Genomic DNA, 288,358 nt, shown 5'->3' on the forward strand with positions numbered 1-288,358 from the left:
GTTCCATCAAAAAAAATTGGCCAGAAATAAAAAGATACTTCTTAACTTGTAGACAGATGGGTGTCACAGGGAAATAAAGACAGACTCTAGCGCCAGACTGCCTAGGTTTGATCTCAGGCTTTACTTCTCATTGGCTATGTAATTTTGGGCAAGTTACTTAACCTTGTTGTCCTTTGGTTTCTGTATCCATTAAATGGGAATGTTAATATCAATAATAGCAGTAAGTGCTTCATAGAGTTGTTTTTGTTAAGATTAAATGAGTTAATAAATATAAAGCAGTCAAAACAATGGTGTCCAATAAGTGCTATATAAATGCTAAATGTTATTATTATTGTACCTTTCTTTTAGATACTTTAAATTACAGAGAAAAGGGTAGTCTTCTAGTGAAACTGTAGCTGATAGTTCAAAATCAACCTGCTGTTCTACCTAAGGAGCTGAGTTTTCCTTGAGAAATGTCCCGGGAAGAAACCACCGAGACTGTCACCCTGGTCTTTGGCCAGTGATTCCAAATATGCTGAACTGAATCCATTCTGCAGGAAACATGGTGGATGAGCCCACTGGGAGGGAACCCACCTCTTCTCTGCTGTCTGAACAAATGCAGAAGTTTTGTTTTATAAAACCACTTGGTACTGGAGAGCATGTTTTCCTACAGAGGATGTAAACTTGAAGTCACTTAAACTCTCATGTCATTTTTTTCCAGGAAGATGGAAGACGAACAAAACCATTCTGAAGTCAGTTAGCAATGCACAAGCTTATCAAAATGAAATACTGCCATAAAGAAGCAAAACTTGGTTTTAGAATTCTAAAGAACCTACCTATCAAGTAACAAAAGCAAAATGCCTTGCAGGATTCCCTGGGAGACTCCTCACCATCATGTCCAGCTGCCCAGTCACTGATCTCGAGGTGTTAATAACATAGAGGATTTGGTGGCACAGTCAGAGTCCCTGTGGAATGCTTTAGAGTTGCACTAGCTGACATGTATACAATTTAATTTATACCACCATTTCCATAAACATGACAGACCCTGCTGCTGTCTAGCAGGGAGAGGAAGCCACTCTGCTGCCCCAGATGGGCCCTAACAGCACTCCCCTCTTTGCTGTTTCACTGCTCAGCAATGGCCTCCTCAGATCATTTCCAAATTTCTTAGGAACTTAATAACGATGCTCTGAAAGGTTCTGTGTCACATGTATCAGGCTCTAGGGTTGGTCCTGATAACTAAAATGTAGATTTGAGTATATTGACTATCTGAAATCTGGCCTCTAAGAGCTTCCCTCAAGTTGTGGTGATAAGCAATGTAGTCTTTTTTTTTCCTTTTCTTTTCTTTTTTTTTTTTTTTTTTTTGAGACAGAGTGTCGCTTTGTTGCCCTGGCTAGAGTGAGTGCCGTGGTGTCAGCCTAGCTCACAGCAACCTCAAACTCCTGGGCTTAAGCGATCCTACTGCCTCAGCCTCCCAAGTAGCTGGGACTACAGGCATGTGCCACCATGCCCGCCTAATTTTTTCTATATATATTTTAGTTGGCCAGATAATTTCTTTCTATTTTTAGTAGAGACGGGGGTCTCGCTCTTGATCTGGCTGGTCTCGAACTCCTGACCTCGAGCTATCCACCCACCTCAGCCTCCCAGAGTGCTAGGATTACAGGCGTGAGCCACCGCGCCCTGCCAGCAATGTAGTCTTGAATGTATATTTACACACAGCTTTTTAGGAACACAATTCTTGGGCAAAATAACTGCAGTGTGTTCTAGTTTGCAAACCTACATGTTTGATTGTCACATAACATTAGAATTTAAAGATCATCCAGCCAATGCTTTTATTCTAGAGAGGAAGAAATGAAAATTCTGGGGAGCTAAGAAATATCCCAGTCTCACAACTTATTAATGTTTGTACAGAATTAGAAACCTGACCTTTCATTATATCTCTTCTGGTGAACACACAAGGCCAAAGGCAGTGTGATGCGATGGAAGGAGCCCCTGGCTAGGAATGAAGAGGGCTAGGTTCAATGCCAGTTCTTCCAGTAACTGTGTGACTTTAGATTAAACTTTTAACCTCTCTGGACCAATTTCTTTAACTATAAACTGATGGATTTGGTCTATAATTGTCCAATAAGATAGCTACTGGCCACACATGTAACTATTGAGCACTTGAAATGAGGGTAGTCCAAATTAACATTTTCTCTAAGTATAAAATACCCATTGAATTGCAAAGACTTAGTACCACAGAAAGAATGTAAAATACTTCATCACATAACAATTTTTATATGAAGTACATGTTGAAATGATAACATTTTGGATATATTGTGTTAAAACATATTACTAACATTATTTTTATTTGTTTCTTTTCCTTTTCTTAATGTGGTTACTAGCAAATTTAAAATTACCAGTATGGCTTGCATTATCTTTCTGCTGGACAGGTTACTCTAGAAGATCTCTCAGGTTTCTTTTAGGTCAGGGGTCAGCAAACTTTCTCTGCAAAGGACAAGATGGTAAATATTTTCCCCTTTTGCAAGCCATATGGTTTCTGTTGCAACCACTGAACTCTGCCCTTGTAGCACTAAGCAACTCTAGACAGTACATAACTGGCTGTGGCTACGTTTCAACAAAACTTGTTACCAAAAAAAGCGATGGGCCAGCTGTGGCCCACAAGCTAGCAGTAGTTTGCCATCTACATTCTATGGGTCTATTCGAGCTTTCTTCCACTCAACGTTTACTAAGAAGCCCTTATCTATTTTAAGATATGTAAAATAAGGACCCAGTCTCTGCTTTGAGTCTAGAGGAGAAGCCAGGAACATAAACACACAAGCCATCATGATACAGTGTGAACAACACTGTGATCTAGGGGATTAGAGAAGGCTTCTTAAGGGAGCAACAATTGAGTTAGTGTTCCGAAGAATGAGTAAGGAATAATTTTCCAGCTAAAAAAAGGTTTTATCTAGGGGAACATGCAAGCACACATGAGGGGACATGTGTGAATGAGGGGCAGGGGGAACTGTGGTGGAGATAGTGGGCAGTGAGGTGGGAAAGAGGAAAGGGACCAAACGATGAAGCGCCTCCCACGCCACTCTGAGAGCATATGCTTCTGTGATGATCATACCTATTAGACAGGAATTCCAAGGGTCAAAGCATGCCACCCTGGGATGAGCCCTGACGGTAGCACCAGCCGTGTAGGGCAGCCAGCCTGACAGGGTTTGGAGTGGCCCCAGAGAACCACAGAAGCAGCTGCACAAGTGATGAGTGGGCAATCTGCAGGTAACTAGATCTGTTTTGCATCAGGGGCTGAAAACCTAGCCCGACGCTGGCCACCAATAGGACCAAACAGCCTCAGCAGGTACTGTCCGCAGGCCTCAGACAGGAGCAGACAAGAAGGGGACAAGAAGTAGAAGAGAGGGAGGAAAGGAGTTGAAAGAATAAGAGAGTGAGGCAAACGCTAGATTCCCTAAAGAGGTCATAAACTACCAAATGCTGTAGGCGACCCTCAGAGGTGCTGGGCGGGAGGCTGCCAGGGGCTGGCAGGCTGAGGTCACAGGTTCTTGGCCCAAGCTGTGCATTGGAATCTCTTGTGTAATTGGAACTTAAAAAAAAATTATGAAGTGGATTAAAATGGCATGTCTTTATTTAAAACCATAAGTATATGTGAGGCATATGTGAAAGATAAAAGAGGAAAAGAAGGAAGGCCAGAAGAGAAGAAAGAAGAAAATGAAAACACAACTGCAGCCAAAAAAACAAAACCCCCAAAACAAAACAAACCCCGGCACTCCCCGCCCCCCCCACGCCCCCCGCCAGACCCACAGGCCCCACCCTGGAAACTCAGGGCCCAGGCATCAGTAATTTTAAAAGATAATTCCAGTGCACAAGTGGTTAAGTACGACTGGTTTGGCTGCCTAGGAGCTGAAGTGATACCCATGACTATTTGGCTGGTAAGAAGATACTCAAGAAAAGGCAGGCAAAGCAACACAGAATCGAAACCCAATTTCGTATGTGGGAACACAATTAAAATCACATGCTATAGTAATCCGCATATACTTATAGTTGGATAATTTTGTACTGTTGTATGTGAAATGCACAAGATGAAATGCGAGAATTTTCTGCATAGGTTTGACATGACTGAAACCAGATGTCTTCGCCAGGGTTTTTGGGCCCAGATATTCTGGGATCCTCTCTTTTTGTGGGATCATCAGCTCTTGGGAATGTGTCTCCTGGTGCCCAGGATTGCCAGTCAACTCAGAAAGTGGACTGTTGCTATAAAGTGAGTTGAAGCAGCTGCAGATAACCTGCAAAGCTTAAGCTCTGGTTTAGGATTTTTTTTCTTTTTCTGGTAGAACATAGATCCACACAAAAATATTTAATCAAGAGTATATAAATTCAAAAGCTCTTAAAAATAGTACTTTCCCTTTTTATAGTGACAGAATTATAAATTGACATTTCTCTGCCTTTTAAATCAAGAACAGAAAATACAAAACTATTTCAAAAGATTCAGCCTATCTGACTACCTTATTTTATATCACAACCGCCATTCCCTTTCTGCCTTCTTCCATTTTTTTTCCCCACAGCACTTCATCTTTTTCCATATTACAAAACTGGTAGTTACTTTTTTTGTCTCCTCCACCTCCCCTAGAATATAAGCTCCACAAGGGCAAAGTTGGTATCCATTTTATTCAGCCATATTCTTAGTGCCTAGCATTAATAAGGGTGCAATAAATGTTTGTTGAAAAATTGAACCAACTGTTTAAAAACTCTTGTTTTGGCTGGGCGCGGTGGCTCATGCCTGTAATCCTAGCACTCTGGGAGGCCAAGGCAGGTGGATCGTTTGAGCTCAGGAGTTCCAGACCAGCCTGAGCAAGAGGGAGACCCCGTCTCTACTAAAAAAAAAAAAAAAAAAAATTATAAAGAAATTATATGGACATCTCAAAATATATATGGAAAAAATTAGCCGGGCGTGGTGGCGCATGCCTGTAGCCCCAGCTACTCAGGAGGCTGAGGCAGGAGGATTGCTTGAGCCCAGGAGTTTGAGGTTGCTGTGAGCTAGGCTGATGCCATGGCACTCTAGCCTGGGCAACAAAGTGAGACTCTGTCTCAAAAAAAAAAAAAAGAAAGGAAAAGAAAAGAAAAAAAACCTCTTGTTTTTTAACATGTTGCAAAAATGTTTTAGAATAAGAAGGGTGATGTCTGATATCACTTTAAGATTATGTTTCATTAAGAAGCAAATTTAAGAAAAGATGTTGTAATTCTAATAAAGCTGTTTGAAATGAGTCCATAATACATAGATAGCAAGTGTAGGGATAAATTCAATTATGAATCTGGAAGAAATTGGGTGAAATTAGTCAATAGTTGGGTGAGGTGGCTCACCCCTGTAGTCCTAGCTACTTGGGAGGCTGAGGCAGTAGGATCACTGAAGCCCAGGAGTTTGAGGTTGCTGTGAGCTAGGCTGATGCCACGGCACTCTACCCAAGGTGACAGAGGGAGACATTGTCTCAAAAAAAAAAAAAAAAAAAAAAAAGTTGTAGAATTGCCTTTTGACTGAAAGAGGATCATCCTGGGATTTCATTCAGGTCTAGATCATGCTGATACACTTTCTCCTCTGCCCCAGAGAATGTTTGCTTTCTATAATTTGTAAGCAAACAGTTATAGATCCACTTGGGGCTTAAAAGCACAGTGGAAACTGCCTACAATAATTTCTTTATGACAAGTTGCTCCAAAGTCCCATAGTCCTGGAGCTAAGGTTTCTTGCAAACTTCTGACTCTAAAAGATTTATGGCAAAATTTAATCTGTGTGGGCCTGGGTAATCCCAGGTTAGTTTAAGCAGAGGATTATTGAGCACGGTATTTGACTATAGCTATGTTAAAAGCTAATGAGCAAAGTTCTTGACTGTAGAAGAGTGTTAGATTTCTTGACATTGTCATGCATTGTGATAACTTTCTAATAATGAAATACATGTCTACCATCATTAGGAATTTTGCATAATGCACTTATGCATTTCAGTAATTTTTTGAGTTTTAAGTGAAAAGTATTCACGTGGTGGGACTTACTTTCTTTTGTAAGAAGCCTTCCAATTTAGGCCCATGGCTGAGTCATTCCTTCTCACCTGTTGGCAGCTAACTGAATTTTACCAAATTACCGTGCTACCAAATGGTAATCTAGTCTTGGGGTGCTCTTCTATAATCCCAACCGATGAAGTGGTAGCACTAGCACTAAAACATTGATTTCAGTTCTACATCATAGTTAGTTGAGGGGGCTACAGCAAGAGGAGGGAGAAAAAAATGGAAAGATAGGAGATAGAAAGATGAACAAAGAAATAGAGAAAGACAGATATGTCAAGGCACAGTGAGAGTAATACACCATATAGGCTTTTGTGCACACACACATACCTATGCCCATGCACACAGTAATCCTAGAAAGAAAGGTAGAATCGCATAGAAGATATACTTTAATAGAATTTAGGGTTGTTGCTAAAGGCTTCTAAGGTCATTTCTTTTTTCCCCAAATACATACAGATGTGGGCATAACAACAATTAGTACTTGCAAAGTGAGCCAATACAATTAAATCAATAGTAGAAAGTTATCCATCCTTCCTCGAGATACACTGTTTAGGCATTAAGAAACACTCCATATCCTAGGTTTTTCTTAAGGTAAAGTCTTTCCAAATTACTTTGGTGATTATACCTACCAGAAGATGAAAGAATGCATTCAAATATCCTGGTGTCCTTGAATAAACCAAAGAAGATAAGATTAAAATAATGTTTTTAAAGTCATATATGAGATATATAGGCAGTGAGGGAGAATAAAGGAAGGAAATATGACTAATACAGAGAAAATTCAATGTAAAATTGTGCTAAAGAACCTCCATGCCTGCCCACACCTCCTTCCAGGGAATCTGCCTGCTCACCTTTGCTGACCAAGTGACCTACCTCTCCACTTCCACTCCAGGTGATGATGCCAAGAGGTGGTATCTGCTCTAGGTATTGCGGTGATGACTTGCCTGTGGTGAATAGAATGTAAGCTCCACAGGGGCAGACATTCTTATCTGTCTTTTTCACTGCCTTCACCCCAGCATCTAAAAGAGTCCTCACACGTTATTAGGTGTTCCATAAATACTTGGTGGATGAATGAATGAATGTGCCTTGCCCCAAACAGATGAGTTGTATAGATCTGAAATTTGAGAAAAAGAAAGTAATGAGGGCAAAGAGAGAAAGGACATCAGGGACTTGAATTGTAGCCAAAATTCATGGGCAAGTTTTCAGGAAATTGAAAAGAGATGGAGCTGAGAGAAAAAGACTAGAGCACGTACATAGAAAGATGCCACGGCGTGACAAGAGACTAAAAGGCTGCTCTGTACAAGCCTCGTTTCCCAGGAGGGTTCCTGAGTTTTGCTATGCACAGTATCTCATCCCTGCAGTGTCTTAAAAATACCCCCAACTTCAACACTGCCCTCGAGTTAACTTGAGTGATTCTCTGTTCCTTCTAATTATAAAAGTCCTGACTTAAGCAATAATGTATATGATACAGTAACAATGCCCGAAGATAAGATTATTATAACTACTTACATGAATATTAAAAGATGCCAAAATGGTATACAGAAATGATTAAAGCCTATGAAAACAGAAAAACAAAATATACAAAGTGAAACCAGTCTAGGGGTTAAGAATACCAAAAAATATTCATTCAGGCAACTAAAGATTGTTAAGTGTTTACTAGGTGCAGGCATTGTGCTAGCAACTGAAGACAGCAGCATAAAAAGACACGATGAACCCTCTTTAGGAATCCAAGGTCTAAAAGGGACACAGCAAGTACAATGAAGAACTAGAGAGGAGATCCAAACAGAGTGGGAAGGGAGCATGTGAAAGGGAGACATTTGAACTGAGATGTAAGTAAGTAGGATTTGCCAGCAATGAATGAGAAGATTCTGCAGAAAAATTGTACTAGAGATGTTGAGTGGGAGGAGGACATTCTAGGCAGGAGGAATAAGTGTGCAAATGCATAAAGGCAGAAAAAACCCACAATCGTGGAGTTAGGAGTCTGTGCAGTGTAAGAAAGGACCAGCAGAAGATGAAGCTGAACAGGTAGGCAGGGCTAGATGGTTGAGTGGAGATTTTATGCTGTAGGTGATTGGAGCCATAAAGAGTACTGAGTGCTAGGAAGATGTGATTACATTTGCACATGAGAAATTGCACCCTGGTGGGAGAGTGGGCTGAGTGGCGCCCAGGGATAGTTGGGGATGGGGGATTAAGGAGGTGGGGGGTGGTGGATGACAATGGTTTATGTGGAATCTAGGGCGGAAGTGGTGGAACTATGAACTATATGAGAGTTTTGGAGAAAAATCATTAAGACTTGATAAACTCAAGATCGATAGATTTGCATAGACAAAAAGGAAAAAAGATATGAGAAATAATCACAAAAATTTGTAAATAAATTTACAATTTCTAAAGAGAATTTACATACTTTCACTTAATCATCACTGTGGGAGAGCTACTGCTATTATCAAAACCCCCCATTTTGGAGAAAAGAACAAGTCTCAGAGAGCTCAAGTGGCTTGCCCAAGGTCACTCATCCTTAAGAAGCAGAGCCAGAGCTAAAATTTATTTTTTTCAACTTGAAGCCCATTCTTTTTTCCTCATTTGGGCCATCTCTATCAAAATCAGATGAACAGATATAAGACAGCATAGAAAAAGATTTCTCAGCGTAGCTTTACTATTGAAAAGGCAACAGCAACCACAAAAAGACAATAAAAAGGTGTAAACTTCTGTTGAAGTATTTTTACATAATTAAATTGATTTTTAATTTATTTATTAAACTGCTGAAAGAATTAAAACATTCAGGACTCAGAAATTGATTCTTTTATATATTAAATTTAAACATACTTTTTGTTTAAATTAAAAGGTAGGAGTCTTCATTTTTCTTATTTTCCCCTCTTTGAAGAAAAATGATATGTTATAGTTTTGTGAGCAAGGTTATCTTTCTTGTTGCAATTTTATACTCTATTTTTGAAAATGGCGTGTAATGCGTTTCATAGTGCCCTTGTAGCCTGTTTCTGATGATGCTGAACTGAGTCTTTGCATAACACTGCTCTTCTAAAGAACATCATATTCTTTACCAACATTCAATTCACTAATCTTTATGATGTCCCTGGCATTTCAACAGACATCAGGAAGTTTTATTCCCTCCTTGCAAATAGAGAAACTCAGTCTAAAGTGGTTAAATCTGTTTCTAAGAGTTTTACAAAGGACATCAATGCCATTCTTTTTTAATCTACTAGAATACTCAAACTCCAACTGAAAAAAAGTGGTTTTCCTTTTTCAGATTCAGATTCATGTTCATTTAACCTATAGTGAATGCCTACTATGAGCTGGGTACTGTGTATGTTATTTTGTCTAATCTTCAGGAATTCGTTAGTCTTTTATCTACGTAGATAATGATTAATGGCATTAATTTAGTAGAAGGGAGATGCATTAATTGATTTATTTTCTTAGGGGAAGGTGAATTTTTTTTCTCACTTTATGTAGAAATTGACTTGCATTTACAGAAAAAGTAAATACAAAAATTATGTGTATAGCTAAAAGATGTGATTGTTAAAATAAAATATTAATTCTGAGACAACTTTTCATTTAAGTGTGTTCTAAAAAACTCGAGTAACTTATGCAACTTTCTTTAATTTTTGTACTGTATTTTGAAATTTTAATGCCTAAAATGGTTTATGGCTCAGGGAAATTTTTCAGAGGCAATAACCACCATTTTAAACTGGTTTCTCTAGTTGCAAGGTCAGAGGAATCCACTAGGGGGCGTGCAAAACTGTCATTTCCAAAAGTATTTTGAAATTACCGAATCAGAATTAGAGCTGGAAGTGACCCAAAGGTCATTGAATCCAAACTTCATATTTTGTGGATGTAAAAACTGAGATTCAATGAGATTATCTGATTTGCCAAAGATCACACAGCCACCTGTAAATCTATAAGAGACAGCTTAGAGGTCAAGCTTTCTTGCTCCTGTCCACCCCATATTCTTCCTGGCAGTTGTCAGCTTTCAGTTCTTTCTGTAGCATCACTTGTCATTTATCATCACTTAGTAAACCATGTCATTGAATTTCCCATTCTCCTAACTTTTGCCTCCTACATGGAAAAACCTGGAGACCTGTGTTAAGTGTCTTGGAACTTCTTCTGTGGGACTAGTGATATTAAATAGTAACATTTTGAAGCCATGAGCTCTCCCTATTGTGTCATTATTCAGCAAGGAAATCATCATCATCTCAAATATACGTTCTGTAAATACTGTAGTTTGGCATTGCTTTGATTTCTTTAACTATTCATTGTTTTGATTGCTTTGATTGCTTTGATTGCTTTATTTTTTCCCCATGGATATTACAATTTTATTTATTTATTTATTTATAACTAGCAAGTAAAAAATATGTATATTTATGGTGTATGACATAATGTTTTGAGATATACATAGTGTAATGGCTAAATCAATTTATTTAACATATGCATGTGTTAACATAGCATTAGCTCACATACACTTAAAATCTACTCTCTTAGCAATTTTCAAATATGCACTGTATTGTTATTAACTATAGTCACCATTATGTACAATAGATCTCTTGTACTTATTCCAATCTAACTGAAATTAACCTATTTGACAAATACTGAAACTCTCCTCTTTTAGATTTATAGTCTAGAGAAACTTGTGTACATATACACCAAGAGACGTGAATAAAAATGTCTTTAGTAGCATTGTTCATAAAGAGACAACTGGAAACAGTCCAATTATCCATCAACAGTAGCATGGATAACTACATTGTGGTGTACTCATACAATGGAATACTACGGGGTAGCAAAAGTGAATAAATTACAGCTTCAAATATCAGTGGTTGATGAATCTTAACATGTTGAACAAAAAAGTAAATCACACAAACCTAAATATGTATGATTTCATTTACATAAATTGTAATAGCAGGAATAATTAGACAATATATTGCTTAGGGACACACGTGTATGATCAAACAATAAAAGCAAGCAATGATTAAGAAAGTTTCAATACATGGTTACCTACGGGTAGGCTGGGAGGGGGAAAAAAGCAGGGAGGATGTAAGGGAAACTTCTAAGGTACTGGTGAGATTCCATTTCTTAAGATGGATGGTAGGTACATAGCTATTCTTTTATGCTTCTTTAAATGGCACGTACACATATATACATTCTTATGGTAATATGATATATTTTGTAGTAAGAAAGTTTAAACAATAAAAACCTAAAATTTTCTGAATTAACTGGGAAATTCTATATTGCCATTAAAAAGAAACACATTTTTAAAAACTTTTTCATTTGGTATCAAAGCTTGGTTTTTAATTTATATATAAAAACATACTGAGAGTTAAACATAATATAAAATATTGCAGTAAGAACCATGTTGTAAGAAATGTACTTTTTCTAACCGTATTTCTTTTTTTTTTTTTTTTGAGACAGAGTCTCACTCTGTTGCCCAGGCTAGAGTGAGTGCCGTGGCATCAGCCTAGCTCACAGCAACCTCAAACTCCTGAGCTCAAGGGATCCTCCTGTCTCAGCCTCCCGAGTAGTTGGGACTACAGGCATGCACCACCATGCCCGGCTAATTTTTTCTATATATATTTTTAGCTGTCCATATAATTTCTTTCTATTTTTAGTAGAGACGGGGTCTCGCTCTTGCTCAGGCTGGTCTCGAACTCCTGAGCTCAAATGATCCGCCCACCTCGGCCTCCCAGAGTGCTAGGATTACAGGCGTGAGCCACCGCGCCCGGCCTAACAGTATTTCTTTAGGCGGTGGCTCATGCCTGTAATCCTAGCACTTTGGGAGGCCGGGGCGGGAGGATCGCTCGAGGTCAGGAGTTCGAGACCAGCCTGAGCAAGAGAGAGACCCTGTCTCTACTGAAAATAAAAAGAAATGATCTGGACAGCTAAAAATATATAGAAAAAAATTAGCCGGGCATGGTGGCACATACCTTTAGTCCCAGCTACTCGGGAGGCTGAGGCAGTAGGATTGCTTGAGCCCAGGAGTTTGAGATTGCTGTGAGCTAGGCTGACACCACGGCACTCTAGCCTGGGCAACAGAGTGAGACTCTGTATCAAAAAAAAAAAAAAAAGAAATACACTTAGGTAGGCTAATATGGCCAAGTTTGATGTTATTTGATATAGCTATATTTATATTGGGCCAATATATTTAAAAAATGAAACATCCTCTTTTTATTGATGTTTCAGGAAATATGACATCATATCTGGTAAGCCTTACATTGAAAACCAAATCAACTTGGTAATTTTTTCCTTTGTTTTTGGTGTGATATTATAAAAACGAAAGTTCTTAAAAAAAACAATAGATACATTCTATTATCCAATTTAACATATCTTCAGTCATATGGGTAACTGAAATTTGTTTTTGCTGATAGTAACATAGCCTTAAAATAAACAGGTATGTGTGCATTTTTAAAACTTTATAAGGAAATGATTTTCTATTACCATGTGTGTACTTATTGTAGATTATTATATTATATGAATATCTAGTTATTTTGTTTAGATCTGCAAAAGTAAAGTCAAAACCTTTTGGCTGAAGGATGAAGCAATTCTCTGTGTCAATTCCTAGGGGAATAGGTAGGTCTTTAGGCAGGCAACTGAGCGTTCAGGCTCCAGGTATGGGCTGATAGGTGACAGGGCTGGATCTCTCTCTTCATTTAGACTTCAACTACAGACATTCTGGTTATTCTAACAGAATGGATCTGGGATTTCATATCAATCTTGGGCTCAACTAAATCCTCCGCAGAGTCATCTTATACCTGCTCCCGTGAGATGGGAGGGGAATGTTTTGTGCACCCCCCCCCCCAGGGGAGGGGATATTTTCAAACCCACTATCAAGGTAGATGAGGGAGGACTCAGAGAACAATTTAAAGAGCTTGGCGTGTGGCCCTGGAATCAGGAGGAATCAGGAAACTGTCACCTGTCTGAAAACATCTAAGTGGGAGGAGGCTTGGTGAAGGGGTGTGTAGAGTAAGAGAGTAAGTAGAGCTGGTGTGATGGTTAATTTTGCCTGTTGACTTGACTGGGCCACAGGGCTCCCAGATATTTGGTCAAACATTATTCTGGATGTGTCTGTGAGAGTTTCCGGATGAGATTAATATTTTAATTGGTCGATTGAGTAAAGCAGATTGCCCTTCCTAATGGTTGGGTAGGCTCCATCCAATCAATTGAAGGCCTGAATAGAACAAAGAGACTGACCCTCCCAGTAACTGAGAAGGAATTCCTCCTGCCTGATTGCCTTTGAACTGGAATGTCAGTTTTTTTCCTACCTTTGGGCTTGAACTGAAACATGAGCTCTTCCTGGGTCTCTCTCTAGCTTGCTGACTGTAGATCTTAGGACTTGTCAAGCTCCACAATTGCATATTGCATGAGCCAATTCTTTATAATCTCTCTCTCTCTCTGAATATATACGTTCTGTTTCTCTGGAGAACCCTAATACAGTTGGGGATAAGGGTCTATGGGACAAACATACAGGTTTCCTGTGGGATGCATGTGGATTACATTAAGAAGAGCTGGATTTTGGTTATCTTCAAAGGGACTTCACCAAAACAGCCTTTCTAAAGAGTGGCACTGTGGGCCATCTAAAGCTTCAAGCTGAGGTGAGGTGGGTGGGATGAAAGTGGTGGAGAAAGCAATGGTCAGCTGGAGATTATTTTTCTATGAAGAGAAACTGGAGGTAGGAGGTCCTCAGAAATGGGAAGTCAGAAAGGTCACTACACCAGCCACAGATCATTGCCCTTGTCCTCTAATCCACCTTCTCCATTGACTGGACCATGGAAGAGCAGCAAATAGCAGCCAGAAAGTATAGAAGGAAGTGGAGGTAGTCAGAGGAAATACTCGCCTTTGCCCACATGCCACACCCCCACCCTGGCCTTTCCCATTTGGGGCTTGCAAGCTTGATTTGGGCCCCAGGATGGCAATGGGAGCATGAGGAGAAACATTGAATCAAATGAGAACATAACGTTTTGATATTAGATGGCACTGGGCTTCTTAATATCTGGCAGTAACCAGAAAAGCTAGGATCTGAGCCCCGGATGTCATCCAAGAATGGATAAGGATACTTGGACAGTGAACATTTGAAGGAGCAGTGGAGAAAGCAGTAAAGTTGCCTTCTTTTGCCCCTCACTGAGTCCAACACATTCAATGAACCAATTACACACAGTTAGCCAAAAAAAAAAAAAAAAAAAAGAGCCCCAGTGAGCCTGCATTTTTGAAGTGCCAATTTGCAAAACTCTTTGTAACTGCCATGATATTCTATTCCTAAAATTATAGTGAAGAGCTAAAAGTTCCCTTGAGATTTAAGCCCCAGGGGATTCTCTCTTTGTCTCCTTTTTTTTCTCCAATGACTCTGCAATAGGCTAGCAAACTCATTTCCTGAATCAATTAGATGATTCAAATTTCTCATCTCTGAAGTAGAGCCTTAAAATTCTTTAAGCAGAGATTGATTATCATAGCTTTGTATGTATCATTGCAATAATGTATGCATCAGAATGACACAAAGACTTAATGAACCAACAAGGTATGTGATTAATTAAGGGTGGTGGGAGTCTGTCGAAGAGGAGGAAGATGTCTTGGCAGGAATCTAAATGTTTTTTATCAAGTGAATAAGACGTCCTCATGAGATCCATTTTGTCCTAAAAAAAGGTGACTTGTAGGGCTATATTCTTCAAACACTGCCCCTATTTCCAGAAAACAATATCTTTACCCCTAAGTATTCATAACAATCCCTCAGCTTTTTGCTACTTTTTGTCAGTCAGCAAAGTTCTTTGATAAAATGTTGTCAGATCATCAACCCACAAGCTATAAACCACCTACCCACCAGCTCTGTTCTTCAACACTAATTTTCTTTTAATGCCTGTTTGTTTGTCAGGGAGGGGGAACAGGGAGCTGTTTTGATGATTTATAGCATCTGTGTAATCTCCAAGACTTGATTCGTTTAAATATTAGGTCTGTTATTCCAAAAGCACTTTGCAAATCAGTGAATACCTGTTTCTTCAAATTGAACTGAAGGAATGATTTATCCCTTGGTTTCTTCTCATTTGCTTGAAAGTAGAGACTGAGAAAACATCAAAATGGGGGGCACCTGTCGTGCCAGTTTGAACACTCAAATAGAGTCGCAGCCTCCTAGATTAGTCATCCAGTTTTGGTTTTCCAAGTAGCCTCTGCATTCTCAGGACATAGTGAATGGGCAGAATTTCAGGACTACCGGTCTCATCTTCTTGAATTTTCCACAGGATGCTACTGTCATATTTCTGCACCATAAATCTTTGACGTTTAAAGAAGAGCTTCTTCCTTCTGCTTCCATTCTCACTTTCTAAGCCTCAGGGAGAATTCCCTCTACAACTTCTCACATGCAGATAGAATGCTAATGTCTTTTGGTTACAAGTCATTTTTTTCAAAGTGAAATTTAAGAACTTCAGAATTATCCGTAATAATTGAGACCCTCACAAAGAACTCAGTGGGTACTTTCTTTTGCACCTTAGAAGCTGAAGCTCGGTTAGTGTATACACGACTTTATCTCTTTGGGTCACATATTGTACTGCAACATCATTATACCTTGTTGTACTTCTAGCCCAGTGGAGTTGAAAGAATCTTTCCTTTTGGTTTGTTTTCACTTCAGTTTAGACAAAGGGTCGGTAATCTTTTGGGCCTAAAAGACAACATTGAAGCTGTTGATGTAGAGAAGTAGGTAGAGAGAAAAATGAAAAAAACAGAAAGTAATTGAATTGAGTGAGAGTAAGGGAAAAAAGCAAGTAGAGAGGAACAGAAGAACTAAGGGAGAGAAAGAGAAATAGAGATGGGAGAGTTTGTGTGGAAGACTGGCATGTTATGAGTATTGCACGTAGGGGTGAGAGAAAACTTCCCCTTTACCCTCTGAAAGTTCGTTGAAAATTAACTGACAAAAGACAGATTAGTAGGAGAAGAGGTGGGCGGGGCACAGTGGCTCACAACTGTAATCCTAGCACTCTGGGATGCCAAGGCGAGAGGACCTCTTGAGCTCAGAAGTTAGAGACCAGCCTGAGCAAGAGCAAGACGCCATCTCTGCTAAAAATAGAAAAATTAGCTAGGCATAGTGGTGAGCACCTGTAGTCCCAGCTACTTGGGAGGCTGAGGCAGGAGGATCACTTGAGCCCAGGAGTTTGAGGTTGCGGTGCGCTACAGTGATGCCACGGCACTCTGCCTGGGGCGACAGAGTGAGACTCTGTCTAATGAAAAAAAAAAAAAAAAATAGGAGAAAAGGCATACAGATTTATTAACATCAATGGGAGAAAATTCACAGAGTGATCACCCCAAACTCTCAATGGGATACAGAAGCTTATAAATCCTTTTTTATAAGGGAAGGAGGGGATGGGGGTTGCAGATATTTTGTGAAGGGCAGTAAATGATTATTACAAAGAATAAATGGACCAGGGAGACAGATATTAACTTGTAAGCGATTTTCTTTGAAATCTGAGTAAGCCCAAGAGGCAGGCATTATTTTGTGAAAAAGTCCATCCAGGTATGGTTGCATTCCTGTCTTTTTTTCTGCAATAGATGGGACTTCAGGGAAGGGATAGAAGGCAATTGTGTTTTTTTTAGTAAGAAGCTTTCTTGATCAGGTAAGGACATTTTAGAGAATTCTTCTCTTTTCTTGGACATAATGAGAAACAAGACAGGTTAGGAGGACCTTGATTCCAGAGCTTATTCCTGAGGACTTTTAGTTTTTAAAATTATGCCAAGTGCCATACTTGGGAAATCATTTCTGTACCCTAACATACAAATGCCAGAGATGATCCATGGCCTAATTTTAGCTAATAAAAAGCACAAGTTTTTTGCACATTCTCATAATGTGGAAATCATTAGAACATTTCATTTCCCTAGGTGCATTTGATATTTTTGGCTTCAGTCATTTTATTTTTGGAAGGAAAAAGTGATATATACTCTTGGTTTTTAAGAAAATTACATTAAATGGGTAAATAGTGTTGACCTAAAGGGAAAAAGTGAGGCAAACTTTACAAGTAGGGAGTTTATTTGAGCCAAGTTTGAGAACTGCAACCTGAGAGCGTAAATTCAAGTTGCCCTAAATATATGCTTCTATTAACAGCAGTTACAAGCAGGTCTTTTAAGGAAAAAAGGAGGCAGTTCCATCTAGAATTTACATTAAAATAACATAAGCTATGATTGGATATACATTGTTTTTTTGTATCACAAATTTTAGGAACATGAAGATAATGGGTAAGGCAGCTAGTCAGGAACACAATGCCTTTAAACAATTGCCCCTAGGCATGAGTGCTGGGGGACATGACTGAAGTCCCATACTCACATCTTTTTGGGCCTGATAAATTTTGTATACCTTGGGGCTGGAGCATGGAGACACATGCCAGTAATCCAAGATGCTCAGGAAGCTGAAGCCTGAGGATAGTTTCAGTTTTTCAGTTATTATTTCCCCCCTTTGATCAAAATATTTTTCTTCTGAAAGCATTGATGGTCAAAATTTTAGATGTAAATTTGTTCCACACCACTAGTAAGACTTATTCCCAGGTAATCTTGTCCCATGTCAGAGGGAAAGAAGAGAGGCACCACGGCATAAGAATTTAGAGCCTGAATTGATTGAGAACACAAAGGGATAGAGCAATGGGATCTTAATCAAGGCACTCACTTACAATGGAGCCAAGGCACATTGGATCATTTCTAAGCGTCTAGCCATCATGATTATTTTTTTTTGTCGTAGACTTTAGACATCTAGAAATACAAAGCACAATTTAAGAACAAAAAATATGACACATATAAGGACAGTTATTAACAAAACAATTTTTGAAATCCAGATCTGAAAAGTGTTCCCATTCCTGACAGTAACCAAGTAAATATTTTGTCTTTTTCTTGTCCTGGTCTGAACAACAAGGTATTGAAGATCTCCAGTGAGGAAGATGTCCGCTCAGGTGGGGCTGCCCTGATTATGATCCCTTCCAATGTGATCGAAAGGAGTCCTTTATTTGATGGCATTTTACAATAAACAAAATCTCCAGGTTGGAGACCATGATCTTTGATGTTTTTGTCTTCAAGGAGCTCTCTGTTAAAAGAATGCTTAATTAATTTACGATTTTTAGTGAGAAACTTATAAGGCCTTGGCAATAATGAAGAATATTACTTTTAAGGACTAGTTCACAGGCTTCTTCATCTAGGCATACGGGCTTTCCTATTATTATTTCAAAGGGAGAAAGCTGATGTTTTCCAAATGGGGTAGAATCTAAGTTAAGCAAATGAAACAGCCTTTGGTTAGGGAATGTTAAAAGTTTCTGTAAGCTTTGCCAGCTGATTTTTTTTATCATCCAATTTACACATTCCACCAGTCTGGAAGACTGAGGGTGGTATACACAATGGAAATGCTGACCCATCCAATCTCAATAAGCTTTGACCACACAATGTAAGATTGCCATAAACCTTTTATAACCTCTTACAAGTTTTTCCATTCTCTTTCTTTCCCTAACTTTCTATATCCATTCAGTTTTATCTATCATTCTTTCTCTTATCCCTTCAACTTAAAACAACCTTTAAAAACTTCTCGACAAAATTACTTTGGCTTTAACAAAACCCACACTCCCATGGCTTCTTTATAATCCTCTTTACTGAAAACGTATCCTATTTTTCTTATACACTCTGTACATGGAATTATTTCTCTTATATTTAGTAGTTTCAATTACATATAATAACTACAATTTTAACTCTTAGTAACCTTAATTTCTAGTGAAAAACCTAGGAATTGATGTTGAACTGTTTCATATAAGTATTTGTCAATGAAAACTATTTCATAATTTTTTTAGAAAGATGTTTCCTCAATTTTTTGTTTATGAACAATCTAAATATGTCTAGTTTTCTTTTTCTTTTTTTAAATATTAATATTTTGTAGAGATAGGGTGTCACTATGTTGCTTAGGCTGGTCTTGAACTCCTGACCTCAAGTGATCCTCCACCTCAGCCTGCCAAATTGCGAGAATTACAGGTATGAGTCACTGTGCCTACTTAGCTTTTCTATACCATATGAAAATAAGATACCAGTGCTCGCTTCGGCAGCACATATACTAAAATTGGAACGATACAGAGAAGATTAGCAATAAAAAAAAAAAAAAGAAAGAAAAGATACCAAAGTATGTATACTTAAATTTATGTTTAATGATTAATGTTTCAGTATTTTAACTTACTTAGAGATGATTCATTTCATGAATATCTACCACTTAATCCTAACATGATGTTAAGTTACTGAAAAAGATTTTTGAAACTATGAAAAGCTCATTTATAAACTTTTATCTCATCTACATTCATTTAATTTACTCATTATTAAAAATTATGCTTGAATTGTTCATTAAGCAAAGCTAGCCATCATCTCAAGTCATTTCTTTGTTAATCATTTTTACAGCCCAAGAATGATTGGCAGGCCCCACCTAAGCAAAAATTCTAACGTTAAATACATGGGAATTACAGGCTCATGCCTGTAATTCTAGCACTCTGGGAGGCCGAGACGGGTGGATCTCTCAAGGTCAGGAGTTCAAGACCAGCCTGAGCAAAAGCGAGACACCGTCTCTACTAAAAATATAAAGAAATTATCTGGCCAACTAAAAATATATATAGAAAAAATTAGCCGGGCATGGTGGCGCATGCCTGTAGTACCAGCTACTCAGGAGGCTGAGGCAGTAGGATCGCTTAAGCCCAGGAGTTTGAGGTTGCTGTGAGCTAGGCTGATGCCACGGCACTCACTCTAGCCCGGGCAACAGAGTGAGACTCTGTCTCAAAAAAAAAAAAAAAAAAAAAAATACATGGGTATTTTGCTGATCCGAAGACACAGCTGATTACATTAAACCAAGTATATTAAACCAGACTTTTTTTTGTTTTTTTGTTTTTGAGATGGGGTCTCACTCTGTCACCCAGGCTGGAGTGTAGTGGTGCAATCATAGCTCACTGTAACCTCAAACCCCTAGGCTCAAGTGAATTTCCTGCCTTAGCCTCCCAAGTAGCTAGGACTATAGGTATATACCACCACATCCAGCTAATTTGTTTTTGTTTTTTGTAGAGACAGGGTCTTACTATATTTTCTAGGTTGGCCTCATACTCCTGGCTCCAAGCAATCCTCCCATCTCAGCTTCCTGAGTAGCTGGAATTACAGGTGTGAGCCACCATGTCACCATGCCTGGCTATAAACTAGTTTTATTTACTCAAGATTTCTCCCAGTCATGTGAACTAAAAGGAATGAGTTAGTATAACTGGCTCCATAAACAAGAAAACATTTTTTATAGTTTTTTTTTTTCAAATAGTTCTCTTATGTTTCAAGTTCCCAAGCCAGTAAGATTTGCTGACCAGAACTTTGTAACTTTCTGTTTTTTAGGGTGGGAGCTCACGGCACAGACTGAGAAAGAATTCTCAACACAAAGATTAGAATAGAAAGAAATAAAAGGTTTATTTTATTTTTCTTTAGAGAAAAAAGGAAAAGGGCACAGCATGAAAGTGAAAGAAAGAAGGTGTGCTGGCCCCACTGAGAACAAGTGGCTTGGGACTTTTATTGGGAGTTGTAAAGCGGTAAAGAAAAATTTATTGCTGTAGACTGATTAGTAGGAGACAGCTGTGAGATGTTAGGGTGTTTGTTTTTCCCTTTTTCTTTTTCCTTCTCTCTGAGGCTGTCTTATCAGTCTCCTCTGGAATGTGGTCTGGCCAGTGTGAAGGAGGAGGATTTATGCTCCCATTCTGCCTGCTCAGCTCTTTTCAAATGTTGTAAAAACAGTCTCTGCAGGTGGTTAATCTTAAAGACGGTGAGTTAAGGCCCATGTGTTTAATCAAGCAAGGAACAGTGATCTTTCTCTCTTTTTTCTGTTAGTTTATTTTTCTCTGTTAGATAGTTTATTAGCAAGGGCATCCTATCACTATTGCACTGATGCATTCCCTTTTGAGTTTCTTTCTCAGAAACCTCGTTGCAGCCATGAGATAACTACAAAGCTTTATACCACCTGTTTGTCTGGAGAAGACAAGTGACACCCCACTGCAGATCATGCCCAAGGACCTGCTGAGCAAGCCTACTCCACCTATCCTGCCTGTGCACAAACTGAAAGAATGACCACTATTAACTCCAAGTGTAATAGAAGAAATGGCTTGAAAAAATGGCAAAAATGTTTTATGTCTGTTTAAAACATCCTTCATTCCTTTTGGAGAACTAGGACCCACATCCCTGCCTCAGGCCAGTGGTCAGGAGGGGCAGGGGAATGTCTTTTGTTCTTTGTGCCATAGGAGATGGCTCAAGGGAATTGTGTGGGAGGATGTCATGAGATCATCTTGGCCAAAGATGGGATTAATCCAGGCAGAGGTCACAAGATTGTCTTAACTGAAGATGGGATTGATCAGAACCTTTAAAACTCTGTACTTCTGCTCAGAAGCAGGAGTTGGTACTTGGAGACTGAAATCTGCCAACCTCTTCATTTGCCAGCAAATTAATAAGCTTCTCTTTCCTTCTCAAACCACTTGTCCTTGTTCTTCTGATGCAGCCTCGGGACAAGTGCTGAACTTTTAGTAACACTAGCTCATTATACTACTAAAATACCCACTCTGGGAGGGACTTACCTGCCACTTTTTGATCATGCAATGTATGTACTAGCATGATTTCTCACTGTACTTGTGTGTCCTGTACTCTGCCCTAAACATATAATTATGTTTATTCCCTTCATACATTATTTCTTTCACCTCCAGAAAAACCCCTGACCCTGTTGGTCGGGGAGGCAGATTTGAGGCAGTACATTCTTCCCCTGTCCAGGTTGACACGTCCTGCACAATAAATCCTTTATTACTTGACAATTCTCGTTGTCTCAGTAATGGGTTTTCTGTGCAGTGAGCAACAGAGAGAACCCTCCCCCCTTTTAGGTATGTTAACATTAGTATCTATTTTTATGATAAAATATTTGATTTAAGCACCTACTTTTTCTTTAAGCCAATTAATTAGAGCTCTTTCATATATTGTGGTAGTGAAATATCACATACACATAATACATGTGAACATATATACATACAAACACACAGACAGAAGCAGATCTGATAGCTTTTATAAGATTCTTCATTTGACAGTTTTTAAATAGTTTCTCTCCCCGCTTTGGGCTACCAATCTCTTGATTACCTGTCCCATTGCCCTGGACAATTGTTAGCTAAGCAACCCTAAATTTGCACTGCCAAAAACATGACTCTTAGGTGAAACAAGGTAGCAAATGTACATCTCAAAGGCCTGAAACTTAGACCTAACCACCATTATTTGCCGAGACAAAGAAAGGCATTTTAAAGGCCCAGTCAAGTCAAGATTGCCAGAAAAAGTATCTTAAACAAAAGTTATGTAAACTTTAAGCCAATGTCTTCCCCACTGTAGAAGTTTTTCGTGGTCGAGGTGCAGAGAGGGAGATGCTCTTACAAACAGAGATTTCCTTTTTAGATGTAGATATCTTTTACAAAGAATTTCAAAATAGCCGGCTAAATGTCAGAAAGCTATATTTTGGAGACTGATTTAGTTTGATAAGGTGGTCTTTTCAACTTAGCCTGTTTCTTAATTAGATTACTGACTTTAGAGTGGAACCCTTTAATGAAAAGGGCGAAGAAAGCATTTGCAGTTTTCTGGGTATAATTTTTTTTTTTTTTTTTTTTGAGACAGAGTCTCACTCTGTTGCCCGGACTAGAGTGAGTGCCGTGGCGTCAGTCTAGCTCACAGCAACCTCAGACTCCTGGGCTCAGGCGATCCTACTGCCTCAGCCTCCCTAGTAGCTGGGACTACAGGCATGCGCCACCATGCCCAGCTAATTTTTTTGTATATATATATTTTAGTTGTCCATATAATTTCTTTCTATTTTTAGTAGAGATGGGGTCTCACTCTTGCTCAGGCTGGTCTTGAACTCCTGACCTCAAGCGATCCACCCGCCTCAGCCTCCCAGAGTGTTAGGATTACAGGCGTGAGCCACCGCGCCCAGCCTCTGGGTATAATATTTAAATATGTGAAAAGCAGGCAAAGCTGGAAGGCAGAGCCTCTAGATCTTTAAAATTCAAGGATCCCGCTTTTACACAAAATCCCTGGTCCCCAAAAAGAGGGAAATGCCATGGGACCAGTCCAGTCCCCAGTGCTCCCCACTGCAAAGATATCCCCCCAAGGCTGGAGGGCAGCCTAACACCAATCAGCCCACTCCGTGTTCAACCCATTCTCCATTCTCCACAGGGGTCCCATCCCTTGGTGTTTCCATGGCCTCCGAGGGTTCAAACTGTTAGGTAGATAGTGAGGGATTTCGGGTCTCCTAGGAACGAAAGTGGGTGCTGTTGCTCCCATCTTGGTCCTGCCAAACCCTAATTCTCCATACCTAGGGGAGGAGGGAATACCCTATGAATCTGCCGGTCAGAACTTGGCACACCAGCTGCAAAAGAATGCAGAGGACTCTCTAGCCCACGGACCAAGACACATGGGTACCATAAAGTCTGTAAAGTGACCTAGAACCCACATGTGCCACAGTAAGACTCAGGCCATGCAGCTCCCTGACTGTCCAATCAAAGTGGTTCTATGGTGATGTTTGAACCACGGAGAGGTCCCTATCCGGACACCACAAAACAAGACTTAGACCATAACCAAGCTCTCTTTTTGCGCCCTTCCTTTGGCTCTCACTTTGCTGCAACAATGGGTTGGGTCGTCATCTGTGGCATATGTACCATGCTCTGGAAACCTGTATCTTGCTCTTGCCCCATAATCCTATCTTTCTCTCCTCAATAAACCCCATTTTCGTGCTTGCCTAACTTTGGCGTGTCTGGTCATTCTTCGGCCATGAGCGTGCCAAGAACTGACGTTTCAGACTGAAACCTGACAAAACCACACCTCTCTCTCTTTTTTTTTTTTTTTTTTTTTTTTTAATCCAAACGTGCAGAGAAACAAGTACCCCCCCTGCAGTAATAACCATTCACTGCAACTGCTGGCAGCCACTTCCAAAACTGCAGGTTTCACCAGGGACTTGTCAGTCACTGCACACACAAAGGCAAGTTCTCCCTCGTGGTACTAGGTAATCCTTGGTATCCCCAAAGTCAAAGAGATCTGGAAACTCAATGCGAAAGAGAGCAGAGCTTCAGACATGAGAGAAGCTTGCGCATGACTCTTTAGACTCCATCAAGGAGACAGAAGATCTCCAAAAAGGGGGTGTATGTGGCACCTTTTCCTGTGTTCCTGGCTGCTAGAAGCCTCCTTATGTGGTATCAAAAGTGGCCAAGGGAAGGAGGAACAGAGGTGCATGAAAATGGAAGTGGAAGAACAAGTCTTAGAGGAGGCAATTTGGAGAGATTTTAAGCTTTCTAAAAGGCCAATGAAATTTTACATTTTTCTCAGCAAAAATCATGCCAACAAGATAGGGAGCAAACAGAGGGGTCAAACATTTTTTTAAAAGGATTTTAGTACAGTAGAAAAAACCTCCTAGAATCAGGATCCAAAAGAGGAAAAGCAGAAAAGCTTTCTTTAAAAAAAATAATCATAGCCCAAATATCAGCTTTTAATGAAGCTGACTTTTGATCCTGGAGCTCTTAAAATTTTTTTTCTGAATTTCTTATTATCAGATTTCAGCCAGGACAAAAAAAAAGTAGGTCTCCCATTCAATTTGTCTGGTTCAGGTTTTTCAATTGTGCATACAAATGAATTATTTTAGACATTTCAAAGAGCCCCCGTTTTGGCCATTGCTGCTTACGACCAAGGGCAGAGAAGGCAGTTCTCTGCAGAGCTCTTTACCTGAATCTCCTGTCCAGAGACAGACTGAAGCCCTTGCTCTTACAGTAAAGAGAAAATTTCGAAAGCAGCTCAAATAAAATCTAGACTTCAACAGAAAGAAAAGAAGGGAAGATCTGCGTTCAGGAGGACTCACACACAACACTCAATGGGATTTCTGGAGAGGAGAATGCAAGGGGTTCCAAATGCTGCTTTCAGAGAGAAACACCAGGTGGTTGGAGGGGAGTCACTCTGAATCCTGCTGACCTAAAAGGAAAAACAGGCAAAATTAATATAAGTAGAGAGTTTATTTGGGCCAAGCTTGAGGACTGCAACTGGAAGCGTAGATTCAAGTTGCCTTGAGTGTATCATTCTGATTAGCAGCAGTTACAAGTGGGTTTTTAAAGTGCAGGGGGAGAGGGGGAAAGAGGCACTTCCTAATTTTTTTTTTTTTACCAAGAATTTACATTAAAATAACATAAGCTATTGATTAGCTATACATAGTTCTTTTATCACAGATTTTAGGAGCATGAAGATAATGGGTGAGACAGCTAGTTAGGAACACAATGCCTTTAAACAGTTCCCCCAGCCAGGCAACTGAGTGCCTGTTCTGAGTGAGGCACTAGGGATATAAGGTCTCTGACCTTTGGAGCTAACTGCATAGGAGGGGAGGCAGTCCCACAAATAAACACATAAACACATACTTAGGTAAATGCTATGAAGGAAAAGAATATGTCTTATGGGTGAAAGGAAATGCTTCTCTGAGAAGTAAGTGATAGGTGGGCCTGAGAGTGAGTAAGAGTAAATAAGATGGAGAGGAACAAGGACTCAAGAGAAGACCTTATTCAGGAAGGAGAGACTTGCGCGTGCTTATATGCTGAAGGGAAGGATGCTGTAGAGAGAAGGGAGGGGAGGAGTTAAAGAATAGGCAAGGCTGGGTGTGGTGGCTCAAGCCTGTAATCCTAGCACTCTGGGAGGCCAAGGTGGGAGGATCACTTGAGGCCAGGAGTTCGACACCAGCCTGAGCAAGAGCAAGACTCCATTTCTACAAAAAGTAGAAAAAATTAACCTGGTGTGATGGTGCGCTCCTGTAGTCCCAGCCACTTGGGAGGCGGAGGCAGGAGGATCACTTGAGCCCAGGAGTTGGAGGCTGCAGTGAGCTATGATGATACCACTACACTCCAGCCTGGAAGACAGAGCAAGACCCTGTCTCAAACAAAAGACAGAGATATAGGCAAAAGAGGGGAATCACTCATGAAGGAAGAGCCCTCAGAGGGTGGAGGGAATAATCTCTGGGCTGGGTTGGAAAAGTTAGCCTTGGGCAGCAAGAAGGTTGCCACTTGCTCTGGGATAGGATGAAAGGAAAGAGAATGGGAACAGATATCAATAAGTTTATAGATGAAGGAGAGGCTGCAGCAGAATTTTCATGTGACGGTCTGTTTTCTGTGTAGTAGGAAATAAGTGAGTGCTGAATATCCGGGAGAGCTGGGAAAGCACAGTGCTGGGGGGAAAGTGGTAAATGGGTTGAAGGGCGCGTTGGCAGAGTGGTCAGGCTCTGTTCCAGAGGCTCCTGTGATTCCTCCAGGGGATGCCCTCAGAGTGTTGCCTTTCTCCCTTTAATTATTGCACACAGCAGCAGTCAGGACAGGCATGGGAAACTTTCCCATTACACCCATGCCTCCCACACAAAAGAAATAACACATTTATGAAGGCCTGCTTTCATCCAACCCTTAAATGAGTGAGACCCAGTAATGAGATTGGCAAAAATGAAAAATCTGACAATATTGGGTGTGGATGTCAATGTGGGCAAAAATGAACTCTCATACATTGTAAATTGATACTACTAGGAAGAACAATTTTGCAAAATCTTGTAAAGTTTAAACTGCCATAACCTGTATATGCCATAATGGTTAGATATAAGCCTTAGAAGATTGTTTTTCAAACTACAGATGGAGACCCCAATAGTGGGTTTAGAAATCAATTTACTGGGTTTCAACTAGCAATTTAAAATAACAGATTATGGCACATGCTGGTAGTCTCAGCTACTGAGGAGGCTGAGGCAGGAGGATCTCTTGAGCCCAGGAGTTCAAGGTTGCAGTGAGCTATGATTGCACCTGGAAATAGCCACTGCTCTGCAACCTGCACAACATAATGAGACTCTGTCTCAAAAAAATAAAATAAGATAATGTAGATTTAAAATAGGTAATAACAGAGGGCATTATAGAAAGGATAAGTACTTCTCTCATGAAAGTTTTGTTTCAGTTACATACATATAACTGCTCACAGTGAGGCGTGGGCTGGTCACAATGAGAAATTTCTCACTGTGGGCTGGTGTCAAAATATCTGAAGCCAGGTATGGTATCTCACTCCTGTAATCCTAGCACTTTGGGAGGCCAGGGCCAGCAGATTGCTTGAGGCCAGGAGTTAGAGACCAGCCTGTGCAATATAGTGAGACTCCGTCTCCTAAATAGGAAAAATTCACTGGTCGTGGTGGTATGCATCTGTAGTCCCAGCTATTCAGGAGGCTGAGGCAGGAGGATCACCTGAGCCCAGGAGTTTGAGGCTGCAGTGACCTATAATCGGCCATGGCACTCTAGCCTGGGTGACAGAGTGAGACCTTGTCTCTAAAAAAAAAATCTGAGAAAAACTGAGATAGAAAAACTCTTGCACAGGTGCACAAGAAAACATGAATAAAGCTATTGGCTGTAGCTTTGATTATACTAGTGATTTATAATTTAGGAAACAATCTCCATTAATAGATGAATTAGAAGTGGTCTATTTATACAATGAAATGTTGAACTAGGTCTAAATATATAGTATACATAAATCTCTAAAACAACATTGAGTGAAAAAAAGTGAGTTACAGGAGTTACAGAATATGTAAGTATGATACTATTTACAATTTTTTTCAGAAATCCATAAAATAATACTATACATTGTTTTCACTATACTTATGTATATAAAAAAGAATAAAAAAAAGACTGGAAAGATATGTCATGCAATTTGATAGTTGTTACCTCTGTCTGGAGAAAGAGTTTGGGACTACGCAGGGGAACAAAGATTTTATTTCTAATGTTTTATTTATTTATTTATTTTAGAGACGGGGTCTCACTTTGTTGCCCAGGCTGACCTTGAACTCCTCAGATCAAGCAATCCTCTTGGCTTAGGCTCCTGAGTAATTGGGACTATTACCGAAAGTTTGGCACTTGTCCCTGAGGCCACATCAGAAGAATAAGCAAGTGGTCTGAGAAAGAAAGAGGAATTTATTAATTTGCCAGCAAATGAGGAGGTTGGCAGACTCCCATCTCAAAGTACCAAAATGTCCTGCTGCTGAGCAGAAGTACAGAGATTTTAAAGGTTCTGATCAATCCCATCTTCAGATAGAAAAATCTCGTGACCTCTGCGTGGATTAATCCCATCTTTGGCTAAAATGATCTCAATTTCCTTGAGCCATCTGCTGTGGCACAAAGAACAAGAGACATTCTCCTGCCTCTCCCAACCACTGGCCTGAGGCAGGGGTGTGTGTCCTAGTTCTCCAAAAGGAGTGGGGGATGTTTTAAACGGTCAAAGCATTTTTGCCATTTTTCCAAGCCATTTCTTCTGTTACGTTTTGCCCCTTGTCGATATTACCCTTCCATATTTATGGGAGGAGGGGGGACTACGCTGTCACAGGACTACAGTCATGAGCCACTGTGCCTGGCTTATTTTTTGTTGAAAATGTTCTAAGGAAAACTATGATAAGGTAATAATTTCACTGCCAGTTTAAGACAATGAGTACACTATTATTTGTCATATTTTTGTTTTTACTCATTGTGGTTTTTAAAGATGTATTCATAAATTCTTTTGATATTTGTCCCCTCAAAGGCAAAGCTTCATTTCCCTCCCTTCGAGTTTGGGCTGAACTTGGTGACTTGCTTCTAGCAGATAGAATATGAAAGAAATGATGGATTGGCACTTCCTAGATTAGGAGAGTGGATACACCTATAAAATGAGGAGATTGCAGCTTCTGTCTTGGGTTCTCTCTCTCTTTCTCATTCTCTCTCTTTTTTATAGTCTCTCATTCTGAATTCTCACCCTGGGGACCAGCTTTCAAGTTGCATGAGCAGCCTTATGGAAAGGCCCACATGGAGAGAAGTGAAATCTCCACCAACAGCCACGTGAATGAGCTCAGAAGCGGATTCTCCAGCTCCTTCACACCACTGAAGCAATCTCACTCTGACTTCATGAGAGACTCAGAAACAGAGCCACCCAGCTAAGCCACCCTCACATTCCTGACCCTCAGAATTTATGTGAGATAATAAATGCTTATTGTTTAAAGCTGCTAAGTTTTAGGGTAATTTGTTATGCAGCATTAGATAACTAATATAAGTTCTTCTCTGTATTTAAATTTTTTCTCAAAAAAAAAAAAAAGAAAGAAAATGTACCTCTAAATAAATTTATTAGTCAATAAAGCTTTAAAATAAAACAAAGTAAAAATAATTTAGACAAGAAGGCTCCTTCGATATCAGCAGATAGGAAAGCCTGCCTCATAGTTTTGCCATGAAGATTAAATGAATCAATAAATGTAAAGCAATTAGAACACTACCTGACACATAGAAAGCACTTTATACATGTAGTTGTTATTAATATTATTATTCAGTGAAAAGAACCTTAAAAATGGTCTAATTCAATTCTTTCATTTTGCAGGTGAGGAAAGTGGAGGTTAAGAGAGCATTTTCTTGTTTTCTCCCTTTACCTCAATTACATCTACTTAGTGTCACAATTTGCAAGGGTCTCTGTTGGCTTTCTTCACATGTAGTACCTCATATAATCCTTAAAGTATGGTAGGTATTTTTATTATTTGCACTTTATTAAAAAAAAAAAAGCCCTGTGAGCTTATCACTTGTTCACAGAACTGGTTGGTGATAAAGCCAGAATTCAAGCACAGGTCTTTTGATAACAAGATTTGTGGCGCAAGTACTCTATCAACCAATTGAAATTATTTTATTTAATGTAATTGCTTTGGTTATAAAGGTCTTGTAGACTTTTCTGTCTATGACCTTATAGAATTCTAGAGCAGACATTTTCTTTCTGTTCTTTATTGGAGATTATTATGGGTCACTTTCATGTTTTTATAAGGATGATCAAATCTGCAATCTCAAGTTCATTCTTCCAAAGAAAAAGACTTATTTCTCCATAATGCATTGGTTTATTTGATTTCAATAATATTCTTCTACTTGGTTCCCTATTATGTATTCAAAAGAGGAACATTCCAATCAATCTCTAAAAATTTTCATGCCACATAATGAGATTTAGCAGGATATGAACAGGCTGAGGAAATACTCCTATTAAAACTAAACTGAAACCTAATCTGAATTAACCTTGATGCATTAGCTTAGTTATTTGATTTTTACAACAATTCTATGAAGTGGACTGAGATGTTTCCTTCTCTTACAGATGAAATAACAGAATTTCAGGCCGTTGAAGTGACTTGCTTAGAGTTACACAGATTAGAAGGGGCAGATTTAAGACTAGAACTTGAGTTTTCCTGTCTTTTCAAAACATCACTGTAACTTTCCACAGTAATTACACATCTGGATCTTACAAAAAATACTCCCAAAGTGTGCAATAAGAGAGTATGTAGAAGGGTATTCATGGTAACATTATTTAATAGTGAACACTTGGAGGCTACCTACATATTCAACCATAGAAGATTATTTAAATAAATTTAAATAAATTATGACATATTTATATTATGAGACATTAAGTAGCTATCTAAAGCAACATACATTCTTATAGGTATGCACAGTGATATGGAAGACTAGCCAAACATATTGTTGAATTTAAAACGCAAGTTGTAGAACAAGATGTATAATTCCATTTTTATGTGTTAAACAAAAATTATAGATGGCCATTGTTTTGGACTGAGCTCCTGCACTAGGCCCCAACAGACCAGAATAAACCAAAAGTCCCCTCTACTTTAATCCTTATTTAGAAAAAGTAACCTGATGTTAGCTGATCAGCTTTTTCTCGATTGTTCTGTTTCTGTGTTCCCACCTTACAAAGCCCGGTGTCCTGCCACTGCTCAGGGGGAATGCTCATTCTATTTTGTAAAATGGAGGCTGACCTGATTTATGAATCCCAAATAAAAGCCATTTATGTCTATAACTAAAATTGCCATAATTTTTTCTTTTAACATATGTAAGGAAAAAAAAACTTACAACTTAGTATGCCTATGCATTACACAGGTCTGGAAAAACCCACAACAAACAGTTAATAATGATAATCCCTGGGTAGAATAGATGAGAGTGAGAGAGAAAAAGGCATGTGGACCCGGACTTATATTGTTACATTTTGATAAGGTTATGCATTACTTTATACTTGAATAAAATGTTTTAAGTTGAATTTCTAACAATTTTTTAAAAGTTATGCTGCCTCTCAAATATTTACTGAAACCTTGTTATGTGTGCTCAGTCTTCTGCCAGGGGTTAAAGAACTCACAAGGAAGTTCTCTTGAGGAACTTAGCATGCAGTTGGAGAGAAAAACAGAACTTAGAGAATGATCCAAGACAACAGCTGGGGAAAATGGCTAATAAGTGAGATTAGAAACAGGCCTAGCACAGTGGCTCACACCTATAATACCAGCACTTTGGGAGGCTGAGGTGGGAGGATTGCTTGAGGCCAGGAGTTCAACACCAGCCTAGACAACATAGCAAGACTCCTGTGTCTGCAAAAATACAAGAGATTACATTCTCTGTTGTAATCAAATTGTCTCAGATCCCAAATTTCCCTACACTGGGACCTCATGCAACTTTGAGTATCACTAAAAATCATAAATTGTTGAGTATCAGTTGGACCAATTAAACTGGATTAATCTCTGTTCTCCATTCATCTAGCATTTACAGTTCTCAAAGACAGAATCTGATTGGCCTTGTTTGATATCACTTGACAACAATAGGAATGGGGCTGGATAGAAATTAGGTGAAGCCACCCCAGAAGCCCCTGGTATCTCTTAAGCTAAGTCCATATAAGGTCATTTCTGGCTTGAGTACCAGTTCCTATTCCAGTCCAAGCCAAGCCAAACTGCTGTAGTTAGGAAATCTGAGTTCCTTTTATGAACAAAGCATGCTCATTGAGCTATGAAACTATAAGGAAAAAAAAACCTTATTGGTGCTGCTTTTATTCATTGCAAATATTATGGAGTCTTCCTACAGTGCAATAGGTAAAGGTGAGAATAACAGAGGTAAAGGGAGAATATATTTGTCCGAATGTAGCCAAGTGCCAAGAAAGTTAAAGGGAGTTAGCATCTATTATTAATAGCCAGCTTTCTTGGGCAGGGCTGCTCTGCACTGTTGAACAAGTTGTACCTGCATAAGAGCATCCACTGAGGGAATGAGGGGGCTGAAATTCAGACTGAGCTTTGCTCACAAAACAGTGTGCAGTGCTGGCTGTGTGTGGCTCTGCCATGTGACTGGATACCGTGGGAGGGTTATGCCTTTTTCTAACTAGCATAAAGGCACTGTGCGGACTAGCGATGACCTTATTCTTGAAAAAAATACACTCTTTTCCCGTTCTTTCCCCTTATCACACATGGTGAGAAGAAGGTATTTTAGCAAAATAGCATACCCAAGTTATACTAGGAGAGGAGAGCAATATTTTCAGGAAAAAAGTCTTGTTTTTAAAATGTGGTCATGTGTGTTTTGTAGGTCCTTCACTCTGAACACTCTGAAAGGCCTAAGCCAATTGGAAGATCCGGAGGTCTCACAATTGCCCTCCTAGGACTGCCAGGGACAAGAATCTTCAGGGACTTGACTGTGTAGGGCACTGACTAGATGGAGAAGATCCTGGAGATAGGGCAGTGGGAAATTACAAAAAGGGAGAAGCAGGCAAGAGTGAAAAGGGATCTTGGTATCCGTGTGATGCTGTCTCTGTGCAGAGGTAATCTCATGGAAAAAGTAATGTTTGTACCAGGGCAGGGGAACCTGTGGCTTTAAGGCCACATGTGGCCTTCTAGGTCCTTAAGTAGCCTTTTGACTGAATCCAAATTTTACAGAACAATTCCTTTTATTCTTTTTAATACATTTTTATTCATGCTTTATATTTTCATTTTATTTTTAAAATGAATGTATTTAAAATTCCGAAGAATAAAATAAATTTCAATGAAATAATCCTCCCAGGTTGACCAGCACAATTAGAACATGAGTCAGCCATGAGGGCTAAATTGACAGCTGCTATGCTCATGATTTAGTTCTAACTTCCCCCACCTGACTGGCACCACTACTGCACAAGGCAGGTTGGCGAGAGAGTTTATGGGGGTTGAGTATGCCAGTCCGTTATCAGCTTTTGACAGTGGTGCACAGTGTTTCTGTTTGAACTGGAGTTTGTGAATAGTTGCACAGTTCAGCAGTATTTTTAAATTCTGTCTGCTTAACAGCCCATTATGTCAAGGAAGACCAAGAAAATGCTGAAGGAAGAAAACAGATTTTTTAATGAGAATTGAGAATTGCAATATTGTTTCTGCCAAAGATAAGATGATTTGCCTTTTTTGTGATACAGCATTATCAACATTAAAGAAACGAAATTCTCATCAGCATTATGACACTCATAAGGACCACAGATATTTTATTTTATTTTATTTTATTTATTTTTTTTTTTTGAGACAGAGTCTCACTCTGTTGCCCAGGCTAGAGTGAGTGCCGTGGCATCAGCCTAGCTCACAGCAACCTCAAACTCCTGAGCTCAAGGGATCCTCCTGTCTCAGCCTCCCGAGTAGCTGGGACTACAGGCATGCGCCACCATGCCCGGCTAATTTTTTCTATATATATATATTTTTTAGCTGTCCATATAATTTCTTTCTATTTTTAGTAGAGATGGGGTCTCGCTCTTGCTCAGGCTGGTCTCGAACTCCTGAGCTCCAACGATCCGCCCACCTCGGCCTCCCAGAGTGCTAGGATTACAGGCGTGAGCCACCGCGCCCGGCCAACAGATATTTTAAATTAGAGGGAGAGACACAAAAGGTTGTTTTGCAGAAATTAAAAGATGAAAAGCAAAAGCAAAGACAATTCTTTCAAGCAGCAATAAGACCTGGAAATAACGCCACTGAAGTAACTTATAAAGTAGCTTATATACTCTGGAAAAAAGGGAAGTCATTCAGTGCTGCAGAAATTGTGAAAGAATGTATGGTTGAAGTTGTAGAATGCTTAGACCCTGACAACGTTTCAAAGTACAAAAAACTGCCTCTTTTAAGGAGAACCATAACTGACCGGCAGCATGAATTTGACTTCAACTTAACAGAACAACTTCATGAAATGCTTCAAATGGATAATTTATGTTATTCAATCACTTTGGATGAATCAACTGATACTACTAACTTGGCATAGGTTTTATACTTCATTCATGTCATAACAGAAGATTTTCTTTGCTACAAAGGGTTACTAGCTTTGGGTACTCTTGGGAACAGAACACAGGGAATGGATATCTTTAACAGCTTGCAAGATAAATCTCATGAAGTTGGACTGAATTTGGTAAATTTAGTGAGTGTATGTACAGACAGTGCAGTGCACCTTCCATGACAGGAAAACATGAAGGGCTTATTGCACAAATAAAAAAATATTAACAGATGCAGATACTCTCATTTCTTTTCATTGTATCTTGCATCAGCAAAATCTCTTTGCTAAAGTCACTATATTAAGTGACGCTTTGCAACAAATTATAAGTATTGTCAATATATTCATGCAAATGCAAGGTGGCATCATGTGTTTTGTAACATGCTAAAGTTAAACAATAAGGTATTCAGAGTGGATTTGTCATATCATTCTAATGTGCATTGGCTATCACAGGATGGGTGTTAGCCAAAATTTTATTTTTGCTAGAACAGATAAATTTTATCAAGAAAAGAATCAGCAATGTGAATTATTGAAAGAAGATTTCTGTAGGAATGCAACATTTCTGTGTGATATCATGTCAAATCAAAACAGCTTGAATTATTTCTTTGCAAGGTAAAACTGAGTCTATATATGATATGTGGCAAAAAAATCCAAGCATTTCGAAAAAAGCTATCTTTTTTCATAACACTTCTTCTTCAAAAGGAAATTTCAGATGAACATTTTCCCCGGTTAGCAAAGGTCACTGAAGAGCAGGATGATATGTGTGAATCATTTGAAAAATATGCAGCTGTTGTAGACCTATTACTTGGAGAATGCAATGTAAGTTTCCCTGACTTTGAGAATCATGACATCACACTCAAATTAGCATTTCAGCCTCATCTAGTTGATATCACCAAGGCACCTCAAGAGCTACAGATGGAACTGATTGAACTTTCAGTAGATGACATTTTAAAGTCATTGTTTGATGCTAAGAAAGATCCATTTGCAATATGGAACAATGCAACAGAATACCCATGCCTTTGACAACATGTCCGAAAAATGCTTTCTTGCCCTTCAACCACTTATTGCTGCAAACCTACATTCTTCTGCCTAACCCAAATCAAGATGTCCTTAAGGTCACAAATGAATGAATGAATGATAGAGGATCAACTGACACTGCAGACCTCCATGCTGCAACCAAATATTTAAATGCTTTCCAACAAAAAGCAGACACAACAAAGTCATTAAAAGGTTAGTTAACTCTAACATTAACAAATAAGTGCTTGATACTCCATGGCTTGTACAGTCATTACTCTGCCTCCGTCCTCACATGGCCTTGTCCCTGTGTCTCTGTGTCAACTCTCCCTCTCCTTTCTAAGGAACCTGCCATTGGATTTGGGGCCCACCCTAAATCCAGGAGGATCTTGCCTCAAGATTCTCAACTTAATTACATCTGCAAAGACCCTGTTTCCCAAGATTCATAGGTATTGGATATGAGGACTTGGACATATCATTGGTGGGGGGGACACTATTATACAGCACACTCCGAAGGACTTTTGGCAGAGAACAGGGTATGTGATCTGATTTACATTTTAAGGAGATGGACTACAGGACGACAAGAATGAAAAAAAAAAATGGTAGAAGGCTTATTGCAGTGATTTAGGTAAGGGATAATCTTGGTGGTGTGTACAAAAGTGGTAGCCTTGGAGATGAGGACAATCAGAGAATAGAAACAGCATGGAAGAATGTTCCACTAATATATTTACACTTGCTGAGGGATTGAACATAGGTAGTGAGAAAAAGGGAGGAATCAAGAATGACTCTAGGGGCTGGGTGTGGTGGCTCTTGGGCTGGGCTCCATGGCTCATGCCTGTAATCCTAGCACTCTGGGAGGCCAAGATGGGAAGATTGCTTGAGTCCAGGAGTTCAAGACCAGCCTTAGCAAGAGTGAGATCCCGTCTCCACAAAAAAATAGAAAAATTAGCTGGGCGTGGTGGCACTTGCCTGTAGTCCCAGCTACCGAGAGGCTGAGGCAGGAGGATTCCTTGAACTCATGAGTTTGAGGTTGCAGTGAGCCATGATGCCACTGCACTCTAGCCTGGGCGACAGAGCAAGACCCGGTCTCAAAAAAGGAAAAAAAAGAATGACTTTTGGGTTTGAGCCTGATGAACCAGGCCATTTGTGGACGTGCAGAGGCCTGAGGAACAGGCAACCTGAGAGACCTGTTTTAGATGTGTCAGTCTGAGATGAATGTTAGACATCCAAGCTAAGTGCACTCTGGCTACTAGAGGCTGAGGCAAAGAAACGTAATACTGATGCTGTCTTCATTTAGAATTGTGATGTTTTGTTTGTCTTAGATTATTTTGTTTTGCTTTTGACTTGTAAAACATTACATTCCAATATTATTTATCTCGATTCCTGGGTTTTTTGCCACCCCTTTAACTGCTGTGCCCTGGCTCTGAAGGGCACCTGCAAGGGCAGAGCTGTGCACAGCACGGGGATGCCGCAGAGGAGGCTGAGGACGTGCCGAGTCCAGGCTCTACCCCTCGTTAGGCACCACCTAACCAAAGTGGCACCTCAGCGGGCCCCAGGTTTCTCATTTGTGAAAGGAGGATGTTCAACTGGGTGATCTCCCAGCTTGAAAAGGCTATTGCATGGAATCAAACAGATCCAGGGATATCTCTCCACCACCAAAACATTGCTAGATGTGCCAGATGGCTTCTGCCTTTTCTCTCCCTCCTTCCCACTCCCCAGCACCAGAGTAGCTGGGTTTAGAATCCACAGGGGGGGAGGCTTGACAAAGCAGAGGAAGGTTCCTCCTCCCTGTTTCAAGTCCTCCAACCTAGGGTGACTACTTATCCAGTTTGGCCCAGACAGCCTCCGTACACGGCCAAGGCATTATTGTTATTACTAGTGCCCACTTTTCACTCAAGAGTGTTCCAATTTCTATTTTAATTGTATGGTCTCTTTACTCAAGCTGCAAGTGTAACCATCGATAGCAGAGGGGAAAGCTTTGGACTGGATATCACTTTAGAGTTTTAAACTGAACTGGACTGAGTTTTAATAACCTGAAATTACCAGAAAGTAATACTCTTTCCTAGATTTTTATCAACGGATGGGAAAAGGTGATTTGACACAATGTAGTTGAAACCAGTAATTAAAATTAAAATAAGACTTTTCTATGTTTATACCCCACTGGATTGGGACTCACCAAGAAACCAATTGCTAAGAACCACTTTGAGATTATTTTAAAAAATCATCCATAGGCAGGGCGCGGTGGCTCACGCCTGTAATCCTAGCACTCTGGGAGGCCGAGGTGGGCGGATCGTTTGAGCTCAGGAGTTCGAGACCAGCCTGAGCAAGAGCGAGACCCCATCTCTACTAAAAATAGAAAGAAATTATATGGACAGCTAAAAATATATATAGAAAAAATTAGCCGGGCATGGTGGTGCATGCCTGTAGTCCCAGCTACTTTGGAGGCTGAGGCAGGAGGATCGCTTGAGCCCAGGAGTTTGAGGTTGCTGTGAGCTAGGCTGACGCCACGGCACTCACTCTAGCCCGGGCAACAGAGTGAGACTCTGTCTCAAAAAAAAAAAAAAAATCATCCATGGTTTCTTCTAGTAATTTTATGATTTCATTTTAGAATGACTCAAGATTTTATCAAATGACTTTTCTACAACTAAGCAGGTGTTCATAGGATTTTTTTTGATCAATGAATATGGCGAATAGATTTCTTAATATTGAGCCTTTCTTGCTTTTGTGGAATAAATAAATACCTCTTCACAAAGTGTATTGTAAATGAGATTTTTAAAAAGAAAAAAAATAAAATTAACAAATAGTTTTCATTTCTTGAAATTATTAAGTACATAGTAGTTATATTTTTATAAAATAATGCACATTTTTATGTATATCTAATCGAAGTTTCTTGAATGTGGCCTTATTTGATTACAGCTAAATTAATGCGGCCTTCCAACATGAAAAGGTTCCACACCCCTAGTTTGTACCATTATTTGGACACTGTGCTCATGATTAGTTAATTGGAGGACTGTTCTTTCTGGGGATAGACTTTGATTATTCATCTGGACATTTTGGGAGCAAAAGCAGGGCTGCAGGTCAGACTTTTGAGGGCCTGAAGGTCTGAAGAAGTAAGGAGAAGGAGGGATTCCCGGAACCCAGAGAGAGAGAGGGCTGTGTGAAACAAGCTACCTGACACCCTCAATGATGCCACAGGGGGAAGCCTGGGGAGTGAATAACCCAACCTCTCTTCCTTCCCTTCCTTGGTCTGCTGAGGCTCTGCATTGGCCCAACTCCGTGGGAATCCCAATGGACAAGGGAGCCAGGTGGGAGAACCCATATACATCTGTCTTTCAGGACAGAAAGCAGGATGGGACAGGTGGAGTGGATATGCAGGGCAATTGGAAAACATCCAGCATGGTGCTGGTAGATATGTCCACTCTGTCCTTGTAGGGATACAATACAGGAAATCAGATTATAACTGGAAGGTTGCTCAGGAAGTATGGAATCACAGCAAGGGAAATTAGTTGGCTAGCATCATTAAGTCCAATGATGTTCTAATGCATACATTTCTGAGATAGGGGTCTTGCGGAGGTACTGAAAATTTTAGCTGGTATGTCAAGAGATTTACTGCTTCTTTGCACAGCCATGCAAATAATTTCCTTTCTATAATGCATTCACTCTTCATTCTTGGGGTACGTACTTTGGCACTTTTAGAAATCTTCAAATGACAAATTTTACCATAGAATTTTTAAAAATAAAATTTTTGGTTAGGAACCACTTCTTAATTAGGTGGTTTTTGAACTGATGACATGATCTGAGAAAAAAAAAATTAGGTTGTTTTTCTTTTTCCACAGTTCCAACACCAGCACTAAAAGTTGGATTTCTAATAGAGACTATTTTTGCAAAGAAATAATAATTTTTAAAAATTAATTCACAAGTGTCCCCATGCATATAAAGATAAGAAGAAAAGGATAAAGTCAAATTTATGAGTGTACTCCAGGTAGTCAGGTAGGCTCATTCAGTAGCCAGTATTTCTGTAAAACCAGAATGTATACATTTAGAATTCAAGTTCTTATCACTGAAGAATAACAGATTATTCCAAGACCAGGGATCTACTGTATAATTGATTATATACACAATATTTCAAACCGATAAAGGTTCCCTGAGTTATGTTCAGATTACCTTGACTGAATTTTTTTTTATTTTTTATTTTTATTGTTTTCTTCTGATGTCCCTTCACATTGTCTTTCTTTTATGATTGTCCTTGACTGGATTTTGGATGCTTGTAAAACCTTTATATCACACATTAACTGAAAATCTCTTAGGATTTTCTGAGTTTTAAGAATTTTATTTTATCATTATGCATAAGATATACATAAATAATAATAAACGAACACCCAGGTACCCACCACCTAACTTAAGAACTAGAATATTACCACTCTATGTCTCACTCTCTGTCCTTTTTTCTTTTCCCCACCGGTGTCTACTACCTTGAATTTTGTATTTGTCATTTCCTTGCTTTTCTTTATAGTTTTTACCACAGCTGGATGTAACCTTAAACAACAAAATCATTTAGTTTTGCATTTTTTAAACTTTATGTAACTGGGATCATATAGTTCTTTTCTCCTACAATTTACCCTCCCACCCCCTTAATGTGCAATTTTATGAAGTTCATCCATGTTGATATATATAGCTGTAATTTATGTTCACTGCTGTATTGTGTTCCCCTTTATGAGTAAACCACAGTTTTTTCATTGAGTTTCTTGTCAGTTAATATTTGAGATGTCAGGTTTTTGCTATTGGAAACAATGCTGGCATCAACATAATTGTATGTGTCTCCTTGCTTAGAATTTCTTTAGGGTTTATGCATAGAAGTAGAATTGCAGGATTGCAGGGTATATACATATTCAACTTTATTTGAATGCCATAGTGTTTTCCAAAGTGGTTTTAAAAAATTTATACTTTCACCAGAAGTATTTAAGGGCTCTCATTGTTCCACATTCTTATCCATACTTCATGTTGGCCTATTTTAAATTTTTGCCAGGGATGTCATTCTACAGATACCTGAACATATTTTTATTTTTCCTGATTTCATTTTTGGGTTCAGTTTTAACTTCAATTTGAAGGTATCTTTTCATCATCTCCTGTATCACTTACAGTTTTTATCTATCATTTTAAAGATACCCACTTTCCAGATACTAAGTGTTGGATGATGTTCCAATTGATAGATGAATAATAGTGATTATTCATCAGCATGGCACCATCTCGGTAGTGCACTGGCACTATTTGAGTATTCAGCTTTCCTTGTATCCTCTTTCCCTCCGTTCTATTCATCCACCTCCCCAAAACATCAAGTTGTCTCCTGGGGGATCAAGTGCATATGACTTCCATGCTGCAATACCTAAAAGAAGCTGGCGTCCAAAGTTCGTAAGTAATTTTAATATCATATACCTCTAGTATGTGTTTAGAATTTGGAGCCACCCACTGAATTCTGCAATTTCTGTAACTAAAATCTAAAAATTCCATTCAGCAAATATTTCTTGTGCACCTACTTTATTACTATTAATATTAATGCTAAAGTTTAACTTAGGGTTTTCTCCTTGTGGTAGCAATCAAGTTGTTCAGCTAAACATTTTAAAGTGAATCACAGGATACTTCTTACTTCTTCCCACTCATATTCACAGTTTTACCTTAAAACAATGGGTCTGGTAACTTTTTTGTGGGTGGTGGTGGGAGGGAAGGAATTCTGGCTATTAGTAGTGGTTAAGGTTAAACATAAAAATACTCAGGAAATGATGAAATATACAGGTATCTGAATTGAAATTAGACCATTATTAATAAGTATTAATAATTAGTATTATTACATTCTAATAATAGTATTCTTAGTATTTTTAATAATACTAAGTGATTAATCCTACGACAAAGAGATAGGTGCCATTATTATCCCCATGCAGATAAGGAAGCTGAGATACAGAGATGTTAAGAGTAACTTGCCCAAGAATCTGGACAATGACTGCAATGATATAGCTAAAATGGAGATAAAATACACAGGCAAACAGACTTTTTCTTTTTGAATGATGCCAAGACTTTGAAGTTCTTTTTCCTTTCTTATTTTATTTTCATCACATTTCTATTTTCTGTAAACCAGAAGCCCCACTCCATAGCCCTATTCTTAGATTTCTGCAGCTTGGACATCTAGCCAGATGATTGGTATTTCAGTCTTTTTTCATTTCAAAGTACTTACTTGTAGGTGGCAGTGTTAGTTTCAAACTCTACTTTGCATTTTTCTGGGGAAGATTGGAAAAAGCCATCTGGTTAGCATCAACCTGAAAAATTCTTCTCTGAGTGGAACTTCTTTAAAGAAGAAGTTGTAAGAGAAGAGTGTGTGGTACAAAGCTAGGCAGAAGACAAATAGAAACATTTAGAAACTGAAGCATTAAATCCCAATGCCTATGCGAATTACCTTTCAGTACGATAAATTCACTTTTCTTCCAGCCGTTTTCTTTTTTTTTTTTTGAGGAAAGATTCTTTTGAATGAAACCCTGGTCCTTGATAACATTTTTATAGCTCTTGTTCAAGTTCAACCTTGTTCACGTACAGCTTGTTTGGTCTTGAACTTTGGGCTTCTTTTCTATTTAGCTGTCTTTTCTATTCAGGCTTTCATTCCTGCCACCTCCACGTCCCAAAGAGTGACATTCTTGTAAGTATTTGCCTAGAACAGAATCTGGCAAATTGTTGGTGCTCAATACTAAATATTTGTTAATTGACAGACTGACTGATTGAACGAACAAATGAATGAGTAAATGAAAACCTTCTCAGGAAGGAAAGAAACAAGGTCAAGGAGAGTACATGTAAAACATACCCTTACTGATAAATTTTGTAAAGAAGTGTTTATGATATTGATTTTATTCTTTTACATATCCCTAGAATTTACTAATCTTTACATAACCATGAAAAAGTCTGCATATCCATATAATTTCAGGACTCAGCTTAGAAAAATCAAATGTTAGCCGGGCATGATAGCTCATGCCTGTAATCCCAGTACTTTGGGAGCCAACGAAGGAGGATTGCTTGAGCTCAGGAGTTTGAGTTTACAGTGAACTATGATTGCACCACTGCACACAGCCTGGATGATAGAGTAAGACTCTGTTTCTAAAAAAATAAAAAAAAAAACAAAAAACAAATGTTAATCTAAAAAAGACTATTGGTTCAATGAAAAAAACATATTATTTTGGTTAAATTAACTCATTTAATTGCAGTTATTCTATCTAGTTACTTGGAATCTACCAGTAAGAAAGATTTTTAGAACCTCATTGCCTAGTAAATTACTCTTCCATTTGCAAAATTTACCTTTTACTTTGAATACTTTAGAACACTATTTTACATTGTATGATTCTTTACAGTTTTCAAAGTAATAAAAGTTAAGAGCTGTGATATTAGTCTGGGCCATATTGAATCATATGTGTTCAGCAAACATTCCCTAATGACAAAAAAAGAAAGGAAAATTGAGATACCAATTTGTATTTTTTTATAATCTTAGAAAACAATAAATTCTATTTAACCCCCTCCTCCACCTAATCTGCCATTAATCACTCTGAGCAAACAGCTACTCTAATTTAGGCTTGATTATAGTAATTCCCAAGGGCATGAAGAATCTATGGCAGTAATTTCAACCTGAAATTTCCAAAGACTCTATTCAGGTGAGTGAATAAAGAATTACATTCATAGTTTATTCACGTAGAATTTGCAAATTGCCTTCTTTGATTATGTTGTCTATTCTCAGGCAATATGTAAGTTGAAATTACATGCCTATATACTTAAAATGATTTAGTACATATTAATTTATTTCCTTTTCTATCTTTAATACATCCATTTTTTTTTACATGCAAAATGAAGAGCAGGGATAATTGCTAAACTTTATTTTAGTCTAATACTCTATTATCATTAGCTGAGATTGTTGTACAATAAAGTCATTAGAGATAGCTTGTGGAGTAGTGTATTTTGAATTCCCATAAACACTATTCAACTCTATAGCCTGTAAACAGTCTTTAGATGCATACAGAAGAATGCACACTGAAAGCGAAGCAGGGATGTGCAGAGGATCACATTGCATAGTGAGAAGTAGATAAGTTGAAAAGTTTTAATACTATACTTATCTAAGTTATCCATACAAAGCCTTAATCTTGGAAATATACCTCTTATTTTAGTCACTCCTTCCTAATTAGAAAGATACCTGTGTATTTCTGTGTGGCATTACTTAAAAAAGAGGAACTTATAAGATTTCTTTCAAGCTTCTGTTTTTCTAACTGTAGAAAACTCTGCTTACAATGCGGGCCCCATTGATGAAATCCTGTTCATTTGCCTCAGGACTTTCACATACATCACCAGGGTAATTCAGGACGTCTCTTGCTGTTTTTAGAAGAGGTAGTGGCCTTTGGATGGATTACGAATACAAAAATTATAGGCATTTTCTTTCCAAAATCCATTTTCAATTGCTGTAAAAGGAGCCAGGATAACTTGGTAGTTAAAGAGTTAACAATAACTGGCTTGGAAACAAACAAACCTAAGTTTATACCCTACCTGTACTTTTAAACCACTGACTGACCTTGGGCAACTTACTTCACAGCTCTTATCTTTGGTTTTGTCATTTGTAAAATAGAGATAATAATAGAATTCCTTTTGTTAATTGGTTATGAGGAATAATTGCTGTGACACACATAAAGCACTTAGCATTCCATTTGGTCAAGCAATGTTTATTGAGAACCAACCATGTGCCAGCCACTGTGCCGAGCTCCTGTTTATCTCAGGACTGTTGTCTTTCTTACCTCAAATTTTCACCTAACTTCTATTCTGTCAGGGAAAGGTTTCCCTGAGCTCTCTGAGTTAGTTCAGGTTCTCTAAGAAGTGAATGCCAAGATAAGATTAGACATGAAAGAGATTTATTGGGGAGGCCTCTGTGGAGGATGAAAGAGAGGAACCAGGAGTAGGAAGGGAAAACCTCAGCTTCCAATGCACATCTGATGTCTATTAAAGTAGAGGAAGAAGGAAGGAGACTTGGATAGAAAAAGATTGCAGTACTGTTCTAAGAAAGTTTTGGCTAGGCCAATGGGAAGTTCCCAAGCCAGAATTGCCCATTAGACGAGACCTTCGCCCTGCAGGAATGGACTGGCACCCTGCCATGCTTGGTCATCGGGCAAGTCAGCTCCTTGCAGTTCAGGAGAAGCATGGCCTCTGCCCCAGGTGTGGTGGTAGATCCAGAGAGACAGCAGCTGGGCTTGTCAGTCCACTGTGCTCTCCACACTGGAGATTTGAATAGCGTATAGCACTGGCCATCACACCCTTCAGGATGGCTTAGGTCCCCTAGTTATTTGCTACTCCTACCCCTCTTAAAGCTATTGAAATAAAAAAAATAAAATTTTTGTTTTCTAAATTTTAAATGTTACTCTCTCTCTCTCTGAACTGTAGGCTACATGAGGGTAGTTCCTAGATCAATCTGTTTTACCACTCCATCCCCAAGATGCACAAGATGAGATGGCACAAAATAGGTACAAGATACAGTAGTGGGAATTATTTTTATTCACTCTCTCTATTCTGCTCTACACATTACTACATACAAACTAGTCTTACATTGCAATAAAACTTGCAGATTCCAGCTTAAGATATAGTTTTCTGGAGGATCTTTATTTTTAATATATTAGCAAAGCTTAACCAAAAGTGAAGCTTTGAAGATGAACTTAAGAATGTCCACTCATCACTCATGCACAAAGACAGTAGAAGTCCAAGGTCCTGTTATAAATTCTTTCTCATTTCTTCACTGGGTACATTCTTTTTTTTTTTTTGGAGACAGGGTCTCATTCTATTGCCTAGGCTGGAGTACAGTGGCACCATCATAGCTCACTGCAACTTCCAATGCCTGGATTCAAGCAATCCTCCTGCCTCAGCCTCCCAAGTAGCTGAGACTACAGGCACGTGCCACCATACCAGCTAATTTTTTAATTTTTTTGTAGAGATGGGGGGATCGTTCTACATTGCCTAGGCTGGACGTGAACTCCTGGCCCCAATCAATCCTTCCTGCCTTGGCTTCCCAAAGTGTTGGGATTACAGGCATGAGCCACCACAGCCAGCCCCATAGCAGCATTATTTATAATAGCCAAAAAGTAGAAACAACCCTAATGTCCATTACCTGATGACTAGATAAACAAAATGTGGTATATCCATACAGGGGAATATTGGGCTGGATAATATTTTTGTGAGGGGATGTCCTATGCATTGTTAGGACTTTTAGCAGCATCCCTGGCTTCTACTTACTAGATGACAGTAGCATCTAATCTCCAAGTTGTGATAACCAAAAATGTCTCCAGACATTGCCAAATGTCCCCTGAAAACAGAATCACTTCCAGTTGAATACATCTGGTACAAATTCATAGTCCTTATATTTTTCACTGCCATTCACTTGCAGTTTTAAAAAAGTTCCAGTTTTACATAAGAATCTTCTTAATGAAGCAGTGAAAATTACAAATTTTATTAAATCTTGACCCTTGAATACATCTCTTTAAAAATATTCTCTATGAAAAAATTGGAAACATTCATGAACCCCTTCTGTTGCATACCAGGAACTCAAGTTCTTTTTCTCAAGAGAAGCACTGTGGGACTGAGTTGCAAGCTGACCTAGCTGCTTTTATCATGGAATACCATTTTTATTAAAAGATCTATTGACAAATTGATTATACAGACTTAGATACTTGGTAAACATTTTCATGAAAACAAGTGAAGTGAAACTGTCAGTTCAAGGAAAACACCTATTAGTTGTCATTGATATAATTGAGCTTTCAAGCAAAAATACTTTTGTAAAAGTTGTATCATCACTGTGATCTTGACAGCATCCAAATACATAAAGATTCTTCTGATGAGATCAGGAGTAATATTAACAGATGTGATTTTTTTTTTTTTTTTTTTTTTGAGACAGAGTGTCGCTTTGTTGCCCCCGCTTTGTCGCTTTTTGGGCTAGAGTGAGTGCCGTGGCGTCAGCCTAGCTCACAGCAACCTCAAACTCCTGGGCTTAAGCGATCCTACTGCCTCAGCCTCCCGGGTAGCTGGGACTACAGGTATGCGCCAGCTAATTTTTCTCTCTATATATTTTTAGTTGGCTAGATAATTTCTTTCTATTTTTAGTAGAGACGGGGTCTTGCTCTTGCTCAGGCTGGTCTTGAACTCCTGACCTCGAGCGATCCACCCGCCTCGGCCTCCCAGAGTGCTAGGATTACAGGTGTGAGCCACCGCGCCCGGCCTAAATGTGAATTTTTTGACAATATAGGATAAAATGTGTCAACATTTGGAAGCTCTGCCTAAGTTAGTGAACCAGTATTTCCAAATGACCAGTGTAGCGATTTATAAGACCATGCATAGTTTAAGAGATGTAGTTAAAGTGTAACATGGACCAATAGCTTTTCTCATTTTAACAGCTTTTTTGAGGTATAATTAGAGACCTAATAGGCTGTACATGTTTTTATATGAATACACACATGAAATTATCACAGCAATCAAGATAATGACCATGAGTATCACTCCTAAAAGTTTCCGTCTACTTTGTAATCTCTCCCTCCTGCCCTTCTTTGCCCATCCCACCACCACCATCTTCCAGGCTGCCACTGACCTGCTTTTTCTCACTACAGGTTTGTTTGCATTTTCTTGAATTTTACATAAATGGGATCACATAGTAGTATGTACTGGTTTTTTTTGGCCTGATTTCTTTCACTGATCATAATTATTTTGAGATTAATCCATGTTGTTGCATGTACCAATAGTTAATTTCTTTTTATTCTGAGTAGTATTCTAGTATACGGATACACCATGAATTGTTTATCCATTCACTTGTTGACAGACATTTGTGTTGTTCCAGTTTTGGGCTGTTACAAATATAGTTGCTGTGAACATTTGTGTACAAGTCTTTCTAGGGACATATGCTTTCACTTCTTTTGGGTAAATACTTAGGAATGGAATGGCTGAATTGCATATAAATATATGCCTAACTTTTTAAGAAGTTACCAAAATGTTTCCCAAAGTGGTTGTACCATTTTATATTCCCATTAGTAGAATATGAGAGTTTCAGTTGCTCTACGTTCTCACTAACACTCGGTATGCTTGGTCTTTTTGATTTTACCATTAAATAGGTAGATGGTGGTATTTTGTTGTGGTTTGAATTTGTATTTCTTTAATGACTAATGATGTTGTAGTATCTATTCACGTGTTTATTTGCTATCCATACGGCTTCTTTGGTGAAGTGTCTCTTAAAACCTTTGCCCATTTGTTTATTGGACTAATTATTGAGGTATGAGAATTTTAAAAATATACATTCTGGATATAAATTCTTTATCAGATTTGTGATTTGAAAGTATCTACTTCAGTCTTTGGCTTGTTTTTCATTCTGTTAACAGTGACTTTTGAACAGAAGCCTCTACTTGGTCATGATGTATTATCTTTTTATATATTGTGGAATAAAAATGGCTAGAATTTTGTTAAGAATTTTTGCGCCTATGTTTATGAGGGATGTTGGTCTGCAGTTTCCTTTTCTTGTTTAACATTTAGGATCTGTGTATTAGGGTAATGCTGGCCTAAAAGAATGAGTGGGGAAGTAATTCCTCCTTTTCAGTTTTCTGGATAACTTTTCGTAGAATTGAAAATTATGGTTTCCTTTACAATATACTATGTTAACACTATATAAAAGAAAGCTCAAGTGGCTATATTATTATCAAATTAAACTTCAGAGCAAAGAATATTACCAGGAACGAAGAGGGTCATTTATAAAGTGGGTCATTTCATAAAGACAAAACTTTCACAAAGGATAAATTCATCTAAATAACAGAACAATTATAAATGTTTATGCAACTAACAGCAGAGCTTCAAAACACGTGAAGCAAAAACTCATAGAACTACAAGGAGAAAGAAAAATTCACAATTACAGTAAGAGATTTCAATACTCTCTTATTAATAGAATAAGTAGATAGAAAATCAGTAAGAAGATTTGAACACTACCAACTAACTTGGTATGATTGACATTTGTAGAATACTCTATCCAGCAACTGGAGAATACATGCTCATTTCAAATGCACATTGAATATTTGCCAAGATAGACCACACCGTGGATCACAGAACAAGTGTAAATAAATTTAAAATGATTCAAATTATAAAAAATATGATCCTTAATCACAATGGGGTGAAATTAGAAATCAGTAACAGAAAGATAATCAGAAAATCCCTCTATATTTGCAGACTAATACAAAGAACGCACGGGCCAAAAAAGAAGTCAGTAAGGAAATTATAAAGTATTTCAAAATAAAGAAAAATGAAAACAGAATACATCAAAATACGTGGGATGGGGCCAAAGCAGTTTAGAGGAATTTATGCTACCATAAATGCCTAAAGTACAAAAAAGACTTCTCAGATTAATGACGTCAGTTTTTGAGTTAAGAAACTAGAAAAACATAAAAACTTTAAAAATTAAAATCAGAAGGAAGTAAATAATAAACATAAGAGCAGAAATCAATGAAATAGAAAAATGGAGAAAATCTAAGAAAGCAAAAGCGGGCTTTGAGATTTGAGATCCGTAAAGCTGCTAAACCTCTCACCAGATTGGTCAGGGAAAAAGAAAGATGACACAAATTACCAATTTCAGTAATGAGATTTTATAGATAGTAAAAGGACAATAAAGAAATATTGTTAACAGATTTGCAATAAACAATTTAGATATTTCTGTAAACTACTAAAGCTTACTTAAGAAGAAATACCAATAAATATTTGTTGAATTAGTCAATGCTCGTAATTATTATGGGCAGGGCGCTGAGTCCGGTCTTTACAGATAAATAAGTCATTTTTGTCTCAAAGCAGCTCTTAGTTTACTGGAGGGGAAAAACAACAAATAAAGCTTAATTAATACTGATTCGGTGGGGAAGACTGGGGGAAAACAAAACTGGTTCAGAAAGAGCTTCCCTGGGTACGAGTCCCTCCGCCGACACATGAAGGATTGGTAGATAACGTTTATCAGAACAAGAGCAGCTACACCTAAGCTGGGGCACAGTGCCCAAACACAGCCCTCCGTCGCCGGCCCTCCGCCGATGGTAAGCTCCCCTCGTCTTAGGCCAGTCCTTGTCCTTTCCGGATTTGCCCTGACAGCCGCTGAGAAACGCACTCTGCCCGAGCCTGGTAGTCCTGCGCCTGCGCAATTGGGTAAAGAGCGCGCGGGACGGGGCGAGGTGGCTGCCGGAAGTGTGACCTCTCGCTCCGCGCTGAGTATTCTCATCCGGGTCACGTCGATCTTCCGGGTGTCTCTGACAGGGCTCACAAGCTGCTTTCTCGGCGACTTTTTAGTCTTCCGCTTTTTTTGCCACCGCCCCCAACCTTCCATACCCTTGCAGTCTCTGCCTCTTCTTGTGTTGCTCCTCCCCTGGCAGCCGCGCCCGGGTTTTAGATCGAAAGCCGGAGCGGGAGCTTGGCCTAGCCATCCCGCGGGTCACCACTACCTACTTTGGCTCGGGAGAAAGCTACGACCGGACACGCCTGGCTGTCGCCGCTCGGGCCTTGGAGCTTCTGGGCTGGCAGTGCTGGTAGGCCCTGCTTACCCCTTCCCCAAGGACACCTGCAAAGTTTAGGGGGTTTAGGAGAGGGACGTAGCAGTGTAGGCCCAAGTCGGGGGCGGTGCGCGGGAAACTTTCTGAAACTGTAGTGTTTTGTTTTACGTGGGCGGTTCCGGCAATTTCTCTTAGATATTCCAGACTTCGGGCGGCCCCCAGGCTGCTGTACTTTTTGAAGAATCTTAGGATCGCTTACTTTCCTCACTCGTTTCATTTTCCTCGCATCCTGCTCCCCCGTGCCCCGCCCCCCTCCTGCTTCCTCAGTCCAGGACCAAAAGAGGAAGATTGTCTTGGGACTCCTGCATGGTGTTTCAAAGGGTGGTGAAGAAATAAGGTAAACATCTGGATTAATTCGCAATTTAAAGAGCCTTTTATCTTTAAGACCTTTAATTAAATGGCGTGAAGTTGCCTCCATTTTTCACTTTGTGGGAAAAAGCACAGGTTAAGACTGTCTAATAGTCCTATTCCCTTTTCCTCCTGTTCAGCCTTTGTAGGTAAGGTCTTCATCTCTCTAGGTAAGAACACGAGAGGTTTGTGTGTGTCTCACAACTTCTGGGTTGTCTAAATTCCTTGTCTTGTTTTATCTTTTTCAGCTCTTTGTTTAAAATAGTTATTTACCGATAGGGTGAACAGAGAAGAAACAGAGAAGCTGTAATACTCAAGCTAAGTTGGCCAACTTGTTAACGATGTGCAGTGTATGATTTGTGAAGAAAGAGATCATAACTGGTCACAAAAATCTGTTTTTGTATTGCAGATGACATACTACTTTTGTAAATAACATTATATTGTATGGTACAGTACCACGAGACTTTTAATGTGTACTGTTTAAGGCTCAAGGCTCTTAATTTGTACTGATTAATAGCCCAAGGCTCTTAATTTGTACTGATTAATAGCCAGTAATAGTGACATTACTTTGTTGGTGTGAATAGCCACAATTATGTCTGGAAATGTCCTGTAACAGATAGGTTCCATGTGAAACAGGCCATTTGGAACTATGTTACTAAATTCTTTTTTTTTTAAAACACTTGGATGAAATTCTTAAAGGAACGTTCTGTTCAAAAACTGAAGATGGTTTTGACAATGGGTGAGCAGGATTTAGGAATTAGACTTTTTGTATTGTGGAGAAGAGAAGTGGGTTTAGGAGATCAAAGGTATTTGGACAAAGTGGACAAGTAACTTGATTTAACCAGTACAGTTCTGGTGTTTGTACTAGGTAGATTCTGCTTTCCAAGGAGTCTTTATGAAGGAACTGTATAACCTTGATTGTTCTCTAGTTTGTTGGAGGTGAGGTCAAGTTGAGGACAGAAATTCCAGGTTCCAAATTACAGGCGCAAATACTATATCACTAGGAATTACTTTGTAAAGTACTCTGTTACTACCTTGTCTCATGTATGGTTATTTATAAATAATCCTGTATAATTTCCCATTGGGTCCCATTTAGTCAGGAAGCAATCTTTAAGGTTCTTCCTTAAAGTAGCAACCAATACAATGGTTTTAAACACTTCAAAATTTACTTAGATTATGCTACTTTATAGTTGAGTATAGATCGAGAAACTGGTGACTTTTAAGGTAAGGAAAATATGATGCTACCAATTTCTGGATTTTATTAATCTGGAAATAAATTTGTCACCTACCACAGTTAATTTGGAGTAGTTTTGTATAGCTCATCTCTATTTAGGGAAGAAGTCTTTCATTCAGAATATAAAGAAAACAAAGATTTCAGATTTTGTGGAGGTCCTCTTAATTCTGGTATAGTAATAGTTTTACTGGATTTTATTCTGTGTAACTCTATATTATGTTTAAAAAATGATTCCTTATGTTGTTGATGATAGATTATTGTTTTGGTGTCATTTTTATTTTTATCAAAATCAATGTTGAAAATGTATTAGGAAAGGAACTGAAATTCATGGGCTTTTCATTTACTTTATCATCTCTAGATGGTCTGTCATTCAGGATATCGATGTTGGTGAGCATTGAATGAATGCTATTCGTTGATTAAATTCTGTAGGAATGATTCTCCCCATTCGAAGGCTGGCCCGGTTAAAAGCCTGACTAGAGGGCCAACATTCTCCTCTGTAAAGAGAGCCTGAAAGATATTTTGTTTCAGAGAGACTCCAAAAGCTTTGATGCTTATCTGGGAATTTGAAGTAGGCTAAACTAGATATTTGCCCTGGAGTAAACTTTTGGCTGTGGAATCATTCTAAACTTTTAAGCCTGGGTTAATTTGGTTATTAACTTCGTAGAGTAGTTCTGGGCCACAAGACATCTTTTGACTTATTCTTAGTTTGGATTTGACCTTCTAATGGTATAGAAACAAGGTGAGGTCTGGGCTGTTATGTCATTTTGGGTCTTCAAATCTGAATGCATATGTATAGGACCATATTTGGTTCCAGAGGAAAAGCAGAGCATATGATTTATGGGTATAAATAAAAAGTGTCTCTAGACTTTTAGCTATGAACTGATTTAAACAAAACTGAAAATAGAACATTTTTTCTGGTTTTCTGAATATAAATTCCTTCTATTGATTAGATTTATAGTATCTATTCCAACAAAATGAAATGTCAAGCAAAATTTGTTATGATGAATTGTAGTCAATGTCATTTTCTCATAAATCATGTGGAGTAGGAATTATGTTTTATGGAACGTTAGGTAAGGGAAGCAGAGTAAAGAAGGCCAAGGAAGTGTGAACCTGAGCAAAGGGTAGAACGAAGTGTTCATTGCTAGTCTTGAATCTGGCAATCCAAGATTATTGAATGTACTTTTAATAAATGATTCCTGGAATGCTGCTTAGTTCAATATATTTGTCCATTTCCTCTGAACAAGTCAGGGATTATAGGTGAGTGGATGTGATAGGATTGATTTTGAATGTTTTTTCTGTGGTTTATTAATTTGGGTTTTTTTTTAAATTTATTTCTTTTTCTTTTTTTCCCCCCCAACATTCACCCTATGTAAAAAGTAATTTGTTTTTAACTAGCTGCTTTTCTGTATTTCTATAATGATTTCTGCATTTCTGTAATGATTTCTGCTCTGTTAGCAGAACTTCTCTCTGTGGTCAAATATGTCGGGTAATTTACCAGTTAATTTTTTTTCTTGGCTATCTTCTTGAAGCCCTCTATCGTCCTATTCTAATTTGAGGAGTTAACTTCCCTTCACTATCATCTTGGGGGATTTACTTTGTTTCTGCCCTACATTGGATCTCTTCCACCCTCCCTCCTTCCCCATCTCTGTCCCTCTCCTCCTCCCACTCTGTTGCCCAGGCTAGAGTGCAGCGGCGTTATTAATAGTTTCCTGCAGCCTCCAACTCCTGGGCTCAAGCCATCCTCTTGCCTTAGCCTCCTGGAAGCTGGGACTACAGATGTGTGCCAATAACAGGCCAGGCTAATTTTTCTATTTTTTTTTTTTTTTTTTAATAGAGATGGAGTCTTGCTGTGTTGCTCAGGTTGGCCTCCAGCTCCTAGCCTCAAGCAGTCCCCTCAGCTCTGTCTCCCAAAGTGCTAGAATTATAGGCATGAGCCACCACGTCTGGTTAGATCTCTATTTTTCTAGATCTCAGGTTTTCTTTTTAAATATCATACTTGTCTAAAAATGTTTTTATTCTACCTCGTATCGATAGTATAGCTAGGTATAGAATTACAGCTTGAGAGCATTTTCCTCAGAGCTTTGAAGGCATTTGTCCATGTCGTGTACTATTGAGAGGTCCAATGCTATTTTGATTTCTAGCCTTTTGTTTATAATGTTTTCCCCCTCTGGAATATTTTATAAACTTTTTCCTGATATTCTGAAATTTTAACATAATTGCCTAGATATATATCTTTTTTTATTGTGCTTGGTATTCATTAGATCCTTTCCGTCTGGGGATTGTGTCTTTTAGTCCTGGACATTTTCTTGTTTTATTTGGTAATGTCCCCTGTCTTTTCTCTGTTCTTCCTGAATCTTCTGTTATAATGTTGGACCATATAGTTTGATTCTTTTTTATTTTCCCTGCTGTTGTCCTGCCTCTTTCCTGCCTCACTAACTTTTCCTTTTTGTTCATTCTAATAATTTTCCTCAGAGTTAAACCTTTTAACTTTCTGCTGAATAGTACTGCTTTCAATTTTATAATTTCCAAGAGCCCTTTCTTTTTAAATAGCATATCCATGCTTTATATATGCAATGTCTTTTCATTAATCAGAGATTTTTTTGTGTTTGTGTTCATTTGTTCCTGGCATTGTTTCTGTTTATTCCTAGATTTTTTTTCTTCTTCTAGTGATCCATGGATGTCTATTTAATTGAATTAATTCATTTTTTTGGAGACATGGTCTTGCTCTGTTTCCCAGAGTTGAGTACAGTGGCATAGTCATAGCTTACTGCAGCCTGGAACTCTTGGGCTGGGCGATTCCCCCACCTCAGCCTCCCAAGTAGCTAGGACTATGGCATCGTGGCTCAGCTCATTTTTTGCAGAGATGAGGTTGCTCAGGCTGATCTTTTTTTTTTTTTTTTTTTGGCTTTTGTTTTTTAAGTAGAGAAGAGGTCTCGCTTTTGCTCGGGCTGATCTCGAACTCCTGAGCTCTAGTAATCCTTCCGCCTTGGCCTCCCAGAGTGCTAGGATTACAGGTGTGAGCCACCGCGCCCGGTTGAGCCCAGACTGGTCTTGAACTCCTGGCCTCCTAAAGTGTGGGATTACAGGTGTGAAACACCACACCCAGTTGGATATCTATTTTAAGTGAGAGGTACTGGAAATCTAATTGGAAGCTCTAAGTGTGTGGATGGGGCCTGTCAACTAGTAGGCTTCCTTGTGGGCTGATCAGGTAGCTAGCTTGACTTTTCCTTTGTGGGCTCTCAACTGTTAAACTATGTTATAGGTTCTCTTGTTACTATAATATAGAGTTACTCTTTTATTTTTTTAGTTATAGTTCTCTTGTTACCATATTATATAGTTAAATCTCTTTCTTTTTTTTTTTTTTTTACATGAAAGAGTTTTCTAATTGCTCACTTTAAGAGAGTGAGCTGGGGGTCCTATTTTTACTTTGTGGACTTTACTTAATACTTGTTTTCAGTTTTTTACCTTACCCTATCCTTTGCAAGACTATAGCCTCTCTGTATCAGTCATTGCAAAGAATAAATATCTAGTCTCCTGCCTGGGTCAATGAAGGGTTCTGATTGCTTTTGTATAGTTTTTTCCCCCTTCCTGTGGAACAAAGCCTGATTTTTTTAGAACTCTTTTATATAAATTATGTAGACTTTGAGGAGAATCTCAGAATTTTATAAATTGTTAGGCAATACACATTCCTTACCTTGTTTAATTAGATCAGAAAAATCCAAATCCTAGCAATCAGGTTGTCATGTAGTGGTTTATATCTTTGTATAAATTAGGTTGAAAATAAATGTAAGAATCTGTGGGAGTTCATTAGATCTCTCTTGAATGGTTTCTTTTTTATTATCAGAGTATGTGGTGATAACTTGATTTTCTAGAAGATTTGTTTTTATATTAGGGTAAATTCATCAGAAAATTAGGAATGTGCATATATTTGGCTATTTGAACAATGTAGTTAGTTTAGATTTAGAATTCACTATTAGTAAGTTTTCTTTTTTGTTACCTACAGTGGAACTTAAGAGAGCTAAACTTTAAAAAATAGGCCAGGCGCAGTGACTCACGCCTGTAATCCTAGCACTCTGGGAGGCCGAGGCGGGAGGATCGTCTGAGCTCAGGAGTTCGAAACCAGCCTGAGCAAGAGTGAGACCCTGTCTCTACTAAAAATAGAAAGAAATTAGCTGGACAACTAAAAATATACAGAAAAAATTATCCGGGCATGGTGGCACATGCCTGTAGTCCCAGCTACTCAGGAGGCTGAGGCAGGAGGATTGCTTGGGCCCAGGAGTTTGAGGTTGCTGTGAGCTAGGCTGACGCCACAGCACCCTAGCCGGGGCAACAGAGCAAGACTCTGTCTCAAAAAAACAAAACAAAACAAAAAAAACCAACAAACTTTAAAAAATAACTTTGCAAATGAAAATTGTAACTTGGTAACTAATTGTTTTAAATTGTATACAAGCGTTATCAAAGAGTTCAGTATCTTTACCCTATAATAATTTAGTATTGTCTTTTAAAATTATCCTAGGTAGAAGAATACATGCTCACTTTCAGTGAACAAGAGCATGTTCCCAAACTCGATTTTGGGTCGCCCACCCTTCGCTCCAAACCATCAACAACATAATAACTTCTTCACCCTGTCGCCAGCTCTTTATTCACACCAGCAGCTTATAGATGCGCAGTTCAACTTTCAGAATGCAGAGTGAGTATAGTGATATTTTGGCCCATATCACTGGCAAATTTAGTTTTCTGTTTGACATAAACCCTTTTTATGTGAACCATTTGAAGGTAGAGAAAATGTCATCACTTCTTGTTTTCTTTTCATCGGTGAAGTATTAAGTTTCTCAGAGATTGGTTTTTGTTTTTAATGAAAATGGTATTTAATAGATATTAATAGTAGTATATTACCACTGTTCTTTCTTTGTTTTTGATAGTTTGTCTAGAGCTGTGTCATTACAGCAGCTGACATATGGAAATGTCAGTCCAATACAGACCTCAGCTTCTCCATTATTTCGAGGAAGGAAGTAAGTACTTCTCAATTATTTTAGATGAAAATTTTGCATTTTTGAGAACTGTGTAACAATGTACCTTGTATTAAAATGTATGGGCACTATGTCCTAAATTTTGTTTTCTGAGACTTATGCGATCAGTCACAGAATTTAAAAATTTTTATGTGTTTTAAAAATTATAGGGGCTCTTTTGTTGATTTATCCCTGCCATTATTATAAGTTTTAGGTGGAATGAAGCTATATTTTTTTCAGAAAACTACTTTCTAATTGAGATTTTTAACTAAATCAGATGGCCTTCTGTATTCATTTACTAGGGTTGCCATAATAAAGTACCACAGACTGGGTGGCTTAAAAAGCAGACATTTATTTTTTCACAATTCTGAGGTCTAGAATTCCAAGATCAAGGTGTCAGCAGGGTGGTTGTCTTTTGAGGCTTTTCTCATTGGTTTATAGATGGCTGCCCTCTGTGTCCTCATGTGGTTGTTCCTCTGTGTTTTCTATATCCAGATCTTCTCTTCTAAGGATACCAGTCATGTTGGATTAGGGTTTGTCCTAAGTACCTCAGTTTAACCTAATTACGTTTTAAAAAGCCCTTCCTCCAAATATAGTCACATTCTAAGGTACTGGGGCTTAGGACTTCAACATTTGAATTTCTGGGCGCCTCAGTTTAGCTCATAATATTTCTTTCTAGTAAAGTTTACTATATACTTTTCTTTTGATTTATCTGAAGGTAAAGTTCCCTGATAACAAATATTATCGTAATGAAAATTTGTATGTGACATAAAGCTCTCTATAGTCAAGTCGGGAGCCAGTTAATTTTAACCTATTTGATTAAAAGAAAATCATTTATCACAAAATAATTATAATAGAACTGAAGAGGTGGCTGTTATAATAACATTTGGTAATGTTTGCAAAATATTGCTATTACTTAAAAACCTATATAAAGATTTCATAACTTTTTTGTTTAAATAAAAATAACACTATCAGAGAGCAAGGTGCTGTAAAACAAGCAAACAAAAAAATAAAGACAAAATAACACTAAGAATTATTAATCACTATCTTTGTAGTGGGCCTTGTTCTAAGGACTTTAAAAATTAAAATTGGCATTCTCAGAAGATACTTAGCATGTATAGCTTAAATTACTTTTATATTTAAAAATATTAAGTATATTTTTATGCATTTAGCAGTGTACACTTATGAGTAGGAGTTTCAGTTATTTTATGGATCTGTTAAGGAGAGAGGAATTGGCACAATCCTAAAGGAATAGTTATAATAATGAAAACCTTCAGTTGGCTATGACTCATAGAATTTTAGGGCTTAAAAGGAATTAGACCATTTTCTGGGGTATAAATGAACAACTTATTATATCAGTGAAGTATCTTTTTTCCCCGCAAATCTTTACTCTTTATTTTTTTCCTTGACTGTTTATTTTGAAAATTTTCAAACCTCCAGAAGAACTTAAAGAATAATACAATGAACATCTGTTTGCCTTATGCCTAGATTCATCCATTAAAGTTTAGCTACATTTGATTCTCTCTTCCTCTTTCTCTTCTTACCCTCACACTTTTTTTTTTACCTGAACCAAACAAAAGAAAGTTGTTGACGACATTTTACTTTACCCCAAAGCATGTGAGTTTATTCCTCTTAAAAACAAGGTTATTCTCCTAGATAACCAAAATACATTGATTGTGCCAAAGAAATTTGATGTTATTATAATATTATACTCTGAAATTCAATTCATTTTCAGATTTCCTCAGTTGCCCAGTGTCTTTATAGCTTTTTAAAAAGTAAGTGTCTCAGGCTGGGCGTGGTGGCTCACTCCTGTTATCCCAGCACTTTGGGAGGCTGAGGTGGGAGAATTGTGTGAGGCCAGGAGTTCAAGACCAGCTTGGGCAACATATGGAGACCCCCATCTCTACAAAAAAAAGGAAAATAGCCAGGCGTGTTAGCGTGTGCCTATAGTCTCAGCTGCTTGGGAGGCTGAGGCAAGAGGATTGCTTGAGCCCAAGAGGTGGAGGCTGCTGTGAGCTATGATCATGCCACTGTACTCCAGCCTAGGTGACAGAGCAATGCCCTGTCTCAGAAAAAACAAAACAAAAACCAAAATAAACAAACCAACCAAAAAAAAGTAAGTGTCCCTTGATTTGGTCTTTTCTACTGATGAGCCAGAACATAGGTATATTCAGAGAGCCCTTTTTATATGTAGCACTCGGCTCACTTAATCTTATCTTCCTTATGTTACAGTTTGGATCTTTTATTCTTAGTAATTCTATAAGTAGAAATTTTCCTACAAAGTTTTCACTACTGAGATGAAACATTGGGGTAATTCAAATGCAGGAAACTAACCCCAACATATATGTGTGGTTTTTTTCTATATGCATTGTTACTACTCATTTTTTCTAAGGTGCCGAGAGGCGTTGTGCTGAAAATGATTATTTTTAAGATCCATATAGAGCTAATAATGAGACCTTACTGAAAGAATCATATTTTCATTGTCTGTTAATGATATTTATGTATTCTTAATTGTTTTGTGTTTGTTATCAGAAAGTTGTATCTTTAATCACTAAGGTATATTGCTTGTTTTCAGGAGATTAAGCGATGAAAAAAACCTTCCTCTTGAGGGTAAACGGCAGCGTTTCCATTCACCCCACCAAGAGCCAACTCTAATTAACCAGATAGTGCCTTTATCAGGTGAACGAAGATACTCAATGCCGCCATTGTTTCAGACACACTATGTACCAGATGTAGTCAGATGTGCTCCACCTTTTCGGGAAATACCATTTTTAGAACCTAGAGAAATCACACTTCCTGAGGCCAAAGATAAGGTAATAATTAGATTTTAGTTTTGCCTTCTGGGAATGTGATATAAATAATGTATTAAAAGAATCAAATAGACACTGTGGTTTACTCCTGTGATCTCCGCACTTTGGGAGGTTGAGGTGGGAACGTTGCTTGAGGCCAGGAGTTCTATACCAGCCTGGGCAATATAGTGCGACCTTGTTTCTACAGGAAATTTAAAAATTAGCCAGGTGTAGTGGTGCTTGCCTGTAGTCCCAGCTATTTAGGAAGCTGAGGCAGGAGGATCACTTGAGCACAGGAGTTCCAGGTTGCAGTTAACTATGATCATGCCACTGCCCAGGCTGCACTCCAGCCTGGGTGATAGAGCGAGACCCTGCGTCTTAAAAAAAAAACAAAACAAGAAAAAAAATCAGAGAGATTTAATGTCCTGGATTAAGTAGAGCATGCCTTTTTTTGCACTGTTTAAAGTACTATTCAACCCAATTTTCTGTCAGAATATTTGATTTTTGTTAGCTGTTCTTTTGTAGAATTATAGCTATCAGGATTTTGTGGTTCATAGAAATTTAGGATTCAAGCCCAGAGCATTTGATTTTTTAGAGAACTGTCTTGTTACTTGTTCTTATTACAAAAAAATGTTTTCATTGGTTATGAAATGCAGTATTAAGCACTTTCTGTTGGAATATTTGTGTTTATCATGCAGTTTTTGAATGTCAAAAATAGAGAATCTGGTAGTCACTGAAGAAGTAATATATTCAAAATGATATGAACAAGAAAAATTTATCGAAAATATCATTTGTAAAAAAACATTCAAGTGAATGAAATGAAACCGTTTAATAATTTTGGGAAATGATATTGTTGGCATTGGGGAATAAGTTTTTAACATCTAATATTCGAAACTTATCTCTCCCCTCCCCCATATTTAGTGAAACATAATAAAAAAACCTTCTAGGTAATTATCTGTTCTCTCAGATTTTCTATGGCTTACACTTGCTGTTTTTGCATTTTCGAAGCTGCTCCACTCTTGAGAAATATATTTGTAGGCTAAGGAAAAGGAGCCTGAAGAGAGTAGAGTTTGTTTTACTCATCTTTGGGTTCCTAGCAAGCAGGATAGGTCTGGAACTTAGTAAGTGTACAGAAAATGTTGGGCCAGAAAATCAACACCTGCTTCATTCCTTAGTTGTGTTGATAGATTTTTTTGGTCTTTGAGTTATAATTGTGCCATAAAATTCACCCTTTTAAAGTGTACAATTCAGTGGGTTTTTTTTGTATATTCACCACTAATTCCAAAATGTTTACAAAACTCCAAAAGAAACCTTGAACCCAAGAGCAGTAGCTTCATCATATCGCCCTTCCTGTTTTGACAACAACTAATCTATTTTCTGTCTCTATGGATTTTCCTGTTGGAGATTTCACATAAGTGGAATCATATAATATATGGCCTTTTGTATTTTGCATCTTTCACTTGACATGTTTTCAAGGTTCGTCCATGTTGTAGCATGTATAAGTACGTCATCCCTTTTTTATTGCTGAGTGATACTCCATTGCATGGATATATACCACATTTTGTTAATGCATTCCTCAGTTGACGGACTTCTGGGTTGTTCCCACTTCTTGGCTATTATGAATAATGCTGCTGTGAATATCTGAATACAGATTTTTGCATGGGCATATATTTTCATTTCTCTTGGATGTACTAGGAACTAGGAATGAAATTTCTGGGTCATATGGAAATTCTATGTTTGTTTATTTTTAAAAAAATTTCAGTATGTTTAGTGAGTACAAGTACAGTTTTGTTACATGGACATATTGTATAGTGGTCAGGTCAGGGCTTTTAGTGTACTCATCACCCGAATAGTGTACAGTGTACATTGTACCCAGGGGGTAACTTTTCATCCCTCATCTCTTTTCAACTTCCCCCTTTGGAGTCTCCAGTGTCTATTTCATTGTGTATGACCATGAGTACCCATAGTTTAGCTCTTACTAATAAGTGAGAACATGCAGGAACTACCTCAATGTTTAACTTTTTAACTGCCAGAGTGTTTTCTAAAGTGGCTGCACCATTTTACATTCCCAGCAGCAGTGTGTTGGTGCTGCGGTTTTTCCACATCCTTGTTGACACTGTGACACTTGCTATTTTTTTTCTTTTTGATTTTAGCCATTCTAATGGGTATGAAATGGTATCTCATCAGGATTTTGATTTGTGTTTCCCTAATGACTAACGATGTTGAGCATCTTTTTATTTGCTTGTTGAACATTTGTGTATCTTCTTTGGAGAGATGTTTATTCAGATCCTTTGTCCATTTTTTAATTGGGTTATTTGTCTTTTTATTGTTGATTTGTAAGAGTTCTTTGTATGTTCTCAATACTAGATCCTTATCAGATATGTAATGTGTAAATATATTCTCCCATCCTGTGGCTTGTCTTTTTACTTTCTTATTTGATGTCCTTTTCGTTTTTTTTTTGGAGACAGAGTCTCACTCTGTCACCTGGGCTATAGTGCCGTGGCATCAGCCTAGCTCACAGCAACCTCAAACTCCTGGGCTCAAGCAATCCTCCTGCCTCAGCCTCCTGAGTAGCTGGGACTACAGGCGTGCACCACCACACCTGGCTAATTTTTACTATTTTTAGTAGAGATGGGATCTCACTCTTGCACAGGCTGGTCTCAAACTCCTGAACTTAAGCCATCCTCCCTCCTCGGCCTCCCAGAGTGTTAGGATTACGGGCGTGAGCCACTGCCTGGCCGAACTTTTCATTTTGATGGAGTCCAATTTATCTGTTTTTCTTTGGTTGCTTGGGCTTTTGGTGGCATATCTAAGAAGCCATTGTTCAATTCAAGGTCACAAAGATTAATGCCTATATTTTGTTCTAAGAGTTTTACAGTTTTTAGTTTTTACATTTGGGACTCTGATCCATTTTGAGTTAATTTTTGTATATGATGTAAAGTAGGGTGTCCAACTTCATTCTTTTGCAGTTGGTCCAGTTGTTCCATCACAATTTATTGATAAGACTGTTCTTTCCCCCGACTCTGTAATTCTTTTGTGTGTGTGTGTTACCATGGAATAGGAAAAAATAATCAGGCAAAACCAGTGGGAAAGAGGAAAAAAAGCAAAGTAAAATGAGAAAAGACGAACTTGGGATTTTTTTTTTTACCATTTTTCCTCCCTTCCCTTTCCCCATTTTTTTCTCTTTTCTTTGCTTTCTCATTTTAGAGAAACTCTTATAATGCTATATTGTGAAATCTGTGGTATAAATCAAATCAGGACAATTCTTTGAATGAATATATAAAGAACTTTTTACTATCTGTGCGTTTTTAATACATGAATGCTGGTAGGCCTGTTTTTTATGGTGTTTATTATGATATTGAAAGTTCTTTATATTTTTGCATGTATTTATATATTTATAATAGTTAGCTATTAGAACTAACTAAATAACTACTAGTTCTGCATTGAGACTAGGCAAATGTTCAATATTAATTTAATAACATAATTAACATTAATCAGTGCAAATTATCTGGTATAGTTCCATATCAGTAACTTTTTTTGATTAGTCATATAGAAAAAGATTTTCCTAAATCTTATTTTTTTTTAGAATTAGGTATTTAACTCAGAGGGATGGAGTTTGTAGTGGAACTAGTTTCTTTAGGTTCTACTCTGTACCTGCCTAATTGTAGGAAAAAGAAGGCAAGCAATTAGTTCTGTGTTCGTTCTTTAAGTGGACACTTTTTAAGAAAGCTAACATTTATTGATATCTCATCTAGGTATTCTACATATGCTATGTTGTTTAGTCTTTTCAGCAGCACCGTGTCATGGATATTCTAATTTGATTGAAGCTCAGAAAGCTAAATAACTTGCTAGTAAATGGCAAAACTGAGATTTGACCCTTGTCTTTAAAAATAAAAAGAGGAGAAACTTAAGATGCTTAAAATCAAGGGTAGGGAGATGACATTGTTAGAAGTGACTGTAGTACCAGTTAATCTGTGACAATAATAACTAATATCTATTGAGTGTCTACCAGCAATGTAATGTGTTCAACAGTTTGTATGGTTTACCTCTCTTTACCTCTGTAGAGTGTAAAGTGAATGGAGGGTTCAGTATGAGATGAAAGTGGGGCAGTGGTTTGGGGCCTTGAAATGCACAGTAGAGTGCTGGTGAAGGTTTTTGAGTAGAGAAATAGCACAATCAGATTTGTATTTTTAGAAAGTTCTTGCAGTATAGTGGAGTTTGGTTTGTAATGAGGTGGGCCTGGAAGATGAATGATCACCCTGAAGGCTGTTAAATTCATCCAGATGAGAGGTGCTGAAGCTTTCAGTTATGGCAGATGGTAGTGAAAAAGATGTGAGATAAAGCATCGGGAAAATTGATAGAATGTTTGGAATAATTGAATATAGAGAAGAGTGGAAAAAAGATACACGAATGACTCCAGTGATTTGATTCTGGGCTACAAACAGAGATAAGGAACCTAGATTTTGGGTATATAAGATGATTGAGGACATAGTTAAGACATATTTGGAACTATGAGAAAATCTGCTGTAAAACATTTGTGCTCTTGAGTAACCTCATGTTTGCAAATTGCACACTAAGCATATAGGGCTTATGGGAAATAGGGCTGGAGCAGACTACTCAAGCCTAAACAGTTTTGTAACCAGAACACTGTCAAGAATAATAATTGATATCCTGGGAAATAACTTGGACAGAGCAAGCAGGCAGCTTAGCATGGCTGGATGCTGCTGCAGGGGATATTAAAAATGTACAAAATAGATTTGAGATGCTGGCTTGTGGTGGGCACTGAGACAAGGCAGTTAAAAATGGAGCTCTGAGTCAGTGAGGCTGCTGTTAAGGTAGAGACAAAAGGAAATGCACTGGCATAGAGCTGCTTGAGACTGGGGGTATGCTTTCTTGAGCAAGAATCCTAGATGCAAATGCTTACCTTAGATTTATAAAGACTGCATAGTGAGTGCTTTTTTCTTTTTCATGAAGTTTATATTAATAATTCTGTAATTTCAGCTCACATACAAATAAGTTACAAACCCACCTTCCATGTTATATTGATAACATTCTCTTATTTACCAGTCATGTATAAGCTAATTGATACTGTAGGAAAATGTCTTGTAACTGAACTGACAGTATGTTTGGAGTTCAAAAATAAGGTCAGGGCCAGAGGTAATGGATCCTGAAGACACTTGCAATGAAAGTGACAGTTGAAACTCCTGGAGTAGATTAGATCTTTTATTTATTTAGCATTCAGTCAATATTTGTGAGTGCTAGGCATGGAAGGTGCAATGTTGTGCTAAACGTATATGGTCTCTTTACCATTTATGTACAATTACAGTGAGAGAGAAAATAGTCATGTAAATAATGGTTTTATTTATATAAGTGCTATGAAGGAAAATTAGAGTGCCAAGAGAATGGGGTCTCAGGGAAAGCCTCCTAAAGGAGATAGTATTTGAGCTGAATTCTGAAGGATAAAGAGAATGCATTAGAGAGAGGAAATGGCATGTTTTAAGGTCCTAACGCAGAAAGAGCATAAAGTGCACAACAAAAGAACTGAAAGAAGGTCAAGAAGGCTAGTTTGGTGAGTTAGAGGGAGAGTGGTTGAAGGTGTGGTTGGAGGATCAGATCATGGAAGGACTTGTACACCATTTTGGTCTTTAGCCTAAGAACAGCGGTAACCTATTTAGGGTTTTTCTTTAAGCAGGGAAGAAGTGAGTTAAAAAGATTATTTTGACTGCACTGTGGAGAGCAGATTGACGTTGAGCAAGCATGGATGTAGGAAATTATTGTAGTATTTCTGGTGAAAGTTCATCTGATAATAAGTCAGTAAGCTGAATCTGCCAGCCCCAGGGAAAGATTTTGTTAGTGGAAGTTTTCTTAACTACTTTGAGGATTCATACTTTGTGTTTTGTAAACCCGAAGATTGAATTTTGAAAATGAGTACCCTCTGAGTTTAAATTTTTTTCTCAGTTTTAAAGTCTTTGTTTTTCAAATTGCTGTATTGATAGACAGAACTCTTTAAATTGGAAATCCGAGTTACATTTCTGAATTTTTTATTTTACTCTAGCTTTTGGGTGAATATATGGTTTCCTGCACAAAAAAGAGGCTGTAGAGGAATCAGTTATCCAAGCCCCTGAATTCTATCTATAGTATTATAACTGTTCTTTGGAAATTCTGGTTAATTGAAGATATTATATGAGTTGATTTGGTTGATTTTGAATTTTGATGAGGTTAGGCAGAGATTTTTCTTGCGACTGATTGTAAAATAAAAAAATGGGCTGGGCTCAGTGGCTCATGCCTGTAATCCTAGCACTCTGGGAGGCTGAGGCGGGAGGATTGCTTGAGGTCAGGAGTTCGAGACCAGCCTGAGCAAGAGCGAGAGCCCGTGTCTACTAAAAAAAACAGAAAGAAATTAGCTGGACAACTAAAAATATGTAGAAAAAAATTAGCTGGTCATGGAGGCGCATGCCTGTAGTCCCAGCTACTCGGGAGACTGAGGCAGTAGGGATTATTTGAGTGCAGGAGTTTGAGGTTGGTGTGAGCTAGGCTGATGCCGCAGCACTCTAGCCCGGGCAACAAAGTGAGACTGTCTCAAAAAAAAAAAAAAAAAAAAAAAAAAGGATTGTAAAAAAAGAATAAAGATGGTTACAAAGGAATATCAAAAATTTCTTGTATAATGTTTAATTTTGGAAAGGGACAAATTGTATGGAGCCTCTTGGCATCCTTGGCAGAACAGTTTGGGGCAGTTATCTTACAGATCTTTAAGGTGCTCTCTCTTTTTAATGTATGTGTCTGTCAAAAAATTTAAAAGCCACTGAGATGTAAATTTACATAGAACATCTAAACCAGAACTCAGCACAAAAGAGATCAAGTAAAAGTGTGTTTTCTTTTTGTTGTTGTTGCTGTTGTTTTTTGTTTTGTTCCCATCCTCCTTTTAGTATGTCTACTAAAAGTTGTTCCTTGCCAAGTTTAGGTAATAGCATGTGCTTAAAGCAGTCAAACTTCAGGAGAAAAAAAATCCGTAACTCAAACTGCCTTCTTAACCTGCCAGTTTATAAATTTAGAAGACTTCACGTTGTGTCCACACACAAAAGCATAATAATTTAACACGCTAACAAGGAGTGGGTTGTTTTAGGTATGACATTTTTTTGATTCTATATTATTTTAGAATTGGTTCATTTGAAGGGAGAGAGAATTTAGCTTCACGAATGAATTTAAACTTTTATTACGCATCTGGCTTTATTTTAATCAGAAGATTAGTATCAGCTCTTTCAATAGTTACATGTGTAACAAAGATTAAGGCAACCAGAGAGTGTGAAGAATTGCTAGTTTTTATTGAAATGTTTTGTGAGCTAATGACCTGCTTTCTGGACCATATTTAATTTTATTTATCTTTTTTTGAAAGCTCATTGCTGATTTGTATTTGTTGTTTGTAGGTAGCACTTACATTTGGGCAAAAGAGTTACCATTTTTTATATTTTATAGTATGTGATCAGTTCTTGGTGTTCCCATCTAAAAGGTTTTCTCGTTTTCTTTTATGTGAGGACCAAGCTAACAGGGACAGATGGTGAAACTGCTGAGAATACCATGTGAAAGTTATACCATGTGAAATGTCATGTGAATGCTTTATATATTGATATATTTAAAAACTTTTCTGAATCTAAACCCATACTTTATTTGTCCTTATGGCTTGTGTTGACCTCTGACAGTCACCTTGTTGGTAATTTAATTTGAGCTTGACTTTGAGGACAAGTTAAAAAAATTTTTTTTTAAGGAAAAATGAACATTTAAATTTTTTTATTTTAAAGTTAACAGCTTTATTGAGGTTTAACTGACATACAATAAATGCACATATTTTAGTGTACAAGTTATTAAATTTGACATGTGTATACACCCATGAAACCATAACCACAATGAAGGTAGTGAACATATCCATCACCCCAAAAATGTCCTCATGCCACTTGGTAATCCCACTCTCCTGCCCCATCCTCTCCCATTCCCTGGTCAAATACTGATCTATTTCTGGCACTATAGATTATTTGTATCTTTTAGAATTTTATACAAGTAGAATCATATAGTATGTACTCTTTTTGGTATGGCTTATTTTACTCAATGTAGTTATTTTGAGATTCATCTATATTGCAATGTGTAGCAATAGTTCTTTGCTTTTTATTCATGAGGAGTATTCAATTGTATGGATATTCCACAATTGGGTTATTCATTCACTGTTGGTGGACATTTGACTTCTTTTAGATTTTTGGCTATGACAAAGCTACTATGAATATTTATGTATAAGTCTTTGTATAGACATGTGCTTTCATTTTTCTGGGGCTTATACTTACAAGTGGCATTGCTGGGTCATATGGTAGATATATGTTTAATTTTTTAAGAAACTGGCAGAACACTTAAATTTGGAAAAAATAAATATTTTAAGCAATATGTAGGTAAATCTTTTTGTACAATTTTGAGCAGCTATAAATTTTACTTATAATGAGGAATAGATTGCTTCTACAGTTAATTTTAAAATGATAGATCTTTGCAGGCAGCCTAAACAGGTAGTATTGCAGTGATTTAAACAACTTTAATCTATTTTATGAATACTTTGTGAATATTATTTAAACTTGAAACAAGGAAAAATTTACTCTAGAATTAAACAAAATAAAATTAAATTAAATTCTTGAAGTGCCATTATGCATAAGTCAGCTTGGTATTACATATGTGATCTAAATCATATATGATTTTAGCTAAAGATTTTTCATTTTTATTCCTCCTGCCCCCTTATTTTAGAATTACAAGAACATTCAGACATCTCCTGAAATATTTCTCTAAATTAAGCAACAACAATCTTGTTTCAGGATATATTTGCATTTCTTTTGAGTTTTTGTCTCATCTGGACTCTTCTTTGTCCATGTCTATTCTAGGGTAAAGTAACCTGATTTGATAATATGAATCCCTAAGTAAATGGCCAGATAGTGAGGAGAGTTCTTTCATATAAAAACTTATTAGATCTCCATTATAGTATTCCTTGGGAAAGAAAAAATGTTTCCATGCATGTGAAAAAGGGAGAGGAACAAGAATATGGAATTTCATATTTTCAACATAACTATAAAAAATTTTTTCACCTATGAATGTTTCTACATTAAACATGGTCATTCAGATGAAAGAACTTTATAAACATAATAAAGTTTGAACATTGCTGTAAAGGAATTTATTTCTTTCATTCAATGAAAATTGAGTACCTGCTATGACTTCTAGGATTATATTCATCTGCCTAAGATTCTCTAGATCAGGGATTGGCAAGAGGGCCATATAATAAATATTTTAGGTATGTATGCTACGTAGGGCCTCTTTTTTCTTTTATTTTAACAGTGCTTAAAATGTGTAAAAATTATTAGCTTGCTGCCCCTACAAAACAGGTCAGAGATCATACTTGGCCTGCAGGCCATATGCCAGTTCCTGCTCTAGATGAATAAAACTTAATCCTTCAAACATCATTTAAAATTTTATATTAGCTACTTTTACTGGAGACCCTTTTAAATTTATTACAAATGTGGACACTTTTTTTAGTTTTTTATTATGGAAAATATCAAACCATATATCAAAGTAGAGAGAATAAAGTATCATAAATCCTCATATCACTCAGTTTTAGCAATTAGCAATATATGATCAATCGTATTTCTTTTTTTTTTTTAATTTCTTTTTTTAATTTTTTGTAGGGACATGGTCTTGCTATTGCCCAGGCTGGTCTTGAACTCCTGTTCTCTAGGTCTCAAACTCCTGGTCTCAAGCAATCCTCCCACCTTGGCCAATCTTATTTCATTTATAACTGCCTCCCTCATTAGTTTTGAATCAAATTCCAGTCATTATATTTATGAATATTTCAGTGTTCTGTTCTTTTGATCTTTTTCTTTGGCCAATGTCTTGATTATTGTAGCTTTATAGTAAGTCTGGAAGTCAGGTAGGGTAAGTTCTCCAACTCTTTTTCTTGACTGTTCTTGGTCTTTTGCCTTTCCAAATAAAATTCAAAATTATTTTATCAATTTTTTTGGAAGAAGCCTGGGCTTTTCTTTTTTTTCTTTTGCAAGACAGGGTCTCACCCCTGAACTTCTGGGCTCAAGTGATCCTCCCACCTCAATCTCCCGAGTAGCTGAGTCTCCCGAGTACCTGGGAAAACAGGCACACGCCACCATGCTTGACTATTTCTGGGCTTTTGATTTTGATTACATTGAATCTACAGATCAGTTTTGGGAGAACTGGCATGTTTAACAATAGTCTTCTGAACCGTGAACATAGTATATCTCTCCATTTGTTTAGGTCTTTAATTTCTTTCATCAATATTTTATGGTTTTCAGTGTATAAGTCTTACATATCTCTTGGTGAATACATTTCTAAATATTTCATGCTTTTTCCTGCTGTTGTGAATTTTTTAAAAAGTAAATTTCCATTTGCTTGTTGCTAACGTGTATACTTTAAGTAGTCTTTTTTGAAGAAAATTAAAACGAGAGAAAATGCCTTGGTTTTTATATTATGCTAAAAATTTCATCAGTTTTATGGACATGTCTTTCTAGTGTGCTTTACTGTCTATAGGACTGTTACTCTATTCTCATTTTTCTTATAAAATTTGGGAATTGATTAGAATCTTTTTCAGGCATTATTTTTCAAATCCTTTTTTCTTCTCTCATTCTTACCTCTCTTTCTGAGATTCAGATTTTTTCCACCTGTTATTTATGTTTAAGTGAGATGGCATTTTCCATAATACTTGTAGATGGGGAAGGTTGGACAGGCTAGCTTTCCTAGCTTTGTGGCTCTAGGACTCCTCCTGTTCTGTTATATGGTATTCAGAAATATACTTCTGGAGAATCTTTTCTCTTCTACTTTCCTACTTTTATCTAGACCAGGAGTTTTTTTTTTATCCTCTGTGCTATTGGTATTTTGGGCCAGTTAATCTTTGCTGTGGGGGAGTTGTCCTGTGCATTGTAGGGTGTTCAGTGGCATCATTTCTGGCTTCTACCTACTAGATGCCAGTAGGTAGATGCCCTCCCCTCCTCCCCCCTCCCCCCCCCCCCCCCGTTTTGATAGCCAAAAATGTTTCCAGGCATTGTCATATGCCCTGTGGAAGTCAGAGTCATTCTAGAACTTTCCTTTGCCCCTATGGCCCTGTACTGCCTGGATTAGCTTTTTCTTCCTGGCAGTTTCTGCTTGGTACATTCCTTTGTCTTTGTCATTTAGCTTTGAGATTTCTTATCTTTCTGTGACCTCTTGTATTTACTTATGAATTGTAGCCTGTGAAGTTCCTTGCCAGTTTCTGCTGCTATTCCACATCTAGTTGGACCCCTCAGTTTGTGGGGCTTGGGGGAAAAGGTAGTACCTATAGGCAGTGTGATTTCTGGGTATTCTGGTTTTAGGACTAAAATCCCTTTCCCTTTCCTCTTATTGTTTTTAATACCATGTGGGTCTTGCTGCATTGGTGTTTGGCTCTAACTACTCCTATTTGGGGTTCACGAGGGAAAATTATGTCTTTCATTTCCAAGTTGCCCAGAATGCCTCTGCTTTCTTAAAATGAGCATTCTTTTTTTTTTTTTTTTTTTTTGAGACAGAGTCTCACTCTGTTGCCCAGGCTAGAGTGAGTGCCGTGGCGTCAGCCTAGCTCACAGCAACCTCAAACTCCTGAGCTCAAGGGATCCTCCTGTCTTAGCCTCCCGAGTAGCTGGGACTACAGGCATGCGCCACCATGCCCGGCTAATTTTTTCTATATATATTTTTTAGCTGTCCATATAATTTCTTTCTATTTTTAGTAGAGATGGGGTCTCGCTCTTGCTCAGGCTGGTCTCGAACTCCTGAGCTCAAACAATCCGCCCACCTCGGCCTCCCAGAGTGCTAGGATTACAGGCGTGAGCCACCGCGCCTGGCCAAAATGAGCATTCTAAATGTGAAAAAGAAAATGTTTTAAATGATGGGTGACACTTTTGCCTGGTCATGGACTGTGTGGAAGTCCTAGAGAGGGAGAGATTGAAAATACAAGAGTGAGACCGAAAAACTAGTGGAGGCGTTTGTGCCCTTAAGGTGACCAAAAGGCCTGGATACAAAGTTATTAGTAAAGGGATTACCTTTGGCAGGGGAAGAGAGGATAGTTTGTCTGGCAGAAGAAGTAAAGAGATGAGATTTCATTCAGTTATGTTAATTTGTAGGTCTGTGGTTAGGAGGCCGAGGAATATCACATCTGGTATTCTCATTTTCTTAGTAAACTTTAATGTGAGGTTATCTCTTGAGAAAGTGAGATAAGTTCAGAGAGTTTGAAGAAGGTAGTAAAGATTTTGGAATGGTGTGGTGAAAATCAGGAGCAATATCTAACCAGGGACTTAGAAATAATTGCCAAGTGTTGCTAAGGGCCAACCTTAGACTGACCCTTAGACTATAAATTTGAAAGACTCTAATTTTGTGGTTTAATTTTTTTCAGTTTTATCTCATAACAGCTTAGATGTTAGAGCAGAGAAGGTGGTTTTGTATTTACCTAAGATTAGGATTTTGTAGGACAGGTACTAGAACATGACAAGGGGATATTGTTGCTAAGGCATGATAAGAGTGGTTCAGGGTATGCATTGCGGGGTATAGATTGCATAGGGAAGGAAATCACACCATTTAGATACTGATGGGTTGAGAGAAAAGGGAGGATTCAAGGGAATCTAGATCTCTCATGGTTCTAGAGTAAGTATAAGGGGAGTAAGAAAGTGAGTGTTAAACTGGAGATTGAAGCCAATGGTATATTGGAATTTACAATTTCAGAGCTAGAGCAGTTATAGTTTATTGTAAAGACCACATTATAACTGTGGTACTATACACTGATGAAAAATATTGGAGTGAAAGAAGCCCAGAAATGGAGTATGTTGTGATATGTAGCCCATTGCAGATAAGGAAATCACCTATGGTGATGGCAGGAGTTGGGCTGGAGGGGAAAACGTGAACCAGATCATAGTAGATAAACAGGGTGGTCAGTAGATGCCAACATGAAGTCAGGGTTCAGGGTAGTGTTATAAAAATGGGGAGGAGGGTAGTTTGCATGAACATAGAAGACCAGGGACTTCTAAAGTCTGTTTTATTGGTATTCTTGAGTGACAGGGGTTGGGCAAACTTCTTTAAAGGGCCAGATAGTAACTATTTTACGCTTTGCTTCTCACATGTGGTTTCTGTTGCAACTTCTTATTTATTTGTTTGCTTTTATATTCTTCAAAAATGTAAAAACCAGTCTTTGCTTATGGGCCATACAAAAACACTAACCAAGGGTTGTACTTTGCTGACCCATGGATTGTGCTAGTTATGAGTTATCTGTGATTATACTTTTCTGTGGCTTGTAAATGATATTTTACTTTATAATATTTATATGTAGTTTTTCAAACCATTCCCCAACCTGTACTTGAGTAGCAGTAGCTTTGTGTTGGAAAGTGTTAAGAAAATACATATTTGTTTTAAAAATACTGTTAGTAGAATTGATTTATTCTTCTCAGTATGGCAATGAGTTTTACATTTCTGAACAAAACTTTTACCCTTTTTTGGCGGTGGATTCAAGCTGAGTCAGCAGATACTGGAGTTATTTGAAACATGTCAGCAGCAAATAAGTGATTTAAAGAAGAAAGAACTCTGTCGAACACAACTGCAAAGAGAAATTCAGCTGTTATTTCCACGTATGTTTCCCTATTTTACATGCCCTTTATTTATATGTATTCCTATTTTACATTTTAAATAATCTTATAAAATTTTTTTGTTTCTCTAGAAAGCAGACTTTTTTTGGTTGGATCCTCTTTAAATGGATTTGGTACCCACACCAGTGATGGTGATTTATGCCTTGTTGTTAAGGAAGAACCAGTAAGTAAGGAAACATTTATTCCAAGTGTGTGTCTCGTGTTAAGTCAGTTAAGAAATTTTATATAAAAATCATTGAGGAAAAGAACTTGCTTTGTTGTAATTATTTCTTTGGATTTTCTCTTTACCATAATTCGAGGAAACCCAGGAATTGCTTCTTTTTCTTTTAAGGCATGTGCACAATAAGCATAATAGGAACTATCAGTACTAAGTTTTTAAAGTGAGATGGCTTCACTATGTGTTTTTAAGGAACTCTGTTTTGAAATGTCATTGGGTTGGATATGGTACCAGCTTGCAGCAGAGAAGAAAGGCATGTGGCAGTATTAGCTTCTTGATAATACCTTTCCATGTGAATTCTTAGTGATTCTATTTTTAATCTTTTTTTCCCCCTTGAAAATGCTATGAGGTTTGGAAGTCTTATTTTGGGGAAAACAAAAAGATTTCACTGAAATTTAAAATAAGACCATTGTGATTTCTTAAATATATCTTTCTCTGGTATTTGGACTTTAGTTTTTTCTTTAGCAACTGAATTGTGTTTTTTAGTACATGTTGAATATCCCTTATCTGAAATGCATGGGACCAGAAGTGTTTTGGATTTCGGAGTTTTAAATATTTGTATTATACTTACTGGTTGAGCATCCCTAACTCGAAATTTGAAATGCTCCAGCAAGCATTTTCTTTGAGCATCATGTCAGCACTCAAAAAGTTTCAAATTTTGGATCTTGGAGCTTTTCGGATTTCAGATTGTTGGATTAGGGGTGCTCAATTTGTATTATGTTTATTTGAATTTCCTGTTAACTGATACCCTTGTGTATACCTTAATACCACAATAATTGGTGTTTATTATGCTGACTGAAGCAGCCTCTTTAAGATACCGAGATGTCTTCTGAACTACCGAAGATTAGATTAAGTTCAGTATAATTTTAATATGCCTTATTATGTTTCACATCTTCAAAAATACAAAAAAGTCAGTTGAATGGTAGTATATATTTTTACTATTCATATTATTCCACTAACAAAAATAACATCTAGTTACTGCAAATCAGAGCAAGATTTATTCCAGGAAAGAAACTCTGCTATTTTTCTAGGCTTTGAACTCACGTAAAGGAAAGGCTTTAGAAAATTCTAAAGTTATAGACAGGGTAGAGAACACATTCTACACCGCCCTCACCCCCATCCTCAGAGAGAATAGACTAGAGTTTTTATTAGTACTTTCTCGTGCAATTGGATTACTCTCAGGTACGTCCTCCCTAGTCCTCCAGTTTTATTCACATGTCTAAATTGTCACAGCTTATACTCAAACTGAAACACCATCAATATAAACCTGTCGTTAAGCGCTTACAATTTAGATTAGGGAAATAAAACATGTTACAGAAAATTTAAATTCTTTTTATTTTTGTTGAAGAAGATTGCTCTTTATACTAAAGGAAAAAAATGGCATATATGCTGTTTCAGAATTTCTTAAAAAATTATGCTTTAAAATCCGGAATTGATTTAGAAAAGTAGATTTCTAAATTAAAGGTTGACTTTTTCTATATAATGTAATTTAGTATATATTGAAAAATAACTCTAAAAAAAGTGTACCTTGTATGTTTTCTTTTTGTTGAGATACTTTAAGAAAATGAAACACTAAAGTTAGAAAGATAACGAAAAAACACTTTATTTTTAACTTTTCAGTATTTTTTTCAGGTAAATCAGAAGACTGAAGCACGGCATATACTCACCTTAGTCCATAAACACTTCTGTACTAGACTTTGTAAGTCTGACACGCCTCAAATTTGTATGTCATCTGACATAACTATTTATTTAAAATGTCTCTCACTTTATTTTCTGGTAAGAATTGTTTATTCTGGTCAGGATAGGCATAATGTGGATCCTTTTTTCCAAATGGATTCCTTTTAACTTTTGATTAAAAGGAAGAGTGACCATTTATTCAACAAATCTTTATTGAGCTTATTTGCAAAATATCCCACTGAATGCATTGGGGGGATTCAAAAGTATTTAAGTTTTAGTTCTTTCTCTCAAAAGGTTATAGACTGTTGGGAAAATTAAGGCATAAATATAAATAGATGTAATGCAAAGTATCTGTGAAAAGCCAAAAGAGTGATACAGATAATCTCCTGAAGGATTTTATGTGAGGGAGAGAGAAGTGAATCTGTTTTGCTATGAAATGCATTTTTACTTGTTTTAGAAATATGATCACTGAACAGGAGGCCCAAATATATTGACTCCAAAGAAAGAAAAATTGTTGACTTAGGCCATTTTATTGTAAGATTTTACTCTTTGAATAAGCTGACTCTAAACAGATTTTAATCCATGTGTTAAGCCATCTCAAATAATTTATTTTAAACTTTCACAGAATGTTATGGAAAGTTGAAGCCACACTAACTGTGTGATATTGGAAAGACATTTGTTCATTTGTTTAACAGATGCTTATTATGCACCAAGCTTTTAGCTGGAAAATACAAAGTCAAGTAACCAGTTGCTGCCCTTGAACAACTTATATCTATTATAGGGGAGAAAGAAATTGAATGATTTATTTCAGCCAACTTAAAATTTCATATCTGTAAAATAAAAGAGTAATTCATACCTTAAGTGGATTTTTAATAGCTACTATTAGAATCATAAAAGACTAAAAATGGAAGAGACCTTAGAGATCATCTAATTCAAATGAAGGTTTTTTTCCCCCTTTTGATTATTGTTTTTTAATAGTTGAAGAGGGCTGGGTGCAGTGGCTCACGCCTGTAATCCTAGCACTTGGGAGGCCGAGGCGGGAGGATCGTTTGAGCTCAGGAGTTCAAGACCAGCCTGAGCAAGAGTGAGACCCTGTCTCTGCTAAAAAAATAGAAAGAAATTAGCTGGACAACTAAAAATATATAGAAAAAAATTAGCCAGGCATGGTGGCACATGCCTGTAGTCCCAGCTACTTGGGAGGCTGAGGCAGAAGGATTGCTTGAGCCCAGGAGTTTGAGGTTGCTGTGAGCTAGGCTGACGCCACGGCACTCTAGCCTGGGCAACAGAGTGAGATTCTGTCTCAAAAAAAAAAAAATAGTTGAAGAGACTATGATCAATGGGTTCAGTAACATGCCTGGAGCATAGTTTGTTGATGTTAGAACCTGTACTTGTTATTCAAAACTTTTAGCTGTAATCTTATTTTTCCTTAAACCTCACTGAATTCCTGCACATAAATTTTATTTTAAAGCTTGATGTATTTTGTAATTTTGATAGTGAAAACATTATAACATAATTTTCAGGTTTAAAAAAATTTTTTCTGTAGTTATAAAATTAAAAAATTGTTCATTTTGTGATTTCTTTATTATGCATTTCTGTATTTCCTAGTTTTCTACAGTGAACATTATTAATTTCAACTCAAAAAATTTTTCAGAAAGTTTGATGGAGTAAAAAAATATGTATGTATTTTTCCCTTGTAGAGATCATACTTAAATGAATGTGTCCCAGGCCATGTATCATGTTGCAAAGCATTTCTACGTTGAAGAGTCTTTGTAATATCTTATTCTGTGCTATCTCAGAATTTAGCTATTCCCCTGCCGCTGGCCTAGATAGTTTTTTGCTCTCATAATGCTCTGATAAACTTCTTTGTAGATGCTATTAGATATTACACCACATTCCTGAAAATAACCTTAATGTAAAGCCTCCATATGGTAGGGTAAAGTATTACTGGACCCTCTCGTCTTAGAAGAATTCCATAATGTCCTCACTTATTTTCTTGTTTTATTAAAGACAACATTTTCTTAAATTGTTTTAGTTTAATAAAATACTATTTTTAAGAAATGTGCATTGGGACACTATGAATTTGGGAAACATTTGCATATATTGATATTATCTTTTGTCCTTCAGCTGGCTACATTGAGAGACCTCAGCTGATTCGAGCAAAAGTGCCAATTGTGAAGTTCAGGGATAAAGTCAGGTAAGTAATTACTGAACTCTCTTTATTCAATTGCTTTTTGATCAGATTTAGATATTCATCTGATGTAGATAATCAAGAAATGCATGTTATAGCAAACAGCTTATCTTCAGTTTTTAGAAATCACTTGACTTAGTATTTGAAATGATTTTTAAAAATAGAACAATTCTTTCTCATGCTTAACTGTACTTAGTTATTCTGCTTGACATTTTGAGTGAGACTATTCAATTTAAAGAATTTTTACATATTTATGTTTTAGATTTTTAAATGATTTCTTGCCTTTTGGAAATGTAATGCATTCTCAAGAATATAGCTTAAGGTCTGTTGTAAATATAATTATGATTAAACAAGTTATGTTTCATTTGAATGAAAGATACCTATAATACCTAGAGTAATAAATATAAAAGAAAAACAGGAAGATATATTTACACTTGTTCCATTCAAAAGTTATATTCATCTATATATCCTACCAGCTTTGGTTCTGAATTTCTTATGGACACTGGTATTAGGATCTTTCATATAATATCCGACTATAAAATGTAAATAGTGTTCATTACTTCATTAGTGAAAAAAGATTTGTAATTATTTTCTAAAAATGGGATTGTGATAAATCAGGTTTATCTAGTCCAGTTTTACAAAAGTAATACTTAAATTATACATATAAACACACACTGGCCGGGCGTGGTGGCACACACCTGTAATCCTAGCACTCTGGGAGGCTGAGGCAGGAGGATTGCTTGAGGTCAGGAGTTCGAGACCAGCCTGAGCAAGAGCGAGACCCCGTCTCTACGAAAATAGAAAGAAATTATATGGACAGCTAAAAATATATATATAGAAAAATTAGCTGGTCATGGAGGCACATGCCTGTAGTCCTAGCTACTCGGGAGGCTGAGGCAGTAGGATCCCTTAAGCCCAGGAGTTTGAGGTTGCTGTGAGCTAGGCTGACGTCATGGCACTCTAGCCTGGGCAACAGAGCGAGACTCTGTCTCAAAAAAAAAAAAAAAGACACACACAGTTGATCCTTATTATTCGTGGATTCCATATTTACAAATTCGCCTACTTGCTAAAATTTTTTTGAGGCTTCCCCACGTCAATATTCATATGCTTTAGTGGTCGTTTTTGGATATAACACAGAGTGGCAAAAATTTTGAATTTCCCAGTACCATGTTCCGAGCTGAGATAGGATGAGGTGATACTCTGCCTTCTAATTTTAGCTTCATACTGCAAACAAATGTCCCTCTTACAGTCTAGTTGTTGCCATATTTTTCACATTCTATGTTTTTTTGCTGTTTAGAATGGCCCCCAAGCATAGTGCTGAGGTATTGTCTAGTGTCCTCCAGTGCAAGAAGCCTGTGATGTGCCCTGTGGAGAAAATGTGTGTTAGATAGGCTTTTTTAAGGCATGAGTTACAGTGCTCTTGGCCATGAGTTCACTGTTAATAAATCAACTGTATATATTTTAAATAAAATGTCTTTAAACAGAGACACAACATTAAACAGGGTTATGTATTGATCAGTTTATGAAAATATTGTGACCAGGCTGGCAGAAACTTCGTGCTGTGTTTGCCCTAGGAGCAATGGTACAGTACTCACTAATTCAATGTTTACAGTGACTTCATAGAACACAACTACTGTGAATAATGAGAATTGACTGAATATACATTTTTAAACAAACCTTAATGCCTAGCTGAAGCCTTCCTTTTCATTCATCTGAACATCCATCAAATCTGTAAATATTTATTGAATTTCTGCCAACTGGATAATGTTAAGAGTTTCCTAAAACACAAAGATATAAAATATATAGGGAGATAAAACACAAAGTAAAGTTATTATAATATTAGCTAGTTATAATTATTTTTAATAATGTATTGTTGTAGTCATAGTTACATAAACAGTTTTATTTTTCCATTTAAGATTATTACACAAACTTTTTTTGTTAAGTATTCTTTATAAGCACCATTTCATAATTCTCCATACAAACCATAAAAAAAAAAAAGAAAACTGACTGGGTATGGTTGCTCATGCCTGTGATCCTAACACTAGGAGGATTCCTTGAGGCCAATAGTTTGAGACCAGTCTGAGCAAGATTGAGAACCCATCTCTACAAAAAAACTGAAAAATTAGCTGGGCATGCATGCCTATACTCCATGCACTCCAGCTACTCTGCAGCCTGAGGCAGGAAGATTGCTTGAGCCAAGGAGCTTGAGGCTGCAGTGAGCTATAATGAGGCCACTGCACTCCACTCCAGTCTGGAGCAACAGAGCGAGACCCTGTCTCAAAACAAAACAAAGCAAAACCAAATAAAAAAATAAAGTAAAACTTTTACTCCTAACACCCAGACATAACTGAGGTTATCATTTTGGTATATGTCAACACTGCAAGTTTTGGATTTTGGAAAAACAAAACAAAACATTTTGGTATAAACTTTTCAGTCTCTTTTTTGTGCTTATGAATGCATAAGAGTTTTTAAAAGTAAAATTGAGATCATATATTTTCACTTAACCATATCTCATGAAGACTTTCTTATATCATTAAATATTCTGTGGAGTTTTTTAAATGGCTTTATAGTATTTCATTGAGTGAATAAATTATTAACTGTTCCCCTATGTTTAAATATTTGGTTTGTTTCTAGTTTTTAGGTAATAAAAATAAACATTTGTTAAGTTTCTATTTTAGGCAGTCTTTTCATAGAAAAATTTAGTGTTCAGAAGTTGGACCTCATTATATTGGTATAAGTGGAACTGACATATAAAATAATGCTTCCATTTGTTTGTAGGTTTAGCCATTCTTTATAGATCCCATCATTATTGCCCTACTTTCTAAGTTGTGAATCGCATATTTTTGCTTTCAAAGAAGTATCTCTTCTGTTATGTGTTTGAGTATTATAGCTCTTCCCAGATACCAGTAGGTAAATTTGACATAGTATAATTTTCCAGCCTTTTTAGAGGTAATATATTGTGTAGATGGAGCCTTTTATTTTTTCCCTTGTATTTTGTTTGGCTCTTTATTCCTATTGTTTTAAAGTATATGATGCTATAGTTCCAAATTATTTGAGAATATATAACTTACTGAGATAACTTGGTCAGAAGTGGTTTTGGTAACATAATTTTATCTGAAAGGGATTATAAGATTTAAAAATTTCCTTTGTTTGGGGTAGTTGGAGCCTTACCATCATGTTACTGTTATTGATCTTTCAACAGTAATCCTATTTTATGTTTTTAAGCACATAACAAATCACATTAAAAAGATATACTGAGTATGTGTTGTTATTTCTGAGTGCTTCATTTTAAAAACAGATCTGTGACTTTTTGGCCCATGCTATTTTGCATCATTGGATAGATGGACATTACTTTTAGTGATTAGGGAGGGAGTTTATTTGTACTTGAGCTAAAGTGTTTTTTTTTTTTTTTTTTTTAACAGTTGTGTGGAGTTTGACTTGAATGTAAACAATATTGTTGGAATAAGAAACACATTCCTTCTCAGAACTTATGCATACCGTAAGTTTTTGGTTTGTTTCTAATTATTATCAGCTTCTGTTTTTTCTTCGTCTTTTATTTTTTTTTAAAGATGTTTGTAGTAAATAGTGACATCTTGTTAGTTGTGTTTAAGTATAATTATATTATTATTTACATATGTTTTACACTAAAATCATATACTACTACAGTTATAGGTAAATCAAGTGCATTTTATTAATAGTTGGTAATTTTTAAAAAGCAACAAGGTAAGTTTTAGAAGTAAGACACATTTATAGTGAGCACAGTGTTTAATACACAGAGAGGCAATGCTCTTTTTTTGGCATGGAGTTGGGAAATGATATAAACTTTTAAAGAAACTGTAATGTCTTCTTATTTTTAAGTTTTAATTTTACTTTCAGTTGAAAACCGAGTTCGTCCATTAGTGCTGGTGATTAAGAAGTGGGCAAGTCACCATCAGATAAATGATGCCAGTCGTGGTACTTTAAACAGCTATAGTCTTGTATTGATGGTTTTGCACTATTTACAAAGTAAGTATAATGGGTTTTTTCTGAATTTTTGAAACTGAAATGCAGTTAAACTTAATTATGGTGTTTTCCCTATTTACCCTATATTTAAGTAGCATTATATTGAAAAGTTCTTTGTAAGATCTATAAAGCCATATTTCGTATTTTGTTGCTTTGAACAAATGTTTTAGAAATGTTATTCCCTGGAAAACATTATGAAGAAGTTTCACTTTGTTTTTATTTTTTGACAGTTATTCTGTAGCCACTTCTGTATTCAAAGAACTTTCACCACTGTATTGTGGACTCATTATCTTGAGGCAGACGAATGTTCAGAAGGCCTATAAAAATAAGCTCAAGCACCATTCATCATGTTTTTTATTTTTCATTTGAGACAAGAATTAAATGATTTTCTTATTGATCAAAGAAACTTTTAATCTCTGTCAGCTGCCCTCCCCAACTAGATTTTATCTTTACTCGACGGTTGTGTCAGATTGGTCCCCGGATTTTTATTAAATCCAGCTAGCCATTGTTTATGAGACCATTCTGGTAAAAGCCATACTTTTGTGTCATGCATGGTGACAAACAGTAATAAGTGAACACTTGTAATTTGGGCCATTCATAAGATGGGTGTGAGAATTTTTACTGTATTGAAAGTTCCCTAGAAATATAGGACAGACTGACCAGATCTGGTTGGAACCTTTACTTTCATATTTAATAATCTTACGTACATAACAATCCAAGAAGTAACAATTAAGCCATTTTATACATTATGCTCAGCTGGACACTAAGAGTTGTTAAAGATGGACACATACACTCTTGTAGTTATTAGACCAATGGTCTGAGATGCTGAATTTCTGACTGCTCAACTGAATGTGTATCTGGTGGCATGAAGATTGAGTGAAAGATTTGATGCTAATGTAGTAGAAGACCATTTCCTAGAATGTTTCTGGCCTGATCTATTCTGGGGTGATGGTATTCCCACAGTTGAGAATGTGTTTCCAAAGATTATAGTAATGGGGAAAAAAACAGGTATTAGCACATATAATACTCATTTGTTAATTCCATGAATATTTATTAAATACCTACCAAGTAAATGCTAGGTATTGCTCTAGGATCTAGGAATACAGCAGTGAACAAAATAGAAAAATAATTATTTTCTTCATGAAGCTTACATTCTCGACATGTAAAACTTAACATTTCCATAGCTATCACCTACTAAAACATGAATTATTAAACCAACTCATGGGTTACTAATAAAATGTGATCTTTTTACTACTATTGTGTGAATTGAGCTGATAGAACACTATCAGCAGATCATATGTTCTGTACCAAATTAATTATTACAGTGCAGTCATTTTAAAAAATACCTATTTAAAAATGTCCTTTTATTGCATCAATTGATGTTTTTTGTATTTAGATTCTGAGAGTGATAACAGAGATAACGTTAGCAATTTTGCCAAAGGCAGTAGAAAAATGAGAGTTTGGAAAGTTGAGATGATTTGGTGCCCTTGTAGTAGTGTTTCTGTACTGAAGATACTGGGAACTGGGAAAAGGAAAAGGCACACTATCCTTGGTACGTGGATCAGAATTCTTCAGAGTTGGGGATTACAGTTTTGTTTAACACAAAATTCCTGGGAGACTGTGCTTCTTTGGATAGGCATTGGAGGAATGATGCCCAAAATGAGAATTTCTTTATAGTGAGTGACTTCTAATAGGAGGATAGAAGTAGTTAGGGATAGAAGAAAAGATTGTCCTACCAGTGCCTTCACAAAGAACAGTTCAGAGGTGAGATGGGTTGTCAGTAATTCTCTATTTTGTTTCAGAAATAGTGTTTAAAATAACAGTTAAAATGTAGTGATATTAAAATAGTTATATAGAAAATCCTGAAAATACACTTAAAGTGGAGAGAGGAAAAAATAAACTTCCCGTGTATTTCCATACCCAAAGATTGTTAATGTTAATACTTGTTTTATTTTTTCCAGCTTTTGTTTTCTTTGCAGGGGTTTTCAAATGTATATCTAGCCACGCATTAAATGCCAAGTTCAGTTCTTTTAATTCCAAAGTTTTTGGACAAACGAATAACTATAATTTGTTTGGTGTGTTTGGTTTTTTTCCTCTGTAAAAACATGGTCTTAAGTAAATAAAGTTTTTACATCTTCTTTTATTTGTGCATTATGGCATGGCTTTTAGATTTCAAGAAATACTTAAGTGTCAAAAAAAAAAAAAAGAATTGGAGTTTTTATTTTGTTAAGTATCAGAACCAAACAATTGCTACTGATTCCTACCATGACTTCATAAAAGATGGTGCATATTAACACCAAAAAAGTAAGGATAGAATCTCAGAATAACTGATAGACCATCCCAAAACAGTATAATTGTTACCCACCCTCAACCTCTGAAACAGATAGACAGACACACACACACTTTAATTTTCTCAGTTTATTACAGTTCAGGAAACTTTGCTCTACAGTAGGGAATTTGTGAGCATTTTTTCATATTTATCTCAATTGGAGTAGACTTACAGCTAGTTCCTAAGAAAATCTTGATTTTACCTTCAGGCACATCTTCATCCCACCTTTGCCTAGAGATAGGGTGACCAAAGTGTTTATGTTAATGTTCTTAATTTTTCTAAGATGTCAGCCATTCTCTCCTTGGTCATCAAAGCAAATGGTATGCTCTTAGGGTGAATTTGGTACTCTACTTTCTTGACAGAGAATATAATGTTAAACTCTCTATTTTTTTATTCAAAAATTTAGTTGTAAAATATTTTACAACATGTATTACAGACGTGGGGTTAATATATATCCTTAAAAAAATGACAAAATGGAGTTCACACTCATTTACTTGTGGTGAGAGTCTCAATTTGGTATAACCCTACTAGAAAGCAGTGTTTCAATATTTATATTCGTGTCTTTTGACTCAGTGATTTTATTTCTAGGACTTTATCCTAAGGTAATAATCAGTGACACATATATGCATTTATATAAAGCTATTTTTTGTGGTGTTTATTGAAATAATGAAAGATTAGAAGTAATCAAAGTTTTCTCGAAAAGGGGAATGGTTATATTAATTATGATCTATCCCAATATGAAATCTACATAGCCACTCACAATCATTTTTTAAGATATTTAATGATATAAGAAAATACTCATTATATATTAAGTCTTATACACCATGATGCTTATTTTATTTAAAAATAGTAAGTATGTGTTGTTTATGTTTATATGTATACAAATACCGAAAAGATATGTGCCAGAATTTTAGCAGGGGTTATTTATGGACAGTTGGATTTGTTTTCTTTATACTTGTACTTGCAGATGTTTTGTAATATATATTAAATAAGAAATGTATTTACCTTTGAATCAAATGAATTATTTTGACTTATCAAGAGAGACTTGAAATAATTTAAATGGACCAGCGTTTTATTAATCAGTCATCAGAGGTGTAATATAATCTTCCTCTTCATTGTTAAAATGTTTCAAGCTAATCTTAACACATGTATTTTTTATTGCTGACCAGTCTTGATACGTACTGGTTTAGGGATCTATTTGCTCCTCTAAAAGGATTTGAAACATGTGACTGACTGTTTTAGATACTACTTTATATGTCACTAATCATTTTTTGTCCAGTTTTACAGTTCAATCTGAAACATAAATTACATTTGGTTCTTTAAAAGTGAACTCTGTCCCCTTGTGTATTGCAGTTCACTTTTATTAAAAATTGAATAGATAAGAATTTCTAAAATATATATAAAATATAAAGAATAATAAAGCATCCATGTACCACCATTCAATCAGTGACTATTCATAGTTTTAGTAGTGATTTAAAAATTAGATTTAACTAAAGCATTTAACACACATAAACATCCAGAATATATGCCCTATCTCTCCATTCTTACTGGTTACATTAAAACTTTAATTTGATTGACTTCTTTAGAAAAATGTACTTTAATCTCAAGTGCCCCTGCATGGTTTTGCGAGCAAATTAAAATTTTAAACATTAGTATTTTGCCAGTGTAATGAAATCGTGTTAAAATTTGGTTTAGATTTTGTTAAACATATTTTTGACAATGTGATCCCATTTACTGAGGTGGTTTGTAACTAATGACACTATAATTAGCCATTCCTAGGTCTTTCTTGAAGGACGTCAGCTACCTAGAGCTAATATGTAACTCTATACTGGCATATTAAAGCTACTCCTCCCTAGAAGAAATCAGAGTGATTAAAATAGGTAGTTGCTTTTCTTGGCAGTATCACATTACTATGAAGGGAAAGGGCATACAAGAGCCTGCAAAGCGTATTGAGCAGTTCCAGCTCTGCTATAAACAACTAGTTTTTGTGATTTGGGTCATGTTATTTGTGCCTCTGTGATCTTAATATTCTCATCTGTAACATAAACAGTTGGATTAAGTGACCTTTAAGTTTTTATTTAACTTACGAAATGCTTTAATATCTTTTCTGCCATGAACAGAGGTAGGAAACAGGTGTTCTATATGTAGAAAGGTTAAAAAGATTAAGGCATTTCCTTAAATAAATTTTAATAGCCAATGATAGACTACATGTACTTGAAAAGATGGCTGAGGGGAAAAACCTATTGAGAAGAGATTTTAATGACACTCTAAGAGTTAATGATAAAGGCAGAATTATCCATTGGTTAGAAATAATAACATTAATGAACATTCGTGGAATATTTACCATATTCCCAGGTACAGAACTGTCTGGTAGGCCTTTTAAAATTGTCCTTGCTTTTTCAAAATTAATGGTTGTTTAGTACTATTGAAAATCAGCTTTTTTGTTTTGTTTTTGTTTTGGAGACAGAGTCATCTTGCTCTGTCACCATGGCTTGAGTGCAGTGGTGTCATCATTAGCTCACTGCAATCTCAGACTCCTGGGCTCTAGTAATCCTGCCTCAGACTCCTGGGTAGCTGAGACTACAGATGTGTGCCACCATGCCCAGCTATATTTTCTATTTTTTTGTAGAGATGGGGTCTCGCTATTGCTCAGGCTGGTCTGGAACTCCTGACCTTAAGCTATCCTCCCACCTTGGCCTCCCAGAGTGCTAGGATTACAGGCGTCAGCTACTGCTCCCAGCCAGTCTGCTTTTTTAATAGTTGGATTTTTGATAAATCAATATAAAAAGTTTATGAGTATAAATTTGTGAGTTCCTGATCAGCAAGTCTTCATCTGAACTGCAGGCAAAGTAAAATCTTGTATATTAGCTATACTTGAGGCATTACTGAAATAATGAGTTTTCTTTCTTTCTTTGTTTCTTTTCTCCCTTAACCTATTGTCCAAAATTCTGAAGTCAGAATAGGCGATATAGCCAGATTGTTTCAGAATTTATATTGCTTCGAAGAAAGATAAACATTTAAATTACTGAACTCTTTGAGATTAATATCAGGACAGTGTTAACAATAACTGCCATAGTACACTAATTGTTTCTCTAATGAATAGTGGTTAGAAATCTTGAAGGTTGTAAGACAAAGAATTTACTGAATAATATCCCTGCTTCCCAGCCTCCAAATTGCTTTGTTCTAGAAAGGCTCTTTTGTCCATTGAAAAATCCTTAACCAGTGGTTAGTATTTGTTTTTGTCTCCTAGTATTCTAGTTATGCTTTTAGAATGAGCTAAAATTTCTTTATTCTAATTTTCTATAATCTTTATTAATGCTTTCATTATAATTTTAATTTACTGGAGTATTCAATGGGAAAGAAATTCAGGTTTTAACTATTTATTTAAGGTTTTATTCTTTATTAGTAAGAAATTCAGGTTTTTAAGTAAACTAATTTCTAATAAGATTTTCCAGTTTGACTTCTGTATTAAAACTAAAACTATAAGAAAGCCATTAAAAAGTGTTATATAAAGGTAAAGACATTTAGAATTAAAGTGACTGGGGCTTGAGTTTACTTGGAGGGTCTTCTGGAATTTTGAGCATTTGAATGCCTGGGGACAGGGGTTAGAAATATATCCTACTTCCTAAGAGTGATTCTGGTAAGTAATGAGTGAGTTTTTTCCTCCTAATATTTTTAGTCATATGCTGAAAATGTACAGGCTATCACAGAATTTTATTTTATTCCAGTTTTCAACTTGGGGATGAAGCATAATATAGAAGGGAAATTTAAATAAAGCATCCTACTTTATACTAAGTGGTAGGAATTTATACCCTTGTAATTATAGTTGGAGACCATGTAAGTTGGTCATAATGGTTGATTACATGTACATGGATGTATTCCAGAAGTCACTTTAAAGTTTTTGCAAAATAACAAACTAAAAGTGAATTAAATATTCTTTGTTATTGAGTTTATTTAGTTATATATAATGTATTTCTAATTCTTAAATACAAAGCATATCATATTGTAATACGTTTGGTTTCTCTAATATTAAAGAAATCTTGAAAATGTATTAGTTGCATTTTACCATACTCAGGACATCATATTTTATAGTTATTTCTTATATTATGAATATTAGGCACTTTGCTTTTTTATATTATTCCACTTATAATGATGTCAAATCACTGCTAATGCATTTAATGAGATTGGATTTGTTTAAAACTATTGAATGGTGAAGAATGACAAAAAATACGGTGGTAACATGAGGATAATGATTCCTTTGTGTGAAATTTTATTTTATAGCAGATTGGTGCAAATCTCCTGATTTAGATTTCTAACTTTTACTGAGGTGATCTTTTAAAAAATGTATTAATGAAGTTGAAGATTTTCTTTTATTCTATTTTATTTTATTTATTTTATTTTTGCAGTACATCAATTTCCTGGAACTATTTCAGTTTTGATATTGTGGAAATTAAATAATAAATGACAATTATGATAGAACTGTTGTTCTCTCATAATATAGTATCAATGAACTATACTTTTAAAATTATATTTTTTAATAGCTACTTCCACCTTAGCAATGTCCACTTAGTATCTGTAGAACAATCCTGTCTTGCTTATTTTGTGTGTATGTCTGATGTTAGACCAGATGACATATGTCCTTTTACTGATAGCTTATTATCCTAAAATTATATAAGGAATGTCGGTTTACATAGGGATATATAGTTTATTAAGAAAATCTTTAATTGTCAACTGTGATATATTTTAAGTTTAAATTTTTAGGGATTAGGATTAATTTCATGAAATATATGAAAACTGTTGAATTTTTTAGCATAAACCCTTGTAGTCTTTTACCTGGGGTGTAGCTGACAAATTATTGCATTGTAAATTGAATCATGTGAATCACGGAAGCTTTAAACTTTTTCTTTTTATAGCCCTACCTGAACCCATCCTTCCATCCCTCCAAAAAATTTACCCAGTAAGTGTTTCTTATAAATTATTATAATACATATTATGTCAAGTGTATGTAGAACTATTATATGCAGTATTAATGTAAATATAAAAATAGTAAGGCTAAGTATGTGATAACATTTTCTGTACAGGCTGAGGCATTGGCCACTAGAACATTTAAAATGTTTCATATACTTTTTCAGAAAATTCTGATATTTTATTTGGTTATTGGCTGACAAATCTGGTCAGTTATATTAATGGTGGAAGTGGAATTTTTTTTGCATGATGCTCATGATTATCAATAATGGGAATTAATAATACTCAGTTGGTCAAGGCCCATTTGGCCTTATTCTAGTTTTCTTCATACTTTTTAAAGTATAGTTTTATAGCATTTCTTTAATTAGTAACTTAGAAAATTTTCAGCCCAGTATATTTATACTTGAAAAGCAGGGGAAAAAGAAGTTGAACAATCTTTTTACTTTCATTTGATTTTGCCAAATAATACACCAAAAGAGTTAACATTAGTATACGATTCTTGTCTGCATAATGTTAAGAATCCTGCTGAAATTAATTGGAAACATTCAAGAAATGAAGTGTGCCTCCTAGAAAAAATTTAGCGTATACTCAATTTGAGTTTAGAGAATCCTAAGTAATGTACATATTCATAATCTGTATGAATCCTTGTGTTTCTTTTTCAGTTTTCTTGTGTTCTTTCTCTAGAATTCTGTTGCCTTGTTTTATAGTCCTATCATTTCTGTTTTCCTCCATAGTCATCCTTGTTCCTGGTTTTATTTGGAAATAATATTTAAGCTACTTGTTTAGAATGTTTGACCAATCTTCTGAAACCACATAACTTTTATCTGTTTCACATACTTATAATAAGAAGAGCTGTTTTACTGTTTTCTAAACTTACTGAATGGTCATATTACAGAGGAGAATGTAATAAGCAATTTGGATGATGAGTTTTCAAGGAACTTATTGTATCACACAAAATATTATAAACATAGTTGGCATGGAACATCAATTAAAATATATTACTAGTTTAATCTCTGTTAATTGAGAAGAACTGATGTTCTTATTTTTGACCATCGGCTATTATTATAATACACACATGCGAGGTACTGGATAATAAAGGTTGGTTGTAATAGAGCCTTGCTATAGTGAGGATCTCCCATTTTCTGGAGGATTATCTACTAGAAGAGACTATGACAAGAACCTTTTGGCATCTGGCGATCTGTCTTTTCTTCCGCTTTTTAAAAACTAATTTTTGCTGTTACGAACTATTATAATGAGTTTCTAATATAGCTAAGGATCAGTCTTTATGCTCTCTTAAAACATTATGAAAAATGAAAGAATCAGAAAGTACAGAAATAGAAGTGACTTGAACTTTTTGGCTTTATTCTTGAATGTTTTGCTCCCTCTATAAAGTATTGATTGTTAGCTTATACCAAAAGGTCCAACACAATGGTTGTGTGTTTCATTTTATTCTCTCAACCTTATTTTTCTGTGAGCCCCAGGTTTCAGTATAGAAAGAGCTGCATATATTTTTCAGCATACAAAGAATCTAGTGGTTAAATTTATCCTTAAAAGAATCTATTATTGTATATTGAAAAATAGTTTTGCAGAAACCTCACTTAAAACCCTTTTTACTAATGTAAGATACTGGTGAAATATCAGTTTAATGTACAGTGGTTGGGGGCAGAAGTATTGTTTTTGTAATAAGATACCCAGGTTCATACTTATATTCTAGCATGAACAGCCTCATTTTCACTTCTGTTCCATTTTTTCTAATTTTTCTAATTATCCAGCTTTTCCCCATGACGGAGTCCTGACTTCTGTTCATCTTCACTGTGTCTGGCCTTACATTCTCCATCCCTGCCTGTTTTGCTAATAATCTTATTTCTATGCCTGTAATGAGAAAACAAGTTTAAACTAGCCCAGCCTCGGTGCTTTAAAAAATGCTAATAGCAAGACCTGCTAGATTAGGAATGTCCCAGTTTGCCTTCAGGTGTGGTTACATTGCCATCATAAATATTTAAACCCCGGGCCGGGCGCGGTGGCTCACGCCTGTAATCCTAGCACCCTGGGAGGCCGAGGTGGGTGGATCCTTTGAGCTCAGGAGTTCGAGACCAGCCTGAGCAAGAGCGAGACCCCATCTCTACTAAAAATAGAAAGAAATTATATGGACAGCTAAAATATATATATAGAAAAAATTAGCCGGGCATGGTGGTGCATGCCTGTAGTCCCAGCTACTCGGGAGGCTGAGACAGGAGGATCGCTTGAGCCCAGGAGTTTGAGGTTGCTGTGAGCTAGGCTGACGCCACGGCACTCACTCTAGCCTGGGCAACAGAGTGAGACTCTGTCTCAAAAAAAAAAAAAAAAAAAAAACCCTCTTACCTTTACTATAAGGTTGGTGTTTTCATGGATAAGGACTTAACTACCCACCTCTTCTATAGGATTTTTTGTTTTATATGAAACTGAGTACTTCTTTGGTAGTCCAGCTGATGGAGCAAGCAAATCAGCTTGTTTTGTATTACTAATAATAGCTATCATTTATGTAGTATCCATTATATGTTAGTACACTGTAAATTTCATATAGTTTCTTTAATCCTGAACAAATAAACTTGCAAAGTATTAATCCTCTTTCACTGATGAAGAAACTAGGTCTTAGAAAGGCTTCTTAACTGTCATTCTGGAAGTAAAAAAAAAAAAAAAGAAAGGCTACATGATTGATCCAAGCTGTACTGGTATTTTTTCCAAAATACTATGTTTCTTGGGGGAAGGCAAGAATGCAGTAGTGTTCACTAACATATCATTTTATCTAACTTCTGTTGTTTATTACATTTTATTTATGTATAAATACCTTTGTTTAAGGAAAGTAGATATGGCAGAATTTCAGCTTGTATAAATCAGTTTGGGAATGACTTAAAATTTTACAGTAACAAACAACTTTGCAAATGAAGCCACAGGTTCTTTTAAATTTTGAGCTAATATACAGTAGGATTTTATTTGTAAAACAACAGGAAACAGTTTGGAATGGAATAAATTTGTTGCCCAATATGTTATGCTCTTTTTAGTAATTTTCTCAAAATTTATAAAATATTTAAAATATTTTGAAAGTTGGTATGTTTCAATTCAATTGTGATATTGAATGTGAAAGAAAGATAAAAGGCTATAAACATCATTTTCTCTAAAAGCTATATTATAGTATGGAATTATTGATTATTACTACTTAATTTTTATTGACTTAAAAATTATGTAAGTGATGGGGGCAGAGTATTTACTATTGAGTTAAATGAAGCTGAGAATGTTTAAATTTATAAACTGGGGTTAAACTTATGAAGGGATCTTTATTTTAATGCAAACATGTTATTATGCGGTTTACCTAGATTTATGTTAGGTAGAGTTATTAAGATAACTTATGTTTTTTAGTTATTTATTTCCTTCCCTAACAGTATCTTGGTACTCTAGGAAGCTATTTATGTTAACAGAATAGAAATGTAAGAAAATAACTCTCTCCTTTATAATTATGAAATAAAGAATTCTAAGAATGTAGAGCTCTTTTGTGTAGTTATATGTTAAAAACACCTTAAATTTTACATATATGCATATATAGTTATGTGCCACATAGTGATGTTTTGGTTAATGACAGACCACATATATGACAGAGGTCCCGTAAGTGTATAATGAAGCTGAAAAATTCCTTTTGCCTAGTTTTTACTGTGCTATACTTTTACCTTTATTTTAGAGTATACTCCTGCTTATTTAAAAAAAGTTAACTATAAAACAGCCTTGTAGCTTGGCATAATGGTTCATGTTGGTAATTCCAGCTACTCAGGAGGCTGAGGCAGGAGGATTGCTGGAAGCCAGGGGTTTGAGAGTAGCCTAGGCAACATAGTGAGACCTTGTCTCTAAAAAAAACAAATAAAATTAGCTGGGCATGGTAGCGTATGCCTGTGGTCCCAGGTACTTGGGAAGCTAAGCCGGGAGGATCTCTTGAGTCTAGGAGTTTGAGGCTACAATGCGCTGTGATGATGCCACTGCACTTCAGCCTGGGCGACAGAGGGAGACTCTAAAAACAAAAAGAAAAAGAAAAACAAACAAACAAAAAACAGCCTTAGGCAGATCCTTAAGGAGATATTACAGAAGACAACGTTGTTATCATAGGAGATGACAGGTCCATGTTTATTATTGCCCCTGAAGACCTTCCAGTGGGACAAGATGTAGATGTGGAAGGCAGTGATACTGATCATCCTGACCCTGTGTAGGCCTAGGACAATGTGTGTATTTGTGTCTTAGTTTTTCACAAAAGTTTAGAAGTAAAAAATAATTTTAAAGAAAAGACTTACAGATTAAGGAAATAAGGAAAATAATTATGTATAGCTGTACAGTGTGTGTTTTAAGCCAGTGTTATTACAAAAGAGTTAAAAGTTAAAAATTTTAGAAGTTTATAAAGTTAAAAAGTTACAGTAAGCTAAGATTAATTTATCATTGAAGGAAGACTTTTTTTTTAAATATAGATTTAGTGTAGTCTAAGTGTACTCTGCAGTGTTTACAAAGTCTATAGTAATGTATGGTAACCTTAGGCCTTCATATTCACTTACCACTTAATCACTGACTCACCCAGAGCAACTTCCAGTCCTGTAAGCACCATTCATGGTAAGTACCCTATATAGGTGTACCATTTTTTATCTTTTATACTGTATTTTTACTATACCTTTTCTATATTTAGATGCACAGAAACTTACTATTGTGTTATAGTTGACTACAGTATTCAATACAGTAACATGCTGTACAGATTTGTAGCCTAGGCGCCTACTACACACGTAGGCTATACCATCTAGATTTGTGTAAGCATACTCTGTGATGTTCACACAATGACAAAATGACCCAATGAAGCATTTCTTGGGATGTATCCCTGTCATTAAGTGACACATAACTGTACAGCCATACCTTGGAGATACTGTGGGTTTGGTTCCAGACCACTGCAATAAAGCGAGTCATATGAATTTTTTGGTTTCCCAGTGCATATAAAGTTATATTTACACAGTCCTATAGCCTATTGAATGTGCAACAGCAATATATCTGAAAAAATAATACGTATAACTCAATTTACAAATACTTTATTGCTAACAAATGCTAACTATCTTCTGAGCCTTCAGTGTGAGTTGTAAGCTTTTTGCTGGTGCAACGTCTTGCCTAAGTGTTGATGGTTACTGACTGATCTGTGTGGCGGTTGCTGAAGGTTTGGGTGGCTGTGGCAAATTCTTAAATAAGACAACAGTGAAGTTTGCCACATCAATTGACTCCTCCTTTCACAAAAGATTATAGCATGTGATGCTATTTGATAGCATCTTAGTCAAAGTAGAACTACTTTCAAAATTGGAGTCAGTCCTCTCAAACCCTGCTACTGTTGTATCAACTAAGTTTATATAATATTCTAAATACTTTGTTGTCATTTCAACATTGTTCACAACATCTTCACCAACAGTAGATTATATCCCGAGAAATGACTTTGTTTGCTGATGTGTATGAAGCACACCCTCATCATTCAAATTTTATCATAAGATTGCTGTAATTGAGTCACATCTTCAGGCTCCCCTTCTAATTCTGATGTGCCATTTCCACACATATTCAGTTCCTTCTTCTATTAAAGTCTTAGACCCCTCAAAGTCATCTATAAGGTTTGGAATCAGCTTCTTCCAAACTCTTGTTAATGTTGATATTTTGACCTCCTTCCACGAATCATGAATGTTTTTAATGGCATCTCTAGAATGGTGAATCTTTCCCAGAAGGTTTTCAGGTGACTTTGCCTGGATACATCAGAGAACTCACTATCGATGGCAGCTATGGCCTTACAAAATATATCTCTTAAACTTCAAAGTTGAAATGACTCCTCGATGGATGGGGCTGCAGAATGGATGTTATGTTAGCATGCATGAAAACAACATTAATCTCCTTGTACATCTTCATCCAGAGTTCTTGGGTGACCAGATGCTTTGTCAATGAGCAGTGATATTTTGAAAGGAATCTTTTTCTGAGCAGTGAGTCTCAACAGTGAGCTTTAAATATTCAGTAAACCATGCTATAAACAGATGTACTGTCATCTGGGCTTTGTTGTTCCCTTTCTAGAGCACAGGCAGAGTAGCTTTAGCATAATTCTTAAGGGCCCTAGGCTTTTCAGAGTGGTGAATGAGCATTGGCTTCAACTTTAAATCACCAGCTGTGTTAACCCCTAATAGGAGAGTCAGCCTGTCCTTTGAAGCCAGGCATTGACTTTTCCTCTTTAGCTATGAAAGTCCTAGATGGCATCTTCCAATAGGAGGCCGTTTTGTCTACAATGAAAATCTGTTGTGCAGTGTTGCTACTTTCATCAGTTTGCTAGGTCTTCAGGATAATTTGTGGCAACTTCTACATCAGTACTTTCTGCTTCACCTTGTGCTTTTATGTTACAGAAATAGTTTCTTTCCTTAAACCTTATAACCAACCTGTGCTAGCTTCAAACTTTTCTGCAGCTTCCTTACCCTCTGTTAGCCTTCAATGAATTTAAGAGAGTTAGGACCTAGCTCTGGATTAGCTTTTGTCTTAAGGGAATGTTGTGGCTGGTTTAATCTTCTATCCAGACCACTAAAACTTTCTCCATATCAGCAATAAGACTCTTTTGCTTTCTTAATATGTGTGTTCACTGGAGTAGCACTTGTAATTTTCTTCAGGAACTTTTCCTTTGCATGAACGACTTGGCTAACTGACGCAAGAGGCCTAGCTTTCGGCCTGTCTTGGCTTTCTGCATGCCTTCCTCGCTAAGCCCAGTCATTTCTAGCTTTTAATTTAAAGTGAGAGATATGTGACTTTTTCTTTCACTTGAATATTTAGAGGCCATTGTAGTGTTATTAATCAGACTAACTTCAATATTGTGTCTCAAGGAATAGGGAAATCTGAGAGGGAGAGAGACTGGGAACAGTTGGTTGGTGGAACAATCAGAACATACTACATTTATTGATTAAGTTTGCCATCTTATATGGATGTGGTTTGTGGCACCCCAAAGCAATTACAATAGTAATATCAAAGTTCACCATAACAGATGTAGTAATAATAAAAGTATTTGGAATATTGCAAGAATTACCAGAATATGGACAGAGACACAAAGTGAGCACATGTTTTTGAAATAATGGTGGTGATAGATTGCTTGGTACAGGGTTGTCACACACCTTTAATTTGTAAAAAATACAATATCCACAAAACACAATAAAGCCAAGTACAATAAAATGAGATATGCCTATTGGTCCTCTGTCTGTGGGTTACGCATTCTTGGATTCAACCTTTTGTGGATCAGAAATACTTGGGAGAAAACAATAAGAAATAATAATGCAACAATAAAAAATACAAATAAAAATACTGTGTAACAACTATTCACACACATAGTGTTTATGTTGTATTAGATATAATAAATAATCTAGAGATGATTTAAAGTACATTGGAGGGTGGGGGTGAGTTATATGCAAATATTATGCCATTTTATGTATAAGGAACTTTAGCATCCTTGGGGGCCCAGGAATCAATTATACCACCTCCCTGCCAGAATACCTAGGGATGACTTTACGCACATATAGCAACTTTTTTCCATTTTAAAAAGATGAAGAGATTAATTATCTAGGCTGGCCACGGTGGCTCATGCCTGTAATCCTAGCACTTTGGGAGGCCTAAGGTAGGAAGATCGCTGGAAGCCAGGAATTCTAGACTAGCCTGAGCAACATAGCGAGATGCAATCTCTACAAAAAATTAGCCAGGCATGTTGGTGTGCGCTGTAGTCCCAGCTCCTGGTAAGGCTAAGGTGGGAGGATCCCTTGAGCCCAGGAGTTTGAGGTTACAGTGAGCTATGGTCAGGTCACTGCACTCCAGCAGCCTGGGTGACAGAGGAATGATGATGCCTGGTATAAACTAAATAATAAGTCCTTATAACAATCCTATGAGTACTATTATTTTTCTTACAAGTGAACAATCTGAGGAAAGCTAGGTAACTTAAGTTCACACAGCTAATAGAAGGGCAATGTTTCAAACATAGGTCTGAGTTCAAAGCTCATGCTCTCAGCCACTTCATTATAGTACCTCTACTTTATGTTAGATACTTATGTTGATTTCAAAACTTTTAAAATGTACTAAAATAAGATATAATTTAAAGGAAATTTAATGATCAATTTTTAACATACATCACCAGATTAGTGGTGACCTGCGTGCAATTAAGATAGCTTGGCGGGAACTTTAAGATACCACTTGGTTCCTTCTCTATTCAGGCAGAACTCTGCTTAAACATTCCATTTCAGTTTTCCTTTTCTTTGGGACTTTCCTCAACATTTATTTCTAGGGTTCAAGAATTCATACTGTTAGGAAATTATGCAACTTAAATTTGTTTGCCTGGAGATTGAAAGTGGTCATCTTTTGTTTAAGCCTTATATTGTTTTAAAGAACAGTTACCAAATAGAAGTTTAGCCAGTCTAACTTATTCCAGAAAGTGCTTAATTGTCCAAATTTTAAACTTTGAAGGTAAAGTAAGATATTATGGTATAGCCTCAGAAAAATGATGGAGTCTGGCAAAAGGTGTTTTTGCCATTTTTGGTGGGCAGTTGTATGGACAAAAGCAGTAGGACTTTCAGATGTTTTCAAGGGATTTTCTGTTTAAATTTTTTTAACTTGATGACATTGAAGAGAAACAAAAGATTATGTATCTTCAAAAATATCAACACATTTAAATATCATTTGGTTATTAGAAGCACAAAATATTAATAAGATATCAGGCCGGGTATGGTGGCTCATGCTTGTTAATCCTAGCACTCTGGGAGGCCGAGGAGGGAGGATCGCTTGAGATCAAGAGTTCAAGACCAGCCTGAGCAAGAGTGAGACGCCATATACTAAAAATAGAAAAGTTAGCTGGGTGCAGTCGCATGCACTTACAGTCCCAGCTACTTGGGAGGCTGAGGCAGGAGGATCACTTGAGTCCCACAGGAGTTTGAACAATGGTGACACCACTGCATTCTAGCCTGGGCAACAGGGCCGAGACTGTCTCAAAAAAACAAACAAACAAACAAAATAGAAAGATATCAACCTAAAAATTTAATAAAGAAATCTTCTCTTTATTTAAATGATCAAACAGCAATAATATTGGTAATCCAAAAATTTGTTTATTAAAGAAATAGATGGTATTAGTTAAATTGCTTTTCCATGGACTTAACTTGCAATTTTTTTTTTTTTTTTTTTTTTTTTTTTTGAGACAGTCTCACTCTGTCATCCTGGGCACAGTGCAGTGGCATCATCGTAGCTCACTGCAACCTCAAACTCCTGGGCTCAAGTGATCCTCCTGCCTCAGCCTCCCAAGTAGCTGGGACTACAGGTGTGCACCGCCATGCCCGGCTAATTTTTTCTGTTTTCAATTGAAACAGAGTTTTGCTCTTCCTCTGGTTGGTCTTGAACTCCTGCACTCAAGCAATCCAAAGCAATCCACCTGCCTCAGCCTCCCAGAGCGATAGGCTTACAGGTCAAGCCACTGTGCCAGGCCTGACTTTGCAATTTTAAGACTGCTTTTTTTCTCTTTGACTTTTGGGCTGCTCTTTATGTGCTTTCTAAAGTATTAGTTTAAGTTCTGCACCTATTATCCTATCTGAAGTAGCATGTATTTTTCTTAAACATGTAACTGCAGTGGGAGAGTTCCCTTTAAAAGAAATTCTTTGTTGAAGTCTTAAAGCAGAGAATCTTTCTGGAATGTGAATGGTTACTAACAACTGGGGATCTATTAAGGATAGATGGAATTCCTGTTTACCTGTAACTTCTTTTAGGTGCATCCTAATCTTTTTAATTTTAGCTTTGGATTTCTCCTTCATTTCCTCCCTCAGTAAGGATGACATGACCCTTTTTTAAAATATTACCGTGAAAAAGAACAGTGGAGCTAAGAGGAGAGTGGCAAATTGTTGGTCCAAGATCATTCAGCATTTTAGTAGACTAAATCTCACAACTCTTCAGTTTTAATGTCACAGTTGCTAATCTTTTTCTTTAAATTATTGAACAAAACACAGATTTTAAAAAGTTGCAAGCAGTTTTAAACTTCAGGTAAGAAAATGACTTCTTTTTAAGCATCATTTCATAAATTGAATGCTTATTATGCTAGGTGCCAGAAATCAAAATTAGTAAGAAGCTTTCGGAGCAGAAGCTATTAAAATGACCTCCTTTTCTTATTTGATCTGCATTATGCCTTTTGTTTGATTTTCCAGAGAATAACATTTAAATTTCATAATTTTAAATAATGTTAGCTGGGCATGGTGGCTCATGCCTGTAATCCTAGCACTTTAGAAGGCTGAGGCAAGAGGATCGCTTGAGCCCAGGAGTTTGATGCTGCACTGAGCTATGATGATGCCACTGCACTCTAGCCTGGGTGACAGAGTGATACCCTGTCTCAAAAAAAAAAAAAAAAAAAAAATCTTGCCTTAAGTAAAATTTTATACCTAACAATTAAGAGACAAAGGAGGCTAGAGGCAGTTCATCTGTTATTTTTCCTTCTGCCTTTACTCTTTACTGCAAATTGTGGTTTCTCTTCTACTCTCGCCCACCCCCAGTCTTATATTAGGCAATTAAAATTTCTACTTAAGTTTTATAATATGATTAATACTACAGCAATTAGAAATGTAAGGAGAAATGCTAAGTTTAGGAGTGCCAGCTTTATGAATTTGGTCAGAATAGAATTTTTATTCTGAGAGAAATGTAATCACTTCTTGGTAGTTAAAAATTGTAGATAGAATTATAGGTAAGAGGGCAATTGAGGGGATATTTTCATTTTCTTGCTCCTTTGTTTTTACTGATGGTTTTGGGGGACTAGCATTAAATGATACACTACCCTATTTCTCTCTGGTACCAGTCTTTATTTTTCAGCTTGGACTTATTTAGATGTCTTTAACTGAATTGGTTTCTGTAAACCCAAGGTCGATTTATTACTGGATAGTTGGGGCTGGGTGCGGGGGCTCATGCCTGTAATCCTAGCACTCTGGGAGGCTGAGACGGGAGGATCGCTCAAGATCAAGAGTTCGAGATCAGCCTGAGCAAGAGCGAGACCCCGTCTGTACTAAAAAATAGAAAGAAATTATCTGGACAACTAAAAATATATAGAAAAAATTAGCTCAGCATGGTGGTGCATGCCTACAGTCCCAGCTACTTGAGAGGCTGAGGCAGTAGGATTGCTTAAGCCCAGGAGTTTGAGGTTGCTGTGAGCTAGGCTGACGCCATGGCACTCTAGCCCAGGCAAAAGAGCAAGCCTCTGTCTCAAAAAAAAAAAAAAAAAAATTAGATAGTTGGGAACTTTAACTGTAGTTGTCCTTCTGCTACCTTAACCAATTGCTTTTTAAAATTCATTTCTCCTCTGATGGCAATGGGGAAATAATAGAAAATCATGTTTGATGGTACTGTGCAAATTACCTTAGAAAGATTATTTCCTAACTTATGGATATATGTTACTTGAGAGTCTCTGTAGTTCATTTTGTATGTTTCAAAGCTAGAAATATACAAAATTAACTTGCTGTTAATACAGGAAAGATCAGATCTGAAAATGAATGGCATAGGCATAAAGAATAAATACTCATTAGTGTTCTTTGTATTAAGGGTCTTTGTGCCTCTACTGCAAGCAAATAATATCCTCCTTTGTAAATATTATGGTGAAAGTTTGCTGAATATTGCTTGTTGGTATGTTTCCTATCTTCTTCTCCCTGCCTTCTTTGTCTATTTCACATTTAATTCAGGTTGAACATCTGTCTTCTGTTCCAAGATACAAAATACAAAAACAAAACAAAACTTAAAATCTTAAAATTAGTATGAGTACTATTCATATATTAAAGATATTTTTATGGCCTTTGAGAGAAGTTTAAAGTGACAGTTAGAAAATGCTCTTTACCTTGTGCTTGGTATTGCCTTCATACATAAAGTACAACTCCTTTTAGAAATAAGAATAAGACACATTTATGAAGAAATCTATATGTTGTTGGGTGGAATCTTGGTATGTGGAGTAAGGTTTTATTTATGAGTTAGAAGATCTTTTACTACCATAGGGATCTATTTGGTTAACTGAGTCATATATTCAAACCAAGAATTAGAATATCTTAGTTTTTCAGGTATACTGTGGCCTGTTGCAAATACTGGTAAAATCTTTAATGGAAGAAAATCTTTAAGTTTTCGAATTGCCTACATAGAAAAAATTTCTTCTCTCTTCTTCAGAGAGCCTAGGTCAGGATTTATAAAGTTTCTTGGTATGTGTTTTAAATGGCTTTACATTTTTTGACTTTTTCTCTTTGACAGGAGTCTTTTAGTCCTGCTATACAGCTGCACCTTGTACATCAAGCTCCATGTAATGTTCCTCCTTACCTCTCAAAGAATGAATCAAATCTTGGGGACCTCTTACTGGGCTTTCTTAAATATTATGCTACAGAATTTGAGTAAGTAAAATTTTAAATTGTGTTTACTCATTTATATATAAGTGAGTGCTGTGAATTTGGTCGGAAGCTGTGTTTGTCAATTGTAGTGCTGTAAACTTGTCCAGAAATATAGAGTTAATAAAATTTAATATGTAATGACTAATTATTAGAAACTAAATAGATTTCATATTCCTAGCTAATAAAAAAAGTATAGTTCAATAAGCCCAATTTTAGTTGGCTTCAATAATGATCTTATTTTATGTTAAGTTGCCTTATTCCACAGTAGGGCCTCTGTAGGCCTTAAGTATTGGTTCTAAGTAGATGCTGTGTTGTTTGGAACAGCTATTTTCTAGGAACTTAAGGTGCATAGTAAAAAACACAACCAAGGCAAACTTAGAAAAGATCTATTTAATACTTGATGTCTGAATAAATAGTTGTGTTAGTATGATATACAAATCAAGGAATACATCTTTTTGTTCTTTTTTTTTTGAGGGTGATATGAAACATGAAACAAATAAAAGGTATAATCAGGCTGGAAAGAACTGAAAGAACTTCTGAATGAGTTGTAAGACCTGATAGAGTTGAATTAGGGGTTGTTCATAACTCTTCTGATCAATCCAGGAAAACTTGAAGGAGAAACAGAGAAGACTTAGGAATTGTACAAAGTTAGAAGTGGGTATAGTGACCATAGGATACCACTTTGAAGAAGTTTAGAGAGGGGAATAAAGAATAATAATAATTAATTGCTATTATTAGGTGGGAAAAATGGCTCAGAGCAGATTATATTTATTATCTCATTCAGTGCATGTAATAACCGTATGATGTGGTATTATGCCCATTTTACTAGTGAGGCACATAGAGAGATGAAGTAACTTGCCCAAGATCACGTAGCTAGTAAGGGTAGTATTTCAGAAGATTTGACTGCAAACATCATACTTAACAATGATACTTTATTGCAATGTTGATACGGTCTTTTCTGCTGTGATGCAGGTAGCTCTAAAGAAACTGAACTCATGAGATGATTTGAAATGTAGGACGTAGGAAGAAATGTTACTCAAATTCTTCAATGTAAAGCTTACAACAGACTGCCAGTTTGTTTGCAGTTGGGTCCCCAGTACCTAGCCCAGTGCCAGATAGTGAATACTTGAGAGGTACTAATTTTGAAGTAGAAAATGAGATCTTGGACTGATTCAAAGATCCTTAAAGTGACTAAAAGCTTACTGAATTAGGTTAAGAAAAGGAGTAGGAAAGGTGCTGGAGGAAAGTAGTTCAGTAAGAATGAAATTACAATAGTCCAAATTAAAAATTATCAGGATCTGAATGTAAGTGAGGCAACAAGGATAAAAAGAGAGGAGCCTTTGTTTATATTAAGATGAAGAAAGATTAAAGACTGTATGAGACATGGGACAGCAGAGACTATAAAGTTCTGGTGGTTATTCTACAGTTCCTTTTTAAGACACTGCAGTAGCCGTAGCAAATGTTTAGTGTTTACCTAGTATCCTGTAGTATACTGATTGATTCCTGTGAATTTCATTTAATCCTCACAATGATCCCTGACAAGGTTAGGGAATTTGTATACATGAAACTTGCCCACAGAAATGCAGCTAGATCATGGGAGAACTAGAATTCAAATTCAAGTGTTACTCCAAAACCACCTTAATTGTTAGACTGTATTGGTGGCATCATCTATTGTGTTATATAAGTTAGGGATTGTGTGATTGTTCAGAGGGAAAATGATTCACAAAAGAAAGATATATTTCTGCCATGTATATTTAGGATCGGAGTATCTGGATACAAATATCTTGAAAATCAGCTGCTTTGTTGAACTGAAACAAGATGGTAGATGTGTAGGTTTCTGTGTTAGTTTAATACTAATGAGAGCTAGCTTGTTGGACCAAATGATACTGGCTAGGATGCTGATGCTTGAAAAGAGCTTTTGAAACTTTATCATATAATATAGTTATCATTTCCTATGAGATATTTTCAGATATTTGACTGTAGGGAGCACAGCCAAGAATGTAGCCATGGTAATGAGCTAGGTGCCTTATAAAAGAATTCTGGCAGCTGTAAAAATGTTTATAAGGATTTCTTCTGAACTTTGAAGTATTTAATTAAAAAAATTCTCTTTACTGAAAGACAAAGAATGAAGTACCAGTTAAGGAAGGATTGCTTGAATGTATAGTATAAACCTTGCAGAAGTTTTATATGGTCCTTTAAATCTACTAATTTTTCTTGCCTACTTCCCTCACACTTTGCTGCTGAAAATTATTAAAATGAAGCCAGGCTTCTAGAACTGTACCTAAGAATAGGGAACTAACAAAATAGGACAAAAGGATCAGGTGATCAAGGGATTTTAGAAAACACAATCCAAATGTACTCATTTTTTATTTTAACAAAAGAAAAATTCAAGTTATAAATATCTTATAGACTCATAGAATACTGTAGATCCTAGGAACCTTAAAAGGTTATAATCCCTTTTATTACTTGGATACCTAATTGCATGTCATTATTTCTGGACTATCTGTTGAATTAAAAGTAATACATACATAAATATATGAATCTTTAAGGAAATATGAAGGCCCAAATTTTCTATCTCCTTTCTTATTCTGATTCTTTCTTCTCATTTCTTTTATTTACTCAATAAATATTCATTGAGTGCTTACTATGTACCAAGGTATTTTGTATGCACTGGGGATATAGCAGTTAAGAAAACACACAAAAATTTTTGCCTTCATGGAGTCTGGAGAGATAGACAATAAACAAATAGAATGTATAATGTGTTAAAGTATGGTAAGTGGAGAAAAATAAAGCAAAAGCAAAAAAGGTGGTTCTGGTGTGCCCAGTGGTTGCAATTTTAATACCGATAGTATTGCAATTTAATATTTAACGTTGTGAGGGAAAATCCCACTCTGAAAAGGTGACTTTCAGATAAAAACCTGATGGAGTGGAAGGTGTGAATTAATGTGGCTATCTGGGAGAAGAGCTTTCCAAGCAAAAGAAAAAGCAAGTGCAAAGACCTTCAGATGGGGTTTTCCTAATATGTTCAAGGAACAGCAGGGAGGCTAGTGTGACTAGAAGAGAGTAGAAGGAAATGACAACAGACAGTTTAGGAAGTCCAGACATATGGAGTCTTTTAGTTAATTCTGATGAGTTTGGCTTTTCCTCTGGGTGATACGGGAAACCACTGGAGAGGTTTCAGTAAACGCATGATGTTATCTGATCTAGGTTATAACAGGTTCATTCTGGCTGCTGGATAAGAATGGACTGAAGGTAGCCAAGGGCAGAAGCAGGGGGACTACTTAGAAGAATCTTGTAGTAGTCTAAGAGAAATGATGTGGCTTGGATGAAGATGGTTGCAGTGGAAGTGGATGAAAAATGGTCATATTCCATTTGTATTTTGATTTGTGGCAGATTAGATGTGGAATGACAAAGAAAAGAGTCAAGGATGACTTCTGTTTTTTTTGGCCAAGCAATAGGAAGGATGGAATTGCTCTTAGGTGTGATGGAGAAAGACTAGAGAAGAGCATTGCTGATTGTGAACATTTTAAGATTGAGATACCTATAAGATGTTCAAACGGAGATATTAAGTAGACAGTTAGATATACAAGCGTACAGTTCAGGAGAGAGGTTGCAGAGATATATTTGGGAGTTGTCAGCAGATAGATGGTATTTTTTTTTTTTTAAGAGATGGGGTCTCACTATGTTGCCCAGGCTTGTCTTTAACTCCTGGCCTCAAGTGATCCTCCCATCTCAGCCTCCCAGAGTGTTAGGATTACAGGTGTGAGCCACTGTACCCAGCCCTCATGTTGTAATGATTAGAAATACTTAAAAGTTCTTTGAAAATACAGTGGATTGAATTGGTCTAAATGGTAGTGATTCAAAGTATTCTTTTTTTTTCTTTTTGGAGTACTTCAAATGATACATTTTAAGTAATTGTATTACCTGGGTTGATACAGGTTGAAGCTTAAATGATATGTGGCTAGGGATGATCAAGAAAATGGATATATATATCACATACTGTTTCTGTGACCCAGTTTAGAACCAAGTGGTGGCATGTAATGTAAATTCAAGAAGTTTTAATAGAAATGTAGTAGTGAAGATAGAGTACCTTTGATTTAAGGAAATAAAAGTCGGGTTAATAATTTAACAATAGGATACAGTATTTCAATATTCTAAATTCTTCTGAAAGGAAAATCTATGCCTTTTAAAAATAATGTTTACAATTTTAATTCTGCAGATTCAATTATCCTATAAGCTGATATTTAAAAAAATAGTCTCAAGGAAAAAGTTCATTTTATTAATGAAATTTGACTTCACTGATATAAAGTGAAGTACTGCAAAGTTTAATACTGTAACTTTGGTTCAGGTAGGTATATGGTTATATAACTCTTTCCTTTACATTGTTATATTTAAGAAAATTTTGGAAACATTTGGAGTAATAGAGCAGCATGCTCCTTTTCAGTTTGGAGCCCATACTACTGGAACTGCAATAAAGTATTTACAAACTCCTCTTGATCAGAGCAAAAATAAAAATCCCACTCAGGATGCTTTGTGATGATCAGACTTCACAAGATGCAGTATTTTTCTTGCATATTTAATATGTGGAAATTAAGCAAATTTCCAGAAGCAAATGCCAAACTGGACCCATGATTATATTCTTGTAGATTCTCTAGCTGATAAATAGAGAAAGTATAAGGTGAATGTTCGAAGGTCCTGAGCTATAGTCTTTCTCTGCTTGCTGAAATGGTAGAGAAAGATAAATACTGCTAAAAAGATATCAGCTATTCATCAACTTAATTTTTCTCTTATTTACAAGCTGAGTGGTCATATATGTTTTAGCATGTTCCTTCGGAAAAAAGAAGATACTTGTAATAACTTAGAAATGTAGAGAAATTGGAAAAAATCTTTAAAAAACAAAATATATGCCTTCTGATCAGTGGTGAATGAAAAAAAGAAAAAAACGTAGTTAGTGTTAATAAAGACTGGACAATTTATCTTCAGGACTGCTAATGAAATTGTTTTACTTGAATAAAATTTCATTAACAGCTGTATCTGATATACAGCAATAAGAGTATATTGTATATTGAGTAAACAGTATATAGAGTATTAATTTTATTTTCCTAAAAAAGTATTTATAATACTTCCTTGGAAAATTTCAAAATTTTCTCCCAAATCATACAAATAAAGATGCACCTGAACAAAAATTATTTAATGATACCAGAAAACAGCACAAGAAGGTTATCTCTCTCTTAACAAATAAATTCTTACTGGGGTGTTAACAGTGAGCATAGTTGTGACATTTTTTGTTCCCTTTCACTTTATTTTTCACATTACTTCATTTATTTAGTAAGTACATATTGAATACCTGGTGTGTACCAAGCAACTAGGTGAACAGTGAGAAAAATAGATAAATATCCAGCATCTTTCATTCTACTTGGGGGAGACACACAATAAACAATGACATAGTAAACAGTAAGTGTTCATAAATAAACAAATTATTAGAAGATGATGAGCACTATGGAGAAAAAAATAGAGGAGGGAAATGGGGATTGTGGTGCTGAATGTTGAGGCAAGTTTTAGTATGCCGTATGAAAATCAGCATAGGCCTTACTACTAATATAATAAAAATAATAAAAGGGAAATTATGAAAATGGTTAACGTGATTAATTTTTTTTTATAGCTGGAATAGTCAAATGATTTCAGTTCGTGAAGCCAAAGCCATTCCGAGGCCTGATGGTATTGAATGGAGAAATAAATACATTTGCGTAGAAGGTAGTTTTCCTGTGACTACTATGTATTTACCATCCAGTTATCATCATGGTACTGAGAAAATTACTTGAGTAATTTTAGGGTTGTATTTCATTTAAAAGTAATACATTTATGTCCTGAAGTGATTTACAAGTCTTTTAAATTTTAATTTTTAAAAACTATTTTAAATTCTTTAGTTGGGAGAAATAATAAACACAAATTTGGGCATTTAAACTTTCTAGTTGGTAATATTTGAGCAGTCTTTATGCATCCCCCATACTTGTGGTAAATTGTAGCTTAATTTTATGACTTAGAGATGGAAGAAAATCTTTATATCATGATTCTTATATTGAAATAAAATGAGTTCTTTTATATTTCATACTTAAAATATTGTTACTTAATGCAAGCTAGATTTTCATGAATAGAACTTGTTTACTTTAAAAATTAAATGATCAGAAGATACTTTCTTCTCTAAAATTTATTTACATGTAGTTGAATGTATCTTTGAGACATTTTCTTTGAGTCACTGGGAAACTGACTTTAAAAGGCAAAATTGTTCTCATAGATGCCAAATTGAAAACCTTTGTAAGTCTTGAGGATAAAACAGAACAGAGAATCAGGGTTTGTAGAAAACATCAGATTTAGGATATTTTTTTTTTTTTTTTTTTTTTTTGAGACAGAGTTTCACTCTGTTGCCCAGGCTAGAGTGAGTGCCGTGGCCTTAGCCTAGCTCACAGCAACCTCAAACTCCTGAGCTCAAGGGATCCTCCTGTCTCAGCCTCCCGAGTAGCTGGGATTACAGGCATGCACCACCATGCCCGGCTAATTTTTTCTGTATATATTTTTAGCTGTCCATATAATTTCTTTCTATTTTTAGTAGAGATGGGGTCTCGCTCTTGCTCAGGCTGGTCTCGAACTCCTGAGCTCAAACGATCCGCCCACCTCGGCCTCCCAGAGTGCTAGGATTACAGGCGTGAGCCACCGCGCCCGGCCAGATTTAGGATATTTTGATCTTGGATTATATGCAGCATCTTAAGAGTTTGTGAATATGAAATTACATCTCTTGCTTTGGTGTTTTGTTTGCTAATAAATTGTACAGTGGATATATATTACTTAAGTTACTTGTGTTCTTTTGAATATTAAACATTATTGCAAAGTGCTATGAATGATGCAATCTGATACAATTTGGCATATGGCCTTATTCATTAAAGAAAAAACCCACAATATCGTGACAGTAAACTCCTTTTAAAAATAGCCTTTGTCAGCAATAAAACATAAATAAACAAAAGGAATTTTTAAACTTATGGGCCTACTTATAATATATGACAGATCTAAAATTAACCTCTCTATCAGATTTCCTATTCTTTCACACTTTTTCCAGGTCTTTCCCCTCCGTTACCTTTCTTCTTTCCAGCAACTTCATTCTTTGTCTCTCCAGTCCCTCCCTTTCAGTTTTAAGGCATACATAGGTCTTCTCATCCTTGAAAGATACTCTTGATCCTATTAGTTCTTGTAAATATTTTTTTTCTTCTCTCTTCAGTGCCAAAATTCTTAATCTCTAATAATTTTTACCTACTACTGACATTATTTTAGTCATCCCATCTCACTCCTAATACCTTTAATTATCCTCTACTCATTGTTATCCTCAGTTTCCTTATCCTCTTCTGGTTTCTTCCTTTCTATCTCTGTATATGGACTCTTATCTTGTGGGTGAAGGGTGAGCAAGATGGGGATGCAGATGTGGAAGGTAGATAAGTTGGAGACACACACGCATAAAAACTGTTCCTTTGTTTTCTTCCTGTCTTCTTTGTTTGCTATTCTGTTTTTCTTCCTGTGCCAAATTTCTCATACAGGTTATTGTTCTGTATCCTTGTCTAAACCATCCACTCACATCTCCTTGCACTGTCTACTATTTTCTACAGTATTGAACTTCCACTTTCAAAGGTTATTGTCCCTTCTGCTGAACAAATCAGCTTTTAAATTAAAATTAAATTTAAGATTACTTCTCTGTGATATTTGACATTGACCACTTCTTTTGGATATAGTGCTTTTATTCTTTTTGATAACTTTTTTCTTTAACATTTCTGTTTCCCCAAGGGTAGGTCCTGACCCTCTATAATTTTTCAGGAATTTCATCCACTTTTATGATTTAAGCTTAACATACCTATGCTAATGACATTCATTTTCAGTCATCCTTTCCCTTGAATTCTATCTACCTTATTAGACAGTTCATACCTATATTAAACTTTTCTATATGCATAAATCTAATAAAGAGTAGGCCAAAACCTGTCACATATTTGCAATTTCATATAGCTGAATCTAACAAAAGAAACTGAAGCTCTCATTTTAATAAGTTTTTCTTTACATGTGCATTTAACATTGCAGAACCTTTTGATGGAACAAATACAGCCAGAGCTGTGCATGAAAAGCAGAAGTTTGACATGATCAAGGATCAATTTTTAAAGGTAAACAATGCATCAGATTAACTCTAAAAATGTCAGTAGACTAGCATGCTTTAAAAATGGAAAAATATGTATGTACTAGGTTGGAATAGTTCTGGTTTCTGTGTTGTGAAGCCATTAAAGTAGCACAATAGGGGATTTATTACTTGAATTTTTCTTCAGAGAGATCTGGCTCTGTTTTCATTCACATTGCTTTGACTTTCTTGGAAATAAACATTTTCATAATGAGCTTATTAAACTCTCAAAATGAATGAATAAAACCTAATGGACTTTTTTCTTCCTTAAAATATTGAGGAGTTTATTGTAGTTTTAGAAGGAGATGATGTCTATCCATGCTTTTTCTTCTGTATTCCCCACTGTCACAGGAATTAGAGTGGCATTTATCTTTGTTTATATTTTAAAAAGTTAGAAAAACTGTATGTTTGTCCATAGTATAAATTTATTTCATCAGTGGTGTTGCTAGATATGGTCCCTGTCTTCAAGGAATTCCACAATACAGTGTAGAAATGCATTGATAGAAATATGTACTATGAGACATAGAGGAGGGAAAACTTCATAGAAGAAAAAGATCAGAGAACTGTGAAGATCATTTTAGGGGCATATTTTTTTCATTATCTGACATGCAAGTGGACTTTATTTTAATGGTAATTTAAAATGCAAGCATTACATTAAAAGCTAACCTTCAAATTAGGCTTTCTTAATGTGCCAACCAGAATTGAAATTTTGTCCTGCAGAATTTCTTTGGATTTAAAAAAAATATCCAAGAGGCAGTATTCTTGTCTATTAGATAAAATTGAGAACTCAGAAATATCATTGCTGCGTTGCTGATCTTACTGATGGGTGAGCTTTCATTTAGGATTGTATAGCTATAAACCCAATACTTTTAGTCAACTGAGTAACTGAAGTGAGAATGGAATACAAAGATGTGCAGCCACCAAGTAGTGAGCTATGTTTTTTAGCTTGTGAACAGGAATTTCAGTTTCTTTTCTTTTCCTTATAAATTCTATTCACTGCTCTTTTACAGAGGCGTAAAGTGCCTTATTATAGGTTTACTCTCTCCTTCATAAGTAATATTTTTAATTGAAAAAGCTGGTAAAGATGCAGGACAGTCAATCAGATAATCCTCCCATTTCTTCTCAAATCCAAAGGTTTTGTTTTGATTACTTTGCTATTTTAGATGAAATTATTTAATCTGTGAATAAATGTTCATATTGTCAATTGTATCTTTTTGTACCACCTATGTGCCCATTTCTTTATTAATGAATTGGAACCACACAGGTATAGAGTTTTTAAATAACATTTTCATTTCTGATGACAAAAACAATGATTTTATTGTGTTAAAAACTTGGGAAGTAAAAACTCAAAGAAGAAAAAAATTATCAAAAATTTTATCACCTAGAGAGAACCATTGTTAGCATTCTTTTAAATTGTTTCAGTCTTTTATTCTGCATATATTTTAGGTTTTAAGAATGATTTTTCTTTCTCTCCCAGTCATGGCACAGGTTGAAAAACAAACGAGATTTGAACAGTATACTACCTTTAAGAACTGCTATCCTGAAAAGATAACTGGCCTCTATTTCTTAATACTTCTTCCAAGAAATAAAGAATAATAGTTACGTTATAATGCATTTTGTTTACCTCCATCAAGGTTTCTTTTTCATTGTTCTTCTTGTTTTCATGTTTTATTTTTAAAAAGACATACTTATATAAAGATTGCATATTTTATTATGACATTTCCTAATAAAACCCTTTGATTTAAAATTGTATTTTTGAAAATGTTTACATTGATGATTAGTATTATTATGGCATGAATTTTCAGAAGATCAGATAAATATATTTTGAGAAATTACCTGAACAAATAAAAGGTTTTTGATATAACTTCAGTTAATTGTATCACATGCTATAGTGATGAGTGGAATTTTGGAAAGGATCTAATTCATACATGCTTAAAGTATAATCTACGGTAGTCTTAGTCTGTCCTAGTAAAGTGAAGATTCAAGTCAGTTATTCAGTTACTTGAAGCAAAATGAAATCTCTTATTTCAGTGAAATCACTGCAAAATCATGAAATACTGGACAATTGCCTTCAGTCTTCACTTGACTCACTGGGATAGACTGAGGCTTTGGGTGTGTTTATATTAGCATTTCGTTAATACTCCCATGCTTTTGATGTACTCTTGAGATTGCTTTAAATTTTGTATTGAAACAACAATACATTTTGCACTGTAGTAATAGGAGCACTTAACTATTACAGCAGTTAGTGAATTGTTTTAAAGAATCAGTTCAGTGTAGACATTTTGAATAGATTAAGTCTCTTGTGCTTTCTGATAGCTTAGTGCAATGTGCACTTTTGCTTTACTTCCCATTTTCCTGCTCTATTTTCCTTGTGACATGAAATAACAAACTGAAAGGTCAGAGTTAGGATTATATCCTGTTTGTAGTGTCAGATTTTTTTTCTGTGTACAATTATAGGATTATAATCTAAACTGGAATTTTTAGGCAGTAAGCCGCTACAAAATGTTTTAGATAAGACACAATAAAATTATTATAAATAAAAGCTTAATATTTGTAAAATTATCTTTTTCAGTATTTCTTTTCCACATGAAAGACATAGTGGTGGCTGCTAAAACTACAGTGTTTGTTAAGGTTGTTTTTGACTTATGTAAATATTTGTAAATTGGTCAGTACCTGTAAATTTAAATATAAAAAGTAATCTTGAAAACAGTTTTAACTTTTTCAAAAGGACTATGTACAACTTCTTTTAGACCTGCTGTAGTACAGTTTGTACCTCTAATGTTTTTTTTTTTTTTTGCAGAACAATTCAGATGCTAAAACTTTTGCTTTTCTTTGACTTGTAAAAGGTCCACATTTTGATTTTCTTGTTTAAATTTTTGTATGATGTCAAATGGAATAAAGTTTATATACAGAAATTGTTGAGGTGCTTTTTTTTTCTGTGAAAGTCTTTACTTTTGAGATGAGATTGAGGCTGTAGTTATCTAGAACTGAACTGAATCTAATTATTATACTTGATTATTTAGGGATTACAGAGAATCTTGGAATCAAGTTCATTTTTGGGTAAGCCAGCTAACTACATCAAGACTTATTTCTCTGGCCTTATTAGAAATGAAGCTTTCCACATAGTTGAATTTTTTAGGTTACTGATGTGTAACACTTTCAATGCACTTCAGCTTTTTATATTCATTTTCTTAAAATGTATTATATACTCTGTAGTTCTTTATCAGAATATATTGAGTAGAATTAATATTCTGGGTAATCGTTATAAACAGTAGTCATAGAACTATTCATTAATGCTGTGCAACTCTCAGGGATGGGTGTGTAGGGCACTCTGCCACTATAGTATTAGGACGTTTCCTAATAAAGCCCCAGAGACTCCTTCACTGCCACTGTTTTCTCAGCTTTCAGTGATCCACCCTTGCTACTGCTTCTTTTAAGCTGTTTTACTATAACAAATAGATCAAGAAGTTACTAAACTTACATTTAGATTCAATTCTAAATCAGTCGACTGAAGCCTAAAATTATGCACCTTATGAAGGTTCATATATGTCAGATAAGTGGGCTGTTAACATATGAAAAAATTTTTTAGACATTTATTTTCAATCTCATTTAATTGTGTGGTGAATTCTAAATTCTTTATTTTCTATTTGTGTTGATCTTTTTCTTTTCCTTCTCTCTGTTCCTTCTTTCCTTCTCCCCTCCCCTCCCCTCCCCTCCCCTCCCTTCCCTTCCCTTCTCTTCTTTTCTTCCCTCCCTTCCTTCCTTCCTTCTCTTCCCCCTGCCCCCTTCCTTTCTTTCCTTTCTTTCTTGGATTTTGCTTTCTGGCTCTGTCTCTCAGGCTGGAGTGCAGTGATTACAGGCATATTGCACCACACCTGGCTAATTTTTAAAATTATTTTTGCAGAAATGGAGTCTCGCTATGTTGCCCAGGCTGGTCTCAAACTCCTGGGCTCAAGCCATCCAGGTGTGAGCCCCCATGTCTGGCCTATTTCTATATACAGTTGTCCCTTGGTATACATGGGGGATTGGTTCCAGGAGACTCCCAACCCCTATCCCTGCAGATACCAAAATCCACAGATGTTCAGTCCCTTATATAAAAAGATAAAGTATTTGCATTTAAAGTATACTGCCATATACTTTAAATCATCTCTAGATTACTTATACCTAATACAGTGTAAATGCTATGTAAATAGTTGTTACACTGTATTGTTTAGGGGATAATGACAAGAAAACAAGTCTATTCACGTATAGATGCAACAACCCCCTCCCCTTAAGTATTTTCCATCCTTCGCTGGTTGAATGCATAGATTCAGAACCCACAGATACAGAGGGCCACCTGTATTTGCATATGTTGTTACTCAAAGTTGTGTTAGTTTTAAAAATGTGCAATCTGCACTACAGTTATAAATTTTGTATTGATTCAAACTAGGATTTTTGCAAATAAATCTTGTAGACTTTAGTGTTCCTAAGAAATTTTTAGTTAAATGGAAGAAATATAGAATGGCTACCTATAGTTTTGATTAGTGTTTAACAGATTTCCCATAGCTGTGATTGAATTCTTTTTGTTCTGTGTGGGCAAGGTCATTTGGGATTATTAATGGAAAAAGCCTAGCTGGTGTTAAGAGAATAAATATTGCTGATGTTAAACCTGGTTTAGTGAACCCTGGAAGGCTGGACTCTGCTGTTTTCACTTCTTATGCCCCACTAGCTGATGCTTCTGTACTGTCTGAACTATCTACAGTTTGCTGCCTGTAGACCTATGCCTACAAGCTAGTGTAACTGGTGAATAATACCCAACCTACATTCATCATACTTAACAACTCTGTGAATAGGATCGGCTGTGTAATTAAAAATAAAGTTCACTGTTCTAGCCATAAAATCATTCTCATGAAATGAAGATCGTTATGTATTGTAAAGATACCTTTACTTGTATGTACTCATCAGGTCTGGTGCTTCAGGGAGCATTCATTACAAGTTACCTGCTACATGCTAGGTACTTTGCTGGTTTATAGGCATGTAAGAGTTGGGGATGGTGGGACAAAGATGAGTAATAAATTTACAAAGTCTACTGAAGAAAGAGATATAAACAGGGTTTGAATGTAGGATGACTGAGAACCTAGAAGAGGGGTACTTGAGTTTAACCTGGGGATTTCAGAGAAAGGTGGTAATCTTGACCGATGGGGAGCCAGGTAAATAAAGATGGGAAGAACCTTTCAGGCAGAAGGAATTGTGTAAAAGAGACACAGTGGAGTAATTTGATACAATGTTGGGAACCCCTAACTTAAAGACACCAGATGGGTAAAATGTGACTTGTTAGGCAACACTTATCTTCCTAAGGGTATCTGCCTTTAGTCCTTGAGCAATGGGAAGTCATTGAGGGGTTTTAGGCACCGGTTTGATACATCCAGAGAAAGTCTGGGGCCTTTGGGCCAAGTGTCAGACAAAATGGAGCCTTTGGCTAATGTGGGGAAAACTGTTCCTCCTTAAAGTTTAAGATGAGTGGAGATAAAGTTTCCTGGCTGAACAATCAGGGGCCTCTGAGGAAGAGAATACACCATTTATTGACTTGCAAATACAAAGGGAGCCAATGCTGAGGTGGTTCAAAGTTGGGCATTTGAATAGGGCAGACCTAGCTTTGTTTCCCATTGGGTGGCTTTGCTAGCAGTGAGACCTTCAGCAAGCTTACTGGAGTTCTTCTGAGCCTCTCAGTTTCCTCCTCTAAGAACAGGCACTACAGTAAAACCTGCTACGGGTACCACCGCAGAAATGAGGTGATGAAAGTGAGTTCTTCTGACTGCCTGATACCAGTAAGTGCTCTGCTCAGGACGTAGTTGTTTGGTGGGATAAAGGGCCCATCAAGTAGTTAAGCTCAAAACATAAAACCTGCTACACTGACTCCGGAGGAAAGACTGCGGGGCTAGGGTGCCTTTCCTCCTTTGAATCCCATGGTGCAGCCGAAGCCCGCGCCCCTTAAAGTGATCTCCAGTTGCCCAGAAGGCCCGCCGGGGATGGGCCAGAACTGGGGCGGGAGAGGGCTGGGGGAAGTTGGCAGGCGCGCGGAGAGAAGCTGAGCCCGGGCCCCAGAAGCCCGGTGGCGAAACATTTTGACGCCTGCTATTTAAAGTCGCCGCGTTCGCCAGCCCGGGGCGTGGGAACCCGAGCCGCCCGGCAGGGGAGGCAGGGCCGGGCCAGAGCAGTCAGAGGGAGAACACCAGGCGCGGCGCGGGCGGCTCGGCTCGGCTCCGGCTCCGGCCCCGGAGAGGCGCGATGGCGAGCAGCGACAGCAACCACGCTACCGAGAGCTTCCTCGGCTCCGACGGGGACGAGGAGGCGATTCGGGGGCTGGAGACCGAGGAGTCGGAGGGCGAGGAGGACGAGACGGCGGCGGAGTCGGAGGAGGAGCCGGACGCCAGGTAGCGCGAGCCTCTCTCCTCGGCCCTCAGCGCCCCGCCGCGCAGGGCCTGGAAGTGCTGCCGGGGGCAGGTGCTCCCTTTCTTCTTTGCTTTAGCTTTTCAACCTCTAGGGTTCATTTCCCTCGAGCTAAGCGTTTTGTCTGGAGTGCGCTGCCTTTTTAAAGAACTTCAAGGCGAAGGTGCTTGCTGTCAGCTTGGAGTGACAGGCCCGCCTGCAGCAAAGCTCATCATCCCCGCCCCCCAGCTCCTTGTGACTTGCTGCTCTTGTTTATTCCTGGGGATTAATTTAGGGTCCTGCCTAACTGCACAAATGTGCTGGAGCGCTTACGTCTGGCCCAAGGCACAGGAACAATCTTGAGAGCCTGAGCTAGCGGACGAGGGCGTGGAGCGGAGGCAGAGAGGGCCGCTCTGGTACCTTCCAGGGAATGGCTGTCTCCTGGGGGCCTGGCTCTGCGCTAGGTTCCTATAATGGGGCCTTATTTTGGCATAAAAGGCCACAAGTTCTTTGGAGAAGAACGTGAGTTTCAAGAAGCACGAGTTTCAGTGGGCCCTGTACTTAAAATCCTGCTTCTTTTTTCCTGGTCCCAAATGTCAACATTTCCGTGAATGTGAGTGTGAGTCTCCCACCCTTCGATCTCTCACCCTCCCTACCTTCCTTTAAGATGGCCCTAAAATGAGAAGAGTAGAAATCACCTCTTTTTTCAGATTTGCGTCTACCTTCACTTGTTCTCTTTGAGAGTGGGTTTTTGTTTTTTTCCTGAGCGTGTGTCAAGTCAGTGATATCTCTTCTTAAGTCTGTTCGTATCAGTGGAGAGTCTTTGACGGGGACAGATGGATGTGTGCCATTTCAGAATGCCCATCTTACCCAAGCAAAGCTAGCAGAGCTGAGGTTGAAGAAGTAGCCCATAGAGTGGCATTGACTAGGGTGGACAGCCAGTCAGACAAGTCTTAAATATCTATCACGTGTGTACCAAGCAACTACCAAGGCAACAGGCACAGTCTCTGCCCTCAAGGACTTTGTGGAAAAAGTTAGGAAGAAATATGGGGAGTCTAAGACTGTATGCTAAATAAATTAAAAGTGGAGGGAAGGACAGACCATGGGTACTGTGGAAGTCAGAAGAGAAAGTGTAGAGCTGGGACTGCCCTGAAGTAGCGGCAAGAGCTGCAGAAAGGAAGAGCAGAGCAGGAGGCATCATGGGAAGTGGAACGGGGTAGGGGACCTGTGATTCCTGGCAGTCTTGAGAAGGGGAAGTCTGTCAACCCCAGCCTTTATCATCTTTTACCCTTAGTGGCTCATATCCTTGCCCAACCAAAATTTACTCCCAAGAGAATCTGAAAACTCATTTACACTAAAATGTGAGCAGCTGACGATTCAAAGCACCACTTTGGGGTTGCGTTGCCCTTTGACAAAAGTCAAGACGTTCAGGTGAAGATATGATTTATCTGCAGTAAACTTCGGCCTGCTCTGACTGCAGGCGGTGGACACCAGGGACAGAGGTCGGAATGAGTAGAGCGGATAGAAACATGAGGGCATAGGAAGAGGTGATGGATGCCTTGAAAAAACATCAATTTTTTTATTTTTGATTTGATGACATGGGTAACAAGGAGTCAGTAAAACTGAACAGGATTTGGAATGACAGACTGGTGTTCTTACGTTGAATTTCTGGGGGTTTGCGTTAGGGAGGCAGTAGCAGAAAGAAAGGAGCTATCTAGGGCTTGGACCGTGGTGGGGGCCGTGGGAAAGGGGATTGTGGCTGGGGCTAGACCCTGAGGGGGGTCAGTGGAGTGGGACTCTTAGGGGAAATGGGAGTCCCCAAATCACTCCTACCTCAGAGTGTTGTCAGGAATCCAGCCACTTTGTTGTGCATGAGTTTACAAACGTGGTCTAAAGCTCTATTTTCTTCTGAGACTAAAGGTGAGAACTTGGACCATTCTCTAATGAATGAAAGGTGAGAATGATGTATCATCATTCTTTACCCCTTCTTGGTACTTCCTTGAAAGTTTTACAGTTAAAAGTGGCTCACCCTATGCCACATACAAACAATTAAGTGTTTACATGTTGTCTCATTTTAAATCCTCTCAGGAATGCTATGAGGCAATTGTTCAGTTACAGATGAAGAAACTGAGGCTTCATATAATTTTCTGAGGCTATAAGGCAAGTAAATGTGAGAACCAAGGTATGAACCTAGGTCTGTGTACACCAATACTTTTATAGTGCAGGAAAGCTCATCATATACATGTACCAATACTTATGTTGGGTCTGAGAACACTCTTCTGAAATATCATTCAGTGATATGAATATGGCATATGGCATCAAGAGGTCTGGGTATGGGCCGGGGGTGATGGCTCATGCCTGTAATCCTAGCACTCAGGGATGCTGAGGCAGGGGGATCGTTTGAGCTCAGGAGTTTGAGACCACCCTGAGCAAGAGCGAGACCCCGTCTCTACTATAAATAGAAAGAAATTAGCCAAACAACTAAAAATAGAAAAAATTAGCCGGGCATGGTGGCGTGTGCCTGTTGTCCCAGCTATTTGGGAGGCTGAGGCAGGAGGATCGCTTGAGCCCAGGAGTTTGAGGTTGCTGTGAGCTAGGCTGATGCCATGGCACTCTAGCCTGGGCAACAGAGTGAGACTCTGTCTCAAAAAAATAAATAAAAAATAAAGAGGTCTGGGTATGAATCCTATTAGCTGTTCTATCATGAGCATATTCCATCTTCTTTGAGCCCAATTTTCTCCTCTGTAAAATAATAGTAATAATTCCTAATTCATAAGATTGTCATAAGGATTGAATAAATGAACATGTGTAGGACTTCTTGGCTCTTAGGAGGTTCCCAATAAGTTTTAGTTTCTTATATTCTTTCAGATGAATTATCATCAGCAGCAAAGCTCTACCTTGTGCCCACCATTCATCAATGAGGGGAGAGTGATGGTCTCAGTTTTCAGCATGAATAATGACCCTATTCCATTTTGGCTTACCTCTGTTCATTCATTCATTCACTAAATATTCATGGAGTGCCTACTATCCACCCCGGACTATGCAAGGTGCTGCGGACACAAAAATCACCAAGAATCTATTACTGACTTCAAGGTGTTCATATTCTAGGTGGAGAAAGAGCAAAACATAATTATGTCATTAGCTATTAGAGGAGCTTTAAGGAAGAAAAGGTCTGCATGAAGCACCTCGAAGAAGGGAGAAGTTCCTGGGATCCATACTACTTGGAAGGGTTGGAAAAGGCTTCACCATTGGAGCAGGGTTTTGAATCATAATTAAATTCCCCAGAGGGCTTGTAGTTTATGGCTATCAAAAAAGGTTTATTGTTGTTAAAACCTTATACAAGAGCATGATCTATAAAACCCACAGGATTTTGGAGCTGGGAGAGGCTTTTAGAAACATCTATTCCCAACCATCCTTTAACAAAAACATCCATCCCCAACCAATCCTTTAACACATTCAGAAACTGTTAGGGGACATTTGTTCAAAGTCACACAACTATTTAGCAAAATTAGGAGTAGACCCCAGGTGTCTGGACTCCAATCTAATGTTCATTAATTTAGTCATTCAACAGATATTTATTGCACTCCTGTGCTAGGCACTTCCTAGGCACGAGAGATATAGCAGTGAACAAAACAAAGTCTCTACCCTCCTAAAACTGATTTTCCAGTTTTGGGAGACAAAACAAATATATAATATGTCAGGAGGAAATAAGTTATATGAGGACAAATACAACGGAATAAAGTGATTTGCTATTTTAGATAGGGTGGTGAAGAAAGCCTCTCTGATGAGGTGACACTTGAGCAGAGACTGAAGGAATGAATGTTCTAGGCGAAGGGAAGGGCATGTGCAAGGCACAGAGGCAGGAATGTGTGGCCTGTTTGAGGAGCACAAGGAGGTCAGGTTGCTGGCACAGAGCAAGCAAGCGGGATAGTGGTCAGAGCTTGCTTTCGAGATAGGTGGGTTGCAGATCATGGCCTTTGTGGGCCATGGTAAGGACTTCGAATTTTATTCTGGGTAAAACAGGCAGCCATGTCTACTACACCAGTCAGTATTTAAAGATAAAAACAAGAAAAATATGACGATTGCAGTATTAGATTAAGTAATAAGCACCTACACATTCATATTTTCATTTAACTGCAATAATATTTTTCTGAACACTTACCATGTGCCAAGCACTGTGCTGAATGTTTCAAACTCATGGTTTCCTGCAGGAGAGAGATATGTTATGTAAATAGAACTTGTTACTTTTGTATTTTTCTGACTGTAGACCAAAAAAACCCAGCTCTTTCAGCCTTTCCCACGGATCCCTGAGAAACTTTTCAGCATTTTTATTTTGTTTTTTTTTTTTTTTTTTTTTTTTTTTGAGACAGAGTCTCACTTTGTTGCCCGGGCTAGAGTGAGTGCCATGGCGTCAACCTAGCTCACAGCAACCTCAGACTCCTGGGCTCAAGCGATCCTACTGCCTCAGCCTCCCGAGTAGCTGGGACTACAGGCACGCGCCACCATGCCCGGCTAATTTTTTCTATATATATTTTAATTGTCCATATAATTTCTTTCTATTTTTAGTAGAGACGGGGTCTCGCTCTTGCTCAGGCTGGTCTCGAACTCCTGACCTTGAGCGATCCACCCGCCTCGGCCTCCCAGAGTGCTAGGATTACAGGCGTGAGCCACCGCGCCCGGCCAGCATTTTTATTTTGGATCATCCTCTGTTGGTCAATTTTAATTTCTTTCTTTAAGCTCAGAGGATTTTGGCCACAGCAGTACCCAAAACTTAAAAATCACCTTCCATTGCAGCTTTGCCAGTGCCTGTATAAAATATAAGTCTGTTTAAGCTGACAATTAAAATTGTGGGTGACATTCACATTTTACTAATCATTGTAGGAGACAAACCTTTTGGAAGGTGAAGGGAGTTTGTAAATGGTTTTTGTTATCAGTACAGAGCACTCTGTGTCCATATATCTATTTATATGGTGTCTCCCACCGATGTGCTTACCTAGGTGTTTTGACAAGTGTGTTATTTGAGCCAGTCCTCTTCTGAGGTCAGTGGAAAGAGCTGGGCATGGGAGGGGTGAGTGCTCAGGATGCCAGAGGCTGAGGGAGGAGAGAAGATAAAACAGGGGCACTTGAAGCCAGAAACTGAAGAGCTATTTAAGTGTTGGCTGCACGAGGAGTACATGCCCTTGTTAAGACTTTGACTCAACACACAGGAATACAGCAGGAGTTGGGATTATTTATTTTTTTCTTTAAAACAGCAAACCTACTAAGGGGTAGGACATCTGACTGATAGAATTTTACAAAAAAAAAAAAAAAATTTCGTATTCCCTGTATATTCTGAGCACAGGTTTAAATGAAGCCTTGACTCCATTCAGACATTATAACCAAATTCCCCTTCCTACCAAGAAAACTTAGCGAATCAGGTACGAGAAACTGGATGTGGTTTGTACATGAAAATGATCTTTGATTTAGTCCAGCATTATCCAATAGAAATATAATGTGAGCCACATATGTAATTTGAAATTTTCTAGTAGCCACATTTAAAAAAGTAAAAAGAGACAGGTGTAATTAATAATTATTTTATTTAACCCATTATCCAAAGTATTATCATTTCCACATGTAATCAGTGTAAAAATTATTGATATATTTTACATTATTTTGTACTAGATCTTTGAAATTTGATGTGTGTACTTTTAGCACATATCAGTTCACCCTATCTAACCACATGTGGCTAGTGGCTACCATATTAGACAACACAGGCCTGATAATACCTAGAAATCTGTTAGCTTCATTGGAATCCAGAGAACTGCTCTGTATGCCAGGCCTTGTGCTAGATACCAGGCACATAAAGATGACTGGATGGCAGTTGTTTCTCTCAAGAAGCTCCCAGTCTGGCGAGGGGAAGCAGTTAACTCCAATATAATGGCATGAGCAGTGCACTAAGGATATTAACAAAGGAACAGGGAAAAGACCTTCTTCCTAAAATGGGATTTAGATTTTGTAGAATGACACTGAAGCTGGGCAGAAAGGTATTCCAGGTACAAGCTGTGGTTAGGCATTCCTTTAGTTCCTGGTTCCAGCTCTTGTGCTACTAATTGCTGCTCTGTCTAAGCTTTATTTTTATCATCCAGAATCAGGATTTTCCAGGGTTGAGAATATTTGTTGAATGAATAAGTGAATGATGTGAATAAATGAATGAATGAGTGAGTGAGTGAGTAAATGTCAAGTCATCCAGACTTCTTCAAGAAGCAGGGTTAGTTGGGATGTTAAACCTGTTAGGTCAGGTGAGATTTCATTGGTTGTTGACCATTCATTACCAGGGATTGACAATGCCCAGTGACTCTGGAAATACAGGAGCTTGGAGGGGACAGTGATAAGTACTGAAGGATTGTTCAATTAAGATGTCTGCGGTCACTATCCCCACTTTCTGTGACTTGTCAGAATGCTGCCCCTAGACTGACCCTTGAGCCAGATCATAGATGGAAGGATAAGAATAGGCTTTGCATTTTGCCCAGAGAAGAGTCCTGTATTAAGGCAACTGGAGTAGATTCAATTCCAAAATTTCACATCCTAATCTGCTATGTCCAAGATATGTGGGAAGGTTAATTGATGCTACTATTCAGACTACCAAACTCTAAATGCTCAAAGCCCTCTCATGGAGCTGTTACGATGTTTTCTTCACTTGAGTATGCTTCTCTTTAAAGAAAAATCCACATGCTAAAGAGAAATTTACATTCACTGTTGTACACCATGAATATATACAATTTTTATCAATCAGAAAAATTTTTAAAAACGAAATTTACATTTACCACAGATTTCCTCATAATGGCTGATTTCACTAAGGCACTTAAAATTATGGATTGTAAATAAACAATTTTTTCCATGTAAAGGAATGTATCTACCGTAAGAAAATGGGCTTATTCATTCAACATTATTATGTGGCTAGGTAACACTACTGTGTGCCAGGCAATGTAACCTCAGAGTGAACCAAATAGGTAAAGGTCGTAATCTTCAGAGTTAGCCTCTGGGGAGGGAAGACATTAACAAATAATCTCACAAGTAATTAGTTAAAGCAAATGCATTGGTAAAATGAATTGGTCCTAGGAGCTGAGGTAGGGGTCTACTAGGACCCTGGCCCTTCAAGCCCCAGTCCCTGAAGCCTCCGAATTCATTCTCCTTGGAGTTTTCTGTCACTCTGGGTCCTCCTTGTTAGTCTTTCTCCATCTACCTACAGCAACTGGCTTCACTGTCCTGTGGTGGGAGTCCGGCAGGAGAGCCTGGCTGCTGCTAACACTTACCTAGAAGGGACCTTAGGTGTCGTCTCCCTGAATCTCTTATGCTTCTGATGAGTGAATAAACAGAAGCTCAGAGAAGAAAAGGAAACCAACACTTACTCAAGGAACAGTGGTCTTCTGCCTTCTGGATCCTTGAGTGAATCCAGATTTTACAGAATAAAGGGATTTGCTCTGTGAGGTTTGGATTTGGTCAAGGGGCCGCACTTGGGGATCTGGAGGGCCACATGTGGCCTTGAGGCCACAGGTTCCCCACCCAGGGAGTTGTTTTTACAATAGCTCCATGGCATAGGCATTGTTTTCATCCTCATTTTATGGAAGAGAAAAATGCAGGCTTAGCGATATTGAGTAATTTACCTAATTTCAAAAAGTTGGTAAGTGTGCTAGTTAGGATTCTAACCCCAGTCTAATGGCAGGGCCAGTGCAGGAATGCTTATGAGTTCAGTTTTTATCTCAAGGTGATATAATAAACATATATAAAATGCACACATCTGGTTCTTTTTTCTTTTCTTTTCTTTTCTTTTTTTTAGGGACAGGATCTCACTCTGTAGCCCAGGTTGGAGTGCAGTGGCACCATCGTAGCTCACTGCAGCCTCAAACTCCTGGGCTCAAGGGGTCCTCCTGCCTCAGCCTCCCCAGTAGCTGGGACTACAGGTGCACACTACTGTGCCCAGCTTCCCACATCTGTTCTTTATTAGCCAATTTCTTTCTTTTTTATTTGACTATAATTTTACTATTTTAAAATAATTATTTCAATTTACTTCAAACTTTTTAAAAAGCAAAAGCATAAAAGATGCAGAAAATCTACACAGTAGCTAATCTTGACCAGCACTTTAGCTATATTAAGTTTGCTAATGTAGATCTTATGTTTAAAAATAGACATTAGGCAATCCAGTGTGATTGCATTTTCATAGGGCCAAAGATAGTAACACCAAAATAACTTCCTTATATGCTGTTTGGGATCATGTGATAAACCTTCAGTAGGTATTTACCATAATATATAAAAAATTCAGATCCTCTGTTTAAAAGACAGAATTTATATTAGTTTTGGCGTAGCAAACTTTGAAGTTTTTATATCTAGGTTCTTCCCCACCCAAGAGGCATGAGGAGAAGGAAGTGAGATAATGTCTTTGGCTCTTGTTAGAGTTTTGGGATCTCCGATAAGGGCTTCAATAAATCCCCTTTTCATCCAGCACCATTTTGGGCATAAACCAGGTTATATTGCAATTTTAAAAAGCCCACCTGACAGGATGGAAAAGACCTGGTTTATCATCCTGGCTCTGCCACTTACTGGCTGTGTGATTTGGGGCAAGATACTTCTCCAAGTCTTTACCGCGGCCTTCAAGGCCACCCTGACCTGGCCCCTGCTTACCTCTCTCAGCTTATCTCCTGTGGCTCTGTGTGTTCCCCACACTCGAGCCAGCTGGCTAAGCCCGTTCCTGCATCCAGTCTTTGTGCTCACTGTCTGCTCTCCCTGTCTGTTTCTCCCCCAAATCCTCCATTCAGGTTGCAGTGCAAATGTCCCTTTCCTAAAAAGGCCTTTCTCAACCACCCTGCCTAATGGGCTTAGTTCACTCCTTTCCTGCCTTTTACCATCACAATATACACGATTTCACATTGCTCTTCATTGTACCTATCACTGTCTGAAATTGTATTTTTTGATTTATTTATTGTTTATTGCTACCACTGAGTGTAAACTCCATGAGCGGACGGGCCTTGCTGCTTCTCTCCTGCATTGCCAATAGCTAGAACACAGTGTCTGGTATACAGTAGGTGTTTAAGAAATGGTTGTTGAATAAATAAGTGCTTGGATTTCACCAAAACTTTTCACCCCCAGGATCTCAGCTCCTTCTCTCTTAACACCATTCCTATCATCACCTTCCTAACAAATCATCTATTTCCTAGGTGCCAAACTAATAAAGGGCACAGAGAATGAAAACTGAGGATTAGTCATTGAATCCGGCAAAACTAAGTCAATAGGGAGCGATTAATAACTTAAAGAAATGCAGACATCTTTGAGAGGACTAATAAATAGTTTGAACCTATTTAAACCCATCTGCTTTAGATCGGATTTACTTTTGAACAGATCCTTCCAAATACATGATCTAGAATACTCTTCTGGGAGAAGAGGGCCCTAGAAAGGGAAAAGTGGAAAGTGGGTGCTCACAAGAGGAGTGAGAGGGCACCCAAAGCAGACTGAGTGCTACAGTTGGGTCTCGGTCTATCTGCTCACTGAGGAGAGCCTAGGGCATCACCCAGGAAACTGCAGAAAACAGCTGGCCCAAACCCTGGGCCTCAGTCACTAATAACTCCCAGGGGAGTGACATTCTTATTTCCCTAACTCCTTAGAGAATCCGGACTATAGAAAGGGGAGGGGGAGCATATATAAAGTAAGTAGTGTTGACATATAAACTGAAGTTGCCTGATAACCAAATGTGTAGTTGAATCATCTGATAGAATCAGGACCCCTACTTCATTTCCACGCTTGACTCCCTGGAAGAAAATTCTGTTCCTGGACACCAGCCTACGTGGGCAAGGAGAGGCAGCCACTGTGGCTGTAGGTCCAAGGCAGAGAGAGGACTGCTGGCATCAGAAAAATCAGGCCTCATCATCTGAATAACTTACTGGAATCAGTAGTCTATTTCATCTTAAAGGAAAATGGCAAGGAGTGGCAACAATTTCTTAGAATTTTCTTTCTACTTATTTCTGTTCCAGTTCATACTTGCTGCTCAACCTGTCAGTTTTCACTTGTCAATCCGGCAAGTTTCTTTAGCCTGAGTTTGCATAGTTTAACAGTTTAGAATCATGAATTCAGACACCCAGACTTTAGTAGCAACACTGCCACAGAACAGGTTTCATTTTGCCAGAAAAGCAGCCTTATGTAAGTTGTTTTCTGTAGGTGAGGTGTGCTGCCTTGGGTTCCAGAATCTTCATCACTTAGGATTTTGAGTTGCAAAAGAAGCTAACCATGATCAGTTTAAGCAAAAAATGACTTGGTGGCTCACAGAATCATGGGTGGATAACTAGTCTTTAAAATCCAGGGCCGGGCGCGGTGGCTCACGCCTGTAATCCTAGCACTCTGGGAGGCTGAGGTGGGCGGATTGTTTGAGCTCAGGAGTTCGAGACCAGTCTGAGCAAGAGCGAGACCCCATCTCTACTAAAAATAGAAAGAAATTATATGGACAGCTGAAAATATATATAGAAAAAATTAGCCGGGCATGGTGGTGCATGCCTGTAGTCCCAACTACTCGGGAGGCTGAGGCAGTAGGATTCTTTGAGCTCAGGAGTTTGAGGTTGCTGTGAGCTAGGCTGACCCCACGGCACTCACTCTGGCCTGGGCAACAAAATGAGACTCTGTCTCAAAAAAATAAAATAAAATAAAAAATAAATAAAATAAAATCCAGGAACAGCTCCAGAAACCATGCCTCAAAACTGGTCTGATGAATCATTACAACTAAATTATAAAAAGACAAATAACCCAATTTAAAAGTGGGCAAAGGATCTGAACAGACAGTTCTCCACAGAAAACATACAAATGTCCAATGAGCACATGAAAAGATGGACAACCTCATTAGCCATCAGAGAAATGCAAATTAAAACCATCAGATGCCACTTCACACTTTCTAGGATGGCAATAATTTAAAAGAATAATAAAAAGTGTTGGTGAGGATATAGAAAAATAAGAATTATCATACAGTGCTGATGGGAATGTAAAATGGTGCGACCACTTTAGAAAAAAGTCTGGCAGGTCTTTGAACAGTTAAACATAGTTACCATATGATCCAGCAATTCCACTCCTGGGTATATACCCAGGAGAAACAAACACATGTGTCCACATAAAAATTTGTACATGAATGTTCACGGCAACATTATTCATAATATTAATAGCCAAAAAATGGAAACAACTCCAATGTTCGTAAACTAATGAATAGACAGTGTGGTATAGTCATACAATGGAATATTATTTGGCCATAAAAAGGAGTGAAGTACTGATACATGCTACAACATAGATGAACCTTGAAGACATTAGGCTAAGTGAAATAAGCCAGACACAAAGGACCGTATTGTATGATTCCGTTTATATGGAAAGTCTAGAATAGGCACATCTATAGAGATAGGAAGCAGATTAGTGGTTGCCTAGAGCTGGGAGGGGGATGTGGAGGGCATTGGGAGGTGATACTTAAGGAGTGTGGAATTTCTTTTTGGGGTGAAGAAAGTGTTCTAAAATTGTGTTGATGGTTGCAAACTCTGTGAAAACCCATTGAATAGTACACTTTAAATGGGTGAATTGTATAATATGTGAATTATACCTCATAAAACCTGATTTTTTTTTAAGTTGTCTGGTGAGGAAACTGTTGCTGTGATATGGGGCCCTAGATGTCGCAGTATGTACCGTGCTCAGTAGTGCAGCAGCTGCAACCCAGGCAGAACAAGGAGCTCCACCATCTATTTCTTTCATCAGTCTCTCCCCAGTCAGTCTGGAACACGTGTGAAGGTCATCGTTAGGAGAGTATCTGCATTGTCACCTCTGGCTCCTCAGGATGCCCAAGGTGGGGAATTTGCCAAATGGGAAGAAGATCAGTTGCCAGATTGTCAAAAAGGATGTCAGATGTCTACCAGATCAGTACAGGGCACTGGGCTATGCTTTCTTCAGCTTTTGTTCCCTGATCCTCAGATCATTTAACACAGATGCAGTAGATTTTGTTTTTTCTATGGGTACACAGCACTTTATTTAAAAATAGAAGAAATTAATGGAACTAGTTAATATTTATGGAACATGTTAATATTTTCCTAAGAAATTTAATTGCAAATACAACATAGAGCAGTGAACAGATACAACCATATGAGGTTGAAGTAGGTTTTCCATTAAATATCAGCTGAATCTGACTATTCGCTGTTTATTCTAGCACAGACTTCCCATGTACAATAAGAACAAACAAATCTTTAACTTTGGTCTTACCATGACCTGTCCTACATACCTTGGTACCTCTGCTTTGGAGTTTCAGAGCTCTTTTGAAATCCCTTCACTGTTTGCTATTATCAGAAAGTTAGTTCCTTCTAATCCATTTAGTCTGTATACCCAGGCCAGTCCTCCTTTGGAGAATGGTGCACCAACTCAGGCCAATGGGAGACTCAAGTAGTGTCAGATTCTCTTCTCTGGTAAAAAAATGGCCACACAGATTCTATTCAGTTAGCTTTAGAAGAGAGTAGTTTGGGGAACAGATCTCAAGTTCTTGGAGATCTATTCAACTTAATTTTCGTCTTTTCAGCAATATTTTGTAATAGAGTATTGGCTTTATGTTTGAAAATTATTAAATAGTTCATTTTTCTGTTGTTCAAAAAATATTCTAAAGGTACATCTGTAAACTGTCTGAAATGTAAAGGAGAACGTTAGATAAAATTGCTGAGTATAATTTGGTGTCTGAGATGGTATTCAGGGGGAAAAAAAGAGCATTTAATGCTAAATAAAAACTATCAAGGCAGGGAGCCCGGAGTATAGAAGTTGGGCAAGGAGATGACCCAATACATAGAGAAAGGATAGAACCTCCACCAGGGTCTGAATGCTGGATCACACTCAAGTGTGTTTCTAAAACCTTAAAATCTCCACCCAATATAAAGCACCTACAAAGAATGCCTCTGGCTTGGAACTCTGTGAAGGTACCCTATCGTCCAAGGGTCTGAAAGCTGTTTGAACTGATCCTGTCACCCAGGAGAGGCTCCATTCTTCATCAAAGCAAGTCATGCCAACAACAACCAGAGGGGAGGTTGTATTGCTTTTCCTACCTCCTTCTTTTCATTCTCTGGAATATAGAGATTAGAAGAGGGAAAAGCTATACAACACCTTTTTCAAAAGCCAGGAATGGGTTGGGCATGATGGCTCATGCCTGTAATCCTAGCACTCTGGGAGGCCGAGGTAGGAGGATCCCTGGAGTTCTGGACCAGCCTGAGCAAGAGTGAGACCCTCGTCTCTACTAAAAACAGAAAAAAATTAGCCAGGGATGGTGGCTCACGCCTGTAATCCCAGCTACTCCGGAGGCTAAGGCAGGAGAATCACTTGAGCCCAGGAATTTGAGGTTGCTGTGAGTTAGGCTGACACCACAGCACTCTAGCCCAGGTGACAGAGCAAAAGACTCCATCTCAAAGAAAAACAAGAAAAAAAACCAAAAGCCAGGAATGTCTGCCTTTGTTTTTGGTTTATCTCTTAATTTCCTTGGGAAATAATTTTCTGTTACAATGAAAAACTAATAAGTCCAAGACAATTCTGTAGACTCTGGGACTAAGGGTGCCATCTGGGGATAGCCATGTTTAGGAGAGGGAGAGAGAGAGAGAGAGAATACTTGCAGGGAGGAGAGGCAGACCAGAGCCACACTGACACATCAGGGAGAGAGCTCCCTTGATTCCTGACAGTTTTCCTGTCTCCCCTTCCCTGTGAGGCCCGGACACACCTCTGGCCCCTGGATTCTAAGAAAAATGTCTATTTCCTTAAAATAAATCCCCTCTAAGCAACTTGAGGGAGTTTGTTCCTTGCCATCAAGAATGTTTTAACCCCTTCTTAACATTTCTAACAACTTTTAAAATATTTCTCCTGCAGACCTTGTCTGTACACTTGTCCTTCCTCAGGACTAGCCAAATGAACCCTCTGAAAGTGGAGTCATGCCCCACATGTCCAGAAATGCTTTATTTCCCACAATCAGGAACTTTTGGACACCAATAGCCCCAATACGGAAGCCCAAAGCTACCATTAGTCCTTGATCATCACAACATGCCACCAGAAAAAAATTTAAAAACATGCTTTAGATCTGAAAGAACTTATCTTTCCCACCCATACACCCTGCAAGTATTTTCAACTCTATTGAATGTAGAGTTACGGACTGGAACAGAGATCTGCAATGACCTAATACCAACTTTAGCATAGACCACCCAGGAGCTGGTATTGAAAAGGTCTTGACTGAGCTCAGTTTGATCTCAAGAATCAGAGTCCTGGACTTTCTTTGAATCTCTCCTGGAGTTGTAAAAGATCTCATACTAGCAGTTCTCCAGACTATACTGTTGAGAACCACCTGACCTCTTTGAGCCTCAGACTCTGAAAGATGTAGGCGCTACCACCTGCTTCACAGGTACACGTGGGGGTAGATGAGAATAGGAAGGCAGGAGGACGTCACATGTTCCTGGCACAGCAGGGCATGGATGAGTGTCAGTTTCCTCTCCCCTCAGTAGAATGTACCAGCACCCCTGACTTGAGCAGGTCTTGGGTTCTTATTGTCGTCTCTAGCAATGCTGTTCCCCAGCCACCACTCCTCACCCTGCACCCTTAGTGAGGAGGCAGTCCCTTATGCAAAAATAATTTCTTGTTTTTTGCTTTAATTGTACATCAAAACCAGGGGTGAACTCCAATCTGCACTGTACCTCCCTTACTAGTGTCTTTTTTCCAGTTTTCTTGGTTCAGGTTGTCAGAAAATGTTAAGGTTTTCTTAGTATTTGAAATACATTTCAGGGTCACATTAAAACGTATTAGTCCTAAAGCCCCACTGCAATAATTGTCAGCTTTGACCCAGAAGAGGGTCAGGGAGGAGGTACCTGCAGCCATTGAAATGTGTAATTGGAACAGCTCTGTCAGCAGAACTTTATGAATGGTCTGGCACCAAAAAGGATTTCCTTTTTCTTTCTATTTGTTTATGGACTGTGTGTAACTTATCTTTGGAACTGATAATACAGACTCCTAGATGTTGACTAAGTGAATGAATAGTGAAGGGGAAATAATTTGCTCAAGCACACATGGTGTCTTAGTCTGTCTATACTGCTATAACAAAATGTCTGAGACTGGATAATTTATAAAGAACAGAAATTTATTTCTCAGAGTTCTGGAGGCTGGGAAGTCCAAGATGAAGGCATTGCAGATTCGGCGTCTGGTGAAGGCTTGTGCCTTCTCGCTGAGTCCTCACATGTTAGAAGGGGCAAAAGGGCCTAGGACACTCCCTTCAACCTCTTTTATAAGATTGCCAAGTCTATAAAGGCTCTGTCCTCATGGTTTAATCACCTGCTAAAGGCCCCACCTCTTAGTACTATCACATCGGTGATTAAGCTTTAACAAGAATTTTGAGGGACACATTCGGACGATAGCACATCGAGTGAGTAGTGAAACCAGAATTTAAACCTAGGCCTCTCTGAAGTGAAAAATGCTATTTCTATCTCTATCCCATCGACTTAGCACTGTGGTATATATTAAGATATAAGATATTAAGATAGATGATTTCTGTCTCAAGAAACTTACTGTCAAGTAGAATACACATGGTAAATGCCAATTATAATAATACAAAGTAGCATTTAATAAACATTATGGTATAATTATCAGAGTACTCTGTCAACAGAGAATTCCAGGAAACCTCACGTATTGTATTTCATATAAGGGAGTGAGCTCACTAAGAGCCAGCTCAGTCACACTGATTTTCTAAAAACAGCTATGCAGGCAGGGCTCATATGGTACCCAGTGTTGATAAGGGGGTGGGTAGGAATGTGAGGCTCTTGTCTACACTACTGATAGGAACGCAAATTAATCTAACTTTCTGGAGGGAAAATTGGCAACATGTATAAAAAGCCTGAAAAAATTACTTTGGTTTTGACCCTCAAATTCTGCTTCCTCAGGTGTAATTGTAAGAAAACGAATGCGCTAAAAGATGTATCTATAAGATGTTTGTCATAGCATTTTCTTATTATAGCAAACACTTGAAAATAATCGAAATGTTCAACCACAGGGTTTGGGGTAAAGAAAATGTTCTATCACGTGATACAATGCTATGCTAACCATTAAATATGAAGTTGTAGAACTGCAGTTCTCCAAGTGTGGTTCCCTCTCGGGGCATCCATAAGGTCAAAACTATTTTTATGGTAATTCTAAGACATTATTTATAATTGCCACTTTCATTCTCTCATAAGTATTAGAGTATATAAAGTATACAAGAGTATATAGAGTATGAAAAGCTCATTGATTTTTTTTCAGATCCTATAGTACAACTAGTCTTTAAAAAACTATTACTTTTCAAGTTTTGGTGTGATATAAAGAAAATATCCACAATTTTCTGAAAATTACTCTTCCCTCTTCCAACTGCTTATCTGTGTGAGGCTAGATTTTCTTTATAGACTTCTATTAACAGAACATATCTATATTTTGATGCAGAAGCAGATGTGAGAATTCAGCTGTCTTCTGCTAAGACAGACATCAAAGATTTCAGAAATATAAAATAATGCCACTCTTTTCACTAAATGTTTTTGTTTGTATGTTTTGGAAAACAGAATTACTTTTTATAAAGTATGTTATTGATGTTGACATGTGGTAGGTTATTATTGCTATTTTTAGATGAATTAGGAAAAATTGAAAAATTTCTTTTAATCTTACTATAATATCGAAAAGTACAACCTACATAAGCAAAAGCTTTTTGAGGTTCTTAATAATTTTTAAGAGTATAAAGTGGATTTGAGGCCAAAGAATTTGAGAATAGCTGTTGGAAAAGAATATTTAATAGCATGAAAAAATGTTCAGAGTATATATATATTTTAAATTGTTTTGTCTTATCTTTTTTGTTTTTTCAGTTTTTTCTTTTGTGTTTCTTTTTTCTTTTTTGTTTGTTTTTTCCTTTTTTGCTTATTAAAAATATTTTTAGAGAATATATTTTTAAGTTAAAAAAAGCACATTACAAAACATCATTTGTGTAAAAAAAAAAAACAAAAAAAAGGAACAATTCAGGGTAGACCAAAAATGAAGGAACTATACCAATATATTTAAAGTGATCATCTTTGAGTGTTAGGATTACTGGTTATTTTAATTTTCTTTTTTGTGTATTTCTATTTTTCTACATATTCTACAGTGAAATTTTTGTTTGGTAATTAGGAAAAAATCTTTATTTTTTTATTTAAAACATTTTTTAATTTATTTTATTTTTAGAGATAGAGTCTCACTGCATTGCCTTGAGTAGAGTGCCGTGGCATCAGCCTAGCTCACAGCAACCTCAAACTCCTGGGCTCTAGCAATCCTCCTGCCTCAGCCTCCCAAGTAGCTGGGACTGCAGGCATGCGCCACCACGCCCAGCTAATGTTTTCTATTTTTAGTTGTCTGGTTAATTTCTTTTTATTTTTAGTATAGATGGGGTCTTGCTCTTGCTGAGGCTGGTCTTGAACTCCTGAGTTCAAGCAATCCTCCTGCCTTGGCCTTCCCGGAGTGCTAGGATTACAGGTGTGAACCACTGTGCCTGGCCTAAAAATCTTTATTTTTAATGATAGGACCTAAAAATCTTGCACTTTCACCTGACTTCAGCTGAGTAATGGGGAAAAATATATTAGCAAGGGTTGTGCCTGTATTATGCTTTTTAAAACATTTCACTAGATCAAATGCATGTCATTTTTGACTGGGTTTTTGTTTTTTTCTCTTTTGTGGGTGACTAATAAGAGAATATTATGGGAAATTCATCTTAATTTTTAAACTCCTAAAGAGATCTGGGAGTGCTTTAAAACCTTGTAAAAGTGATTTTGGAGATGCAAAGTTTTATAATAATCCCATTTATTCTAACATAGTCCTCCATAAAAACAAATTAAATTATTGAATCTCCAATTTTGAGATTTTACAAGTCAGAAACAGGAAGCCTAGAACAAGCTACTAGCAAGTTATTTCCTAGAGTATCAACAGGGATTTTATTTAATCTCTTTGTTTCTTTTTCCCTCTGAAATTTTAGAGACTTCCTTTTATGAGTTTGGTTTGACTGTCTGGTTATGTTTTAGGTAAGATATTTCTTGTTGTTGTTGTTTTTTTTCCTGGTGGTGTTTAAGTCTGACAATGGGACCATCAGCCAGTTCCTCTGGATACTTCTCATCTGGTAACTCTGCGATAGATCTGCTGTTGCCGATCCGCTTTCAAACTCGTAGGAATCAGGCACCCTGCCACCAGCCTAATGTGGCAGAATTTGATTAAGAGTAATAGCCACTAAAGGTTGTACACACAGAAAAAGAATGTAGGCAATTGCTTGGAAAGTTGAAGAGGAGAGATGCAAAGTTTAGTTGTTGATAAAGATTTTGTCACCTGACTTTGTAAATTATATTCTTGAGAGAGAAATCTTTTAGGTTCTCCAGTGTTAAGGTCACCTTAAAGAGGGGAATTAACCATTTCCAAAAAAAGATAATTTCCCACAAATCCTTATAGATCCTTGGTTTGAGAATGAAGAAAAAATTGAGGTTGGGAAATTTTCTAAACATTTTATGTATGCACAAAGGAACACGCTTTCTAATACTGCACTTGTAGAAACAACAAAGTTAATGGTGTTAATGAGTTGTTATCCAGAGCTGATCTAGCAGAAAATATATGAGGATTTGTCAGTAACTATAACATCATGATTAATTTTTCTTGGTGAATTATTGGCAGCATTAGTTTGGGCCTAGCTCAAAATTCAGTGGAGGAGCACTTGGAAATTAAAGAGCAGGTGTGTGGTTGTTGCTTGATCGCAGGTCTCAGTCTAACCCCCTTCCATTTTGCACTCCTCCATAGCTGGAGGGCGCCCTCCCTGTGCCTCCAGTGGACTCTCTCTGAGGTTTTATTCAAACAGGCTCAAGAGAGCCAGCCCACTGCTATCTAAGTTTCTCTGCTGGCGCCAGCCAGGCAAAAAAGCGTCTCCTAGAGCTCCAGGGCTGAGATGCATTTCACCCCTCCCTACTCATCTCAGCAGCAACTGATAGAATGAGGCCTTGGTGTTGCGGGTTTTTTTTGTTTTTTTTTTTCTTTTCTTAAAAAATGACAGAGAAAAGAAAAATGTTGCTATACACTGTAGTAAGCATATGAAAAAACCCTGATTCCATTTAACAGATGAGCTGGGTTTTATTTTTAAATGCATTATTATTATTTTCAAGGCTACAATGTAAGGGCTGTTTCTTGGTTGCAAACTTAACAAGAGAAATTGCTGGAGGGCCACCAAGGAAATCCGATCAGACTTCTCCTACTTTTTGGACCAATTACCGCTCATTCTTCCTGTTGTTATGGAGTTATAATTGTAGTAAAAAAAAAAAAATGTATAACGGCTGAAGAGAAGTCTATCCTGGCTCAGTGATTTATTTTAAAAAGATCCCAACCTAACACATTCTGTTCAGATGAAGTGCTCTGTCTCTTAGCTACCACCACTCAACACACACAGGAATTTGACAGCAGAGGCTGGTGGGGCACGGTTTCTGCTCTGTGCTAATACTCAGTAGCTATTGAAGAATTCCAGTACTAAACAGTTGAGCCTGTGTTTAACTCCTCAGCTGGGAATCCCAGAACACGAATATTCTTATCCTCCATGGTTTTTCCCTCATATCCTCAGCCAAGGTTGATGTTGCCTGTGGTTGCCTCTCTTTTCTCACTGTTGAGTCTCCCTATACCAGTGGTTCTCAACGAATACATGTCTCAAGACATTTTTGATTGTCACAACTGGGAATGGGATATTAATGGCATCTACTGGGTAGGAGCCAGGGATGTTAATAAACATCCTCAGCACACAGGACAGTGCCCCTAGCACAAAGAACTATCCAGCTCCAAATGTCACTAGTGCCACCATTGAGGAACCCCTACCTCCCAAGACCACAAATAATGGAGTTGCCCAAGTTTTGGTCTGAAGCAGTCACTAAGCTCTGAACAAGCCCTGTCACACCATAGTTTATTTATTTTGGTTCTCTGATCCTATCATCTTTTTGACCTTAGTTATTGATAATAGTGGAAAATTTAGTGGATGAGGTTTTTTTTGGTTTTTTTTTTTTTACTTTTCTCTGGAAGATTCAGATGTCTGCCTATAGTTTATGTAATTGAGTAATAGTCCTAGCTCATAGCCAGATCCTGAATAGATAGATACTTTCTAAGTATTTATAAATTGATTGTCCATGCTGAAGCCCAATGACCCTTTTTAACTCTGGACAGATAAATGATTTCTACAATTCCAGAGTTTTGGATGGATCACATTAATACCTTTACCTGCTAGGTAGACACTTCCTACTTGAAATAAATGAAGACATTTATGCACATGGCCCACATGTAGTATTTTGGTTGGGGAGGCGTCGGGGTAGGAAAGAAGATAGTCACTGCTTTGAAACGTCCTACTTTCAAATGGATCACATCTTTATCTGGTCCTGGTTGTAAGATCAGGCACATGTCTTAGGCACTCAATGACTTGAGTTATCTTTGCTGTTAATAAGAAGTCTATGTGTAGCCCATTACTAACTAATTATCAGGATTGTCCAAAGCCCTGGGAAAGACAGGGTGATGGGTATTTTCCAATCTGCTTGGAGTGGAATTTGGAAGCATCTGCATTAATACTAACATATATACCACTGGATCTTGTGACTTTCAAGATGATTACAGACTTTTGCGGAGGTGCCCCAAAGCACACCCAGACACATCCTATGGTTTCACACCTCTATCCTTTTGCACATGTTGTTCCTTTTACCTGAATTGCCTCTAACTGGGTCCTCCTGGAAAACTCATTTTTATCTTGCAAAACTTTATGTCAGGTTTTTTTACTCTGTGATTATATTCCTGACCCCTCCTCTTACATATGTATTTAAATAGCCTGCCCCACTCGATCTCAAAGTTAAAAAAATTTCCTTCTCTGTACCAAATCTGATGCCTTTTGCACTTTCTTTGTGTTGAAGCACATGCTACACGGTATTACAATGGTCTGTTTGCAGGTATATCTCTATGCCTCCCTCTAAGTTCCTGGAAGGCGAGAACTATGTTATTTCTCTTTATGTTCTCACTACTTTGCATATTATGGGCACTTACTGCAATTTAAAAATAGAATTCTGATTATTTTTTTTGCCAGGCTCAGTTTTTGCTCTGTTTTTTTAATTTGCAAAATGGTATCAATTAACTGGGTTATCTCTGGTAATGGGGCAGAGATGGGGTGGTAGTTATTAAGGGAGACTATGTTAGATTAATTTTTTATAATGAGAATGTTTTCTTTCATTTACTTTTGCAGTTAAACTTATATACATACAAATATATATATATATATATATGTATATATATATATATATAAACACAAAAATGTGTTTTCTATGCCCAGGAGTTAAGATGTTTTATGTTGGAGTGAGATGTTTAATAGTGACTGAGATGTATTAGTTGGCTTTGTACTAGATAAGGTAACACTAAGTGCTGTAACAAACCCCCAAATCTCAGTGACTTAATGTTTTCTCTAGCTCACTTAAAAGTCCAACATAGGCTGAGTGTGATGGCTCACACCTGTAATCCCAGCGCTTTGGGAGGCTGAGGTGGGAAGGATCACTTAGGCCAGGAGTTTGAGACCAGCCTGGGCAATATAGCAAGACCTTATCTATAAAGAAATTGTTCAAAAATTAGCCAGGCATGCTGGTGCATATCTGTAGTCCCAGCTATGCTGCAGCCTGGACAATAGAGTGAGACCCTATCTCTGAAAAAAAAAAAAAAACAAAAAAAAACAAATCCAATACAGGTATTTCTGGTTGGGCAGCTCTTATTTGAGCAGTGACTCAGGGACCTAGGAACCTTGCCTGTTGTAGCTTTGGCATTTTCAGCTTTTGGCCTTTAGGTTGCCATGCTTCAAGCTGTGGATGGGAAAAAGTGCAGACAACTGCATGTGGCAGATTTTTATGATCCATGCATAGAAACAACATACATACTAGTGCTCTCTTTCCATTGCTAGAGCTCAGTCACTTGGCCATCACCTGGTGACACCTAACTCAAGGGAGTCTGGGAAATGTAGACTATCTGTAAACCTGGAAAGAGGAGAAACAAGCTTGGCGATAAGGTAGCCATCTCTGGTAGCAAGCAAAGAAACAACTCTATATACCAGACAGAAGATGGAATCTATTAGAGGAACTCTAAGGAGCTCACAGGATGAATGATGGATTAGGAACCAGGGAAGTGCTGGGTGGGGTCTAGGGCATAAGAAAGACTGATCATCTGGCCCGAGTGCCACAGATTTTCAGCCTTCAAGTCATTCTGCTTGATATTCAAATTCCTGATTAGGGTAGGCCAGGGGGAGTAGGGGGCCCCAACCAGCTTAGCCTGAGTAACTGCCCATCCCTGAGCTACTATAACATGGCAGGCCTGCCTGACCAATGGCTTACCATCTCATTCAGAGTAAAGTCCAAACACTCCCGATGAGCCCAGGTGAGCTGGTTCCCAGCTACCATTCTGACCTCATTTCCTATTTCTCCCTCTCTCACTCTGCTGCAGCACAATCCTGTCTTTGCTGTTTTTTGACCATGCCAAATGCATTCTCATCTCAAATGCAGTCTCATCTCAGTGCCTTTAGTGTTTGCTCCTTCTCCTAATATTTTCAGACTCACTCCCTCGCTTCCTTCATGTGTATGCCCAAATGTCTCTTTAATTGAGAGATCTTCCTTGATCACCCTGTATAACATAGCACCCCAACTCACAGCCATCACTCTCTCTCCCATTCACCCTGTCTTACTGTCTTCATAGCGCTTATCTTCTCTCATCCTAGAATCTAAGCAACATGAGAGCCAGGACTTTGTTTTATTTGCTGCTGTGTCCTCATTGCCTAGAACAGAGTCTGGTATGTGGTAGGTGTTAAATATTTTTTGACCAAATCAAATGATGAATCTGAGGGTAAAAGGAAAGAATATAGATGAAGGTATGTGGAAAGTCATTAAGTGATATGCAAATATAACTTATCATTGTTGCTGAAAACCAGACACCTGGTGAGTGTCAGCGCAAGCACTGGAATCCAGATTTCCTCACTCCTGCTAGCAGGTGGTAGCAGAGGCAGCTGTAGAGCTAGCATGACTTGAGGCTAAAGTAACCTGAGGCATTTCTTTTAAGAATACCAACTTTTATCTTTTTTGCATAATCTATTCGTTCCAACTCATAGACATTTTTGCAGTGGAGATGAGTATTATATATCCCAGACCACAGTAATGTACCTTTGAACTTGGTCTGTGTTGCTTATAGAGGATCGTTCTATGCAGTTCTGGGCTTCTCAAATCTTGTGCAAAAAAGATATGCACGTGCCTGTGTGTCTGCGGGAGACCCACGTGGGATCAGGGCATTGCCAAGTTCTGACTGGCAGATTGCTTTTGGTCTCACGAGCACATAGATTATCTATCATATCTGTTCTCGCTGTCAAGTCATGTCCTCTAGGTTCTACCACTAATGGATGGTATATTTATTTATATTGGGATTTGGCAAGTAGAATTACCCTCTTTTCCTTATCTAAGTTCTGAAACAATTGACAGATAAATCAAAGGAATGATAGAGATAAAAATATCAACTTTATTACTGATAAAACTGATATCAGAAAATGTGGCTTAGGTAGAAGACAAACAATGTGCTTTCTAGTACCAAATCTCAGAAATAAACAGATTTAAATACCCGGTCATGGGCTCTGAAGAACCACAGGCCTCTCCTTGTACACTTCACAGCACAAGGAGCACAGTAACGTGGGGAAGAGTGATAATGAGAAGCTAGACCAGCAGTGTTCTTCTAATAGATGTCCTTCTACAGGAGAAGAAACATTTGGAATTAGAAATCAGTGTCACAAACAATTATTTTAAATAAATTGCAATCATGTATTTTAAGAGATTTTATAGATGAAATGCCCCATTAAAAAAACTAAAAAGCTATGAATCCTTATATCGCTGAGTTTATTCCTACATTCTTGTGTAGAGGATGCAGGAGAATGTTCACATATAACACCTGAGTGTTCTCAAACTCAGCTGGGAGAATGCTCACTGTGTCTAGTGTTGCTCTCGTACAGGTGAGGGCTCAGGCAAGCACCCAGTTTGCTTTAAAGTGAAGCTACCTCCAGTAGCAATGTTCAAATACATCCTAGTTTCAGAAGAATAAAACAAGACAAAGTTAATTTATGTTTCTGTCATAAGTCTATATCTCAGACAAAATTGATTAATTCGAAATGAACTCTTAAGACCTTGTAAAAATTTGCACCAAACAGTAACTTGCCATAAAAGACCCCCATGCTTAATATAGTGCCTACCTACTACATACTTTGAGCTCAATAAATACTTGTTGAATGAATGAATCTTTACTTTGGGCTTCCATTTGAAGTCAATTGAAAGTGATTGAGAGGGCCCGGAGCAGTGGCTCACGCCTGTAATCCTAGCACTTTGGGAGGCCAAGGTGGGTGGATCGTTTGAGCTTAGGAGTTCGAAACCAGCCCTGAGCAAGAGCGAGACCCCGTCTCTACTAAAAAATAGAAAGAAATTAGCTGGACAACTAAAAATATATATAGAAAAAATTAGCCAGGCATGGTGGCACATGCCTGTAGTCCCAGCTACTCGGGAGGCTGAGGCAGAAGGATCACTTTGAGCCCAGGAGTTTGAGGTTGCTATGAGCTAGGTTGATGCCATGGCACTCTAGCCAGGGTGACAGAGCAGGACTCTGCCTCAAAAAAAAAAAAAAAAAAGTGATTGAGGAAGTCTCATCCTTTCACCTGAAACAGAAACCTCATGGGAGTAAACACTAATGAATGGAAACTATTAATAGGAATGTACAAAAAGAGAAATACAAGTACTCTTAACTACTTTTCACTGTGACTATACCAAATTGGCTGGAGTAACCAAAACTCCATTTTCTCTGTAAAACAGACTGATGCCCTAGGCAAGCTGACTACTCTTGTAAGTACTCTCTAATAAGTATTCTCCTTTGTGTTGTATTTATACTAAGGGTCACTTGTGATTGTTCTCGAGCCTTTTTATACTAGTTGTACTTGATATTGTTATAACACGATTTAATTAAATATTGCTTAAGCTGATGAAATACAAATACAAAAATAAAAGAGTTGTTTTTCCCATGAAAACAAAGTTGAATGCTTTGGAAAGATTTCATAAGAGGAGAGCCTCTAGCAGAAACACTAAAAGACACAATCCCTGCTCACAGGTAGTTTACAGTCTTGCAGAGGAGCTAAGATATACATAAAAATAACTTGAATGTAAGATGGTAAATCCCACAGGAAAATATTACATTAAGATTCTAGAGGTTCAGGGGGAGAAAATTACTTTTGGCTTGCAGCATCAGTGACAGCTACATGGAGAAGTTGATATATGAGCTGGTCTCTAAAGAAATAAGAGGCAAAATGTACAGAGATGATTCATTTCAAATGAAGAGAAAGATATAAGCAAAGTCATGAAGGGTAAAGCCTATGTTTGGCTGGATCATAGAATTCATGAAGGGGAAAATAACTAGGTTTCAAATAATAGAGGGCCCTAACTTCCAGGCTTCTGAATTATCTGGTCGTTGATATTTATTCTTTCTATCCACAATGAACTTGAATGTTCTTAGTATATCTACAAAATGAGCCCTTTCTGTTATGGCATAATAATGCTGTACAATAATTTTTTTCATTCATGGTTTCATGAATTTTTTTCCTAATTCCCTAATGGCGTATAAGCTCTTTTTAACCTAAGCTGTTTAATACTACTTTTGTTCAGCAATGCGTATGATTTTGTTTCTGCTAAAGACATGGACATTAAATTAGTTCTTGGTGAAATATTAATTGTAGAATTAGTGATTATATTTTTAAGAAGTCAATTTTTTTAAGACTCATAAAATGCTAACAGTTTGTATTATAAGATCACAAGTTTGCTGGGTGTTTTATGCTTTAAAACTATATTTTGAAGTTTGTAACATAAGCAGGATCATATGTGACTTTCCCATTGTTATAACAATTGATATTTGATTCATTTAAAAAGATTTAGTTGGAAAAATATCCTACCCATTACCTTCTTCTGTTTGATACACTTCGTGTTAGCGCACTGTGATTGCTTAAAGGTAGAATAAGGCCTCATGCAAATCCAAGGTAGTATTCATCATTATATTCCTATCAAGAACTTTAATGGTACTTTAACTACTGGTCAGAGGAAGGAACTACCAGTTCCTAGAATACAAATCTTGAGGTTTGCAGGAAAAAAGGATAATATAGTCATGTGCTGCATAATGATGTTTCATGTTTTCGTCAATGACAGACCCCATATATGACAGTGGTCCCATAAGATTATAGCACCATATTTTTACTGTACTTTTTCTATGTTTGGGTATGTTTAGATATACAAATACTTACCATTGTGTTACATTTGCTGATGGTATTCAGTGCAGTAACATGCCATACAGGTTTGTAGCCTAGGAGCAATAGGCTATACCATGCATGTAGCCTAGGTGTGCAGCAGTCTATACCATCGAGGTTTGTGTAAGTGTTCTCTGTGGTGTTTGCACAAGGCTGAAATCGCCTGAGGGTGCATTTCTCCCAATGTATTCCTGTTGTTAAGTGATTCGTGACTGGAGTAACAAATCTTAACCTTCAGATAATAGTTTGAGGACCCATTTCACTTCTTCAGAGTGTAGGGATTTTTTTTTTTTTTTTAAAGGACAGAATGAGAGTATCAATTCAAAACAAAGATACTCATGATGAAATATGGGAAATTATTATTTTGGTAGCTCCACTTTGATGGCTAGCCATTTCCCTCTTTAGAAATTTCAGTTTGTACATATGTATTCCCTCTCTCATCTTTCCTCCCTTACAAGATGAGAAATACTTTCTCTGAAAGCAGAATCTGAGAAAGAAAAAAAAGCAGCAAAAACAAACAAAAAAATGAGATATTATAAAGCCACAGGGTTCTATCCACTCATGATTCTAAACTTAATTTTTAATAAGATGCTCGTCTGTGTTTGAGCAAAGATGAAATGAAGAAAAAAGAGAGAGAGAGAGAAGGTATACCCAGGAAGGGTGATCATGGCTTGCACAAGGAACACAGGGATTTTTGATGTAGTCATCATATTCCAGGACCTGATCCTTCAATTTGCAATGTCAGAAATTATGTTTTTTCCAGCACATTTAATGAAATCTATCTCTTGAGAACTGATTTATACTAATACAACTCACAAAAAATAAACTTAGGAAATAAAATGAGAGCCGCCTAAGTCATTAGATTTATTGCACTGCACTCCTATAGATAAATCTGCATGGGAAGCCAAGAAATAACGAGAAGGTTGCTTTGTGAGAATGCAGTCGGAGGGGGGTGGATGAGAGGATCTCCATAGCCAATATCATTTAACTATAAAATGCCGATATATGCACAGATGAGAACACTTGCATTCCTCAGTAAAAAGCAGTCCTGGAAGCATTTCTGAACTCTATGGGGACCATTTCCCTTCTGTTAATACATTGTTTCTTTAGACTGAGTATAATATGGCTATGGCTTTACACATACGAATACCGTATAGTCACTCTCTGGTTCCTGTTGGCTCTGTTCGACTTTGGGTCTCTCAGTGAGCCAGACTGTTTATTCATACACACATTTTGCATATCCTGTGAACTTTTCCTGGAATGACCTCCCCATCCTCACACCATCTTCTCTCCTCATCCATTTGGCAGACTCCTCTATTTCTTCTTCTGCAAACCACTCAAGGATCTTTCCTCTGTGAAGTCATCTGTTCTTTATGGTGTTCTCGTTATATCTTGCCTATCTTCTGTAATAGTACTTTTCACAATGTATTAAAATGTTTAGTTCTGTCTCCCTATTAGATTTTAAATTTCTTAGAAGAATGTTCTGTCTTATCGTTTAGATACTAGGAATACAAAGTATAATAAAAGTTTTATTTTCACTCAGTAAAAGTTTATTAAATGAAGAAATAAATGAGTGAATGAACAAGCAAATGATTGATTGGGTGAATCCACCGCAGCAGGGCTGTACCTTCTGATGCCTGCCGTTTCAGCACTCTCCCCAGCTCATTCTCGCTGGTAATGAAAACTTCTCTGGTTGAGCACATTGAATTTACAGTCAATAATTAACTCTAAATTGAATTTATAATTGAATTTTATAATGCTACTACAATCATGGGCATTCAAAATGCTGACTTCCCAGATGCATGTCATAACCTCGGTTTTTAATTTCATCCTATTTCGGTTAAGTGACATGGAAGAGAGAAGAAGTAGTATGAGTTGAAAATTCTGTGAAATAACTTTAATTAGGTAGGTAAAAGAGCTTGAAAAAACAGTTGAAAGTAAGATTCAGTTCAGGACCACGATAGAGTATTAATTCCTAATTAAGTTCAGTAGTTTAATACCAAAGCAAGTAAGTGAGAGCAGAGTTGCAGGGGAGATGGACAAACTACTTTTTCCCACTGCTTCCCCACCCTTTTCACCCAGGGCATGTGTAGAAAATAATATTTATAGCGGGGTGAATGGATGAGGCTTCTTGCTGTTGCAGGCTAGTGGCCCGGGGGCTCTGGCTGTCCCAGGCTCCATCTGGCTGTGCTGAGAGGTAAAGAGATCAGGATCTCAGGACATCCATAACCCCTCTGCAGTAGATTTCTGGGGAGACTCTGAAGTTTAACCAAGGGGAGCAGAATGTACCCGCGAGGACTTACGGTCCTGATCCTCAGCCAGCCTAACAAACCAGGAAGGCCTGTAAGCAAGAACGGTATGTGCTCTTTAAGTTTCGGAGCTAGGATTGTTTATGCCAGTGACGTCAGCTCTGGATACATGTTGGAGTCGCCTATAAGCTTTTAAAACATGAAAACGTAGCAATGCCTAGAGTCTACCCTGGTACGATTAAATCAGAATCTCTGTGGAAAAGGGTATGGGATGGTGTTAGTATTTTTAAAAAGCTCCTCACAGGTGCTTTTAAGTGTTCTGGAGTTAAGAACCACTGATATAAGCAGTGACTGATGATAAAAAGAAAAAGAAAAAAAAAGAATCAGTAAGGGACCTAAATTCTGTGTATTTTTCTTAAAAGTGCCTTCATTTAATACTTATGCTTAGTGGTTTTAACGTAGAGAGTTTTTTTGTTGTTGTTTTTATTGTTGTAGAAAGGTATAAATCAATAATTTGGACTTATCTCAAATTGCAACCATATTCTTGGAGGAAATAGCCCTTGGAGTTTTAATCCTAAACTTCATGTTTATGAAGTGTTGGCAAACATGACTGCTGAATGGATCAGGGATGGTAATGGGGAGGTTTTTAAACTAAGCCTTGAGGAGTAGATAGAATTCAAATGTGCAGAAGAGGTGGAGTGTGGTGGAGGCTAAGCATTCTAAATGGAGGAACAGCATCAGCACAGATGATGAGGAGGTAGAAGAAAATTCCAGAGAAGAAGAATGCTGCAGAGTGTGAGACAGGGGCCCAACAGTAACCGAAGGGGCCGTCAAAGCCAGCCATTGCAGAGAAGCTATGAGAGCAGTTCCAGGAGACAGCCTCTCCAACACCTGCAGCAATTGAAAATGACCAGGCCCAGGCCCCTTTGATCTCTAGTCCAAGGACTGCCTGGAAGGCCAGATTACAAACAATGTTTGTTGGGCACTAACTGCATGCCAGGCACTTTTCCTAGGCATTTCATATGAATTAATTAATTTAATCCTCACAGCAGTCCCCTGGGATAGTTTCTATTATTACTCCTGTTTTATAGATGAAGAAAGCAAAGCACAGTAGGCTGATATCCTTTGTGATCTCTCTATGTTCAATGACCTTTTCCCCCTCTATCATGACTCAGAGTTCCCATGATACATGCACCGGACAATGAATTATATAGTTAAAATGGAAATTTACCTTGTAGGGGTAGGGTGGAGGTAGATACTTGGAAATAATGTCAGATAGGATCAGAGAGCTAAGGATTTTGACCTTTTTTTTTTTTTTTTTTTTTTTTTTGTTACCCCTGTAGGTATGAGGAATTTACTGAGATTTTGAAGCAGGGAGTGGCATGCTGAAATTTTCAGTAAAGCTAGCCTGGAAAGATGAGCAGGATCAGTTGAGGGTGGGGAAGGGCAAGAGGTGACTGTAGTACCAGCTGGCCAGGTTGGAGGCTAATGGCAGTGATCCAGGAGGGGAGTGATGGCAAGCTAGGTAAGGTGGCAATAGTGGGAACAGAGAGCACAGATGCAAGAGGCACTCTGGTGACTGGAGTGAGCGTGAGTGACTGCTGAGCCCGAGGGGATCAGGAAGGCAATCCTGATGAGGGTAAGTGATGAATTTAACTTTAGCTTTTTTGAGTTTGTAGGATACTGAGTCATTCCAGCAGGATGTGTCACTGTATTTGGTGTCCTGACTTCAATTTTTAAACTTTATTTGATATATATCCCTCTTTTTGATGTGGATGGAACTATTGATGTCTATATTTTAATTTCACATTAATCTTTTACCTGGTAAAAACATATTTACTTACTATTCTAATAAGTAATTAATAATATTGTATTATAATATAATATATAATAATTAATATTATTATTTATTGTAGGTTATCAGACCAGGATGAAGAGGGCAAGACCAAGCAGGAGTGTATCATATCTGACCCCTCCTTTTCCATGGTGACAGTTCAAGGGGAAGATAGTGGAATAACCTGGGAGACCAATTCAAATACATCTTCTACTCCTTGGGCCTCGGAAGAAAGTCAGACTTCTGGTGTGTGTAGTCCGGAGGGGTCAGCTGTGAGTTCTCCTCCAGGAAATGTTTCCTTTATTGTGGATGAAGTTAAAAAGGTTCGGAAAAGAACTCACAAAGCAAAGCGTGGCTCACCATCATTGCGTCGGAAAGGCAACAAAAAAAGAAATTCTTTTGAATCCCAAGATGTTCCAGCAAACAAAAAAGACAACCCTTTAATTTCAGAAAGCCAGGTAGTAAACGTTGAGAAAGAGAAGTCATACACAGGCATTTATGATAAAACGAGGAAAAAGAAGACCGTTTCAAATACACCTCCTATTACTGGGGCAATATACAAAGAACACAAGCCATTAGTGTTAAGGCCAGTCTACATAGGAACAGTACAATATAAAATTAAGATGTTTAATTCAGTTAAAGAAGAATTAATTCCTCTACAATTTTATGGAACATTGCCAAAGGGTTACGTAATTAAAGAAATACATTATAGAAAAGGGAAAGATGCATCTATTAGCTTAGAGCCAGACTTGGGCAATTATGATTCTAACACAGTTTCCAAAACAGGCAAATCAGTAGCCCAAAGCATAGAAGATGAAAAAGTAAAAGAGCTTGCCCCACCCTGGAGAAGTACACTCTTCAAAGGATCAAAGTCCCTGACCTCATTATTCAGTCATGAAGATCAAAAGAAAACTGACATTGATTCCTCCTTAAATGCCACGTCTGCATCAGAGCACACAGTTTCCTCTTATTTAAGTAACAACACAGAAGAACAAGAAACACAGCCCAGGCCTCCACAGTCAGTGCCACAACAGCCAGACAATGAAGCAAAAAGCCATGAAATGGAGCCTTCCCTTCTGTCACCTGATATATCTGCAACTGTGTTCCTGGAAACAGCAAAGGAAGAATTTGAACTTGCTTCCCACGGAGCCAGAACTCCAGAAAACGACTCTTCAGTCTCATCGTCTTTAGTTGATGAGGTACAGAAGGAAGATGTATATTCCATTGACCATTCCATTTCACTGGAGGCAGAGAAGGATTTTCTGGAGACAAGTTCACCAGGTCTGGCGGCATCTACTCAGGAAGCTTTTGGTCCAGACAGTGAACAGCTACACCTGACTTCACTAGAAAGGGCAGAACCAGTCTCTGAACAACTGACCCCTCCTCATCTTAATGTCAAAGGAGAGAAAGAAGAAAATGTGCTTGAGCCATCCATGTCTCTTTCTGAATCCCTAGTGTTAGAAGAACCAGAGAAAGAAGAAGTAGAAACTTCCCTACCAATAGCTGCTACTCCTGAACCTGAAGATTCTAATTTAACGGAAGAAGAAATCATAGAACTTGAATACCCAGAAAGTCCATTAGTTTCTGAGAAGCCCTTCCTACCACGTTTGTCTCCTGAAGTGGTGCACAAAGCAGAGGAACCTGTTCTACCACTACTGACAACATCAACCCCTGAACATGGCACTTTGTCTGAGGAAGAAAGAGAGGAAAATGAGTCTGTTTCCACTGATTCTGCTTTTGTATCAGAGTATTCAGTACCACAGGATTTGAACCATGAACTAGAGGAGCGAGAAGTTGAGCCAGTTTCTCCATCCAGCGTCAAAACTATAGCTGAACATGTAGTTTTGTCAGAAGAAGAGAATGAGGAATTTGAGCCCCATTCCCCAGCTGTGGCCTCTGTATCTGAGCGCTCTCTCTCTCCATCCACAACTGAGAAGACTTTGGAATGCCAGTCTCCACTGTTTTCAACAGTTACACCAGAACACGTGGTCCTGTCAGGAGATGAGGCCTCGGAAAGTGGGCGGTACACGCCAGAGTCCACATCTGCTTCTGAATATTCAGTGCCATCACATGCAGCAAAAGAGTCGCTGAAGGAAACAATTGACCATAAGACCCCACTAAAATCAAAAGGTGTTTCTGAGCACATGATTCTCTCAGAAGAGAAAGAAGACACTGGATCATATTCTCCAGCTGTGGCCTCTGAATCTGAACACTCTGTCTCGCCATCCACAACTGAGAAGACTTTGGAATGCCAATCTCCGCTGTTTTCAACAGTTACACCAGAACACATGGTCCTGTCAGGAGACAAGTCCCCGGAAAGTGGGCGGTACACGCCAGAGTCCACATCTGCTTCTGAATATTCAGTCCCATCACGTGCAGCAAAAGAGTCACTGAAGGAAACAATTGACCATAAGACTCCACTAGAATCAAAAGGTGTTTCTGAGCACATGATTCTGTCAGAAGAAGAGACAGAAGACATTGGATCATATTCCCCAGCTGTTGCTTCTGAATCTGAACGCTCTGTCTCACCATCCACAACTGAGAAGACTTTGGAATGCCAGTCTCCACTGTTTTCAACAGTTACACCAGAACACGTGGTCCTGTCAGGAGATGAGGCCTCGGAAAGTGGGCGGTACACGCCAGAGTCCACATCTGCTTCCGAATATTCAGTCCCATCACATGCAGCAAAAGAGTCGCTGAAGGAAACAATTGACCATAAGACCCCACTAAAATCAAAAGGTGTTTCTGAGCACATGATTCTGTCAGAAGAAGAGATGGAAGACATTGGATCATATTCCCCAGCTAGGGCCCCTGCATCTGAACAGTCTTGCCCGCCATACACAACTGAGATAACTTCTGAATGCCAGGCCCCACCACTTTCCACGCCCCCATCTGAACATGTGCTATCAGAAGAAGAGACGGTGGAAATGGGACGGTGTACTCCCTCTTCCACGTCTGCTTCTGAATTTTCAGTACCACCATTTGCAACACCAGAGTCACAGGATGAAGAAATTGTCCACAATTTCCCTATAAATCTAAAAGGTGTCTCGTCACCCATGAATTTATCAGAAGAAGATCAAGAAGACATTGGACCTTTTTCTCCAGATTCTGCATTTGTGTCAGAATTCTCATTTCCATCCTATGCAACTCAGGAAGCAGAGAAAAGAGAATTTGAGTGTGATTCTCCAATATGTTTAACATCACCATCTGAACACATTATCTTGTCAGATGAAGATACTGAAGAAACTGAACTTTTTTCTCCAGACTCAGCATCACAAGTTTCAATCCCACCATTTAGAGTCCCAGAAACAGAGAAAAATGAAACTGAGCAGGATTCACTATTAACTGAAGTATCTGCTTCAGAATATTCCTGCTTTTCAGAAACAGACGAGGAAGAAATGGGATCAACAGCTGCTACACCTGTACCTGAGCATTTCAGTTCATCACAGAAGCAAAAAGCTGAACCTTTCCCTTTGATGTCTGCACTAGAAGACTTGAGTCTGCCACCTTCAGGAAATAAACCAGAGAAAGCAGAAAATGAGCCAGATGTTCAAATCACCTCAACATCTGTATCTGAATATCTCATTTTGACACACAAGAAGAAAACTCAAGCATCTTTGGAGCCTGAGTCTGAAGACTTGATTCCACCGTATTTAAACAGTGAATTGAAGAAGGGAGAAACTAAGACTAGTCCATCGGTAGCTGCAACACCTGCTTCTTTACTTGCACAGTCATCCATGGCAAAGGAAGAAACCAAACCTGTTTTGCCTGCATCTCAGTATTCAGTTTCACCTGATTCAGTCCATGCAATTAAGGAAGAACAGGAACCTAAATCATCACTTACTCTAAAAGCTGCAGATGAACAGATGGCTTTGTCAAAAGTCAGGAAGGAAGAAATTGTGCCCGATTCTCAAGAAGCTACAGCACATGCATCACAGGATCAAAAAATGAAGCCTCAGCCTCCAAATGTTCCAGGGTCTGGGATGGAATATTCAATTTTGCCTGAATTGGTAGATGAGCCAAAGAAGGATGTCAAACCCAATTTAGCTCCAAATGTGACTTCTGAACAAGAACAGAGAATCTTGTCCAAGAATGAACCCGAAGTAATAAAACCATGTTCACCTCTAAAGGAAACATCTTTATCTGCACCTGAGGTTTTATCAGTAGTGAAAACGGAAGTGAAACATGATTCTAAAATAATGACTACACCTAGAGTGCTTCATTCAGCTTCATCAGGAGTGGCAAAAGAAGTCGAACATGGTCCACCTGCACCAGCATTTTCAGCTTTGTCAGAAGAAGTAAACAGAGAAACTGAACCCAGTTCCTCAACAACCAGAACATCTGTAACTAAGCTGGATTCAAACTTAACCCAATTGGTAAAAGAAGAAATCCCAACAGATTCATCTCTTGCCACCCCTGTAGATCGTCCAGTCTTAACAAAAGTAGGAAAGGGTGAATTAGGAAGTGGTTTGCTTCCACTGGTAACATCTACAGATGAGCATTCAGTTCTTAAAGAAGAAAAGGTAGAAATTAAAGATACTTCTCCCACTGAAACTTCTTCATCCAAACTTTTAGCTTGGTCAGAAGCAGAAAAGGAGGTTAAACTTGATTCACCTCTAAGTGTCTCTTCTATATCAAAGCATTCTATTTTGTCAAAGGTAGGAACCGAAGAAGTTAAACCTGAGTTGCCAATAACCAAAGCATCATCTTCTCAGCATTCAGATGTATCTGAGGAAGCAAAGGTAGAAGACAAACAAGGTCTTTCATTTTCTACCATCCCTGACTCGGAACATTTGGTTTTATCACAGAAAAAGAACTTAGTGTCTGCCTCAGAGGTGTCAGGGCCAGAACATGTGCTTTCACTCAACCTAGGTGGTGAGATAAAGACAGAAGAAACTGAACTTCCTTTATCACAAAATGTGCCTCCTGCACCCAAACACATACTTCCAAAAAGCAAAGATGAGGAAATAGCAAGTTCTGATTTTGAAAATTTAGTGTCAAAAGATTTAGCCCCAACATTACTGACCCTCAGTGATGATAAGAAGAAACAGGCAATGGAGGCATCTCCTACAGCTCAGGGAGATTTCCTGTCAGAAAAACAAGATCTTGCTCTGGCAGAGCTCTCTTTGGAGCGTGAGAAGAAAGATGGGCTACACCAACCATCAGAATTACCAAAGGCTGAATCAGAATTCACTAATGGTTTAGGTAGACAAAGTGGATCCACAGGTACCAAACAAATAAAATCTCCTGTAATTGAAACAGGGGATTCTGTTTTAGAAAAGGACCTAGCTGAGCTTAGGAGTCGAGAAGGAAAAGAAGAAAACAGGGAACTTCATGCATTTACTACAGTTCCTGCAATTTCAGAGATGTCATCATACCTGCAGGAGGAACCTCAGAATGAAGAAATTAAACCTTTCTCTCCTAAGGTGGTTAGCCTAGGGTCAAAAGAAGCACCTACCTCTCTAGTTGAAGGAGACAACCCAGAAGAACTTCAGCCATATAATTTTTCTTTAAAAGGAATACCAGAAGAATTGAACCATTCAACTGACTTTAAAAAAGAGGAAAGTCAAGAAATAGCCCCATTACCACCAGCGAGAAAGTTGAAGACAAAAGTGATAGAAGGTATTGGAACTAAACTAAATGAAGAAACAAGCCACCCAAATTCAGCCTGTGTATTCCAAAGTATAACAGAACCATCAAAGATCATTTCCTCTGACCTCCTTGAGGAACAGAAGACTGAAAAAGCACTTCATTCAGATCAAGCTATTAAATTACCTGACATAAGCACCTCTTTTGCAGATAAACAAGATATGGGTATTAAACAAGTTTTGTTTATGAAAGAGAATGTACCTTTGGAGCAATCAAAATCATTTATGACAATCAAGCCTGAAGATGTTAAAGAAACAAAAACGAAAGAGTCTTTTATTTCTCCAAAGGATGAAAACTGGATGTTGGAAAAGCCAGAAAATTTGGCCAGTCAACATGAAGAAAGAATGCTAGGAACTATGGAGTCAGATTCCTCTGGCGGCAGTGATCTGATGACAGGGCAGCTTAAGGCTGCTGTGTTGGATAAGGACCATGCCTATGAAATCGGAAAGCAGGTTCTGCCACATTCTGCTGAAGAACCTCATTTGCCATTGCAAGAACCAGGATCTACTGTTGATACTTCCAGTGGTAATGTAGAGACCTTATTAAGTAAAACCTATTCTTTTGAAGAAGTAAAGCTGGCCCAAGAACCAACATCTTTAGTTCTAGCTGGACAGGTAGAGAGAAACATAGCAGAGGAGAAGCAGATCCATTCTTTCATGGGGAGTGAAAGTGTGATATCGGAGAAATCAAACACAGAGTTTTCCAGGCCCTGCAAAGAAGAGAGCCAGGAAGAAGTCAAACTACCTCCTGAAAGAATCCTCCAGAAACCAGTGTCTGGCCCAGCAGTAGAGCAGGTGAAGTCAGAAAAGATCCCCTCTCCTGTCAAAACAGCCCATTTCCTGGCAGAAATTGTAGAACCTTCACTGGGCAATGAAGAAGCAACACACTGGAGCACACCTCCTTTACCTGAAGAGAAGCCATCAGAAGAATCAAAAATGGTTCCGTCAAAGGTTGTAGATGATGCCAGTGAGGGAGGGAAACCAGCACCTGAAGTGAAAATGCCCACACAAAGAGAACCCCTCTCCTCAATTCTAGCAGGTCAAGAACCTCACCCCCCAGAGTCACCTGAGGAGACACACAAGCTGCCTGAGCAGCCCAAGGTGGTTAAGCCAGGCCTTCCTGAGGAAAAGGGAAAGAAAGGAATTTCATCTTTCAGAGCATGGATGTCCAGTTTGTTTTTTGGATCAAGCACTCCAGATAACAAAATTGCTGAAAAAGAAGATTTAGAAACTCAGCCGAGTTCACCTGTAGAAAAAGCAGTGACTGTGATAGAACCTAAAGGGACAATTCCCACTGATTTTAATGTGACTGAGAAAGCAGTGGATCCTTCATTACCAGGGGTAAAACTTAAAACTGCTGATGAATCCAGAGGTACTTTAGTTAAACCTGGTGAAGGTCAAGACTTTAAAGCACAACCCACATTGTTATCAAACGTAGAAGTTTTACAACAGCCGAAATCTGATTCTGAGGTGTCTAGTGAAGATGATGGGAAGAAAGAAATCCCAGACTATTCAGAGAAAATGAACATTAAATCAATAGTTACTTCTGCTGATGGTGAGGAGCATCTTGGAAGTCAACCTTTTTCACCCGCTGGTGAGAATTTGGTTGTGGAAGAAGCCAAAAATGTTGCTCCTCTTAATGCTACAGAAAGTAAAAGAGTCCAGAAGCCAGCAATCGCTCCTCCATCTACATGGAATATTTCTATTCTTCAGGCAAAGCCAAGAAGTGATCAAAAAGAAAAATCACTCCTTTCATTTGATGTAGTGGATAAGGTGCCACGACAGCCCGAATCAGCTTCATCTGTCTTCACAAGTAAAAATATCACAAAAGAATCAGAGAAACCAGAGTTAATAATTTTGCCAGTAAAAGAATCAAAAGGCAGTTTAATTGATCTTGGTGAAGACAGACTAAAGAAAGAAATGCCAAAACCTATTGCCTTGAAAATTTCTGAAGAGGAAATAAAACTCAGGTCTGTTAGCCCAAGTGAGGAGAAAGATAACTTGGAAACCAGATCGGATATCTTGGCAGAAAAGAAGGTGCTGGAAGAAAAACAAGACACTGTGGCCCCATTAGAGCTTAGAGATAATAATGAAGTAGGGAAGGCACAAATTACACATGGATCTAGACCTACTGAGTTGGAAGAATCAAAAGCTTCTGCTTTGCAGCAGCAAGTCTGTCAAAAGGAAGACCACAGAGAAAGATCCCAAATCATTGTCAGTTCTGAAGAGGAGAAAGAAGAAAAAGAAAAGCAGGCACATGTGTTTTCAGAAGAAGAAAAGCAGCAGGAACATCAGCCTTATTCTGTAAATGTAACCAGGTCTATGCCTAAAGAATTAGATGTTTCTTTAGGTCATTCTTTGGGTGAAACTCAACCATTTTCATTAGTTAAAGCTACATCAATTATTGAAAAATCAGAAACCAATCTCTCAAAGGCTCACCCAGAGATCAGAGAAACAAAGCCAGTAGAAACCCAACTATATCCATTAGAAGAAAATAAAATTTTGGTGGAGAAAACCAAGACTGTCCTTCCAGCGGATCTTTCTAGTCATGATGAAATAGATAACCGCTCTTTATCTCAGGAAGGAAACCTGGTATTAGAAAAGCCACACAGGGATATGCTAGGTCCCAGTGAAGAAAGGGGACAGTTCAAAGCGTCAGAGCTATCCAAAGGTGGTTTAATAGATATCACAAAAGAAAGTATGAAGCAAGGATCTCCATCTAAAGAATCGGAAAGGAGTTTAGATCATCATTTTGATGAAACAAAGAACTTAGAAACACCACCATATTTGCTGTCATCTGTAAAACCACAAACTTTTGTTTCAGGAGCTTCTCCTGAAATTAATGCAGCCAAGAAACAAGAAATACCATGGTCAGAACTGACTCCAGATAGGCATACAGTCCATACTACTCAAACATCTAAAGATCACACATCTGATATGCCTAAACAATCTGTTCTTGTTTCAAAGCAGCACTTGGAGGCTGGGAAAGATACCCATGTAAATGAGCCACTCTCTTCAGCAAGAAGCAACTATACAGAATTTATAACTAATGCTTCAGCAATCCATGCTGATAAAATGGTTTCTACTAAAGAAATGTCCAAGGAGCCTGAAGACACATATACAAAAGGTGAAGAATTTATAGTCACTAGTAAGCCAGCTGGACTTTCAGAAGATCAGAAGAGTGCATTTAGTATCATTTCCGAAGGCTGTGAGATATTAAATATCCATGCTCCTGCCTTTATTTTTTCAGCTGATCAGGAAGAAAGCGAACAAATGCAAGATAAGTTAGAATATTTGGAAGAGAAAGCCTCATTTAAAACCTTATCACTCCATGATGATAGAGAGGCAGTTGCTTGCCATAAAACATTAAAGAGCAAGTTAGAAGATTCTGATGAAAAAGTTGTATCATTGAAAGAAAATAAAGAAAAAGAAACTCATAAGACAAAAGAAGAGATAGTCACAGATTCCGAAACTGGTGATTTAGCTTTTATTCAGCCCACAATTCCCAGTGAAGAGGATTATTTTGAAAAATATACTTTGATTGATTATAACATCTCCCCAGACCCAGAAAAACAGAAAGCTCCACAGAAATTAAATGTTGAAGAGAAACTCTCAAAGGAAGTTACAAAAGAAACTCTTTCTTTCCCGGAAAGTTTGGAGGAACATGCCCTAGAACATGAATATGATTTGGTGAAATTAGATGAAAGTTTTTATGGACCAGAAAAGGACCACAGCAAAGAATCTTATCCAGAGACTCAAAAGTCTTTGGTTATCCAAAAATCAGCTGACAGAAATGCTTCAAAGGGCATAAATAGAGGTGTGGACTCAAAGTCACCTGGGATGCCTTTATTTGAGGCAGAGGAAGGAGTTTTATCACGAACCCAAATATTTCCTACTACTGCTAAAGCCATTAATCCAGAACTTCTGGAGGAGCCACCTGCACTTGCATTTTTATATAAGGATCTGTATGAAGGAGCAGTTGGAGAGAAAAAGAAGGAAGGGGAGACAGCTTCTGAAGGTGACAGTGTGAATTCTGAGGCATCATTTCCAAGCAGAAATTCTGACACTGATGATGGAACAGGAATATATTTTGAGAAGTACATACTCAAAGACGACATTCTCCATGACACATCTGTAACTCAAAAGGACCAAGGCCAAGGTCTGGAAGAAAGAGTTGGTAAGGATGATTCATACCAACCAATAGCTGCAGAAGGAGAAATTTGGGGGAGATTTGGAACTACTTTGGAGGAGAAGAGTCTGGAAGACGAACAGAAAGCAGTGTACAGGGAAGGAGAATCGGTAGGCCATGTGGAGACCCTTGGTGATGTGGAGATGCAGAGGAAAGTTCCCATCACTGAGGAAGTCAGAGTGGTTACCCAGAAGATAAGTTATGCTATTCCATTTGAAGACACCCATCATGTTCTGGAGCCCATAGATGAAGCAAGCAGTCAGGGTAACCAAGCAGGAAATGCAAGTCCAGAGGTCAATCTGAATGTCCCAGTACAAGTATCCTTTCCAGAAGAAGAATTTGCATCTGGTGCAACTTATGTTCAAGAAACACTGCAAGAAGAACCTAAAATCCTGGTCCCATTTGAGCCAAGTGAAGAAAGGCTCCGCAATAGCCCTGTTCAGGATGAGTACGAATTTGCTGAATCCCCAAATTATGAAGCGGTTACTCAAGACATTTTACCAGAAGAACTATATTCAGAATCCACACCTGAAGATGTGTCATCGCAAAGAAAGGAATCTTTTGAACATATCAGTGAAAATGAATTTGTGAGTGAGGTGGAACAAAGTCCGTCTGCTGAACAGAGAGAGTTGGGCAGAGAGAGAAAAGAACGTGATCACTTACCATCAGAATTAGTAACTGAAAAGGCACAAACGGAACTGAAAAAGTCCCAGATTGACACATATTGCTACACCTGCAAAAGCCCAATTTCTGCTACTGACAAGGCGTTTGGCACCCACAAAGACCATGAGGTTTCAACACTTGACACAGCTATAAGTGCTATAAAGGTAAATAGATTTAAAAACATACAAATAATTAATAATACATATACATTTAATTTACTTTCACGTCTTCTGAATTTTAAAAATGAACAATACTTGATACATTCATCTTTAAGCAGAACAGTTAGTCTAAAAGAAAACTAAGAATACTTCTCCAAGAATTTAGTGAAGATCGATTTGACAGACTCATTGAGTACAGCTGGCCCTCTGTATCTGCAAGTTCTGCATTCTTGGAACCAACCAACTGCAGATAGAAAATATTTTGGGGAAAAAAAATCCATAAAATTACAATACAGCAATAAAAATAATACAAATAAAAATATAATATAACACTATTTACATTATATTAGGCATCATAAGTAATCTAGAGATGATTTAAAGTATAGAGGAGGATGTGTGTAGGTTATATGCAAATACTACATCATTTTATGTCAGGGACTTGAGCATCCATGGATTTCGGTATCTGCCAGGAGTCCTGGAACCAGTCTCCTGCAGATACTGAGGATGACTGTATAGACTATCTGCCAGGCATTTTGCTAGGTTCTGGGGATACCAAAATAAATAACACAGGGTCGCTGCCTTTGAGGTGCTTGTCATCTTATGGCAATAGCCCTTAACATTATCAAAAATGGCAAATAATTTGAAATAAATAAAAATATCTTTGAGCATAAAGCACAATTTATTTTCTATCTACAATATCATCCTTTAAAAATACACATTTACATTATGTTGAGAAATTTTATTGCAAGTTTTATATAAATACCTAAGACATTTTAAATTCTGATTTTCTCTATATTTCTTTTTTATATATAAAATTTATGTTAGAAATGGGAAATTTTTGCATACTTTCTGGCTATGTCTATAGGACCCCAATGTTCCAGATAAAAAGTTAGTCATAGCTAGGTGCGGTGGCTCACGCCTGTAATCCTAGCACTCTGGGAGGCCAAGGCGAGAGGATCACTCGAGGTCAGGAGTTCGAGACCAGCCTGAGCAAGAGCGAGACCCCATCTCTTCTAAAAATAGAAAGAAATTAGCTGGACAACTAAAAATATATACAGAAAATATTAGCTGGGCATGATGGCACATGCCTGTAGTCCCAGCTACTTGGGAGGCTGGCAGGAGGATCACTTGAGCCCAGGGGTTTGAGGTTGCTGTGAGCTAGGCTGACACCATGGCACTCACTCTAGCCTGGGAAACAGAGTGAGACTCTGTCTCAAAAAAAAAAAAAAAAAGGAAAAAAGAAAAAAAAGTTAGTCATGACATATATACTTATGTAAGTGATTATAAATACTCCACTTTCCCAGAGGTACTATTGGAAATCAGCATTTAGACTTTGAGACTCACATCTACCTTTTGATAGTCTTCTAACTGGTCTCCCCATTCTTGTCTCCTCTATCCATTCTCCGTAGAGCACCTGGAATTATCCTTTTTAAGAATAATTTTTATTTCCAGATATTAGAGAGTACAAATGTTCTTGTTGCATGGATGAATTGTATAATGCTAAAATCAGGTCTTTCAATGTGCCTGTCACCAGAATAGTGTGCATTGTACCTGACAATTAAGTTTTTATTCCTCACCCTGCTCTGGCCCTCTCCCCTTCTTAGTTTCCAATGTCCTTTATACCACTTTATGATCATGTATAATCATCGTTTAGCTCCTACTTATTAGTGAGAAAATTTGGTGTTTCTTTTTCCATTTCTAAGATACTTCACTTAGAATAATGGTCTCCAGTTCCTCCCACATTGCTGCAAATGACATTATTTCATTGCTTTTTATGGCTGAGTAGTACTCCATGGTGTGTGTGTGCATGTATGTGTGTGTGTGTGTGAGTGTGTATATATCACATTTTCTTTATCCACTCATGAATTGGAGGACACTTAGGTTGATTCCACATCTTTGCAATTGTGAAGTGTGTGGTGATAAACATTCGAGTGCAGGGGTCTTTTTGATAAAATGACTTCATTTTCTTTGGGTAGACACTCAACAGTGGGATTGCTAGATTGAATGACAGATCTACCATTATTTCTTTGAGTAATCTCCTTACTGTTTTCCATAGAGGTTGTACTAATTTGCAGTCCCACCAATGATGTATAAGCATTCATATCTCTGTGCATACATGCTAGTATCTATTGTTTTTTGACTTTTTGATAATGGCAATTCTGACAGGGGTAAGGCGGTATCTCATTGTAGTTTTAATTTGCATTTCTCTGATAATTAGTGATGTTGAGCATTTTTTCATATGATTGTTGGCCATTTTTCTATCTTCTTTCAAAAAACTTCCATTCATGTCTTTTGCCCATGACCTTGAAATAACCTTTTTGGTGAGTTTATTTGTTTTTTTTTCTTGCTGATTTATTTGAGTTCTTTGTAGTTTCTGGATATCGGTCCTTTGTCTGTGTATAGTTTGTGAATATTTTCTCCCATTCTGTAGATTGTTTATTCACTCTGTTGATTATTTTCTTTGCTGTGCAGAAATTTTTTATTTGATTAAATCCCATTTGTTTATTTTTATTGTTGCTATATTTGCCTTTGGGATCTTAGTCATAAATGTATAAAAGAGTTTTTCCTATATTTTTTTCTAGAATTTTTATTGTTTCATACCTTACATTTAAGTCTTTAATCCACATTGAATTAGTTTTTTTATATGGTGAGGGATAGTGATCCTGTTTCATTCTTCTACATGTGGCTACCCAATTTTCCTAGTATTATTTATTGAATAGGACTTCCTTTCCCCAGTGTATATTGTTGTCTGCTCTGTTGAAGATCAGTTGATTGTAGGTAGATGGTTTTATATATGGGTTCTGTGTTCTGTTCCATTTGTCTATGTCTCTATTTTTGTGCCAGTAATATGCTGTTTTGGTTACTGTAGCCTTGTAGTATAATTTGACATCAGGTAATGTGATGCCTCCAGATTTGTTCTTTTTACTTAAGATTCCTTTGGCTATTTGGGCTCTTGTTTGGTTTCAGATGAAGCTGAGGATTATTTTTTCTAGATCTGAGAAATATGACACTGGTAATTTGATGGGGATTGTGTTGAATCTGTAAATCACTTTGGGTAGTGTGGACATTTTAATGATGTTGATTCTACCAATCCATGAGCAGGGGATGCTTTTCAATTTGTTTTTGTCATCTGTGATTTCTTTCATCAGTATTCTTTAGTAAATTTTTTATTCATTTCCTGAATTATTTTTCTGGTTTCTTTCAGTTGGTTTTCTGTTTTCTCTTGGAGCTCATTGAACTTCCTTACAATCCATATTTAGAATTCTTTATCTGTCATCTTAGTATTTTCATTTTGGTTGGGATCCATTGCTAGAGAGATGGTGTGCTCCTTTGGGGCAGGGGGTCCTCTCACTCTGATTTTTCATACTCCTGAGGTTCTTGCACTGATTCCTTTCATGTGGAGCAGCTGTTCCTTCTTGTTTTGGGATTTTCTTTTGTTTACATGGGACTTTTCCCCCCGCTGACTCTTAAGGGTGTATCTGTAGCATATGTTGGGTAAGGACTTTTGGCTTTGCTTGCAGGTACTTTGATGGGGGTCAAGGTTCTGCATGGATGCCTTGGTTATAGATATCCTTAGTGTGGTGGTTTTCTCAAGTGCTAGTTATTTGTAGGTTGTAGTGGTGGTGCACTATGTGCATGGGCAGATTCTCTGTCTCTTGTTGACGAGGGCAGATGGAAGTCTTGGAAATCCTTTCTCTTTCCCCAGCCCTGTGGTATTCTTAACAGAATGAATTATATTGGGATACCCAGTTTATTCATTTATTTTTTTTTAAGGCAAGCATGACAATGAGGTTGTCGGCAGTCTGCCAGAGGTATAACGGGAAGAAAAGCAAATACCTCCACCTTCCCTTTCCATGGGACTCCAAATTCCTCAGGGGGTGTTATCTGTCGAAATCTTGCTCCTTCTTGTTCTGCTCCACAACTTCTTCCCATGGAATCTCTGGTAGGTTCTGGCACTTTTCCCTCAGCATTACACCTAGATTATGTTTTTTTTTCTTCTAAAACTTTTCCTTCTTTCTCAGATGATCTGGCGACCATTGTCTCTAATCAGCCATCTTGCTTCCCCTCTGGAATTATCTTAAAATTAGCAAATAATAAGAATTGAGCACCTACTCTGTGCCGGTCACTGTGTTAAGTTCTTTATACACAGAATATCTTATATTAAATACTTTAAAAAAAAACCCTGACACTGTCATCAATTTGCAGATAATGAAATCAGCTCAGAGTGTTTAAGTGATTTTAAGTGCTGGAAGGCTGGACTGGAATTGGTACCTAGGTCTGTCTGCTACCAGAGCTCAGGCTCTTGATTGTGTATACATCTTGCTTGGCTTAGTGCCTTACTAATGATAGTGATTTTCAGTATGGTCATTCAATTAGGTCACTGTTAAATAATTGTCAGACTCATTTTGATTCAATAGGATAACATATTAGAATCTTGACATTTTTTCCCTACCAAATTAATCCTTCTCAATTTGTCTAATATTGGTTCTATTTCTCCAGGGTGAAATTTTGTAGAAACTTTACTTGTTAAAGTTTGAGGCTGGGGACTAGGACAGTTTCTCTTGTGAAATCTCAGACATCAGATGCATTAGCTCCAGTGGAAGTGTGCCGCATTCTGTGGTGACACTTGGTTTTGTTAACTAACAACTACTGTCAGCAGAAAGAACACTGAATTTTTTTTGGCCTTCTTAATTATGTTTTACCTCCATGAGTTTTAGAAATTAAAAAATAATTGCCTAAGTATTGTCAGTTTAAAACAAATTTCATAAATAGGGAGATATGATGTCTCCTGCCTTAAAATCACTTTGTCACCTGAACCAGAGTACAGTGGCATGATCATAGCTCGCTGTGGCCTCAAACTCCTGGGTTTAAGTGATCCTCCCACCTCAGCCTCCCAAGTAGCTGAGACTACAGGTGCACACCACCACACCTGGCTAACTTTTTTTTTCATGTTTTTAGAGACAGGGTTTTGCTATGTTGCCCAGGCTGGTCTCAAACTCCTGGCCTCAAGGGATCTTCTGGCCGGGCGCGGTGGCTCACGCCTGTAATCCTAGCACTCTGGGAGGCCGAGGCGGGTGGATTGCTCAAGGTCAGGAGTTCGAGACCAGCCTGAGCGAGACCCCGTCTCTACTAAAAATAGAAAGACATTATATGGACACCTAAAAAAATCTATATAGAAAAAATTAGCTGGGCATAGTGGCGCATGCCTGTAGTCCCAGCTACTCGGGAGGCTGAGGCAGTAGGATCGCTTGAGCCCAGGAGTTTGAGGTTGCTGTGAGCTAAGCTGACGCCACGGCACTCACTCTAGCCTGGGCAACAAAGTGAGACTCTGTCTCAACAAAAAAAAAAAAAAAAAAAAAAAAAAAGGGATCTTCTCACCTCAGATACCCCAGTTGCTATGATTACAGAAGTGAGCCACTTCAGTGGCCTTAAAATCGTTCTCAAGTTTTTTATTCTTGATTTTCTCTAAGCAGTATGAGAAGGAGAAAGTGGAAACTCAGTTGACGAAAGCCAAGGGATTTTGCTTCATTTCATTAAGTCAGCTGTGAAGATTAAGAGTTGGTTGGCAACTCTTAAAATAAAAATCAATTGAAAAAAGTTGTAAATTGAGAATTCTCTAACATCTTCTGGGTAGGCATTGTGTCTATTCAGGAGCTGATGGCTACATTTATAGACTACCCAAGTCTTTCTGTCTCCTCCCCAGTCTATCCCCATTGTGTGCTTATCTTTTGTCTGTTGTTTTCTTCATTCACTCACTCCCTTCCTTCGTTCTCAATGTTTATTGATCTCCCGTGTCAGGAACTGTGTTAATCATTAGTAATGGGGGGAAAAAAAGGAAGATGGACTTCTAGATCCCCTATATCAGTACAAGGATGTGGGAGCACAGTGTTCTGAGAAACTCACCTTTGGGGAGTGAAATGGTGGGGTGGGAAGGGGAGTGTTAGGGAAAGTGTTTCTAAAAGGTGAAACTAGGGTGAGCCTTAAATGAGATAGAGCTCTTCTAGCAGTTTAGGGCAGGGACAACATTCTAGAAACAGGGGATACCATATGAAAAGGCACACAGGTGAGAAAGAGTCCAAGGAAAAGATGCAGCTTGTATAATCGGAGCCTGAGGGCTTTGGAGAAGAGGTAAGGGCCACAGAGGGAAGTAGAGGCCAGATCCTACGCAGGCTTCCATCAGTGTAATAACTTCATTATTACGTATATAGTCAATCAGGCAGCTGAAGCTCTCTTACTCTGTTTTGTTATTTTTTAACTTTAGCAGGATTGACTGCTGCTAGGTTTATAGCTATGACTAAAGTAGATACTATCCTTCCCCATCACCCCATAAATTTTCTATTTGACTATTACCCCTTGAGTATTTTAATCCTTTGAGGGTCACTGTAACTTTTAGATCCCTTTAGTAGGTGGTTTCTATCATTTGGTATGCTGGACTCCTGGCCTGGTGGCACTCTGATCACCTTCTCAGAGTCAGGTCTTCCTGGCACACTTGAAGCCATTGGCACGAATGTGAAGAAACTACTCAGATATATTGGGCCAGTTTTGCAAAAAGGCTGCTCTCTCAGAAAGTATAAAAATCAAGGCCTAACTAACGTGAAAGCATTCAAATCCATAGTTCATTAAAACAAGTATGCCTTGAGCTCATCAATTTACCAAGAAGTCCTTTCTTTTGCATAAGAAGATAAACTGTCTTTTTTATTGTTGCCTTGGGGTTCTCACTCAAAGCCGCCTAATTGTTTATCATACAGAATTATCTACAGTCAATTTAGATGAAGCAGCAAAGAAAATTTGAAGATTGATTTGTTAGTGGATATAATATAGTACATCTCTATCAAACATACTAAATTTATAAGGAAATTGGAACTCACTGGTTGAAATTCTTTTCCCATATGTCATGTACTAAGGATATCGTAATTCTTTTCTTCAGGTTCAATTAGCAGAATTTCTAGAAAATTTACAAGAGAAGTCCTTGAGGATTGAAGCCTTTGTTAGTGAGATAGAATCCTTTTTTAAGACCATTGAGGTAAGTTAACATATCCATTTTACGTTAACCTGGTTTGTTCACAGTATCACAAGTAAATGATTCTGAGCTAAAAGGATCTGATTTGGGTTTTTTTGTGTGCTTATGTTGTTTGCCAGTGTTGGTTTTGTTCCATTCAAAGTGAGGATCCTTAAAGTCTTCGCTCTGTGTGTAGTGAGACTACTTTCTGCCTAAGGATAAAAGAATTACCTTTAAAAACAGACATGCATTTATTGAGCACTTACTATAATAGGGCAGATGCCTTATGTGCTTTACCTAATTTAATCCTCACAACAATATGTGATATGTATAATTATTATCATTCTCATTTTATAGATAAGAAACTGAGTCTTAAAGTACATCGCTCTACTTTCCTGCCTCACACTGGATTAGCTCTGCAGCAAAACTCTCAGTCACTGCCCAACGTCCCATGCCCAGGGCCAATGAGGGCCTCTCATGGTATAATACAACTGTCTTTGATGAGTTTATGCTCTCCTAGCTGCTGGCTCCTGCCCTGTCCACAGTGAAGGGTGGGAAGAGTGATGCTTGCTCCGTCCTCATACAGAGATGGCCAGGCACCCTCACCTGTCAATCACGAGTGGCAGAGGGCCCAAAGCCACTGCAGAGGGAGGCTGCACAGTTTCCCTACTGCTCCACATCCTGGTTTGCTTGTGAGAGTTCTGCTTACGTCCCGTTGTAGATCAATTAACACCTGCTAATTATTTATAGTGTCTCCTCCCTCAAGTGTCCCTTTTAGACAGTAAATTATGTGATCACCTTATCCCTAGCCCTGGTGAGGACAGCCAGGCATCTGGGTATGTCCGGACGGGCAGTAAAGTTTCTCCCACTGTGGTAGAAGCTGTGGCCTCACTGGAGAACATTTGGGAATGTAGCTCCCTTTTCAGTATCCTGGCTGCTCCCTCCCTCACACTGGGATTTCAGTGGAGTGGCGAAATGATGCTGGCCCTTCTCCACTACCTGGAGGCCAGTGGTCCTCACTGTGATGCCATTGTCAAGTTTCATCATGTGGGGATGCAGGTGGGCAAGACTTTCATAAAAATATCTCTTTTTTGTTTGTTTGTTTTATTTCAGTAGCTAAAACCTTCTTGATGAGACGCTTACAGTAAATTTAATTGCAAAGCTAATTATGGCAAAACAGGTTGGTAGGTTGGAAATTTAGACTGTGTATGTGATGTCTGATTCTCTGATCAGAATGCCAGAGGTCAATTCTTTAAAAGGTTGGTGATTTGCGGAAAAAAAAAAAAAAAAAAAAGTAGCATGCTCTTCATGTTTCATTCAGAAGTGGGGTGGTTTTTTTGTGTGTTTGTTTTCAGGAAAACTGTAGCAAAAATGAGAAAAGGCTAGAAGAACAGAATGAGGAAATGATGAAGAAGGTTTTGGCACAATACGATGAGAAAGCCCAGAGCTTTGAGGAAGTGAAGAAGAAGAAGATGGAGTTCCTGCATGAGCAGATGGTTCACTTTCTGCAGAGCATGGACGCTGCCAAGGACACCCTGGAGACCATCGTGAGAGAAGCAGAGGAGCTCGACGAGGCCGTCTTCCTGACGGTAAGTGCCAAGTGAAATGGGCCCAAACACCTTGCACCCACTCTGGCACGTCTACTTTTAAAACTTCATCTTTCAATATTCCTTAAGATTATTTGTATTTCTGTGTGGGGTTTATATCATTCTGGCATTGAAAAATTATTTGGGCATGCCTGATGCCTGTAGAAAAGGCCCAGCAAATCCTGAAAGCCTAACGCTCAGATCCAGCTGAAGGATGCTTGGAGTGAGGCCACAGTGTCATCATTCCATCTGTCACACAAGATTGGTCACCTTCTAAGAGGGAGAGAAAGCAGCCTTAAAACCTTACTCCAGCCACGCTTTCCCTCTGGGGGCCAGCCCTGCCTTCTGGTGCCTGGTGTCCTCGTGCTGACCCCTGGGCCTGTCCTCTCCACTCCCTGAGGTGACCTCACAGATGTACCGTTCCCCCTGAGCCTTGACAAGTAGCTGAGAGTAACATTTTGGTATGTTGTACCTCTCTCAGGTCATAAATATGTTGATGTTTTTACAAGGGGCTTCCTGGGGACCCGATTCCTTAAGTCAAGCAAGTAACTTGTGGACAGGGGAATTCCCTTGGATGCTCCCCAAATCGCACCACAGAGACAGCTCTTTGCTCCCCATAATTCCCTAGAACCTTCAGTAAGATGCTGGCTCTCCTCGGAGCCAGGATTCAGCAGGAGTGATGGAAATGTTTTCCTGAGGGCAGTCCCAATCCTGGCTGTCACATGGGGAAGGCTCCATGATATGATGACTAGGGACCTCCCTTTCAACGTTCCCTATCCTCCTAATTCTCAAGTAAACTTTGGAGACAGAGCAAGGCAAAAAGGGGCAATGCTAGCCTTTGGTTTACCACTGGGGACACCCCCAGCCAGGGCAAATCTGAGTGAACTGGATGTGGCCATCGTCCAAGGAGAACTAAACTCATTAGCTTGCTTTATATATAACTAAAGCAAACCTCTAATATGTTTTAAATTAGACATCTCTTGTGAGGTATAACATTAAAAAAGTGCTTTGTGTTCCCAGAGAAACTTACCTTTGTTTGATAAGAATAAGAATAAATTTCCTTCTCTCTAGAAGAATAAATTGTAAAAAAAAAAAAAAGGGGGGGGCGTTTTTTTTCCTGCTTATAATAGTAATATATATTCATTTTAGAAAAATTGGAAAATACAGATAAGCAAAGAGAAAATATCACTCAGATAACTGCTGATTACATTTTTGATATATATGGCACATTGAACAAATTTAAATCATTTTCCTTGCTTCGGAGAATTCTATTCTGGAAGCTAAGTCGTTTGCTAATGAATAGACTAGAGCATGAGCACCTCATTGCCAGCCTTGCTGACCACAGAGAGCAGAGCCCAGCTGCTAACTAAAGCCCCCTCCATCCCTGTCCAGACCCCCCACCCCCCAACTTCTGAGCCTAATTTTCTTGCTGCCCGGGGGAAACCACCAAAGAGAAACAGTCTCAGAGAAGCTGAGGGATAATGATTTTCAAACACGGGTAATCTTAATGCTCTTGGTTGGTTTTTCTTTTTGTTGTTAATTAGTTTCTCTCTCTCTCTCTCTCTCTCTCTCTCTCTCCCCCTCTCTACCTCTTGCTCCTCCTTTCCCCCATAAGTCATTTGAGGAAATCAATGAAAGGTATATAAAACATGGCACAATGTAGTAACGGCTGAGAATAGCATGATTGGATGCTTTATTTTTTAATATTTTGATGCTTTATAGAAAATGAGCTGCCAATTAAAAAATACATTTAGCGAGCTACTGTATTTTCACTTTTTAAACAGTGCTTTTAAAAGCTAAATGACAGCTTTGAAAGAAAATTGCATGTGCTTTAGTTAAATAACAATTATCATAATGTAGATTTTTAACTGCTGCCTTGAGATGTATTCTGTATTTTCAGCCTAATCTAGATCATCTTCCCTGCTGCTGCATATAGAACATTTTGTAGATATTTAGACTTACTGGTTAAATCATTCATATCTGCTTTGAGTAGTTTTAGAACTTATGTAATCTTAATAGGATGGTCTCTCATTTTTAAAATTTATTTTTTATTTATTTTTTAAATAGGAGGGGTGCTCAGTTTCCTTGTTTTGTTTTTGTTGAGACAGAGTCTCACTCTGCCATCCTGGGTTGAGTGCAGTAACCTCCAACTCCTGGGCTCTAAGCGACGATCCTCCTGCCTCAGCCTCCCTGGTAGCTGGGACTACAGGTTGGGGCTGCAATGCCCGACTGGGTTTTTTTAAATTTCTTTTTCATAGAGACGGGGTCTTACTCTTATTCAGGTTAGTCTTGAACTCCTGACCTCAAGCGATCCTCCCACCTTGGCCTCCCAGAGTGCTAGGATTACAGACATGAGCCACCGTGCCCAGCCAGATGTTCTCTCATTTTCTCTTGAAAAGATAGCCATGCATTTCTCTGCTCTTTCTGCTCAGCTAACCTAAATGAATCTTCCTCCTTTGATTTGCTTTGTTTTGTTGTTGTTTTTAACACTCAGTCTAAGAGAACTCTTCATTCTTTCAAATGGCAAAACGCTCAACAAAAAATTAGAAAATGTTGTCTATAAAAACATATAACATCAGATTTATGTTTATCTTTGGCAGCATCTGATGTTGAAATTCTCATACAGATCTGACAACTTTTCCTTTTTGCCCCATAGCAAGATGTGGGATCTTTCCTACTGGCTGAGCTTAATATTTTGTCATTTTAATGTAATTTTAAATGTAAATTTCTAAATTGTAAATATTATCTTCAGTTTACTTCCATGCCAATTCAAATTGTGATACAGCATAGAGTAAAATCAGAAATTTGTATCTGTGATGTATTAAAATAGGGAAAAATGAATTTGGATTAGAAACATTTTTTAAGATAGTTGAAACCACACAGATGAATCCTATCTACCTATAAAAAATTCTATTGAACAGAACATTGCCAATAAGTTTTATGAAAATAATTTGTATATTCATATTAGCATTAATTACTAAGTGACATTGTTATAGATAGAATTCCCCCAGGGAACTTTAAAAATGCTGATTCCTGAATCTTATCTCCTGAGAGTCTGATTGATCTGGGGTGTAGCTGGGCATTTTTAAAGCTTCCTAGGCCGGGCGCGGTGGCTCACGCCTGTAATCCTAGCACTCTGGGAGGCCGAGGTGGGCGGATCGTTTGAGCTCAGGAGTTCGAGACCAGCCTGAGCAAGAGCGAGACCCCACCTCTACTAAAAATAGAAAGAAATTATATGGACAGCTAAAAATATATATAGAAAAAATTAGCCGGGCATGGTGGCGCATGCCTGTAGTCCCAGCTACTTGGGAGGCTGAGACAGGAGGATGGCTTGAGCTCAGGAGTTTGAGGTTGCTGTGAGCTAGGCTGATGCCACGGCACTCACTCTAGCCTGGGCAACAGAGTGAGACTCTGTCTCAAAAAAAAAAAAAAAAAAAAAAATAAAGCTTCCTAGACATAATTGATTCTAATGCACAACTAGAGTGGAAAATTCTGGTTTATATCAATCTGTCCTCTGGCCCAGTGGTTCCCCAGACTGGCTGTGCCTAAATCACCTGTGTAACTTGTTCAACCAGAGATCCTGGGGTTCCAGCCCAGATCCATTACATCAGAATTTCTGGGATAGGACTAAGCATCTGTTACCAATTGCCACAGATGAGTCTAAGACACACTAGTCAGGTCTGGAAGCTGATACCCAGGCCTTATTCCCAGTTTCCTTTATTTTAAAAAAATTATGCATTTTTTTCTAAATACTTATTTTTTTTATCCAAAAGTATATGGATTTATAATGCCATTCTATAATACACTGGACAGTGTAGTTGTATATTTGCTTATTTATATTTTATCTATTCATGGAAGATACTGATTGGTAACAAAATTTGGTGAATGAAAATTTGTGTATGCATTTCTCTTAAAAAATGCAATAGAACATTTGTTTTTACTTTTCTAACCACTAGAATATTGCTAATATAAATTGACATCCATTTAATACTAAATACCACTTCTTTGGTTTGGTGCTTAAACCTGTTCATCTGTGTGTCATTTTAATTAATTTCTATTTCATTGTCTAATCGACAATGAATTAATCTTTGCTAATGCTGCATGTCACCTGAAGGAGAGTACACTTGGGATGGCCATTATTTTTCTGTAAAGAAAAAAGTCAACAAAGTTCTGGGATTTGGTGAAGAAATAGGAGCAATTCAAGAAAGCCCTGTTAAACATGTGCATGTCCACACACACGCACACACACACATACACACACACACACGATGAAACTTGATTGACTATAAAGCCTTCCACATTCTCAAGAAAACTTCTGCCCCAAAGTCTCAATGTTATCAGTGTTCCTGTCTATAAGAAGTGCTAATCATCTGCACTTGACCCTTGAACAATATGGATTTGAAATGTGCAGATCCACATGAATATTTTTTCAATAAACATATTGGAAAATTTTTTGGAGATTAGTGACAATTTGAAAAAACTTGAAGATGAACTGTATAGCCTAGAAATGTTGAAAAAATTAAGAAAAAGTTAGGTATGTTATGAATGCATAAAATATATGTAGATACTAGTCTATTTGATCACTTACTACCATAGAATATACACAAATCTATTATGAAAAGTTAATCAAAGCTCATGCACACAAACATGACCATTCTGTGGCACCTTTCACAGTCAAGAGAAGTGTAAACAAACGTAAACATGCAGCATTAAATCATAGCTGCATAAAATGAACTGTAGTACACACTGTACTATTGCAGTAAGTTCCTAGCCACCTCCTGTTGCTATTGCGGTGAGTTTAAGTGTTGTGATTCTTGCTTAACACTCTTTGTGACATTAATCATCTCTGAGTGAGTGGTTCATCTCTCCAGTAAATTGCATATCGAAGTAAAAAGTGATCTCTCGTGGTTCTCGCATATTTTTCATCGTGTTTAGTGCAGTGTCATAGACCTTGAATAATACCATGGGAACCATACGAAGTGCCACTAGTGAAGCTGAAAGTTCTCCCAAGAAGCAGGCGATTCATCTTGTAAACAGATGATATAAATTAACGCTATTGATAAACATTGCACAGTACTGTAAATGTATTTTCCTTAGGATTTTCTTAATAACATTTTCTTTTCTCTAGCTTATTTTATTATAAAAATACAATATATAATATTAATACATATAACATACAAAATTTGTGTTAACCAACTGTTTATGTTATCGGTAAGGCTTCTTGTCAACAGTAGGCTATTAGTATTTAAGTTTTGGGGAGTCAAAATTATACATGGATTTTTGACTGTGTGAGAGATTGGTTCCCCTAACCCGCAAGTTGTTCAAGGGTCAAATGTAGTTTGTTTTACCTTGTTACTTTTTCTCTCTCCCTTCATATTACATCTCCAAAGGCAGGGCTTGTATATTAAATGATTTTTCATAACACTAAAATTGCTTAAATTAAGGAATGCTGTCAGGCATATTTAGACTCAACATTTGCATATCTTGAAAAACACATTTGCTTAGAAAATGCTGTTCTGTTAAGGGGATTCATTTTTTTTTTCTCCATTTTGCTCTTTTGTGTTATTATAATGAAAAAAAGAGTCACAGCCATTGTAGGACCTGCTTATAAAAAGATATCATATGCTGATGTTAACACTGAACAGGTTAGCACATAAGAGAAAATTCAAACATTTTGCTGGTGGTATCTACAACCAGGGCTTTTGTGCTAGAAAAAGTCCTACATTTCGTCAGTGATGTGTATTGAGAGAGCTTAGTGTATGTATGGGTCACCATTTTTTGTTAATTCTGAGTCTATCATTTCCGTCGTTTGCATCCCCAAACCCTTAATTTAGGCTCAAGTTGCCTTCCCTCACCTAGACTATTGTGGGGTCCTCCACTAACCTCACGGCCTCTCTGATCTGCTTGCTCTGATCCTTCCTCAGACACTTGCCAGGATATGGCAATATCCTTTTATAACAATTCTAAATTTCCCTTTTATAACAATTCTTTGGCTCTCCCTGCCTTTAAAGCTAAACTTGAAACTCCCAGTGGGTATGAAAGGCTCTTCCCAGTCAACCCACAAACCACTTTTCTATTTCATCCCTGTCAGCCTCTGTTTCCCAACCCTCCCACGGTACCGTACCCGCTGGCCCTTGAGTGTGCCATACTTGTTCACACCACGCCTTTGCCCACGCTGGTCTACCTGCAACACCCCTTCCTACTCCCTTTTCTGCCTATGAAACTCCTATCCATTCTTTAGGACCCAGACCAAACAACGCCTCCTCTTTAAAGCCCCTCCTAGAACCATCTCCCCTAAATCAAATGATAGTGAATTTTGTTGTTTCTAACAGCTGGAAGCATACAAGGCACTCTTTAAATATTTCAGTTATATTTTATAATATTTTTCCTTCATACTTACCAAAAATCCATATTACTGAGATCCTGATATGCTCACCCAGATAAAACTACTGGCCTCTCATTCATTCAAAATATATTTATTAAATGCCCACCATGTGCCAAGTGATGCATTACAACACAGTAGTGAACAAAACAACATCCTTTCTTGAGTGTAAGTTGTATCTGGTGAAGCAGATGGACAAAAACCAAACAGGCAGGGAAAAGTGAGCTAAGGAAGGGCTAGGGGGGCAGCCCGTGCTGCCTTAGCAGCATCCTCTCCGAGGAGCTGACATTTGAGCAGAGATCCAAGTTAAGCAAAGGAAGGAGCCACGCAAGTATCTGGAAAAACAAAGTTCCAGCAGCAAGCAAGATGGATCTGTTCTGGGAAAACCAAAAGTCCATCTGTGGTAATGAAGCCTACGCTGTGCCTCGCAGTTAACTCAGCTGCTGAAGGAGAATGCCAGCCCTGTGTGAGGGAGGGCACGGAGGAACGCCCTTGATTCGCTCTGAGGCCTCTCATGCTAAAGATAAATTCTTTTGTAAACTCTTCTTTCCCTCTTACCCCTTCAGAGCTAACCTGTTTTTGTTTGTTTGTTTGTTTGTTTGTTTGTTTGTTTAAATCCAGATTTCACCTGGATACAAACGCTAAGACCTAGCATCAGCTGGCAATCCGCCCAAGAGGGTCTTGAATCTATAAAAGCTATTAGTTTACAAGCTGTGGCTTGGTTAGTCTTTTAAGAATGGCAATCTTTACCCTCTTGCGCTGCTGTATCTTCAGTACCTGGTACTGTGCCTGGCACATAGTAGGTGGACAGTATTTTTGAATGATAAATAACTAGAAGCTTAATATTGAGGTTTGAGAACAACAAGGACATCCCACAGTGTGTAAGTTTCTAGATGGACTCTAAGCATTTATATCCTTTAGGAAATAAAGAAAATAATCATTAAAATGAAGTAATTTTTAGGGCTAACTATATAGATAAAAAATTTGAGACCATATAATTGGATAGCATCTTTTCTAATTAGAGGATATAGGAATGAACTTTCTAATATTACCAGTTGCTTAAGAATCCTAGTAATAAAGAGGTTTTAGACATATGTTTTCAGATTTTGAAACTGTTGATATCATTTTTGGATATAATAAGAGGCTCTGCCTTATAAAAACCACCACTACCATCACCAGCTTCATTTTTGAACAACTGTTTTTCACTTTCATTCTGCACGTTAATAATTTCTTGACTTATGTAGCGCTCTGACCTCCTGTTAGGTTGCTTTCTGCGATGGAGAGCACTGCTTCTTTAGAGAACATGCCGGCTGCATTTTCCCTTTTTGAACATTATGACGACAGCTCCGCAAGAAGTGACCAGATGTTGAAACAAGTGGCTGGTAAGCATTTTAACATATTAATTACCTTGATGAAATATGGCCGTTTTTGCTTGTTTGTTTTGTAAAGATTTTGCATGTAAAGACATAGAACTGGAAAAAGCAAAGTGTTGGTTGTAAAATTTTAAAGCTAGACTCTAAAATAAAGCATGAGACAAGTATCCCATTTCAGCGACTGACTACATTTCTATCTGAGGCTTTCCGACTGTGCTAGGAGACTGAGGAGGTGGGAAGCAGCAGCCAAGGAACCAAGGGTCTCCTCCTTTTTTTTTTTTTTTTTTCTTTTAAAAATAGAATTTCTCTCCCTCTCTTCAAGAGTTGTTTATTTCATACCAGCAGCCAGGTATGGAAGAAAAAAGAAGTCAAATATTTTCATATGTGTTGAACAGATTTTTCCCTATGAGTGGTTTTCCCCTCTTCAGTTCTTCCCCCCCCCCTTTTTTTTTTTGAACTAAGCAGATGAGCTTGGAGAACTAACAGCTCAGCATCATGGTCTGTCGCCAGGAGCCTCCCACTTAGCTGTCAGAGCATCCTGCCGGCTCTTCACAATATTTTTTAATGTGCTATTTTAACAAACAGGACAATGAAACTGATTTAGATTTCTCAAAGCTGCTGTTTCAGTGAAATGATCGAGTTTTACTTACTGTACAATGTGCTCAGATGTCCTCCTCAAAAGATGCTATATATTCTTCCCAAACCACCTTCAAGGTGGTAGCTACTTGGAAGGCTGAGGTGGAACACTTGAGCCCAAGAGTTCAAATCCAGCCTGGGCCACAGAGTGAGACCCTGTCTCCAAACAAACAAACAGACAAACAAACCCCAAACCACAAAAAGATGGCCGTTGTGTTGAAATTGACAATTAACTTTCATTCTTGCAGGAAGAGTTCTAGTTCAGTAACTAGTAAAAGGCTACTGTCTCTCTAAAAAGACAAAAAGAAAAAACAACACACAAAGCCCCCCACCACCAACCCCCTTAAATTGATAAATTCAGTCATTTATCCTGTTTTCTCTAGAAATGTCTCAAAACAAAAGGATGCTTTCTTGTAACGTCTTTAAGAGGCATTAAGACCAGAGCAGTGATTACACACTAAGAAAGTCTGATTGACAGAGCTGGTCTTTCGCTTTTTAGAGATTCATTATATGCTGTTGTGTGTTTAGAAAGATATACTTTTGAATACCTGATGGGCAACGAGAGAACATTTTATATATTTTAGATGTCACAGAATTAAATTGTCACAAAGTGTTAATGATTAACTCAGTGCATTATGGCAGGCCCAGTGGTTCGAAGCCCCCATAAGGGAGACTGATTTCTGAGTGATAAATGCTGCTTGGTGTGTCTGCTTCACAGAATTGGAGCCAAGGTGTTAACTTGCTGCTAAATAGTTTTGTTTTGTTTTTTTTTTTTCCCATTTTGTGACCAATGACACCTCTCAGGTATAAAGTTCTTACCTGGTACCTGAAAGGTTCGTCTGATGACCCCCTACCTAAACTAAGCAGATATAATGAGGAAAGGGTGTGAGTTTTCCAAAGAGAAATAGCATGCCCTACCATTTATTCCATACTTTGAGGATGCCTGACCCTTGGAGACTGTTAAGCATACTAAGTTATCTAATATCACAACGGCAGGTTTTTGTTATTCCCATTTAATAGGTGAGTAAGAGAGGAACAGAAAGATATCCTGGTGCTCAAGACCACACAGCTGGTTGTGGGGGGGTGGCGGGATGGAAGGGGGAGTTTGGCTTCAGAGTCTTTTCACTTGAACCCCTGCCCTGCAGAGAGGCAGAGCACTTCACTGTGAAAGATAAGATCAACATGGGTTAGTGATAGCTTCCGTGACCCTGGCTCCTGGTTAGATTTTTTTGTTTTGTTTTGTTTTGTTTTGTTTTGTTTTTTTGAGACAGAGTCTCATTCTGTTGCCGGGGCTAAAGTGCCGTGGTGTCAGCCTAGCTCACAGCAACCTCAAACTCCTGGGCTCAAGTGATCCTCCTGTCTCATAGCCTCCCAAGTAGCTGGGACTATAGGCATGCGCCACCATGCCAGGCTAATTTTTTCTATTTTTAGTTGCCTGGCTAATTTCTTTCTATTTTTTTAGTAGAGACAGGGTCTTATTCTTGCTGAGGCTGGTCTTGAACTCCTGACCTCAAGCGATCCTCCCACCTCGGCCTCCCAGAGTGCTAGGATTACAGGCATGAGCCACCGCGCCCGGCCTATTTTTAAAAAATTGTGGTAAAATGCACATAACTTAAAATTCACCACCTTGCCCATTTTTAAGTGTATAGTCCAAGTGCATTACGCATATTCACATTGCTGTACAACTATCACCACCATCCCTCTCCAGAACTCATTCTCTTGCAAAACTGTAACTCTATATCCATTAAACACTAATGCTCCATTTTCCCACCCATCACCAGCCCCTGGCAGCCACCATTCTACTTTCTGTCTCTATGAATTTGACTATTCTAAGTACCTCACATAAGTGGAATCATACAGTATTTATCTTTTTGTGACTGGCTTATTTCACTTAGCATAATATTCTCAAGGTTCACCTATATGGTAGGTAGCACATGTCAGAATTTTCTTCCTTTTTAAGGCTGAATAATATTTCATTGTATGCATGTACCACATCTACTTATCTATTCATCCATCACTGGACACCTGGGTTGTTTCCACCTTTTGGCTATTGTGAATAATGGTGCTCTTTTTGAAAGCCAGGTTGTGTGGAAATCTGTATTTGGCCACAGATTCTGAAGTCCAAGTTGATTAGCGCTTAATTCCCCAAGTGTGACCGCTCTTTATGGGCACACTTCATCAGGCAGAGGGAATCCGTGGGGTGATTCTTCTGCCCAATTCCTTGGCCTATGGTGATGAAACCCTAAACTTCCGTTTTGTATTCTTTGGCATCACACTTACTCCACTACGGAAGTGTAAACAGAATTGCTAACATATACAATCTGGGTCTTTGATGTTCTTCTGCCATAAGGGATCATAAATCCAGCCATATGATTATTAGATTACATCTATGGAATATTCTTATTCCCTTTTGCATTTTAGAATTCTTTGAACAGTCAAAATAATTCATGTTTTTAAAAAAAGATGTTTTAACTTTAATGTTTTAGGGGGCAGGAGAACATTAAGAACAAAATTATTTCTAACCTACATGCTTTACTGAATTCTCTACAACTACTTCGTCCTTAAAATTAGGTGATTTTTTTTGGGTCAACTATCAGTTTTTAAGTTTTTAAGTTCATTTACTCAGGAGAGGAAGAGAAATGAGAAAGATGTTACCATTTTTGAAAAGCAGATATAGCTCAATGCATAATTCATAGAAAAAAGGGGCGGGAGCGTTTTCATTGTTCATGCCTCAGGGAGTTCTCCAACACTCTTCAAAAATGATCCACAAGGGTTGAAACATTCTGCTTGGCTCTTCAATAAACCTGGGTAACATGAAATTTTACTGACCTACATTTATCTGTATGGACGCCTTTAGAATGTGACACCGATTTCCTGCAGAAGACAAACAGTAAAATCAAAGACAGAATCAGGGTCTCTGAACCACGATCAGTCCTGCGGAGGTGCTCTGATAGGCAGGCTTCTGCCTTACCATGCAGCCCGCTCCATGGGTCTTACTTCTGCCTCTTACTTACCAGATGATGGGTTCCTAATTCAACCCTCACCTCCAGGAGTTTCCTGCCTCTCGCCTTCATTTTCTGTGCTCCTGCCAAGGCCATTGTGCTTTCTGAATCTTAGCACTGGTCACCTGGCAGGCACTTTGCTAAGTACTTGATATACATTATCTTGCCTCCTGTAACAACCCTGGGAGGTAATGCTATTATTACTGTTTTCTCATTTTAAAGATGGCGACACTAAGCCTAGGATAACACAGCTAGTAAGTGGGGGATGTGGCCTTTACCCTTGGGCCAGCATCTCTGCACTGAAGCCCATGAACTTGACCCTTCTGTTCTGCTTCTCATTTTTCTTTACTGTGTATTTCTTCAGCTCTTTATCGCCATTGAAATCTTCTCAGTGTGTCTCTTTTTGTTCCATTCTTTAGACCTATTTATTTTTTTCTCATTTTTACCTTCTTGCTGAACTGATCTTTATTTTCTTTTCCTTTGGTGGCTCCGTTTAATAAAGTTATCTCATAAAATTTGGCCCATATTATTCCAGTAAGCTTTTCTCTCAGGAAATCGTTGACTTGGAAAAAAAATAGCCACCAAAAAAATAAATTTAAAAGCATAATGTCTTTTCAACTATGGGAATAACCTTTTCCTCCAATTTGTAAAATATGTTCAATGACTTTGTGTCATAAATTTTGGAGGTGAATTGCATAGGAGCTTGATTTGTGGTATTATATATACCATTAATGTTCAATATGCATAATTATAAACTTTAAAAATCTCTAGGAAGACACTTGAGAATATTATTGCCTTTAAAATTCAGAACAACAGAGTTATGCTAGAGGTCTAAAATATACTGAATCAGTTAATAAGCAACTTTTTCTGCTATGTACTTTATATATTTGTTTTATTTTTAAAAAAATCTGTAGGTATAGCCATGTTGGAAAGAGAAAATGGGATCGTGGTTTCAGAAAGTATATTTTGAGAGGCCAAGGCAGGAGGATTGCTTGAGGCCAGGAGTTCAAGACCATGCTGAGAAAACACATTGAGACCCTCTCTCTACAAAACAGAGAAAAAGTTAGTTGGGTGTGGTGGCACACACCTGTAATCCCAGTTGCTTGGGAGGCTGAGGCAAGAGGATTGCTTGAGCCCAGGAGTTTGAGGTTGCAGTGAGCTGTGATGATGCCACTGCACTCTAGCCTAGGCAACAGGGTGAAATCCTTTCTATGAAAAAAAAAAAAAAAAAAAAAAAAAAAAAGAGGTATTTTGACATTTTACTCATGCTAGTATTTTTCAGCCTTGAAAAATGTAGCAACTATATATGAAACAGGTTTCATTTGTCTCTATTATGAATATAGACCCAATCTTGATATAGAACAATACAACCTTGGTTATCTAGCAAAGCGTACTCAAAAGCATACTTTTTATTTTGAAGGAAAAACCAAGAGTCATTTGATGCATCCTGTAACCTATATATAATAAATTTAATGCTCTAAATATAAGACTACAGAAGGGTGTTATCAAGTGATCCCATTTTTGGATCCATTTTGTTTCTTTCTGTGTGTATTTTATGTGCACATATACAAATGCATAGAGAACATTCTGGAAGGGTACATACTCAACTGACAGTGATTGCATCCAAGGAGCATAATTGGGCTCAGCTGAAAACAAGGGAGCTCTCCTACTTTTACTCCAGGTATTTCTGTATTGTTTGAATTATTTTCGACAAGCATAAGTAAATTTTGCCAAAAACAGGGAATACAAATAGCATTAGTCGTAATAAATCTTGTTTATATTGCAGTTCCACAGCCTCCTAGATTAGAACCTCAGGAACCGAATTCTGCCACTAGCACAACGATTGCAGTTTACTGGAGCATGAACAAGGAAGATGTCATTGACTCATTTCAGGTTTACTGCATGGAGGAGCCACAAGATGACCAAGAAGTAAATGGTAGGATTGCTAACGCAAATACAGATGCATGTGTCTATTTAGGTGTCTTAATGTGAAATATTTAAACAGATACCTATTATGACTCTTTCCACAAAGCATTTACGGCCACTTACAAAACAACAACAAAAACCCAACAACCATATAATAAAATCATAACACAGAAGCAAAATTTGGAAATCAGGATCAAGGAAAACAAAAATGCATAAATATCATCCTAATAGTCAACAATAATATTGTAACTGAGATTCACCTTTGGCTTTGAGCTCTCAGGGTAACAGGAACAATTAAGTGGCTCTCATTTTCAGAAAGGAGGTAACATACTAGAGTTTCAAGGAAAACAAAGTGTTAGTCAGTACTGAAGTCTAAAAGAAAAGTGTGAGGTGTCCCACTTTGTAGGGGAGAAATAAGCTGCGTACAGGACAGTGTCCTCCCCAATGATTTGAATGCAAATGAAGTGTCAGATGTCACGGTTGGCAGTTTCTGAGGTCCACCTTTGATGAAAGCCACAGACAAACTGTGAGGTTCATTCCATATTCACAATTCTCAAGGCATGGGCTTAGGTATGGCATAGTCTTCTGGTGCCCCAAATTAATGTGTGGATAGAAGTGAAAGTGCTTCGTAGGGTGTATGGGTGGCATGTCTTAGAGAGGAGCCTCTGTAAATATCTGTGCTCAGTAGGCCTTCTAGTAAGACGTATGCCAGGCAGTTTGAGGTTGTACTTCCTGATGAATCAGAGCTGGGAGTGCTGCCACTCTGCGTTGCTTGCCGAAGACAGACGCACATACTTTGGAGAGCAGAGGATTACGTGGCAGGATCGACATCCTCTTACAAAACTCAGGCGCCCAATTTATAATCAGGAATGAATGGTAATATATTTTACTGTTACTAATATTTAAGGCTTTTGAAATGTCATTTGATAATTAATTTAGGAAAAAGTTAAAAAAAGCAACTGTAGGCATAGTGTAAAGTTGGCTAGGTTTGTCTATAAAGACTCCTATGTTATTCAAGACCTACTTCCATATGCTTGTCACAACACAACAGAATAAATGTTACTATCCCCCTTTGCAAATAAGAAAACTGATTGAGGTTAAGGAATTTGCCCAAGGCCACACAACTTGTACACGACAGGGGCAGATTCAAACAAAGATCTTTCAGACTCCAAATATTATGTTTTTGTTTGTCTCTATGTTTATTTTGTTATGCCACACTTCGACTCTATCTTTATCCAGCTGTTTCATGAAACCCCATGGCTCTTCAAGACCCCTCTTAACACGTAGTTATTGCCTGGAGTACTTTTTTTTATGTGTTTCACCCTCACCCTCTCACCTCCACACCCCACCCCAAACACTTCTCTCTGTCCCCTATCCCACTGGTTCTATGCCTTGGACTGTGCTGATGACAGTTAACTAATCTGATGATCCAATCTGTGATATTGTGCCTTGTGTAATAGGGTCCCCAGTTATACACGTTATATGCATTGTTAAAGGGAGTGTCAGGGTAATAGGACCTCAAAGTTATGATTCCAGTGAAAACTGCAGTTGCAGTTGCTGGCTATGGGAGAAGTGTTTTTCAGTGTATGAGTTCTTACGACAGTCTTTTAACTGAACTTTCTGTCCAGAAAGTATAGCTCATTGGAAAAGAGAGAGGCAATTAGAGAGACCTGCTGAGTTGAAGAACTCCTAAATATCTTTTAAAGAAACAATCCAGGTTCTTAACTGGAGGAGTTTTGAAGATGTGACATTTAAGAGTAATAAGGGAGAATAACTGAAATTACCATAGGCTAATTTAAAAAAGAAAAGCATTCTTTTTAAAGGAGAGAAAATTTTGGTAAGAATAATCAGACTAGCCCAAAGGGGCAGGTGTTCACAATGGTACTGAGTAACATTTAGTATTAAAATATTGAAAGCAAAATGAAGAAATTTTAAAAGGAAAATGTCTTGATTGAAAAAAGTTACTTCTTAGAATAGCTTATGGCGTATCAAAGTTTATAAAGTATTTCTATAAATTGTGGAATTCTCTAGTTGAAAGAATTCTGGAATTTATTAGAAGGAACCAAGATTTGAAACTTGGAAAGTCATAATGAATACCAAAATAGTTTACTAATCTGTAAAGATGCTTTGTAAGTTTAAAACATAGGGTTGTCCTTTTTTTTTTATGATACACACTTCTAAAATATTGGCATTTGTTCTTAAGATTTTCTTGAGACTGTTATCACTGAGATTTAAGCTAACATATACTCTATGCAATTTTAATATTTGTTGTTGAAATAAGTTACTTTAATTGTGGTATATGAAGCTCAGAATCTTACTAATATGCTACTATTTTCTGGTGAGTGTTCACAAGTAATACTATGTCGTTCTAAATATCTCCTTTCAGAATGCTGTTGCCTTCTTATGTATTCTAAAGAGCTAGTTATTACACAATGATATCTGTAAGGTTATCAGTTTGAGTTTTCCACTGGGGAATAAAAATCATAGACTACTTTTTCCAATAACTATATAACTTTCACTTAACTTTGGAAGACACCTTAATGATTGTGTTTTATGCTAGAGTTGGTAGAAGAATACAGAGTGACAGTGAAAGAAAGCTACTGTATTTTCGAAGATTTAGAACCTGACCGATGCTATCAAGTATGGGTTATGGCCGTGAACTTCACGGGATGCAGCCTGCCCAGTGAAAGGGCAATTTTTAGAACAGGTAAGAGGATGCTAAGGGGGGTTAGGAGGCATTACTCAATTCTTCAGACTCTTGAGATCAACCAATAATTATTTATTAGGCACCTACCATGTTTTGGGTGTTGTCCAAAGTGCTGGATATACAATAATGAATGACTGGGTTCCTGTTCTTAAGAAGCTCATATAGTCAAGTGAGGGACATAGGAAAACAGAAGATCATAGAAAAATGTGTGGTAAGGGCCATGATGTAGATATGCACAGGCTATTATGAGAGCACCCCGGGGGGGGGGGGTACTCAAGGCAGCCTGCGGTGGGGCAGGATTAGGAATGGTTTCCTGGAACTGAAGCCTGCATGAAATGTTTCAGAGGGTCAGGAGGAAGTAATGTGTTAAAGCAGCATATTCCACTTGAAGAAGACATATGATCAGAGGCATCGAGGTAAGGAACAGTATGGAGTGTGCAGACACTATGCAAAGTTTGGTATTATTTCTTAGACTTAAAAACAAAGAGAGGAGGCCGGGCTCAGTGGCTCACGCCTGTAATCCTAGCACTCTGGGAGGCTGAGGCAGGAGGATTGCTTGAGCTCAGGAGTTTGAGACCAGCCTGAGCAAAAGGGCGTCCCAGTTTCTACTAAAAATAGAAAAAATTAGCTGGGTGTGGTGGTGCATGCCTGTAGTCCCAGCTACTCGGAAGGCTGAGGCAGGAAGATCACTTGAGCCCAGGAGTTTGAGGTTGCAGTGAGCTATGATGACATCGCTCCACTCTAGCCAGGGGGGACAGAGTCAGACTTTGTCTCAAACCAAACAAACAAATAAAAAAAACAACCAAAAAACAAAGAGAGAAAAGACAAAGGATGAGAAAGGCTAGCACAGAGAGTCTGTGTTTGCAAGGTAAGAAACTTGGGCTGTGCCATATGGGTGCAGGGAGCCCCCAAAAGATTTTAAGCAATGGTATTCAACTGGGAATGTATTCATGTGATGAAATCTTTTCACAGGGGGCTGGAGGAGGAGGTGTTGCGTAAACCAAGCCTGCATTGCCTTCAAGATAATTGCACCTGCCTCAGAGGAAAGAATAGCTTCCTCCCACTCTTCATCCTTTCCTCTTGGCTTTTTTTTTTTTTTTTTCCTTGAGACAAGGTCTCACTCTATTGCCCAGGTTGGAGTACAATGGCATTATCATAGCTCACTGCAACCTCAAACTCCTGGGCTCAAGCGATCCTCCTGCCTCAGCCTCCCAAGTAGCTGGAACTATAGTCACATGCCACCATGCGCAGCTAAAATTTTCTACTTTTTTTTTTTTTTTTTTTTTAGAGATAGAGTTTTACTGTGTTGCTCAGGCTAGTCTCAAACTCCTGACCTCAAGCAGTCCTCCTGCCTCAACCTCCCAAAGTGCTGGGATTATAGGCATGAGCCACTGTCCCTGGCCTTCTCTTGCCTTTTACAAGTCATTATTGAGCACCTACTGAAAGGCAAGATCATGGCTACATTTTGTGTAAAGGGAGAGGGGCAAGAATCTTTTTTATATGCTTTTATATGTATAAAGATTCCGTGGGAATCTAATGTTAGAGGCTGTTTGGGGATGGGTGAGAACTGGGCAATTTGGAAGGCAAAGGAGGGAGAGAGACTTCACTATATAAACTTTGATCCCTTTTGAGTTCTCAACCCAGAATAAATTTTCTGATACAAAAATTAAAAATAAAATAAAATCATGCCCAAGCAGTCCTCCCAGGTCCCAGGAAGCAGAGCTGATATTTGCTCCACAGTTGTCTTGGTTCTCTCTCTGCAGCACCCTCCACCCCAGTGATCCGCGCTGAGGACTGTACCGTGTGTTGGAACACTGCCACCATCCGATGGCGGCCTGCCAACCCAGAAGCAACGGAGACCTACACCCTGGAGTACTGCAGACAGCACTCTCCAGAGGGTGAGGGCCTCAGGTAAGGGTCCCTTTTCACGGAGAGATCACCCAGAGCCCCAGGAACTGAGCTCAGGGCCCTAAACTAACTTCTGAGCATATGCTCACCAAGGGAGAAAAGCATCCTAAAATCCTGCTGAGCTAATTAAGCTGTTGACTTGATTTGCGGCTCCATCACTATTCATCAATGAACTCCAAGTTTGTAGTAAAACACATGCTACAATGCAGAATAATAACTCCCTTGTAAGAAAAATGTATGTGAGTTTTAATGATAGAACATTCTTTGAGGTATATTTAACTTCAGTCATTAGACAAGATTTATGCATATTTTATGCACTTTTTACTAGCTATATCAGAATAGGCACCACCTAACTCAGGAAACTAATAGTGAGCTTGTGTATAATGTAAAACTGAATGTCTCCATGATATATTGGTACCATAAAGGAGCTAATCACCTATATATTATCGCAGAGACATACCTGCCTCTCCAAAAGCATGAAGAATCTAAAGAGATTCTTCTAGGAAAAAAGAAATGTGAAGCTCTCCCACTAAAATAATGACAGTAACATTTTTCAATAAAGGGCCATGCTTCCGCTAGGCATTTGGCAAATGTTAACTCATCTACTGAGGTGGTATTTTCTTAACCTCCCACCTCCTGGCAACTTCACATTCCATGGTAAATATTCAGATCATTATTATTAATATTTGTATTCTGACAGAGACATTTTTAGTTTTTCTTTTTAACTAAGTTTATTGAGATAAACTATTTTGGTGGGATATGGAACTTAGGAATAACAGTGTGAAATTAGACAGCTTTTTATAATAATAAAGCATATTATTTAAGCTCTTGATTATGTTCATGATCAACAACTATTTAGTTATGATGTGAGGTTTCATATGACTGAGAAATAATTATAGTTTCTTTCAAGTTGAAGACAGGCTTCACAAAATAATGATCAAAGGATAAATTAATATTGGGCAAGGTGTATTTGGGTGGGATGCAGGCATTTCAGCAGAAGTGTGAACATAGTAATTGTATAAGAAACAGCATCTTTATTAATGTGCCGACCGCTGGAAGGCAGACTTCAGCAATTAGCAAATAGCTGAGATGAACTCTGGCCAGAACAGAGAGAGAGAATAATTGGCTTTCATTGAGCATTTACTATGTGCCAGTCACTGTCCCAAGTGCTTTAGGTATGTTGCCTCATTTAATCCTCACAAGAACTCTAAGAGAAAACAGACACTTTGAGAGGCTCCTCAGCTAGTGAGTGGCAATCATGATTCAAACCTCATTTTGTCAGACTTCAAAGTCCAAGCTGCTAACCCCTGTTTTATGTCACTCAGGGAGGTCCTGGACGTTGCCTGCGAAAGCCCCTTGGTGCTGTGAGAACACTGTATCAGGAGTGCCTGAATCCCAGGGCAATATTTCCCCACCCGATTCTCTACCATCAGTAAGGAAAACCCAGTTCTCTCTGAGGCAGGATCAGACTGCTAAGGCTCTGAAATGACTCACTTCTGTTACGGCATCAGGCCCCAGCTGGCATTTGCATAAATCATATCAGCACAGTTGGGTATTTAAATCATCAGAAATCTGGAAACCCTGAGACCTAGTAGCCACCCCACTGAGGAAACTGTGATGTCATCTTGTAAATGTGGCTACGGGGAGGGGGAAAGGAGGGATGGCGTCCACCGAGGGGTAGGAAGTGATTTCCATTCAATCAGACTCAGAGAGGTTAAGTGATCTGGCCAAGGCTTAAATAGTGGAGTGAGCATTTGGAGTCAGGCTTCAAACCCATGTCTGTCTCATTCTTTCCACTAGTTTTAAAACTGCTGTCGTTAACAGATTGAGTTAGCGTACCTCAGCAGCCTGGCAACTGGGGGTTACTGTGCATCCTTAGTTTCCTTTGTCTCATGAAAAGCACAGATACTAAGAGAGAATACACGACCATTCATATTCCCCTTGATTAATGTTTTTCCTTTCCCTGACCATCCTGGGGCCCTCAAAACTAAAAAAAGAAAACAAGAAAGTAAAAGGGTCCATTTGATATCAACAATGCAGTCCAAACAAGTCCTTCTATCAAAGCCAAAGGAACCAATGACAGTTCCATTTGTGGGAAAAAAATGACTGTCCAACAATTTCATTAAGACCAAAGCTAGGCCGGGCGCGGTGGCTCACGCCTGTAATCCTAGCACTCTGGGAGGCCGAGGCGGGTGGATTGCTCGAGGTCAGGAGTTCGAGACCAGCCTGAGCAAGAGCGAGACCCCGTCTCTACTAAAAATAGAAATTATATGGACAACTAAAATATATATACACAAAAAATTAGCCGGGCATGGTGGCGCACGCCTGTAGTCCCAGCTACTCGGGAGGCTGAGGCAGTAGGATCGCTTAAGCCCAGGAGTTTGAGGTTGCTGTGAGCTAGGCTGACGCCACGGCACTCACTCTAGCCCGGGCAACAGAGTGAGACTCTGTCTCAAAAAAAAAAAAGACCAAAGCTGAGCTTATTAAAACTTAAGGCTTGTCATTAGTTTATTCTATTTGAGACTTTGCCAGTGGATTCGTTTTTATTTTTCTTGTCGCAAGATAGCATCTTAGGGGCTGGACAAGCAGAGGTTTATAGTGATCATAGAACAATACAAAGGATTCTTTGTTATTGAGTGGACAGAGCCCAGCAAGTTTAGAAGTGAAGGGAAATTGCTCATTTTGAGCCCTGTTGATAGTTTGAAGCTGTGTTGGAGATGAAGCTGTTTTCCAATTAGGTGCTAAAAGACCCCTCAGTGCCAGGATGTGAAAAGGTACGTCCAGTCCACAGCCCAGGGCTGACTCTCCAGCCTCTGAATCCCTGCTGAGTCTGACAATAGATAATTTTTTGAAGTGAGCAAAATTTTCTTGGCCACAAATTATCACCCTGTTCACTTGCTAAGTCTATTTGACACACCACATCAGAGCCATCCCTCATTGGTATGAGCCTCAGTCTCTTATACCCTAGGCTGGCATCAACAGACTGTGAAGTAATTCACCCTTAATCTCAGAGCCCCAGGACTGTAAAACTCATTTGTATCTCTTTGGTTCTCCAATTTGAGAGTTAAGGAGGGAAGGAAAATTCTGCTCTTTGAGAGTGGCCATGTGTCATAGGTCTTTTGACCATCTGGTTCTGACAACCAACTTTAAAACATTTCTTACAGGATCTGGTGTTTCAAAACTCGATGAAATATTAACTATTTAACTACAGCCTATATAGCTCAATCTCTAAGATGTTGGCTGAGGATAACCAGTCTGACGGTAGAGTTGATAACAAACCTCAAAACTTGGTCACCTCTAGTCAACAAATGCAAACAATCCCTCCTTTTTTCCATTGTATCAGAACCACATTCTTAACTTTGGTTTTCTGCACAGCAATGGATAATTAAAATTACTTTGTCTCTTGGAAAGAGCCAAGGGTTGTCTGGTCTCACTCCCTTGTTGGCTTCATGAAGGGATCATTATGTAAGGTGACAGCCTCAGTCCTGGGACAGTGCCTGGCATATTGTAGCTACTCAAGATATACGTGATACCTGAATGAGTAAATATCAATTAGCATCAAGCACATAATAAGAAAAAGTAGGCCAGCTTTGAGGATAATCTCTTATTCAAAATGGGAAAAAATAAATCGTGCCAACATAGTAAAGAAGGATGGGTGGATGAGTTAAATTTAGTGCTTGGATACTTAACCAGGAGATAGGACTAGTCTAATCTGTGGGCTGGAAAACTTTCCATGGATCACGCATAGAAAAGGGCATTTATAATCTTGTTTATCCATTGGTTATATAACCCTTACATAGGTTCTGAGTTCCATGCAAAAACCCTGTAGTACTAAACCAGATCCAAAAATAGATCCAGAGGTCACTAAAGGGGAGTGAGCGTGATCAAAGATTATTTCCTTGTGGTAGCTCAGTTTGACTGAGCCTAGACCATAAACTGGGAGGATGGGGAACTTATCTATGTAGATACTCCACAAACGTCTCTTTAATGAATGAGTGAATGAAGGAAGAAGGAAATTAGACAATCTCCTTTTGCCCTTCCCCACTTCAAGTCATCTAACTGGCTGGAACCTGTAGCCAAAGAGAGAAGGAGCAAGAACTAAATGAATTCACATCTCTTTCCCATACCCAAACCCTGAAAAAAACAGGCAGCCTTAAAAGCTCTGGTTTGGTGTAGGAAGAGAAGTTGAAATAAAAAAAAAAGGGGGGAGAAAAGGGTGAATAATATTAAATCACACACCATACACAGAGGGCATTGATTGTCCTCTAGATTGGGGATTCTAACTTTGGTTGCTGGAACAGAAACACATCCATCTTCACACCTGCATTCCTTCTCCCAGTATGATAGCCTCTAGATATTCCAATTTAAGACCAAAGGTGCTGGTTGAACTCTTACAGTGGATGTTTGAATAAAATGAATCTGCTTTGCCCTCAAGTTTCATGACGCAGTGTCTGAAATAGCTGAGCGATTGCCTCCATTCCATAATCCTCACAGAAAACATATCTGCATATTTTTGCGTGTGGGCACTGAGGCTCAGTCCCGGCAGTCGGCCCCTGTTGGGATTGGGGTGGGCGGGAGTGACAATCCCTGGCTTGTGTGTGGGGGCTGAGGGAGCTCCTACTCACCCTCTTCCTGTTTTTCTTTGAATGCTCGCCTCAGGTTGGGTGGGCTCAAAACACTTTCAAAAATTTCCACCGCTCTGCTGTTTCCTCAGCTGTTCTGTCTCTCCTGTGTGGAGAGAAGTCAGCAGAAGTGTGGGTGGAGGAGGGAAAACTGAGAGAAATATAGTACAGGGATTAGCTGTGTGGGCTGTGCAGAGAGAAGCCGTGTATTGAATGACAAATCTGTGAGACTCAATACGCCACAAAGTAGTTGGGAGTGAGCTTCCTGCTCCCTGGCCCTGGCCGGGGCTGTGGGGTAGGGACACCCTCCCGGGGCTACCCTCCCGGTGCGCATTGCCAGGGGAGGGTGAGCTCTAGGTGCCGGGCCTGTGAGCTCATGTTCCCCCTGCTTCCAGCCTTTGGGGCCACACCTGGTGGAGCAGAAACAGAACTGCCTGTCATTGGTGGGTGTTCCAGCTGGGATCACCCACTGCTCTACTTGTAAAGTAAAATAAGGACAAAGAAGGGTGAGTTTCTTAATGAACTTAATGCCTGAGCAGGAGTGAGGAATCCCAGCGTTTCTTTCTTTTTTTTCCCCAAACTTTCTTACTAAGCTTTCAGCTAGGTCATGACTGACCAGCGGTCAACAGCAAGTCATCAGACCGTCTCTGCAACCTGTGGGTAGAGGAGACAGTTATTCCTGCTCCATGCTTGCTTCATAGGATGACAGAAGGGCCACCGACAGGATTGGGCCAAAATGTACTGAGTAATTAAGAGCTAAAGGCCACCCGTTATGTGGTATTGTTTCCCTCTGCAGGAGCCTTTGGGAGAGTGAGTTATGTGAAGAGGATTTTTACCCCTCAACACTCTTGGCATCCAGCTTTTTAGAAATGAAATCTTTCTTCTCAAATGACCCTAATTTGACTTTGATCATTTAAAAACTCCCCTCTACCTCCTGGTTGTACAGTAAAACCTCAGTCAATTGAAACCCAACCTGTTCCTTTACTTCTGACTTATGTCAAGTTCCAAAAAAATATTCAAGTTGTTCACAATAAAAGACCCAGATAGAATAGAACCAGTACAACAACACTATAAGAACAAGAGCCAAATAGCACAGGGCTGAGGAGACTGTATCAGAAAGTGCTGGTTAAGAACCGTACCTCAACGGAACATGAAATTTAAATCTGAACTTTCTGGCAGCTAATGTGAAAACAGGAGAGAGGGGGAGGGAGCAAGAGGAAGAAAGAGATTACATAACTCATCTCCTTTTTAAAAAGGAAGCACAACATTTCACTAAGAGAGACAATTATATTTCTTGACATTCAGCTCTAAGATGAATTTTTCATGTAGATCTTTATATAAGGGCTATTTGAACAAGATAATAGCGATTGTCTTTAAGAACAGTTTTACAAAAGATGCAAAAACATTCCCAATGTAACCATTTTTTTAAATGGGATCTGAAAGTGTGATGTTAAAGCACCATTCTGTACTGGCCGTTCTGTGGGGACCTCAAGCAATTGTCCACGTATGTGGCCATGGCGTGGTAGAGGAGGGCTTAGAGAATCCGGGAGAATAAATGTTACTAAGCTCCTGGGATTCTCTGCCTGAAATATAAATGGTATCATTCAGGCTTCTGGGGGCAACTAGAGAGAAAACAAAAATCCAGGAGCTTTCTGCTGGAACCTTTGGCTTATGGGGATTTTGTAAGAGCTTCTAACCACAGGAAAGCTGATGTCTCATGGTTGTCAACATTCAGTCTCCAGGTTATTTTTCTACACTCTTATGAACTAAGAGTGATATTTCGTTAACATCAAGTCTCATAAGATCCTCATTTATCAAAAGAAAAATAATCTTGTTCAAAAATTTTTATTTACCAAGTTTTTTAAAAAAAGAAAATCAGTATATAAAGAACTTTCTTCTTAACTGATTTAACCAAAATTTTTCATCTGAAACAAAAAGTTCCATATTTACAGTTAGTTATGGTTCTACAAATGGCTTCAAACAGCCATGGCTATTTAGTTAGGTTTCTTGTATTTAATGTTGCTTACGTTCCCACGTAGTTTTCTTTTTTCCTGGTTTTCCTTCACCTCCCTTCTCACCCCACATGATCTTATGATTGTGTTTCCCTGGCCTAAATGATCATAAAAATCATCTGGAATGCTTGTTAAACATTTAGATTCAAAGGCCCCTCTTAAGAGATTGCAATTCGGAAGGTCTAATACGCCCAGGCAGGTTTGGGAAACACTGTTTTACTAGCCGGTCCCACAGGGCCCAGCTGCGTGCTCGTTCCCAGTTCACATTAAACGGTGTTGACTGATGGCTGCATGTTGGTGCTGCCAATGTGAATGCCAGTAAGAGCCAACTGTGTTTTTAAAAACAATTCCTACTTAGCCATCTGTTGTACGCTTCGATGATGGCGCCATCAATAGGCTGCTTCCAGGAGTCAGGGCGCTGGACTCCTCCCTGTGGTTGTATACAGGTGCCCCTCCCCTGGGGAGGAAGCGTGCTTAGATCCAGGTAGTAGACATGGTGGTGCAGAGAACAGCCACTCCCTGTAACTGCCAGCCCCTCAAGTTACCTTAAGCACGTGCATACTCCTTCTTGCCATCCCACACAAGTTGCTGAATTACCAAATTCCTGGAGAAGCTACCTTACAGTGCTCAAACTAATGTGCCCTTTGAGAGTCTACAAACACATTTAACCAACTCCTGAACTCTGGAACTGGTAATATAGCTCTTAAAATAAATTAATGAATTTTAAATTAATTAATTATTTAATTAATTTTGGATAGAGAATATGTACTTATGGTACAAATTCAAAAGACACAAAAGGGATTACAGTGGAAATTAAGTCTCCTTTATAACTATATTTTACCTACCCAAATCTCCTCCCCAGAAACAATTAACGTTACCTGATTCGTATTTATCCTTTCAGATAGATTCTGTGCTTATACCAAGCATCTGTAGTTTGTCAGCTAATGGTAGCAGCTATCTATGTTTCCACCACCTTGTTTTTCTTGCTTACAAATATGCCTTGGTGAGCATCCCATATCAATACATATGGAACTGCCTCAATTTTAAAAAACAATTTCATTGTATTCTGGTTTAAGAATATAATTTAACTTATTTACCAATTGGGAAGCATTTGTTTCTATTCACTGGCTATCCCAAACAATGCTGCAGTAAACAACCCTGTGCATATATCATTTCATACACATGCAAATATATCTGTAGATTAAATTCCTAGAAGTAGAATGACTGGTCAAAAGGTGTCTTCATTGTGAATTTTGATGGACATTACCGAAGAGTCTCCACAGAGGTTGTAGCTGCTCACACTGTGGCTAGGGGGGTGTATGAGTGCTTGGTTCCTCATACCCTTGCCTATACCTGGTCTGATGAAACTTTTGATCTTCCACAATTTAGTGGGTAGGAAATGGAGTCTTATTGTAGTTTAACTCTGCACTTCTATTATTAGTTGAACATCTTTTCATATGTTTCAGAGCGATGTATAGTACTTCTTTTTCTATGAACTATTCATTTCCTTTACCAATTTTTTTTTTCTGTTGGATTGTGGTGTTTTTATCTTATTGATTTGTAGAGGCTCTTTTTTTTTTTTTTAAGGAAGTTAGCTCTCATGTGTGATATGAGTTGCAAATCTTTTTTTGATATTTTTTGCCATGCATATTTTTAAATGATAATTTAGTTGAATGTATCAATCTCCTTTGAAAATAGCTTTTAAATTTTTGTGTCATATTTCAAAATGTACCTCCCTCCCAAGAGTATGTGTGTTCCCATGTGGGTTTTTTTGTAGTAGCCAATATGGTAATTTAATTTTTTTAAAACTAGATATTTTATCATCTGGAATTTATTTCAGTAGAAAGTGTGAAGTAGGGAATCCAACTCTATTTTTTTTTTCAGCATGGCTATCCAGCTGTCCCAACAAGAACACCCAGCATTTTCCCTTCTGATCTGAAATGCTTCCATCATTATATACTCAACAGACTGGATGTTTAGCTCTATTCCTGGCCTTTATAATCTGTTCCATTGATCCATCTATATATGCCCCAGGACCACACTGTTTTTATTATTATAGCTTTATAATTTAGAATTCCTGATAAATTAGGTTGCCCCTTCATGACTTCTTTTTTTTTTTTTTTTGCTATTTGCTAGTTTGTACTTTATATGATCTTTAGAATTAGCTCACATAGCCTCCTCCACCAGCCTGCCCCTGATGTTTTGTTATTTTCAGAGATCATGTTAAATTTATAGATTGAGAGAGAATTGAAATTTTTGTGATGTTGCATTATCCTGTCCAAGAACTGATGTGCCTTTCCATTTATTTGAGTCTTTTGTGTTTTCTCTCAATAGCATCTTAAAAAATGTTCCTCATATGAATGTTATACTTTTTTAATGTTTGTTACTATTCCAAATAAGACTTTTCAGCTGGGCATGGTGGCTCGTGCCTGTAATCCCAGCACTTTGGGAGCCCAAGGCAGGAGATCACTTGAGGCCAGGAGTTTCAGACCAGACTGGGCAACATAGCAAGACTCCCTTTCTAAAAAAAAAAAAAAAAAAAAAATTAGCTGGGCATGGTGGCATATGCCCGTAGTCCCAACTATTCAGGAGGCTGAGGCAGGAGGATCGCTGGAGCCCAGGAGCTTTACAATATTGGAGCTTAACGAATGAGCAAGCTGAGACCTTTGAAGACCTGCTGGGCACAGAGCTCTGTGCTAAGTTCCAGTTCCACACATGGGTGTGCTCCACCAGCAATCCGCTGATTTGCCAGTGTGTCGGGGTTTCTAGGTGCTGTTTCTTGCCCTCACATCTCTGGAAGTTGCACGCCTAAAGCCGTCCCTTTCCACTGCACTGTGGCTCTTGTAGGGAAAATCCCATGCTTATGACCCAAAGTGAGACCATTTGAGTCAAATTTTCTACTGACTTTTGAATTTTATTATTGGCTCTAGATTTCTAATCATAGTCATGGCAGTCATATTATTTACTGGTCTAAAAGCCCTTCTTAACTGAGCACCAACAACCTACTGTGGTTTCATTTGTTATTGGACTACTTAAGTTCATTTTGAATACTCTGAGAACTTGAATTTTTCTGCAAACTATGTAATGTTTGTTATAAGTCATGTGGATTTAATTGCAATTATGACAGTTTTTTGATTTTTAAATAAAGAAATCATAACCTCCGGAAAGGTGCCACTCTTCAGATCTCAAACTCCAAAATTCTTGAAGTTTTCCTTTGGCTAAAAAGCAGGGACAGCTGACATGGAGACTTTGGCGACATCTACGTGGAGTCAGAATAAATAGACATGGAAACGAACCATTTGTTCTGATCTTTTTCATTTTGTTCTTGATGCTTGAGCATAAGATGGCAACTTTTAAACAATGAAACACCACCACATGTGGTATTACTTTTGTTTTCATGTCTGGGGCATTGTGCACGCCTGTCAAATCTGCATGACCTGTTTAATGCACTGAAAGCAGGACTGATCCCATATTTTGACTTCAGTACCACATAAACCTTTATTCTTTCAACGAGTAATGAGGCACAGCATGCAGTTGACTATATATATGGAATTTCCTCCTTGACAGACTTCATAAAGCTTAAGGGCAAACACTTACCTAAAAAAAGAGCATCTTTGGTATTTAACAACTGTATTGTTACAAAATGAAGACAGTATGTTCCATCTAGTCTCTAGAGCAAAAGCTTCCTCACCAATCTTTGTCACTTTCCCCTCAGGTTTCAGGATAACAAGGCCTGGGCATAGGACAAGTGATCAATAAATATGTATTTAATGAGTGAATGAAGTCTAAAATTCAGTTCAGGCTGAGGGTGCTTATTGAGACAATCATTTTATCACTAATTATAATTAATGTACATTTAAAATATTTCTTCAGTCATCAGTTCAGATAAGATAAGCAATACATCTACCCCAGAATAATATTTTAGATCCTAGTCAGGAATTACATTCTCAGTCATAGGGCATGTTTTTTCATTAATTAACTGGAGCATAATTAGTTGTCAGTGGACATGTGGTTCAATTTCATTGATCTATTCTCAGTGCATCTAAAGATAGTCCTCTCCTGAGGGTCTCGTCAGGTGACAGGTTCTGAAATAACAACCAATATGATCTGAGGTGTTCGGACTGACCTTTTCCAGACACAGGCACCAAATAGCAGAAACACAAATAGATCCAGGCTGCTCCCCTCCCCACTTCCTTCTAGGGAACACCCCGTGGGTTTTGTACTTGCAGACCTGGGGTGGAGGTGGGGTGGTTATTCTGTTTTAAGTTCTAAATGAGTTTGTTTTCTGAGTCAGTGATCTTTTTTCCTTTTTCAGGTTCTCCATGCTATTCTATTAGGCAGGTATTGAGAAGTGAAATTACTGAGCAAAAGTAGAAATAACATGAAAAATAAAATCCATCTGTGGATGAACAGTGACCACTCTAGGATTCTAATGCTTCTGTGATGTATTCATTAACAGCAAAACAAAACAAACAAATAAAAACCCCTACTTTTCTGAGAATGAACCTGAAGGCTATTGTGCTATTATTTCCGTTGACCATTATGCACTGCATACTCCCAGGAGCAGGACTCTGGCTCTTTAGCACTGGGTTTAGGAATTCTTTCATCAGCAAGGAGCCTAACTTGTAATTCTCTCCACGGACTCTCCCAAAGGAGGTTTACAGAAAGAGCACTTGAACGCTTTTTTTTTTTTTTTTTTTTTTTTTGGTATCATTGCTCTAGGCCATGATATCAAGCAGATTAAAGAGAATGAAAAAGAAGCACAAAACTATTCCAGCTCATTGGCAAATCCAGAGAGCTCCATCTTCAAATCCTGCGAGTCCATTTGCATTTAACTGGTTGGGATGTTACAGTGCACTTGCCAAGCCCACTGCCAATTAGATACCACTACTGGCACTTTTCTTTTAATTTCAATAGGTGATTTAGAAACAGCAACTTTGGGGATTTTTTTTTTTTTTTTGGCATTTAGAATTCTCTTTTCTTGCTAGGATCAAGTTTGCTTTAAAAGATAGTGTCTTCTTTAAAGATATTCAGTTTCTATTAACTTTGGTAGCTTTGGCATGATGATCACGTACAAAATCATTACCCTAAGTTTTCCATACTTTGGATCTATTAATGAGGTAATTGGGGTACTTTGTATTATAGATTGATTTAACATCATCTTAATCCAAAAGTGCCCTCTCAGCCAAAAGTTGATAAAGAAAATAATATGCTTTTGGAGATTCATTAATAATCACAAAATCAGTTTGTTTTCTGAATAAAAAAAAAAAGTACCTGATTCTGTTCCAAAGACCATTCTGGAGGGCACACACTGGACAAAAGTTGACAAAAATAGAATTGATAAAGTAATTTTAGTGGACAATGGCCATTTTGCAGAATCTGGCCTGCTAACTCCCATGGTCATAAAAAGGGAATAAAATAAGTTATTTGTTGTTAATAACATATTCATTCACTACAGAATTGAAATATGAGTCATTTAGCAGATGGCCTTATATTTAAAAATTATTATTTTCCCTTTGTATTTAGATCTTTCTCTGGAATCAAAGGACTCCAGCTGAAAGTTAACCTCCAACCCAATGATAATTACTTTTTCTACGTGAGAGCCATCAATGCATTTGGGACAAGTGAACAGAGTGAAGCTGCCCTCATCTCCACCAGAGGTACTTTTTCCTTTGTACACAGCAAGCTATTTCCGAGTATTTCCTTCCCTTCTGACACTCAGAGAAGACGTCTTAAAGGGCAACTTCATAAAGCCCCCAACCTGCTGTCAGTGCTAGCTTTTTGCCATTGGGACCCAAGATTGGTCAAAGGTCAAGATGTTTCTTTTATTTTTCTGCTTTAAAGGTTCTCTACCTTGGCTACCCATTAGCAATCAGTCTGGGTGCTTAAAAGATGCTGATGCCCTGGTCCCACTCCAAAGATCTGGAGTTGGGCTTGGTCATATGTGTTTTTAGAAATCTCCCCAGATGATTCTTGTTTGACTGACAATGTGCTATAATTTGTGGGTATATTTTGTGTGTGTGTGGTGGGTTGTGGGTATTCCTATTCTATTATACTGTGAACTCTATGAAAGAGTTTCCAGCCTTGTTCTTCTGTTTATTCTTGGTGCTTGGCACATAGTTTATGCCAATTAATGTTTGTTGAATGAATGACTGAAAGAGTAATTCAAGGAAGTGATAGAACTGCTCAATGACATTTTGGGGAAAATGCCCAGATTATGTCAACAAAAAATGTTTGAATAGTCTCAATCTTTGTGAAAGGAAGTGAGGAATGGAAAGGTGATCATTTCATTACCTTATCCTAGGCCCAGATATAGCACAATATGTGATTTGCTTAACCAGCAGAAACTTGTGCACGTGTCTCATTTGTGATGCAGTTAGGGCCAGTCTGATGATTATGAAGAGCAGATGTGAGAGCTGCCTGCCCAGAAATGTTCTCTCCATAGTTCCAACATCGTGTCTGTGCCTCCAATTGTTAAAGCCTCTCCTTTAGGCTATATCAGTGCATCCCCAAATTTTAATGCACACACAGGCCTCCTGAGGATATTGTTAAAATGCAGATTCTGAGTTGGTAGGTCTGGGGTGGGGCCTGAGATTCTTTCTAACTAGTTTCCAGGTGATGTAGAAGCTGCTGGTCCAAGGAGCACACTTTGCATAGCACAGTGAGCTCTAGTACAAGACACACCTGTGAGGACGTACCAGCAGCCCCGTGTAAACCAGCCGCTGGCATCCAGGAATGCCTCATCACGAGTGAGATTCTCAGCTATGGATCTGAAAACACTGAGTGGGGGGATTTTGATGTCAAGGGAGAGAGAGACCAAGATGTGAAATGTGGGGCCTGGCCTGGGGACAGCACTGGATATCATGGCAATGTTATAATCCTATTTTCTTAACTGCAATAGGAACCAGATTTCTCTTGTTGAGAGAAACAGCTCATCCTGCTCTGCAGATTTCCTCAAATGGGACCGTGATCAGCTTCACTGAGAGGAGAAGGCTGACGGAGTAAGTAGAAGCAGAAGGTCCAAGTGGACCAATGCCCTGGCGGTAGAGTCTTAGGTTGCCTCAGTGTAGCGTCAGCTGAGCTTGTTCTTAGCTTAACAGACAGGCCTGGACATGGTGTTGCCTGTAAGTGCATGCGCCCATGCAGCTCAGTTGGGGTTCATTGCTAGGGGAAAGTGGCAGTGATGGTTCATAACTTGGAGCAAGTGTCAACATTTTTATTGGAAATACAAACACAGATGGTTTTTCTTAAAATGTTGGAGATCTTAAGGTATTATCTCTGGTTCAATTAAAAAAAAAAAAAAAAAAGGCCCAGTAATTCGTCTATTACTTTCAATAGCAAACCAGATTTTATTTGAAGCCTCTTGAAAAGGAATAGAGGAGAAGGACATTTTATTGTGTCCCTGGTTCTGGCCACAGAATCTTGCCCCCCAAAAGAAGCATCAAAGAAAAGAAGAGCTGAGGACAGGGTGGGGCGGCTGCCCTGCAAACTCTCCTGGTATTTGAGGGTCAGTGTGGCCAAATGGGAGAAAGCACGTGAAGCCCACGCTGCTGAGGGCGCTGATGGGCGCTAAGCCAGCCATGGCGACCTGCACTGCTTTCCTGTAGGGTCACTACCTGCCTGTCTGTGGCCCGGCTCAGGTGTTACCACTTCTGGAAACGGTCGCACCTTCTCTGGGCCCTGGTGCCCTTTCTTATCTGTGTAGAAGAATGGAAAACTCTCAGGGCGATTTGTCAGCCACTCAATTATGAATAATCCTCTGCCTTAAGCATCCGTGAATCCCCAGAATCTAGCGTGGGGCCTGGGACATTGTAGATGCTAAAAGTATACAAATGAGTACATTCAGGGGCAAAAAAAAAAAAAAAAAAAAAGTTAAGAAATACATTGAGCTTTTCTGTCTTTTGGATTTCTCAAAAAATTAAAAAGAAAAGAAGTAGACTGGAGGTGGGTTAGAGTTCATAGATAATAATTGATGATAACTGTAATGTATTTTAGAGAATTTTATTTATTATTAACCAGAAAATTAGCTCATAAATGTCAGGCAGCCGGGCTTTGCTCCAGAGAGTGAGGGCTTGTCAGTAGCCAACTCTCCGAAATGAGGTTGTTGGGTAAAGACATAAGGAAGTGAAATACATTTCCTTGCATTAATCATTTTCTCATCTGTTAAAGGGGAGAGGAAGAGGGTGCTGACTGAATATTAACGCTGCTTAAATTAAAAATGCTTCCTTGCTGTCTCAGCCATTCCCAAGCAAATTGAGCAATTCATGCAAACAAGGTCACCCATCAGCAGCTGAAAGTACTTTGGTTCATTTTACTGAGCCTCTTGTAAAAATAGCTAAGGTGAGACAAAAAAGAGACTTTTAACCAACCTCTCAGGGGCACCTATGACAATTCAAAGAGGACACAGTCATGCAGACTGTTGACCACAAGCATCTATGAAGCACACTAAATGTACCTGGTTAATTCCACACTCTGCTCTGCTCAGGCCTCACCAACTGTCTTACCGTTTAAAAGGTGTTTTGTTTGCCGTGCCCAGTAAGGTCAGCACTAGAACTCACTGTTAAAGAAGGTTTTGGTGATTCCTTTTTTGCAAGAGTTGGAAGAAAACTCTGCAAGTCATATTTTCCACCTGCCTCCCTTGTATTTCTTCTCTCTCCTTAAAAGCAGAGATTGTGCCATTTCTTTTTGTCCGGCCATTATTCTAGTTATTTTCTGGTTCCCACCTCCTTTAAGAGACGCAATGTGCAATATATGCATGTTGTATGTGACAGGGGAAATACAGCAAATGCGTGTTGAGAGTTTGGGGAATTCTGTGGCAGTTTCCAAGGATAGAATCCTGCCTAAACTGTGTGTGAGTTTATGAATGTTGATGCTCATGAGATAAAGGCTGGTGATTGCTGTGCCAACCTTGATCTGATCCACTTTGCCTGTAGGATCCCATCGGTGCTGGGCGAGGAGTTGCCCGCCTGTGGCCAGCATTACTGGGAAACCACAGTCACAGACTGCCCAGCTTATCGACTCGGCATCTGCTCCAGCTCGGCGGTGCAGGCCGGGACCCTGGGACAAGGGGACACCTCGTGGTACATGCACTGCTCTGAGCCACAGAGGTAAGCCGGAGCCCTGCCCCTTCCCTCCTAATCAAAATGTCTGCATGGGTGTCTAGGGTCTCTGAGGGACCTAACAAATAGCATCTCACTTCCCTTCCCTTAGTTCTGAGCCAACTAAGAAAACAAGAGTCGAGTATATGGAGACAAAACTCTTGCACTTATTACTGAGAAAGCTAACTTTAGAGCATGTGGATCATACCTAAGAGCAAGAGTGTTTTTCATATTGAACCCTATTATTAGGCAGGTTTACCCACCCAGAGCCCTGGCCAGGCCAGTTTCCCTGCCCTGCAGGGCAGAGGTGGTCTCTGGAGAAGCAGAGAAGGATCGTGTGTCTCTCCAGTCAGTTTAAGAGCAAGAGATAGGGGAGAGGGAGGGGCTGCTGGGCTATGCATGGCCAGTTTTTCCTTCTAGCCTCACCCCAGGGTGCAAAGAGATCACAGGGTAATGCTAAGAGGGCTCCCTCGGCAGAGAAGAAATCAACAGAGTGAGGAAGTGGATACCCCACACCTCCCCCGCCTTGGTCTACATCGGGGGTTGGCAAACTGCAGCCCATCGGCCAAATATGACCCACTGCCCATTTCTGTACATAAAGTTTTATGGAACGCAGTCGTGCTAGGTTGTTTATGTATGGTCTATGGCTACTTTTGCACTACAGTGGCAGAGCTGACAGAGGCCAAATGGCCTCCAAATCCTAAGATATTTACTATCTGCCCCTTTACAGAAAAAGTTTGCCAAGCTCTGGTCTACGTTACTCGTATTGTTTGGTTGGTGGATGTGTAAAAGCCATCATCTCTTGTTAGCCTCATAGAGACCGGGCAAGCTTGTTATAATCTGAATATGCTCACAGGGTGGTTTAATAGAAAGAGCACTGGCCTGGGAGCCAGGAACCTAATTTTAGTCCTGGCTCCGTCCTTGCTTTGCCACCTGTTGCAATTCACCATGAGTTGGTTAACCCTTCGAGCAACCTCGCATGCATCATCTGTCTCAGCAGGGGACAATAATACCTGGTCTTTTGGGGGTGTGAGGATCACATGAAATCAGGTACAGGGAAGAGCTTTGAAATTGTAAAGTATCATACAAATGTGAGGCATTATTCAAATGAAATGCTTTAAAAAGAAGCCTTCAATGCCTGCAAGTTCCCAGAAAAGGCCCACAGATTGGGATTTGCATATCTCTGGCTGCACACTTCTGCCTGCATCCTACTTGACAGTTTGCTTCTCTGAGATGGTTCATAAGGACACCATCTCCAAGCACTATTTAAAGTCACATTCCATCAAGTCAGAGCGATTATGATTAATTGATATTCAGCACTGTGCAACGCTTAAGGACCCAGCCCCTGCCCAGAGTTTGAAATCACTCAAACTCAGAGTTTACAGTGAGTAGATGTAGGGCTGAAACTAGGTGTTAATTTCATGAAAACACCCTTATGTATTCAAATCCTTAAAAATCCAAACCAAGGACTAACTTCCAATAACACATTTCTAGACTCTAGAAAATAGAATTGTATATTTTGTTGACAAGGTCAACCTACAACTTTGGTCTTTGGCTCCTTCAGGCCGAGAGTGGGCTCCGTAGATGGGAGGAGAAAGGGTGTGTCAACCTATGTGGTCACAGCAGAGGGAGGTCAGGTCCCAGGTGCCTCATTTCTTGTCTTGGGGACTTCACGTGGAGCACCCGGCTTCTGGGATGCTGGGAGAACTGCTGTGGCAGCCCCTTATGTCCTTCGCTCTTTCTGGCTTAATGATTAATCTGAGCTTTAAGCTGTCGCCGTTGTGAAGGAGACGTGAAGACGGTCCGTCTCAGGAAGAAAACCAGCTGGCTTTCTTCCTGTCCACTCCTCACGTGTCCATCCTAGTTCAAGCCTCTCTCGCCTCCTTTGCAGTTTCACCAGCAGCCCCCCTGCCTGTGGGCTCACTTGGGGTCTCTCCCTGCCCCAAGCTATCCCACATGTCCAAACTGAAAAATATTTCTAAAACGTAACTTTCATCAAATCCCTTCCTTTTCTGCTCAAAAATCTGCAAACATCGACAGCAGTACCAGAACTCGGGGGGACCACGTGCAGGGCACAGTGAAGAGGGGAAACCAGAAAGAACTCGGCCAGGCTGGGGTGAGGAGCCCTGAGGCGAGGGGCTGAGCTGAGTCCGGGCCAGTGTGAGAGTCAGGGGGGTGGGGTCCTCAGTCTGCCTGGGGGAGGGGGCCGTGGACAGGCAGTTCTAGGGTCATGCAGGTTCAGAGTCAGGCTTCTGGACGATGCTTGTTTGAACAGGGCATCATCCGCCCCAAGGGCGAACAGGCAAAAGCTGGGCAGGGAGCCAGGCCCCAGGCTACCAGGCTGGGTTTCAGGCCAGACGTGGGTTAGTGGAGGAATCCCTGTGCTCAGGGGGGAAATGGAGGCAAAAGCGGAGCTGAGCACATTCCATGTCCTGCAGAACTGGTGGGGTCAAGGCTTCAGGGAATATCTTTCCCTCCGTGGCCTCCACGGTGGGGATTGGCTCAAGGAGTAACCAGCACTGGGCTGTCGGGGTCTGGGGACCAGGGACCTTCCAAGCAGGAGAGAGGAAATAGCTCAGTGCAGACTAGCACTGCAATAGAACATTCTACAAAAATAGAAAAATGATGTCACAAGTGGCTATTAAACACTTGAAGTGTGGCTAGTAGGACTGAAAAATTGAATTTTAAATTTTATTTAATTTTAATTAATTTTAAGTGGCCACATGTGGGTAGTAGCCACTGTATTTGACAGGGAAGGTCTAGAGCCTGTCTCCTGACTCACTTATCTATGTAATATCCTAAGTCACTCCCAGGTCCCCTCCAAGCCCATCAGGCAGATGGTGATGGTCTCTGCCACATACAGGCCATTCGGCCACCTCATCATGGTGGCTGATGTCCTCACTGCATGTATCTCTTTCTCCTTCCTTTCCACCTATTCAAGCCCTGCCCATTCTTTTTGGCTGAGTTTAAGCCCATCTGCTCCCAAAGCCTTCTGTAAGGGCCAGCCCACACTGTTGTTCCTCATCATTGCTGCCTGAAACGTTTGTCTGCCCTGCAGGTTCCAGAACTTCATAATGTCCTGGCATTTCTCTCCTTAGCAAGGCAGTAAAGAGGTCCTTCATCATCCTCCAAGTCTCGCTTAGCTCCCCATCGCCGTGAGCCTCTGCCCTTGCATGCAAGTTTCTTTCTGCAGTGAAGCTGCCTAGTTGCCAGCCCCTAAGTCCCTGTGCTTGAGCTTCTGGGCCTTAAAACAGACATCACAGCTATTAAAGGTCCTTGACCTTCCTGCCAGACCTGTCATTGACTCAGATTCTTAGGTCACAAACTGCCCTGGTGTCTCTGTGCTCCCAGTCCTCTGACGCACCCCATCCACAAACCTTTCTCTCTTCGCTTTCCTTCTCTTCCATCTCTCATTTCTTCCCTTCCCCTACTTTCAGGGCTCCACGCTCCGTTTCTAAGATTGCTAGGAGAAAACCCCAAACTTGTGTTACTTTTTTTTTTTTGTTGTTGAGACAGAGTCTCACTTTGTTGCCCAGGCTAGAGTGAGTGCCGTGGCGTCAGCTTAGCTCACAGCAACCTCAGACTCCTCGGCTTAAGCGATCCTACTGCCTCAGCCTCCCGAGTAGCTGGGACTACAGGCATGCGCCACTATGCCCGGCTAATTTTTTCTATATAGATTTTTTTAGTTGTCCATATAATGTCTTTCTATTTTTAGTAGAGACGGGGTCTCGCTCAGGCTGGTCTCGAACTCCTGACCTTGAGCAATCCACCCGCCTCGGCCTCCCAGAGTGCTAGGATTACAGGCGTGAGCCACCTCGCCCGGCCAAACTTGTGTTACTTTTTTGCACAGAGCAATTTAGCTTTTCTGGTCAGCAATTTCTCCCTCCTGGCCTGGCCTTGAACCTTTCCCTTCATGACCGAAGCACGTCTGTTAAATGTGGTTGGTAAGCACTTTAACAGTCTGTGCCCCGAGATACATTCTCAGCCCTCGCCCACGGTTTTTCCTTCTGGCTCATACACTATGGGATCCCAGAGGGCAAGGACAGTGCTCTGTAGGTCCTCACCTTCCCTGAGTGCCTAGTCCAGTGCTGGACATGCCCAGGAAGTAGTTGTTGAATCGAACTTGTTTGAATTAGAGAGAGGAATTGAAGGCAACCCCCTTGGCTGCGAGGCTGCAGCAAACATTGAGAAGATGAAAAGGAAAGTTGGTTTGGGGAAGACGGAGCGGAAACAAAGGATGAAGTTGGCAAAAATAATGAAACCTTTCTTAAACTTCATAAAGATCCTTATGTAAGCTACCTATAAATTTTTTAAACTGTAAAATTAATACATTGTATGGAAGGTAAACCTGTGGTACTTTTTAAAATACATGGCAGCCTCAAAGGAGTTTTATTCAAAAGAATGACACGCCATGAATGCGGTACTTAAAACATGTGGGCAGCTGGGAAGGAATTAGAATGTGGAGAAAAATCACAAGGGAGGCATATGTTGGTTATTCTGGGACTGCCTCCTAATGTAGAAGGAGCAAAATTATTAAAAATGCTCATCTGTTGGGATGAGCTATGCATTTTAGCACCTAGGAGGGATCTGGTTAAAAGATTTGGGACAACATTGTTGCAACTCATTGTTGTGAATTGAAGTTAATAACTGAAAAATTGGTTATTCCCAAGTGATTTTCCTTATCGAGTTCTTCAAGATTTCCAAAGTTTTTTTTTTTTTTTTTTTCTCTCCTTTTGTTTCATTGCAGGTACACGTTTTTCTACAGTGGCATCACGAGTGATGTTCACGTGACTGAGCGGCCGGCCAGAGTGGGCATCCTGCTGGACTACAACCACCAGAGGCTGCTGTTCATAAATGCCGAGAGTGGACAGTTGCTCTTCATCATTAGGCACAGGTTTAATGAGGGTGTTCACCCTGCCTTTGCCCTGGAGAAACCTGGGAAATGTACTCTGCACCTGGGGATGGAGCCTCCGGATTCTGCAAGGCACAAGTGATCCTTGGCTTTCAGAGTTTGCAAGAGCAATAATTTAAATTTTGGGGAGGGGGGTATGTTGTTCTTTCCCTCGGGTGCTATACATTATTCAAAAAGTCTCCCACACATTCGCACTAATCATAGCTATGTGCGCAGCAGGCAGCACCTGAGCACAGCCCAGAAGAAAACTTTCACTTTCGGAGCAGTGTGTGTGTAAAGAGGAGGAAAACAACCACAGCTCTTCAGTTTCTATTCATTTGAGTTCTTTCCTAAACTAAGAGGTCTTACACTTGACTTGGGAACCAAAATAGAGAAATAGACTTCCACCTATTTTATTGGTCAAAGAAACCCTCTGATGGACAGGTTGGAGCGAAGGGAAGGTCGTTGTGCTGGTCAGACATCTCCTCTGACAAAGATACATGGACATTTTCCACAAGAAAAATGTCCCCTTACTTTGCTAAAGGATGATGAATCCTAATCATTAGAGAAAGTGTTTTAACTGAGCTAAATTTATACTGAACTCTTTTGTAATAATGTATACTGTAGAACATGAGCCTCTTTCCCCTGAAATTTTAAATGTAGAAAAGCGCTAGATATTAGAAATTTCCATTTTGTTAAATAAATGGTTAGAGTCTATAAAACCAAACACGTTATGTGAACTTATTGCATGTAACTTACTAGTCTGGCGTCTCGGGAGCAGGACGAACTGCAGAGGAAATACCCATCACACTTCAGTGAGTTGTGTTGCTATTGGTTTTACTGCAAGAATTTTACACACACATGCATATCTATATATTTATATATATATATATATATATATATATATATTTTTTTTTTTTTTTAAATCTCAGCCATAGTTACAGTCAACTCTCAGAAGCTGGGAATCTCTTTTTACTAAAATAAAATGGTTGGTCATTTTTAGATACTATATTGATGCCTGTAATCCCAGCTACTCAGGAGGCTGAGGTGGGAGGATCACTTGAGCCCCAGAGTTTAAGACCAGCCTGGAGAACATAGCAAGGTCTTGTCTCTACAAAAAATTTTAAGAAATTAGCTTGGTATGGTGGTGCACTTGAGCCCGAGAATTTGAGGTTGCATTGAGTTATGATCACACCATTGTACTCCAGCTTGGACGACAGAGTGAGATCCTGTCTTAATTAAAAAATATATATATATATATTGAGATCTTTCAAAATCTTCCTAAAATGTGTACAAAGTTGATAAATATATGTTGAGATGATTGTTCATTTCCTGTAAGGTAAATGCTTTGATCATATTCATAGTTTTTAAAAAACTTTTTTTAAAACAGTATGCATTCAGTTATTTTCTTGAATTGAGAAATAATGTCCTACTTTTTGGGTGTATTCTAAAGTCTATTGTTGCCAGGTGAGGTGGCTCACACCTGTAAACCTAGCACTCTGGGAGGCCGAGGCTGATGGATCGCTCAAGGTCAGGAGTTCGAGACCAGCCTGAGCAAGAGCGAGACACTGTCTCTACTAAAAATAGAAAGCAATTATCTGGCCAACTAAAATATATATAAAAAAAGTTAGCCGGGCATGGTGGCGCATGCCTGTAGTCCCAGCTACCCGGGAGGCTGAGGCGGTAGGATCGCTTAAGCCCAGGAGTTTGAGGTTGCTGTGAGCTAGGCTGATGCCACGGCACTCACTCTAGCCTGGGCAACAAAGCGAGACTGTCTCAAAAAAAAAAAAAAAAAAGTCTATTGTTTAGCAGCTAGAAAGTCCAAACTGGATTTGTAACGGCTTTAACAGAGCCCCTTGAAGGCCATCACCCTGCTTTGCAATTAGAGCAGTTGCTGGCAAGGTGGAGTCTTTGTGAGGTTAGACAAGTAACTTCTGGCTTTGTGGAGAATGTTATCCTCACTTTTTCAAGCCTTGAACATGTTGTCATCACGTTTTGACTGATCGGCCACCCATGGTCATTATTACTTTTTTTCCCCGTGGTGTAAACATATAACCACATGAATTTTAGAGTTCGTTTCAGCTTGGGTTCCTCCAGAAGCAGACCAACTTAAAGACGTAGTGCTGCTGTGTCCACAGGAGCTGACTCCAGGAAGAACACTCAAGGAAGTGGGGAAGGTGAGACAGGAAGGGGGAAGCCAATAAAGGCCGTGTTTTATGAGTGGGTTATTAGCGCTGTGGGCACCTGGGGCTCACTCGTGCTGGGGCCCCCTCTGGAAACCACATGGAACATGCCGGAGACTGGCACTGACCCGCTCCTGCCCAAGCCCCATTGGGTGAGGGTTGCCTGGGGACGTTCTCTGCAAGCTGCCCTGGTGCTGAGCAAGCCCTCGGAGAGAGTTTTGGGAAACACAGACACCTGGCACAGGACTTGTCAGTGAGTCCAAACTGTCTAAGGCAGCTGCGGGTGCCTCTGTCAGCTGGAGGTGGATGGGCCACGTAGCTGCGTCTGCCGTGGTGCTGCAAGCATCTCTGGTGTGAAGGAGAAAGCCGCCATTACGGGAAGAATGAGGCTTGAATCTTGACTGAGCCCTTACGAGATGATTGCTTTGGGAAACTCAGATTCTTGAGTTGTAATTGTAAATATCAGGTTAAGTAAGCATGTGAAGTGGCACAGCATTTTGTAGTTTATAAAACATCATGAAAAGGGACCCCAGAGATCCTCTAAGTCCAACTACATCCCCAGTGAGTGCCCTCCTGTCTCCGGTTCCGTGGCAAGTGGATGGTGAAAGGTGGGACTCTGGGGTCAGGAGATCCATGTGTTAGCTGCCTCTGTCTGTCGAGTGATGGGAGATTTCTTGCTTGGTCCTTGGGGGGTTATTCTAGTGCAGACAAGTAGAGCTAAATTAATGCTGTTTACCCACATTATCAAGGAATTATTTACTCTTTGACCCTTCTCTGATTTTCATTTTCCCTTCCTTTTGTCCTTCCTCTTCACACAATACAGACCTTCAGAGGGAGAAAAGGAAGTCAACAAATATTGGTCAAAATTGCTCCTCTGGAAATCTGTCAGTGGTGTTTATTAGTTTTTTTTTTTCTTTCTTTTTTTTTTTAATTGAGACAGGGTCTCATTCTGTCATCCAGGCTGGAGTGCAGTGGTGCAATCATAGTTCACTGCAACCTTGGACTCCTGGGCTCAAGAGACCCTCCTGCCTCAGCCTCCCAAAGTGCTGGGATTACAGGTGTGAGTCACTGCACCCAGTCTAAGTTTAATAACATGCACAGCACGTGCATTCTCTCTTTTAATCCTCATTAGAACCTTGCATGGTAAAATTTGTTGCCATTTTATAGATGAGGAAACCAGTCTCAGAGCAGTTAAAATAACTTGTTCGCAGTCACAGCTGGCAGGTGTCAGAGCATGGATTTAGGTACAGCTCAAATTCTGAGCTGAGAATAAAATGATTATATTTTGTTTCATTCTTTATTATAGATTTTCCACATATATGTAGTATGTGAGAATTACATGCATGTGTACACACACATATACATGTATACACATACATCCTCTTCTCCCTTCTGTTTTGTTGTTGGTGCTGCCATAACTCATGGAAGACTGGGGTTACCTTGATTTTTTTCTTCAATACCAGTGACCTTCATTCATTTATGCCCAGCATTATTTGCACATGGCTCTTTGAGAGTTCAAAAGCGTCTATAACATTCTATTTGTGGAGAAAAAACTTTACATATATGAAACCAAAATGCTGCTTCTAAAAGGTACGAGGTCAAAATAAAGGAGTTTGTTGGAAAAAGAAAAAGAAATGAGTATTAACACTGCAGTCCTTCTCTGTTTGCATACATTCCTGGCAAACTTTGTCAAAATTAGAAATATTTTTCTGTTGCAGCAAACCAGAACATGTTCCTGGTTTTTTGGGAGGTGCTTTCTTAATGTCCAAGAGAACTGAAGTATTGTACTTCCTCACACCCACTTACAAAGACGTGTGCTTTAAGGACCTTACACTAACTCTCTCCCCTTGGAAGCATCCTTCAACTCACAGGCCATTATCTGAAGTCCCTTCTCATCTTCACTGCTTTAATTACCCGTTAATAATCCCAAGTGTTCAATTGCTAAAAGAACCCACAGGACTCAAATAGTTTACGTTCACGGAACGGCTTTATTACTGGCAGAGGATACAGTACAGCCACACAGGGGAGGCGTTGGAAGGGATTCTTGATGTCTCAAGTGCAGGCTTCTTGGTCCTCCCACCGTTGGTTCACACAGTACACGTGGGCTCCAGGCCGCAAACTACCACCGGTGCACGTGTGAAGCACTTTGATACTAGGAAGCTCAAATTTTGTTTATGGTGGTAATGGTGGTGGTGAGTCTCTTATAGTGAGCTGGTCACATGGGCATGTTCCAGTGATGTCACTAACCCTCATGTCGAAACTCACCTCCCTGGCCCCCACAGGCTCCAATGAGTATTACTAAAACAAATGCAAGTCACAAATCTAATGATTACTACTAAACAATGCTGACAGGCTGATACATCCTGCTGCTCTGAAACAACTGCTGAATCCGTGGTTATAGAATGCCACTTACTTTCAGTTAATAGATTCCGTGGCGTTGTCCAAGGGTCAGTAACTCTATAGATATACATGTGGTCAGTTAAGATCAGCTGAAATTAACTCATACTAGGCACTTACTATTGTGCATTCCTGAGCCCAGCTGCTAAGGGGTATTTTAAGAATACTATCAGAATCAAAATATCACATGAACCCCATAAATATATACAACTATTATTTTTAATTATTATGTACACATAATTAAAAATAAAAAATTTAAGAAAAAAGATTAAAGGCAAAAAATAAAAGAATACTATTAGTAAGAGCTGAGTGCCTGTGCTTCCATTAGCCATCCCCTTTAGTCCCCTGATTTGGTGGCTGTTAGGGCTCAGGGGTGATCCCAATCACCTCCCTGGGCTGAATGAAGTTGCACTTGATTTCTGTCCCCTTCACAGTGCTCAGAAGGGAACATATACTCTGGGCTGTTTTGGGAGTAGATCTCTCATTTTCCTTTACCACCCTCAAAGTGTATGTGGCTGTGCCTCTTTTTTCTATGCCTCTGTTTTGGTCTTAAGTGAACTTCCTTTCTATGTTGAGTTTGTTTTTTCAGTTGATACCAGTAATTTCAGATCCCCAAGTAATACATGAACTTAAGAATAGTTTGAGAGTTAGAGAATCAAGAATGTTTAATTTGGAACAAAGACAACTTAGGGAAGGCTATAAGAGGCCTTCAAAGATTTGAAGAGCTATTACATGGTTACATGGAAGGAATCCAGCCTTTTTTTTTTTTTGAAACAGGGTCTCATTCTGTTGCCCAGGCTAGAGTGCAGTGGCATCATCATAGCTCACTGCAACCTCACATTCCTGGGCTCAAGGGATCCTCCTGCCTCAGCCTCCTGGGTAACTGGGTCTACAGGCACACACCACCACACCTGCCTAATTTATATTTATTTATTTATTTATTTTGTAGAGACAGGGGTCTTGCTATGTTGCTCAGTCTGGTCTTGAACTCCTGGCCTCAAGTGATCCTCCTGCCTCAGCCTCCCAAAGTGCTGGGATTACAGGTGGGAATCAGGAATTCAGGCTTATTTTGATTTTTCTATTAGGACCAGTGGGTAGAAGTTCCATCAGAGGGTAGAAGTTGAGGAAGTGGGTTCAAGAGAAGGAAGAACACCCTGTCAGTGACAGTTGGCTAAGGGCAGGCTGCTTAGCAGGTTATGAGCTCTCAGAGTCAGACAGAATGATCAACTGTCTGGAATATCAATGCTCAGATTCCTGCTTGGGTTCTAGATAAGTGTTTTTAAACTGTGTTTTTGGGGTGGTGAGATTCCACAGAGGTGCCTGAGGGCCAGCAAGGGATCCAGTGGGAAGGCCAAACCCCTATCCTGTCTCATCATGGTAGCTCAATTTTTATCTGTTGTACACATTGGGTTCCATAAAATAATTTATTTGATAAAAAGATTTCTACAGTTAAATAATGTTTTGAAACTAGATAACCACTGAGATTCAAGTCTGAATGTTGTGACCCAGGGTCACACCTAAAAGTGTCTTACGTCTTTCTTTCTTTCAGGGTCCCCTTTCCTTTACTATCCAAATACCGATATAATGTTGATTTCAAGGAGTTCTGTTTCCTATCCCAAATTTCAAAGAATTCCTAGAGGTGATTACATTTTCCTGGTTAACACCTCTGACCTCCTGCTTCCAAATGCTGCTCCTTCATCTCTAGCCGTCTCATCACAACTTCTTAATGCTCTCCAAGTCCCATTTGTTCTGCACCATCCCCAGACACGGACACAGTGTGCCTTTGATGTCTACCAATATAGACATCTTTTATAATTGTACCTTGATGGTAATAGCTAGCATTATTGAACTGCTGTGACCAGCCACGGGCCCAAATAGAGGGGTTTGCTGGTCCAAGTACTTTCTTCCTGCATCAGCACTGGGCTTCTCTAATAAATCCTTATTTGGAGGGAGAGGTCCCTATCTATTCAGTCCAACTTCTTACATTCCCAATTTTGTCTTTTTTAAAAAGGGTGCCTGAAGACCATTTCCCAGACTTTAGTTTTCTTCTATTGTTTAGTGAATACTCGGTTAGATTTCTGGGCCCTGTCCCTCCTGCTTTTGATGTGAGAAACATTGTGCCTGTTATGGTGACCTTTGTGGAGGATAGAACATCATTTATTATGTGAAGATCTTGCTAATTTAATACTCAGATCAAAACCATGCTTGCAAGTTCTTATGTCACATCTCACTGTCTCTCCCATGGATTGACCACAGGTAGGAGGAGGACAAATCCTATTAATCAAGGATTTGTTGTAACTGATGAGAAAGACAGGTTCAGAACACCAGTCCTGGAGTCACAGAGATCTGGGTTCAGATGTGGCTCTGCTTCTTCATATCTGTGTGGCTTTGCACAAACTGTTTAGCCTCTCTTAGAGTCCTCATTATAAATTAGGAATGATACTTGCTATGATTTGAATTTGTCCCCCAGAGTTTATCTGTTGAAAACTTAATCCCCAATGGAATAGTGTTGAGAGGTGGGATATTTAAGAGGTAATTAGGTCATGAGGGCTCTGCCATCATGAATGGATTATTGTCATTATTGTGGGAGTGGGTTTATTGTAAAAGTGAGTTCATTCCCTTCTTGCTCTGTGTCATGAGCTCTCTTGCCCTTCTGTCTTCTGATGTGGGAGCATGCAGCAAGAAGGCCCTCGACAGATACAGCCTCTCGATCTTGGACTTCCCAGCCTCCAGAACTGTAAGCCAAATACATTTCTGTTCATTATAAATTACCTAGTCTCAGGTATTCTGTTATAGCAGAACAAAATGGACTAAGACAGGTTGTTCATTCATTCAGACAACAAATGTTTATCAATTATTAATACTAAGGTGCCAGGCATTGCAGTAGGTACTAGAGATACAGGAGTGACCAAAACCAACAAAAATTCCTTCCCTTGGGAAGGTTACGTTCTAGTGAGAAGAAGAACATAAATAAAGGAGATAAGTAAGTTGTTCAATATCAGAAAGTGATATATTCTATAAAGAAAAATAAAGTAGGGAAGGGTGGTTGTGACAAGTAAATTTAAAAATTAATGTCTATGATGTTCTTAACAGAGTACCTGGCATGAAACAACAGCAAAAGTTTTAGCTGTTATTATTAATTCAGCTACAATTATAGAGCTTAGTGTACCCCTCAGAATGGCACAATGTCCTCACACTTCCCTTGGCAGGTAGTTACGCTACCCGTGTATCCCCAATGAAAGTTTAATATTTTCCTGTTTTAGTCACTGCAAAAAGTCAAGAACAGTATTTAGAACAAAAGAGAAATTATCCTTAATTTTACCACTCAGAGCTCACCAATGTCAACATTTGGTGTATATTCTCCCAGGCTCTCCTTTTCTTTTTTCTTTGGATGCACATACACATTTTTTTAAATGCAAATAGAATTTCTGTTATCTACTCTGTTTTTGTCACTTAACACTATGTCATAGATACTTTCTCACATCAACAAGCATAGATTCATATCACTATTTTAATGCCCAGTTGTAGTCCACTGAGAAAATGGACCTTCAACTCCTCAACTGGTCACTTACTGATATCCAATTGACACCCAAATTTTCATTTCTATAAAAATGCTTTAGTTTTAAGGGAACCAACTTCACTATTTGGTCTAGAGTTTATCTTGGATGTGTCATGGGAAAGTATATGTTGTTTCCATATTTACTATGAACCCTAATCAGTTTTTATAAACCCAGCTGGGAAGACTGAATAGAACTCTTTCATGAGGCAAGCTTGGTATGTAATCATATCTAATGATACTCAACTTAAATATATTTTTAACATCTCCCATTTCAGGGCACCATACTGGCTCCTGGTGGGAACCAAGATAAGTAAGACGTCACGCCTACCTCTAAGGAGGCCATGACAGGCACGCATGTATCTATAATATGGCATATAAGTCAGAAGAATCATGGTGTTTCGAAGCAGGGAGAGAACATATCAGTTAGGCATGACCGTGAAATGTTGTGAAGAGGAGAGGACATTTAGAACATGCTTTGCTGCATATGTAGGATTGTAATACATGGTCATAAGGATCAGGGAAGTGTAGACAGAGGCAATAGTATGAAGCAGCAGAGACAGGGTGGGTTTGGGGAACCACCCAATTCAGCACAGGGAAGATGTGAGGAAGTAGTGGGCAACAAACCTGGAAGGTACTTTGAGCCCACATGGTAAGAGTTGTTGGGATAACAGGCAGGAGTGTTTTTACTTAGTACAGTATATAATGAGGCATTATTAAAGATCTTTGATCTGTGAATAAAGAGGATGGAATAGGAGAGATTACAGATGTGGGTTGTCAACTAGCAGCATAAATATGTGGTCATGGAATTCTGAAGTGGAATATTGGCAAAGGGAAGGGGAAGCAGGGACTAGACTCCATAGTATTACGGTATAGGATCATAGGATCTAGAGGCTATAAGGGCAGATAAAAAGCGAAGAGTCACAAGTTACCCAGGCTTTTGAACCTGGGCCCTTGGGAGCGTGACCGTGCTACTAGCAAAAGAGGCAACAAAGAACACATAGCTGGCTGGTGGGGAGAGGCTGAATTTGGGGTCATCCACATGGAGCCGTCCATCAAGTCTCAAGCCATGAGGGAGCTCAAGGCCAGAGGTACGTATCTGGGAGTTTTCTGCATTGAAAGGTTCCCTTACCAGCTTTGTGAACTTGGAGGAAATGTACTTAACCTTTTCATATCTCAGTTTCTTCATCTGTAAAATTGGAACAATAATAGACCTACTCAACCAACTCTTAGAGCTGTTGTCAGGAATCAATTATTTAATACACACCAGGCACTTAGGGCAGTATCTGGCATGTAATAAGTGCTCAATAAATGTTAGCTTTATGCCATCGGCATGTTGATTAAGCAATACTTCTTAGCTATAGTCCTAAAAGACATTTTATTTTTGTCTGCTTGTGTCCTTTTAAGTTTCTTCAGGGGAGAAGTTCTAAATAAAAATCAGGCAGAGAAACTCGGGAGGACTTAGGTGGCCTTTCTCAGAAGAAATGTCTGAACAGAGGCCTGATGGCTGAGTGGAAGTTCGCCAGATTGAGGCGAGTGGGTTGGGGGCGGAGGGGAGAAGAGTGTTCCTCATAGACAGTAAAGGGGGGGAGGGCAAGGCATAGCCCGACGCCTTATGGGGAATAGAGGTAGATCAGGATGGCTGTGGGGGTGTCTGTGGGGGTGGGTGACTGTGGTGTGAGGCTTTTTCTTTGAATATGTCAGGTTTAGCACAGGGCCTCACACAAAGTTGGCAGGAAATAAATATTGTTGAAAGTGAAATCTAAAAATTAGATAGGTTTTTGGTTCTTCCTTAACACAATCTTCCTTCTCACAATTTAAAACCATCATGCATCAACTTCCTGCTTCTCTTCACTGGAAAATTTAAGGGCCATCTTCAAATGGTTCTCGGATTGTAAGTCAGAGGGAGATAACTCTCTCCGTGGGTTCTTCAAGGGGAAGCTGCCATGGAATTTGTTTGCTGGTGGCCAGGTTTTCTCAGATAGTGAGGCAAGTGAAGGACGGAAGCCTCAGGATCGAGAATTATCATTCAGATAAGGTGGATAAACTTGACTGTTTAAAATACAGGCTATTTCGAGGGTTATTTTCTTAAGAAAGAATGTTGATCAATTATATCTTTCAGGACATCAACTCTGTGTTGAAATATAATTTATGCTGCTCTTCACTTTGTCTTCTTTCAGTGAATTAAACTATAACCAAGCTGATTTCTTGATTTGCATTTCTCTTTAATTATTCGGAGCTAAGCTCTACCCTGCAGAGCTCCAGAAAATGGATAAAATATGCATTTGAGTGTCGAACAGCAGCGGCAGACACCTACACGCCAAACCCTGGCTGTGTGGGACGCTGCCATTTTCCCCAAGTCGTTTCAGGACAGAAACACCTCTGCTCCCAAAGAGTGCTGTTTAGGGGCCCACACATAAGGGCTCTCTATGCAGCTTATATTAACAATATGAAAATCAGGGAGCAGTACATTGTGCTGCACTCTCCCATGAATATGACCAGGGCTACTTTTCTGCCCCCAGAGGCATAGAAACGATTCTCCAATTATTCAGCCCAACAGGAAACTCTGTAAATTACCTCTATGGGACTTGAAATTCAAAATCAGAGAATGATTTTGCTGTATTGCCATCCAATTAGCAGAGCTTTCTTTTAAAAATAACATTAATATATATCTTTGTGGAACATTTGGAAACTGTAGAAAATTATGATGACTAAATAAAAAGTATCCTCCATTCCACAGCCTTCAACTCAGCTGCATGCTCTTTGGCTTTTGGTTTTTTGCCTTCTCCCTTCCCATAATGCAGATGCAATGTGTAAAAGTGTCACAGGCGCCTTGCAACCTTGAAGATGAAATTCACATGCTGAGCGTGAAGGAGCATGAAGGTGGAGGAGCCTGGGTGCTCAATGACATTGCGGAGGCACCATTCTAGTTCTCTGCTGCCTCCCTCTAAACATTTTTTGTTTGAGTTAAATAAACCTCTATCATGTTAAGCCATTAAAATAGATTTCTAATGAAAGATACATTCAGAAAAGTGTATCACAAGTTTACAGCATGATGAACTTTTTCATACCTAATATATGTGTAGACAGTTCTCAAAGTAAGAAAAAGAACATTATCATCACTAGAGGGGACTGCCTGTCACTTCCACTTCTGAAAGTAGCCAGTAGCTAAAAGTAACCATAGATTAGTTTTGCCTGTTTTTGAACTTCACATGAACTGAATGATACAATTTTTCCTTTCTGTCTGGTTTCTTTTGCTCAACATTATATTTGTGAGATTTATTCTTGCTATTGTGTATAGCATTATTTATCCTTCTCATTGCTGGATAGTAGTGTAATTTATGAATATACCACACTTTATTTATTCATTCTGCTATTGATGGGCATTTGAGTTGTTTCCAGTTTGGGGTTATTTACAAGTGGTACTGCTATGAGCATCCTTGTACAAATCTTTTAGTGAATATATATACACTTTCTGTTGGTAAATAACTTCTGTTGGCATGCATATTAGATACTGCCAAAGAGTACCACTTGGTACTATTGGTCTATTTCATTTTAACCATTCTAATGGGTATGTAGTGGTATCACATTGTGGTTTAAATTTGCATTTCTCTCATTGTTAAATACCTTTGCATATGTTTATTGTCCATTTGTATAACTTTTTAAGAAATTTCCTGTTCAAATATTTGGCCATTTTTCTATTATGTTATGTCTTTTTGGGGGTATGATTTCTGTAAATATTCTAAATACGAGTCTTTTGTTAGATACACATTTGGCAAATATCTTCCCCTCTTTCTGTAGCTTACTTTTTCACTATCTTAATGGTATTTTTTGATAAACAGAAGTTTTTTGTTTTAGTAAAATTCAATTTATCTTTTTTCTTCATGTTCAATTTAAGAGTTTTTCTTACCCTAAGGTCATGAAGATATTTTCATATGTTTCCTTTTAAATGTTTTATTTTAGTTTCACATTTAGGTTTACATATAAATACATATATGTGTATATATACATATATAAGTGATATATAGAAAATATAAATAATTTAATTTTTTTGCATATAGTGTGAGGTAGGGGTCAAAATGTATTTTTTTCCTCATAAAAAAAAGGGATCTGGCCCTATTGATGAAAGGCCACCCCTTCTCCAATACACCACAATGTTATCTGTGTCACAAATGCTTCAGTCATTCAAAGTGGTTTTTGTCGTTGATAGCAGCTAGAGATCATATTTGGTGTATGTGTATATGGACAAGTATATCTACACATATATTCTCCTTCATGTCCCTAAGTACTTTTTAAGAATGCAGTTTTTAATGTGTGCTTAATAGTACATGGTAGTGATGTACCATCATTTATTTAACCAATATTCTGATGCTAGACATTTAAGTTGTTTCCAACTTTTGGTTATTAGTGATTCAAAAATGAACATTCTTGTCCATAAATATTTGCACACACATCTCATTTTCTCTTAGTATGTTCCTAGAAATGGAATTATGGGTTAAAACATACAAAATTTTAAAGGCTTTTGATGGATACTGCCAAATCAGCATAGAGTTAAATCCTACCTGAAAAAACATGTGGAGAATGTGCATTTAAAGCACCTAATTCTGCAGTCAAAAAGCCAATAATATTATTTTTAAAATATAAATATATTTAACTTTTTTTCAATAAACTTCACTGAATTTTTATACTATTTACCTTCCTAATGACATTGGAACTCAGCAGATTGGAAATTACTTGACCTAAATGTGAGATTGGCTGTCTGGGGATACAACAAAAAATTTCAACATAAAAGCCTGTCTATTTATTTCTTGTACTTGAAGACAGGAATGGAAACATTGGAGGCAGGTAGTTCTTACATTAAACACATTATTTCTGCCTTCACTTTTAGTTCATAAGATTCTCTTTTTGCTTTCTTTTGCTATTGTCATTTTCTCAAAGTGATTGTCATACAATTATTCTTTTCTCTTCACCCCCTAAATATTGAATACAAGCCTGAGTCTTAGTGAGTGACTCTCTCTTAAGGGTACAAAGTTTACATTGAGACAAGAAAGTTAATATAAGACTTTGAATTTTGGAATTATAATGAGGTCATCTCTTAGCAACTAAGCTTAAAGCTAATGTCATGCTTAGTTTGAAATTTTATGTTACATTGGCTTTGGTCAATCAATGCTAAGTTTAAAAAATAGGAGAGAACGTGTGGGATGCTCTTGCTCCATTATGATAAATGTTGTGGCTGCTCAGGGATATTGCTATGGACAATGGGATATAGAATTCAATCACTCTGGCATAGAGCCAGCTGCCTTCCAGAATGAGGAGAAAGTTGACAGTTGGATGAAGAAAGGCTTTGCAGAGAAAGTGTCATTAGAGTTGACCTTCAGGAAGAGGTCCAATGTTGTCGTAGGCAATCCTGGGTTGGTTACTATAGAAAATGCAGAGATCACTGGAGGACTTAGGCAAAAAGCCCAAGTGGGCACTCCTGAGGAAGCAGCACACAAACTGCCCCAAATCCAGGAAGAGTCTTCCAGCCTATTCTGAGCTTAATCCCAGTCTGTATATAGAGCCTCGTAAACCAAGACAGCTATGTCGGGGGCTAGGGGAAGTGAGGGGAAGTGAGGGGAAGTTCCCCTGGGTCCCCTGGCTTTCAGTCTTGCTCAGCATTCTGAGTTGGATTTTTCTGGAGTGTACTGGCTCAGGTTGAAACAGTGGCACATCCCAGCTTCTTCCTACCTGCCAGAGCCACCTGCATCAGTTGTACTGGGTTCTTGACAGCGGGGCTCCTCAAGCAGGAGCATGTTGGAAGTAAGGAGCACAGACACAGTGTGACAGTGTTCTCCCCTTCTCTCCGCATTGGTGGGTGGGACAGTATAGTGACTACTTGTCCAGACAAGAGCTAAGTGGTTTCATTTTAAGTAGACTGAAAAAAAATTCCCTGTTTCTTTAGTTAAGATAGGGTAGGTTATACTTTCACAACAAAACCCTGGACAGCTCAGTAGCTTACAGATCAAAGGTTTACCTCTTGCCTTTGCTATATGTCCATTTTGGGCTGGCTGTGGCTCTGTCCCATGTCATCTTCACCCTAGGACCCAGGCTGATGGAGCAGGCTCTATGTGGAACATTGCTCTCTATTGCATATCAGTGAGGGGTGGAGGGTGGAAAGAACACAGTGAACCACTCAATGGCTCTTAACACTTTTGCTTGCAAGGCTCGTCTGCTCAGATTCCACTGGCCAAAGTAAGCCATAGGCCAAGTCTGCCATCAGTGAGTGGAGAAGGATAATCCTGTCCCAGACAGCAGCATGGAATATTTGTGAAAAATAATACAATAGACCACACTTAGTCACCAGAGGCTTAGAGATAATCTCTATGCTAAAGACCCTTAGGCCTGAGGTTCTCAGACTTTTAGTGCATCAGAATCACCTGGAGGGCTTCCTTAAAGCACAGATTGCTGGGCCCCGCCCCTAGAATTTCTGATTCAGGAGGGCTGGGGCGTGTCCTGAGAAGTCCCGTTGCTAGCAAGTTCAAAAGCGATGCTGCTCTGTGGCTGGTCGGGAGACCACACTTTGAGAACTGCTGCCTTAGGCTCTTGGGACCCCTCAAGTAAGAACCTCAGCCATGCCCCGGGGCACAGCTGTCTCAGGTAGGAGAGACCTTCTTTGCTGTTTTCCTTGCTCACAGGCTTCCCTCATCAAGCACTATTTTAACCAAGGGCTACCAGCTATTTGTTTCCAAAGGTGCTGAGAAAAGAACTCTCTGGTGTTTGATTTCTAAACATAGAATGTCCTGGAGGGGGGTTGGAGCTGAGCAATGGGGGTGTCACATCAAAAGAGTCCCAGGCCGGAGCCAAGACTCCTGCCTCCTGCAGAGGGAGTGAGCCCAGAAGGCAAAGGATGCGGCTGCTCCTTCAGAAGTAGCGTCAGGGTCACAGGTGTGTGTGGGGGAGGGGGAGAGGAAGTAAGCAGCCTTTTGGCGGTTGGTGCGCAGGATATAAAGGAGGGGAGGGTCTGGGGGAAGCAATTCTGAGACCTAGTGGCCCCATCATGATACAAATTGACTATAAGTGACTTTTAATTTTTCTTACACCAAAATGCCCTTCAGGAAAAATGAAAATGATCTTTTGGCTCATGGACAGACAGGCAGACCAATAAAGTGGAGTCAAGTGCCCAGAAATTGACCCAATATGGAAACTTAAAACATGATAGAAGGAGCATTGATGTCAGTGAAAAAAGGATGGCCTATTCAATAAACAGTACTAGGACATTTATCTATCTGGGAAAAAAAATAGATCCTACAAAGTTTTCACCTTAATACAAGGAAGAACACTTTATAAGCACAATACCGCCACCCAAATCAGAAATTAATATTAACATGCTACTATCATCTCATTCTCAGACCCTCGTTCAAGTTTCATTGATTGTCCCAATAATGTCATTTATAGCACAAGTGTACAGTTCTGACAGCCTTCCTCAATCTAGAACAATTCCTCCATCTCTTCTTAACTTTGATAATCTTGACTCTGTTGAAATTTATAAGAAAGTTATTTTGTAGAGTTATTTTGTATTTGCTGTCTCCATTTGATTAGATTCAAGTTATTCTTTTTTTTTGATAGGAACATTTCAGTGCTGTACTCTTCCTGATGCATTCTATAACATGGCACACAATTTTGATTTTGTTCCATTACAGATATTAACTTTGATCATTTGATTAAAATGAGATACTATGTTAAACCCACCTATCTGATAAACATGGAAAAGTCTGATAATGCCAAATATTTGCAAGGATGTGGAGCCAGAGGAGCTGTTTTATATTGCTGATGGGAGTGTAAATTGATAGAACTTTAGAGAGTAATTTGGCAATCTCTAGTAAATTTGAAAATACGCATACTCTATAACCAGCAATTCTACTTCTGGGTACTTCCTCAGAGAAACTAGTGCACATGTACCAAGGCGCACGTATGAGGATATTCACAAAAAACAACCTAAGTGTCCACCAGCAGGACAACAATACATAAATGATGGGAGAGTTGTGCAACGGAACATTGTACATTACTGAAAAGGAAAGAAACAGCAACAAGGGGTGACAATCAATGTGGCTGACCCTTGAAAAATAAAAATATTAGGCAAAAAAATCATAGAGGGATACATACTGAGTGATTCCATTTACGTAATGTTAAAAATCATACAATACTAAACAATGTAGTCTAGAGATATGTATCTAGTACACCTATGAAGAAAAGCCAGGGGATAATAAACACGAATTCAGGATAGTGATAAACTGAGGGAGGGGAATGGGACTGCAAAAGAGTTTATGGGGGCTTCAACTGTTATTTTAGTCTTTATAACTTATACATAAATTGCAAATCTTCCTTCATTTGCATGAAATATTTCTTAATATTATTTAAAAATAAAACTCATTTCACACCCTAAGTTTTCTGACTTTGCAGTGGACTTATGGAAGTTTCTGCTGTTCTTGGAGCTAGCATTTAGAAACCACGTCCTAGCTCACAATGATGGCACAGAATCGCATCCCCACCACCCCAACCCCGACAGTACATGTTTGTCATACTTAGACTGGTTACTTATCCTGGTTTGTCCATGATAGTCTGTGTGTGTATCTGTTGCCCAGCCTAATTTCAAGAGTGTTCCGGTTTGGAGGATAAATGATAACAAGTTCTACCTACATGTATGTGACACTTTATCCTCAAGAGTTCAGAATGCTTCGAGAACTCACAGATCTCATCCATTTTATAAATAATGGGAAAACATCCCTGAAAGAATAAGTCATTCATCTTGGTCCAGCAGTTGACCAGTCCCCAAACTGGGGCTGGATCTTGGGTCTCCTGACTTTCTCCAAGTGTTCTGTTCTTGTGCTGCCTCTGCCTTAACCCAGTCTTAGAGTAGATCTGGAAAATGCTGAGCCCGCAAACAGGAGTGATTGCATTAACATCATTGATCCTCATGTCTAGAACAAGATTTAGGGAGATGGCCTTTTGAGAGTATACAGCAGATTGCTGGGAGGCTGGCAGCAATTCAACATGACAAGTGAGGCTTGTTTTTTGATTTGTAATATCCCTGAGTTATAATTCATTCAACGATAAATCTTTGGCCTATGAACCTATACAAAAGATATCATCTGCCACAATGACCTAAAAATCCACCAAACCACAAAAAATTCCTCTTGTATAAGGAGCTTAGTCCACTTCACTCAATAGTCTGTCTTTGGCAGCAGTCACTGTCCCAAGGGTATCTTTGTCCTTCATGGCAACTGTGGGGATAAGGGGTGAGGAGGGGAGGAGCAACGGTTTCAAGCTCCCCTTAGTAACAAAGAATGTATTAATCCTAATCCAGGCCCCTGAAGTACTTGTACTGTTAGCCTGGGTGTAAAGCACTCTCTTAGATGATGGATATGCTAATTACCCTGACCTGATCACTATGCATTATGTGTATCAAAATATCGCTATGTACCCCATGAATACGTACAGTTATTATTTGTCAATTAAAAAGTAAAATTTAATTTAAGAAAGGAAAATATAAAGTGGCATACTAAACAAACAGAAAAGAGTTTTCTTAGTTTACTATCAACTATGTAATACATGGTAATTCTTTCATTTCTCCAAAGGACCAGCTAGTAGAAACTTCAACTTCCCACTGTTGTTTGTAGGGGCTTTTTTGCATTTTTATAAAGTCATTGAGATATAATTGACATACTATAAACTGTACATACTTAAAGTGTATAGTTTGATGAGTTTTCACATATATATATTTGTAAAACCATCACCACAATTAAGATAGTGAACATATCCATCACCCTAACGGTTTCCTTGTGTCTCTTTGTAATCAATCCACACTCCCTACACAACCCTGACCACAAGAAACCACTGATCTAATTTCTATTGCTACAGATTAGTCTGTATTCTCTAGAATTTAATGTAGAAGGAATTTCAATACATATTCTTTTTTGTCTAGCTTTTCTCACTCAGCCTGAGTATTTTGAGATCCATCCTGGTGTTGTGGGTATCAGTACTTCATTGCATTTGATGCTCAGCAGTATTTTATTGTGTGGGTATACTATAATTAGTTTATTCATCCGGGGATGCGCATTGAGGTTGCTTCTATCTTTGGGCTATTACAAATAGATCTGCTATGAATATTCTTGTATAAATCTATGCATAGACAGATGCTTTCATTTCTCTTAGGTAGGTAAATACCTAGGAGTAGAATGTCTGAATCATGTGATAGGTGCATGTTTATAATTTTAAGTTTATAGTTTTAAGAATTGTCAAATTTTCCAAAGTGGTTGAACTATTTAAGGTTCTTACCAGCAGTGTATGGGAGTTCTAGTTTTTCCACATTCTGAACAACATTTTGCCTGGTGAGGTTTTTAATTTTAGTCATTTTAGTGGATGGATGGGGGTATCTCACTGTAGTTTTAATTTGCATTTCCCTGATGATTAATGATGTTGATATTTTTATGTGTCATTTGCTGTTTGTATTTTTTAATGAAGTATCCGTTTTTAAATTGTATTGTTTATTACTGAGTCGTAAGAGTTTCTTTTATATGTTCTAGATAAAAGTCCTTTGTCCAATATATGTTTTTCAAATATTGTTTTCCCACTCTGATGCTTGCCCTTTTCATTTTCATAACTGTATCTTTTAAAAAGCAAAAGGTTTTTATTTTGTTAAATCCAGTCTATTGATTTTTTTTTCTTAACAGTTCCTACTTGTATTCTTAGTAATTTGAAGTTGCTAAGATTTTTATCCTGTGTTTTCTTCTAGAAATTGTATAATTTTAGTTCTTACATTTAAGTCTATGATCCATTCTGAGTTAATTTTTGTATATGGTGTGAGGTAAGTGTTGAGGTTCTTTTTTTCACATCTAACTATCCCGTTGTTCCAGCATCATTTGTTGAAAAGATTATCCTTTCTCCATTGAAATGCCTTGGCATCGTTGAAAATCAATGGACCATATATGTGTAGATTCTCCATTCAGTTCCACTAATCTGTATGTCTATCTTTCTGCCGATAGCGCATAATCTTACTTTTTACTTTATATATATATTTTTATTTTGCTTAATTACTTTACAATGTTTTGAAATCAACTCCTGTAATTATTATTTTTTAATTTTATGTTTTAGAGACAGGGTCTCACTCTGTCATACAGGCTGGAGTGCAGTGGCATCATCACAGTTCACTGTGGCCTCAAACTCCTGGGCACAAGTGATGCTCCTGCTTCAGCCTCCCAAGTGGCTGGGACTACAGGCACATGCTACCATGCCTGGCTAATTTTTAAATTTTTGTAGAGACATAGAGAGTCTCACTATATCACCCAGGCTGGTCTTGAAATCATCTCCTGCCTCAACCACCCAAAGTTCTGGGACTACAGGTGTGAGCCACCACACCTGACCTATTTTTTTGATATGAAGACTGCCAAACTGTTTTAGAGTTTCACAAATTTTATTCAAAGCCCTATCTAGCCTTTGTCTCTATAGACTGAGAAGATTTTTTTTTTAAATCTCACTTTTAGTGTAAGTATACATTGAAAAGTCTTTATTTTTTTTCTATATTTTCCCTATCCAGAAATTTGATAATTATTTTTGTGATTCTTTATCCCATTGTTTCTATTTCTGATGTGCTTCCTTTGGGTGTGACAAAAAGATATTTATGTGTGTGTGTGTAGAGATATATATATATATATGTGTGTGTGTGTGTGAATGTAAACCACAGTGCTTGGCACATGAGTAGGAACAATAAAGAGTAGCTTCTCTTCCTCCTATTGTTACTATAATTATCATTACTATTGTCATTATCATTAATGCAAGTGCACTTTGGTTTCCAATATCCTTCCAAAATATATAAAACTGTTCTCTCTAGTTTTGGCTCCTGCAATGAACTCAGGTTCATTTCTTCAATAAATTTGCAGTGACTCGTAGCTTCTATATTAGCTCTTCTAGCAGATACATTGAGTATCTCATTGCGGTTTTAATTTGCATTTCCCTGATGATTAACGATGTTGATCATAATGATGTTGTACATTTCTTGGGACATAATAGAAAACTCAGATATTGTTACTTTTTAAATATAGTTTAAATTTTTTCTCCCTAAATATATATAATAACTGAACACTTTTTCACACTGATCCTCTTTCAAGGATCTTGCCCATTCACTTATCTTTGAGAGATCATTCTGTGGTTTGCCCTAATCAAATAAGTATTGCGTTACCTGAAAAGACTTCTGAAAACTGGAGATCTCATTGAGTACTTCCCCTAGATTGAATTTAAAGAATTTTAAATAACAATTATCTACAGTGATCCCAAGGATCCTCCCCACTGTGGCTTCTTCTCCACTGAGAGATGAATTTACTTGTGTCTGTCATTTGTTTTCTGCCTTAAAGCAGTGTTCTATTCATGCTAAAGCCTTCCAATTCCTAAACACAATCCCTGAAAATACAGTCTTTAAGAGTGGAGAGTGTGTGTGTGTGAGAGAGAGAGAGAGAGAGAGAGAGACTGTATGTCACAGGTTTTGGAAACAGCAAATCATGCACTCAGCAATACCAGGCTTAAATCCCTGCCTCCCTCGCTTGGTGAAACCAAATTTTTGTTCAAGTTTCAGCAAAATTCCACTTTAAATGATGGTATGACTTTAAGTGGGGGAAATTCCTTTCAGCTCTCTCACAGCATTTTGGAGGAAAAGGAAGGGAGGCTGACAGGCAAAGTTGTTAAATGTTAAATCAAAAGCTGAAAAGTCATTGAATGCAAAATGATTCTAACTCCAAGAGAGAGAGTTCAGGATGGATTTCTCCAAATGGGGGGGAAAAGGTCAAACCAGCAGTAACTGAAGGAAAAGTCAAACGGAGGATAGAGGTCTCCCTTCTCAGCAGCAAAGGGCTACTCTGCCTTTATTGCCTCCCCCACGACCCCCTTTTTAAATTAAGGATGAGGAAGGTGACAACCCCTAGAGAAGATGGATGGAGGGAGACAGAAAGACTGCTGGCTAAGCGAGAACTGCTGCGGAGGGACAGAGGGCGAGGGGGAGAGGCCCCACCCTGGGCTGAAATGGATCTGAGAACTCGGGGAAGAGCTGCCAACTACAGGAATGTGAATTAAGGAGGTGAACTTACAGAAATAGAAAAAATGACCTCTCTCTAAAGTCCAGACAGAAAAGATGAGGACATCGACTAGCTAGGGAAAAAAGTCATTGCAGATTGGAGTATGAAAAGACCTTAGAGATCATGGAACCCACCCCTGCATTTTATAGTTGGCCAACAGCAGAGAAGAACAAGCTGTAGGTCCAAATTGGTTCACTCTAGTATAATATGTTTGTATTTGAACTAGAAAATAAATAGTGCTCCCGAATCTTCAAAGAAATCGTGTACTCCTAGAAGACATGCTTTTCTAATCTCATGGTTTTATGTAACCATCACACCCCTGTTTTGAGAAGTACCAGTTTCATTGACTTGCCTTAGACCACGGCTTGTTTGGTGAGATTATTTTAAATGTTTTTAAGTCTTTTGAAAGATACCATCATCATATTTGGTGTTTAATCAAAAGTTCTATACATGTTAATTTTTAAAAAATAAATAGATATGCTATTTGAACAGTGTTGTGACATGCAAGTTCAATGCTGTACACAAGAGGCAGAGTGGATCCCAGCCAAGGAAGACGAGGGCTTTCATTTCTGCCACCCTCGTATCTAGCCTGGGCCTCAATGAACTGCTAGAAGAACCTTCAGCCAGTCTTCCTGCCTCCTGTCTTGGCCTCTTCAATCCATCTTCTGCACTACCCTTCACAATGACCTTTCTAAAATGCAAACCTGATCAAGCCACTCTCTTGCTAAATACTCTTGTAGTAAGTCACTGCCACAGCATAGAGTCTAACTAAACTCCTTAGCTTCCCTGTCCTCCCCTCCTCTGTCTTCCTCACTTGTGGTTCCCCTCCTGACACCAGACATTCGAGCTGTAATGATCCCTTATCACTCTTAGCTCATCAGGCCGTCTTCATCTCTGTGTCTGCTAGCAGTTCTCTCTGCCTAGGATGTCCTCCCCGCCTCCTTCCTCTACGTAGAGAGCATCATCTCACTGCTCAAGGTTCACAGAAACACTTCCCCTGTGCTCCCAGTTCAAATTGACCACCCTACAATGAATGGTGTCTCACTCCTTCCTGCACATTTATCCTAACACCCATAATACTTTATTGTTTTTATTTGTATACAAATTTATGTTAGAGCAATCAGTGTTTTTCAAACTTTAACACACAGAGTGTGCATAAGACTCATCCAAGAAATCCCTTTAAAATGCAGCATTCCTTAGCCTCACCCCCATAGCTTCTGATTCAGTGGGCTGGTGTCAGAAGGGTTGACAGGCATCTCTGAGCCTAAGGAAAGGTGACTCCAAAGCAGGTAAGTCCTCACCCACTTGAGGCACCATTTTGCCAAGGGCAGAGGGCACGGCTGGTTTGTTCCACTGGCTTCTTCCCAATCACTGACTCACAAGAGAACCAGCCTGAGAGGTCCCAACACCCCCTTCCTCCCCTCCCACACTCTTGGGGCTAAAATATGCAAAACTCATTTATATTCCCACAAGTAGGTGAGAATAACATTCTGGGCCATCACCATTCAATAATGGAAGCTTTGTGCAGAGTAGTGACAGGTGAGAGGAATGATTTCATTTTTCACTTTGACAATTGGGTAAAGCAGATTCCTGGCAGTTCTGCAAAGGTTTTATGCCCACATAGTTACCCAAGAGATCTGCTTAGCAACCAAGAGATGCTGCAAGGAGAGGAAAAAGCAGACTCTTCTCCCCATGGCATTTTGCAACTGAGCCGCTGGAGGACAGAGAGGAGAGGGACAGCCTGCCCAGGGGTTCCTGCTTATTCTCCCATCTCTCTGGCCATCTCCCGTCAACCTATTTGTTGTAAGTTTCCAGGGAGTTCTTCTATGCCTGGGTTTTGTACTAAGACATAAGACCAAAAAGTGGGCACTTGGCAAATGAAACATCCCTGGTCCCTGATAAAGCTGATATGGCAGAATGGGGTTTATACCTGCAGGCAAGTGGGCTTCCTAATGTTGAACTCCAAAACTCAACTTCATCCCCCCAAACAGCAGCCCTTCCAATGCTCTTCTCCTCCCACAGGGCAAAGCCCTCCTGTCTAATCTTCCCAGGAGCTGGGATAGTCCAGAGGACTTGCTCTTGGCTGGTAGGTTGACTCCCTAGGGGAAGGGGAATGACGGGGACTAGACAATCCCAGCGCCTCTTCCAAACCCCCAAAACCCACCAATCTGGAACCTCCGTCAGCCTCCCTGGGCAGAGCAAGTCAGGCCCAGAGAAACCTCAGTGCTACTCGCCTTCACAGGGCAGGAAACATCAGACAGGAATTTCCCTTATCCCAATCATGTTTATTGTTAAAGAGGTGGAAAAGACAAGAAAGTAAAAGTGTAAAATAAAAATTATAATTAATCCCAGAGATATAGTATATTTCTTCTAAGGCATATATTTCTCACCTTCTAATGTTTCTTAAATTGGGATGGATTTTACAAGTGATGTGTATTTAATGTGCTATTATTATTTCTTCTTAAAAGATTTTGTTAAGTCCCTGGTGCCTCTTGCAGTGGTTAGTATCTTAGAAATGGAGAAATATGGTAAAAATAAATTGTTTTTAAAAGATAGCTAATATACTAGAGCATCTTCCTGTGTCAATAAGTAGTGAAAACTTGATGTATAATGACTACAAAATAGTCCATCATTTAAATATACTAAAATGTATTCAACTAGACGAGGTGCGGCGGTTCACGCCTGTAATCCTAGCATTTTGGGAGGCCAAGGCCAGAGGATCACTTGAGGCCAGGAGTTCAGGACTAGCCTGTGCAACATAGTGAGACTCCGTTTCCACAAAAAGTAGAAAAATTAGCTGGGCTTGGTGGCAAGCTCCGATAGTCCCAGCTACTCTGAAGGCTGACTGAACCCAGGAGCTTGAGGCTTCAGTGAGCTATGATTGTGCCACTGCACTGTAGCCCAGGTGACAGAGTGAGACACTGTCAAAAAAAAAAAAAAAAAAGGAAGAAAGATAGAAAAGAAAGAAAGAAAAAGAAACAAAGAAAAAAGGATACACTCAACTAATTTCTAATTTCTACTCTTTGATTTTCACTCCTTGGCATTTAAGTTGTTGTTTTGTTTTAGTATTATAGTGTTGTAATAAACTTCCTTGTGCCCAAGTCTTTGCTCCAAACATTTATTCCCCCTTCAGAATAGGTCCTCCATTTCAGGATACTAACTTTTTTAAAGTTCTTGGTTTCATGAGCATATTGTCCCTCAGAAATGATACCCAGCTCCATCTGCTGTCCATACTGTCTCTCAGCGCAGTCGGCCACACCGAGTACTATAGGTCGCCATGATAACTGGCCAGTCTGTCTCCAGATTCAAGATTGTCCACCCCTAATGCTTACCCTGCCACTCCTTGTCAACTCTCCCTCCTAGTCCAGTGCACAGCACCCTGGGAGAGAGACCAGCACCTGCACGCTCATTGGTGCCACAAACCGTTGCCACCAATCCCCACATAGTACTACTGGGCGCTCTGATGGGTTGGCTGACTGATGCGGGAGACAGTCCTACACGACTCACAGCCAAGGCAGGCAAAGATGCGCACACAGCCTCCCCTCTGTCCACCCTCGGCTCCTCGGCTCCTCGGGGCAAGGAGGCACCATGGGGAAAGAGCTGCCCAGAAAGCAGCAGGCAGAGCGCTTGTCTGGAGCATGCTGCTTGGGTCCCTCCCTGCACCCCTTGTCTCTCTATCCCAGGGCTCAGGATTGGAAGAACCTTGAGCTTCCTCTGGAGGCTGAGGAGCATCATTGATGTGGGTGCTGTGCTGTGTCTTGGTCTTAACTGGCCCTGCAGAGGCAGCAACGGACGGGGCGGGCTGGGTTCAACCGTGCCACACAACACGTCCTAAAGAGCAGCTGCCATGGGAAGGGCAGCACTAAGTCCTTTAGGAAAGACAAGACTTCATTTCTCTCTGGAGCTGTTTATAGCACCAGTTCTGTGGATCCCATCCCCATCCCAGCCTGTCTGCTCGCTCCTCGGTGTAGGGAGGGGACTCTTCTGGGGAGGAGCACCGTGGCTTGCTCCTCAGAGTCATGGACAGAAGCAGATTGGACCGTGGCAAATGCAAACCTGGTATGTTTACCAAAAAATTATGTGTGTGTGTGTGGGTGTGTGTGTGTGTGTGTGTGTATACATATATATTTTTTTTCCAGCTCTTGGCTCCCCAGAAAATAATGCCCCAAAACAAAATGGGTCCTGTGGACATTTCTCAGCAGGATGACTTCTACCCAGTTTAAGTAGAGAATCCCAGGAGCTAAAAGCACTTTATATCCAAATTATCCTATTCTTTACCTGCTTTCTCACTGGGGTATGTATTCTCTTAATTTCTCAGATAGTTGAGGCCTTTAGCTCAAGTTTTTGAGAGTGGACTTTGGCTGGGCTTTTCCCGGTTAGACGGCTCACCAGATCTAGTGGGCTAAACAACATCAAGCTACGGACAGTTTAAACAGTTCCTAGAATTAAGGGGGCTCATAGGATTTCTGAACCAGGTAAACTGCACCAGAGTCGGGCTCACTGGAAAAAAAGCCAGAGGAGAATCCCCAAGGGTCACTACCAAGGACAGAGGATTTAGACAAGAGAGAAGGGCAGTTTGAATGGCCAGTCTCTACGGCCTCTAGGTCTAAGGAAGATACTGTTTCCCAAACTAGGGCCAAATACAGAGTGTTTGCTGATGCAGTAGTGGGGCAGATCCCCTCAGGAGAAAGAGGACCTCCCTTGGGGCTTCCTCCAAGAGGACCAAAGGAGATTTGGAGGGAATTTTCCTAGAATCAGCATCTCATCAGCCCAGTAAGGATCTGGGAGTTGAGATCCAGACATTCGTTTTATTCAACTCTGGCAGACAGAGAAGACTGTGGAAGTTAAGAGTCAGACAGGATCCCATGCTCCATAGTTCTTCACAGGGGAGGCAGGAGGAAGGCCCATGGCTTATTTTTCCTAAGGTTCCCTGTGTACAATGAGACTTACTGCCTAGGGGCAGGGTGGAGATTAACCCAAGGTTCCCTCCAGCCAGGTGGGGACAGAGTCTTTGTCAAACCAGCCTCCACTTGGGTTGGCCTCTCAGTTAGTAGCCTGCAGGAGCAGCTGGAGGGAAAATGACCTTCAACCTATGTTGTAGCTTCCCCATTATTAACACTTCCAGAATTACATCTTCTGCTAACCATCTGGAAAGACAAATCATGGAAAACAAAAAAATAAATAAAAGACAAACTGAAAGGCAATAAAGAAGATTTAAGTCCAGTAATAAAAGAAGACCTAAAGGTTAAGATGGGCTTAAAGCCACACATTTTAAATGAGAAAAGGCATTTAAATAAGGAAACTTTGTTTAAAATTTCAATATAAATACGGGAAGAAAAAAAAATAACCAAAATAAGTTTTTAAACTGAGAGAAATAAAAGTCCTCAAGTTCAAAAAAAAAATTTCAGAAATGTTTTTATCGAGGAAGTTGAAAGAAAAGTTAACATTCCAATAAAAGAATGTGAAGAGTCTTTTTTAAAAAGACAAGATATAACTAGATGAGATTTAAAATAAGATAAATGGCCGGACTCCAGTAGAGATTAAAAACCTAAAAATAAAGCTATACATGATTAAAATAAAAACCAAGAGCCACTGAGGCGAAAGTTAAAAACATGTTAGTAACTGAAGCTAACAATCACATAAGTATTGTAAACACTATAAAATAAAAGGAAAAATATATGGGATAAAATGAAAGTGAAGAGTTGTTAAATTTAGAGAGCTGGGCAAAGGGCTGAGGAGGACACAGAGAAGGCAGAGAGTTCCAGGGCTGCAGTTCCTGGGCTGCTCCTGCCTCTTCTGGGAGCTGCCTCCAGTTCAAACGGGGCCATTTATTACTTTGGGTGAAGAATCAAGTTGCAGCAAATCAAGAGCTCCTCTTCCCCTCCTTGTCCTAGACATCATCCCCAGAGGCTCATGTCTTGGTCCAACTGGGACAGTAGTTCTCCTTCTCCTTCATTCACCGAAGCCCAGAAGGAAAGGAATTTTCCAGAGCTGCTGCAGCCATGAGTCAGGAAAAACTGCCCTAGATCCCACCATGGAAATGGGTGGAGAGAAAATCAAATATGGATTGAGGGTAAAATGTCTAGAACTGCAAACCGCTCACTAACACCTCCTTTTCATGTCTTCTGCATCAGAACATGAATACCAGTGGCAGGATGTTCATCTTCTGTAAAGTTGCTAAAACGAACCCCATATGTAATTATATATTCTTACTGTATTGGCTCGAAATTGTGCAGAATAAAGTGTAACCTAAAGAGAAATCAAAAATAGTTACTTGGTTCCCTTTGCCAAATTTCCTTGAAAAATGTAAATGCGTGAAAATTTAAAATTAGGTAATCAGCTAAAAAGTGTTTGTTGAGTATCCTGTGTTTGGAGCCTGGCTAGCTTCCCTGGAAGCAATGAGGACAGACTTCCTGGCCTCAGCTGGGCACCAGAGGGTCAAAGGCCCAGTCCAGGCTGGTGTTCATTGCTGTGACCTACTTTTCATCCATTGGATAGCCAGACAGCAGACCTTGTGGATGCTTTTTCCTCTAGGGTCTCACTTTGACCCACTACTAAGACACCCAGGTTTGTTTGTTTGTTTTTATTTTTCTTTGGGAAGATATTATTTCTGCAAGCAAGTGGGCATTTTGCCAAAGTTCTGTGCTTTGTCACTACTTCCTTAACTTGCTTTTTTCTGTCTCAGACCATGCTTCAGGTCTGATTACGCAGCCCAAGCAGCAGCAGGTAGGATACTCTAATAAGATCTTGGATGGCATTTTAAAATTAATTTCAGACTTTCATTTTTCTGTTTATTGTCATGTGTCTTAGTCCATTCAGGCTGCTATAGCAAAATACTTTAGACTGAGTAATTTATAAACAACAAAAATTTATTGCTCACAGTCCTGGAAGCTGGGAACTCCAAGATCAAGGTGCCAACAGATTTGGTGTCTGCTGAGGTCTCACTCTCTGCTTCATAGATGGCACCTTCTTTCTGAGTTCTTACATGGTGAAAGGGGCAAGGAATCTCCCTCTGTCCTCTTTTCTAAGGGAACTAATCCCATTCATGAGGGCTCCTGAGGCTCTTGAAGGCCCCACCTCTTTATGCTGTCATCATGGAAGTTAGGTTTCAACACAGGAATTTTGGTGGGACAAAACATTCAGACCATAGCACTGTATAACCCAGTTTCTCCAAGTCTCACCCTGTTGATAATAGAGAAGTCAGATGAATAATAATAACCCAAGTTTTACTGCCTCTACCCCAGCCCAACTAAGGGGGCGCAGGACATTGAGTCCCAAATGCACTTCCAAGTCTCATCCTGTTATCTCAGGGAGTGTGTGCAGCATCTCACACCATCTCACCTAAATCCTCATGTTCTCCTCTGGCCTTCCTTTGGCATCGGCTGTTTGTGAACCCATGTGAGGCCTGTGTGTCACCCTTACTGCTGGGTCCCATGTCGGTGGCAAATGGGATCTAGGGGCAGGCTACATCCCCTTCCCAAGCCCTCCAACAGACCTATGGAGAAGGAGGCAAAGGAGTGGCATCTTTTCATGTGCTCACTCCCGATGGCAGACCCTGACTAGTCTTCTTACCTCAAGGACACTGCTGCTACTGCCAAGCAGCAAAGTCTGGAACTGCAAAGCCTGGAACTGCATAGCCACACTTTGTCCCAGGGAGTCCTTACCTGGCTAGGGCTCTGGTGTGCCCCATACAGAGCTGGGGGGAACACCCACTTCCTACACTCTGGACACCATTCATTACCTGCACTCAGAAACAGCATACTGAGCCCTTTCCAGAGTTTCTTCCTGGAGCCCCTCTCTCCATAAGTCTCAGACACAGAACCATGGAGTTGGCTCCAGGGCTGACATGTGACATGGACACCATGCTCACCTCCCAGAGGGATATGTGCCTTCTCCTCATTCTTTAAAAAAAAAAAAAAAGACCCTCATGCAGGTCATCTTCTGGTAAAGTCTCCTACCACTCAATCAGACACGATCCCTAATGCTGGATCCCACCTTAGCCTCAGCCAGGGAATCATGCTCCATGCACAGAATTTTTTTTGTCTTTTGTCTTTATATTTTTCCTACTGCCTGTATAATTGCAGAACCTACACATAAAATTAACCCCGTCACCATGAGCAAGGAATATTTGTCTACCCTGAGCCTCCATTTCTTCATCTGTGAAATGATACTGATCCCTTGTCAGTTGTGAGTATCAAATGAGATCACTGATGACTGAGCATTTTTTAAAGTGTAAAGTCCTATACGATACTGAGTTAGAGAGAAGCAGGAGTGATTTCTTTATGTTTTTTCAGCCCAGAGTGGCAAACTTGGGGAAGTCTGATTTCCTTTTCTCTAATTCAATCTCATTGGCCTCGTTTCTTTTGCTTTAACAAAAGATTAAACTTTATATGAATTACTTATATATTTTAGTGGTGTCTTGCCAGGAGACTTTAAAATGTCACAGATATTGGGGGTGGGGGTATGGTAGTAGATGGGATAAGGTAGGCAGGCACCAGGGGAAAAAGCCAAGAGCTCGTGTGTATAGGCCCAGCAGTACTTGTACAGGATACACTGGATAAGTGAAGTGAATTAGCTCACTGGTTTCTGAGGCAAAGCTATAACCATTCACTGTGGGGCTGGCAGATACAAGGACTAGTGCCACCATTTCCCCTATGCTCGCAGCCACGGCAGACATTGCTAATGGATAATAGCACTCCTTCTATCTGAGCTGAAACTTGACCTCATGTTTCTTCTCAACAAAATGCTTCATGGATTGGAGTTAGCATCTTAGATGAAACTAATTTTTTATGCTGGAAGACTTGAAGAGTGTAGTTATATCAGGAGAGCCCACATAACAACAGTAGATGGAAGCCACAATCATTAAGGGGAAAAAAAGAGCTTGTGGCCATATGCTAGATGAAACTGCTTCATGAGATATTTGGGCAATTGGTGGTGGTTTGTGGAAGGACCACAGACAAAAAGAGGACCGAGAGAGGAGGAAGGGGGTGAGAGCCTGCTGCCACAGGAGCCCAGCTCTGCTCACCGCCCCCAACGTCCCCCAGCACCTGCGCAAACACACACACACACACACACACACACACACATATACAATTAATCCCCTAAGCTGTGTCACATGTTTAAATATTTGGTTATTTGAATTTAAATTTAGATTTAGATTAATTAAAATGAAATAAATTTTTAAAAGGTAGTTTCAGTGCTTCAGTCTCACTAGCCACATTTCAAGGGCTCAGTAACTCACACCTGGCTGGTGGCTACTGAATTTAGACTGCAGCGTTGGAGAGAATTTCATCTTCACAGATAGGTCTCTTGGCAACCCAAAGCAAGTCCCATGGCATATCTTACTTATGATTCTGCTTAATAGCCTGGCATCACAGGGCTCATCCTTTCCTGGTGGGAGTTAGTCACACAGATGTATTAATAGAAACTCACCTCTTGAATCCCTCCCTCATCTGTGCAGACAGAGGGATCAGGCTGGGGGAGAGAAAAAGAAAACACACAATTTCAAAAATCAAAATGATTTTTCTTCAACATAAAAGTTACAGGAAGAACAGATGGCATTTTTTGAAAAATGAAAATCTGGGATCAAAGAGAAGGAAAGAGCCAAGAATGAGTCTCGGGGCTGCTGTTGCTTTTTCCTGACCACCTCGGCCGACTCCACTCCATCATTGTTGTTTCTGTTAAATACACAAATGTTCGTAGTTTAAAGATTTGGGTTGCAGGGAGAACTCTTACTTTTACATTCGATTGAAAAGAAGATGGTATCTTTTGCCCAGAGTTTTTATGATTCTATGATTTCCCATCCTGCCTGCCGGCTGTTTTGTGTATGAGGCAGAACAGATAGCTTTGACCTTGGAGCTGCTCCATGGGATTTTCTGTAGAGATGGTTTTCAATAATAAGGTGTTTGCTCATTTATTCCTAGGTTCTTTTATTTCAAAATAAAAATGCAGCCAAATTGACCCGTAGGGAGAAAACAGATTAGGCAGAAAATAGCATCTCTTTAGATTTCTTACTCTAACGTACTGATGCCATCTTCCCGTGAAATTGTCCCAGCAGGATGCTGGCAAAAACAGCACAGGGCGGGCCAGGGGGAGGTGAAGACCTTATTCTGGGCAAGCACTTGCTGAGAGGGCCAGGAAAGTCAGCTGAAGCTGAAAGGACAGAGTGAGAGGCCAGGATCCAGAGTCCAGGGGGTCAGGGAGAGGGCAGGCCGGAGCTGTTCCAGCAGGCTGGGCAGGCGCCTCAGAGGTGGGCATAGGCCATTTCCTCACCAGCCGCTCCTGGTGGCCTTGAGGCCATAGGGGTTGCTGAGGCAGAGAAGAGATGAAATCCGGGTGTATCAGATCTGAAGGGACTTTCAGGATCATCTTCCAGTGTCCCCTCAAAGTGCCTGAAGATAAGAAACACCTGGTGAGCTTGTTAAGCACAAAGCCCTGGGGCCTGAACCACACCTACGGATGCTTGGTTACCTAGATACGTAACAAGCTCCTCAGGGGACCCTGACCTCAGGATAGTCTAGGAAATACTCATCTACCCAGTGGTTTTCAAGCTGGGGCCTGAGATCTCTCAAGAATTCTTTAGCACTACAGAAGGGGTGGAGTAAGCAGGAGGAAGGACAGAGGGTATGAGACTCAAGGCCTCCACCTCCGCTGCAACCCAATAATGGTGAACCAGAGTAGCTCGTGTTCATCAAACCTTTCTGTACTAAGTGCTGTGCATATACTACCTCATTAATCCTCACCTAGCTCTGTGACGTGGGTATTATTATAATCCTATTTTGTGGATGAGAAAGCTAAGGCTCAGAGGATAAGTAACTTGTCCAAAGTCACACATCCGGTAAGTGACAGAGATGGAATTTGAATTCTAAAACTCCTTACCGTTATGTCATACTAACCTTGAAGAAGCTCCATCTGTATATGTTTTTTTGTGTGTGTTATTGGGTGCCTTGTAGTATTTAGTCTACAAAATGGTTCCACTGCTAATAAAAGTTTGAAAACACATGCCTAGTCTGATTCCTGCCTTTTAAACAGGAAGAATCAAAGATCCAGAGAGGTGAAATAATTTGTGGTCAAAAGTCACAAAATGGGGACACAAAATTGTTGATCTGGGCTGGCCAAGGCTGGCAGCTTCCTCAAGAGAAGTTGACTCTGAACTGGGCTCTGCCAGAATGTGCCCCGGCCAACATGGTCTGCAACATTTGTAACTGCAGACTGGGGGGGGCGTCCACCATGTCCTAAGGCTGGGGGATGCCATCGGCTGAGAAAGAGTTCTGGCCCCTGGATCTGGTGCTAGGGGCATGTAGCCAATGGAGAAAACAAAGGCTGCTGTTTACTGTGAGTAAGTTTCTCATCTTGTTAACATGGGACCCTGGCTCCTTTGTCAGCCTGCCTCGAGTCCCTGCAACTGCAGCTGAACCTGATCCTCTTTCATTCCTGTTCTAATTAATGTCCCTGTGACTTGGGGCTTCCTGAAAGTGTGAAATATTTTCTCCTTAAGGTGGTTATATTTCAGGAGCTAGTGACATTTCCTTCTTCCCCGAGACTGGGTTATCAATCATTTGGAGATGTTTTGTAACCAAAGGGCAAATGGATTTCTCAGAGCAGCGGCCTCCACCCTCGTCCCCCAAGCCAAGACTGGGCGATCAGGAAAGGGCTTGGTAAGCAGCCAGCCCCCGTCCTCCAGAACCAGCCATCTGGGGAGCGAATGTGCTCGCCTTTCACTCCCCCTGGGAATGGATATACCGCAAGGTGCCTGTGAGTCCTGCCCCTGGAACATCTGGGCTGTTGTCGGCCTACGCTCCCACTGAGGGGGGAGAAGGGAAGTTTAGAAGATGCACACTCCTTGCTTAGGGAATCCAGTTAGGTCTCCAAGTTGATTTATTTGATTGAGTATCCAAGACCCAGTGTTTTTTCCAAGGCCACTGTCAAAACTATCCTCCTATGTTGAGAAATCAATTTTCCTCACTTGGCTAAAATGGATTCACATAATTCATGATTGAGAAAGGCCTTCATTCCGTAGGATCCTTCTTGAATGATGTGCTTCTCCACATTGCTCTCTCTTGGAGGGGCTTCTATTAGATGGGGGAGGCTTGGCTCCTTTTACTGGCTCCTGGTCCTGTTGGGTTTCTAAAATAGGTGGTTCTACCAGGTAGCCATTAAGCATTCTTTGTCATTGCGTGGAAGATAGATTGCAGAGAACTTCTGCCTACATTTTTCACAGTAGTAACATCTCTAACATATCTTAGCAGAAAGTCCCACACTAAGCAAATCTGACCAGGGAAATCTGACATTTGCAGCAAGAGCAGTACTGCAATATCACAAGTCTGTGGGAAAGTCTGGAAAGATGGATGAGTGGATGAAATGAGGGTGGGAGGAGCAGGGCATATTTGGAGGGGAGCAGTACAGTACGGAGGGAGGCAGCGTGGGGTGGGAGTTAGGAACATCAGGCTTCCCACCGACCTCGGTTTGAATCCTGGCACAGCTGCGTCTCTGTGAGCAAGTCTTGGTGACTTCATCTGAAAATAACAATTACTTCCTGGAGTCGTTAGAACTACATGAGTTAATGAACATAAAACATTTAACACTGTGCCTGGCACATAGTTTATATTCAATAAGTATTAGTTGTTATTGTTTACCCCTTCTTGGGAAATGAAAGTGGATCCCCTGGCTTAGCATGGAGACCTGGCCAGTAAGGTTTGATTCACTCTGACTGTAATTTCTCAACCACTCGGGCCGCCATGTTTCCAGGGATGTTGGCCGAGTGGACTGAGCTGTTCTAATGTGCCATGAGACGCAGGGTTCAGCTTTCTAAAAGCAAGGTGGCTTGAAGGCCGGTGATTACTCAGGTGTGAAGTGCTCCTCAGTCTTCTGCCCACTTCATCCTGCCATTTCAGAAGGGATTTTTCAGTTAATTAAAGAGAAGAGAGATCAATTACATTCAGCTCTGCCTTGTGGAGAGGAGACTGTCAGTGTCTTTGCAAGTTATGCCTCATCCCAGCACCTTTCTCACTGCCCCCTGACCTCCCCAGGCAGAAGACCTGGGTTCGTTTTTCAGTCTTCTCAAAATGAGGATGATGATTCTTAGACAAACACACAAATGGCAAGGACAATTAAATCTGGCAGCGTTGGAAGTAAAGCGTTGGTCTATCTCTGTCCTTCTACCCCCACAGGCTGCTCATTCCTGGCCTGTGCAGAGCCCTTGAGCAGAAAGAAATAACAAACACTCCCAGTGCTGCAGTGAGGCGCAGCCAACCATGTTTATGAACTGCAGGGCAAGTTCCCCAGCTAGAGCCTCCAGGGCTGTCCTATGGGTTGGTACAGCTGTCTAATAAAAGATCATGTTCGTAGTCAGTGCTCAGTGAAAACGTACCATTTTCATTTATAGCAACAGTGAAGCCACCTGCTTTTTAAAGGCCCCCTCCTCCTCTTCCTCCTCACCCCAAGGCTGAATCTTCCAGCTCACTCCCTCAGCCAGCTGTGTCTTGTCAAAGTTCCAATCTCCTCCCTGAGAAACATAAATCTCCCTGACCATCCAGCCCATGTGCATTGGTTTTTATACTCTGCTCTGTCTGGAGTCTAGATTATAGCCTGACCCACAAAAATAGCTTTGGTGAGAGTGGTCAGCTGAAGGGGAGCGGGTGTACCCCATCCAGCGCAGGGTGACCCACAGTGAGTCTCCTTCCAAGCCCAACTCAGTGACGTGCTCCCCACCGGTTCCCACACAGCGCGGGCTGAGTCAAGCACTGACAGCTGAGAGGGCGGGAGAGGCGCGAAGAGAGAAGAAAATGCCGCTGCAGAGACAGGAGCACGGGAAGCGGGAGTCAGAGGAGGGCCTGGGAGCCACCGGAAGGAAGGAAATAAGCAAAGCAAGAAGACACATGCGGCAAAACCTCAATTAGCCAGCTGGCTGGGGAACGGGGCATTTTGGTTAATGGAAGTTTCTGGTTAACTGTGAACGGACCAAAATCTTTTTTGTCTTAACCATTAATTTAGAAAAGCTTTCCACAAAATGTTAGTTCATGTTCGTATCTCCATTACAGATGGGGAACGTGGGCTCTAACAACGTCTCAAAGGGCAGGAGTCTGGACGTGAATACCAAGTGCACAGTGGAAGGAGCTCTCCTGGCCCGGGTGAAATAGATGCTGAATCCCTATATTTATCCTAAAAGCTAAATCCCTGAAATAAATCTGCTTTTTCATGTTTTCAGCTTATCTTAATCACAGATTGCTGTGAATTTTTGTGAAAGTTTAACTGCATAGTACACTCCTATTCATTCTCCAAATCTCAACTCAGTATCATCTCCTCCGTGACGCCTTCCTGATGACACCTTCCTGGCTCCCCCCAGGTACTTCCCTTTGTGCTGAGCGTAACTGTTACCATGGGACACAGTGGCAGGCGGTGGGCTGAGCTCCAGTCCATGCCCTCTGAGAGTGATCCGCTCCGATGCCGTGAGAACTCTCCGAAGGCAAAAAGCAAGCCCTGCTCCACTGTTATACCCCCAGCTCATGGCCAGGGAAAAAATGGGAGGAGATCTTCTATAAACAGGTCAGAGGAGAGAGAAAGACATCATGTATAGGCTTGGTGATTTAATCTTAATTCTGAGACGACTTCATTCATGTCTGTTTCCCTCTGATCTGCAAAACAAAGTGCCTTCTACAACATTTCTGAGTTTTGAAACAACTCAGAAAGACGATGTTTCTCTTTGCGATGACAATACATTCCCTAGATGTACTATAGTGGGTAGGAGTGGGGTGAGAGTTTAGGAGAGAAAGCAGTTATTAAGAGACAGATACAGTGTCAGATATATGGAAGTTGAACCTCGGGATAGAGTCGAAACCAACCAATAGATAGATGGTCATTTCCACTCAACGTCATGGGCCATAACATAACAGACAGGCAGGAAAACAGTTCTTGTGGGCCAGGGCCTGCTGCAGAGAAGGGCAAATCAGGAGTAAAGTGAAACCAGGGCAGGACACTGGTCCTGTGTCCCGCTCTGCAGCCCTGGTTGTGCCATGTCTCTGGGCTAGGAGACAGCTGCCTGGCCGTGGCCCTTGGGCCATTCGAAGCAGAGGGCCTGGCAGGAGCCCGCAGGGCTAGTATCTGGAGGCTTAGCTCCATCTGCCCTGAGCTCAGCGGAAACCTCGCATCCTTCCTCTCCCCTGGCCTCCTGCTGGTGTTGGCCCCCGGCATCCCAGGCAGCCTCTTGTCTGCCTGGCCATGATGTCAAGTCTAATTTAAGCCAGGGGCCTGGTGATCCTTTCAACAGCCCACTGGAAGGCCTATGTGTTCTTGAAAACAAACAAACCAATACCGTCTTTCACCAGAGGTTCCACAGACATGGGATTCGGGGTGAAGGCCTACAGTGGAGGCTGTAACACTTTGTCCCCTAGGAGTCCCCAGGCAGACAGTGAGCGCCACCCAGCAGACACACATCCGGTACATTTTTGCACATCACTGTGTGTGCTGAGCTTTACTCACATGCATGAAACAGGAAGCACAGGGGACATTTCCTCAGCACATCCTGCTTTCTCTGGACTCCGGGAAGGCAAGACCTGTTCTTGTTCTTCTGTACTCTCAGTAACTAGCACAGACCCGACAAAAGGCAGGTTCTCAACAGATGTTTCCCAAGCGAATATAATAATTCTATATTCAGGACTCAGTTATGACAGGGTAAGGTCTGACCCACGGTCCCTTTGCTTCTTCGTAGGAATGAGCTCCCTGAATCTCCTCACTGTCCCCAGGAGCTCACCTTTACTCAGCCACAGCCTCCTCGGAGCACACTAGTGTTCTGCCCCAGGCCCACTGGGGCCTAATTGAATTGGCTCCTTCCTCCCTCTTTCTTGTGTGCCCCTGCCCCCTTCTGACCAGGGTAACCAATTGTCTCAATTTGCCCAAGTCTGGGGGGTTTCCTGGGACATGGCCCTTTCAGTGCTGAAACCAAGAAAGTCCCAGGCAATTGTGGACAGGTTGGCCCTTCTATTCCCCTTTTCCTTTCCAGAAACATTTACTGAACATGGCGTGGGCCTGGCCCCGAGCTGAGCCCGGGGGACACATTGGGGGCAAGGCGAGGCCCCTGCCTCAGCAATCTCACAGCCTAACGGGCAGAAGCACAACCAGAGCGCCAGGGAAAGGCACCCCTGCAGTGGGAAGGTGACAGGGAGGCTGAGACGGGATTGGGGGAAGGTTTCCTTCAGGAAGTGACATCAAAGAGCAGCAGAATTAGAAAGTCTGTTCAGATTAGTGTGCAGTCTTGGTCAGGGAGACAAACATTCCCTTACTATCTGGAAATACTATTTCCCTAACATTTGGGTGGGAGGTTCCTCTACGATAGTGTTCATCGCCTGGGGTGCGATAGCGTTCCCGAGGAACCAGCGGGGGCAGAGGCTGCCGGTGCTGCCTGTGGTGCAGTGTCATCGCAGGGCCCGGGCTGTGTCAGGATGTGTTACTGTTCTTCCTCAGGGAAGCAGAACTGATTGCAGAGCCAAAGTCCCCTTGCTCGGGAGTGAGCAGATGTCAGGCGTTTCCACTCCTTCTCGTCAGCTTTGTCCCCCCCTTCTGTACCCTGTGTCCACCTTGCCTGCATCCGAAACGTAAATCTAAGTGGCGATCTCGGCCACGTCACAAGACAGATCATTTCGGTTCCTTTCTTCTTGCACGCCCAGCCTTGATTTCCACCTCATCTAGAACACAGAGCCTGCCGAAGCTGGGCTTGGGAGGTACTGGTGCCTTTCGGCCTAGGATTTCAGCATCTGAGCTCCACACCCCCACACGGGCAGCTCTTGATAGCAAACTCAGGGCATGCAAGTCCCCCTCACGGCCATCTCTCAGAGAGCTGGGGAAGGACCTTGACAGGTGGGAGTCTACCCACAGCCTGCTTCTTGGTCAATCTTCTCACACTACGCTTGAAATCGGGATAATGTCTGGCTTCTCTGATTTTTCTGGCTCCCTTCCCTGGGAATCTTTGCTGGCCATGGCGGTTGCTGAGACCAGAAGCTAAAAGGGGCATCTGAATTTGATTCTTATAAGGTTCCTTTGTAACCTTATGTTTTGTGTTGGACCGAGCTGCCTGCTCTGTGCACATCCTGACAGCACAGGGAGTCGGCACTCCTGGTGGGGCAGCCCCAGGTTACCTTGGCCATGCAGTGGGAGGCGCACAGAGCGCTCCCTGGGGAGTTCGCTCATGTGCAAACAGCAGCCTGTGTTTACTGATGGAGCAAGGCCTCTTGGGCTTCTCTAATTTGACTGGGTCCATTATTCCTCTCTAGCACTGAATTCAGGGGATAATTAAAATTGATGATTTACAATCAAATTTAGGGTTTTATCTTATTCATTTATTATTATTATACCATTCAAACTTAGAATCTTTATTCTATTCATTCTATTTATTTAAAGTTATACCTTGTCCTCTGTCTACCTTCCACCTCCAACCACAACAACATACTCTCTTCTGACTTGTTCAGGGGAGAAGCCCGGGCACGAGTGGAGGCTGAGATGTCTTTATCAGGCTGCCATGGAGGTGGATTCCCACCAATCTTCTTCTGGCCCACCAGCTTCAACGGCCAAATCATTTAGGGCCTGCTAAGCTGCCTTAGAAGAGCTCAGCACTGCAGGAGGTGGGGGCAGAGAGCCCCTCAGGAGCGCTTATCTGCACACTTAGCTGCTGACTCTGGAGCAGCCCAGCTTCCCAGGACTGAGGCCACCAAGCCAAGGAGGAGGAGGCTCCGCAGACCTGGGTAAGTGCTCCTTTCCAAGCTACTGGACAAAGAGGAAAAGGAGAAATCAAAAGATAATGAGCTCCTTTCACTATTGAATATGTTCCACCTTGAGCGTCCCTTTAACCTTTCTCTTTGGCTCAGTTCCTTTGCAATTTATTGTAGGACTTCTTCCTGCCAGATGTTTTCCCCTAGAATCCACCTCAATGTCAGCAGTCTGTTTTCATGGATTCAATAATTCATTATGATTCTGAACTGGATTTGCGGGATCACCCTACTCTTATAAGTGACAGAAAACCTATACTAAAAGGGGTGATGCACATAGCTTCTTTTTCTTTTTTTGAAATATGTTCATTTATGATTGGAAGTGGAGGGAAAATAAAGGAAAAGATTGTGCTGAAATCATTAGGAAACAGGTTTAGCCACTGAGACTGAAGTGCAAAACATGGAGTGAAGGGCCCCACAACCCTGGTGGAGTCCTACATCAAAACTAAAGTGCCTTTTCATGAAAATAGCTCAAATTTGCTTTATGATGACATATACAATGATGACACTGATGATGAGGAGGAGGAGGAGGAATATGCCAACTATAATCATGTGGCTTGAGTGTCTGACCAAGTGCCAAGCATGCATTGATTAGGTTACTGAAACCTTTACGCTGGGAATGTTCAACAGTTACATAGCATTTGGCATCTCGGATTGATTGGTGGCAGCTGTTTGAACTAGGTTGTGAGGGATTCTGGAGTTTCACCCAGGGTCATCTGCAATCTAGGCAATGAGCAATTAGTGGTGTGAGATAGGGCCAAGAAAGGGAGTGGGCAGTCAGTATTTCATGTACTTGCTACCCATGCTGCTTACGCTGTGGTCTGTTTGTGTCCCTCATTCCATAAGGACTTGAGTCATCTTAGCTGGTGCATTTTGTGTAGGGTTATTCACAAAAGCACTGCAGCTGGTGGGTGACCCTTCACTGCTCTCCCACCACACACCAGGCACTCCGCCTTTTACTTGACTGCATTCCCTCCGTACTTCAGGAGGGCTAGAAAAGTGGCCTTTCTCACAGTAACCTTGTGCCCTGTCACCCACCCTTCTTCCTGTTTCCTGTGGGTGCATAGTCAGTTTTTCAGTGACAGGGCTGATGTCATGATGATTTCAAGTGACTTGGCCCAAAGACAACACCTACTCCCTGAATAATATCCATGAAAACTTAACACAGTAACTCGGGTGAGTCACATTTTCCCTGTGGATGTGATTTGCAGATGTCGAGATGGAACTTCACCAGGACTTCCTTCTGAAATTGAACTTCCAGAAAGCAGCAGACGGACCACAGAACAACCTTTCCAGAAAAAGAAAAGCCTCCTATAGACCAGCAAGATCTCTGATCACATGAATGCAAACAAGGTTTCCAAAAAAATCAAAATTATAGCTTAAAGGATGAGCACAGAAAAATTTCTTTTATAGAAAGATTCAAATTCACAGTCTACCCCATTGAAAGGAATCATAGCTTACCCTTTTTTATCAAACAATAGTCACAAATGCTGGCTTATTTTCTCATAAGAACCCACGGATATGGGCTGTGAATGTGGGCTGTAAAGAGGTCATTGTCCACTTTATAACTGAGAGAAGGGAGGAGGAACAGTGGCTTGCATCTCAGGGCTCATTACTAGTGAATGATTAGGATGGAACTCGGGTCTTTTGGTTACTCCTAGTACAGTGCTCTCTCCACAGTGTCCTGCCTTTACAAACTGGAGGCAAGCCACTAAGTTAAGTAGCAATTCATTTGTTTTTCTTTCAGGGAGAAATGTATCTTTAAAAGAATAAGAATGAGGATCAAAAATTGTATCAAATAAATATGAAAAGGCAACGTATTTTAGTTCTATTTTATAGTACATTGAAAGTTGATTTTTAAGGTAGAAAAACTGAGGGGCAGAGGGAAGTAGAGACAAAAAGAAATGGAAAAAGACACCCCCAGAGTTCCATATGTGCCTAAGACTTATATGGAGTAACAGCCCCATAGTGTCGGTTTTTAGGATACAAAGGTGTGGTTGTGTTTTCACAACTATAAGCAGAAATATGGGCACGGCTTCTCCTGGGACCTGGTGACACTGAGGATAAAATTTTGGTCAGGAACCAGAGGTCCCTGACTGAGCACTGGCCTAAAGCCAGGGAGTTAAATGCTTTTGATGGTGTAATGTTTAAACTTCTAGAACAAAGCTATTGCCCCGGCTTCAGTTCTTTCTTTATAATCATGTGCAAAAATGACTAAAGAGCTCATAGAACTCAAAGAGGAAGAGAAGGCGTGGCAAGAGGAAACCATAGTCCCAGCCCTTTACCAGTGGTTCTCGGCTTCCCTGTACATTAGAATCACCTGGAAGCTTTAAACGTGCAATGCCCAGGCCCACCCCAAGCCAATTGGATCAGAGTCCTGGGGGTGGGACCCAGGGAGCAGTACTTAGAGCTCTAATGTGCTGCCAAGGTGAAGAACTCTGGTTCAAGAGAGCTGCCCAAACAGGCTAAGGAAAGGGAGATGCACTGAAACAGGCAGATGCCGATGCAAGAGTGGAGGGCGTCGAGCCAAACCTTCTCCTAGAGAAGAGATTCAGATTAAAAACGGAGACCACACGAGAGGACAGAATGAAGGGCCTGTGGTGATGGAAGATGGTCTCTCTTTGATTGAATTTCCACGGGCAAGGTAAAGAGGAGAGTTGGGGCACTTTGCTGGAAAGTTTAGTGTTAATACAAGAACGTTTTCTGCTTTTTTGCCTTTAATTAACCTTCATTCCAGATAAAACATTTTGAGGGCGGGGAGAAGGGTGCTAAGTCTCCCAATTTATTTGGGTTTTGCCTCACTCTGCCTTACACAGCAGCGCTATGGGACGGGCTCTCCCCTGCGGGAACACACTCCTATGTGGAGCCCCTAAGCTTGCCCTCCTCTTAAAGAAGTCCCCCCCGACTATGGGGAGGACAGCCACACAGAAAGCCACACCAATTACCCAAGGCAACAGGACACAAAACCAGCGGCACTTGGCAGGAAGAGGGGCAGTGAGGGGCCGCCCTCTGAGACAGCATGTGATGAGGGTGAAAGAAAATCACTTTTCTGAATTCATTCTGAGGCTGAATCAGGGTGAGGAAATTTCTCGTTTTGTAACTGATCTACATGACGCAATGAGATTTCATCTTCGATCAGAGCTGCGGTGAATATCACCTCACTGGCTGTGGATACCCAAGCCCAGGACTCCTTGGAGGCGTCACTCTCGCCACCCTCTGTTAGAGCAGAAGCTCCCGAGGTGGCTCCTTCTTGCTCAACTTCACATCCCTTAAAGCATCGGTCCCCAACCTTTTTGGCACCAGGGACCGGTTTCCTGGAAGACAATTTTTCCATGGATGGGGTGTGGGGTGGGCGGGGGTCCGGGGGAGGGTGCGGCAGAGCTCTGAGGCACCGTCCTTGGACTGGGGGTTGGGGACCACAGCCTCAAAGCGTGCAGTTTAGTACCTGCTGTGGTAAAAACTCACCTGTAGTAGAAGCTAAGCAAACGCGGTGGAATGAGCGACCGGAATGCGGCTAGTGTTGGGGGCTTCATGGGCTAAACTCCCGCCTCTCCTGGAGAAGCCTCTCCCTCTCCCGTTGCTGGGAAGTCAGCGGAGGAGCCCTCCGTGCCAGCGCGGGCTCAGGGGGGCCGCCCCACTCCCCTTCCAAGTGTGTTCAAAATTGACTAGAGGAGTTCTCTTTTTGTGACAATGAGTAGGATTTGTCAGTGGGCCCGCACAGGGAGGAGCAGCGCTGCAGAAGCGCTTATGAGAGCAGGGCCTGTGCCTTGTCTAGAGGCTGTGACCGGGGACATATTTGACCCCACGGCCATCGGGATGAGCTGTTTCTCAGCCATGTCTTCACATGAAACTGGCAAATCCCCCTTCTTGGAGATGAGGATTGTCTGGCAGTCAGGGAGCTGGAAGTTGGTCCCTGTGGGTTCCCATCACAAGCTCCTTGTTCTGCAGCTGGTGGGGATGGATGTGACACACTTGGCTGACGTGGACCCTGGCCACCTGCCCTGGGGATCTCCAAAGGCCCCCCTCATGCCTGTCTGGAGCCTAGGGTGGGGACAGCCTGAGATCAGAGACATGAACAACCACTGGGAAGATCTGTCTCCAAGGTCCTTTGGGGTAACCTACGCCAGCAACAGGCTATGTCACCACTGAGGAGGCTGCTGTTTGCAGCCACTGCACATGGCCCCCATGCAGAAGGGAGAACAGCCAGCTTAATTAGCAGTGGACACTAGAGGAGTTCTTGAAGTGACATTTAAAATCACGAGCCTTGGAGATAAGGGGCAGAAGGGGACCAAGTGGTCTGATCTCACCCGTCAGGCTCAGGACCAGCATGTTCGGGAGGCAGCTGAGGGACGGCAGCACCGAGTGTCACTGCTTCCTGAAAACATAGCTTGAGATCCAGGGGGAAGATTTTGTGATGCCGAAGTCCTTTTAGGAAGGCCTGTGCCACTCTGAAATTGGGTGCCCAACTGGGCCTGAGGACTGGATTTTTCTGTTGATGAGAAAGCTCTTGTTTCCTCTGAAGCAGCAGGTCCTGAGTCAGCTTTGCAGCCCCACCCCCACCCCCCAGCCTTGCAGAACGTGCCACTTTCTGAACAAAGCATCCCACACCCACCCTGAGGAACAATGATTTGGAAGCTGATGTCGCCTTTGCTCAGAGTCTGGCTTTTTTCCTCCCTAGCGTATAAAAAGTTTCCAGTCTGCATGTCCTCTATTCTGATGTTCTTGATTAATCGCATTCTGAGGTAGAGCTTGGAGCCTGGCCTGGCCTGAGTCGCCAGTGAGAGGAGGCAGATATATTGGTCAGGACAATTACAGAGGTGGGTCAGGGTATTAGAGGCTTTGGCTGCAAGTGCTGGCTATTAGGTTAGAATCCTTTGGACAAATGGATTAGTGTTGGCTGGATGGGCTCGCTCAGACAAAGGAAAATAAAAGACAGCTTTAATCAAGACTGAGCCGCATCTCCCAGCCAGGCAGCGGTCGTCAGTGCCTAAGAATGTCTGTTCTGGGATGCTTAGGGGCCAGCTTGCCTTGTTAGACGGGACTGTGCACCTGCACTGGGTGGGAATATGCTCCAAAGACGGAAGGAAGCCTAGGAGGAGGAAATCTAGGTCAATGTCTGTTGCTTCCTAAGGATTCCTGTCCTGTGAAGTGAAACATACTTCTCATTTGGGTCCAGATAACTACCGGACTCCAGTTATGAACACAGGTACTTTGAAGTAAGCCAAATGGCTGCCAAAAACATAAGGTTAGTCCAAGAGTTGAACTGTATTTGCATTGCCATGGCTTTTTAAGTTTTCTAGCATCGCCATACCCAGCTGATTGGCCCTTGCCTTTTATCAACACTGAGGCAAGAAACCTTCCAGGTGTGTGTTGGGGCTGCGGGGTGTTGCTGCTGCTATGTTGTCCTCCTCGTTGGGTGTCTGGGAAAGAGGACTTGGTCTGAGGTTTCCTGAGTGTTTCTTCGGTGGAAGCACTAGGACCTTTGAGAATCAATCAGTAACATGTATTCTTTCTGGTTGAAGAAATTAAGGAGGGCAAACTGATCTCTATCTTTAAGGAAAGGTGGGATTTAGGCCAATGTTTCTCAGATCTGATTGCACCTAAGAATTGCATGGGGAGAGTGGTTAAAGATATTAATACTTGGGATCTACCCAGATATTTCTCATTTAGTTGTCTGCAGTAAGGCTCACGATCTAATATTGTTTGTTTTTTCATTTCAAAAGATTACAGGGGTACATATGATTTTGGTTACTTGAATCAGGGTTAAAAGTGTGCCCATCACCCAGATAGTGTTCATTGTACCTGTTAGGTAGGTTTTTTCATATCTTCTCCTTCCCTTAACTTCTGCTTGATTTCCACTGTGTGCATGTGTGCTTATTGATTAGTTCCAATTTTATAGTGAGTACATGTGATTTTTTTTTCCATTCTTCAGATACTTTGCTTAGGATAATGGTTTCCAATTCCATCCAAATTGTTGCAAAAGGCATTCATTCATCCTTCTTCATGGCTGAGCAGTATTCTATGGTATACATATACTACATTTTGTTAATCCACTCATAAATTGATGGGCACTTGGGTTGATTCCACATCTTTATCATGGTGAATTGTGCTGCAATAAACATTTGAGTACAGGTGTCTTTTTGAAAATAATATACATCTTTTCCTTTGGGTAAATATTCAGTAGTGGGATTGCTGATCAAATGGTAGGTCTGCTTTTAGTTCTTTGAGAAATCTCCGTACTGTTTTCCATAGAGGTTGTACTAATTTGCAGTCCTACCAATAGTATATGAGCTTTCCTTTCTCTATGCATCCACGCCAATGTCTAATGTTTTTGGACTTTCTAATAAAAGCCATTCTAACTGAGGTAAGGTGATATCTCATTGTGATTTTAATTTGCATTTTCCTGGTGATTAGTGACAATGAGCATTTTTTCATATGTTTATTGACCATTTGTCTATGTTCTTTTGAAAATATTTTGTTCATGTCTTTTGTCTTTTTGATGAAGTTGTTTGTTTTTTCTTGATCATTTGCTTAAGTTCTTTATAGATTCTGGTTATTAGCCCTTTATTGGATATATAGCTTACAAATATTTTCTCCCATTCTGTAGGTTGTCTATTTGCTCTGTTGATTATTTCCTTAGCTGTGCAGAAGCTTTTTAATTTAATCAAGTCACATTTGTTTGTTTGTTTGTTTATTTTTTCCAACATTATCTTCTAGAATTCTTATGGTTTCATGATTTACATTTAAATCTTTTATCCATCTTGAATTAACTTTTCTGAGTGGTGAGAGATATGGATCCTATTTCATTCTTCTGCATGTGGCTATCCAATTTTCCCAGCACCATTTATTGAATAGGCATCTTTTCCCCAGTGTTTATTGTTGTTTGCTTTGTCAAAGATCAATTGGCTGTATGTGGATTGTTTTATATATAAGTTCTCTATTCTGTTCTATTTCTCTATGTCTCTATTTTTGTGCTACTATAGCCTTGTAGCAGAGTTTCAAGTCTGGTAATGTGATGCCTCCAGATTTGTTCTTTTTGCTTAAGATTGTATTGGCTATTTGGGATCTTTTCTGGTTCCAAATGAAGCATAAAATTGTTTTTTCTAGATCTGTGAAATATGATGGGGATTGTATTGAATCTGTAAATCACTTTGGGCAGTATGGATATTTTAACAATGTTGATTCTACTAATCCATGAGCATGATATGTTTTTCCATTTGTTTGTATCATCTGCAATTTCTTTCCTTAGTGTTTCATAATTCTCTTTGTAGAGATCTTTCACCTCCTTGGTTAAGTATATTCCTAGGTATTTCATTTTCTTTGTAGCTATTGTGAATGGTATTGAGTCTTTGATTTGACTCTTAGCTTGACTGTTATTCGTGTATAGAAATGCTACTGATTTGTGTGCATTGATTTTGTAACCTGAACCTTTGCTGGATTTATTTATCAATTCCAGGAGTCTCTTGGTGGAGTCTTTGAGGGTTCCTAGGTATAAGATTATATTGTCAGCAAAAAGCAATAGTTTGACCTCCACTTTCCCAATTTGGATACCCTTAATTTCTTTCTCTTGCCTGATTGCTCTGGCTAGGACTTCCAGCACTATGTTTAATAGAAGTGGTGATAGTGGGCACCCTTGTCTTGTTCCAGTTCTTAGGAGGAATGTTTTCAATTTTTCCCCATTCAGTATGATGTTGGCTGTGCATTTGTCACATATGGTTTTTGTAATTTTGAGTTATGTTCCTTCTATGCCTACTTTGTTGAGGGTTTTTATTATGAAAGAATGCTGAATTTTGTTGAATGCTTTTTCTGCATTTATTAAGATGATCATATTGTTTTTGTTTTTACTTCTGTTTATGCAGTGAGTTACATTTATCGATTTACATATGTTGAACCATCCTTGCATCCCTGGGATGAAGCCCACTTGGTCATGGTGGATTATTTTTTTGATGTGCTGTTGAATTCGGTTTGCTAGTATTTTATTGAGGATTTTTGCATCTACATTCCTAAGGAATATTGGTCTATAGTTTCCTTTTTTTCTTTTGTCCTTTCCTGGCTTTGGTATCAAGGTGATACTGGCTTCATACAATGAGTTGGGGAGGATTCCTTCCTTCTTGATGTTATGGAATAATTTCGACAGAATGGATACCAGTTCTTCTTTGTAGGTGTGGTAAAATTTGGCTGTGAATCCTTCTAGTTGGGGCTTTTTTCATTGAAAGTTTTTTTTTATTACTGCTTCAATGTCTTTGATTCTTATTGGTCTGTTCAGAAGTTTTATTTCTTCCTGATAGTCTTGGGAGGTGTTTCTGGGAATTTGTCCATTTCCTCTACATTTTTGAGTTTATGCGTGTAGAGATTTTCATAGTATTCACAGATTATGTTTTGTATTTCTGTGGTATTAGTTGTAATGTCTCCTTTTTCATTTCTGATTGAGATTATTTAGGTCCTCTCTGGTTAATCTAGCAAGAGGTCTATCAATTTTGTTTATCTTTTCAAAGAACCAACTTTTTAAAATTGATCCTTTGTATTGTTTTTTGTTTTCCATTTTATTTAGTTCTGCTCTGACCTTAGTTATTTCTTCTCTTCTGCTGGATTTGGGTTTTGTTTGCTCTTCATTTTATAGTTCCTTGAGACGTGTCATTAGATTGTTAATTTGTAATCTTTCTGTCTTTCTGACGTAGGCATTTAAGGCTATGAATTTTCCCCTTAGGACTGCTTTTTCTGAATCCCATAGATTTTGATAGCTTTTGTCCCCTTTGTCATTCAGTTTGAGGAGTCTTTTGATTTCCATCTTAATTTCATTACTTACCCAATAATTGATCAGCAGCAGATTATTTTATTTCCATGACTTTGTGTAGAATTGAATGTTTCACTTGCAGTTGATTCTAGTATTTTATTCCACTGTGGTCTGAGAAGATACATGGTATGATTTCTATTATTTTGAATTTGTTGAGACATGTTTTGTGACTTAAGATCTGATCGATCTTGGAGAATGTTCCATGTACTGATGAGAAGAATGCATATTCAGTAGTTTTGGGGTAAAATGTTCTGTAAATGTCTGTTAGATCCATTTGTTCTAGAGTCCTATTTAAGTCCAGTGTTTATTTATTTTCTGCTTGGATGATCTGTCCAGTTCTGTCAGTGGGGTATTGAAGTCCCCAGCAATTATGATGCTGTTGTTAATCTCTTTGCTTAGATCTAGTAGGGTTTGCTTTATGAATCTGTGTGCTCCTGCGTTAGGTGTATAAATATTTAGAATTATTATGTCTTCTTGTTGAATTGCTCCCTTTACCATTATATAATCTTTGTCTTTCTTTACTATTGTTGATTTAAAGTCAATTTTATCTGATATGAGAATGGCTACACCTGCTTTCTTTTGGTTTCCATTTGCATGGAATATTTTGTTTTCCATTCCTTTTCCTTGAATCTGTATGAGTCCTTTGGGTTAGATGTATTTCCTGGAGATAGCAGATACTTGGCTTGTATGTTTTCATCCATTCAGTCAGACTATATCTCTTGAGTGGGGGACTCAGACCATTAATGTTGATTGACAGAATTTATATCTGGGATGCTGTTCTGTTCATCCTGTTGGGTATAGCCTTATTGCTTTGTCTTACCTCTTGTGCTATTGTTTCATATGAACTCTGAGCTTTAGCTTTGGGGCGGTTTTACACTGGTGGGTGTCTATTGTGCTGATCCATGTATAATGAAGTTCTGAATATTTCTTGCAGGGCATGTCTGGTCTTAACAAATTTCCTCAGTCATTCCTTGTCTGGAAAAGTCTTTATTTCTCTTTCATATATGAAACTTAGTTTTTCAGGATACAAAATTCTAGGCTGGCAGTTGTTCTGTTTAAGAAGACTGAAGATGGGGCTCCAATCTCTTATGGCTTGTAAGGTCTCCATTGAGGAAATCTGCTATTAGCCTGATGGGTTTTCCTTTGTAAGTTACTTGATGTTTTTGCCTCATGGCTCACAGGAGTTCCTCTTTCATGTTGACTTTGGCCAGTCTAATGACTATGTGTCCTGGTGATTGCCTCTTTGCAATGAATGTCACAGGTGTCTGTTCAGCTTCTTATACCTGGATCTCTAAATCTCTAGGAAGACCAGGGAAGTTTTCCTCAATTATTCCCTCAACTAGGCTTTCCACCCTTGTGTCTTTTCTTCTTCACCATCAGTGATGCCTATGATTCTTATACAAATATACATAATTTTTTACATTTTACATAATCTCATGTTTCCTATAGGCTTTATTCATTCCTTTAATTCTTTGTTCTTTATTTTTGACTGACTGAGCTAATTTGAAAGAGTTGTCTTCAAGCTCTGAAATTCTTTCTTCTGCCTGGTCTGGTCTATTCTTAAAACTTTCCACTGAGTTTTGTATTTCCTTAAATGAATTTTTCATTTCCAGAAGTTCTATTTTTTTCTTAATGTGTCGATCTGTTTAGTGAATTTTTCATTCATTTCCTGAATTGTTTTTCTGGTTTCTTTGAGTTGGCTTTCCATTTTCTCTTGCATTTCATTGAACTTCCTTACAATCCATATTTGGAATTCTTTATCTGTCATTTCAATATTTTCATTTTCATTGGTAGCCATTGCTACAGAGCTGGTGTTCCCTCTTGGGGGTGTCCTTTCATTCTGATTTTTCATACTTCCAGAGTTCTCTGGCTGATTCTTTCTCATCTGAAGCAGCTCTTGCTCCTTATTTTTGGATTTTCTTTTGTTTAGATGGGGCTTTTTTTCTCCCTCTCTCATAAGTGTGTGCCTCCAGCATATGTTGGGTAAGAAACTTTGGCTTTGCTTGTGGGTGCTTTGATGGTGATCTAGGTTCTGGATGTTTGTCTTGGTTATAGATGTCTTTAGTGTGGTGGTTTTCTCAGTTGCTGGTTGTTTGTAGGCTGGTTGTTTGTGAGCTGTGTGTGTGTGGACAGATTCCCTGTCTGTCTTTGATGAGGGAGGATGGAAGTTTGAAATCCTTTCTCTTTACCCAGCCCTGTGGTCTTCTTAACAGTGTGAATTGTATTGAGATAGCTAGTTTAATCTCTGAGACAGTAGTTCGTGCTTGTGGGTAAGAATCAACCACACCCTATATGATTAAGTCAGTAAATGTTGAAAAGGGCTCTGCAAATTGACCTCCCTCTCAGTAGGTGGTACTTGCCAGAAGGAACAAGCTGCAGTGTTGTTTTTCAGACCTGTGACCAGCTCTAGCCCCTCAGGAGAAGCACTCAAATGCCCTAGGTGGTAGATAGGGTCCTGAAACTTTCAGGTGTATCTTTATTTTCTGCTACAGCAGAGGCAGGTAGGGGAGTGAGGCTGTGTAGGGCTGAGTGGGGTAAGCCTGCCTTCAGGCTCCACAAAAGCAGGTAAGGTAGATGTCTTAGCAGGGGTCAAAGATCTCCTCCCAGGCTACTAGGGAAAGCCACCAGGGAGGGGCTGATTTGGGTACACCCAGCCAGAAAGTCTGCTTGTGGGGGCAGGGCCATCTGAGATTCACGGTCTGGCTGTCAGGAGTGGGTTTCATTCTCTGCCCCACCCCCAATCCACAATCTCCCTCCAGCATCTGCCAGCAGGCAGGATCCCAAACTAGCTGAGCTTCTCCACGATGGCCCTGTAGGCTGGGAGTCTCCCTGTCCAGGATCCTGCCCTGGGCTGAGAGTGTGGCCTTCCTGTGGCAGAAGGGGTGCTCCACGAGTGCACTGCACTCTCTGTTCTGTTCTGCCCATGTGGCTCCCTTGCCTTTTGAGATTAGTTCACAAATCTCTCCTCCATGCCCCTGAGCAACATGATCGAGTTCTGGGGGTACAGGATCTGACCTGTTGGTCTGTCCCCAGGTCCCCAAATATCAGTCCCTGATCATGCCAGGCAGAAGTGTGCCGGTCCTGAGTTGTCTATGGGGTGCCTAAGCAGGTTTGATGTCCCTCTGCCTTAGGGTGTGCCCTGCTCTAGCAAGCAGCACTAGGGAGGACTGGTGAGCAGGGAGTTTACACTCTTAGCACCCTTAATCCACTGCAGGGCTTTAAAAGGAACTGTTTGAGTCCCACTCTCTGTAGAAGCCCCAACAGAGGGGAAGCAGCAGATCCTGAGAGCCCTGGCTCAAGCGTCTCTCTCAGTAGCTCCTGGTGGGGAAGGGGAAGCGGAGGAAAAGAGTCTGGATTGAGAAAGGTAGCACTCTGCTCATCTCTGTCCCTCTCTCTGGAAGGCAGCCTGCCTGAAATGTCCAGGCTCTGGGGTCATGCAGATCACCCCGGACCCACTGGCGCCCTGTGGCTGCCACAGTCTGGGCTGGAGTTGGGAAATATTCGTGTGGGAAGAAGCAAGACAAAAACTGACGGACTGAACCCCTCTGGGGAGGACAAAGACACACAGTGGGTGGAGAAACAATATGGTGCCTGCTGTCTCAGCTCTGGTCTGTGGTGACAGGAAGTGCCCCAAGGGGGCTGGGAGCCTGGTGCTTTGTCCTCAAGAAGCTCGCAGTTCACTGGTGCAGCAGCTTTGGGGCTTGTAAGGGTAGAAAGGCTCTCCAGCATCTCGGGAGCCTGCTGACTGCCAGAGATGTGAGGGAGGGAGAAACAAACTGCTCCCCCTCCCCTTTTCACTGGACTCCAAGCCTCTCAGGGGTTGATCTCTGCTGGTTTCTTGCTTCTGCTTGTTCTGCTCCACAGCTTCTTCCTGTGGAATCTCTTGTAGGTTCTGGCATACTTTCCCTCAAAATTACACCCTATGTATGTTTGTTTGTTTGTTTTTTCTTTTTTCTCTAAAACTTTTCCTTCTTTCTGAGACGATTGGCAGCTGATATCTCTGGTGTCTCAGACTTCTTGTCCCCTTCCCAATATTGTTTCTAAATCTCTTCAAGTGATGTAAATATGTGGCCAGAGTTGAGAACCTTGGATTTCTGGTCCTCAGCTGAAAGGAAAGTTATGTGTGCATGCGTGTGTCCTGTCTCTCTAATTAAATTATAAACTCCTGGAAAGCGAAGACAGTGCCCCAAGTTTTGGTATCTTCTCCCACAGAGCTCAACAGAGTGCTGTATACAGTGGGTTCCCAATAGTTTAATATTAAATATAAATGCTTAGATGCATGGACATTCCCTTAGAAATCTCATCCACTTGAGACAGTGATGTCTATTTTAACTATGTTGCAATGTAGAGGACCTTTTAGGGACATCTGGGCCAGCTGAACTTGTCACAATTACACTCAACACCATTCTAATTGCTTAAGAAATGTCTAGACAGAATAACCTTCCAGGCAGTGAAAGGTAGAAGGTGTCTTGGGTGTGATTGGTGGGGGGACAGGAAGGGGTTGTTTTTTGTCAAGTCTCAGATAAAGAAAACAGGGAAACCTTATCTTAGGCAGATTATTTGCTTCTGTGACTTGCTGGGGAGGATTATCTCATTATCTAGTTTTCCTTAGGGAAGTTAGACAAGACCATAGTGTCACCTGTCAAAATACTTCTGGAAGAATCCTCTGCAAGTATCCCTTGATACACCATTATGATCCAAGTACCTGTAGGTCTGAGCGCCTCATTCTGATAAAGAAGGCTTATTAAGGAAGCTAATATAATCGCCAGAAAATAGAGAGGTAAGCAAGAACAGGTCAAGAGAAGGTGGAACTGGAGTTTGAATGAAACCTTATAGTATAAGCCATCTTTGCCAAATAGCATTACTGTCCATAGATTTTATTTTATTTTTTTTTAAAAAAAACAACAAAGTAGAGGAGCAATCAAACTTCAAAAAATAGCAAACAAGGTGGAATTATGAATCCAGAATTTGATTAAGAGACTAGACAGAGCATCACAATTTAGTGCTTAAAATACCATGAAAAGTAGATTTCTTGCCTTACTTTCTCCTCCTTGTTTTTCTCCTTTCTCTCCTTTCCTTCTTCCCTTCCTTCCCATAAACATTAATTGAGCTAAGAAGAAAAACCCACCATCTTCACGTTTATTCAAAAAGGTTCTGGTTTAATAGGGGAGATAGGAGATGGAGCAGAAGCTCTGGTCCAGGTAGAATGTGGGATGCACCCCAGGAAAGGGAGCTTGAAAAGAGGCTACGTGTTCCAAAGAGGGGGAGGACCGGAACAGGTCTCGGAGTCTGGGAAAACATTGAAGGCTATTTCGTCCAGGGCTCTGATGGGATCCTTAACCAATCAGTGGTTTTGTGGCCTTTTTTAAATCTGTAATCATTCCATTGTCAACAGCTCTGGCATTGTCAAGACAAAGTCTGTATCAGTCAGTATCATTCAGGACTCCCTTGGGCATAAGAAACATAAAATTGACACCCTGGTTGAAGCAGAAAAGGTAATTCAGTGGCTTGTTTCATGGAAATGTCCAGAAAATAGGCCTGGCTTCAGGCAAGGCTGGATATAGGGTTCAAATGACAGCATCCACTCTCTGTCTCTCAGCTCTGCTTCCCTCCATGTTGGCTTCACTCTCAGGCAGGCTCTGCCCCTGCAAAGGCAAGACTGCCACCACCAGCCCTCACTCCTGTCCACTCAGCAACCCAGGCAGAAGAGAGCATCTCTCTCCTACTGGTCTTGTAGTCTCTCACTAGCCCCCCTTGAGGCATGGCTGGTCCCCACACTGACCCCTGTGGCCAGGTGACAGAGTTCCCTGATAGGCCAGGCCTGGGTTGCAGAAACAACCTTGGAGCCAGAGGGTGGGGCAGCCTCATCCAAACCACGGAGAGAGTGGGGTGCTCCCCAAAGCAGCATTCAGGGGCTAAGACCAGAAAAAGGGGCAATGGGTGCTGGGCTGGGAAAAACAACCAAAGTCCACTTTAGTATAAAACATGTACTTCTGTACATCGGAAGAAAAATGCATAGTAAAAAATAAAGGAAAAAAATGAAGCTTCCCCCATACTTCCACCACACAGACGTAAGGAACATATTTGCATTCAAAGTTTTTTTCCTGCTCCTAAGCTAAAATCTCCCCCTACAGTTTTTATCCAGTGACCCTGACTCCTCCTTCCTTGGTTACATAGCAGAGGTAACTCCCTTCAAACAGAGGACAGCTCTCCAAATGCCTACAGACAGCTCGCCTGTCCCTGCCCAGTCTTCTCCTCAGCCAGTTCTTCTATTTGTGCCTCAATTGTCCTGGTTTCATGATTCCCCCCTGTCCTGGGTCATGGACACAGTCCTGCCTGAGGCTGCTCCAGGTTGGCCATCCTTGGCTTGAGCTGTCTGGACCAGACCTAGATCTCTGACCAGCGTGGACGGGCAACACAGGGACTGTCACTCCCCTTGCTCCACACACCACGTTTTATTCATGACTCCTATAGTGACATTCACTCTCTTGGCAGCTCTCACCCTCTGCTGGTTCAGATCGAGCCTGAAGTGCTTCCCGTAACACCTTGCTTCCCCCATCCCACACCGCGGAATCCACGATTTGAACCTCAGTGTAGGATATTACATGAGTCTTTGCTAAGCTTTTTGGTTGTTCATTCCAATTTGTTTTTGCTTTCATTCCAGCCTTGAGAGATCATTTAGAACTCCCTTCTGCCGTTCACACGTCAGCTCTCTGACTCAACCTGAGTCAGAGGCACGTTGACCAAGGTGTGCATCACAGGTGGGCTGGTGACCAGGCCACGCCCACGGCCGCAGCACACATTTCGAGTGTTCACCGGGGGCTGGCACGGACCCGTGAATCCGAGCTCCTGGGGTGTGACGGTATGACCAGTGCTGTGTGCTGGCGCTGTGCTGCCCTTCCCTATCTGGTCACTAGGGAAACGGAGATGACCTTTAGGCTGAGCTGAAAGTGGGCAGAATTTCAATAGAGATGGGGAACAGGAGGCGGTTTCTAGGAGGCAGTGCTCCACGTACAAAACAGGAGAGAGGGAAAAGGCAGCCACTGTGAGAGAGAAGGGCCTGGAGCAGAGGGACAGGTACAAAAGAATCAGAAGATCATGGCCAGATCCCCGAGGAACTGCATGTCAGGTAGGGGAGTGACCCTTTGCTGGGATCAGCGAGGAGTCAGCCCCACCATTCAATGTTTTTGGAGCAGAGGCCTGACGGGCTCAGAACAGCCTTATGGGAATTCCCCTGGCTGCTGGGAGGGGAGGGGCCGGGCCACAGGAACAGACTAGAATCTAGTAGACAAAGGAGGTTAAAGGCCTGAATCAGGACAGAGTGGTGGGGGAGGAGGACAGAACAGAGAGAAGCCATGCTGGAGATAAACTCAAAAAGACTTGGCAACTGTGTGTGTGTTGGGGGTGAGTTGGAAGGCATAGGGTGGAAGGTAGCAAAAGAGAAGGAATCATTAATTATAACTCCAGGGTTCTAGACTAGGAGAAGCTGGAAAATGTTAATACTTGGATCAAAATTGAAATAATCAGAAAGAGCGTTGGATTTGGAAAAAGAGAAACTGTGAAGGAAGAATTAGAGTTTAGGCCGGTCAGTGGGATTGGTGGGATTCTAATGAAGAGGGGCAGGTGGGTAGAAAAGTGAGGGTGGGGGTTTTGCAGAGAAGTTGGAATTAGGTGAGAATTTGGGTGGTTACACAGAAATGAGAACTGAAGCTACAGAATTGGTTGTGTTCGGTAAGGAAGAGCGTGTAAAAGCTGGTGAGGGCTCTGGACAGATGGGCTGTAAGCTGTAGAGTATCATGCAAGTGGAAATTTCTATGATTAGCATCAGAATTACATGTATGAGATAGGATAACAAGAAAGCAGTGAAGGAGAAAGATAATGTAGGAGGAGAGCTGAGATACTGCAGATCGTAATAACCATAATTAATCAAGATTTGTTTTGTTTTTGCAAGTGACAGGAAACCATTCAAATTGGTTTAATAAAAAAGGAATATATTGACTCACATAACTGGTAAGTCCAGAGTAGTCCAGGCTCAGATGTATTCAGTGGCTCAAAGATGCTGGGATTATTTGGACTCCCTTCACTTTACTCTGCTTTCTTATGTTGGCTCAGGAATCTTCTCTTTATGGTGACATAAGAGCTGTCAGGAGCTCCCGTCTATCTTCTCCAGCAGGAAGAACAATTTTCCTCTAAGCAGTTCCAACGAAGGGCTCTGAGCTACTAGTCTGACCCTGGTGTGGCTGACGTTACATGCCCATCTCTAAGCCAGTCTCGGTGGTCACGAGCTTGCTATGCTTTCATGTTTATAACCAAGTCAACACTTATCTCTGGAGTTGCCAGGAGAGAGAGTAACACCGAACCCACATGGACTGAGGACAGTACAGGGCTGATTCCCTAGAAGCAAATTGGGGTGCTGTCCCCAGAAGAAGGTGGAATGGACGCAATAACAGCAATGACTATTTGCTACAGGAACCAATGGGAGAATTTCAAGGAGGGTGGTAGTCAACAGTGACAAATGGTCAGAGAGGTTGAGGACAATGAGAAGTGAATGGGCACAGACTTTAGACATGGTGGCTGAGTCATTTGTTTCTTTAAAAGATCACAAATACGGGAGGAAAACAGATTTTAGTGAGTGAAGGGGTGAGTGGGAGTAGAAACACCATAAAGGCCGGGGTTTGCTGTTTTAAAGAAGTCTATCAGTGAAAGGAAGTGAGAGACTAGCTCTCCCCCAATTCTGTCCCACCAGAGCGAGAGGCTGTGCTAGGAACCGGGAGCGCTGAGATTAATAATTCCTATTCGATGTCCTCAAGAAACTTAGACAGGAAGAGGTAATTATAAATGAATGAATTATGAGAAGTACTTAGTGACTCCAAAGTTTCAGAGTGGGAAGGTACAACAGTGAGAGGTTGATACTGAGTCAGAATGATCACAGAAAAGAGAATGATGAAACCAATCCAAGGGCATCAGGGAAGGCTTTTCAGGGGAGGTGGTGCCTGAGCTGGGTTTTGTAGGATGAGTGGGAGTTCATTTTACAAAGCAAAATGGGGAAAGTCATGCCAGGCAAAAACAACCACTCCCTAAGGGGCTCATAGGTGCACACGGCTGGAGTGACAAGCACCAAGGGGAGAAGAGCAGGTGGAGAAGGCCTGTGTGATAGGCGAGGGGCAGGGCTTTGTCCAGCAGGCACTGGGTAGGGGCAGGGACGGGTTTTAAGTCAGGGAAAGCCAGTGTCAGGTTAGCGTGTCAGAAGAATCTCTCTGGACTCAGTCTGGCAGGGAGCTGACTGCGGACAGGGGAGCCAGCTCAGAAGATGTGTTGACAGTCATGGAAAGGTGTGGCACAGTCCAGCACAAAGACAGGGGCAGGGAAGAGGGGACAGAGAGGAAGGATCACCAGGAGAGGGAGTGCCCATAGCACCTGGCGATCACGGAACGGGGGAGTGAGAAAGAGGGAAGTTTTGCAGATAAGTGATGGGGCCGAGGGAAGGAGCAACAGAGTCCCTGGGGAGGGAGACACCAAGGTGCAGGTGGGGAGCGGCTGGAGGGAGGAGAACAGTCCCAGGGAGGCAGGGAAGGCAGGCTCCAGACACAGGGGGGGCGGCGACAGGCTGAGCATCCAGCGGGGAGGAAAGATGGAGAATAAGGATGAGAACCCAGAGCAGTGCTGACGAGGGCAGGAGAACAGTGGGAGAGCTTTAATTTTCTCCGTGAAGAAAGCAGTGGGATCACCTGTCGGGAGTGCGTGGGCTCCAGAGATCCCCGTGGGGAAACGGGGACAGTAGCAGAAGCAATCAATCACTGAGTCACTCAACGCCGCCCCCACGCGGGCTCCCCCTCTCCATTCTGCCCTTGCCTCGCCTGGGTCTTCGTTAGCTGCACCAGGGGTCCCCAGGGTGGGCACCCCAGGGGCTTCCGCCAGCCCTCACCCACCCCAGCATCTGACTCGGGGGGTCGAGAGTGAGCCCCTGCACGTGTGTTTTCAGAACGGTTCACACAGGAGGTTCTGAAATGGATCGTACCCACACACCGAGCAGAGAATCACTGAGGTGCATGGGACCGAGTCCCGGAGCTCGCGCTGGTGTGGGAGAAGACGGGGTGTAATCGTTTGCAGAAACCGGGTGGGCGTGAAGTGACTCAGGAAAGGAGGACAAGGAGGAGGTGGCTGTGCCAGCAGATACCGGGACGAGCGGGGGCTCCTAGTCTCACATCCAGCGGATCCGCCTCTTTCAAGCATCACTAGGCCGATCCTCACCCCTGCCAGGCTGCCCTTTTTATAGCTTTTTTTTTCCTTTAGTATTTTCCTTGATGTTCACTTTAGCCTGCGGCCACCGGCATCAGCATGCAGGGTAACAAAATGTGATTTGCCAGTGGCCACGCAAGAGACTCAGAACTATAAACGCTGAGCTGAGGATAACCAGGCTTTGCTGAAATATCATGGCCATTCTTCTAAAGGCAAGGAATGAAGACGGGGAGGGATGGGGAGCTTCAGAAGTGGCGGCAGTTTGTGTGCAGCACTGCCCTCTGCTGTCGCAGACAGACCTGCAGCTGTATGGCAACAGCATCCTTGACTGGTGAGGAAGGAGGACCGGTGAGCTGGGCTTCTGAGTCGTTAAATCTCCTGCACCATCACTAAATCCACACGTATGACTCTTTAGGCATAAACTGAGCCTGCAGCTTTAGGATTGGAGACTTGCCAGTTAACTATGTTCAAATAAAGACACAGATCGTCTAGGGAAAACATTAAGGCCCTGAAAAAGTTTCCCTGGAAAATATTTTGATGTGCACGTAACGGCTACAGTGACCTGGAGAGACGCTGCAGAGGTAGAAATCTTTCCTGGAATTAATGAAGGAATTCCAAAAGATGTCTGGTAATTCTATGTTGTTAGTAATAATGGCCAACATGTATTGAACATTTATAGTTAATGGCACCTCCTGTGCATTACATCAATTAACTTTCACAACCACCCAATGAGACAAGAACTCTTATTGTTTGTACTTTACAGATAAGGAAACTGAAGTATGAAGAGTCTAAGTACCTGGCCAAGATCAGAAAACCTTGGCAGAGCAAGGGATTAAACCCAGAACTATTACACAGCTTGCTTGCTCAGCTCATACCAACTGCTTTATCACATAGACCCCAAAATGTATAATTGCTCCAACATTATAGAGGGTTATTTTTTGCTCCCAAGTGGTCCCAAGCAGTTGTTTTTTGTGACTGGGTGCCTCTCCTCCATACCTTGTGATTCAAGGACTCAGACCTCTTCAGGCTTGTGGCTCCACCATTGTCTGGGTCTGGTCATGTCATGCACATCTAGCCACCCACAAGAAGAGAGGAGAGCAAGGAGAAGGCACAATGTACAATGGCAAAACTAGTCCTTTGGCCATACTTAGTTGCAAAGGGGCTTGGGAAATGTAGTCTCTGGCTGGTCATCCTGTTTCCAGCAGCAACTCCACACTGTGAAAGGGGAAGCAGGGATTCTGGTGGTCAGCGGACCATCTCTGCCCTCCCTCTAGTAAGTGTGATGGGATGATTCACCGACTCAGGTCATAACTTCGGTTACTACCCCAGGTGAGTGCCACAGCAAGACCCTCGGGTCTTTTAGCAATAAATTATTGTAAGTTGCTTTTCCTGTTGATAAAGCACTTTTATACCTATTTAATCCTCAACTCTTGTGAGGTAGGTTAATTACCTTCATTTCACAGCCAAGGAAAACAAGGCTAAGCAGTCAGGTGGCCTGCCCAAATTCCCACAGCTGGGACTTGACCAATTTACTCTCATTGCCAGATCCTGGAAATAGTGGCTGTTGCTAAGCTTAGGTGGAGCTTGACCAGAAAGCTTTATGGTAGGGAGAGAGGAGTAGGCAGAGCTGTGAGCAGAAACAGGCGCTCACAGATCCATGGCCTGAATTGACACTGCTCATTAAACCTGGTGACTCTGTACAGTCTCTGCCAGGAATTCTAAAGTTGGAAAAAGTTGAGAGAGAACAGTGGCGATACAGGGAGGAATGACAAATAGAGGCTGTTGGAGAGGCGGCAAGGTTCTTGGAATTTTCCTTATCTTCCACCTTGATCAAATGTCACAGAACATATAGAACCATGGCTTTCATTTCACAATTTAATGATTTACATTGCAGATTTCATTTACCTTGGCCAATTCTATCATGTTTTTGGTATAGATTTTTCCTTCTGGGAGGTTATGAGGGGTCTTCACCTCCCCTCCATTCACCCCTCTCCTATCAGAGTCTCTAGGCCCTAGTAATGAGGGCCTATCAGACCATCATTATTTTAATTGTCACCAAGTTTTCATTCCGGGCTAGTTTAAACATTTAAAGTTTTTATATTTTTATTGTGAAATGTTTATACAGAAAAGGAGGTACTCAACAACTGCATTTAAAATGTTAGCATTTTCCAAATATATTTGTGTTGTTGATTTCTAGGGAAAATCAAGATGGCAGATGAGAAAAGCCGCCAGCCAGAGTGTTTCTGCAAGAAAGACAGATTTTAGAAGAAAGTAAAAAAATAAATAAATAAACAGGCAGACAGACACAGATTGGATGAAGGTCAGAAGGAAGGGTGCCTGAAAATACAGGAGTCTCCACGGGAAGAAGTTGCGGAGGAGAACTGGAAGGAGAAGGCCCCAGAGAGGCTTGGAGACCAGTAACGAGGGTAGGTGGAGCAGTTAAATTTTCCCTACTTTGCATCTCTGACTCTTGGTGGGCTCCTGAGCTGCTGGAGAGACCTGCCAACACCAGCCCAGAGACGGCTGCTGCCAGTGAGCAGTGAGCCTCTTGCAGACAGGGCACCAGGCTCCCAGCTCCCTCAGGGCACTTCCCGGCCCCCAGACCCAAGCCAATCAGAAGGCACCATATTGCTTCATTCTCCCCTTCCCCTTCCCTACCCAGGGCCCCTGAGAGAGACAATTTAGCCACCACCCAGAAGCATCGTTAGGGAACAGGACCTTTCCTTTTGGGACCCTACCGAGGACTAAGGGGTACTCAGACTGTGAGCTCCCTACACACCAGCCCTCCCAGGTGCCGCTTGCCTGGTGACTCCAGGAGAGTGGGGCAAATCCCAAGGTGGAGAGACATTGATTTCTAAATTAAGTCCCTTATGTTAGGAGAATATACTTTGTTTGCATTCAATTATTTTATGTTTGCTATGGTTTGTTTATAGCACAGAATATGGGGTATCTTGGTGAATGTTCCATTTGCACTTGGAAAGAATGAGCTGCTATTGTTCAGGGAGGTGCTCTATATAAAAAACATTCAGGTCAAGTTTGTGGATAGTGATGTTTTGGTCATCTATAAGTTGCTCTACTTTTCCTATTGATTACCAAGAGAAGAGTTTTGACGTCTCCAACTATAATTGCGGATTTGTCTATTTCTCCTTTGTGTTCTTTCAGTTTTTGCTTCACATAGTTTTAAATTCTGTCGTTAGGTGCATACACACTTAAGATTATGCCTTCTTGAGGAAGTGAACTGTTTATTATCATGAAATGCCTCTTTTTGTCTCTGAAATATTCCTTGCTCTGAAATCTACTTTAACAATAACATAGCCACTCCAGTAAGGTATGTTTTTCTCCATCCTTTTACTTTTAACCTATGTTTGTCTTTATGTTTAAAGATAACGTTCTTATATTCTGTTTTCTACTCTAATTTTTGTTCCTCTGTTTTCTATTTCATAGCTTCTTTTGGATTATTTGAACATTTAATACTATTATTTGATTAACTTGTGTTTGAATAACTAGTATTTCATTTCAGTTTATCTATTGGCCTTCTGGCTATATCTTTTTTTTTTTTTTTTTTTTTTTTTTCAATTTTTGGTGCTCTAGGGGTTACAGTATACATACCTAAACTTTCACACTCAGAGATAATAGTTTACACTTCAAGTAAAATATAGAAACGTTACAACCATATCAGTTCCTTTACCTTCCCCCTATACTTACATACATTGAAATTTCCACTCCACAATTTTATGGTTTTTGCTTTTAGTAGTCATACGTATTTTAACTGAAGAGGAGAGAAATAATTTTTATTAACACAGATATTTACTATATCTATTGCTCTTCCTTCATTCCCCAAGTTCCAAGTTTTCCTCTAACAATCTCTCTTTAGCCTGAAGAACATCTTTTAACATTTCTTTTAGATCAGGTTTGCTGCCAATCAATTCTTTTGTTTTTTTCTCTATGACAGGAGACCCCATGGAGACCATGACTAGAGTCCACCCTTGAGTCAAAAGCACAGGAGAAAAACGGGGGGAGGAATCCCTGAAATTCACCCCATATAAGTCACTTTTTCAAATTTTGACTCCCTTTCTCAATTCACCTGCTTTTCATTATTATTCAAAGTCCTTATATAGTTGTCTTTTGTACTTTGTTTAGTATTTGTAGTTATAATCAATGTAATATTCTGCAGTAGGCTTACTATATCTTGGCCCAAGTCTGTTTGTTCCTGTCTTTGGTTTAATTTTCTCTTCTTTTTCTGGCTTCTTAAGATGGACACTTAGATAGTTGATTTGAGACTTTTTTCTTTTTTAATGTAAGCATTTAACCTATAAATTTCCCTCCAAGCACAGCTTTGTTAATAGTAACATCTCACAAATTTTGATGTGTTGTACTTTCATTATCTTTCAGTTCAAAATATCTTCTAATTTTTCTGATGATTTCTTCTTTGACCTACGACTTAGTTAGAAATGCATTATTTAGTTTCTAAATTTTGGAGGTTCTCCAGATATGTTTTTTTGTTGTTATTGATTTCTAATTTAATTCTGATTAGGTCACAGAACATATTAAATATAATTTCAGTTCTACTAGGGGGACTTCTGAATCCAAAACAGTGGAGTAGACACAAGCTGGCATCACTTCCCCCCACAAAAAACCAAAAACAAATACACAGCACCAGGATTATCACCAACACCCCAGAACTAAAATATGAAGATGAGTCAGTTCCTGGGGCCACAGACAAGTAAAGATACTTGGAGCAGATGGTAAGAGAATCGGAGATTTGTATCTGTGATGCCCCTGCCCCCAATCTGCCTGGCACCCATTGCACAGAAAATTTCCCCCAATTCACAGTTTCTATAATGGAAAAAGTAAGATGGAGGAGGACAGCCAGCTTCCCCACAATCTTGTGTTCTTTGGCAGAAGAACTGTCCATGCCTCAACCCACAAGAAGGGTTCATGACTGCCAAAAGGGAGAAATATACCTGAGGACAGCTGGAGAAAAAGACGGGAGACAGGACTACCATCCCCAGCCCTGTAATCTGCTCTGTGCTCCGTAACTTGGCCAAAGAAGATGCCAAATCAGAGTGGCTGTTCAGTAGCACCATGCTGTAGGAGGTATGTTCCACAGGTCCTCTGAGCACGAACCCCTAGCCAGCCTTTCCACAGCGCCGGGATATCCCCCATGGAACCTCCCCCATTCTGGACAGGTAGCGCTCAGGGTTTGCCAGAGCTGAGGCAAACCTGAGCTTTAGGCACCATCTAGTGTGGAAAAGGAGGCAGTGACCTAGTGGAAAAAAACATAAGAAACTCAACAGGTAAATTACAAAGAATCTCTAAGCAAACATAAGCAATAAAACCCAAAACAGCAAAGACTGTAATAACTAATCTTTCAATGCAAAGGCATAGATGTACATCCGCAAGAAACAACAGCAAACAGGGAACCATGACCTCCTCAGATAGACAAAACAAGGAACCAGTGACTGACCCTAATGAGATGGTGGTACATAAACTCTCTAACCGAGAATTCAAAATAGCAGTTTTAAGGAAACTCAGCGATCTCCAAGATAACACAGAAAAGCAATTCAGAAATTTATTGAAGAAATATAACAAAGAGATTGAAATAATAATAATAAAAAAACCCAGAAATCTTGGAATGGAAAAATATATTTCCTGAACTGAAAAATTCACTGGAGGTTCTCAACAGCAGGATGGATCAAGCAAAGGAAAGAATCAGTGACCTCGAAGACAGGCTATATGAAATTACATAGTCAAAGGAGAAAAAAGAGAAAAGAATGAAAAGGAATGGGGGTTGCTACAACATATAGAAAATTACCTCAAAAGTCCAAAACTAAGAATTATTGGTGTTGAGGGAGTTGAGTAGGAGCAAGGGGAAGAAAGCTTATTCAAAGAAATAATGACAGGAAACTTTCTAAAACTTGAGAAAGATATAAATATATAGGGACAGGAAGGTCAGAGAACACCAAACAGATTCAACCCAAATAAGAGCACCCCAAGACATATAATAATCAAACTCTCAAAGGTCAAGGACAAAGAGAGGATCCTAAAAGCAGCAAGAGAAAAGAAGCAAATAATATATAAAGGAGCCCCAATTTATAATAGACTTCTCAACAAAAACGAGGCCAGGAGGGAGTGAAATGACATTTTCAAGGTATTAAAAGAGAAAAAACCCTGCCACCAAAGAATACTTTTTCCAGAAAATCTAACAGTCAAACATGAAGGAGATAAAGTCTTTCCTAGACAATCAAAAGGTAAGAGAATTCACCACCACCAGATCTGTCTTGTAAGAAATGCTAAAGCGGCCGGGCACGGTGGTTCACGCCTGTAATCCTAGCACTCTGGGAGGCCAAGGCAGGTGGATTGCTCGGGGTCAGGAGTTCGAGATCAGCCTGAGCAAGAGCAAGACCCCGTCTCTACTAAAAATAGAAAGAAATTATCTGGCCAACTAAAAAAAATATATATATATATATATATAGAAAAAATTAGCCAGGCATAGTGGCACATGCCTGTAGTCCCAGCTACTCAGGAGGCTGAGGCAATAGGATCGCTTAAGCCCAGGAGTTTGAGGTTACTGTGAGCTAGGCTGATGCCACAGCACTCACTCTAGCCTGGGCAACAGAGCGAGACTCTGTCTCAAAAAAAAAAAAAAAAAATGCTAAAGGAAGTTCTTCAATCTGAAAGAACAAAACACTAGAATGCAAAAATAAAACTATAAAACCCACTGTAAAATTAAGTACACAGACAAACCCAGTGTACTCCAACACTGTAATTTTGGTGTGTAATCCACTTATAATAACTTTAGTATAAAACCTAAAAGACAAATCTATCAAAAACAATAATAGCTACAGCAACCTGTTAGGAGATAGGCGATATAAAGATATGTAAATTGAGACAACAAAAGTCAAAATGTAGGGGCGATGGAAGTAAAATGTAGAGGTTATTTTATTTTTTTCTTTATTTTTATTCTTTTTTGTGATCAATCCTATTAAACATATTGAGACTTGTTTTTTGGCCAATGCAGTTATCTAACTTAGTGAATATTTATGTCCACTTGAAAAGAAGGTGTTATTCTGCTGGTTTGGGGAGTGATGTTCTGTAAATGTTAATTAGATCAAATGTACTTCAAATCTTCTGTATCACTACTGATTTTCCATTTGCTTATTCTGTCAATTACTGAGACGGGAGTATTGAGATTTTGCATTTCTTGTTTCAGTTTTGTTAGTTTTTGGTTTATGTATTTTTTGAAGTTCTGTTTTTGGATGTATACACATGTAGATTTATGTCATCTTGATGAAATGACCACTGTATTATTATGAAATGTCTTGTTTATCTTTGACAATAATCATTGTCTTGAAATCTATTTTATATGGTATAAATATAGCCATTCCAGTTTTCTTATGATTATCATTTATCTAGCATATCTTTTTCTATCCCGGCCTTTAACTTTTCTGAGGTTTTGTATTTAAAGTAGGAAAGTGGGTTTTCTTATAGACAACACTTGTTGGATCTTTACATTTTATCTAGTTTGACAATCTCTGCCTTTTGAGTGACCACTTATATTTAATGCAATTATTGATATAGTTGGGTTTAAGTATAATACTTGCTATTTGTTTTCTATCTGTCCAAATTAATCTTTGTTCCTTCTTTTCATCTTTTCCTACCTTCTTCTGGACTTATTGAGCATTTTTTAATATTCTATTATATCACCTCTAATGGCTTATTGGCTATAGCTCATTCTTTTTTTCTAAACTTACTTTCATAGAGGTTGTTCTAGAGTTTACAATATGAATCTTTAACTTAACACAATCTATTTTCAAAAAATATTACACTACTTCACAGCTGTATATTTCTGCTTCCTCCTTCCATCTTTGTATTGTCATTGTCATACATTTTATTTCTAAATATGTTGTAAACCCCATATACATTGTTATTATTTTTGCTTTAAACAATCAAATATCTTTTAAAGTAAGTTTAAAAATTAGAAATGAGTATTTTATGTTTAATCACATACTTGCCATTTCTGGTTTTCTTTATTCCTTTGTACAGATCCAAATTTCTAGCTGATATTATTTCTTTCAACTTAAAAAATACCCACTTTTACCTCTTTTAGTGCAAGTCTTCTGGCAATGAATCCACACAGCTTTTGTTTCCCTGAAAATGTTTTTAGTTTTTGAGCAATATTTTTTCTGGACATAGATTTTAGATGAATAGTTTTTTTCCAGCACTTTAAACATACCATTCAATTTTCTTTTGGATTTCATTGTTTCTAGTGAGAAGTTAGTAGAATTTTTATCTTTGGAGAGAGAGAGAGAGAGAGAGAGTGAGTTTATGTATGTGTGTGGGTTCTGGCTGCTTTTGAGTTTTTATCTTTTTATCCCAGCATTTTGGTGTGATTTGTCTTTATCTCACTTGGGTTTTACTGAACTTCTTGGATCTGTGAATATATAGTTTTCATCAAGTTTGGAAAAATTTGACCATGTTTCCTCAAATCTTACTTCTGAACTCCCCCTCCCCACTCCACCCCACTGCCCGACTTTTCCTGGGACTCCAATTGCACGTATTATCCCACAAGTCACTGGGACTGTGTTTATTTTTTCTCTCTGTGCTTTAGTCTGAATAGTTTCAATTGTTATGTCTAAAACATAACAATTTTTTTGATCTTTGCTTCTGTAGTGTCTAATCCCCATTAAGCAAACCAGTGAATTTTTCCCCCAACTTGGTTCAATACAATTTTTCCTTAATGATTTTAAATTCTACTTTTACCACATACTAAACTCTCACAGATGTTTGTACTTAATGTACTTTCTGTTTAATTGACCTATTTTTGTATTTGTACTCTAGAACCATGTTAATTTTTATTATTCTATCTTAATATATGTTAATATCTGGTAGGGTTAGTTCTCCCTTAATACTTTTGCTTTTCTATTCTTGCATATTTATTTTTTCTTACGAACTTTAAAGTCAACTTCTAATGAAAAGAAAATTCTGTTGATATTTTAAAAATTATATTAATAGGTCAGCTTATGGGTAATTAACATTTTTCTGTCACAGCTTCCTATGCATATTTAGGGCTTCTCTTTACATTTTTTTCAAGTCTTCTTTTGCATCCCTAAGTAGCATTTTAAAGTTTTCTTCATATAGATCTTAAATACTTCTTACTGTATTGTTGAGCCTAAGAATACTGAATTATAGAAATGCCCCCTGTATTTCTGGAGACAAGATTTGATTTCAGAAGTCAAATAAGGCTTTGCCTTAAGGAAAAGATAAATGTGTTAGTTCAAGAGCTGCCTCGTCTCAGGAGGGCGTCTTGCTGGTCAGTAGAAGCTGCATCTCAAGGAGACAGCTGTAAACTGGGCCTTTGGTTCTCACCTGTTTTGAAAGACAAGGCAGGCCTCCCTTAGGACCAAAGGTTGCTGGTGCTGCTGACAGGTGGACCCCCGGAGATGAGAGCTAATCAGATAGATATGCTAATGCCCAAGCCGGGCCCAGATGGAACCATGCGGTTCAAGTAATTAACACAAAGCACAGCCCATGTTGACTTCTGGGATCATCTCTGTCTCCAAGAACACAATCACCAGAGCCAAGATGTCTCTGTTTGTTGCTAAAGTAATAGCCTTATCATAAAACTTAGAAGTTTGCCCCAAGACGATTTTATAACCCATTGTTCCCCTAGTTAGAGTTAGTTAAAGGATCTGTAGTAGACTTTTAGGAGACTTTGACCCTAAAGCAAACTGCCTGTTAGTATCAAAATCCCGTTGCCCTTGGCAACCGGAGCCTGTATGTACCCTATATAATACCTGTGTGGAGTTTCAGTCGGGGAAATATTTGATGCGGGTAAAATATTTCCATCCGGATACCCTCCTTTATCTATTTTCATAAACTTTCACTTTATAAACTATATCTTTGGCTCTGTGTATTATTATTGCCATTACTTATACTTTTATTTCTGTTTCCTACTATATTTTTCATCCTTTGCGATGACCCCTGCCTGAGAGACCTGATCGGAAGAAAAAACCTCTTTGCAGGGAGCCTAGCTAACTCCCTGCAAACTGGCGTAGTCAACTTAGAGATCTGATCAGAGCAAAGAGAAAAGGACCTCTTTGCGGGGAGCGTAGCTAACTCCCTGCACTGTATTTATTTCTGGATATTTTATATTTTGTTGTTATGGCTATTATAGATGAGGTCTACTTATTATTTATATGTTCTAAGTGGTTATCACTTTCATATAGGAAGGCTACTGATTTTTCTATGTTAATCTCGTCTCAACCACCTCAGTGTGTTTCATTATTGTTTCCCACTCAGTGCTGATTGTATTTTTCAGGGGTACATAATAGTATCAAAAAATGGCACTTCCTTAAATTTGCATGTTCTTTTTCATAATGTCCTGATATTGCTTTGTCTTTTATTTTTCCTCTCTTTTTGAATATTTTAAACATACTTATTTAAAAACATTTTTGTATTATTCCATTATCTGTAGTTTATGGGGCATAAATTTTCCCAACTATTTCATCTGTTGACTGTATTTCAAGACAGTTTCTTTGTTCATGTAATTAGACATATTTTATTAATACCATGAGCTCATCTTCAGTAGGAATAGTTTCCTGTTGAGTCCCATGAGCCAGCATCGTGCAGGCATCTGTATCATTTGGTTCACATTTGCCTTGCTGGGTCCGTTCTTAGATAATTTTTATGTTTATTTTTTGACTATAACTTCTTTTAGTTATGGTAAGGAGGAATTGTGACTAACACCCACACATGGTACAGTTTTGGAAGTTTGATTTATGAAGGTCTACTCTTTCACCACCCACAAAGTTGGGCAGATGGTCAACTTCCTGCTCCATCCTTAGACCAGTGGGCAGAGTTTTTCTAGCCCTTATTTCATGGGAAGAACAGCACTTCATGGCTTTTAGCTGTATTCAAAGAGGTCATTTCTGCTTCTTATCACCTGCAGGCCTGAGGCCTAATCCTCTGTTCCTGTGGGTCTTAAAACCCATCTTCTGTGCCAGCACCTGCAGCTGATGTTCCTATGGACCATTTGCTTTTATTGCCTGCTCAATTTTATGGGTTTGAATTTCTACTTCTTTCTTGGGACCTAGGAACTTTCCTTGCTTAGCTTTGAGTTTGGCTATGAAATGATAATGACAACAAAACAACAATAACATTTTGTTATTATATTTTACTCAGCATTTATATGGGTTTGCAGCGTAATGAGAAACTTCCCACATCAGTTCAATTGACCAGGATTTCCTGATGGTCCTTTAAGTAATTCTTAATTCATTAAGTAAGGCACATGTCCTTTCCTGTCACAGACAGGAATATGTAACCTCAGCAAGTAAAAGATTCCAATTGTTCCTATTCATTCATTCACTCAGTTTTAATTTCCCCACATCCTCCTTTCTACTCTTTTACATACAAACATTTGTTGAGCAACTATTTTGTGCAAGGAATTGAGCTTGTTATCTGGCATATAAAACTTAATGAAGTGAGGTCCCTCCCTTGTAAGACATCACTCTTTTTGGCACAGAGTCAGGGGATAATTTTAATGCATTATAGTAAGGGTCTGAAATAGAGGTAGGGGCCATGCATTTGTGGGAAATGTTTAAAGGTTTTGTGTGTGAATGGGAAACAGAGATGACCATATGTCTGTCTTTTTCTTTTCCACGTCCTGGGAATAATGAGGAAGAGTGAGTAAGCAGGCCACAGGGGTGGCTGGGTTGGGGGAGGTCGGTGCAGGGGGGAGGGGGTGGAATGATGTAGTGGGGGGAGGCGTTGTCTTGGGGATCAGGACCCTTGGCTACTGCTGCTTCTTGCTAACCAACCCCAGAGGCCCTTCAGACCCCATTCGCCCGAGGTCCTGACTCAGCAGTTCTGGAGTGGGGCTCAAGCACCTGCATATTTAGAAGCTTCTGGAGGTGATTTTCATATACTGTTAGGATTGAAAACCATTGACCTAATTATACAACTTTGGGTAAATCACTTTAATTCTTATTCCTTCCATGCCTCGGTGTCCTCAACTATAAAACAAAACAGGTCATTTCCAGATCAAGAAATCTCCTCTAACACATAATAGTTGCCCAAGAGAGGGCTATGTTCACGACAGTTGTTATTGTTGTTTTTGTTACTAATACTATTATGTAATCCCACTGATTCTTAGAAGCTTAGATCGTGTGTTTACTGAGAGAAAAGTATCAGCAAACTCCAACGGCAAGCAGACTAGTTTTTCTATCCTACAGTGTTGTAATCTGGCGTCCCCAAATTAGGTGATGGCAATTGATGTAACAGCTTTCCCGGTCGATGACCTGCCTTTACACGCTGCATTATAAAATAATGAGGCTGAGTTTTACGGTTTGTGGAATCGAACTTACTGATTTACAGTCACACCTCCAGGGTGTGTGTGGGTAGGCACAAGAGTGTGAACAGTAATTGTTAGTGAACCCAGTTGGAGGACGACAGAGAGGCGCTCGGAGGCTAAGGTTCCAAATGTTTCTCATTAATTATCTTCAAAACAAACTCTCAGCCTAAAAGCCCCAATTAGGGAACAACACATGGCTTAGAAAGCCGTGGTGGTAAATTTCCTGATGTACTGGTTTTCATTTTGGGAATTAGTATAATGCAATGGAAAAAATGTGGACTCTGGAGCCAGCCAGACTGGGTTCAAATTCTGGCTTTACTACTCACCAGCTTTATAACACTGGGCAAGTCACTCCGCCACTTTGTGCCCCAGTTTCCTCACCTGCAATCTGGAGCTCATGGTAATAATGGCACTTACAGAAAGCTATGGTGGATTAAATCAGTTAAAACACGCAGAGCACTTAGAACAGTGTGCCTGGAACATGAAAACTTTCAAGTCTTGCATGCAATTATTTGCACCAAGGCAAAGACTTAATCCATAGGAATAAATATTAAAGACAGTTGAGGCAAATGTCAGGCTTGTTGTGAGGATATTTGGGACATGGGGTTGGCCCCTACATGGCACTACCTAATCCTTCTACCTGGAAACCCAGCCTTGCCTGGGGCACGAGCTCAGCCCCGGATGGCCACACTGACAAGGCCTGAAAGAGGATCCTGCGGACGATCTCCAGGGTCTGACCAACGGACGCTGGGTCAGGCAGCTGATGGCTCTCTTCCCTCTGCCTCTCCTTTTGGTCTCTCCCTCACTCCTGTCTGTCCTCCTGTCTCCCATTCCTCCTTCTTCCCCCTAAGCCAGGCCTTGGCTGCATGAGCCTCACATATGGCCATTACTTGGCCTAGAGATCACCCTCACCCATCCAAAGTGTGGCCTGTGTGCCCAATTCCTCTTCTTCCTCCCAGGAGATGGTGGGGACTTGCCTGTGGACGAGCCTCCTGGATCCAAACAGAAAAGAGTCACCCTGACTAGGAAGGAATGGGTGGCTGCCTGGGTTTGCTGTTCCCCTGGCAAAGCCTTTTCACACACACATCTTGCTCAGGGCAGTTTTCTGAACACAGACATGCCAAGCTGGCTTCACCTCTTATTAACTGGGACTAAGGAGTCAAGACTGCTTAGGTTTTAATTAAAAGAATATGAGGATTGGGGTAAACCGTGCGGCAGTAAGAAACAGGAGCAAAGTAAAGAGATTAAAGCCATGCTTTGTTCTCATTGGAAAGTTCAATGTTTGGAGTTCATTGAGTTGTTATTGAGTCCTTCACATTATCACCAAAGAGGAGAACAAAACCAACCCATTGTGGGAAAACTGACTAAATCCATCTCCTTTGATGAATTCTTCTTAGCAACTGGTTTTTATAAAGTTGAGAAGCAGTGTGACTTTGTGTAAAGGGCAGGGGACTCTCATATTTTACTTTAATGATTTTTGTGGACCTCTGAAATGCGAGCGTCTTTATTCTCATCTAGCCCGACTTCAGTGTGCACGTTTCCAAACGCAGAACTCCGTGTCGTACCAACAGTAGAAGCTGGAGAAATCTGAAGCTGATAAGAAACTAGTGGGGCCCTCTTTTAGCTTCCTGGGGGTGCTGTAACAAAGGACCACTAACTGGGCAACTTAGAACAACTAACATTTACTGTCTTACAGTTCTGGAGTCCAGAAGTCCAAGACCAAGGTGTCGGCATGGCTGTGCTGCCCCTGAAGGCACCAGGTAAGGGTCTGCTCCAGGGCTCTCTCCTAGCCTCTGGTAGTTCCTTGGCTTGTGGCAGCATAACGCTAATCTTCACGTGGTGTGCTCCCTGTATGCGTGTCTATGTCCAAGTGTCCCCTTTTTATAAGGACACCAGTCCACTAGGGACCCACCCTATTCCAGTATGACCTCATCTTAACCAATTACATCTGCAACAACCCTATTTCCCAATAAATTCATGTTCTGAGATACTGGGAGTGAGGACTTCAACATATGGATTTGGGAAAGATACAATTCCACCCATAACAGCCACAGCTATGCCCCCCACACTCAATTCCACAAAAATGGAGATCTGCTTTGCACAGCCCATTCCACAGCTCGACACTTGAGTGCTCAGAGGCTGCACATTTGATAGAGCCCCCCGGTGCTAGTTCTCCCTGTGCTGGAAATGAGGCCAGAGACAAGGGCAGGGGCTGAAGCATGCAGGGCACTGAAGGCCATGTGAGCATTTTGTACTTCATCCCAAGCGCAGTGGGATGTCATTGATGTTTACCAACAGGAGAAGGATGAACAGATTCTAGAAAGATCCTTCTAACTTTAGTGTTGAGACATAGAATGGAGTTGGGAGAAGGCTGTTGCAGTTATTCAAGCAAGAGGACAGAGCTTGCCTGAACTTCAATGGTGGCAATGGGAATTCCGGGAAGATGAGTTGGAGAAATGTCTATGATTTATGTATCAGGGTTTCTAGAGAAAAGGAACCTAAAGTTTATGTTATTTTAGCAAGAGAACTGCCATTTGGGGATTGCTAGCAAAGGGAACTGTCATTTGGGTTTTTGGACATGGACACTGTAATTAATTTTGGCACAGATTCCCTTATTTTCAAGGAAGTAACCAGGATAAACTCTCCCATTGCAACAAAGTAAAACATGTTGGTCTTGGAAGAAATGGTGACGACGTGGTAAACCTGAGTGTGGCGGCTGCAGAGTGAGATGTTAAATGGTGAAGAGTTGGAGAAAAGTTTTTCCAAAGTGAAATACTTAGACTGAATTATTGGTATCCCCCATGTTTTAGGTTCCTATTTGCTGCTGCAACAAACTAGCATAGACTTAGTGGCTTAGAACAACACAAATGTAGTATCTTACAGCACTGTAGGTCGGAAGTCTGACGTGGTTCTCTCAAGGATACAGTGGAGGTGCTGGTGGGCCGAGTGCCTTTCTGGAGGCTGGAAGGCTCTTCTGCCGTTCTGAGGCCACCCACATCCCTTGGCTCTGGCCCCTCCCCCTGCCTTCGAAGCCAGCTCTGACCCTCTTAAAAGAGTCCACTTCTAAGGACTCTTGTGATCACACTGGGCCCACCTGGATAGTCCAGGGTGCTCCCCCAGCTCAAGGTCAGCTGATTAGCGAGCTTAATTCCATCAGAAACCGTAATTCCCATCTGTCACGTAGCCTAATGTATTCACAGGTTCTGGGGAGCAGGATGTGCTTGTCTTTGGAGGCCATTATTCTGCCTTCACACCCTAAATAGTGTTGAAACTGGTATAATGCGGGAAATGCAAGGTCAAGCCGTGTCTTTGTCTTATTTGGGCCCTGGTGAATTGAAGAGGGGGTTCCTCCTGACTCAAATGGGGGTTCCCAGGGCCAGTCGTGCTGGGGCAGCATGCACAGGCATGGGCCAGAAGGGGATGATGCTAACTGCTCTCTGGGGTGGAGGGGTCGGGGGTCTAGACCAGTGTTGGCATGATCTATTCAAAAGACTCTTGTTGGGGTGGGGCAGCTTGAGAGGAGCTAGACAGGGCCCCGAGATTGGGGTTTTAGAGCCTGTGAGCTCCAACAGGAACACAGGGAGACACTACAGTTATCCCGCAAGCATTCAGGAAGCACCGCCGTCTGTCCTACGCAGGGAGTTAAGTTTCCAGGAATCAATGATGGGGTGGGGCAGGAGGTCATGTCCCCAGTGGCAGCGAATCTGTCTGTGGGAAAAACACATCCTGGAGAAATGAGTTAGGAAAGAGTCCGAGGTGAACCAGGAGGCTGGGAATGGGGCCGTGGAACCACAGTGGCACGTGGGAGTGACAAGTGCCTACCCAGGCTGCATTTCTCGGGATGCCCAGAAAAGTTGGGGGGAGAGACCTGGGTGGCAGACCAGCTGTTCTGCTAAGGGAGGTGGGGTTTGAACATTCAAAGAGATGAGCCTTTGCTTTAGGCTACTGAAGCAGTCATCCAGATGTCAGATGGAAGGTAGCGCCCTGGGATTTAGAGATGAGGGGCTGGGGGCTGGTGCGGGAGGGCAAGGTAGGCTGAGTCTTGGTGGGAGGGGAGTGGATTCCTGGGGCCCATACTCCTGGGAGGCCTGAGGCTTCCTGAGGTGAGCAGGGTGCTGAGAGAGCACCGGCCCAAGGGCATTCCGTTCATGCTCAACAGCCCAGGGGTCCTGAGGAACGGGAACACCCCACCTCTCCCAGTCCCTACTGGGGAGGGGGCTCAGCTGTAGGAAGGGGGCACTCTTCTTTTTGGGGTCCATTTTCAAAAGGGAGGGGTGCTTCCCCTGTGTGATCGCAGGGAAGATGCCTTGTTCATGAGGGACTTTGTCCTCAGGGCTCCTCACCCTCCCTCTGCACCGCCTGCTCACCCCCTGTGCTCTTTCCTCCCACCTGCTCTGTCCTTATTGACAGGAAAGGTTTGTGGACAAGACTATTCACTTCATAAGATATTTTCTGCTTAATCTTTAAAAAAAGTTATTAAAGTCTTAGTCTCAGACACCTAGCCCACTATTGTCCATAGAGGTACATGTTTCTGTGTCAGGGTGTTGGTCCAAAATGCCTAGAACAGACCCAACTGGTCTTCTCATTGCAACAGAAAAGTCACAGGTAACCGGCTCAACAACAAGCAGCTTCTCACTTCTGTAATTCCAGCTGGTTCTGGGAGTAGCGAGAGTTCACACCAGCTACTCGATGCAGGTTCCAAAGGGCATTTTGTTCAAGCCGGGTGCCCTTTTCCTTAGAAATTGTCTGGTTCTGCCTTTCTTTCTCATGCACTCATCAGCTGTGTGCCGTGAGCCTCCACCCACAAGGAACTGACTAGAGGCGAGTGCTGCTCTCAGGAAGCAGAGTTACACTGTGAGGCAGTGCGTGAGTGGATCCCACTTGGAAATAAATAGGTGGATTTCCACGACTCACTGGAAATTCTGTCAGGGTTCAGAGAGGGTAGGAGAAGACTTTTTGAAATCAGCCCTTGAAGGATTGGTTCAGCAGAGAGAAGGAGGTAGGGCATTTCAGATGGAGTAAGGAGAGAGCATAAGTGATGTAGTAAATATATATGGGATGTATGTGTGTGTGTGTGTTCACGTACATAATAGTTATATGTGTAAATGGTGCAAAGTTCAAAAAGTTAAAAAGATACATAGTCTGTCTCCTTGTTTCTCAGTCACCAAGTTCCCCTGATTAGAGGCAGAGTTTATATTTTAAAATATTTGACAAATACAGAGAACCCGTCCACAAGCTCACTCCTGGCTGAACCATCCCTAAGAATGGAAATAAGAAACATGCATGTTTTCATTGTTTTCCCTGCAGTGCATTATGTGGTCACTCTTCACACCACCAAATCCTCACAAAAAATACTTCACACACCATTTGGGGGGCCAAGTTCCTGCCCTGGGATGCAGAACATTTGAGAAACCTGCATAATGTTAGCCACTCCTGCCCCCACAGAAATCCACACAAATCTCTGGAGGACTTTGGGCTCCTACAGGGCAGGGGTTGTGGGTCGAGCCAATGGTATCGAGATCTCAGGCACTGGAGGCCCAGCTGACATGTGGGCTACACCTTGGACAGAAAAGGCGTTGGCCACTAGGAGACCAGGCCAGCCTGGGGCAGAGGCAAGGCCACCCCTGCCTCCAAGCCGATGTGTAAAGGGGGTGCCCAGGGGACCCACAGGAGCAGCCCTCATGGTGGGTACCGACAGGAACAGGGTTCGCAGACTGCGGGCAAGAACCCTGAGAACACATAGACACGCTCTGGCTCTTCCCAGATGGGTTTCCTGACCATAAGAGAACTCCGGCATCGAAAGGTTCTGTGGGAACGATTCCGATTTTCCTTCCCCTGCTGTGAAATCAATTAAAAACAGGATGGATCTAAAATGGTTTTATAACCTCCTCCACCTCCTGGCTTCCTTTCTTCTTGGGCCAGTCCAGAGTGGGGAGAGACAGGAGTCTCATGGTCTGAAAATTCTGCGGCAGTTTAACTAACAGTGACCTATTGCTTCAGCTCTCCCCAAGGGACCTGAGGCCGGAGGAAAAAATGTCTCCCTGGAACATGGACAGATGAGGGAGGGCCCTGGAGAAGAGGGGGCCGGGGAGGGACCGACCCTTTCAGGTGTGGCCCAGTCTTCAGCCTCAGGCCTTGCTGCCCACATGCTCAGAAAGTCTAACCTGGGGAAACAAGGCCACCAGTTGTAGAAGAGAATTTATTTTCCACAGAACAATTCAAATGGCTTATTGTGCTTGCACGTACTTGCTTTGTATGACCCAACATCAATAATTTTTATTCCTGCTTTGATCTACAAAAAATGATAGTAGATAGCTTTTATTGAGTACTACTTTGTGCCAGGCACATCTTGGGCACCTTTCTTAAATTAACTCTAATTATTACAACACCACTGAAGATTAAGTAGTATTTTCTCCCACTTGAAAATAAGGAAAATGAGGTTCAGTGAGGCTAAGTAACCTGCCCGAGATCAGACAGCTAGTAAGTGGCAAAACCAGTGTCCAAACCCAAGTGTGTTCTCCACTCCCCACTAAGTTAAAATAATAACAGTTCCCATTTGCCTAACTCTTACCATGTGCCAGATATTTAACACATGTTGTTATCTGATATCCTCATAACAAACCCATGAGGGAAGTTGCTATAGCTCCATTTTACAGATGAAAAAGTCATAGTTAAGGAAATAGTTCGAGGTAATAGAGCTGACTTGGTGAAGTTTGGCCTTGACCCCAGGTCCCTCTGGATTCTCTGATGCTGATATTCATTCCAAGCAAGCCATGCAACTTCGGGGGCCCAGGAAGGTGCCCCTGCCTTGGTGCTTCCCGTGGGTGCTCTGGGACCAGAGATGGGCCCCAGCTGGCTGTGCCTGGTGATCTGAGGTTGGACTGGGCTGTGCACAGAGCACGAGAGCAGCCTGTGCCAATGCACATTGTTCTCAGCAGCATGTAATGTTTCCTAGGTCCTTGGCCAACTTGGCTGAGGCATTTTAGACATCTTGAAGGGCAGGGTTCTGAGCATCTTAAATGGATCGACAGATTTTGCCAGAAAGTACTGCCTCTTACCACAGAGCTGCCCACATTTTCCCCAATGAAGAGTATTAGTAGCAACTAGGGTCCTATTTTTATACCCGATGCAAAATCACATAATGAGCTTCCACGGCTTATACGTCCCTACTTCCCTCCTTACTCACCAGGCAGCTCTGGTCTGCTTTTAGGCAACCCCGATCTACTCTGAACCACTGTGGTATTTTCCAAGGCATAGACTCCCTCAGAACATCTTGGGGAGTCTTGATGCCCCAATCCACATCTTCTCTTCCTTTTACTCACTTGCCCCATATACCCCTCACCCTGAAACCTGAGGTCCATAAACAATAGCAATAGCAAGGCAATCCAAGGTTGGGCTGGCATTGAGAAATTGCAAAACATGTTTACATCTGTTATGTCTTCCAGGGCTCTTATTGACCCAAGGAGGTAATGCAATATGAGTACAGGTTTCAGAGAAGAAATTTAAGACCCTGTTAGTGTCCAAAGTAGGACTAGAATGTGGATTTCCACCAGATCCCGTTGTCTCCATCTCTCTTGCTGCAGGCTCTGTTCGAAGACATAGTTGGGGAAATAGCCCCTGCGATTCAGCAATATTGCCCTGTGACTCAAGAACATTGCAAACTTGAAATGTTTTTCTCAAGGATTCCTTTAAATTATTTTGAAAACTCATCCTGAAAATTGTAAATACCGATAAAGGTGAAGCTTATGTCTGTAACAATCCATTTCAGAGGAAGCACGTACCCTAAAACTGAGATTGTCACACAAGTTGATCTATCACACCAGCACCAGTGACCAGTCATTCACTTACTTGCTGAGTGTCCTCCAGGGCCAGGTACTGTGGATTCAGTGCGGAACAAGCCAGACACAGTCCTGGCTCTCCTAGAAAAATTTATAGCAAAGTTTGTGCTATTGGAGCCGGGAAGCCTAGTCAACTCTAAGGTCTGGGTTGGCTTCTCTTGAGGAAGTAACATTTAAACTAAGACCTGGAGGACGAGTAGAAGCTGGCTGGGTGGGGATGAGGCACGAAGTCCTCCAGGTGTGGCAGCCATGAGCATGAGCCTCGAAGACCTCCAAGATCAAGGAACATAATTGCCCAAGGGCCCAGCTGCTGCACTCCAAAATCCATCACCACGCTTGTGCCAAGGCCATGCTTCCATAGCTACTCCCAGCAATGACTGAGTGTGGCAAGGGTGCTAAGGTAGCCTTTTCCTTCAAGGCCACGACTCCCCTGGTGGCCAACTTTGCTTGAGAACACCCCTGTTGCCTTGCTGGACTTCCCTAGATTGCTGGGTGGTCTAGGGTGTTTCTCCCCACCCTCCTTCCCCTCCCTCCTTCACTTGCAGTCAGGCTTGTACTGTGCTCATTATCTACCCCCATTCTCCTGTGTGCCATGGGAGTGGATGACTTCACACAGGGAAGGGAACAAGCAAGGGTGAGACAAGGTAGCCAGAAGCAGGGACAAACAGAGGGGAAAGGGCCCAGGGCAGAGCTGGCACATTCTGTTGTCCCAGCAGGAGGAAAAGTCAGACATGAAGAGCTAACAGTTTACTCTAGGGATTGTTTTAAGACTAGAATTCTTTAAAAATTCCAGAATACGGTGGCTCACGCCTGTAATCCTAGCACTCTGGGAGGCCGAGGCAGGTGGATCGCTCAAGGTCAGGAGTTCGAGACCAGCCTGAGCAAGAGCGAGACCCCGTCTCTAGTAAAAATAGAAAGAAATTATATGGACAACTAAAATATATATATACAAAAAATTAGCCAGGCATGGTGGCGCATGCCTGTAGTCCCAGCTACTCGGGAGGCTGAGGCAGTAGGATTGCTTAAGCCCAGGAGTTTGAGGTTGCTGTGAGCTAGACTGACGCCACGGCACTCACTCTAGCCCGGGCAACAGAGTGAGACTCTGTCTCAAAAAAAAAAAAAAAAAAAAATTCCAGAATAACTCTGGCTAAAAGCACCCTGTTTCAGGACAGAGTCCCAAAGCCTTCCGAGGCCTGAGAGAAATTGTTTGCAAAGCCATCCTTTAGTCTACCTGTAAGAGTTTTGTCCGTCCTCTAACATTTTAATCTCTGCGGGTGTCAGAAGAAGGCGACTCTCAGGAGTCCCCCCTTCTCACTGGGAGAAGCCCAAGGAGGCCTCAGACTTGCTGTTCTCGTCCAGGTGCCAGGTGTGTTCTCATTGTGCCGATGGATGCTGAGGCTATCAGCACCTGACACCACTCAGCATCTAGAGCCCTCTAACCAGCAGCCCAGACTCAGATTCTTCCCAGCTGCGTGGGGAGAATGGCCGCCCTGCGTCACTTGGCAGATCTAGTTCTCATTGCATGTTAATAAATTGATTTCCGGTGTTATTTTTAAACAAATAAAAGAATACCATTAACATCAAGGGAGGGCATCAAAGAGGGAAAGAGTTACAAAAAGGCAACATGCAGCCTGTGGGTATGAGGCGGAAGATGGAGCGGGGGTGGATTTTGGCTTTTTGGTGGGCATGGCTACCCCAGCCAGGGCTTCAGTGGTGCCTTTCAAATCTATTCTTTATCTATGGGACGCCTGCGGATTAGGTAGGAGTACCAAAACACTGTGATTATAAAAAGAGGAAATAATGACTCTGCTGGTGATCATTTAAGGAAGTATTTTAGGACAAATAATAGGGAGTACATCTTTACAAAGCCTGGAGCCTATAAATGGAACCCATTACCGCCATAAGGTATTCAAGAAGAAAGTAAAAAATGGATCCCAGCAGAGGCCAGATAAATTCATGGATATTAGATGTAATGATCATTAGGATCAACCTATGAAGACCAAGTCACATGTTCCCACAAAAATGTTCCCGGTGCCCCTCTCAAGGAACCTGTGTTCTGGCCACAGCAAGTACCTTAATATTTCTGGAGCACAGTCTTCTTTCTCAATGCCCTGCCTCCGCCACACTGTTGTCGCTAGGTTCCCTTGCCACTCTTCCCTAGGATTCATAAACTACCACTTACTTGTCAAGACCCGGTTCAAGTGAAGCCTATTCTAGAAAACCTTCCCCAAGTCCTCCAGGGCAAGAGTGGTCACTCCTTCCTCTGTACCCCCAAAGCACGCCATACAAAGCACACACACACATCCATCATTGCACTATAATTGTTTGTCTACTTAACCAGACTATAAACTTCTCCAGGGTAGAGATTGTGTCTGATTCATGTGGGCTTAGCATGGAGCCTGGCCTGTGGCCCCTGTGTAAGAATGAATGAATGAATGAATTTTGCACTGTATCAACCAATGGTCTCAACACTTACAGCATCTACGACATTCTTATGACATTCTCAGAAGATTTGCTTCTAATATCAGTTGGACAATACTCTTCTCCCAGGAAATATTCTCGTGTATCTCAGCTAATACATATGCTGGTCTCCAAAGCTGCCATCTGTGTAGTTGAAGTGAAGTAGCCAAGAGAATTGTTGAGATTTTAGCGTCTTTAACTTAACTGCGTCTCTCAGACAAGTGAGCCAGCCAGTTCCCCAGAAATCTGGTCTAGAAATATTGCCAATGCACATTCCAGTGACTTGGAGATGTTAGAAAAACAGACGTATCACCTTTCAGGCTGAAATCACTGGGAACTGCATTTTAAAGTTGGGTTTCCTTCCAGATCCTTAGGTTATGAATGACACACAGGCTGTGGAAACTTTGTGAGATCACCAAGAAGCTGAGGTCTGAAATTTTCAAGAAGTGTTTACTCACAAATCAACCAAATACAACATTTGCATGTTTTTTTTTCTTAAAAAAAAAAAACAAAACAAAAACAACCCCAGCAAACAAAGATCCAGCGATCAAAATGCTGCCCAAGTCAAACCTACGTGAGGGACCCATTCAGGCACAAATGTGGAGATTCTGATGATGGCAACTTGTAGGTAGAGGGAGGGGAGGAGAAAACCTGGAAAATAAGGGGAAATCTAACAATAAGGAGGGGCCCTGCTCAGCCGATTAAACAGCTATCCCTAGAGAAAGACTCCTGGAAGTCAACAACTTTGGGTTTCAACTGAAGTTTTAACCCCTTTAGAAAATCATCTGAACTTAACTGTCTGCAAAATTTTAATAGATGATTTAAAAGTAAATATCTATGCATGTTATTAACTTCAAGGCAAATGTAAAGTGCTTTCAGGGGCCACATGCAGGTGTACATTCATTCACCAAATAGCTGTGGGGCAGCTGGTATGTTCAGGGCCATCTGCCGGACCCTGGAGACGGAGCAGGGAGCAGGACTGAGGTTGCCTCTGCCCCCAGGGGGCGGGTAGCCTGGTGAGAAGGACAGGCCCAGGATAACTGATTATAATAATGGCCAATGAGGTTTTGTTCTGGCGGGTCCAGAGGATTCTGCTAATATACAGTAAGGGGACTTGATCTAATCCAAAGAACGGGAAAGATCTCCCTAAGGAAGTGATTCTTAAGCTGATGCTTCATATTGAGGTTATAGGGAGAAGAATATTTCAGGAAGAAGGAGGACTCTGAAGAGTTGAAGCTTCCAGAATTGCTGCAGCACAGAGCAAGAGGAAGAGTCATGAGAGGAGGCTTGAGAGATAGGCAGGGGCAAGACAAAAATATTTAACTGACACATGAATATAAATTTGTAAAGAATTACATAATGCCCCAATTTTAAAATGGGTTCCATTTTAGTCTCTAAATTTGCTAAATTAGAGATATTATTCAATGTCTTTCTTAGTCAGCGATTTAAGTAATAATACAAATTGTTCATAGATCTAATTTTTTTTTTGTTTGATGTACCTGCCACTAGATAAATGATGCCCCTGAGTCATGATAAAATTTTTCCAATAATTTTCCCATTAAATTTCTGGACATTAAGCAACATGCAGACTCTATAAGAGCAGAATTCATGTAACTTCAATCTGCTAAAATAACAGCAATTGCATTAACAAAATTTCTTAGCCCTTATGATATTTTAGATTTTTATCTATTCAATGTATTTACATTGACTAAATCATGGAAACTCTATATTGGATTTACATGCTTTGCTTTAATCTCATTCTTAGGATAGATGAGAGCTCCAGCGAGCAGGTAAGTACTGAGCTGAGAGTTCAGTATTTTGGCTCCTACAGACTATAGATAAGTTCTCTGCACTTCAGTTTTCTCATGCATAAAATGGAGATTATGATATCTGTAGTTCTCAACTGAATTAGTATATGTTTAGAATGGAACAGAGCTGGCCCTCTATGCCCATGAGTTCTCACTTTTAGTACTAAAATTAATATTGCAAATGCCCAGGACAGGTGAGCATTCCGGTTTTATCCAAGCTCTTCCAATAAATGAAGGAGGAATTCGACAGGGATGAATTTTGCACTGGTCTCCAAACCATCCTTATGCATGCCCATCTTTCTCAAGAGTGCCCATTATTCCTGAAGAAACTCTGCCTGGCACCTAACCAGGACCCGTAGTGGCCATATTAACATCCACTCTTCTGCTCTCTCACTTTTCATCCCATAAGCTGGGAACACAAGTCCAACACAGGCTGCTGTTCCCACGTATGGCCAGGTGAGGGAGACGCTGAGGGAGCACTGGCCTGTGGTAGTCGATCACACCCTGGGATGGCCCTGGGACACCAGCATCCCTGTCAGGGGTAACATCACCCCCTTACCATGCAGTTTGGGAACACTGTGGTTAGGGAAAGTTACCAGGACAAGGCCTGGAGCATGGGAAGGCTGGTGCACTGAATAACCCCAGAATGATCCCCAGGCAATACCATCCCCCTATCCCTACCGTCCCCGCCCCCCCAGGTTGGGAGGAAGGAAGCACCAAGGCACAGGTATCAGCCAACCCTCTTGTTGTGGAAGCCAAGGGAAACTGACTGGCACAAGTACCAACCAACCAGAACAGACTCAGCATTAACTCTTTAGTTGATGGATAGTGAGGAGGTAGGGGATGTAGTTCCAGAGTATGGGAGAATTTTTGTATTTAGAGAGCCAGTACAACTAACCAAACAGGTAAACACAAGTTGAATGTTAGCCTTGGGAGCCATGTTAATGGCTCTGGGCTGCATCCTGCGGGTATGGAGAGCCACAAGGGTTTTAAGAGATCTGATATATTCTTTTGACGATGTTTTCCGAATACAACATGAAGGACAGGTTGAAGGAAGGCAAGGAAGGAGGCCAGGAAACTAGTTGTGAAGCCCTCTTCCAGGAGTTTAGTTGGGATATGACAGATATTTAATATGTGCAGTTCTCAAGGCTTGGTGATTAGCTAGACATGGAAGGTAAGGAGAAGGAGGAGTCAAGGAGGACTCCTAGGTTTCTTGCTGGGGAAATTAGATAGATTAGGTCACAATAGGAGAATCAGGAGACAGAATAGGTTTGTGGAGACGACATGACCAGTTTGGTTTTGGATATGTTCAGTTTGATGTGCCTGTGACATATCTAGGCAGAGACCCAGCAGGCGGTGGAGATACGGGTACCACATGGGAAAGAGGCCAGGCTGGAGGTGATGATTTTAGAATCCTTACATACTGAGTGCATGAAATAGCTCAGAGAGACAATGTGGAGTGAGAAAGGGATAGGTCTGGGTCCTGAGTAACAACTATATGTAAAGAATGGGTAAAAGATGAGGCATCACAGGGTTAGGAGGAAAACCAAAATATTGTGCCATAATAGAAGGAAGGATAAAGGTGTGTTGGGGATGGTCGATGGGCACTTAGCATCCATTCCTACTTTCTAGGCTATTTTGTCTTCTTGGACAGCTCAAGACTACTTTTCCCAGATTCCCTTACAACTAGAGGCCTGGATGCAAATTAGGTTCCACCGGTTACATGTACTATTCAAGATTTAGAAGGTGGAACTGAGGCAGAGACTATAATCCCAGTGCTTTGGGCTGTTTTCTGTTGGCAAGTACAATGTTGAAGTGGTGGAGCTTTCCTACAGCAGTGCACATGCATCTAGTCACTAGCTTCACGGTTGCTCAGTTGTCATGGTGCTGGTAGCAGCTTCCTAATACCTAGACTGTAGCCATAGTAGCGTGTTATGATTTCTTCTTATGCCTTCCTAATTTTGGCAAAGGTACTACCTCCCCTTGGCAGGCCATTTGTGATGGGCATTCCTGGAGATCCAGCTACATCTCGAGATGTTTCAACATTTCAATATTAAACCCGATTCCTATATTAAATCCCTCTGCTTGAAATATAAAGGGTGGCTTTTTTTCTTATTAAAGCCTGACTGATATGGAATATTTCAGGGAGGGAATGATTGGTTGTATCAAATACTGCCAAGAGAGCAAGCAATATAAGGACTGAAAAAGTCCACTGGATTTGCAATTTAGCTTGTTGGTTATTTTGATGTAACTGCAGCATCATCTTATTGAAGCTGAAAGGAATATGCACAGCATCAGTCCATCTCCCTACTTTAGAAAGGACCACAAAACTCTCGCAGGATCGCAGAAAGAGAATCACAAGGTAGAAATGGTAAACTTAAAATAGGATACCAAATCATACTTCTGGAAAAC

The 288,358-nt window shown here is 39.8% G+C and overlaps 2 protein-coding genes, 1 non-coding gene and 1 pseudogene across 6 annotated transcripts; 3 read left to right on the forward strand and 1 right to left on the reverse strand.

Annotated features, from left to right (window-relative positions):
• The first annotated feature begins 19,054 nt into the window (after window positions 1–19,054).
• On the forward strand, window positions 19,055–19,110 carry LOC138398508 (U6 spliceosomal RNA; annotated as a pseudogene).
• A 30,335-nt stretch (window positions 19,111–49,445) lies between these two features.
• Window positions 49,446–110,426, forward strand: TENT2 (terminal nucleotidyltransferase 2). Of its 4 annotated transcripts, none has more exons than XM_069491947.1 (15): window positions 49,446–50,060; window positions 55,822–55,995; window positions 56,228–56,317; window positions 58,890–59,127; window positions 72,656–72,770; window positions 72,860–72,951; window positions 74,626–74,704; window positions 76,807–76,876; window positions 80,293–80,369; window positions 80,747–80,875; window positions 88,115–88,158; window positions 100,458–100,594; window positions 106,254–106,345; window positions 108,707–108,786; window positions 110,275–110,426. In XM_069491947.1, exons 2-15 carry the CDS (start codon window positions 55,859–55,861, stop codon window positions 110,347–110,349), a joined length of 1,455 nt encoding a protein of 484 aa, XP_069348048.1. In that variant the 5' UTR covers window positions 49,446–50,060; window positions 55,822–55,858; the 3' UTR covers window positions 110,350–110,426. The 4 variants fall into 4 exon arrangements, with proteins under 4 accessions (XP_069348048.1, XP_069348049.1, XP_069348051.1 ...); XM_069491948.1 differs by having other exon boundaries at window positions 74,638–74,704; XM_069491950.1 differs by having other exon boundaries at window positions 58,893–59,127.
• Window positions 110,427–115,064: 4,638 nt separating this feature from the next.
• On the forward strand, window positions 115,065–203,566 carry CMYA5 (cardiomyopathy associated 5). The gene is made up of 14 exons (XM_069492492.1): window positions 115,065–115,210; window positions 145,745–147,981; window positions 148,273–156,326; window positions 163,249–163,344; window positions 164,676–164,909; window positions 166,522–166,544; window positions 172,552–172,670; window positions 178,086–178,235; window positions 180,786–180,932; window positions 182,696–182,843; window positions 195,001–195,134; window positions 196,376–196,475; window positions 198,408–198,581; window positions 203,320–203,566. Exons 1-14 carry the CDS (start codon window positions 115,065–115,067, stop codon window positions 203,564–203,566), a joined length of 12,009 nt encoding a protein of 4,002 aa, XP_069348593.1.
• Window positions 203,567–246,545: 42,979 nt separating this feature from the next.
• Window positions 246,546–246,674, reverse strand: LOC138398529 (small nucleolar RNA SNORA70). The gene has a single exon (XR_011236007.1). It is a non-coding gene; the product is annotated as a small nucleolar RNA SNORA70 (small nucleolar RNA).
• Window positions 246,675–288,358: the final 41,684 nt, after the last annotated feature.

Source organism: Eulemur rufifrons, chromosome 17 (assembly GCF_041146395.1).
Source record: "Eulemur rufifrons isolate Redbay chromosome 17, OSU_ERuf_1, whole genome shotgun sequence".
NCBI classification, from domain to species: Eukaryota; Metazoa; Chordata; class Mammalia; order Primates; family Lemuridae; genus Eulemur; species Eulemur rufifrons.

What these genes read in the sequence shown, in the direction of transcription:
- TENT2 (XM_069491947.1), top strand. Translation starts at nt 55,859, where the DNA reads ATGTTCCCAAACTCGATTTTGGGTCGCCCACCCTTCGCTCCAAACCAT. An exon ending in AATTCAGCTGTTATTTCCAC is followed by an intron (nt 72,771 to 72,859) that starts GTATGTTTCCCT and finishes TTGTTTCTCTAG; the next exon opens with AAAGCAGACTTTTTTTGGTT. An exon ending in CCCTCCAAAAAATTTACCCA is followed by an intron (nt 88,159 to 100,457) that starts GTAAGTGTTTCT and finishes TCTCTTTGACAG; the next exon opens with GAGTCTTTTAGTCCTGCTAT.
- CMYA5 (XM_069492492.1), top strand. Translation starts at nt 115,065, where the DNA reads ATGGCGAGCAGCGACAGCAACCACGCTACCGAGAGCTTCCTCGGCTCC. An exon ending in CCAGAGGGTGAGGGCCTCAG is followed by an intron (nt 182,844 to 195,000) that starts GTAAGGGTCCCT and finishes CTTTGTATTTAG; the next exon opens with ATCTTTCTCTGGAATCAAAG. An exon ending in TGCCCTCATCTCCACCAGAG is followed by an intron (nt 195,135 to 196,375) that starts GTACTTTTTCCT and finishes TAACTGCAATAG; the next exon opens with GAACCAGATTTCTCTTGTTG.